Raw genomic sequence first — 287012 nt, forward strand, 5'->3', positions numbered from 1 at the left:
ACGGCATGGAGCTGTGACAGGGAGGTTCAGGCTGGGTGTTAGGAAAAGATTCTTCACCGAGAGAGTGGTCGGGCACTGGAACAGGCTCCCCAAGGCATGGTCATGCCACTGAGTCTGCTGGAGTTCAAGAAGCATTTCGACAGCACTCTCAGACATAGGGTCTGCTTCTCGGGTGGTCCTGTGTGGATTCTTGTGGGTCCTTCCAACTCAGGGTATTCTATGATTCTATGATTACTCTTTAACAAATTTCCAATATCTGAGACTTCTTCCAGATGAATTTTTACTTTGATTTATATAGCTAGGAACAAGTTGTTTGTCATACCTAAGTGCCCCAGTCTCCTTCTTCTGTTGAAAGCCTTTGACAAATTATTATTTTTTTACTAACATGTAAAAATATGCTTGGCTATATTAACTACACCTAAAAGAGACCACCTTCTTTTCTCCTTCAAGTTAATCTATAATTACAAGATGATGTCCGAAATAGTCACTTTGTGCCCTGGTCCTCTGTTATTTAGCGTAATAAAGTTTGCTTTCATATGTCAAAAAGCAGTATGAAAAAATGAAACTGGTATATGTTTGTCTAAACTGAGTAATCAAAGGATACACTCATAAGCTGTAGCTCTTGAAAGCTAGTCTAAAGAACCAAAGTAACATTTGAGCTCAAGAGGTAAGATCTATTAAGCAGAATGGCTTTGCCAAGATCATGTCAGTCCACAGCTGGCTCCACTACTGAGATTTAGGAGGCCAGAATTCATGGAAATCTGCATGATTTAAAACCGTTCCCCTGCCTTGTCAAGTACCTCACCCAGAGGGAAGCGATGCTAGTATTTACCTAAGAGAGGCCCTATTTGTGCACTGAAGTACAGCAGTAAAAATAGAGATCCTCAGTGCTTTGGGGTCATTCACGCCAAACACACGGTTAATCATAGAATCACAGAACCATAGAATGGCTCGGGTTGGAAGGGACCTCAAAGAGCATCTTGTTCCAATCCCCCTGCCATAGGCAGGCATGCCACCCACTAGATCAGGTTGCTCCGGGCCTCATCCAACCTGGTCTTGAACACCTCCAGGGGTGGAGCATCCACAACCTCCCTGGGCAACCTGTTCCAGTGCCTCACCACTCTCTAAGTGAAGAATTTCCTCCTAGCCTCTAATCTAAACCTCTCCTCTTTTAATGTAAAACCATTCCCCAGGATGACTGTACTGCAAAAATTGCATAACATGAGGGAAAAATAAAAAATAAAACAGCCAGACTTTTGGAAAACTCAGTGGCAGGAAACTGTCAAAGAACCTTCTTAGCCCAACAACAGTATTTAGATATGTGTCAGTGTTAGCCTGTGCCCGAGGATTTTCCTGGAAACACAGAAAATCCTGGGGGCTTCTGGTACTGAGGAGTAATTTGAAGGATTTCCAGAAGATCACAAAGATTCATGCAAAGGACCAGATCTATCTTTGTTATTCCTGGCTGTGGGTTGTCTCCCCTGGAGCCTTCTTCCAAAAGAAGCGACAAATCTCCTACCCTTGGCTCCTTCCACTTCTGTGCTGAGAACTAACCTGAAGGCCATGCCAGTCAAAAGCGTGTGCCAGGAGGAAAACAACTAAATCACCCATCTCCTGAGGTCCATGGTATCTCTCCTGAGAATGCTGCCTCTCTGACAAAGCCAGAGGGACAGATACTCCCTCACCAGGCCTTCTCTACTGGATCTGCTTGCACAGTGCCCCATCTTCCCCACAGCCACCAGATGCTGACAAAAGAGTGCTCTTCTGCTGCTAGATCCCCACTGCCCAAGTACATTGGCAGCAGCAGAGCTCTGTAACGCAGCAAAGGGCCAGGATAGCATGCTCCGTCTCTCTGTGCCACCACCTGCTGGAAACGAAAACAAATATCAGTTTTTAAAACAATCGGGTGAGCACCATCCTACCCTTCCCCATATGCACTATTGTGCTAAGCAATACAGTTGAAAAAGCAAGGGAAAAACAGGTGAATCTTTGGCAAAGACCCAGCAGCGTATATGGCTCTAAAACGGAAGCGTGCCATGACAGCCTGTGCCAGATCTTGCCTTGCAATCCTGATACTCTTCTCCACAGTGCTGACAGCAGCCGAGGATGCACATGCTCATGGAAACAAAAAACTCCCAATTTTTTTTGGGCAGCGCTCATCTCACAGTGCACCTCTGATTGGCTGCCTGCTGTTCGAGCCACGTGCCCTTCGCGCGCTCCTTTTGCCGAGGAACAGAAGCACCGTTGGCACTGAAGAGCAGAGCTCCCGAAGGTACTACTTCGAGCTCCCAGCACTGTCCTCCTTGCCACCGGCCACAAAGGAGCAACACCGCCTGGAAGCAAGGAATCCTTTCAGTGCTAAGCATTCTTATTCTGCACCGAGCCAAACATGCTCCACAGACAGCAACATGCTCCACAGACGGGGCATTTGGCAGCCGCGGCTTTGCCTTACAAGAGACATTCCTCGGGCTCATCTTGAAACTCACTTGACAGAAACAACCCCGAATGCCTGGAGATGACTGCAGATGACTTGGCTCAGCCAGAAGCTTGGGCGGGTTACCGAGACACCTCTTGCAGCAGGCCACCAGCAGCCTCTGTCACTCCTCACAGGCTCCCAAGAACCTCCCACCAGTCTTACCCTCCTGCAGGCAGAATCCCCCTGCCTCCTCCCAGTTACGCCTTCTCTTGTGACTGGCAGCCCAAAACGGCCTATGTGTCTGGCTTATGCAGTTGCCATAAGAAATCCCTCCACGTGCAACACACTGGGGGCCGACATTTTCTGGCGGAGAGGGAGAGCTCTTCTCACAGTGCTCCTCTGATTGACTGCGTGCTGTTCGAGCCACGTGCCCTGCGCTCGCCCGCTGATTGGTGGCCCGCTGCCTTCTGGCCGGGAAGCGCTAAATGTGAAAATACCTATCTACGATACGTGCAGTGTGTGTGTGTACGGACACGTGTATGTATATCCACAAAGAAATTCAAATATGTGTGACACATATAAAACACAGTGGTTTTCTACACAGACACACTATTTATATACATGTATACATTTTTTTCTTACCTGTAATCGTATATGCATATTTGCATTTCTAAAAATTACAGAAACAATACTGCACGTGTGCAGTATTGTTTTAAGCAATAAAGTCAAAAAAAGCAAGGGGCAAACGGCTGAATCTGTGGATAAGACCCAGCAGTGTATATGGCTCCTGAAAAGAAGCATGCAATGACAGCCTGTGCCATGCAGCCCAAACCGGCCTACGCATTTAGCTTATGCAGTGGTCCATGGAAACAGGAAGTCCCTCCACGTGCAACACACTGGGGGCCAACATTTTCTGACGACCACCATTTCGTGATGGCCGACATTTTGTGGCAAGGGGGGAACGCTCATCTCACAGTGCTCCTCTGATTGGCTGCATGCTGTTCGTGCCACCTACCTAGTGCAGCACATCATAAAGTTTGTGAATAAAAGTGGATTTTTGGGCCCTGTCCCCTCAAATTGCTCCAGGAGTAGTGCCAAACTTTTGGGAACCAGAGCACCTGTCTGCTGGCATGGAGGCCAGCAGGGGCACCTATGGGCCAGTCACAGCACCGGGGTGTTGTGGATGCCACCAGCTCAGGTCATGTTATTTTGGGGCACAGGGTGAGAGCAGGCAGGCTGGTGTCAGTGACAGCGCCTGTGAGTCCGGTGCCTGCTTCAGGGGTTCAGTTTATGCAGCCGCAAAGGGCAAAAAAATCTTAAAAGATATGATAGGGAAGATAAGCCAGGACCGCAGAAGGGCCTGGCAAGTGAAAAACCAACGTACCAAAACAACAACAATAAAATGCACAATGATCTTCTGTGAGAACTGTAAGGTCTTTCTAGGATGGTACGGTGATAAGATAAGGAAGGAAGAAAACAAAGAAAGAAAAAAGGAAAAAAGTAATGAAGGAAAAAAGAAACAAGGAAGAAAAGAAAAAGAGAAGGAAAGAAGGAAAAAAGGAAACAGGGAAGGAAACAGGGAAGGAAGGAAACAGAGAAGGAAACAGTGAGGAAAGGAGGGAATTAAGGAAGGAAGGCAGGAAGGAAGGAAGGAAGGAAGGAAGGAAGGAAGAGAAAAAGAGAGAAAGAAAGAGAGAAAGAAAGAAAAGAAATAGAGAGAGAAAGAGAGAAAGAGAGAAAGAAAGAGAGAAAGAGAAAGAAAGAAAGAAAGAGAGAAAGAGAGAAAGAGAGAAAGAGAGAAAGAAAGAGAGAAAGAGAGAAAGAGAGAAAGAAAGAGAGAAAGAAAGAGAGAAAGAAAGAGAGAAAGAAAGAGAGAAAGAAAGAAAGAAAGAAAGAAAGAAAGAAAGAAAGAAAGAAAGAAAGAAAGAAAGAAAGAAAGAAAGAAAGAAAGAAAGAAAGAAAGAAAGAAAGAAAGAAAGAAAGAAAGAAAGAAAGAAAGAAAGAAAGAAAGAAAGAAAGAAAGAAAGAAAAAAAAAGAAAGAAAGAAAGATTAAAGAGAGATACAATGAAATAAAAAGTATTCCGTTTTGCTGCAGCCTCGGTTACCAGCAGAGGGCGGCGTTGCACTGTGCAGAGATCATTTTAACACCGACTTGCTGGCATTGTGAGAGGCCACAGGTTCCCTAGGGACACAAATTATAGCCGTGTGCTCCTACTTCCTTTAAACTAACAAACAAAAACAAAAGAACAAAAATAATAAATAACGATGAAATCTAAATAATTCAGCTTCCCATTCCTCACAGTTAAACTAACACAAACTTTAAGATGAGAGATAGATGCCTGCTGCAAATTTTATTCCATTACAGTATTGCCTCCTCATCTGCAATTTTTTTAACTTTCCCGAACAACAGCAAGTCGTTGCCCTACCACCAGCTCAAAGACATAAACCGCAGTGTTTCTGTAAAACTGAAACATTACAAGGACTAGGTGAACACATGCAATGTCATGTCATTCCCTGAGAATGTAAAAGACACAAATAGGTAGAAAACCTGCAAATATCCACAGAAATACTACGTCAGTGTTGACTATTATGGAAGTATCAGGTAAAGAAGGAAAGGAGGAAAGGAAGAAACGGAGAAAGGAAGAGAGAAAGGAAGAGAGAAACTGAGAAAGAGAAAGAGAGAGAGAAAGAGAGGAAGAAAGTGAGAAAGGAAGAAAGAGAAAGGAAGAAGGGAAGGAATGAAGGAAGGAGGGATAGAAGGCAGGAAGGCAGGAAGACAGGAGGGAAGGACGAGAAATAAAGGAAGGAAGGACAAGAAATAAAGGAAGGAAGGAAGGAAGGAAGGAAGGAAGGAAGGAAGGAAGGAAGGAAGGAAGGAAAGAGAAAGAAAGAAAGAAAGAAAGAAAGAAAGAAAGAAAGAAAGAAAGAAAGAAAGAAAGAAAGAAAGAAAGAAAGAAAGAAAGAAAGAAAGAAAGAAAGAAAGAAAGAAAGAAAGAAAGAAAGAGAAAGAAAGAAAGAAAGAAAGAAAGAAAGAAAGAAAGAAAGAAAGAAAGAAAGAAAGGAAGGAAGGAAGGAAGGAAGGAAGAAAGAAAGGAGGAAAGGAGGAAATAAACAAAGAAACTTTCTTCACTTTAGCAAGATATTGCAGCCCTGGTATAGAACCTGGTTTTAAAAGGACGCCATATATGTGCTCACATGCTCAAGTATCCGGCCACTGAAGAACACCAAAACAACCAGCAGGTGGATCAGGCTGTTAATGCTGAAGTTGTCGAGGTGGATCTGGACTGGCAACAGAAGGGTGAATTATTTATAGATCCGTGGGTCCATGACACCTCAGGCCATCAAGGAAGAGATGAAACGTATAGGTGGGCTTGTGACTGAGCGGTGGTCCAGACCATGGACAGTACTGGACAGGTTCTTCAGGATTGTGAAACACGTGCTGCAGTCAAGCAAGCCAAATGGTTAAAGCCTCTCAGGTATGGAGGACAATGGCTGAAATATAACTATGGGGAAGTCTGGCAGATTGATTATATCACACTCCCTCAAACCTGCAACAGCAAGCGCCACGTACTTACAATGGTGGAAGCAACCACCAGATGGCTGGAAACACACCCTGTGCCCCATGCCACTGCCCACAACACTTGGAAAGCAAGTCCTATGGTGACATGGCACCCCGTGAAGAATCGAGTCAGACAATGGACTTATTTCTGAAACAACCTCATAGACACCTGGGCCAAAGAGCGCAGTATTGAGTGCGTATATCACATCCCATGTCATGCACCAGCCTCCGGGAAAATCAAGCATATAACGGTCTGTTAAAGAGAGCACTGAAGGTAGAGGGAGCTGGGACATTCAAAAATTGGGATACACATTTGGCAAAGGCCACCTGGTTAGTCGACACTAGGGGTTCTGCCAACCAAGCCAGACCCGCCCAATCAAACCTGTTACGTACTGTAGAAGGGAATAAAGTCCCTGTAGTGCACATAAAAAGCATTCAGGGTCAGACAGTCTGGGCTGTTCCTGGCTCAGGCAAAGGCAAGCCCATCCATGGGACTGCGTTTGCTCAAGGACCTGGGTGCACTTGCTGGGTGGTGGGGAAGGATGGGGAAGTCTGATGTATTCCTCAAAGGGATTTAATGTTGGGTGAGAAGAGCCCATGATTTGAATTGCATGATGTTAATTACTATATAATACCGTAGGTCATCACTACTACAATTGCTATATGTCATGTTCGTGGTATTACAATAACAGTCACCCAGATAACGATGAATGAGTTTTGATAAATCTGGACAAGCACAGCGGTGTGATGGAATCAGAACAAGCTTCAGCATGCGACGATCCAACACCTCACACCGTCTCTTCTGCGCTGAAAGGTTTTTGTGACAGGTGGAGCCCAAAGTCATTCACAGACTAAACAAACTCAGTGGACGTTTCATATACATGTATGAAAAGTGGTGATTAATTGGAAAATACTGGGAAGTGTGGAACCTGAGCATGACATACATGGTATGGAATAAGGGGTTGGTATTGTCCTGGTTTCAGCTAGGATAGTGTTCATTGTCCTCCTAGTAGCTGGTATGGTGCTGTGTTTTGGATTTAGCATGAGAATAATGCTGATAACATGCTGACGTTTTAGCGGTTGCCAAGCAGTGCTTACACTAAGCCAAGGACTTTTCAGCTTCCCATAGCACCCCACCAGCGCACAAGAAGCTGGGAAGGGATTCAGTCGGGACAGCTGACCCAGGTTGGCCAAAGGGATGTCCCATACCATGTGGTGTCATGCTGAACAATTATATGGGGTAGCAGGCTGGAGTAGGAGAGGGACCGCTGCTTGGGGACAGGCTGGGCATTAGTCACTGGGTGGTGAGCAAGGGCATTGTACATCACCTGCTTTGTACATATTATTATTTCTCTTCCTTTTCTGTCCAATTAAACTGTCTTTATCTCAGCCCACGAGCTTTTTATATGATCATAGCACTAGTCAAATCTATTCCTGACCAAGAGATGAAGGCGCAAGGCTTAACAAGAGGGAGTCCCTGTCTTGGTAGAGGAGAAGGAGCACAGCCCGTCAACTGCCTCTTTTAGGTTTCCAATCTCTTCTTTCTCCCCCAAACTAACTTTTTTTCCTAACTTTTCTCTCACTTTGTCTTACTAATGCTAACACTAACTCTTTCTCCTAGCACTCACCCTTTTTTCTTACTGAGTGTGTCAGTCTCGTTTCTCAGGTGGCAAGTGGTAAGGCAATGGCATCAAGTTGCCCCAACAGAGGTTTAGATTGTCTATCAGCAAGAATTTATTCATGCAAAGGTTGGTTAGGCATTGGAACAGGCTGTCCACAGACGTGGTGGAGTCGCGATCCCTGGAGGTAGCTAAGAGACGTAGGGATATGGTTTAGCAGTGGACTGAGAGTGCTAGCTTAATGGTTGGACACGATGATCTTAAAGGTCTTTTCCACCCCAAATAATTATATGTTTCTGGGAATATTAAGAAATGAAGACCAGACTAAGAATTGAAGAATGGTGCCTTTTTAGTTTCTGAGCTTCCCGCAATCTGATTGCCTAATAACTAACTATCTAGCTATCTAACTATCGAACTATCAATAACTAACTATCTGTCAGGAACATGGTTCCTTTTACTTTACAGGGCTGGGAAATGACTTGAGATAAAATGTAGACAGACAGGTAAAGAGAATATTTTAAGGAGGTTTATCAATATCCCATATTAATAGTGACACTATTTATTTTATCACTGCCTTCTACATTACTGATCACTGTCCTAAGCCAGAACCCACTGTGCTAAGTGGTTAAACGAGTGCCTAGGGCTGAGACAACGGAATCCCTGTTTACAATCAGAACTTGTGGTTATAATGTGATGTTTATCAAGGAAAGAAAGCACCATTGGCTGAAGAGCACAACTAGTCAATATTCTTTTAATGACAGGGTGAAAAGAATTCTAAATAAATAAATACATAAGAAGTTACCACAGATAGTAAGTAGTGTAATTACATAGCCTTGTTACCTGCCTTTTCTGAAGACTTTCCCATAGTTGACATACGGAATTGCAGGCTTACCTATATGTAAAGATATATTTACTTCATTCAATAATATTTATTCCTTATAAATTTACCAAAAAAAAATCCTGCTGTGGGATTTTTATGGTAATGCAAGCAGACAACTGGCAATGTTGCCCCCCCAGATTCACCATCAGAATTCACAATCAGAATGCTGCGGGAAAGGACTGTGCCGCTCTAATCTGTGCTGGTGAAGACTCCGCTTGAGTATCATGTGTGGGTTTGGGCACCACAATATAAGAAGGACTCAAACCTATTAGAGAGTGTCCAAAGGATGGCTATGCAGATGATGAAGGGTGTAGAGGGCAAGATGTATGAGGAGCAGTTGAAGTCACTTGGTTTGTTCTACCTACAGCAGAGGAGGCTCAGGGAAGACCTCATCGTAGCCTCCGATTTCCACCCAAGGGGGAGCAGTGGGGCAGGCGCTGATCTCTGCTCTCTGGGGACAGCAACAGGAGCCGAGGGAACGGCATGGAGCTGTGACAGGGGAGGTTCAGGCTGGGTGTTAGGAAAAGATTCTTCACCGAGAGAGTGGTCGGGCACTGGAACAGGCTCCCCAAGGCATGGTCATGCCACTGAGTCTGCTGGAGTTCAAGAAGCATTTCGACAGCACTCTCAGACATAGGGTCTGCTTCTCGGGTGGTCCTGTGTGGATTCTTGTGGGTCCTTCCAACTCAGGGTATTCTATGATTCTATGATTACTCTTTAACAAATTTCCAATATCTGAGACTTCTTCCAGATGAATTTTTACTTTGATTTATATAGCTAGGAACAAGTTGTTTGTCATACCTAAGTGCCCCAGTCTCCTTCTTCTGTTGAAAGCCTTTGACAAATTATTATTTTTTTACTAACATGTAAAAATATGCTTGGCTATATTAACTACACCTAAAAGAGACCACCTTCTTTTCTCCTTCAAGTTAATCTATAATTACAAGATGATGTCCGAAATAGTCACTTTGTGCCCTGGTCCTCTGTTATTTAGCGTAATAAAGTTTGCTTTCATATGTCAAAAAGCAGTATGAAAAAATGAAACTGGTATATGTTTGTCTAAACTGAGTAATCAAAGGATACACTCATAAGCTGTAGCTCTTGAAAGCTAGTCTAAAGAACCAAAGTAACATTTGAGCTCAAGAGGTAAGATCTATTAAGCAGAATGGCTTTGCCAAGATCATGTCAGTCCACAGCTGGCTCCACTACTGAGATTTAGGAGGCCAGAATTCATGGAAATCTGCATGATTTAAAACCGTTCCCCTGCCTTGTCAAGTACCTCACCCAGAGGGAAGCGATGCTAGTATTTACCTAAGAGAGGCCCTATTTGTGCACTGAAGTACAGCAGTAAAAATAAAGATCCTCAGTGCTTTGGGGTCATTCACGCCAAACACACGGTTAATCATAGAATCATAGAACCATAGAATGGCTCGGGTTGGAAGGGACCTCAAAGAGCATCTTGTTCCAATCCCCCTGCCATAGGCAGGCATGCCACCCACTAGATCAGGTTGCTCAGGGCCTCATCCAACCTGGTCTTGAACACCTCCAGGGGTGGAGCATCCACAACCTCCCTTGGCAACCTGTTCCAGTGCCTCACCACCCTCTAAGTGAAGAATTTCCTCCTAGCCTCTAATCTAAATCTTCCCTCTTTTAATTTAAAACCATTCCCCAGGATGACTGTACTGCAAAAATTGCATAACATGAGGGAAAAATAAAAAATAAAACAGCCAGACTTTTGGAAAACTCAGTGGCAGGAAACTGTCAAAGAACCTTCTTAGCCCAACAACAGTATTTAGATATGTGTCAGTGTTAGCCTGTGCCCGAGGATTTTCCTGGAAACACAGAAAATCCTGGGGGCTTCTGGTACTGAGGAGTAATTTGAAGGATTTCCAGAAGATCACAAAGATTCATGCAAAGGACCAGATCTATCTTTGTTATTCCTGGCTGTGGGTTGTCTCCCCTGGAGCCTTCTTCCAAAAGAAATGATAAGTCTCATACCCTTGGCTCCTTCCACTTTTGTGCTGGGAACTAAACTGAAGGCCATGCCTGTCAAAAGCGTGTGCCAGGAGGAAAACAACTAAATCACCCATCTCCTGAGGTCCATGGTATCTCTCCTGAGAATGCTGCCTCTCTGACAAAGCCAGAGGGACAGATACTCCCTCACCAGGCCTTCTCTACTGGATCTGCTTGCACAGAGCGCCATCTTCCCTACAGCCACCAGATGCTGGCCAAGGAGTGCTCTTCTGCTGTTAGATCCCCACTGCCCAAGTGCATTGGCAGCAGTAGAGCTCTGTCACACAGCAAAGGGCCAGGATAGCACACTCCTTCTCTCTGTGGCTCCACTTGCTGGAAATGCAAACAAACATCAGTTTTTAAAACAATCAGGTGACCACTTTCCTACCCGTCCCCATTTGCAGTATTGTTTGAAGCAATAAAGCAGAAAAAGCAAGGGGCAATCAGATGAAACTGTGGCTAAGACTCAGCACTGTATATGGCTCTGAAGTGCAGCGTGCCATGACAGCCTGTCCCAGATCTTGTCTTGCAATGCTGATGCTCTTCTCCACGGTGCTGACAGCAGCTAAGACTGCATATACTCAGAGAAAAAAGTTCAGCTGCTGCTTCCAAGATTGCCTCGCATTTGCAGGAGAAAGTCCTCACTTGCAATGCATAACTCCTGCAACACTTCTGGAAGAAGGGAACGAAGCTCCTTTTGCTGAGGAGCAGAAGCCCAGCTTGCTCTGAAGAGCAGAGCTGCCGAAGGCACTACCTCGAGCTCCCAGCACTGTCCTCCCTGCCACCGGCCACAAGGGAGAGAGGCTGCTTGGAAGCAAAGCATTCTCTGAGGGCTTAGCACTCTCATTCTGCAGCACGCCGAGGGCAGTAACATGCTCCATGGACAGCACAGATGGCCACGTTGACTTAGCCTAAGAAGAGATGTTCCTCAGGGTCGTCTTGAAACAAACCTGGCAGAAACCACTCCGACCACCTGGAGGGACCGGCAGAGGACATGGCTTGACCACGTCCCCCCTGCAACACACTGGGAGCCACCATTTTGTGAAGGCCACCATTTCATGATGGCCGACATTTTGTGGCTGATTGGCTGCGTGCTGTTCAAGCCACGTGCGCTGTGCACACCCACTGATTGGTGGCCCGCTGCCTTTCGGCCGGGAAACACTAAATGTGAAGATATCTATTTACGATACTTGCAGTGTGTGCATGTTTGGATATGGGTATTTACATATACCAATAAATGCAAATAAGTATAAATATACACAGTGTATATGCAACGTAGAGCCAGGAGTTGGACTCAACGATCCTTGTGGCTCGCTTCCAACTCTAGATTTTCTATGATTCTGTTATTCTTTGATCTATGGCATAGGACGTGTGCAGGAAACTGGGACACGTCTCAAACTGCATTTTTCCTTTGCCTCTTGCTCTGGTGATCCTGGGATGAAGGAGAAGCAGAAAATACAAATGAAGAAGAATGTGAGTTTGAAGGGGACACATGTTATTTGAATTTTATTCCGCTGCTTATTGACAGAGTTTTGGCACTACACTTTCCTAGTGTATCATGCACTATCATGAATACTTTGTTGTTAGTCTGGGCAGGTGCTTTTGCTTTAGGTCTGGCTGGGCACTGGTTGGCTGGTGGTGAGCAATTGCATTGTGCATCTCTTTATTCTTTTTATTGTTGTTCACTCAGAGGGTGGGGAAACATTAGAACAGGTTGTCCAGGGAGGTTGTGGATGAATCCCTGGCGGTATTCAAGGCCAGGTTAGATGAGTCCCTGAGCAGCCTGATCTAGTGTGTGACGTCCCTTCCCATGGCAGGGGGTTGGAACTAGATGATCTTTGAGGTCCCTTCCAACCGAAGCCATTCTATAATTCTATAATTCAACATGAAGCTTAAAATGTTGAGATAATGACAGATCTGACCACAGCATGTTAAACCAATATTCTTAAAAGCCTTAGATCACTTTAATAGTTGCTAATCACAATGCTGAATTTTTTGATCTCTGGTCTGGTTTTCAAACTGTGTTGTATAGCACATTACTCATTGTACGTGTTCCCTGTTGTGCTGTTTATCCTTTCCGCAGGCTGGTTTAAGGTTATTATTTTGCTGTACTGTGTAAGACTGGCTTATGATACAATAAAATTAATAGCCATGAGAATAATTTGGTATTTCTGCTCAGCATTGTCATCACGTTTGTACTTCAGAAGCTATATCTCGGAAACTATTAATAATTATGCCTTTTACCCTTTCTCCTCAGGGAGCCAAATTGGGGGGGGGGGGGGGGGGGGAGCGGGGCACGAGTGGAAATACTTTTCCCTACTTCTTCACTCTCCCTTTCTCCTTCACCTCCCCCTTCTCTTCCAGGATAGTTATGATAGCTCTTAAAAATTTGAATATCCTAATATCCTTGGGATGTTCAAACCAGCATGTTCCTATTGTTATGTCTCATGAATATGTTTCAGGATTTGTTTGAGGTTAAATTACTACTTAGGAATGCCATCCAGAGATCTCTCCTGAGGCACGATAGTTATGAGCAACAGGGAGTGTGGGAGGGTATGGGCAAGCACCTCCAGCAAAGGGCACCTCCAATGCTTTGGCACTTCACCCCTGAACACGTGCAGAATCCTAAAAAAATGGTATAATGTTTGAAAAAGGTGTGTCATAACCCAGGCAATTCCAAAGAGACACAAATCACTACAACGTGCCAGGGCTTGACCTATGCTTCCAAAGCACAATCAATACCACCACAACCCCTGTGACAGGTCCTGCAGTCACTCCAACCCCAGTTACAGGACCAATTGCTGGGACAGGGAACCAACCTGCGTCAGCACCAGTTGCCCCTGTATGCAAGATGAAAAAATGGATGAGAAATTCAAGTCATTTAGAAAGCAGAGGAACTCCTAAGACAGGGGAGGATGAAGACGATGAAGCGGGCTACTCTGGAGTGAAAGGGCCATCAGACAAACAGGAAGACAAAGATAAAAACATCAATAACTACCTGATGCCTATTCTAGCCTTAGCTACGAGATACGTGAAAAGAGTTCAGTCATCCTCCAGATGAGCACACTGTCACCTGCCTGCTCCAGAGCTGGGGCTCAGCATTCTTGTTCTGCAGCACACTGAAGGCTGCATTGTGCTCCACAGACAGGGCAGCTGGCAGCGTCAGCCCAGCCAAAGAAGAGACATTCCTCAGGCTCATCTTGAAACTCAGCTGGCAAAACCACACCGACCACCTGATGGGACCTGCAGAGGACATGGAAGATACTGAACCAGGCCTTTTAATATTTGGTTATTGCATGTCTCAATTGACTCTGTGGGGTGGGTTTTTTTGTTCTTTACAGATGTTACATAGAGGAGAAAAAGGAAAGAAGTGGCAAGATTCTAAAATCTTGTTGCAAACGTTCCTAAACTCAGACTATCCTGAAGGGAAGAAACCAGCTAAAAAAGAAAAATGAGTAATTGCTCTACTGATCTTTCTGGAAAGAACAGATAAATTAATAGACAATGCAACACAGAAGAGTGTACTTGAAAACAGTGTGCATGTAATGTAAAACATTACATAACTCTAAGTACTTCTGAAATCCAGGCAGGGCAAATGTACTTTGTTTAGATCACTGAATATAGTTAAGTGAGAATTCCAGCTCTGGGAGGGAGAAAATTAGCCCATCTAGTGTGACTTCTAGAGTAAGGCTCTTTGATGAAGAATGACAATATTTTGCTAGATCACAGGTGAACTTGTCTACTTCAGGCATTCTTGAAGTGTGGGTTAATTACTTAATTTAGAGATCAAGAGATATGACAACAGTTAAAGGAAAAATATTCCTCAAAGCTACTAAAATATTAATTTTGCCTATAGGTCAAGACAAACTTAGAGGAACTAAGTGAATCTGGGTTCTGGGTCCCCAAGTGCCCTGAGTTGGAGGACTATGACTGCAGTAACAATAAACTCCCAGCCAAGCCTGAACATGTGTGGGACTTGCTGCTCCATCTGGTTGCATGCAAGTCTATAGGGTCTGATGGGATTCGTCCCAGAGAGCTGGCTGACATCATTGCTAGACCTATCAACTATTTTTCAATGGTCTTGGGAATCTGGAGAGGTCCAGATCAACTGGCAACTGGCAAAAGTTGTTCCAATTTTCAAGAAGAGCAAGAAAGAAGACCCTGGTAATTACAGGCCTGTCATTTTACATTCTGTGCCTGGTCAAATTATGGAGAAGATAATTCTGGGACTTACTGAAAAACACATGAAGAATAATGTGGTCATTGATCATAGCCAACACAGGTTCATGAGGGGAGAGTCCTGCTTAATGAACTTAATTTCCTTTAATGACTAAGAAAAAACATACTGGCAGGTTGTGGGAAGGGATTGTGCCGCTCTAATCAGTGCTGGTGCAAACTCACCTTGAGTACCATGTGTGGTTTTGGGCACCACAATATAAGAAGGACATAAAACGATTAGAGAATGCCCAAAGGATGGCTAGCTACTGGACCAGTGGGGTGGCTGCTTCAGCGGCTTGGCTTATGTAGCAGCAAAACAGGAAAAACTGTTACAACAGAATTATAATTAGGGAAGATAAGCAAGGCCCGAGAAGGCCCTGGCAATTAAAAAAAAAAAAATTGTCTGGCAATGATTGCCTGTGAAAAGTGTAAGGTCTGTAAAAGCCTTGCCCATGACCAAAAACCCGAGAGCTGGGCAGGACTGTATCATCTGTTATATGGAAAACCACCTGAAAGACAACACGCTTGTTCTTCACAGCCAGTGCAGGTTGACGAGAGGAAAGGCCTGGTTTACGCATTTAATTTCCTTTTATGACAAAGTCACCCATCTAGCTGACCAAGGGAAAACAATCGATAACATCTTTTTGGACTTCAGCAAAGCTTTCAGCACTGCTTCTCACAGTATCGTTCTGGACAAATGTTCAGCAGCTAGACAATTAGATAATACAATGTGTGAACAATTGTCTGTCAGGTCTGGCTCAAAGGGTTATAGTTAATTGGGTTATATCAGGCAGGCAGCCAGTCAGTAGTGGGGTTCCCCAGCGCTTCATTTTAATGCCGGTCCTCATGTAGGACTTGAAAATACACTGAGTGAAATTTGCAGGTTAAACAAATTTGGGTTGAGCTGTTGACTCTGTCAAAGATAGAGAGGCCTTGCAGACAGATCTCGACCAATTAGAGAGCTGGGCAATCACCAACAATATGAAGTGTAACAAGAGCAAGTGCCAGATTCTGCACCTGGAAAAGGGTAACCCCGGCTATACGTACAGATTGGGGGATAAGAGGCAAGAGACCAGCCTGGCAGGAGAGGATTTGGGGATTCTAGTTTTCTGCAAGTTGAATATGGGTCAGCAGTGTGCCCTGGAAGCCAAAAAGGCCAACAGTACCCTGGGGTGCATCAAGCATAGTATTGCTAGCCAGTCAAGGGAAGGGATTATCCTGCTCTTATCTGTGCTGCTGTGGACTCGCCTTGAGTACCACATTGTGGTTTTAGGCACCACTATATAAGAAGGACATAAAACTATTAGAGAATGTCCAAAGGATGGCTATGCAGATGAAGAAGGGTGTAGGGGGCAAGATTTATGAGGAGCAGCTGAAGTCACTTGGTTTGTTCAGCCTAGAGGAAAGGAGCCTTACTGAGGAGAGGCCACATGGCAACCTCCAGTTTCCTCCCAACGGGGAGCAGAGGGGCAGGCGCTGATCTCTTCTCTCTGCTCATAGCGATTTGACCTGAGGGAATAGCACAGAGCTCCAACAGTGGACAGTCAGTCTGGGTGTTAGGGAAAGATTCTTCATCGAGAGGGTGATCGGGCACTGGAACAGGATCTCCAGGGCAGTGGTCACAGTGTCAAGTCTTGTGGAGTTCAAGAAGCATTTGGACAATGCTGTCAGGCATCAGGACTGATTTTGGGTGGTGCGGTGTAGTTGGACTCAACGATCCTTGTGGCTCCCTTCCAACTCCAGATACTCTATGATTCTATTTTTCTTTCATCTATGGCATAGGACGTGTGCAGGAAACTGGGACACATGTCTCAAACTACATTTTTCCTTTGCCTCTTGCTCTGGTGACCCTTGGGATGAAGGAGAAGCAGAAAAGAAATATGAAGAAGAATGAGAGTTTGAAGGGGACACATGTCGTTTGTATTTTATTCAGCCTCCCCATTCTTTTGCATTATCCACCAAGTGCATCCAGGTCCCTGAGCAAAAGCAATCCCACGAATGGGTTTGCCTTTTCCTGAGGCAGGAGTAGCCCAGACTGTCTTACCCAGAATGTTTATTACATGCACTACAGGAACTTTATTCCCTTCTACAGTACGTAACAGGTTTGATTGGGCAGGTCCAGCTCAGTTGGCAGATCCCCTAGTATTGACTAACCAGGTGGCCTTTGCCAAATGCATATCTCAATTTTTGAATGTCCTAGCACCCATTGCTTTCAGTGTAGTCCTTAACAAACCATTGCATCACTCACCTTTCCCAGAGGCTGGTGCATGATAGGGGATGTGATCCACCCACTCAATACCATGTTCTTTGGCCCAAGTGTCTATAAGGTCATTCCGGAAATGAGTCCCATTGTCTGACTCAGTTCTTTCTGGGGTGCCATGTTGCCATAGGACTTGCTTGCCAAGGCCGAGGATAGTGTTTTGAGTGGTGGCATGGGGCACAGGATATGTTTCCAGTCATCAGTGGTTACTTCCAATGTTGTAGGTACATGGCACTTGTCATTGCGGGTTTGAAGGAGTGTGAAGTAATCAGTCTGCCAGGCCTCTCCATATTTATATTTCAGCCATTGTCCTCTGTACCAAACAGGCTTTGATTTTTTGGCTGGCTTGATTGCAGCACATGTTTCACAATCAAGAATAACCTGGACTATAGTGTCCATGGTCAGGACCACCACTCAGTCACAAGCCCATCTATATGTTTCATCTCTACCTTGATGGCCTGAGGTGTCATGGGCCCATCAAGCCATAAATAATTCACCCTTCTGTTGCCAGTCCAGGTCCACCTGAGCCACTTCAATCTTAGCAGCCTGATCCACCTGCTGGTTGTTTCGATGTTCTTCAGTAGCCTGATTCTTGAGTGCATGAGCATCTACATGGAGTACCTCTACAACCAGGTTCTCTACCCAGGCAGCAATATCTTGCCACAATGCAGCAGCCCAGATGGGTTTGCCCCTGCGCTCCCAGTCGTTCTGCTTCCATTGCTGTAACCACCACCACAGGGCATTTGGTACCATCCATGAAACAGTATAGAGAGAAAACTGGCCACTTTTCTCGTTCAGCAATATCTAAAGCCAGCTGGATTGCTTCCACTTCTGCAAACTGACATGATTCACCTTCTCCCTCAGCAGGTTCTGCAACTTGTCATGTAGGACTCCATACAGCAGCCTTCCATCTCCGATGCTTTCTCACAACGCGACAGGACCCATCAGTGAACAGGGCATATTTCTTCTCATTTTCTGGTAGCTTGTTGTACAGTGGGGCTTCTTCAGCACAGGACACCTCCTCCTCCGGTGATATCCCAAAATATTTGCCTTCTGGCCAGTCCATAATTACTTCCAAGATTCCTGCGTACTGGGGCTTCCTATTCAAGCCTGCTAAGTAATCTAGTGCAACCCACTTACTCCATGTAGTATCAATTGCATGATGTGTAGAGGGGACCCTTCCTTTGAACATCCAGCCTAGTACCGGCAGTCAGGGTGCCAGGAGTAGCTGTGCTTCAGTACCAACCACTTCCAAAGCAGATTGAACTTCTTCATATGCTGCCAATATCTCCTTTTCAGTTGGAGTGTAGCGGGCCTCAGATCCTCTGTACCCCCGACTCCAAAACCTAGGGGTCGACCTCGAGTTTCCCCAGGCTCTTTCTGCCAGAAGCTCCAGGTGGGGCTGCGGTGTAGATCACATTCTTTACATCTGGTCCAGTTCAGACTGGCCCAAGGGCTATTGCATGAACTATTTCCTGCTTAATTTGTTCAAAGGCTTGTCGTTGCTCAGGGCCCCATTTGAAATCATTGTTCTTACGGGTTACTTGGTAGAGCAGGTTTACAATCAGACTGTAATTTGGAATGTGCATTCTCCAAAACCCCACGACACCTAGGATAGTCTGTGTTTCTTTTTTGCTAGTTGGTGGAGACATAGCTGTTATTTTGTTTATCACATCCATTGGGATTTGACAACATCCATCTTGCCATTGTATTCCTAAAAACTGGATCGCTTGTGCAGATCCTTTGACTTTATTTTGTTTTATGGCAAAACCAGCCTTCAGAAGGATTTGGACTATTTTCTTCCCTTTCTCGAAAACTTCCTCTGCTGTGTCACCCCACACAATGATGTCATCGATGTACTGCAGGTGTTCAGGAGCTTCCCCCTGCTCCAGCGCAGACTGGATCAGTCCATGGCAAATGGTAGGGCTGTGTTTCCACCCCTGGGGCAGCCGATTCCAAGTATATTGGACTCCCCTCCAAGTGAAAGCAAACTGCGGCCTGCACTCTGCTGCTAAAGGGATGGAGAAAAATGCATTAGCGATATCAATTGTGGCATACCACTTTTGCCTTTGATTCCAGTTCATACTGGAGTTCTAGCATGTCCGGCACTGCAGCACTCAGTGGTAGCGTGACTTCGTTCAGGCCACGATAGTCCACTGTTAGTCTCCACTCACCATTAGACTTTCGCAGTGGCCATATGGGACTATTAAAAGGCGAATGAGTCTTGCTGGTCACTCCTTAGCTCTCCAGTTGATGAATTAGCTTATGGATGGGAATCAGGGAGTCTCGGTTGGTGCGATATTGCCACCGGTGCACAGTTGTGGTAGCGATCGGCACTTGCTGTTCTTCAGCCCTCAGCAATCCCACAACAGAAGGGTCCTCTGAGAGACCGGGCAAGGTAGACAACTGTTTATGTCCTCTGTCTCTAAGGCAGCTATGCCAAAAGCCCACCAGAACACTTCTGGGTCCTTGAAATATCCTCTTCTGAGATAGTCTATGTCAAGGATGCACGGAGCATCCGGGCCAGTCACAATACAGTGCTTTTGCTACTCATTCCCATTTAGACTCACTTCAGCCACTAATACAGTTAACTGCTGGGATCCCCCCGTCACCCCATAAATACAGTTGGGTTCTGGCCCTTTATATCTTGATGGCATTACAGTACATTGTGCACCGGTATCTACTGAATCCTTATACTTCTGTGCGTCTGACATGCCAGGCCATCGAATCCACACAGTCCAATAAACTCAATTGTCCCTTTCTTCCCCCTGGCTGCAGGCAGGACCCCTCTAATCCTGGTCAGAATCTTCATTTCTGTGTCTGGAAGACTGCCAACTGGAAGTTGGAGCAGCAAGCTTCTCAGAGAACCCCTTTTTTCCAATTGTTTTTCTTTGCAACTCACATACCCATGTCTCTAGGGTGGAGGTAGATTTTTCATCCCATTTTCTCATGTCCTCTCCATGGTCATGTAGGTAAAACCACAGGGTGGCATGGGGGGTATACTCACTATAACGTCTTCCTTGCACAGAAAGACACTTACCCCTGGTAGCTGAGACACTGGTTTGTACAGGTGGGGAGGAAAATAAATTCTCTTTAAGTTGGTGGACCTCTTCAGAAAGTTTCTCCAAAGTATTCTCTTTTAGTTGGTGGAACACTTCAGAAAGTTTCTCCACAGCCGAGACTGAGGCCTGTAAGGAAAAGGAGAGACTTTCTTCGTACTACCAGAGTTGTTTAGCCACTTCATCCACTGTGGGTTCCTCATGGTCTTTCCAGGCCATTACTGCCAATGAGCTGGCATATGATGATGGTGCATTCCATACAAACTTCTGCCACGTGGGTCATGTATACTTGACTTCATCTGGATCTGTGGATATTTGTTCATTGTCTAGGTCCCTATAAATCACCTCCCACACGGCTAATTCCCTCAGGTACTGGATTCCCTTCTCCATAGTGGTCCACTTGCCTGGTAGACATACAAGTTCTTCCTTGAAGGGATACCTTTCCGTCACAGCTGACAGGAGAGGCCTCCAGAGGCTGTAGCCTGGTGCTCCATCTCCAACTTCTTAGTCAATGCCTGCATCTCTAGCAAGGGATCCCAGCCGCCTGGCTTCCCTGCCCCGTAATTCCAGACTATTGGCTCTGGTGTCCTAGCACTGGAGCAGCCAGGTGACAAGCTGCTCCCCTATACAACAACCAAAATCTTTTCGCACACCTCGTAGCTCAAACTGGTATAAGTTTTGGGTAGTTACTGCTGTTTTTGCGACATCTCCATCTTCATCCTCCTGTTCCTCTGATGGCCCAGCCTTGTCTTCTCCATAATTAGTCTTAGCAGGACTTTCTCTGTGTTCTGAACAATCTGACTCTCTAAACCATTTTTTCACCTTGGTTACAGGGGCAACTTGCACTGCTATAGTTCGTTTCCCTGACCCAGCCACAGGGCCCGCCACAGGGATTGAAACAAATGTAGGGCCTGCCACAGGGGTTGGAACAAAGGCTGGGCCCACCACAGTGGTTAGAACAACCGCTGGGCCTGTCACAGGGGTTGGAAAAACCGCTGGGCCCGTCACAGGAGCTGGGAGGATCGCTGGGCTCATCATAGGGTTTGGAACATCTACAGGGCCCGGAACAACCACAGGGCCCGTCACAGGAACTGGAATGACCGCTGGACCTGTCACAGGGGTTGGAATGACCACTGGGCTCATCACAGGAGCTGGAATGACCACTGGGCCGATCACAGGGGTTAGAGTGGCCACAGGGACTCAAGTGGCTGCACAGGTTGGAGTAGCTGCAGGGGCTGCAGTCACCACAGGGCCTGGAGTGGCCGCAGGGTCCATTGTAGGGGTTGGGGTGGCTTCAGGGGTTGGAGTGACCATTGGGCCTGTCACAGGACTTGGAGAGGCCGCAGGGTCGGTCACTAGGGTTATAGTGTGTCCTAGTTTCAGTTAGGACAGAGTTAACTTTCCTCCTAGTAGCTGGTAGGGTGCTATGTTTTGGATTTAGGATGAGAAGAGTGCTGATAACAGACTGATGTTTTAATTGTTGCAGAGCAGTGCTTACACCAAACCAAGGACTTTTCAGCTTCTCGCTCTGTCCTGCCAGCGGGCAGGCTAGGGGTGCAGCAGGAGCTGGGAGGGAACAGACCCAGGACAGCTGACCCAAACTGGCCCAAGTGGTATTCCATACCATCTGACATCATGCTAAACAATATATAGGGGTGGCTGGCCGGGGTGGGGTTGCCGGGGATAGGCTGGGCATCGGTCAGCGGGTGGTGAGCAATTGCATTGTGCATCACTTGTTTCGTACACATTATTATTAGTAGTACTATTATCATTATTATTATTGTTATTGTTATTATTATTTTCCTGTCTTAATAAACTGTTGTTATTTCAACTCACAGGCTTCACTTTCCTATTTCTCTCCCCCATCCCAGAGAGGGAGGGGGGAGGGTGAGCGAACGGCTGTGTGGTGTTTAGCTGCCGACCGGGTTAAACATCCTATTTCATAATAGGATAGAAATTTCAAAGATTTGAAAGCCTCAGATATTTCAGAACCTGTTTTTTCTTTCAAATCAGTGGCTCAGGTGTGTTTGAACAATACATCTGTCACTGTTAAGTTACACTAAACACCATCATTGTGTTTGCAAGGCTGTTGAAGGTCCACCAAGTATGCCTGCCATTGTGCAACCCCCTCTGCCACAGTCACCTTGTTTCTTTTAAGGGGCTTTCCTGCTACCTTGTGTAAGCTGTGCAAGTCCAGGTTTTCAAGATAGCCTGTAACTTGGCTTCTCTTCAGACCGGAAATTCAAAAATACCCCAAAGCCTCACACCAGAGGAGCATTTTAAATGCCTTTTAAGAGAAGCAGCAATGTAGCAGCAAATGTCTACTGGCAGGCCACTACTAGTCATGTACAATATGATACACTGGTGTATAAATTTAATGCAAATACAGAGGAATCATAGAATCACAGAACAGTTAAGGCTGATAGGGACCTCTGGAGGTCATATGGTCCAACTCCTCTGCTCAGGCAGGACCATCTACAGCAGGTTGCCCAGGACCATGTCCAGAGAGCTTTTGAAGATTTCCAAGGAGGGGGAATTCCAGAGACTCTCTGAGCAACCTGGGCTGGTACTCCATAAACTCCATAAACTGCACAGTAAAGAAGTGCTTCCTGATGTTGAGAGAGAACATCTCATGTTCCAATTTGTGCCCATTGCCTGTTGTCCTGTAGCTGGGCACCACTGAAGAGAGCCTAGGACATTATTCTTTGCATCCTGCCTTCAGGTATTCATACACATTGATAAGATAAGGAAATTTATTAACAGGATGTAAGGGAAGTTGGTTGCCAGTCAAGGTTCTCATGGCCTTTTCCACTCTGTTCTTGTTGTTGAACACAGGTGCCTCTCCTATACTTGTTTATATTTCTCTGGCAGCTGCCAGCCCATACTGGAACGCCCTCAGGTCACAGCCCGCTTCTTACTTTTCCCTCCTCAGACCACCAGGTGGTGTTTTTAAAAAGTTCAGTAGTATCACCAACCTTACAGACTGTAATGGAAGTACATACTGCACCAACCTGCACCCCATTGTGGTCTTAAAGGTTGCAGTAAGGTCTCCCACAACCACAGGCAAAGGGAACTCCCCAACACTGCCTACTGGCTCTGTGCAGGGACTCAAAAAGTTGTTTGTGGTTCATGGGCCCACTAGCTGTTTTTTGGTGTCAGTCTAGGCTTTTTTGGGAATCCCATAGGGCCTTGCTAGTCAACCACAGTGGATCAGAAGAGGGGAAGGTCTGCTGGGACAAGTGGCACAGGTGTTAGCAGCACTGGTGGTCCCATTGCTACTCCCACTATTGCCTACCATGAAGAAGACATCCCACCTATCTAAAACAGGTGGGATATCCAACCTCCCATCCCATCATTTACCACCTACACAACAGTATTTGCCATCTTCTAGGCAAGACTCAAAAGGGTAGTATTTAATCAGGTACGTTCAGTATTATGTTTACCTGTCAAATCAGGTTACAGCCACCACTACGGCCTGACTACATGGAAAGGCTTCATGCAGGTCTCACGTCTCAGGTCTCCCCTGCTGCACATTGACCACAAGAGAAAGGACATGAATCAGCATTCTCTGGGGCTGAGAGACTATTTCCTTGGTAAAGGCTCTGTGTAAGAATCTCTGTAAGAAGCACTGAGTTCCCAAGTGCATGCATGACCTCACCTTTTGGCTTCTTAACAAATGTCCACCCAAGCCAGCTGTGTCAGAGCAGAGTCCTCAAGGCACTACTCACCACAGCACTGGGGCAGTATGTTGCTCAGTGGAGCAAAGAGAAGTGTGTCTATGGCTAAGCAGCCTTACATCTCCCACAGCTGCAGGACTACTTTTTATTTTGTGTGTGAGCCCTATGCCCATACACCATTGCATCAAGGGCTCTCTGCTCTCCAGGGAAAGGGGAACCAGGAGCTGGTGAACCCCAACACAGGTAGTGCCCTCAGCAGCGGTGCACAGTTGAGTGCCAGGGACAGGGTCCATCACCAGTCCCAGACAGAGAAGACAATGAAAGAGGTCCAGACTCTGTCTAGGAAGTGCAGTCGGAGGAGATGGGGCTGGCAACATGACTGGAGACAAGCTACGATATCTAGATGCAGGAGAGATCAGTACAGGAGAGGAGGTACCTACAGCACATACCTGAGATGCTGCAAGGAGACAAGACCAGAGAAAGGGCCGGGGGACTAAAGGCTCAAGTCTGAGCTCAAAAGGGACTCCGACAGGTGTGATGGAGTCACGGGGGTGAAGATGCTCAGGTCCCCGATGCCGTTTTGCTGCAGCCTCGGTTACCAGTAGAGGGCGGCGTTGCACTGTGCAGAGATCATTTTAACACCGACTTGCTGGGATTGTGAGAGGCCACAGATCCTCTAGGGATGCAAAGTATAGCTGTGTGCTCCACCTTCCTTTAAACTAACAAACAAAAACAAAAGAAAATAAAACACACAACGATAAAAATCTGAATAATCCAGCTTCCCATTCCTCACATTTAAACTAACCCAATGTTTTAGATGGGAGACAGCTACCTGCTGCATATTTTATTCCATTATAGCATTGCCACCTCATCTGCAATTTTGTTTTGTTTTCCCCAGTGCAAGTGGTTACCCTACCACCAGCTCAAAGACATAAAGCCCCAGTGTTTCTGTAAAACTGAAACTTTACAAGGAATAGGTGAACAGATGCAATATCGTGCGCTTCCATGTGAATGTACAAGTCAGAAATAGGGAGAAAGCCTACAAACATCCACAGATATGCTACATCAGTGTAGTGTACATCAGCTACATCCACAGATATGCTTCATACAAGTTACTGGTACATACCTCTTTTCTCTGATAAGTGAAAAAATGAGGAACCAAAAGAAAAAGAGGGGAAAAAAGGAAGGAAGGAAGGAAGGAAGGAAGGAAGGAAGGAAGGAAGGAAGGAAGGAAGGAAGGAAGGAAGGAAGGAAGGAAGGAAGGAAGGAAGGAAGGAAGGAAGGAAGGAAGGAAGGAAGGAAGAAAGGAAGGAAGGAAGATTAACAAGCAACAGTAATACCCAGCCCAGCAGAACACATCATGGTATTTTCCAGGGACTGTGAAATGATGCTACTGGAAATAAAATCTCCCAAGACAGGACCACCTAGAGTGAAAATTCATGGACACTCTGCCCATTTCAACTTACATCTCTCCCTCTCAAAGCAAGGGAATACAGAAAAGTGTATTTTCCTGTCTGTGAAGAATTGAGTTTTTGTGGGCACCTTGCCTTTCAGTTTATCCAAACAATAGTGTGAAATTGTATTTTTCATCCTTGCTTTTCCAATAGGTTGTGTTTCTAATCTCAGGGGAGTGGTGTGTACAGGAAGAGCTAGCCATGACAGGATGGAATCAGGGCAGAGCCAGAGTGTGCCAGGTTAGAAAGGAATGAGGCAGAAACCTCCTTTCAAAGGGTGTCAGCAAGGGGAGGATAAGAAGACAGACAGGTGGCAAGTAGGCAGTCTTCCCAGGTGGTTGGCAGCATCTTCCTGGGCATGATTTTGTTAGGGTTTTGGCTGGGATAACACTGATTTTCTCTGTAGAGGCTGTGTTTCTTCATATGATGCTGTGGCTTTGTTTTTTGATGAAAACAGTGGTGATAATACACTGATGCTTTAGTTGCTGCTGAACAGTGCTTACACCAAGTCAACGACTTTCAGGCTTCTTGTATTGCCCCACCAGCGAGGAGGCTGGGGTTGCACAAAGAGCTGGGAGAGGACACAGTCAAGACAGCTGGCCCAAAGATGTCCCATACCATGCATACTGTGTGGCATCATGCTGAACAGTATAAGTGGGGGGAGTTGGCCAGGGCAGCGGCTGTTGCTTCGGGTCTGGCTGAGCATTGGTTTGCTGGTGGTGAGCAGCTGCATTGTCCGTCACTTTCTTTATTCTTGTTGTTTCCTTTCCTTTCCTTTCCTTTCCTTTCCTTTCCTTTCCTTTCCTTTCCTTTCCTTTCCTTTCCTTTCCTTTCCTTTCCTTTCCTTTCCTTTCCTTTCCTTTCCTTTCCTTTCCTTTCCTTTCCTTTCCTTTCCTTTCCTTTCCTTTCCTTTCCTTTCCTTTCCTTTCCTTTCCTTTCCTTTCCTTTCCTTTCCTTTCCTTTCCTTTCCTTTCCTTTCCTTTCCTTTCCTTTCCTTTCCTTTCCTTTCCTTTCCTTTCCTTTCCTTTCCTTTCCTTGCCTTGCCTTGCCTTGCCTTGCCTTGCCTTGCCTTGCCTTGCCTTGCCTTGCCTTGCCTTGCCTTGCCTTGCCTTGCCTTGCCTTGCCTTGCCTTGCCTTGCCTTGCCTTGCCTTGCCTTGCCTTGCCTTGCCTTGCCTTGCCTTGCCTTGCCTTGCCTTGCCTTGCCTTGCCTTGCCTTGCCTTGCCTTGCCTTGCCTTGCCTTGCCTTGCCTTGCCTTGCCTTGCCTTGCCTTGCCTTGCCTTGCCTTGCCTTGCCTTGCCTTGCCTTGCCTTGCCTTGCCTTTTTTTTCTCTTTCTTATTAAGCTGTCCTTACCTAAACCTATGAAATCTTCCACTTTTCCTTTCAATTATCTCCTCCATCCCACTTGCAGGAAGGAGTGAGCAATCATCTGTGTGGCATTTAGCTGCCTGCTGATTTAAATCACAACAGTCTCCACGACAGAAGAAACTTTCACGGCTATCAACCAGGAAGCCCTACAGATACGCCTGTTCAAGAGGAGCTTTTATCACAGAAATCAGTCCTGAGCTGTATCCTGAGTTGTGTTAGCTGTACAATTCTTGTCCCCTTGTAACTGACTTTTCCCCTGGGGGAATTCATACTGTTCTGTGCCACTGTGTCACCAAGTTGTGTGGCCTTCTCTAACCTAAACGATTCTATAATTCTATGATAAAGCTGAATTTTTCTCTCAGTAGCTCATGGCAAAAGTTTTCTTTGTGCTCTACAAGACCCATCTTCTTCCCCAGACAGTGACACCCAATGGCATGCATTTTCCTGATACTTGGTAACAAAAAACAGAGCTTCTTCTGCCCCCACCAGGGATGCCAAGTTTGCGAAGTATGTGGAAGCCTCTAGGAGAAGACTTGGATGCAGACGATCAAAGTAAGTTACACAGAATCACAGAATTCTAGGGGTTGGAAGGGACCTCAAGAGATCATTGGGTCCAACCCCCCTGCCAAAGCAGGTTCCTTACAGCAGGCTGCCCAGGTAGGCATCCAGATGGGCCTTGAATATCTCCAGAGAAGGAGACTCCACAACCTCCCTGGGCAGCCTGTTCCAGTGCTCCGTCACCCTCACAATGAAGAAGTTTTTTTGCATGTTGGTGCGGAACTTCCTGTGCTCCACTTTTTGGCCATTGCCCCTTGTCCTGTCCCCTCAAACCACTGAAAAGAGGTTGGCCATATCCTGTTGTCTCCCACACTTCATGTATTTTTAAACATTGATAAGATCCTCCCTCAGCCTTCTTTTCTTAAGGCTGAACAGACCCAGGTCTCTCAGCCCTTCCTCATAGGGAAGATGCTCCAGGGCCTGCATCATCTTTGTGGCCCTCCACTGGGCCACAAAGAGTCTCCTGAACTCTATCCAGAAGATCCCTGTCTTTTCTTGTACTGGGGAGCCCAGAACTGGACACAGTACTCCAGGTGAGGCCTGACCAGGGCGGAGTGGAGGGGGAGGATCACTTCCCTTGACCTGCTGGCCACATTCCTTCTAATGCATGCCAGGATCCCATTGGCCTTCTTGGCCACCAGTGCACACTGCTGGCTCATAGCCAACCTGTCGTCCACCAGGACCCCCAGGTCCTTCTCCTCAGAGCTCCTCTCCAGTAGGTCATCCCCCAGCCTGTACTGATACATCTGGTTGTTCCTTCCCAGGTGCAGGACTCTACACTTGCTCTTATTAAACCTCATTTGGTTTCTTCCTGCCCAGCTCTCCAGCCTGTCCAGGTCTCGCTGAATGGCAGCAAAGCCTTCTGCCATGTCAGCCACTCCGCCCAGCTTTGTATGATCAGCGTACTTGCTGAGGGTGGACATTATTCTTCATCAAGGTCATCAATGAAGATGTTGAACAAGACCGGACCCAGCACCGACCCCTGGGGAACACTGCTTGTCACAGGTCTCCAGCCGGACTCTGCACCACCAATCACCACCCTCTGAGCTCATCCAGTCAGCCAGTTCTCAACCCACCTTACTGTCCACTCATCTATCCTACACTTTCTCAGCTTTCATTGCAGGATGTCATGGGAGATGGTATCAAAAGCCTTGGTGAAGTCAAGGTAGAAGATATCCACTGCTCTCCCCCCATCTACCCAGCTGGTGATGTCATCATGGAAGGCAATGAGGTTGGTCGAGCATGATTTCCCCTTGGTGAATCCATGCTGACTACTCCTCATAACCTTCTCTTCCAATTGCTTGGAGATGGCATCCAGAACAAGCTGTTCCAACACCTTTCCAGGGACAAAGGTGAGACTGACTAAGTTGATCATCTCTGTCTTTGAGTTTCTGAGTAGACCGTTCCTGTGAATGGAAGCCCTAGAAGGTGGACTACAGTCTATACCAGCACGTGCAATGTGTTAAAAGGAAGCCCGCAGAAAGCAGGGAGAAGAGACAACACAATACACCTGAGATGCTTTGACCCACTGCTAGCTTATTTGGTTGGGGTTTGGGTAGTGACAAAGATAGGTTTTCTGCATGGGCTTCTTGATTTCTATCATTGTATTTTATTTTTATTTCCTCCAGAAGGATTAAAAGATTTACAATAGATAGTGTCACCTTGAATTAATACTTTTTTTGACATACTTTTTTATGATATTTCTTTGCATTTTAGTCTTGATGTCTGTTGTAGTTGAGAAGGGTCCAATGTGTTTAGCCAGGTGCAGGTGCCTAGGAGCAGCCAGAAGCCCCAGAGCTCCTTAGCTCAAGCTTACAGCAGTGACCCACTTGAGCAGTGGGGTTGGCAGAAGCTCATGGTCAGCCTGCCACATGGAACAGAGGAACCCACCAACCAGTCTGTTAGGACTAGTTTTCTCCTCACAAGCCTTTCCAGCTGGAAGAACCAATTGAAAAGAAAATTATTTTGAAACAGAGTTTCATCTAAGCAAGCAGATTTACCACTGTTGAGTTCTTCTGCGTTGACACTTGAGACAGCTTGATTTTTGACTTCAAGCTTGACAAAGACATATTTCTGAACCTTAGAAAATTCTCTTACTGCTACCCTAGCTGTCTATACCCATGATGAACCCTCAAAGGCTGCTGTGCTTGTTTTGGGCCCTCAGCTAAGTGGTGTGTAGGGCCTGCCTTGGAAGTGTTTTTTTTGTTTGTTTGTTTGTTTTTTGTTTGTTTTTTTTTTTCCATGTTCCCCTCACTAATGTTGAATAAAACAGCCTCTTTCCATACTTATTGATGTCCCAATCCAGCCACATGGTCCCAATAGATTTTCTTCAGATTCTAGAATTAGCAGAAGGGCAGGATAGTCCAAAAGGGCTTGTTCCTGAATAGTCTTTCCATGCAGGAAAGAACCTGCAGCAGGTCAGAACCATGGCCATTGGCATTTGCTCTCTACACAAGCTGCTTAGGGAGGCAGCCCCCCTTCCTGCTGTCTCCAAGACTGCCACTCATTTATCTCCTCCTATTTTATCCAGCAGTCAGATGAAGAACGTCCTGGATGTTGATCTGATCACTGACCTTGCCCACAGACAACCAGGTAGGAGCTGCTATGCCTCCTCCCCTTTTCTTTTTGGTGGAGAAAAAAGCGATACTTGCAGAATCCAGACCCTTTGCAAAGAGGTCATGAAGCTGAGTTGGCTTCTATGAGGCCATGTTAAGTTTCTGTTGAGCAGTGTGGTATGTCCCAACTCTCCCACTTGGGCCAAGAGATTCTGCCCTGGTGCATGGCTATTTTCCTCCTGAGGAGCATTACCCCGTTTCAAAATGCACGAGATTCCTGTTGTCTCATTTCTCCAGCCTGTTAAGGTCCCTCTAGATGACAGCACACTCACCTGCTCTGTCAACTACTCCCAGTTTTGTATCCTCTGCAAACTTGCTGTACACTCTGGACTGTTGTCCAGGCCACTAATGAAGGTGTTAAATAGCATCTGCCACAGTGTTGCCCCTGTGGTACACCACTGACAACTGGCCTCCAGCACTGCAGCTGCTGCAACACCCATTCAGGTGCTGGAGTGCGTCCTACAGGGACTGGAAGCATTGGAGACTGACCCCACGGTGGCAGGGCAGGTCCTCACAACCAGACCCATCCCATCCACTGGCAAACGTGCAAGGCAGGCAAGGAAGCACCAGGCATCTCCTGGGGATGAGGATGACAGCTCTCTTCTGACGAGTATAGAGGCACCCATTTGCTGACCTGATATACCCTGTAGAGAGGTGCGTCGCTTACTGGGGGCTCCTATCAGAGATGTCACCAAGAGACTACCAAGTCTCATACAGCCACTGACTATTACCCACTGCTGTTATTTCATGTGTGCACCACTGATACAGTTAGTAGCAGTCTGAGGAGTATGAAGAAGGACTGCAGAGCCCTGGGAGTGGTGGTAAAGAACTCTGGAGTGCAAGTAGTCTTTTTGCCAATCCTTCCAGTCAAAGGGATGGGATTTGAAAGGGCCAGATGAATCTGGCAAATCAACAGGTGGTTACAGGACTTGTGCCACAGCCAGGGGTTCAGCTACTTGGACTGTGGGGCTTGCTTTGAGAAACCTGGTCAACTTGGGGCTGACAGGGTCCAGTCAGAGAAGGTGAAGGGCACCTTCAGTCGCAGGCCTGCTAAAGTGGAGAAGAGTGCTTTAAACTAAAGTTGCCAGGAGAGGGGAACCTCATTCCATCCAACTCCTGTCAATTCTATGCCAGTGCCAGTAAAAGATGCTTAGAGCCTGGAGACGGATCACAGGTCAGCAGGAGAGCACATGAAGAGCTGCGTGAAGGATTTCCAGCCACTCCAGCCAGTCAGCTTCAGCAGGGGCCCAACATAAATGACTCCATGCAAATGCATGTAGCATGAGGAAAACACAAGAACAGCTAGAAAAGTGCACATGCCTGCAGGGCTATGATCTTGTTGGTATCACAGAGATGTGGTGGGATGGCTCCCACCACTGGAGCATTCAACTGGAAGGTTACAGGCTCTTCAGGAAGGGCAGGCAGGGAGGTCAAGGAAGGGGCACCATCCTCTATGTCAGTGAGCAACCAGAGTGCATACAGCTTTGCCTGGGCATGGATGAGGAGCTGACTGAGAGCTTATGGGTCAGAATTGAAGTGAAGGCAGGGACAGGTGAAGGTGTGTGTCACAAGCCACCTCATCAAGAAAACCAAGCAGATGAGGTCCTGTATAGACAGTTAGGAGCAGCCCCACATTCAAGCATCCTGGTTATCATAGAGGACTTCAACCACCCCAACATCTGTTGGAGGGACAGCACAGCAGGGCGTAGGCAGTCCAGGAGGTTCCTGGAATTCATTGATAATGAATTCCTTCTCCAAGTGACAGAGGAGCCAACAAGGAGAGGTGCTATGCTGGATCTTGTTCTCAAGAACAAGGAGGAGCTGGTGGAGAATGTGGAGCTCAAGGGCAGTCTTGTCTGCAGTGATCATGAAACGGTGGAGATCAAGATCCTTAGGGCAGTGAGAAGGATGCACAACAAGCTGACTACCCTGGATTTCAGATCAGACTTCGATCTCTTCAGGGACTTCTTGGTAGAGTACCATGGGATGAAGAGGGAAGAGTGGCCCAAGTATATCAGTGCTAAAAGGAATCACAGAATCACAGAATGTTAAGGATCAGAAGGAGCCTTGAAAGATCATCTAGTCCAATCCCCCTGCCAGAGCAGGAACACCTAGATCACTTCACACAGGAACATGTTCAGGTGGGTTTTGAATGTCTCCAGTGAAGGAGACTCCACACCCTGCCTGGGCAGCCTGTTCCAGTGTTCTGTCACCCTCACCATAAAAAAGTTTTGTCTCATATTTAAGCGGAACCTCCTTTGTTCCAGCTTGCACCCATTGCCCCTTGTCATGTCTTTGGATGTCACCAAAAGAAGCCTGGCTCTGTCCTCCTGACACTCACCCTTTACATATTTATAAACGTTAAGAAGGTCACCCCTCAGTCTCCTCTTCTCTAAGCTAGAGACCCAGCACCCTCAGCCTTTCCTCATAAGGGAGATGCTCCACTCCCTTATTCATCCTCATGGCTCTGCAATGGACTCTCTCAAGCAGTTCCCTGTCCTTCTTGAACTGAAGGGCCTAGAAGGGGACAGAATATTCTAGATGTGGTCTCACCAGGGCAGAGTAGAGGGGGAGGAGAACCTCTCTCGACATACTAACCACACCCTTTCTGATACACCCTAGGATGCCATTGGCCTTCCTGGCCACAAGGGCACAGTGCTAGCTCACGGACATCCCACTCTCCACTTAGGACCCCCAGGTCCTTTTCCCCTGTGCTGCTCTCCAGTAGGGCAGTCCCCAACTTATACTGGTACCTGGAGTTGTTCTTGCCCAGATGCAGGACCCCACACTTGCCCTCGTTGTATTTCATTAAATTTCTCCCCACCCAATTCTCCAACCTGTCAAAGTCCCATTGGATGGCAGAACAGCCTTCCGGCATGTCAGCCACTCCTCTCAGTTTAGAGTCATCAGCAAACTTGCTGACAGCACACTCCATTCCCTCATCCAAGTCATCGATGAATATATTGAACAACACTGCTCCCAGAATTGACCCCTGAGAGACTCCGCTAGATACAGACCTCCAACTTGACTCCGTCCCATTAACCACAACCTTCTGGCTTCTTCCTTCAGCCAATTTACAGTCCGTCTCACTAACCAATTGTCCAGACTGCATTTCCTCAGTTTAGCTGTGAGGAAGCTGTGAGAGACGATGTCAAAGGCTTTACTGAAATCAAGATACACCACATCCACTGCTTTTCCATCATCTATCCACTCAGTTATATACTCATAAAAGGCTGTCAGGTTGGTCAAGCACGACTTCCCCTTGGTGAAGCCATGTTGACTGCCCCTAATGACCCTCTTATCCTTGATATGACTAGAGACAGTGCCAAGGATAAGTTGTTCCATCACCTTTCCAGGGATGGAGGTGAGGCTGACCAGTCTATAGTTACCCAGGTCCTACTTCTTGCCCTTTTTGAAGACCATAGTGATATTTGCTTTCCTCCAGTCCTCCAACACCTCTTCCAATGCCCATGACTTACCAAAGATGATGGAGAGTAGCCTAGCAATGACTTCTGCAAGCTCTCTCAACACCCATGGACCCATGGATTTATGGATGGCCAGCTTGCTTAATCGGTCCTTAACCCAGCCCTCATCAACTGAGGCAAATTCCTCCTTTATTCCAACCTCCTCTGGGGCCTCAGGGGTACGGGGATCCTCAGGAGAGCCTCCAGCATTATAGAGAGACAAAGGAGGCATTCAGTCACTCTGCCTTCTCTTTATCTTCTGTCACCAGGGCACCTACCTCATTCATCACTGGGCTTACATTACCTCTAGTGTTAGTTTTATCTGCAATGTATTTGAAGAAGCCCTTTCTGTTGTCCTTGACCCCTCTCACAAGGGCCTTAGCTTTCCTATTAGCCTCCCTACATCCTCTGACAACAGCCTGATACTCCTCCCAAGTGACCAGCCCCTCCTTCCATGATTTGTATATTCTCCTCTTCCACTTGAGTTTGCCCAGAAATTCCCTGTTTAACCATGCAGGTCCTCTGGCTTTCTTTACTGCCCAGTTTAGAGGGACCTGGACAGGCCTGAGAGGTGGGCCTGTGTGAACTTCATGAGGTTCAACAAGGCCAAGTGAAAGATTCAGCTTCTGGGCCAGGGCAATCCCAAGCACAAATACAGGGTGGGCAGAGAATGGATTGAGAGCAGTACTGATGGGAAGGACTTGGAGATGTTGGCTGATAAGAAACTCAACATGAGCCAGCAATGTGAGCTTGCAGCCTAGAAAGCCAACTGTATCCTGGGCTGCATAAAAAGCAGCATGGCCAGCAGGTCAAGGGAAATGATTCTCCTCCTCTACTCTGCTCTTGTGATACCCCACCTGGAGTGCTGCATTCAGCTCTGGGGCGCCCAGCACAAAAAGGACATGGACCTGTTGGAACAAGTCCACGGGAGAGCCACAAGTATGACCAGAGGCCTGGAGTACCTCTCCTATGAAGACAGGCTGAGAGAGCTGAGGTTGTTCAGTCTAAAGAAAAGAAGACTCCAAGTAGCAGCCTTCCAGTACGTAAAGGGGGTCTACAGGAAAGCTGGAGAGGGACTCTTTGTCAGGGAGTACAGTGACAGGACAAGGGGTAATGGTTTTAAACTAAAAGAAGGTAGGTTTAGATTAAACATTAGGAAGAGATTCTTTACTTCTGTAAAGTCTTTGACATGGTCCCACATGACATACTGATTCAAGCTGGAGAGAGATGGATTTGATGGGTGAACCATTCAGTGGATGAGGTGTTGGCTTGAAGGTCTCACACAGAGAGTTGGTGTCCAAGTGGAGGCCTGTGATGAGCAGTGTCCCTCAGGGGTCTGTTTTGGAACTGGTGCTGTTTAATATCTTTATACATAGACATTGGGATTGAGTGCACCCTCAGCAAATTTGCAGATGACACCAAACTGAGTGGTGCAATTGATACCAAAAAAAGAAGGGCTACCATCCAGAGGGACCTGGACAAGCTTGAGAATCAGGCCCATGTGAACCTAATGAGGTTCAACAAGTCCAAGCGCAAACTGCAGCACCTGGGTTAGGGTAATCCCGGGCATGAGCACAGAGTGGGAGAAGAACTCATTGAGAGCAGCCCTGCAGCGAAGAACTTGGGGATTCCGGTGGACAAAAAGCTCGACATGAGCCAGCAGTGCATACATGCAGCCCAGAAGACCATCTGTATCCTGGGCTGCATCAAAAGAGGAGTGGCCAGCAGGTCGAGGGAGGTGATTGTCCCCCACTACTCTGCCCTCCTGAGGCCCCACTTTGAGTGCTGTGTCCAGGCCTGGAGCCCTCAGCACTGGAAGGATGTGGGGCTGTTAGAGAGGGTCCAGAGGAGGGCCACAAAGATGATCAGAAGTCTTGAGCACTTCTCCGACAAAGAAGGGCTGAAGGAGCTGGGGCTGTTCAGCCTACAGAAGAGAAAGCTTTAGGGAGACCTCATTGCACCTTTTGAATAATTACAGGTGGCTTATAAAAAGGATGGAGAGCAACTTTTTGCTCAGGTAGATAATGACAGGACAACGGGGAATGGTTTTAAAATAAAAGAGGGGAGGGTGTTAAATTAGATGTTAGGAGGAAATTCTTCACTCAGAGAGTGGTGAGGCACTGGAACAGGTTGCCCAGAGAAGCTGTCTGCCCCATCCTTGGAGGTGTTCAAGGCTAGGTAGTGGATGGGACTTTAGACAGCTTGATCTAATGGAAGACGTCCCCACTCATGGCAGAGGGTTTGTAACTAGATGGCCTTCAAGGTCCCTTCCAACGCAAGTCATTCTGTGGTGCTATGATTCATTATAGGATCTGAGGCCAGGCTGAGATATCAGCCTACGGGGCCCATGGCTAAGCAGAACAGGGCTGTAGAAAGCTGGAGACCAGCAACCTATGGCATCACTGGGGCAAGGGATGAAGGCTCTGGGCTGGGCTGAAATGGGATCCAGGTCTGGGGGCGGGAGGCAGGGGTCAGGTCTGGGGGTGTGGAGGGGGAGGCCTTGGGGTGGCTGGAGCAGTCCTTGAGGCCCATGACAAAGCTCTGTGGACATGACAAAGCCTTGAGGACATGACAAAGCACAGTGGAGATGCCCAGAGGTATAGGCACTCCCCTCCCCTAAAATGCCGCAACTTCTCATGTCTGAACTCTTCAAAAGGAATGGAGAAATAAAGAAATCCTTTGAAAAAAAAAATGGTGTCACCTGACATCATCAGTGTTAGAAGTGTGAAGGACATTCAAGTGACAGCTATATGCAGACTGTTACATCACAGGTTTCCCTGCTCGTGTGCTCTTTTAATTCTGTACAATAAAAAAAAGCTAATGTAACATAAGTGTTTATAAGTGTAATCAGAGTGGTAAGAGCCCCTCAGGCTATAGCACGTGACACTGCAGAGAGCATTCTCATAATGACAGCATCACACAAATGAACCAGAAGTCCCAGTTTCTTTGTTAGGTATTAGATTTTTTTATTTTGGTCTTTATTTAAACCATACTTATAATTTTGAGCATTATGAACAAGCAAAACAAGAACTATAACATTATAAAATTAACTCACAAGCTGAATCTTTCTTGATATCTTTCAGTCCAATATTTCACGTCTCAGTACAAATTTGTATAACTACACTTTTCAGTAGAAAATGTTACACGTTTAGATAGTCTGCAGTGGAATGAGTTTGCTGACAGCCGTGGTACCTGTGGTGGGACCCTGGTCAGCACGTTCAGTCCCCAGTAGCCATGGGCAACTCTGCTGCATGCCAGGGGGACCGTGGAGGAGACAAACTCATGGCTGAGAGCATACAGGTTGGCACCTAAATCCTTCCTATCGTAGGGGAAAATAAGCAAACAAAAAACATAGGTGGTATGAAAGAAATATTTCATTAATCCACAAGAAATGAAGATTAAATGCCTCCATGGTGTCCCAGGGCTACACCGAAAAGCCGTCAGGAGCACGGCCACCAGATCGCACACGCCTCCAGCCCTGCAGTGCCGCCTTCGCACCTCTCCCACAGAGGCCAGCACCTTCCCACGGCCGCGTGGATCGTAACCTGGAAAATCCCACCACTGCTCACCTCCTACCCCTTTTCTCTTCGTGGCACCCCCGCACACGGCGCTCCCACCACTCGGGTGCTGTCTCCTGCCCCATTTCGGCGCACAGCCCCTCCCAGGACGGTTCCACCCTGCTCACCCAGGGCATCCCTCGGCCCTGCGGTACCCCCCGGCCCCGCCGCACTTCGCTTTTCCCCTCCTTCAGCCCGAGGCCGGGCCGGGATGAGCCAGAAGCACGAAGCTCTCTCCCCAGCCCGTCATGGGGAGCCTGGCCGGGGCGCACAGTGACCCCCAGCTCCCCGGCTCGGGGCGCTTGGTGTTCCCGTGCGGGAAATCAAGACTTTGTCCCAAACGCCGTCATCAGAACAGTGACTTTATTAAGAGAGACGAACAGAGGATTAAAACACGTCATGAGTTCGCTGGAGCGCACAGTGCACCTGTGGAGGACAGACACGTTTACGTACATCAGTTCGTTGTAGAAACGTGAGAAATTTGGTTCGGGTGACTGGGATATCCCCTGCTGGTTCGCCACGGATCCAGGCGGCTTTCTCTCCGCGGCGGCTCCGGTAAAGCGACGGCTTCCCGCCAGCCCCGCAGCCGGAGCCCTGAGCACCGCCGGCTCCCACGCCGGGCTCCCCCCGTGCGTACCTCCTGCCCGACGGGGCGGGCGCTCCCGGCCGCGGGGCGAGGGGACGGGGCTCAGGGCGCTCCCCCCGCCGCCACCAGCTCCTCCTCACGCCCACCCAGGGCACCCCCGGCCCCGGCCCCTCCGGTGGATGTCTCGGAAAGGAGACGAGCGCCGGCCCCGCTCCCGGGCTCGGCTCGGCTCCCGGCAGGAGCGGGCTGGTTTTTTTTCTTTTTTTTTTTTTTTTTTCCCTGGACGGACAGAAATCAGACGGGGGAAGCGGGGCGGGGAGGGGGGACAGGGAAGAGAACAGCTCCACGGATGTCGGATGTCACGGACGGCGTTACACGGGGTCCCCCCGGGCCGACGAGGAGCCGGGCCGGGAGGCGGTGGTGCCTGCACGCCCAGCGGCGAGCCCGGGGCCGCTCCGCTCACAGGCACTTGAGGAGGAAGGAGTTGCACCAGGTCCCCCGGGGGCAGTCGCAGAGCTTCCCGATGCGGGCCCCCTTCCTCACGGCGCACTGCTCCCCAGCGTCGCACTGCGGGCAGCGGCAGGGCCGTCAGGGGGGCACCCCAGCGGCCGCCGCCGCCGCCGCCTCCCGCCGGCGCACTCACCATCGGCACCTGCCCGAACTTCTTCTCGTAGTGCGGCATCCGCTTGCTCTTCAGCTTCTCCAGCACCTCCTGCAGCGCCTCGATCTGCAGGGACACCCCGGCACCCCATCAGCCCTCTCCCGCCCGGACAGCGCCCCTCATCCCAGACCCCTTCTCCCCCTTCCCCACCAGCTCCTTCTCGCGGGACGCTTCGCCGCCTCCTTCTCCTCCTCCTCCGCCGCCGCCGCCGCCGCCGGGGGACCCCAGGTCGCGGGCGCGGCGCAGAGAGGGCTGCCCCTGCCCGCGGGCGCCCAGCAGCAGCGCGGCCGCCACGGCGCAGAGCGCCAGCGCCCGGCAGCTCTCCATGGTGCTGCCGCCCGCCCCGCCGAGCCGCCGCCGCCGCCCCTTTATAGCGCCCGCGCCCTCCCCGCCGTGCGTCAGCGCCCCCCGCCGCCGCCCCGCCCCGGGAGCACCGAGACGGAGCCGTCACTCGGCTCCTGAGCGGCGGCCGGGCACACCGAGCCACGGGGGGAGTGCGTGTCACACGCCCGTCTTGTGTCTGTGTGTGTCACGCGCCCATCGTGTGTGTCTGTGTGTGTGTCACACGCTCGTCGTGTGTCTGTGTTTGTCACACGCCCGTCAGGTCTTCGTCAGGGAGGTCGGGGCTGGAAGGCAGCGGGATCAGGAGGAGGGAGGGTTGGTAGCCGTAGGACTAAGGGAAAGTAGGGCAAGACGAGAGGAAGAGCAAGGACTGTAGGATCAGCCTGCGGGAAATGGGGGTAGAGGAGAGGAGGATGGGCTGCGTAGGGGTGACAGGTGGGACTGGGTAGGATAGGGAGGCTTGGGGCTGTAGAGCATGATGGACAACTGGCCCAGGACAAAAGTAATAACCGGTGCTTCGAGCACAACCCTGAGAAGGGGCTCAAGGCCACGCACAACCTTGCTGAGCAGGGGCTCAGTGAGCACCACCCGCCCTGTGCATGAAATGTGGTGCCCACCTCTTGGGGAGAAGAAAGCACAGTCACCAAAACGAGAACTGGCACCATCATGAGGGTACTGCACTCGCCGCCTTCATGCCTCTCCACTGATGTTCACCTCCACAGGCTGGGAGACTTCATGTTGAGCCAAGGTGCCCAAGTCTTGGCCATTTGTGGCCAGGGCAGGAGGAAGATGAGAGCAGCTTCCCTGGCTGAGAAAAGTGGTGTTGTGCTTGGGGAGCAGGTGAGAGGAGGGAAAGAGGACCCCTCACTCCCACAGGCTGAGGCTGGGGGGAAGCCGTGGGGAGCCAAGCAGCGTGGCTGCAGCCCCTGTCAGGAGCCAGTCGGCCCCACACAACATGGTGGCTGTGGGCAGGGAGAAGGTGGCAGGCCTGCCTGAGGGGAGGCCTCACTCACGGCATGGCAGAGGCGTGGGGATGCGGATGCCCTCTGGCCTGTGGTAGCTGGACCTGAGCTGGGTCTCCCAGCTGCAAAGAGGATTATCTGGAGATGGGGGACTTCAGGAAGCCTCCTTGGCAAAACTCTATTGGTGGGCAGTCTGTCAGGGAGGTAGGAGTAGCCTGAAAGTCAAAATGACATGGGCAAAGAGAAGGTTCTTCAAAGAGAAGAAGTGAAACAGGCCCAGAAGCATATTTTTCCATGCAGGAATCAACATTTAAAGGGGCCAAAAGGAGCTGTGGCTTAAACAGTTTTCAAGAGCACTGTTCTGTTTGAGGCAATAAAAAGGCTCTGATTTCTACAGCTATCATGTTGCTTGTCTCCACAGCTGCTTGTTCACCTCTTGCTGCTACCACCTCCCACACACTCCTATTGATCATCAAATCCAGCAAAGGTCCCGTTTGTAATTGCTCTTCAGAGTAGAGATCCTCTGTTTGCATAAATCCTCCAGCCTCACTTTGCTGCAGGGAAGGCTAAGATGTCAGCTGTCAGGCTGATGGTCAACTGCTCATAACAAATCCCACATCTGCACAGCTGGTGCAGAAATGCAACCCTGTGAACTGCTGGAAATGATGGGCCTGCCAAAGCAAAGTTTCTTAGAGCAGAGAAATAACACAGACAAGAAGAACGCCACACTTCATATGGACAGGCAGATATATGGCTTATTCAGCTTTGAAAGCAGTGTCTGTGAAGCCTGACGAAAAATTCAAACCATATTTCATAGTACAAGGATTACTCATGCAGTGCTGAAAACACCACAGAAATGCTCAGAAGACATCACTGCTTTCTTTCCAACTTGTACTTCCATGTGAAAAGCTGAAGTCCTGACTCTTAGTTCCCGCAGTGAAATTATGATTGAACGTGGAGGTAATTACAAATTTCTATTTCCAAAAGCCATCGTATCTGTCTGGCTATAGACACCTACAGAGCCGTACATTTCTGCACTTACCTGTTGCTGTCTTTATAAACTGAACTGTACCCTGCTCCACAGTCAGCTGTTCTTGTAGACTATGTCTCCATCACTGGGGGGAAAATGTTGTAGGGTGCAGGATAGCCAAATGTTAAATAAGAAGCTACCAGGTCAATGAGCAGAATGGGGTAATGGTACAAAGAAGCAAAATCTCTGTTTACAATTACAAAAAAAGGCAGGTACTTTTTGGCAACAGCATTTGTAGTCAGTTGTAAGAGTAACTTAAATATTACTCCTACGGGGCAGCCTGAGGTACTACAGAACTCATTCACAGATAATCTACATGAAATCCAGTCAGACCTCATGGATGAACAGCTCTGTTGCAGCTACGTATTTATTCGAGCTTCTCAAAGTTAACACACTTACTAAAGCTAATATGGATGACGTACAGATGGGACACAGTCAATGTATTTTAACATCTACATATCAAATGGATAATTTTTGAAGTTTTGCACTATGTATGCTTTGTATAATCACACCCTTCCGTTGTGACTAATTAACTGAGTGTAATTCTAAACACAGGAAAATAAAGGAGGTTTCTGTTGACACCGCAGTCAAAATAATGTAGTATTCTTTAGCAGTTTTGATGCATTTATGTGTTCTAGTTTTAGCTTGACGTAGACACACTGTTGGATGGATTTTGTGACTACTAGACCATAGAGATTAGCATGAAGCATTTGTTCAAAGTGTTCTACTGAATCAGAGCTGTGAAAGTGGACATCTGGCTTTAAGTGGATGCTTTAAGGCTTTACTGAAAAGCACCAGGCTTTTACATGTGCTTTGTTGAATTGCCTTAATTTATAAACCTTGGTTAAAAAAATTTAAAAAAGTTACACTTTTTTCTGAATCAAGAGATTTCTTCAGCTGAAATCTGGAACTGCAAGGAAAGTCTAAGCCAAATTAGAGTTCTGCCACATTTAATATAGTCCAGAGGCATACCTGAAAGACAACATCTGTGTCAGCTGGAGATACCAATTCATCTTGATGAGTAACAGGTTCACAAAATGCCATCTAAATAAGAGTTGTGTTCTCACAAGAACAGTGGTTATACAAATGCCAGCACAAACACTGAGACTACAAACTTCACATCAAACCAGCCCCAAAATGGCTGGAAAAAAAAGTGGGAAAGATGGGTGGGAACAGGCACCCAATGGCTTCTCATAAGTTATATTGGCTCTCAATTTCTGTTGGCAAATCTATCAGAGAGGCTGTGCTCTAGCCACATCTCTCTTCAGTCTTGGAAACTGTCCTGCAATCCTCATGATGCTGCTTTACCGGACTATCTGTTCCTCGATATTTGTTGCACAAACTGCCAGTCACTTTTGTTGGTTACCACATCGTAGCTTCTGGTGGTTCCCGGCACATTCTCAGTGCCATGAGAAGAAAAAGGAAAATGGTACGTTCAATTGGCAGTTGGTAGAGGAGGATGTTCTTGTGATCCATCCTCAATTCACCATCTCATCCCAGGTAATTTAGAAAGCACCCTTGGCTACTTGCAGCAGGGATACAAAGGGCCTAGCTCATCTCATTCACAGCTTTCCACTTCCTTCTATGGGGACATTTGAAAACATGTTCATCATCAGAATATCAGCTATGTTAAACTCAGCATACCCAAACATTGACTTCTCTTAAATGGACTATGCCCTTTACAGCTGTCAAAGAGAGCTGGAACTAGATAATCTCTTGCATTGCTACTGCTCATTGGCAAGAGGGAGGAAGACAGCCTAGAAAAGCAATCCCCAAGGAGACCAGATGGGAGCAGAAAGGTCACCTGGAAGCCTAGAGCACCAAGTTTGGGGTCCCAGTCCTCTGCAGCTTGTGTGCATGACATCATGCAGCTATTTCCTTTGTTCCTCAACTCCCACATGAAAAATAAGTGTCGTCCTACGTATCATCGTTTCTAACAAGTACATAGATTAACAGTTATGAGTTGTTCATATACTACAGTGAAGAGGTGACACACAGCCACGATGGGTAGGACAAGCCTGGATATAGTCACCCACAGTTCTTAAGGCATCCTTGCTGTCAGGAATCTTGTGTCCTTGCAGTAACACCTCTTATTAACAGTGTGTTTAACATTTGCCTTCAGTAAGTATCCACAGGAAGTCCTACCAATAAGCAATGGCAATGGGAAGAGAGAATGACTGCCAAATGGAACAATGCCCAGGCATAAACACACCTACCAACAACATCAACTATGGTAGAAACACAGTAGTCCAACTCATGACTCCCGGTGGGGCTGCAAAGAACAGTTTTTTCAGCAAACTTCTGAGTGCCAAGAGCCAGTCTCTGCCATTAGAGTGCCATTCTGCACAACATGCATCCTATAGTTAGTGCCTACCTGCAAGGGACAGCATGTTGACCTGAAAAAAAGCTTTTTCAAGATCCAGTTTTCTAGGCAATGGGGAATTTTTAATTGTTAAATCACTAGCGATTCCTTGAATCACTTGTCTTCAGTGAAGGTCCCACTCTGTACCCTCCCCTAACTGGAACATGCTGATGGGATGCTAACAAGCCCCTGATGATGAATTTCATTTAACAAGTTTCCAAAGAACGGTATTACTAATGCAGTACTGTCTTATTTATTCGGAGACATGTTCTGACTCGGCTTGCACACATATTTAGAGGAAAAAAAATTGATAAATGTAAATATCTATCCTTTCAGTCATAAGAAATGATAGGTGTTGTCAGAGGCAGGAATCCTCCTAAATGCATCTAATTCCATTATCTGCATCTAAGGATTATCAGTTACTGTCTCCAACATGATTTCATTACCAGTCTTACTGAAAAATATATCCAAAGCAAAAATATTATTCCTAAGTGATCGATCACTTACTGCTAAGAAAAAGACAATAATCCTTATAGCTTTGTGGGTAACAGGCTGGGGAAACTGACCCCATAGTTTAAAGCAGAGAGACAAAGGATGCTTCAGTTGCTGACTCCACTGGAATTGAAGAAAATAAAGTGCTTCTTTTTTGTTGGAAGTTGTTAATAGCAATAGTTTCAGTGTCTGAATCCTTTGCTCTCCCTGGCTACATTTTATGTATACGTATTTGAAAACAAGGCATTGCAAAAGTTCAGCAACCATAAATAATGTCAACATATTTTCAGGATGAAGATATCCTGGGGCTATGCCCAACACAATTTTTACAAACTCTTGTGGTGAGATGAGAACGAGAATCAATGCCACAAAAACACAGCTCTGTACCTTGTTGCCATTTTATGGTAGTATTTTAAGCTGTTACTCTCCACTAACTACACGCTTAACATAACAAAAACATGGGTGTGAGCATGACAGTGAGTACATGCTCAAAACTACAGACGTAATCTTTTCAGTGGTGTGAACACACAAAGTTTTGGATAAATTTCTTCTCAATAAAAACTGAGAGATGGTCTTTTAATGTAGTGTGGATGCATACCAGAGACCCCAGAGCTCAGCACAGGCTGGGCTCTGGTTCTGCTACACTAAAGATCCCTTGTTCCAAAGAGTTTACTTCTTTTATTTTCACTTTTGCATTGAGCCTGAAACACAACTGAGAGAGGCAGTAGACACCACACCTGCTTTCCCCATCCTGAGCCCAAGGGACTTCTCAGCCCTACAAACCTGGGAAGACTACAGCTGGCATGTTGTCCAGGATGATTATTCCCCAGTTATCTGTCTTCTCCCCACAGGCCAGCACAGGAGAGGACTTCCATCCATGTACTTTAACTATTTTGTAATTTGTCAGTCAAAGTATTTCTGCCACTTAGCAGTTGTTTGGAATCTAGGTGCCTGCAGGACCAAGCTAGATAAAACTACCTTCAGAGTTCCAGCTAGCACAGTATTTGCCTCCATATTCCAGGCACAATTCATGACAAACATTTAGTTTCTGCAAGGTGCTTGCTATTTGTTCTATAAAAAACAAATGAAATGGCGGACACTGAATTCTTTAAAAACATTACACTGCAACAAACTACACTAAATAAATTGGAAGATTTAACAAAGCACTTCCAGCATCTTAACAACCCCAAAGTTGGTGGGATTCAGGCAAGTGCTCTCGGTCAACCATTGACCCATTTGGAGAGGATGCCATGTCCTTGTGAAACTAAAACTGCCAGAAGCATCACGCCACTGGAGCAAGATGTTGAAACACCTTAGCAGCCAACCCGTCTTCAGAAGTGCTCTCAGAAACCTGCAGCTCACACAGATGTAGTCTACTCTCTCCAGCTCTTCCAGAAAAAGCTATGCATCCATCAGATTCTCTTGTTGTTTTGACTTCAGAGAATCGTACAGAAGAGTAATGTTCTCTGGATGAAAGCCAGAGAAAGGCCAAAATGCCAACAACCGTGTGAAATCTATAATTTCATGCTGTGTTGAACTCCCTGGCTGCCATTACTGCACTTTTTTGCAGAGTTTATTCACCAGCAATGTGCTGGTTTTGTTGTTGTTGTTGAATTTCAATAATACGTTGCTTTTGTAGGAGACATACAGAAAAGAATTAAAAGAAATAAAGGCGCTAATAAGCACCAATTATGCAGTTTATTTTGCAGATTTATTTAGATAAGAGACAATATCAATGTTTTCTTGTCAAACTTTTTAACTTAATGACAGAAGTTGCAGTTTATTCATGAACAGGGCAATGCAGTGTTATATAAGCACTATGACTGGTACCAAATCAGTACCAAAACACTGAAAGACGGTGATGATTACTCAGTCAAAATAAATAAATAGGACTTTTCCATCAAGAATAGTACTGTATAAAGCTTTATTTTTTAAACTGGTTTAAAACACCTCAACGTTGTAGTAAGTTCACTCTCCGGTCCCAGTTATAATATACAGAGGTAATTCTGATTAGCATACATTTAGATTACATCCTGAAAACCCCAAATTCTGTCTTCTTAGAAGGTGCATTTAGTGCTGCGCTGAGACTGAGGCCCAAAACCAGTCTAGTATCAGCTGGATCAATAATTCCATCATCCCACAATCTAGAAAAAAGACAAACAATAATTAAATTAAATTAACATACACAGCTGGTAGATTTTCAAGTAGGCAAAACTGAAAATGGTTATACTAAATTGCAAGGACTAAAGAGCTAAATTACGCATGAAACCGAGTTAATTCACCTTACCATCAATGCAGTAGACTAGTGTGTATTATTTTGAGTAAATTGTTTTCTAAAACAAAGTATAAATTTTGGATAACGTAGAAAACGACCTTTTCACAAGAAGCTACCTTCTTCTACTAAAAATGCTAAGGACTATGTCCGATCATTATGTATGTCACTCAGATTAGTCAAGCTGCCAGATAAGTGTGCTTCATATGTTTATATTTTTGTCATTAAAAGAGCTAGCTTAATTTTAAGTACTTCCAATATCCATTGTATTTATTTTTTCTGAAGTCCATTTCTAAACAACTCTAAGCTAATACCCTCCTTTTTACTGCCCTGAAGGCGATTAAATTATGAATATGCACTGTGTCAAAACCTCCAAGCACATACCAGATTTGTAGTCCCCAAACTCATAAACACTTGTAAACAACCTCTTCGACGTTATCCAAAAATCAAAGTTCTCGTAGCATCAGTTCTCCACATCTCCATCTTACCCAAAATGAAAACCATGTCAAAACCCCCAGCAGGCCACAAAACTGTAAATATTGTACATCCACTACCTCCTTGGTGATATAGTTAAACAAGATACCACACTGCTCATTGCAACTCAAGTCTTCCTTAAAGAAGCAAACATTTTAGCCAGGGTATGCAAAACAGAGGTATAGTACCTTCAGTTAAGACAGTGATGTTCCTCCTCCATCCCATCTTTCCCTAGCGAGACTTTCTTTGCGTCTTTCCAGAACTTACTGCAGTGCTGTCATGTCTACACTTTATTCTTTGTCTTTGGAAAGACTGCTCTACTAATGTGTTTTAAAACTACAAGAAAGAGTCATGGATAGGGCGCTAACACCGTCTCTTCATTAAGAGACTGCACAGGCAGCCATTCCTTTCTAATTGAAGCTTCCAGCTTCAAACCCTTTCTTACTGTTTGAAGATTAATCAAAAAAAAAAAAGCAATTAGACAGGAAACAATGTATTTTGCACATTTCTCTCAATACTAAAAGCCTACCCCCAAAAGAAACAGGACTGCAAAATGTGCATAAATACATGCCGATAACCTCGAGGCACCAACAGACAGTTCTGACAGTTTTCTGTCTTTGATATGTGTTGCCATTTACGGTGAAACTAAATTCATCAAATCAGACAAAAATATTAAATGACTGACGATGTACATTTTTATTTTTGCAAAAACTATATATATCTTTCCTAGGATGCACAAAGTGGAACTGCAATAAAGGACACCTGTAACAAGATGAGGCACAAGGATTCAGTCTCAGCTTAGGTGCATGTTCTCCAGCTACCAGAATAAAAAAGATACCTGACTCAGAAAGAAGGTTCTACTATAAATACAAATTTATCATGGTGCAGCTGCCCATGTACAGGAGACTACTACCCTAAATAGGGCACAAGAGCACAGCTGAAGTACAAAAGGAGAAAGAGGTTTGAAATGGGGAATACATTCCTGTTAATTGGGCAAAATTACCTTATTCTTTGTTGTGACTGAAAACCAAAGTTTGTTTAAGAAATTTTACACCAGAGTGAGGCTCACTGACCAGGCTGACAGGAGTCACGACTAACCCAGAAAGAAGTCTGAAAAAGACAGTACTTCTTCCAAAGGTGAGAAAAAAAAAAAAAGTGCTACAGAGCCAAATAACAAATATAAGGTAAAGGTAGCTCTATCTAATTTGTTCTCAGTGTAGGATTTTCTTGTGAATATCTCCTTTCTAGTGGGCTGGACAGCTCCAGCCTTGAACTAGAATATTCTAAGAGCCACGCCTGCACAGAGGTTGTACTAGCAAATTGTGCTGCAGAAAAAAGACAATAATTGTCTGTATTGTATTTTGGATAAAGTGCGTGGTATAACCTCTTGCAGTCTGCTTCCCATGAGTAATTGCTTTTTTAACTGTAGCTTTTAACAGTAAGTTAAAAATTGTTAAAATATTTTGGCATATTTTAACAATACTCCATTGAAAAGAGACTCAGAGCAAGGACTGCTTAACCATACAGTGAAAATAACTGGAAGGGTTTTTTGTTCAAAATAAGAAAGGGACAGAATGTAACTTTGTTCTACTGAGATTTATTTAAGCATTTGTTGAATTTGTTTGTTTTTCCCCAAGCATAGTGGTTATACCTATTTACGTAATCTAGCATGACAGAATGGCAAAGACAAAACATTCCCTACATATTCAACATCATGAAGTATGCATTACCAAACTTTAATGTAAGCTATTTTCCTTCACTTTTCTTGTGTTTTAGATATTAAATTTTGATTAATTTAGTCAGATTAATCTGGGGGAAGGGAGAAGGTCTGTGTTAATAGTGAAAACCAACATAGTTTTTGAGGTCAAATCAATCAGCACTACTTTGCTGTTTTCTTAAGACTAAAAAATTTGACTATAGTAACAATTACAAATATACTGATTTCTATTTTTAAGCAGGTATTTTCTTTTTGGATGTTACAGCTTCATTTGTTCTCCAGTTCAACTTTTTTAATGAACACTCACAGTGAACTTTTTAATTATGAAAACCAATAAAACTAAATTAAGTAATTCAAACTTCTTAGAAGTGTTTAATAAATCTGCTGAGGGTTGAGGAGGGCAGGAACGATCTGAATTAAAAAGAATCACTGACTTAATGTGGTTCTTCCCAAGATGCAACTTCCTAGTGACCAATACTTTCACAAACACTTCCAAACATGAAGCACATTTTAATGGCAGATTTGTTTTTTGTAATAACACAATGAAGTTATATTCACAAACACAGATTTCATGCTGCATAAAAGTCAAGCCGCTCTCATATGGCCACCCCTGGTTTCTGCTTCTCTTTGTTTAAAGAAAACTACATTTTCTACTGGGATGTAACATTAATAACTAAACTATCTATTAAAACCCCATTGCTAGAACATGAGTCACATCCACATTTATAAAACATTCATAACAGAAATGCTCTGAGTACAAGAAATGAACAGCCCCCAAAAGGAAAATGCTCATGTAATTTGTTATGATGTAAACTGCTGAAACTCCTTTTAGAAACCTGTAAGCGGATTAATATAGCTCATTAAAATGGGTGCTGCCTAATGACTTTTGTTAATTAAGTCTGCTCAGTGTGAAAGGTTCTAATCAAATAATTGATTAAATTTTGATTAGAAAATACAACTGTGGGGAACAGTATTGACATTCTGTACATGTAACAAGTTGCAATTTATAAGCAAAAATAAAAAAGAAGAGTAAATAAGGAAATTTGCCTTTTTTTCCAAGATCATTAGGATGTTTTCCTTCCTTCTTGGTACTGCTCAAAGCTTGAGTCAAAGCCTAATGAAGTCAACTGGAAGAGCCACATCAATCTCAGAGGATGTTAGAGGTGAGACAAAGTCCCCATAACTTAGGACAGCATGAGGGAGCTTCCAAACTGGCTGCATTCAAGCAGTCATAAAGAAAGCAGGCTTTATCTCCAACTATCATTCCTTTCCTCACAGCAATGCAAAGCTATTTGTTGGAGTTTTCTCCAGCAAACATTTGGTTTGTCTTTTTGGTGGAGGGGCATAGCTAGTGTCCGACAAAACCAAGGCTGTCTGGATCCAGTTTCAAACAGACACCCTGATGTGGCTGACAGTCAACTGTCTGTGTTTTTTGTTTGTTTTGTTTTTTGTTTTGTTTTGGTTTTGTTTTGGTTTGGTTTTGTTTTTTAACTATGCTTGGGATCAGAAAGGAAGTATCCTTGTATCCTTTAGGGCAAAAGGAACAGATTACTTCTCCCTGACCTACAACAAATGCTTGACAATGAGCAACTGCTGATGTTGGCTGACAAGCAGGTTGGCTCTACGGTGCCAAATCCCTTCCTTCCGTACATTACTTGCCACAGGCAGTGTAAACCTGCTTCATGTCAGTGTTTCTGGTTGGGCAGCCTACCCCACAACAATAAAAACTTCTGAGCAATTGGTCTGAGATCTTGCTTCGGGATTAGTGATAAATGAAGGAACAAGGCATATGCAAGATAGCACTGGCAGTCATGAAATGAAGGCAGAAAACTTAGGAGTATCTACCAATATACCCAAGTACCTCTACCAGAAAGCAGAGAGCAATTAAGAGCTCCTATACAATGCCAACTACACTACTCTGTCCAATGCATGGACAGAGAGAGAGAAATCAACCTGGACTGTCTTGACCTGAGTTAGTCACACACTGCTCTCACAAGCACTCAGTGACAAGGGACATTTTGCTTTCACTGCTTGCAGACAGATGAATCTCAGAGGGATGTCAGCTCTGACATTTGACTTCACATCCCAGCTGGGTTTATTAGCTTGAGCGCAGCATCCCATGAACTCAACCAGACACAATCCAGACCCAAGGTAGGTCTCAGCTAGCCACCTCACATCTGTGCAAGCTACAGGTATAATAGGGAGTATTAACAACCGTGCCTTTTTATATATATATATATATATATATATATATATATATATATGTATTAGGAGCCACATCCTTTGCTTAAGCGTACTTCCTAACCCCTGGCAGTTAGGTTATTTATTGAGGTGCCTATGTATTTCCAACATGGCTTTACAAAATGGCAAGACATTCTGGAAACAAACTGGGTCAAAAAGCTGGTCAATAGGGAGCAGAAAGCTGGTATTAAATATTCAAGTTTCATACCTAAAATCACCAAATGTTATTAAAAATTTAGAACCTGACTTTTTAAAATCCTAACCTTAATCTTATGTATGAAACTACTTTGTTGCAGATTAGTAATTTACTGCTCCAAATTGTAGCAATGGTCTGTTGTTTTTTGGGAGGGGACAAGTTTTTGTATCACTGATATACTGAATATATTGAGTGTTAAATAAATCCAATCATTTTCAATCATGAGTACAAAGAGACTGTGACTGTGTTTTCAGTGAGCATATTAAGAAGAGCAAATATTTAAAAAAAATCAGACTATTCATTTCCTCCTTCATGGTAGGGATTCATTTTAAATACAGACAGTTTGACTCATTTTTTAACGTTATTATTTCAGTGGAAAATTCTCCTTAAAATCCAGTTACAAAGGATGACAGCATGTGTTTTGATTTTTCCTTCTTGCCACAGGGAGGAACACAAAGTTTTGCGACAGAGGTCCTAAGCTTGATCTTTAAGGGGGACCAACAGAGATAGCACAAAAGTTTTCAACAGCTGACACCATCTCAGTTTGGGGGAAATCCTATGAAATTTAAACTGATTTAAAGGGTTGGGGAAAAAAAACAAACAACAGCATGCCTACAGAAAGTCCACGTCAATCAAAAATAAGGATTTCACATAAGTATCTTCATTGACTATATGTAAAAAACACAGTAAAAAACACAAACTAATTTAGTAGCTGTGGGGATTGCACATATGCACAAAACCTCAAGAAGCTGAGAACATCCATGATGACCCTCTGCAACATTGCCATGTAGACCTTTGCCAAAAACAGAAACCAAGGAGTGACAAAACAAAAACTCTCCCTATATCCCTGACCTACGTGATATATGCCTGTACCAGTGCAATCTGCCTAAATTGCCATGCTGCATACCCTATTGAGAATACTTAGCCCATCACAGCACCAAACATGGCAAAAGAGCAATAGCTTCTGTTTGATGAAGGCATTCATCTAGTCAGAATACTAAAATGAATATGGATTCTGTAGGTATAATTATTACAGTTAAGTTCATTCCAGTATCCCAACAGAAAAAAAGAGTTAAACTACCATTAATTTTATACCTTTCTTTGGATCATGAGGAACTAACAATTTATATAGGAGGTCACTGATGCTACAATGTTGCTCATGTGTGAGATTTGACAGGCATGAGGTTTAACTTGTATCAAGTCAGATAAAAAAGCTCCCAGCTCCTTCTCTTAGTGGCTTCTGTAAGACATTTACAGAATACCTTGCACCCACCTGTTCATATAATTTCTGCCCATGATGACCCCATCAAAACTTATCATATTCCAAACACATTGTACTCACATTATTTCCCAAATTCCTGCCTTGCAGGTAACAAGACCATCAATAATTCTAATTCAGTCACGCAAACAATATACACAGCAGACACCAAAGGTGCAAACTGGCTACAGAGGCACAGTAAAGTCTCATTATTTTATGCTAATCCTAAAACTAGCAGCTGCGAGCCTATGAAGAATTAGCTTTTGGATACCACAAGCAGAAAAGTTCACAGAATTACTATTACAAACAGGATGAAACTAACCCAGAATAACAATTCAAGGCCAAGAAGCCCCAAACCAGTTTCCACAGGCCACGGTCTGGGATGCCACCTTGCTTCATCAGCCTAACTAGTTCCTGGGCATTGACAATATTCCATAAAACTAAGGAACAAATGCTACAGAGGACTACTGTGGTAGTTTTGGATGACTTGTCAGCATATTCATATATGAATACGCTTCACCCATCAGCTAATGCCCTACCTGAATTCCTATCATTCAGTAGGCATCTACGTGACCCAAGATTTACAAATTGCTTCAGGTATTCCTGAAACTTCTCGTTTACCACTGGCCTCTTCTAGATGTAGAATCCATGCATGCTTCAGTACATTTCAATAGGCTTTAGAAAGGTGACCAGATGCTGCAGTGGAGAGAATGATCTAAGACTTATCCAGAACGAAATACACAGAATATAAATTCCATGTTTCGGAAGACCAGTTAAGGATTATCTCCCTACTGTATCATTACTTACAGAACCAGCACAGTAATTCCTGGAAGTGCATGCCTTCTTTTGAAATAGTTTGCACTACAAAGTCTTAGAGACAAGACAGACAAAACATTGGTTTGAAGCTTGTGGTGCTGTATTCCTGCACATCAAACAAAACGTTTGCTCTAGAGTGCTCTGTTCTGCTCTTCTACAACATCAAGATTTAGGTGTCATTGTTATGTCCTGTGATTATAACCAAGTTTTGGAAAAGTCAGTTTTATGTTACCTTGCACTGGAATAATAAGGGTTTCCTTCCTCCTCAAACCTCCTAATGATTGGCTCCTTCAAAGCTGCTTCATCTGCCTCAGATAACTGTAACAAAACAAATAAACAAACATAGATTAAAAAAAAATTATTTTCTTCTGCAATGACAGTAAAACTTTACAAGCAGCATAAAACAAGCAGAAATAGCCTAAATTATCTCTCCAGATTTTTTCCATCTTTTTACCTACAATTATCAATTTAGCAATTTGCTAAATAATTTGCTAAATTATTTTGCTTATAAATTTAATTAGTGGAATTAAAATATCACTTTTCAAAATGGGTGGGTAGGAAAAAGAGTAGAAATATATAGCGAAACAGAAAGTCCTATTGCCATACTTACTCATTTAATTTTTCTGCAGATAATAAACTGAGATTTTATTAATAGACTTAACCAAGTATAAGAATAATTGGGGACTAGATTCCAAAAAATTACTGATGCTACTTTACTGAATAAACCCTGTTCTGACTTGCCTTTGGCAATACTTTTTAATAAAACCAGTCTGTTCTATTCTAGTACTATGTTTCTCTGATCCAGAGTGGTCATTACTGTAATTCAGAAAACTTTCAAGTCTCTAACACACTTTACTGACATTAACTACAATTATTTTTTAATAATTTTTTAATAATAATATTTTTACTTTCTGTGCATCATTCCGACAATCTTAGGGATTTGGGAAGTTGAGACAGAGAGAGATGAGGATCAATATGTTGTATCCATGGAAAGTCAAAATAAAGAGCAGAAAAAAGAACTTCAGAGATAACAAGTACATACTGATTCACTATTCTGAACAACTACTCATGATAAATACACGCAATTTTAAGACATTACAGTAAAATCACTTCACACAGTACAAACACAAAAACACAGCAGAAAACTGTGTACAGAGAAACTAGAAAAATATTATTAAACAAAATACCACTAACTATTAGTTAAAATGATTAAATGAGTCAAAAACTTTTCCAATCCTCCAAGGGCTTCTCCTATTATAAACCTTGTAACTATCAGTCACTGAATAATTTGAAGATCAGTTTTCTATAAAACTGCCTACTTCAAAAGTAAATGGAAAGACACTTTGTTCTCACGTATTCCTCCTCATACTCCCAAGTGGGTGTGGGGGAGTGGGAGTCCCTTGCTGCTCATCTCGGGCAGAACAAACAATCGTGCAAAAAAAATCCGAAAAGATGATAATATAAGAAATACCTCTCCTTCTAAACAAACACAAGAAATGTCATGAATGACTTTCACATTTAGAAGATGTAATATTTCACAAATATTTCATTTTTGTCAATGTGCTGGGTGGCATTAGGAGAACCATAGCTCACTGGTGTCTTACCCTGTAACATCCTTCCCTGGCTTACAACGTGAGAGCTCCAGTGAAGAAGTAAATTATAGTAACGGTACTGCAAATGAAAGAAGAAAGATGTACCTGTTTTCCCTCCCTTGCCTTTTGGTCCTTTGCTATTGTAGCTAGAACAGTTGCAGCTTGTTCCCCTCCCATCACCGATATGCGAGCATTTGGCCACATATAAAGAAATCTTGGACTGAAAAACACACGTTAAGTATTAAAATTAGACAATGCATAATTTCTTGGTAAAGAACTAATTCTCACTCAGATGCATTTTATGCATGACAGTCTTACAATTCATTGGTTTACAAAGAATGCAAATTAACATTTTCGATGCTTGCAGCATTATGTTTGAAAATACAAAAATTCTGCTCATTTCCTATACTCAAGCACCTTAAAAATTAATTTCCCTCGTTCTTGTGTCTCTTCATCTCACAGCCCCCCGGGAACATTTCTCTTTAAAATATCACTAACAACTTCAGTAGTAGCAGGGATCTCGAAAAATAATTTTAAAAAATATTCATGAGTCATGTCCGATGGGTCACAAAAATAAATCCTTAGAAGTTTTGCAAACACTGCTCATAAAATCCAGATTCGTTAAAGTGAATGAAGGCTTTTTTAATTCAAGCCAGGTCTCTTCACATGAATGCAGAATAAAGGACCAGCCCATACCACCTAGTGATTGTTTAGGACTGTTGATTTTCTGACCCAAGAACAATAATGGGAGAAAAGCATGTCAGCAGGTTTACACATTAGAAAATCTCTACTGTCACACATATTATGGTTAATCATGAGCCTAACTGTCTCTACAGGTTTGTATGGTTGTTATTTACTTAAGACCATATTCTATGAGAATTCTTCTGTTTTTCTAAGAGTACAACTTCTGCAAGAATTAAAATAGCTTTTCAGAAAGGTACTTTAAGGTTACAGTATCTTAACTTAGTGCTATGTCCTGTTGTAATTTGAAGTAACACTTACCTGTATGCTCTTCCACACATCCCGTAGTTTCCAGCACCATAAGAACCACCGATAATGACTGTTATCTTAGGTACACTGGCACAAGCTACAGCAGTTACCATCTTGGCACCATCTTTTGCTATCCCTCCAGCTTCATATTCTCTACCAACCATGAAACCTAATGAGTTACGTGATGAAAAAAAGGGTTAGTAACTTTATACTATCACACTGTGCTGTACTTTCTAATATGCAATACAGAGCACATCCAAAAAAACAAAAGTAAGACAACAAGAACAAATCATCAATAAGGCAAGGCCTTCACAAGCTGCAGCCAGACCGATTCCAGAAGAGGCTGGAGATGTAGATAAAATAAAGCACACAAGATGCTGTCTAAAAGTTACAGCCTTAACAGTTAACAGCAAAGCCTACAGCATAGTGAAACTTCATAATACTGAGCTTACCTGTAATATTCTGCAAAAACACAATGGGAATATTTCTCTGGCAACACAACTGGATGAAATGTGTACCCTGTGGGGAGGAAAAAAAAAGAAGAAGGGGTAAGCCTTTAAGTATTGGATCAGTGAAGCCCTTACTACCAGCATTTAGAAGTATGTGACAGTCTCCTTCCACTGAAGTCCATTGGAATATCTGTATCATAAAGTGCCAGCCAACTTCTCCATCCAAAGTAAGCTGCAAAACATAATTCAACTCTAGCAGAAGTAAGAAAATGCCAAAAATACCAAGTCCAAAGAAAAAATAATATCCTTAAAAAGTATTACTGCTTGTACTGAGAAGTTCAACTGTTTTGACTTGGCCAATATGCAGTTAAAATGTGGCATCTGACAGAGGTTTGTAATACTGTCATGGAACCTGCACAGCTGGTCAGAAAAAAATATCTCCCCATTTTCCTTGTAAAAGAAAATTATTCTTTGAAACTGAGCAAGGCTCGCATACATTATTTGCTCCTGCCCTGTCAATTGCTACAACGTTCCTTCCCCTTTTCTCAGGACATAATCTCCTCTCTACATTTTCAAGGAAAGCCAATTTTTCTAGCAAAGGTAAGAATAGCAGAATCCAACCTTCTGTTTCAACTAGGCATAATCTAAAACAATGTAGTTTCTCAGCTTACTTACACATTGCTGGTATCATAAAAAAAAAATGGGTAAAAAAAGTATCACTGCAACTGAGAAAAAATCTCCAACCTCTTCACAATACAAAACCAGCAACATTTAGAAAAAGGACACACACAAAAAGGAGAAAAATAATGAAACAATCTTTAGCTAGCTTTTTCAGAGAAGTGCTCAAAAAAAACATAGTGATCATCAGAAAAAGATCACAGTACTCTTGCTATACTGTTTTTTTTCTTTAAGTCTCCAAATCACTATAAAAATGAAAAAAAGTGTTGTTAGATTAGGAAGCTTACAGATGCAATGTCATGGATAAAGCGAAACAAGTGAAACTTGACTATCTCCTCATAGAGTACCAACACATCAGCAAAAGTCAGCAAACCAAGGGAGATTCCTTTCATTTTTTCATTGGTAGGAAAAAAAGTTGCAACTCTAAATCATCAGAAAAATACTGGAAGTATTAGAAATACTGAAAGAATTATTTTCAATTTGGAAATAACTGTGATTAAGAAAACACTAGCTGAAAACAATGTCACTTACTGCAGTGCTCTAGTACATAAAACTCAATTTTGTGTATTATTTTATGACAGCAATAAATCAAGTAAAATTACTTCCTTTCTTCAACTCCCTCATAAAGGCCTCTTTCTTCCTATAGATTTTTAATACTGATTTCCTAACCATTAGTTTGAGGAGCCTGAAGCATAAAACTACCATATGGAATTGCTATTACAAAAAATTCAACTGATAGCCGTTCTTGAAAAAAATAACTAAACACAGAACAAGGTAAATAAACACTCCGCCTTGCACAGTATCTTTTTACCATCTCCAATCCCCAAACCTCAAAGATGCCCTTTGATTCACAAAACAGGTACTCTGTTTCACAGAGTTTATGAGACCATGCATGTTTTCTCATTAGTCTAAGAGCTGCCACAGCAAAGTATGAAAATTAAATCTTTGGTAAGTCAATGAGCTGAATATCGGAATCCAGGTTTGAAATTTTCCAGTTACTATCAAAACAATGATGTGATTTATGGTAGTACATCAGCTTGGAGTTCAGGAATTATAATTAACAGGCTTTTTGAAGTAATCAGTATGCATTTTTCTTGTAAGAGTTGTAAGTTTCAAGATGTAATATTTCAACTGTGTTATAGTCAATCAAATTCAAGTGTTGTCTTTATTTTCCTATTGACCTATTTACTTCATATCAGAAGAACCGAAAGAACCAACACTAAAATAAGGTCAATTATTTTTAGTTTATTAAGCTATTTCTTATTTACATGATCAATTTGCAGACAGTCCCCTTTCATTATTTAAAAAACGTTCCATGTTTTAAGAGCAAATTGTTCAACTTAAGGTTTGTTTCTCAGTGGTTAAGAAGCTCTTTATTTACCTTTTTTGCTGACTCTGAGAAAAGAACTCCATTGTTTCCAATAATTCCTACTGGGTAACCAAATATTCTTGCAAATCCTGAAGAGGACAGGTAAATTTACAAATTACGATGTATATTTATTTTACTGTAGCACAAAAAGATAACACTTTCTCTTAGTAACACTTTCTCTTAATAACAGAAACTGCTATTCTTTTAAGGAAAAAAAAAAAACACTATTAAAAATACCACTGGGTAATCCAAACAAAATGGATAAAAAGTATAAAATCAGTGGGAGTACACATAGAATAATTGTATTTTTAAATACCTGTGATTAAAGTATCCCCATACAAGGCTTTGAATTCATCAAATTTACTTCCATCTACAATTCTAGCAATAACCTTAAGAAAAAATAGAAAAATAGAATGAAACACCCAATCCTTCATAGTTTGTGATTTTTTTTAGAAAGAAAGAACATGGTAGCATCTTGACTTAAAATTACTTAAAATGAATGCTTTTAAGTCAGAGAATATCAAGTAGTCCACCATGTAAGTAGTCTGGATGGCAGGCAAAGCCCACTTACTTTTTAAAGTGTAATTTGTCTACTTGCTTATAAAAAAATGGAATTTCAAGGCTAAGGCTATTGTAACTAAGCAGTTGAAATAAACAGGAAGAAAGTTTTTCTGATTAGTTCCATTTCAAAGAACAACTGGTACCTCTGGTTATATTAAACATTAATCAATAGGCTCACATTTATAAAGAGAAAAATATATACAGCCATGAGTCACTTTCTTAGAGATAACTACATTTTCATCTCTGCTTAAGTTTTTGACATGTAAAAATAATGAACATTTGTCCTGAGGTTTCTCAGGGATGCAAAGGAGCGTTTTAAATAAATATAGATCTGTTGCTAGCAAGATGTTCCCCAGAAGATATTTATTTCAACTTTAAAAGAGAATAAATCCAAGCTGGGTATTTATTTAGACTCCAGTGTTCCAGGGTGTAGTTCAAGTGAGACTCAATAAAAGCTTTTTTTCCTCTTAATGCAAAATAAATCATAGTAATTTCTGATAAAATATTTTAAGGAAGGTACACACTAAGATTCTTTCTAAAATAAATACTTGGTTTGTAGTGGGAAAAGCTCTGTATATGTTATCTGTGCAAAAAAATGAGAGGGTGTGGTTGCTCTCTGCACGTATGGAAGCAAATAATTACAAGAGATTTGCGGTAGAGTACAATAGTCTCCTCACATGGTTGGAAGAGCATTGAATTGTCTAGGATGCTTACACTCCATAGATCTTTAAATATTTGATCTTTATTTTGTCAAGACTAATAGAAGAAGAAAGCTGTCATATCACTTGGCAAGTCTATAGAATCTTTAGCCAAAAGTTCACTATTTCTTGGAATTTTTTTCACCATTCTATCAATCTCTTATCTTTGATTACCCTTCTTAGAAGTATAAAGAAAATGCATTATGTTTTCAACATGTCATTGCCATTGCAATGGATCTGTTAGATAACGACATCCAGAAATACATTAAAAAATTTATAATATTTAAATATTCACTATATGCCCTAAACCAAATTTCTGCAGACAAACTATGTTAACATAAATAGTGCTTTCCTGCAAGAAAACAGAGTACATGTATATATCCCATTTCTATTCATACCTCTTTGACATCAAAGTTTCTTTTTAGCTGGTCACCAACTATTCCATATATTTCATCAGCAGGAAATAAAGGCTCTTCTGATGGTTCTACAGTCACCTGTACCAAGTTAACAAAACAATTTTCACAACAAAGGCATTATTGTTCTACATTATGATTTAGAAAAAAACAAACACCAGTTAGAGTTTAGACTGCTTTGAACACAGTCTTCTCTTCGCCAGCCACAGCCACAAAATGTCTACTAGCTTGACCTCATTCTGCATAAAGATCAAGTTTCTTAAATAGAAGATTGATAATTCCTTCTCACTTACTGAAACAAAGATGAGGGCCTTTGTTTTTACTCCTGTGTACTCCTCCACATGTGCTCCACATTAATAACTTCTTCCATGTCATCAAAAATTAATCATGTCTTCCCCTTTCTTTTTTATTCCCCTATGCCCTATTAGACAGGTAGTATTCTGAAAAAAACAAGGATTTCTGCCATTCCACTAAATGCAATATCTTGGCTTCCTTCAGCTGCAAAGATTTTATCTCCAATTCACCCTTTTACATTTCCCCCAGCATAGGTTAAGATAATTTCTCCACTATATCATAGTTGCCTTTTTTTCTAAAAAGAATTTTTTAGATCAGTAACAATACATTACAAAACCTAAGGTACCAAAAAGACATAATGTAGATTTATCTTATGTTTTACATCTTTTTGTTAATAATCACAAAAAGTTCATGCTCAAACAACTGCTTTAGCAGTTATCAAATTTCAAGTCCATGGGAATGACCATGTAAGCTTAAAATTAAATGCGGCACCTGGCAAGACTGAGTTCATCCTAAAGTGCAAATCTGTGATTCTGAAGTGCTGTTCTAGTTATAGTGCATGTTTCACTGGGAATGATACAGTATGAATGTAATTAATTGCAGAATTGAAGCATTAGATAAAACATTAAGGACAAGAATCATAAATTCTATTTCCAAAGTGTTTAAAGTCAGAGACAAAAAATATGTTGTATAAATCAGGGGAAGAAGAGCATTCATACTTTAAAAAATGAAGTGTTTTCCGAGAATGTTCTATATACTTACATCTATTTTCTTCTGGAGATTTAAACTTCTTACAGCTTTCCTTGCTAGATGAAGTGCATGACTGTCATCCAAAGCATAATGATCTGTTACACCAGATTTTCTGTATTTAAATAATAATAGGAATATAAAGATTTTTTTAAAAATCTAAGAATGAAAATTAAAGCTTTTAAAAACTTTCAAGACTGTTTATTTAAAATATAGATGCTAAAACACAGCTCTGCATGCTATCTTATAAAATTGCATTCGAAGTAAAACCCATGTCTGAACTTTTCTTTTAAACAGTACAGTCATGTTATCAGACAGGACACAAAATAGTAACTCTAGTAAACCAAAAATCTAAATGACAACATAAAAGATGGCAAACATTTTTCAAATGGAAATGAAAATTAATTTGAAATTATAAAGAAAAATTTATTTAAAAAAAAAAAATACTACAAACTGCCCTTGAAGGCAATTCTTCAGTCATTTCAATAAACTGAAGTAAAAATTAAGCATTTATTCTACAGCAATACCTAACTTATTGCACTACCTAGCTCTTTTTACCATTCTTTTCATTTTAGAAAAAGCATTGAAGTCTTTATTTTGATAGGTATTCTCTTAGGAAAAACACAGGCTATTTTGATTTTCTTTGTAGTAAGTTCCAATTGACATACAATCTACAAAAATATATTAACTTTCTCAAAATTTATTATTATTCTAATAGCACTCAGCATAAAACAATATAGCAAAGTCCTCCATATTGTGAATGATATTGCAGTACGTTAGATACACACTTAAGTATTTTAAAGCAGTAAGTGAAACAAATAAGATTCTACTTGGAGTAACAGACTAACTACAGTACTCTTAACAACAAAATTAACCACCAGTATCAGATAATGACAAATAAATATTTAACTTTTAAAATCTAAATAATAACAAATTCAATCAATAAATAAACCACTCTAATAAAGCTTAAAGGATGGAAGAAATTAACTCCAGGAAAATATTTCTATAAACCTGCAGTGAAGATCTGCCCCTCCAAGATCCTCTGCTGATACTTCTTCACCTGTTGCTGCTTTAACCTACAACAAGAAAAGGAAAATGAGCATTAGAATTGACACTTGTCTTGCATTAATATTTATATAGGCTTAGTTATAGCAATAAAACTGTACTTTGCAAAATATTTATTCACTAATAATATTTTCTCAGTTACTCTCCCTCAGAGCACTTCAAACATGACAACTCAGAACCCTGCCAAAATTACTTAATTTTACTTTGTATCTTTATTATCTAGTATTTATATGTAGTTTTTATTGAGAAAGATTCTCCATTTACTGCAGTATCTGTTGTTGTGTCTATTATTAGTGTGGGCATACTTACACACGCCTTAGGTTTATGAACATGCATTTTCACAAAATGATTTTTTAGCAGTTAACAAATGCAATTTGAAATGTTATACATCCTGCATTGTTTCAAACAGCAACAACAAAAAAAAAACAATACCCAGCTGAAACTGTGCATTCTGATTCTGCTTAGTTTGTTTTCTCTACACAAACTTCTCTTCTGTGAATTTTAAGTTACTTATTTAAACACTAATCATAAAACTATCATTATCAGTTTGTATTCCCTAGATCTTCCATTATAAACACAATAATTTAATAATAATCGTTTTCTAAGAAGAGTGCATCAATGGCATAAAACTGTTTGGATTAACTAAGATGTCTCCATAAAAATAACTGGAATGCATGATCTAAATCCTAGATCTATCAAATTATAGACCTGACAGGATAATTTAAGATGACTGAATTCCTTCTTAAAATAAAGCAATATCATTTTCTGCATGGTAAAAAAAAACTTTTTGACGCACTTCCACTGAAATACCTTTCCCACAAGCTCTGCCATACTCCTTTGAAAAGGATTCATTGCAAGCTAGTGAAACCATTATTCACCACCCACAGAGAGTACAGAGGTAGCAAAAGACACTAGGGAAGAGAAAACTATCACTCCAAACCAGATTTCAGTTTCCAAGATTCATGACCATGGACTGCTGGGTTTTGAATATCTCCAGTGATGAAGACCCCAAAACCTCTCTGGACAACTGGGTTTGGTGCATGATCACCCAATCCTCACAGTAAAAATGTGTTTTGTTTGTTTGATTGTTTGTGGGTTTTGTTGTTGTTGTTGTTTAAATAATAATAATAATTTCCCATATTTTAGTTTGCCTCTTGACCTGTCACTGAACTCCAATGAGAAGTCTGGCTCCAACACGTTTACTCCCCCTGACCAGGTACTCATACACATGGAGAGATTCCCTTTGAGCCTTCCCTTAATGAGAACAAAAAGTCTCAGCTCTCAGCTTCTCCCCGTATCACAGATGCTCCAGTCCCTTCACTGGATTTACTCCAGTAAGTCCTTGTCTTTTTTTTGTACTGGGAGACCAGATCTGAACCCAGCACCCCAAATGTGCTGAGTAGAGGGGAAGAATTACCACCCCTGACTTGCTGGAAACACTCTTCCCAAAGCAAACCAGGATGTTGCTGGCCACCTTGCTGCAAGGGCAAAATGCTGGCCCGTGTTCAACTCGGTGTCCAGCACCTTCCCAACTGGTTAGTCCCTGGCCTGCTCCGGTGCATAGGGTTATTTCTTCCAATGAGCATTCACCTTGATTGAACTTCAAGAGGCCCTTGTGAGTCCCTTTGTACAGCTTGTAAAGGTCCCACTGAATGGCAGCACACCTATCTGCTCCATCAACCACTCCTCCCAGTTTTGCATTATTTGCAAACTTGCTGAGCCCAGCAGTTCAGCCAGTTTCCAATCCACCTTACTGTCCATTCAGTTTGCTATTTCAGGAGACACTGTCAAAAGCCTCATCAAAGTCAAGATAAACAACATCTACTACTCTCTCCTCATCCACTGAACCAGTCATCTTAGCATAGAGGGATACTGGGTTGGTCAGGCTTGATTTCCTCACTGAAAATTCAACCAGACTACTCCCAGTCATCTTCTTGTCCATAATATTTTTGGAAACAGCTTCCAGGATTATTTGCTCCTTCACCTTCCCAGGTATTGTGGCAATGCTGACTAGCCTGTAGTTATCTGGATCCTCCTTCTTGCCTTCTTTGCCACCTTCCAATCTCAGAAACCTACCCTGATCACCACAACTTTCAAAGTGTGACCATGCAATGACATCTGCTGTGTTGCTTAGTACTCATGGGTGCATCTCATCAGACCCCCTAGACCTGTCTATGTCTAAACTATTTAGATGGTCCTTAACTTGACCCTCCTATGCTATTCCCCCTGGCCTCAGGGACCTGGAACTCCTGAACACTAACAATAAAGGCCAAGGCAAAAACAGCATTGAGTATCTCAGCCTCTTCCACGTCTGTTGTCACCAGTTTCCCTATGCTGTTCTGCAGCAGGCTCCTATTTTCTCTTGACTTTCTTTTACTGCTGCGATACCTATAGAAGCCCTTCTTTCTGTCCTTCATGCCCCTTGCCAGATTCAGCTCCAGGTGGACTTTGGCCTTCCTAAACCCATCCTAACCTAAGGCCCTTCAAGAAAAGTGTGAGTCTTGGCCGAGTAAGTACTCGTCTTCTATACCTAAAAAGGGGACAATTCATCACTAGGAAATAAAGATAAATTCCATTCAAAAGTAGCTAATACAACTTTCTTCTAAATCTGGAATGTCATTAGCAATTAAACACCTCTTTCAAAAAGTGGTAATATGTAGTAAAAAGAAGAAAAAACATCGACTTTCCTTACATAAGGTGATAATCACAAAAAAAAAAAAAAAGGAAGCAAAAGAAAGCCCTTTGAAAACTGAATTATTTTGCCCCTTTTTGTGTGTCATTAAGAGGCCTATCCTTTAATTCAGATGGCATGTTTATAGATACATATCCTTCATTTTCTAACACCATGAGGTTTTTCTTTGCATCTCAGTTCCTAATTTCATTTATTTAATTTATAATACCCTGAACTTTCAATCAAGACTGCAGGCCCACGAACAACAGATTAAAAATAGGTTAATAAGAGGTACACAACAGGTCTATAGCAAACATTTTCAAGTACTTCTGGGTAAAATTTAAAAACAAAATCATCCAATTCATTTCATTGCATTACTATAACTAGAATTCCAAACACTTCAGACAAAAGGTCAAATTCCTCAGGCACTCTGAATGCAACTAAATTACAGCTAATGAATATTACAGTTCCAAAGACATGTAGATTCACTGGACTAAAGTGCAAGCTTGTGAATAATCACTCATTTTGAACGATTACTATTCAAGTGAAAATATAAAGTTTCAGTATCTTGAGTAACTTATAGGCCACTTACCCATCTTTTAAAATCCTTTAAGTAAATACTATAATCATATAACGTTTCTAGAATAGTAATACACATTTCCCAAACAGATGAGCTGACGCATAGAAGAACTCCTAGCACATAAATCTACAGGAATTTTGCACTTTTCCATTTTCACCAGGCTTCCCTTCACTTCAGAACACAGGAAGCGGCACACTTTCCCTGGGGGAGGAAGGATCATAAGTTTTGGATGAGATGGAGAAGCCTATCAATCAACATGGCACCCTAAGCTATGAATCAGTATTGCCAAGGGCAAGGATATTGATTCTTCAACTTGGTCAAGTACAGACGAATGGCTCTGTCATATTACTATGGTGGCACTGCTCCTCTTACTATTGAGATCTATCTGCTTATGAAGTCCTTACTCCTCACCTTCCAGAGAAGAAGAACATTGACAAAACTTGCACTTCAGTCTTTGTACTATACCTGCAATTACTTTTTCTTTTTTTTTTAAAGTGTACACATCCCAAGACTAATTATATCTATCCTCAAGTTTTTTCTTTCATTTCCTTAGGACGTTTTGTTTTAGGCAGGTGAGCAGAAAACTCCAATCCAATTCTTTTCATACAGGATCAACGTTTTTGGGGAACACATCATACACAATAATGGCTACAATATCTACTACAACATGGAGTGGATGTTTCTACGGGAGTCTGAAGTAATTTTGATACTTACAGAAAGGCAAGCAAAAAATTGTTAGTGAGAAAAGCTCTACCAAACAGGAAAGCTGACAGGTTGTGATATTAAAGTTTGATCTATACACACAAAGATAAAGATCATTACATCTGCAGGTTGCTAAGGAACAAATTAAATTGCAGGATAGTTGTGAAATCTTCCTCTGGAAGTGGTGAAAAGTTTTCTTCCCTTCTGACTTCACAATATCTATGCAATCACTGCCTTGCCTAGGTAAATCTTCCCTTTGAGACTTGACTCGGGCCAGCCTTTTTCACCCACTTGGCAAAAGTCTCCTACATGGTTTCCACATCTCAGTGATAAAGATGAATGATTTAAATTCCCTTGCAATGTTAAAAGAGTACTATCCCCTTAGAATGAAAGAACATGTTTTCCTATTTTTCAGCTTGCTGGCTAGTACTGGGCTAGCTCTCTCATTTTGTATTTGCTTAATGCTGAAGCTTGAAAGAAACTGCTTGTGTGGCTGGGATAGAGTTTATTTTCTTCCTAGAAGCTGGTACGGTGCTGTGTTTTCGATTTAGGATGAGAATAATGATGATAACACATCACTGTTTCAGTGGTTGCGGAGCAGTGGTCACACAGAGCCAAGGAACTTTCAGCTTCTGGTGCTGCCCCACCAGCGAGGACACTGTGGGTGCACCAGGAGCTGGGAGGGGACAAAGCCAGGACAGTTGGCCCAGATGGACCACAGGGATGTCCCGTACCATGTGTTATCATGCTCAGCAATAAAGCTGGGGGGAGTGGCTGTGAGAGGTTGCTGCTGCTAGGACATTCACATTGATGGTGTTTGTCTTCCCAAAAAATTGTCACATCTGATATGCCCCGCTTTCTTGGAAGTAGCTGAACATCTCCCCAGTGATGGGAAGTGGTGAACTAATTCCTTGTTTTGCTTTACTTGTATGTGCAGCTTCTGCTTTACCTGTTGAACTGGCTTTATCTCAACCCAGGAGTTCTTCTACTTTTACCTTTTCAATTCTCTCCCCCATCCTACCTGGGGAGGGCAAGCAGCTGTGTGGGGCTCAGCTGCCTGCCAGGTTAAACCACAATGCTCCCCCAGGACATACGACTCGTTGTACCCAAGGGGTCCCCTCTGGGTCTGATGAACCTTTCCAGCTCTAACAGAGCTCCAGGCAGAATCACTCAAGGTGCACCACGCTCCCCGGTGCTTTCCCCTGTGGAAATGCTGTCAGAAAAGCAGGGTTTGCTCCGGTCTTTCAGATTTACCAGCAGAGCTTCTGCAACAAATTACTCTGAACTTGAGCAAGCTCCAGAGGCTGTAATGCCACTTACGTGCCACTGCCTAAGCTAATGAACAGTGCTGGGCCTAAAAAGACTTTGTGCCTAGACAGCTTGAGTGTTCCTGCAGCCAGTGGCAGTTATTTGTAACATGATAAGCAAGCTATTAACAGTCAGATGTAAAAGCTCATTTCTTTCATCCTAGTAATTTCTTTATTTCAATAAAAAAGATATATGAATCACCCAGTGTTACTCATGCAACTAATACCAATATTCTCAACTAATATCTTCATTCATATGTATGTTTCCTTTCACAAAGACATTCCTAATATCTAAATTACTGTGATAAATTTACAGAACATTACTTCATTTTGGGGGAGAATTTGTCTTTGTTTACCTAAAAACCGCATGCTGAAAAAAACTAATGCAAGATAAAAAGGAACAGAGACATATGTAAGACATTTGAAACAACAATTAATGCCAAATAAATTCTATCAGCAAATGAGCAATAAATTAATTAGCAATAAATGGCATAGTTATTATTTACTGCATTTGCTTTTGCTGATTACTTTGTTGTTCTTGTTAACTTGGAAAGTCTCCATTATAATAATAAAATACTTCAAGTTAAATACATTATTTTATTAAGGTAGGCAACAAAGTGTGCTTGTACTAATAGGTCTCCCCCCACACGCACACTTTCAATGTCAGTTACACTCTGAATTTAAGATGTTCTGGAACAATAATTACTATTTAACAGCCATAGCAAAGTATGTTTGAATAACCAGTAGTTTTGTTTCTTTTAAGATGCACAAGAATTTCAACTCCATTTTTACATAGAACTTGGAAAGAAAAAAGTGTATAAAACAATAAATACAATTTTAGGACCAAGACAAAGCAAAAAAAAAAAAGCAAGCAAACAAAAAAACACTTAAGGAAAAGAATAAAATGTAAAAATATATTGTGGAAATGAAAGCAATACTATACAAGTAAACACTAAATGGCACCACAGGGTAACTTCTTCAAGCTTTTAAGGAAATTAACCCAGTCATGCTTTAGGAACTGCTTAACAACAAAAGATGTCCGTGTTTGTTTTCCCATAGTTATAGGATCTGCTAAATTTTTCACAGTATCATAAGTGGTGGAAAGAAGTGAATTCCAGCAGATTCCCCTTTCTCTGTTACTACAGAATAGAGTGGAGCAGTATCCTCATTAACACTGCTCTTAAAAAGTGATTTCTCCTTTGCTCAGGGTGGAAGGACTTTTTCCTAGACATTTGATTTGCTCTTGGCTCTATCAAAGGAAACACCCTTAATAGTTTCCAAGACAATATAACTAAAACAGAGACAACATGCTGCCTCAGACCAGTTTGTTCAATGAGAACTTGACTATTTCAAAGAAGCAAGTTTACCTAGTCAGGTTTCACCTAGACTAGTTATGCTAAGTGCTGCCTTACCAGCAGCCTTACCTTATCTCTAGCACTAACATAACACTTATTACATAAGATTCCTTTTTCCCTCATAAAGTTTATGTTGAGTAAAACAATACTTGTCAGGAAAAAAATAGGATTTTTATCAGTATAAAATCAAGCCCATGCTGGAACATACACTGTTTTTTAAAAAAACATAAACCCACTTAAACACTCCCTTTCCTGTTGTAGCCTAGCTATCATAATTTTCAAGTCACCTTATGCTGCAGCATTTTGCACAGCCACAGATTCCAGTGTATGTTCCACAATAAAAGCAACTTTTAATTCACTGGAGTTTCAGGTCAGTTTCTTTAGAAACAGTTTCCTTACTAAGAAGGCAGAGAAATGATGACGAACTACATAATTAGTGCATCTCTTTTGTCTATAAGCTGACATAAAATATAGCTAATTAGTCCATCTGCTTAGTCCATCTAGTTCTCTGATCTAGACTCTGAGATACAACACACAGTTGTAGTTTTTTGTTGTTGTTTTTTTTTTTTTTATTTCAGGTCAAATCGAGAGACTATTTAACTGAATATAGAAGGCATTCCTACCATTTAAAATGTGCATAGAAATCTCAAAGTGGTACTATAAAAAGTTTAACAAATTCTAGTTTATATATATACACACATTGCTATAACAGATAGAAAAGTTTTAATTAAGGATATAAACATTCAGATATATTTAAAAATGCAAAATTACCTACAGACGATCTGGAAACATCTCACCAAAATCAGTCTGAATAGTTCAAGTAGTACAATTGTCAGCAGTGTAAAATTTTTTGGCTATGTTACTAAAAACCCTCTCTATGCTTACCAGTGGTGGCCCTCCCAAGAATATTGTTCCCTGTTTGCTGACAATAATGCTTTCATCAGCCATTGCAGGTACGTATGCTCCTCCTGCCGTACAGGATCCCATTACTACTGCTATCTATTGGGAAAAGAAAAAACACAAGTAAAGAATTGTTAAGCCCTTTAAAACAAATTTCATGTGCGTAACTACTACTATATATTGTATTGATTTGAATAATTTCTGGGACAGTACTACAAGATTACTTTTGCCTGACAGGGCAAAAATATTATTTAAGTTTTAGCTTTTCTCCCAAAAACAAGGGAACATCTCTAGTTTTCAACCCATCTTCTTGAGACCCCTCTGCATGAAATTCCATATATGAAATACCGTATGCCACATATGTGAAATATTTGAGGGAACTAACATTCTATAGTGGAATATGTCTTTACCAGTGAACTGTTACAGGTTGAAAGCTAAAGTTTGCTCCTGGCATTTACAACTCGGGGTATCAGTTGTTGGTTATCGGTATAATTTCACCAATGTTAGCAGCCTTCAAAGAAAATTTCTCACATCTACTAGTACATAACTTCAGTTCTTCAATGGATCAACTAACAGCCACCACATTAGCTCTGCCCCTTCAAGGTGTGTTGTATAACTCATTGTTATCTTGAGCATGAATAACATCTATTTCATTCTTATGCCAATTTTGAGACAAACATCTAAGCAATGCACATTTTCTACCAGTAATATTTGGGTGACACTTTTACAAAATTTACTGGATCTCAGTAATTATGAATAACTGCAGCAGCAAATGATCTTGAAAGTGAAGTTCCTCTCTTAACTTCTCCTTCAGGAGAGCTCCTCCAAAAAAGTTAGACACTTTCAAAACAGCCTGTAATGTAAAAATAAATTAAATGCTCATAATGAAAAGGAAGACAGTAAGCAAATAATTCTCTAATTGAATGCTTCCTTCCATGACCACAAAAAAAAAAAAAAGATCTGAAGCACAAAATAACATTGTTTTATGATAACTTTGTTTTGATATATTTCTGAAATGACATCAAGTAGTGTTCTGTGTTATATGGTGACTTAAAGGTTGCTGTTAAAAGGAAAAAGCACACAGAAATAGAACATCCAAGCTGCAATATCTGTACCTAAAGAAGAAGTAGATGAAATTATGTTAATCTCTAAACCCAAATCAAACACCTTCTTCAGTTAACAGTTTTCAGTTTCTTAAAACTATATTCAGTCACATGATTGATCTGCAATTGTGCATATAATAAATATCTCCAGGTAAATACAAATATCATGTAAGCCTCTAGAAATGGGAGAAACTTGGGGGAAAAGTTAATTTTTTTTATTCCCCAGGTTTTCTGGTTTTTCTCAGTTTTTTCTTCTCTCATAATCACGCTGAAAAAGGTGGCTGCATTTAAACTATCATTCAAGTGTTACTTCTTCCAAAGCTATATTGGAAAATCACAACCAACCTGTCAAAAAGCACAACCTCAAACCTTCTAACCAACGTGCTACTTCCTGACTTCACTCTTTGAATTACTGCATTGAAAACTACTTAAAAGAGCAATATAGATCAACAGTTCTGAATGCACAGTTATTTTATACCTACTGCTCAGCTCCCCTATTGTATCCATGCAGCTTATGAGCATGAGAAAGCCTAAGAAGTGGCTAATGGGAAGCTAATCACAGCTTTCTGATTCACAGCTATATAGACATCAATGCAATTTAAAGCTGCAGTAGGAGTATAATAAATTAGTCACAGGTAAAAGCGGAGGGGGGAAATTAAAAGCAGCATAGGTAACTGGTTAAAAAAAAAAAAAAAGCAATAATCATTTTAAGGTCAAAATTGAGAAGAGCTTATGAGCTGATGAAACAGATGCTCAACCAGGCCACAAAAAGTAACAGCAGATAGAAAACTAACAACATCCAAACTCGCTTGTCAGAATAATTAACCTGAATGGGAATCAGAGGCAGCACTATTTCCTAATACCGTTTCCTAATGCAACATCCTCTCAGATAGGGAAGATGATTCTAGCTCCCTGTATCTGTTAGCACAGAATCAGTAATAGATTACAAACGTTTACTGTGCTTTTTTGAAATGAAACAAAGGATAAAAACATCCCTCAAATAAAATACTCTTATTAGATATTTTAAATGAAGGAATAGCTTCAGTGAAACTTTTTTTTCTCCAATCTTCCATAAATATTTTAATAAAGTTAAATTTTCATCAGTATCATATCAAGAAAACTACTTTTATCAGTGTCATACCAAACAGCAATGTAAGTGTATTATTAGAAGACAAATCCTTCCCGCGCTTCATTTTGATTGTATAGGGGTACAGTGCTACTCTAATTTAATACGATATGGTAATCAAAACAACAAATTCAACTTGATGAAGAACTTTGCAAATACCTGAACATTTCAAGAGGTATCAGGAAAACTGCAGCAAGACCTTAGGGATAGGACTTTCCAGCAAGGTGCTGCATAACCTCAGTAATTTCAGCCTTCCAAACCGGGTTTACATACTCATCTTCAATGTAACATCTAAAAATCACTACTCCCATACTTGATAATGATTGGAGTATCCAGTTTAAAAAAAAAAAAAAGAAAAGTTCACCAAAACCTCTCTTAAAAGAATTCAGTACAACAGCTATGTGACTGTCTCTTTCGACAACACACTCACTTGCTGTTCCACCAAAATGGTGGGACCAATTTTATTCATATACATACATCTAAAGTACAACATAGACTTGTCAATGACTCCAGTGAATGACCAACTTGTTAATTGTGCAAGTGCATGAGCTCCTTAAGAATTCTTAACTCTTTTCTCCTAAATATTTTTTCCAATTAAACACTGCTTTTCCTCAAGTAACCTTGCTAAACACTACACTTGCTCCACTATTGCTGTCAGAAAGAAAAGCACTGCTGAAGTTAAATTATGTCTGATTGCAAACCAGATTTAGTGTATTTTGGGGATCTTATGCCACAGAGGCAATGAATTTCAGGATTCTTTTGTAGAGAAAATATGGATGAAGATTTGAAGCCTGAGTTGCCTCCAAAATGTGCCCAAAGTATATCAAGGCAACAAATGTATTTTTCTCAGAAATCATGCAAAGCCAACATCTGTCAGGTAAAGAGGAGTCAGATAGAATCATAGGATATCCTGAGTTGGAAAGGACCCATAAGGATCATCAAGTCCAACTCCTGGCACCACAAAGGTCTACCCAAAAATTCAGATCATGTGACTAAGTGCACAGTCCAAACGCTTCTTAAACTCCAACAGGCTTGGTGCAGTGACTACTTCCCTGGGGAGCCTGTTCCAGAATGGAACAGAATGTTCCAGAAGGACCACTAGATCCTTGACCAGCACTTCTGCTTCACACTGAAAGGAAGTACTCCTTCCAGACTACGAGATTCAAACAAGTAGAGCTTCTTGCAGAGAATAAAAAAATGTATGTTTCCAGCTTAGCCATGCCTTTGAACAACAGGTGTAGGTAAGAATACAGAAAATGAAACGTGATTTCCACCCTACATTAATGGTGAGTTCAACAGCCAAATATGCCAAAACAATATGGTGGTAAAATACACCTCTCACAGTGCTCCGATGAAAGAGCAAGTGAGCTAAAACATTTACTCTGCTTGAGATTCCAACAGCTATTTCTAAGAAGTCTTCCTTCACCTTCTTTCATATAGACAGTAGACACTGAACAGACAGCTACACATAGGAGCAGACTCATGTAGTTGTAATAATTTAGAGAAAACACTGGACCACTGCTCAGTAGCAGTGGGGAAGAAAAAGCAAAAATGTAAGGAACTACTGGGAAAGGGACATAGAGAATTGGGAATATAATTACTCTATTATATAAAACCATAATCAGTTGCCATACTAAATAACACAGGAAAATCTGTCTCTTTCACCTCAGAAAAGATATAACTACTCCTGGAAAAAGGTTTAAAGAAGATAAACAAGGATGAACAAAGGTAAGGAACACCTTCCCTGTGAGGAACAGCTACGAAATCTTGAATTCTTCAGCCTGCAATGGGGAATAAGAGGCAGGTAAATAACAGAGCTGTACAGCATGTGAAGAGGGTGGGAGTTAACTGAGAGTAACTTTGTAAAAAGGACCTGGTTTGCTTTGCTACAGATCAGGATGGAAGGTTCCTGTGTTTGGAGCAGGTTATCTTCAAAGACCATGGGCTTCTCTGCCCTCCTTACTGGCCTCTCACAGGTGCCAGATGACAGCTCCCTTAACAAGCCAAAGACTGCTCTACTGAAGGCCTGGGTCTTTATCCTGCTCCTTGCCTTCCTCACCTCCATCCAGATCTTATATCCTGCCATCCATTTGCACTGCAGCCAAGGCTGCCATCAGCACTTACATCCTCAGACAGTTCTGCACTCTTCATGAGTAGCAGATTCAGTAGTTCTCCTCTCCTAGCTGGCCACCTGCATCAAAAAATTGCCCCCAGCACACTCCTGAAATATCCGTAACACAAAAATATTTCTAAATCCATGAATTGTGACTAACAGTAATTCGATGCATCATTAATACATTAGAAAATGACCTTGCTGCCAGGGCAGACTTATCATACAGTTATCAGTGTATAAAATGGATATATAAATAGACATATACCCCTCTTAGCAAAAAGTATTCTAATTTACTAGCCATCATCAAAGGGGTCCTCACCCTTACAGCATTGATGCAGAATAATCAACTGTTCCAAGACTTCCTACTGCTTCCTGACATGGCCCTATTTACCACACTGTCAAGTCCTCTTTTCCCCCACTCCAAGGTAGGAGCAGGTAGGTCATGTCATTAACATCAAGGCCAAGAAAGAAGACAGCTTCTTCAAAACTATAATGACTTTTCGTGGACAGTTATTGTGTTTACAGTGCCTCTAATCCCCAGACTGGGCCATCAGGTCAGCAGAATGCAGTGCTAACTAAAGCAAAGCACGACTACACGTCTTGAAATCAGACAAAAGCAGCAGGAATAAAAACTAATTAACACATTTCACTCTCGAGTAAAACCAAATTACCTGAGGAATTCCTTGTGAAGACATGACTGCTTGATTATAGAAAATACGACCAAAATGATCTCGATCTGGAAATACTTCTGCTTGCCGAGGCAAATTTGCTCCTCCAGAATCAACTACAGTAAATGAAAATATATTAACATATGTATTTGAACAGTATCATATTCATAAATTGCTGGTAAAATATCTGCATGTTATTGAAAATATCCATCCCTTACTATCACTAATGCTAGCTGGTATCTATGTATATTAGGATATTCTTCCTGAAAGTGCAGAATTAGTACATTCCACATACGCAACTAACATCCACACCAAATATTTTAATGAAAAATAGGTTCAGATGTCTTTAAAGATACAACCATACTTCCTGCAGATACTTCTAACCTCATCTTACTGCAAAACATTTGAACGAAGATCATTTTCAGTGCACAACTTTAAGACGATTTTTCTGTTGCAATTCTGTCACAAGTTCCAAAAAAATGAAGAAACTGTGTTCAAGATATATAGCACATGTACTTTCACACTTTGATTATCCAGCCATACTGAAGACATTTTATGCTTACAGTCTTCAAGAACTTTCTTTTATATTCACGCCTGCCTCATGATGTACCCTCTAGCTTATAGGTCATCAACTTCAGCTACCTTTTCACTCCAAAAACATGAAAATAATTCAAAAGACTCCAAAGATGGAGAGAAGAAGAGGAAGAAATGCACAGGGAAGCCAAGCATCTCTCACAACTCTGGTAAGTTCTACCTACGAGTAACAATCCACACATACATTCTCATGTTGCATGACGGTAGCTGGTAATCCCCTATATTCAGCTTTACCATTAAGAAGGGTTTTGTTTCTGTACCCCGCCCTCGTAGAACCACTCTCCTTAACTCATCACTCATCAACTCTGGCAACTACAAAAACTTAGAACTGCTGTCAAATGTTGTGCAATGGGTCATCCCTGAACACAAAAGAGAATGCCCAGAAAAGTGACTGACTCTCAGTGACAAATGGCATCAGGTGTCCACATCAGAGAATTAGCACAGGGACCACTGAGGGAAAAGGCAGACCAAACTGCATGAAAATTAGGTGGTCAGGAAAACATTCTCTCTTGTGTTTTCCTGACCATCTAATTAACACAAGCCCAAGTATAGAAATAAAAAAGGTCAAGTAATTCACTGGGTTTGAGTGACAGGCAGTATGTTTACAAGGACTATACTTATCAAAGGTATAGGTTCTCCAAGATACCCTCCATTGCAGTATAACAATCCCACAAAGCCTCCACCCACATGGTCCCCAAATCCACCCCACCAATACTTTCAAGTTCACATTTCTTCTAAACCTTCTCTTGATATTCACTGCATGTTTGACCAACCAGCAGGGATTATACATGTTGCTGCTGGCAAGGACTTACCTTTTTTTTTTTTTCAATGGGGACAATGTAATGGTCTTTCTCCTCTACTCTAATGCTGACTTACACAAAATCCACAGGCATACACACTCTCTGAAATCTGTCAAACTTGGCTTGAAATTAGTTAATGGGTTCAAAAGTTATTAGACCAGGATTTGAGTCTGACAGTCAGAGAGCATGGTCAGAGAGTCCTTGTAGTCATACAAAACCAGCCTAAGTGCTACCTGTAATAAAGTGAGGACATTTGGACAAGACCATAGGATGGATTACTCATGCATGACAGATGTCAGGGAAAGGAAAAACAATGAAGTGATACAGTGGTGTAGTTACATCTGTATCTTGTAAACCGAAACCTACAGTAATGCAGAAAATAGTGCTACAAAGCTAGGAGTGCTCTCCAATAAGATTTGCCACTAATCTGTAGAAGTAACATCATATTGATGAAAATGCATTTGCAACGGAAATATTTACCTGGTTAGTCAAATCTGGGGACCTGTCAGCCTCAACAATGCTTTTTGAAAGAAGCAGTGTTTTATCTAGAGATCATGCAATACCATTGACAAAGGTCATTTGCTATTTCTGCAATGGGACTCACCCAAATATATGCAAGGGAGATGATTTTGCATTGCAATTTCTTGAGCACGTAAGTGTTTCTTAACAGTGATGGGATAATAAGTACCACCTTTGACAGTTGCATCATTGGCAACAATCAAGCATTCCACCCTAAAAATAAAACAAATTTGTGAGAGAAATACGGTCCTAGTAAACAAATCATTTGTTAATTAAGAAGTACAACACACTCAAGACGCTTGAAACCTTTGGGATGCTCAAGAAAGCAACCTTCTTTACCTGCCTTCCCTCAAATACACATTATAGCAGCAGTTGCAGCACTATGATGTTCTGCTTCACAGTCCCTTAACTCCCTAAATAATTATCTATAGAATTATACTTATTTCCAACAATAGTTTTAGTGGTACTTTTAGTAAGTGAAACTGATTCTTAACCTAGAATACTGTTCTGTCTTTTGAAAATTGCCTTACTGATGCACTAATCTCTTTTCTTCATCAGACACCAGAAAATCTGTGTGTCCAACTTCAATATGCAATACATTTTTTTTAAAAATCACCTCCTTTTAGCTAAGACTGACTGAATTAAGACACCAAATTTGCTGATTTTTTGGGTCTCTGAAACAAAACACTTAAAAGCTAATAGCTTAACACTGGAAATTAAGCCGTATTGCACCTTACTGCTTTTCATATCATCAATAATGTAGCTGACTGCTATCTCTCACCCAGATATTCGCCCAATGCCTGTGATAATTCCTCCTGCTGGTACCTCTTCGTTACCATACAACTGGTAGCCTGCAAACTGGGAGAACTCCAAGAACGGAGACCTGAATAATGACAAAGACCATAACAAGATTTTAAAAAAGGAATTGGCCTAATACTCAAATGCCACCGAATCTCAATTGTAAGATTCAATTTTATTTTTTTTAAATCTCTTTTTTTAAAAAGATGAGTATTTCAAAGAACACATCTGTAAAACTTCACATGGTGATAACTGCCAGTGCTCATGGAAACTAACAAGAAAACAGGTCTCTTAGAATATTGACCTGAGAAAGAGAATTTGATGTGTTTTTAAACAGAGAAAGTACTTACCCTGGATCAATAAGCCTGTCAATTCTCTCTCTGGGTAACAGCTTTCCTCTTGATGTGTGAAGCTTACGAGCTTTTTCTCCACCCCCTGTGATACAACAGTCATTCTTTAGGTTTGCTCTGAACACAGACAGATAAATCAACAGTTATAGTAAAATTTAGAATGGAAGCACTAAAAAGTTCCCAGCTTTTCAAATATGGACTTTAATAATGCATTCAATAAATAATGATTTTCACTTCAAACAGACTTAAGGTATTGATACAAATGCTTGCCTTTCAGAATCTACTCTATTTTTCCCCTTCATTTCTTATGGCTAGTGTTGATGTAAAGATATTAATAAACACAGTTGCCCGAAACTTTCACCCTCTGATTGGCAATCAACAGAGGGGCTGGAAACATGAATACACAGAGGAAAAGCACAGCAATAAGAACTACAAAATATACTTTTTCCCAAACCAGTTCAAAACAGCTATGCTGAATCCAGTCTTGAAAGACCCAACACTACCAGGATTCATTTCCTTAGATTACTCCAAAGCTGTGAGCATCAGAGTTCAGAAACACAGCATTTAATATCAAGGTTATATTTATCTTTGCTTCATTTCAGCCTGTTACTCGAGGCCAACCTAAATCATATCTTTTGCTCTCTAGAGCTTTGTGTCATTCAATACTTAAGATTTGTTGACACACCTCAGCCTCTTTATAACAATAGCTTATCCAAACAGTGTCTCTTTATGTAGACAGATCACTGATCCACCTCGTCACTCTAAAATTGTCTCCCCTTGTCCAAAATAAAGCAGGTGTTATTTTGCTAGCATTTCTCCTGAGACTTTTAGATTTCTTTGTTAGCTAAGCATTGCTGAAACAGAGCTTTTAAGCCTACCTGTCAAGCCATCCCTCTTACCTCCTTCTTTGACCACTATGAATATCATTTCCTACCTATAAGGCAGGCCACAAAGCCCGCAGATTATTTCTGATTCAGTCTGTTCATTAGGTCTGTATATCCAGCCTAAGTCTAAATCTCGCACATTCTTTCTGCACAGGTCTCTTAAGATACAACCTTTCATATCCACCCACGGAGCTAATACTCTCATCCAAGTTCTCAACATCCCACATCATGATTACCACAACATTTTCTCTGACCTTAGCAGAAACCATCTTGCCTTTCTCATTTACACTTACAGTGCTGCTGCAAGAATCATTTTCCATCCTGTGATTTTTGTCATCTCTGTGCATACCCCCTCTTCACATGCCAATCCTAAATGCTTGCCCTCCAGGCCCTATAGCCATTCTGCTGAACATTTCTCCTTCAGGATCAAGAGGTTCACTCTACCCTACGGTAGACTCCTTTCTGAAGCAGTCTCCCCAACACTGAAAAAAGGTTGGAGGTGTTTAACTTGAAATCTCCTGTTCAATTTCTCCTCTACAACGATGTCTATAAAGACTTCAATGTGACTGTGGATTGGTTATGATTCCTGCCAGTCACAAATACTAGCAGTATCTCAGTTGTAAAATTATTTTGCTTGTCATCAGAAATCCACCTGCTGTAATTTTTTTACAGCCCATACATTCTTTGGTGGCATGAACCTTCCTGTTACACAGATTGGTATTACACAGGAGAATGTGATACAGGATTACAACAGACCTACCCACCAGAGCAACAAATAATGAAATACACATTACAAAGACTTCTGGCAAGAGCTCATTCTCTGAATGACAGCTCTTAGAAAGAAAAACATGTTGCAGTTATCCCTCAAAAGTATTCAGTCTAAGTATCCAATTCTTCTTGGTTGGACTAGATGATCTTAGAGGTCTTTTCCAACCTGAATGATTCTGTGATTCTTGTACACCTGCATGACAGGCAAAGCAATCTCACTTGATCACACTCTCAAAATACATATAAACTTTGTGACAGAGCTCCCTTACTGAGATGCATGTTCTTGTCCTGTTACAGTCTCTACACCCATAAGAGACACATGGAGTCTATGGGATTCAGCACAGCCTTACGAAGTCCTTGAGCTTCATTACACAGCAAACAAGGAAGAATATTAAACACATACTCTTAAATGTGCTCTGTTCCAAAGTTGTACAAGAAGTTGCATTACATAGGAAACAGCATACTATCATGACACACACAAGAAGGTAAGAATTAAAGCTACATGCTTGATCTCAGGAAGCACAGTTTAGCTTTGATAAACCATTTTATTTTGTATTTCTCAGTCAATTGTAATTAGTTCGGGCAGTCCTATCAGTCAAGATGAAACCTGAAACACAGGTTTCAATCTTCTAAAACAGTACATATTTGCTTTTTTTTTTGCCAGCAAAACTACAACAGAGGTCTTTGTAAACCCCCTTTGAAAGTGAAGAAACTAACACACAACTTGAACAGTAGTACATTTACCAAACCAAGCTTTTATAAAAGCAGGCAGCAGAGGATGAAGCAAAGAAGCAGGTGAAGAGGACAGGGCATGAGCAAAAACCTTTTGTTAACAGGCCTATCTATTTTAAAAATACTGCCATTAAATTCATTAAAGAAACACACTTTCCATTGATTACAAAGACTGCTTAAAAATGGAACAGCTCTAAATATCCAGTTTTCACTATATATTTTGCTTACTTTTTGCCTGTCTAGCAAGGAAATTAGTCTTCTGTTTTATTATATCAACCTTACTTTAACTTATTGTCCTTTTCCAGTAATTTATGGACTTGCTGCTTTAGGATATTTCTGTGATATTCTGTTGGCAAAAAAAATGTATTAACACTAAATACTGTGATAAACAAATAAATGCCAATGTTAAAGACTCTTTTTCTTACTGAAACCGAATTACTTTGAAAAAAACACCAATATTTTGAACCAAGCTAACTTGGACATAAACCCTTTAAAGTTTTCAGCTGATGAAAGATAGCACCTAGATGCAGACAGATGACCTAAACTTCAGTATGACTACCACAATGCACCTAATGTTGTGTCTGAATGAACTGATTAATGGGAAAAATAGTAATAATTTAAAGAAAAACATCTATTTTAGGACTAGTTTAAACAAGTATTCTAAAATGTGGACTAGCATACTTACCTAATCTGATTTTTTCTGCTTCTTCTTGGAGTTCCTTTACCAGCGCTTTCATTCGTTCATAGTTTTCCTAAGTAGGGGAAAATGTTTCAAGTTTAACCAAGAGTGACAGTGCTATGTTTGAATAAAGAAACACAGAAATTAGTGCACAAAATTTATTTCTTTTCAAAGTTTCAATCTACCTTATTAAATTCTTGTTCTGCACTGTCTTTAAAGTAATAAAATTTCTACCTGTGTGTCGGCTTTCCTCAGGCATCCCAAAACATTTAGTAAGCAATCTTCACAAAAACTCTGAATGTGTTTGAATTGTAAAAGGTCAGTTCTAAATTTAATGAACAATTACCAGAATTAGTCATTACTGAGTTGAAACGTTACTTTTCGGGTTTTGTTAATGTTTTGTTACAAGTTTGTTTGCCTTTTACAAATCTGATTTTGTAAAACAAAACATCATGGAGACTCAAATTAATTCCTGCTATGTCTCTTCTACGGAAAGATGAATGACCTAGACTGAATAGAAATTGGTAAACAATTTCTATGTTCTTATTGTTCAAGTAGAACATAAAGAGAAAACAAAGCTTTGCAAAACGAAAAAGACTGGTCTTCTAGGCAATATTCATCTTACAAAAACAGACTTTTGCAGCTTTTTACATGAGTAAACCAGTACTGAGCTCACCACTGCAGAAATATCCAAAACTGTGTTTGATCATTACAGCTGTTTTTACCATTTCTTCAGAATTAGAACATGTTAGTCAACCTTAACTTGGCTTTTCAGACACACTAAGAACTACATAACTGCTTTGAAAAGTATAACTGCAACAAAGCAAAGAGATACATTAATTGTTGCCCAAAGAAATCATACTGTCTTGTCTAATTGCCATGTAGAAGATATTAAAGTCTACAGAAAAATCAATCTGGAAACTTCATATTCAGACTTGAACACTCAGAACTGGGGTTTCCCCTGGAAGCAGCAAGTGTTGTGGTTTAAATAGCTTTGTTTAGCTCTGTCTTAATCACAGAAAGGCACCATGTGGTGGAGGGCAAAGAGAATGAAAACAGTTACAGGCGCTTTGGATTCAAACCATTTTAGGTAGACAGAAGGACTTTAAAAAGAAAACATTTCTCTCCCTTTACAATTGCTACGGATAGAAAATATCCTACTGAACAGTAAAAATGTGTCAGAAGAAAGCAGGTCTTGGGAATTTCCCCCCTGGTACACAGGGTCGGCAGCAGGTCAGCCCCTGTGCCTGGGGAAGCACGTCCCCACTGAATGCTGCAGGCAGCAGGGCTCAGCCTGCACCCAGTGCCCAGGCAGCACCCAGTGCCTCCCAGGAAGATGACAGCAGAATGCTACCTGCCTGTGGAGCTGCCCTGCAGCCCCAGGAGACAGGGACAGTGAAGTCACCAAACTCTGCATCCCCTCCTTCGCTTGTAAGGCTGTGTTGTCTGTTCCAGTACGCTACTCCTCCTTTGATGCTTCAGTCCTTCTCCCTGACCCACCCTCTGCACAGACCCAGCACCTACCTCTACCACTGTTTTGTGTTTTTTGTTGTTGTTGTTGGTTTTTTTTGTTTTGTTTTGTGTTTTTTTTTTACTCCTAAGCTGTGAAATCAGAGGGGAATGACTTACTGACAGTTCTACCTTCATTTGCAGCATCACAGAGAAATAAGTACACAGCAACCTGCGTCTCGTTAACGGGACTCCAGCACTCCTTGGAGATACTACGGACAGCAACTGCAGCCACACACACAACCGCTCACCAATGAAGAAAGCAAAGCCTGATTTCAGACCTTCAGAAGAGTGCTTACAACTACTTTTTTCCCCTGTAAAAGTCGTAAGAAAGACATTTTAACTTTGTACCAAAAATCTGCAGTTGTTACAAGATCCAATGTTACTGTATGTGTGAGTGTTCAGCTTGTATAGCCGACTCGTTTCCCAGCATTGCACACAAAACAATTTTCCCTGTTTCTCCTTGTTCAGTCAGCCTATTTCCTCCAAACGCACTTACCTTTTTTGACAGTACTGAGATTTAAAGATCACCTTCAACACAGGAAAAAATGCAGCTAAAAATGGCAGAGGAAATTAAAAGGGTTGTAGCAACCCCAGTTGCAGGGTCGCTTATCCAATTCTGAATTAACGGTTCCTGGCAGCTGCTTTAGCTATTCTCCTATATGAAAAACTGTGAAAAGATTTTTACACCATCTGTGAAAACCACTGCATTCCAATATTTGAGTTAAATTCAGTTAATTTCTAACCTTACCTTTCAGGTCTTTAACCACAACACGACATCATTGTATGTTACAACGGCAAAGTAAAGATGTTTTCAAATCTTACTATGGATTTTTGAATAAATGGCTCCCTTCAGAACCAAACCTATTATTTCTACTAATAAGCTCTTTATTAACTGATGTCAAAAAGGCAACAAGTTCTTTCTGGAAACCAGCCTCTGCACCAGTCAGTTCTCTAAAATTCTGCTATTAATATGAGGGTTCCCTGGAACTACAAAGCAAAATCTAGAAGCCAAAGTTACAGACTAATCCTACAGCTATTATATGAGCTGAATTATTGCTACACAAGGTAAGGAGCAGTAAGAGCTAATCTTTAGAATCTTTACATAGACTCTCCTCTATTTTCTAGAACTTAGACTAACTCATTTTTAAATTACATTTTTACCTGTCTGGTTTGACAGTTTACATTATGAAGGCCAGCCTGTCTAGCTGAATTCACAGCCAGAAAAGCAAACATTAGCTGAAGGAGGCAAGACCTTTATCACATATTGTTATGCCTTCTTGTGTTTGCACTGCTACTCCCTGTATTACACTTATTTCAGATGGTTAAGTACCTCACAGCATGGACGCCAGCTCTTTGTGTTTGTAAAGCACCATGTACATTTACACTAGTCTACTAATCATAATTATTTCTACCAAATACTAACACTATTAGGAACCTTACTGCTTGAATGACGTACCAGATGTATCCAAGTAAGTGGGCTTGTCTAGCATTGCCACACAAACTTTTTCTGTCATAATGTCCCATTGGAAACTGCTGCCAAAACTCATGAACATTAATAAAAAAAAAGTAAAAATGTATCCTAGAAAAAAGTTACTTCTCTCAGAAAAAGTTACTTTACTCAGCTTAGCTGAGTAAACACAGTATTACTTTTTTTTTTTGGTTTGTAAATGTGAACATACGCACACACACAAACATACACACACACTTCCTATGTACAAGCTTTGTATATATACACACTAAAGTTTCACACAAGTTTCTGTCACCTGAGTTCTGTCCCAACATTTAGTTTCTGCAAAACTAAACACAGAACTAAAGGAAATATTTCTGTGAGAGTATGTGCTGTTGCTTCACTTGTTGTTATTTTGCTTGGAACAAATTTTAAAACAGATGTGTGTCTTCCTATTGGTTTTGATCCACACCTAAAACTACATTATTTTCAGCCTAACTGTAAACACGATTTTTATCCTCAATGCGAAGATGCTAATAATGCCCCACTAAAATAAATCAATTTACACCAGACACGGGTGCTGTTATCTCCATAAAGAAGACTGTAATTCCACCTGTTTCTCCTCCTCCTCCTCCAGGGATGATTCTTTCCACTGGTACCCAGCTTTCTGGAGGCACACACTTGACTTTGTAATATTTCACCTGCCTCCAACTCAGGAACTAGTTTGCAAACAGAAGAAAGTTTCCAGCTCTGAAATCACCAGAGACCTCCTTCAACTGCCTGCAAACTCCCCGTCTCCACCTCATTAGTACGGTATCGATCAGCTCCTCAATGCTGAAAATAACAGCACAAACAGGCACTCAGCTTAAGATGAATGTCAAAAAGAAACCCACAGCGAGACAGAAGATGATACGGACCCATGCCCTTTTTGCACGGCGCTTTTAAACTCCGCCTGAGAGAGATAAAACAGGATTTGGCACTTCTACAAAAAACACCAAAGGGGCAGCAGCAGCCTCGTCTGGCCCCGCGTGCGGGCTGACCGAGGGGCTGCTTCACGAAGCCTGCGTTCACCGCGGGCACCGAGCTCCTGGCTGAGGGACCCCCTCTGCCCTCCTCCCTCAGCCCCTCGCCGGCGGAGGGCGGCGGGCAGGGCGCTTCCCCGACACCGGGGCCGCCACCTGCAGGCCCACGCGTGACACGGGGCGACCGAGCGGGGACAGCGGGTGGCGGCTCAGTCCCGGGCCCGGCGGGCGGCCTGCGGCCCGGCGGCGGGAGCCCGGCCTACCTGGTAGAGCGCGGAGCCCGCGTCGGGCCGCGAGCCCACGGCCGCCACCGCCTCGCCGCGGTACGCGCGGGCAGGGCTGGCGGCGGCGGCGGCGCGACGCAGCAGCCGCCATGGGCGCAGCAGCCGCCGTGGCCCCGGCAGCATGGCGGCGAAGCCCAGCCCAGCCCAGCCGAGCCGGGCCGGGCCGTCCCGGGCCCGCCGCCGCCACTCCCCCCGCTGCAGCCAATGGGCACAGCGCGGCCCCGAGCCGCCCGCCCCGCCGGGCTCCTCAGCGGGCAGGCGGCGGCTACGGCACGGGCCCGGCCCGGACCGGGCTCAGACCCAAGCCTGGCCCCGTCCTTTGGCCTGTGTGTGGAAGGGAGAGAGACAGAGAGAGAAAGGGAGGGCGAGGAGGGGCTGCTGCCGTCGGCAGAGCTGCGGGGGCTGAGAGGAGAGAGCCTGTTGTGTAAAGAGAAGGGAAATAAAGCCGCACCCCAGACAGAAAGCCAACAACAAAATAAGATGAAGTGTATTCGTCTGCTTCCCCCATGCAAACGTGCCTGCATGCAGCACAGTGCAAAGCAGAAGTTGAACCCACACTTTCAACTCTTTATACATATAAGCATTTAGAAATGGCAATAAATATTCCAACAAACACATGTAATATAAAATAATTTATTCACATACTTTACATATACAATACGACAACTTTCTTTGAAACAGAAAGCTTATATGCAGTAATACCGGTGTCAGACGTGTCTTCAAGCAAAGCAGTCTTGTGCCACATCTCTGTAAAAATGCTACAACTAATCAGCATTGAGATTTCACAATTCCTTTCTTACATCCCCCACCATTACAAAACTTGCATAAAACAACACAGAGTTGTCTCATCTCAATTCAAATTAAATTTGTTCTTTAAAAAAAAATCCTCTACCAAAGTGCATGTGGTTTACTGCAGGGAAAAAAACTGTACCCCAATTAACAAGGTAGATAAGGCACCTTAAATATTGGTAATGAAATAATTATTTTTATCTTATAATGTGAATGCAAGCTAAAATATATGCAACAAAATATAGAATGGGTATTACCTTAGAAAGTACTTAGGGCAATTATTTCATAGCCAACTCCCCACAAACCTATGTTTAGGCTATGCCAGTGCAAGTGATTGAAACATGCCACATCTGTTAGGAACTAAGAACTTGCTTAAATGAAATATCTACAAGATATACAATACATTGAGCTTAATGTATACATTAACCTATTTCATAATATTTACAGTAAGACAATACTTAGATAAACATTTCAAGTTAAATGGATTAGGCAGAGCACATGATACTGTCTGTGCAGAAACTCTGGTGGTGGTGGTAGATTTGTCTTTTTTTTTTCTTTTTCTTTTGACAATATGCTTTGCAGTAAGTTACTTTCTACTGGGAACATCAGCCTCTTTATCACGTCAACAAGATGCTGTTGCTAGTGCCATATGTCCTTGTATAGCAATTTGCAGTAGCAGTAATTTTTTCATGCATTTTTCCTTATTGACAAAGTTTTAAAGGCTCTTTCATAAGCCTTGCCAGTAATTTCTGAAAAGGCAAACATTCTCAAACTTCATGAAGTATTTCAAAATTAAGTAGATACTTATATGAAAATATTTGCCAGTCAATGAATAACCAGTCCAAAACTGGAAATAGGCTAATACAGTTTCAAAGTTTCTCTTTTATGATCATTTCTTTTGCAAAAGCACTTGCTGTTATTAAGTATCAGGAGAAAGTTAGACTACTTAAATGTACACACTCATTGTGTAATGAAGTTTGAGAATGAGTATTTCACCTTTCATTGACCACCTGGATATATGAGACTCAAAGAACTTTCTTATTTCATCAAGACAATCTTCTTCCTAAGCAAGTAAACAATTACACCACAATCTCAAGCTATGCCATTGAGTTACAGTATAAGTAATCCAGGAACATGGGGAAAGCCATTCAAATTCAACTGCTTCCAAGCAGCAAATCCTTAAAGCCACCTCACTGTCCAGTCGTGGTTTAAATTTAGTTCTGTTTGTGCTAATTTACACAGGTGAAACAAAGGACAGTGGTACAGATATATACACCTATATGTAAAAACAAGGAAAAGAAATGGTATCCAAACCCTTGTTTTCAAATTTGGAAGGAGATTAGCATGTATATTGGGAAACATTAACCTCTTCCTCTCACTCCAGTAGGACAGTTGCAAAAATTAACATTGTGTAGCATCACTCAGTAAATGAAGCATGTTATTCAGGGTTTTCCTCTATACATTTTAAAGGAGACAAAACCATTTGGCTTTTCAGGCTAGGGTCTTTTAATTTATGCAAGACTTCTTAAATATAAAAATACGTAGTTTGGAGATGCTAATGAAAATAACTGCAGTGATGAACATATCTATGTATTTACTATGCTACTTTCAGTATTTGCATCCTGATCTACAGAGATTACACTATATATAAAAGGTTCATTCCTCCTTCTAACATACTACTATAGCATACTTCACAAAAAGAAGTAAAGAACTTGTATAACCAGTACCACAAGCTTTAGCATTATAGTCCAAAGGGATCCTTGTCACAAGAATAAGCATTTTTTGCGTCACACTTTTCTTGAAGACAGCCATGCACCCATTTACCAACATCTAAACAAGGGAAAATTAAGCCACTGGTCCACCCAATGGCATCAATGTAGTAGTTTAGGTTACATTAACATTTTAAAAGTATCCATGTCACTTTGGAAGAAATTGATTCCATATTTAGGGAAGTTTACTAACAATAGCTTGGCTGATGGTAAGTTTGGCACAACAAGCATTAGAACAAGCACAGACTTTTAAAATTAATTTCTTGCTGTTGTACTAAAATCCCACAATTTTTATAAAGCCAATTTGCTATTCTGAGTCATCTACTTCCATAAAGATGTCACTGAAAAAATACTCAGAGATTCTGGTGGGCTCTTCTTCCTTCTTTGTATCTTTAGCACAAAGGGGGGGCTTTTGAGATGGCTCATTACTTGGAACCTAATAGAAAAAGAAAAGGGTACTCTTAACAGTCTTAATCTGTTTATACACCTATATATACACACATACGTACACAAACATATAGACATACACACATACATACGTACATGTGTATAAGCATATGTAGATATATCTGCTTGTGCTTCCTATTCAGACAGGAAGTTTAGATAAAAAAATAGGAATTACTGGAAAAAGGAAAACAAGTAGACTCCTTCCTCATCCTCTGCTAACTAACACCAGGAACATTTCTGCAGGAAAAGCCGATTAATATTTTGAGATAGACCATGTACTGGACAGCAGTCATTCTCTTTTATTTGACTTCATGTATTTGCTATAGGTTTCAGTTAAAACAGAGGACTATTTCTGCAATTTGTTCCCCAAGTGTCAGTGTTGAGGCCCATCCTCTTTAATATTTTTATTGATGATTTGGATGAGGGAATTGTTTGCAGACAACACCAAGCTGGGGGGAAGTGTTGATCTGCCAGAGGGTAGGAAGGCCCTGCAGAGGGACCTGGGCAGGATGGGTCAATGGGCAGAGGCCAGTGGAATGAGGTTCAACATGGCTAAGTGCTGGTCGATGCTCACCTGAACATGAGCCAGCAGTGTCCCCAGGTGGCCAAAAAGGCCAACGACTTCCTGGCTTGTATCAGGAATAGTGTAGCCAGCAGGACCAGGGAGGTGATTGTCCCCCTGTACTCTGCTCTGGTGAGGCTGCACCTTGAGTGCTGTGCTCTGTTTTGGGCCCCTCACTACAAGAAAGACATTGAGGCCCTGGAGCTTTTCCAGAGAAGGGCTACAAAGCTGGTGAAGGGCCTGGAACACAAGTCCTGTGAGGAGCGGCTGAGGGACCTTGGGTTGTTTAGTTTGGAGAAGAGGAGGCTCAGAAGAGACCTTATTGCTCTCTGCAACTACTTGACAGTAAGGTGTGGGAAGCTGGGGGTCGGCCTCTTCTTGCAGATAACTAGTGATAAGACTAGAGGGAATGGCCTCAAGTTGCACCAGGGAAGGTTTAGGTAGGAAATGAGGAGACATTTCTTCTCAGAAAGAGCAGTCAGGCATTGGAACGGGTTGCCCAGGGAGGTGGTGACATCACCGTCCCTGGGAGTGCTCAATGAAAGGCTGGACCTGTTGCTTAGGGAAGTGGTTTAGTGGGTGACATTGGTAGCAGGGTGATGGTTGGACCAGCTGATCTTGGAGGTCTTTTCCAATCTTAATGATTCTATGATTCTACAAGATAATTCAAAGTCAAAATTTCACCAGATGAAAACTATCATATATACACACATAAACAGTTATCAGCAGAAGCCCTTACAGCTTCACCCAAATCTTGAAGGAATGTACAAACCTTCTACAACTTCTGCAAATGTAACAGAATAGAATAGTGGGCTACAACTCTCAGAGAAACCAAAACATTCATAGGTGTATGTGCACAGAAAAAAAACCAACTTAGTTCCTTTGTAAGTTTCCTTGACATGCACAAGTTAGGATCTATTTATTAACTGAGACAGATCTCTCTCCAAACTGGAACACTGTACACCCACCCACTCACTTCTGAAACAACTAATTCATTGTCCTTCGTATCTCAAAAATGAAAGGACATTCAGTAGCAAACATACCGTAACTACAGCATCAGCAGTTATGTCCTCATACTCCACAGATGATGATGTGCTTGTAGAGGGAAGGGAACAAATTTCCTTACTGGATGGAGTGTTTTTTTTCTGATTTCGCTTCAGGGTCGCAATCTGTGGTTTCTGGATCTTCCCTCTACTCCCCTTGGTATCTTCTGCAGAATCAGAACTACTTTTTTTGCAAATTAAAGATAAAAATCCAAATGGTTTTCGTCCACCCCTATTAAAAACAAATAGAGTCAGAATGTCATAGATTGCTCCATTAAAGCAATATATAAATAGTATAGCCGGGGTCCAGTTCATTACAGAGCAAACACACACCTCAGATGCGCATGAAAATTCTAAGAAACAGAAAGTTATTCCAAGACAGGCTGTTTTTACTACTGAGTAATTTGTCACATGAGGAGTTTTACGAAGCACTACAGAAACTAGGACCTCCAACCCTTAGAACAGGAACCTACCATTTGTCACTAAGCTAAAGCCTGTAAAAAACTACCGAATCTTCAGAAAGAGATCCCAAGAGGAGCAGAGACTTAGGCATGAAGAAAGAAAAAGAGCACCCTCTGTGTCATCAATGAAAAAAAGAAACCTGATTCTCGACAATGGGGCTACAGCAGACTATTTTAGACCACAGAAAGAAGACTCCCTGCTGCTGGGTTTCAGAGTATTGTCAGCATTATACCTAGTAAACAAACTTCTGTACAAAAACAGGGAAGAAATCACAGTGATGATGGAGGTACAGAGTATCAAAGCTACTCCTTATGTTGCAAAGAGTTTACAAATTAGGAAGTAAACCCTAAGGCAAGGATTCTTAATTTTAATGCATCATTACCCAGTTGCTGTGGATATCCGAGGTACAAATAACCAATTTTGTTAGGCACAAATATAACGAAAGAATAAACAACAGGATCAGGACAGACAAGTGGAGCGCCACAGCTGAGACCAGTGAGCACAAGTGCAATAGACAGCAGGAACTCAAACACTTAAACACTGTAGAAGGGTATATTAAAAAAAACCGAACATAATCCAAACACTTTGACAGACCAATGAGAACAATTTCTTTTGAGCCGTCAGGCTTGAAACTCCTTTGGGGAAATGGTGCATCTTAAGTTAGGCCTAGAAATCCAGTGTATGAGTACTATACCTATAATAAATTTTGTTGGCAGAAGGACAAAAATCAAAACAAATGGAGAGGTACATATATCTAAGCACAGACTGAGCTAAGGAAAATGACAATTATCCTAAATGAGTATCAGAGCCAACAGATGTCTCCCTCACAAGAGGCATCTGTTAATGTCTACATAGATACAACATATATCAGTAGTGTCCCTTGGTGTATCTGCTCACTTAATGACTAAAATACATCAAATTTCAAAGGAGACAGTTTGATCCTATTTAATTTGCTGAAGAAGATAGATACTATAATTCTTACCCAGGATGGTCACAAACAAGGGTACTGCCCTTTTAATATAAAGTGGAAAAATGATACCAGAAACTCAATATGGAAACAATGTCTTTTTAACAGAAAAGGCTGATAAAAATATTATTCCGTAAATACCTGAGTAATGGAGTTTTTGAAGATTCTGTTAGACTTCCAGAAGTTTCCAACTGTGCAGGTTCATGCACATCTCCTAGTTTTCCTTGCCCACCTGTTTCTGCTTTTCTGCTGCAGGTTACTCTAGACATCACCTCTTCTTCCTGATCAAATTCTGAATTCTCAAATGATGCTTTACCTAAATTCTCCAAAGTTTCATGCTGACTTCTCTCACCTAGTGGTCCGAGTGACATAGACTTGGACACCAACACAGAATTAAGTACCTTTTTCTTTGCTGAAGCCTCTGTTTTTTGAAAAGGATTCCCTGTAAAAGAGTTGAGTTATTCAGTGTTATTCAAAAACTTCAGTTAGTTCTTTCAATGATAACCTGTTAGAGCCCAGAGGAGGGCTACCAAAGATGATCAGAGAGCAGGAGAAGCACCTCTCCTATGAAGAAAGGCTGAGAGAGCTGGGGATGTTCAGTCTGGAGAAGAGAAGGCTCCGGGGAGACCTCATCATGGCCTTCCAGTACCTTCCAGTACCAGGGGGCTTATAAATAGGATGGGGAAGGAACCTTTACTCAGGTAGATAACGAAAGGACAGGGGGGAATGGTCTTAAACTAAAAGAGGATAGATTTAGACTATACATTAGGAGGAAATTCTTCACTCAGAGGGAGTGAGGCACTGGAAGAGGTTGCCCAGAGAAGCTGTGGATGCCCCATCCCTGGAGGTGTTCAAGGCCAGGCTGGATGGGGCCTTGGCCAACCTGATCTAGTGGTGGCATCCCTGCGAATGGCCAGGGAGTTGGAGTTAGATGATCTTTAAGGTCTCTTCCAACCCGAGTCAGTCTATGATTCTATGATAATACCACAGTCCAAAAGATGGGGGTAATGTTAAGATGGCTTGCATCACAAGAGAAGGGCTGAATTTATTTTTTTTGTTTTTGTTGCTGTTCTCTTTTTTAAAACCACTACGAATTAAGAGTTCACAGTCTACTTTTAAAGTCTGTAAAATCTTACAGATGCTATGTGGAAAAGCTAGGAAAAATTTGAGGAAGTGTGTTTTTACCACCCACATCCTTTACAACACACAACAGAACTTAGTTTAGCAATCTAGCTGTTTAAGTTTCCACAATTTCTCTTTCAAGTTTATTTCGGGACAAAGAAGTAGTTCTCCAAATCCTTCATGGGCTCAGATGATCAAAGGCTACATCATCAGGAATTCTGCTCTCCTTCTGTTAATTCTTCAGAGGCAGATTAAACTGTGAATGTATTTTTTTAAAGACTAACACAAAATAAAATTTTAAAAATGTATTTTGGCATAGCATGGTAAGACACCAGTTCAGACCTTTAATTATTAGCACTCTCCAATAAGTGGAAATATTTGCTAAGCAGAAGATAATATGTTTGGTTCAAACATCTCCTGTAATTCATGAGTAGACTAACTACGGCAATGCTTTTAGAACCATTCCTAACCATTAATAACCACCTATATAATCCAACACAATTAGTTTATAGCAAAAACATGAAATTGTGGTATTAGAGTATTACAGTGAAAATTTCATTCAACTGTTACATTAGGTAGGTGCTGACAGGACCATTTAGCACATTGACAACACGTATTAAACTGTAATGTATCATGCATTTACATTCGTTATACTTTGTTTTTACAAGTTTAAATTTACCTACCAGAAGCTCTCTTTGGAGAATTTGTGGATTTAGTTGAATAACCCTGTTAAAAAAAAAAAAAAAAAAATTCTTTCATCATTCAAGAGACAATGAAAGTTGACAAAGGTACATCGTGCATGTACACTTCTAAGAACTGGACTGATAGAGAATACATCTTCAGTAGAGCATCATTCACCAGTTATCTCATTTCCTGAGCAGGCTTTTCAAGGTGTTCTCATGAAAAATGACTCAAGTCAAAGAGGTCAAGACAAGAGGTCAAAGAACGAGTAAGATTTTTATCCAGCCCTTCCTAGAAAAGCTCTCTGAGTCATATGGGAAATTATCACACATTCCCTCAAATGGACGCACTACAAAATCCTAACCTACTCACAGAAATTAATTGAAGTCACTCTCACAAGTATTCTAAAAGGACAGGGGGAAACTGAATACAGGCTGGCTTCTTTTAATTTGCAGGTTCTTTTAGACTAGTGCCTACTAAGTTAAAAAGCATTAGGAATATATCTAATAAGTTCTTCATGTAATAGATACCACTAGGAATCATAATGTCTGCCAGTCATCCAATACACATCCAAAGTTTACCCTCCTCCAATGTAATTGTCAGAAAGGCTGTGGTGAATGAACCAAACAACAAAACATATTAACACCCTACCTACTAGGAAGCTTAATAAAAATATTTGAGAGCCAACAGATTCTCCAGAAAAATAATACTAGAATTAACAGTCTAAAAACTGCTGTAGGGTTCAAAATAAAAAGCAATCTATGGATACTGATTTTCCTTTGAAATTGTACAGGTAATAGCATCACTTGCTTAAAAGTGTACTGTTAAACATTAAACATAACTAAAATGCTCTACTACAAGTTAAGTGTTAAGCATCTACACTATGCATACAGACACACTAACCAAACTACCTTCTCACCTTACAAGGGCTTTCGAAGTTACCCTCCACTATAGTAGACAGAGTTTTCTTGGCAGGAGGAAAGTCATTCTCTGCAAGCTCAGCCGCTGACCTTTTCTGAGCTGTCTGCACCAAATTTAGAACAGGCTCTGCTAATGTATTCTGTAGTTGTTTGGTTTCCATATTACTGTTTAAAGACGCATCAAATTCATGAGCTGCAATTGTCAAGGATCCAGTGCTGTTTATATAAAAAAATCATTATTGTGACTGTAAAAAAAAATGCCAAAATTTAACTTGTACAATACTTCCGTATGGAAATTACCCATGGATCATTGGGGATATTCTTTGTTACTTAAAGCCAGTATTGGCTTCACATGTACTGTTTACCATCAAGAACTATTTTGCTGCACTACCTTAAGGCAAGTTTGTGAACTGAAGTTTGCTAGTTACAGTCACATCTAATTACTTTAGAAGATGTTCTGTTTGAACTCAATTTGATACTTCCATAATATGTAAAAATATGTCAATTGATTAACTGCCCTAAATAATGCCATAATGCAATATTATTTACACGTGCTGCTGAATCTTCATTCCCACACTCTCCCTGCTCCCTCTGGTACGATCTCAAAAGAGAGTGAGAAATCTCAGGAAGCAGCAGAGACCAGGAAATAAAGTATAGCAGTAGGAGAACAGTGAGACAGATAACTCTGCCTCTCAGTAATTCTGTCTATCACCAGTAGTTCCAGAGCAATTCACTCTTAGTTATTGAATGGATAGATCTTTAAGACAATAACATTTTCCTTAAAGTTCTCCACGCTGGTGGAGAACTGCATCACACCTGTAGATTTGACCTGAGAACTTACATTAATACAGTAGTACATTTTACAACATAACAACAGTTCCTAGTCTTCAGAATCTTTTTGCCTTTGACATTTTTCTTTCTTCCCAAGCTGAACAGGAGATTTAATTCAACCATAATGTTGAAATAATTCAGTTATGTCGCACTGAAGAACACTCCTGCTGTAAGATACACTCAAACCCTGTGTCTCAAAATACTGTCAACTAGCTAATATTCCACTGAGTGAATTCATTTATTTGCTTTTTAGGCTCTTCTGCCTTTAAAATCACAGCACAAACTCAAGAGAACAATATCTGAATTTGTCTACCATTTGTCATATTCTCCAAAGGGCCATCTAGACTAAAAATTCGGAAGAGCAATTGATAAAAGAAGTTTCAAGGGTTTTGTTTTGTTGTTTTGGGTTTTTTTTGTTTGTTTGTTTGTTTTACAAAATTGTTAAAGTACTGTAAAAATGCAAACATGCTTAGATTTATCATTTTCAATTACTTTTCTTTCCAAGTATCCATGATAGAATAAAATTCAGTTGAATAAATGACTTTTGTTTTAAAAAATCGACACTAAAGAATAGATCAGAATTAAAGTTAACACTGACACCAAAAACCAACTAACTAAAATAGTAACTTAAAACCTCTGATGAGAGCTTTCTCCAATCTGACTTAAGCACTTTTAAGACTCTGCCCAGCCTACTAAAATGATTTCGTCTTGCATTTACTTCTTCTTTTGAGAAGTTTCACTGTGTAATGCACATTCAAAAGATAATCATTCACGAAAAGTGTTCCACCTAAGATGCTCAAAAGTAAAGCGTTTACCTCTCCACTTCAGTCAGGCTTGTTTCACTTGCATTTTCTGGGCTGATAATTATTGGCGCTGGTAGTAATGCTTCAGAAGTTTGTTCCAGCAAAGCAGATGCATCAAATTCTTCTGAGTCAGCTGGGATTTCCACCAATGTTAAAATGAATGTCTGTTCTTCATCTGGACATCTACGATCATCATTCACTACAATAATTTTCCAGTGAAATAAAAAATTAACAAAAATCAAGTTTCAAACCATATTGTTCTTCATTCCCACCCACCCCCCCTTGACTAATTAGCTTTTAGGTGCTTGTTTCTCCAGGGAAAAAGACAATGGGGATATCCTTCAGACAATATGCTTGCTTTCTTCTGAAACAAGATACTCATCATCATTCCCTGGAGCTCATTCATTCCAGTGAAATCCTTAACACTATTCATAATGAAGAATATTAAGCATAGCTATTGGAGATGAAGCCTTTAAAATGAGTGTTCTGGTATTAATGAACAATTTGCTGTTCATTTAAACTTGTGTAATGGTCAAATGGTTCTCTGTGTCTAAATGCTACTGTCAGGTATTAAGAGTTACTTTTTGAAGTGGCAGGAGTAATTTGGATTTTTTCCGTAAACTCAAGATTTTTCCTTTCCCCACTGATTTGCAGAAGAGAGCCTGAGAATTATAGTCAGAAACTGAATAAATGAGAAATATAAATAATTCAGTCAAAAAGTTGGGAAGTAACAGACAACTGCCAACTGCCTTTAGAATGAATTTAACAAGATAACATTTTTAAAGGTTTTTCAAAAATGGAAATCAACAGTGCTACTCTGTTACTTAAGACAGCTCTCATTTTTGATGATTTAAAGCTGTTATCCCAATCTTAACTAACTTTGGTTCTTTTTCTAATTAAATATGATTTACAAGGCTCTGTTCCAAGACCCTTATAAGCATAATGACAGACACCTAAAAAGAAATATTAACCCTACCTTTTGCACATGCTCAGGAGTTTGGCAGGAAGACTGCAATCTGCATGTGAAGAAATTATTTTGGGCTTCTGACACTGATTTTCTCATACCTTAGCCACGTATTGGTTCTAAACCAGCTCCATTTCAGTTTATTTTAACAACACGTAGCCATTACCTTGGTACCTTTCACCACTTTTAATCAGTTAGCAGCTGATTGCCGGGTAAAGAGGGAATTCTGTTTTCTTCCATTTTCTTCCCCTCTTCTCCTTTTTTCACTTGCTCAGACTTGCACAGTCCAGTCCACCTACTCACACAACTGTGACACTGGCATCAACTTGACAATTCCATGAGCTCACTACAGCTCACTAAGCCAGTGGAAAACTACACAGGTTCTCTCCCTCTACCACCTTCATATTTGACAGGTGCGTCAATCAGAGGCTCACAACATGCTTTAATAAGTGCTAAACCCAGCAATGGCAAGCAGTAGGATCTCATAGCAGGGAGGAAAGAGCAAGAAGTTCCCCTTCCATTGATATTTAAACTTAAGGTGCCATTCCAAAAGTTCCCAAGTCTAGTTTGTGTTAATGAAACGTAATGATAGGGTGGGGAACGGCGCTATGCTGTGGGTTCTTATTTTTGCTTATGAAGTAGATTGTTTAACTATGTCAATAAAAAAACATTTCCATTTTGTTGATTCATCTTTGCATAACTGCAAGATACACAAGTGTGGAATTTTGCTGACTTAAGATATGAGCACATGCTACCTGAAGTCTCTTCTGTGCTGCATACACATTGCTGTTGACAATCCTGAGCACACGTTTCATTCTAGAAATAAAATATTTGAAATAAAACAAGTTTGTAAGTCTGAGAAATAACTCTAGAAAACAAGAAGGAAACAAAACATGTCAAATGCTGAAGAGCCAGAAAATCTAATGACATCATCATAATTACATTTTGTCAGGTTTTATTTCTAGCTAATCGAGGGTGAAGGATACTAGCCTGTCAAGGACAAGAAACACTTGGGCAATATATAATTTATATGCAGCTCACTGGATTGATAGTTTGTTGAAATAAATTTATACTTCCTACAGCACAACTGTCACTGATGACTCACACAACAAATTGCTCAGTGGCACTAAGAATATGAATTCCCCCAACCATTACAAAACTACTGCATGCCAAAGACAGACAGCAAGCTCTGCAACATACCTACATTTTGTCTTTTATAGCATGCACCTTTGCTAAGAACAGGAATACTCTACTACAAGCTGCCTCCTCTCACACTCTCTGCCAGTCCAATATGAGCAAAGTCTTTGCACCCTGGTCTAACCTTAGATGGGTCTTGACACATCTACAGGTTGCACTGGGGAAACAAGCTACTACCCATCAGCTATTCCACATTAAGTACATGAACAGTGGTATGAAGCAACACTAGAAACCTTGAGTTAACTGACAAGGAATCTCTCTCATGAAGAAATATGATACTTCTCTAGCACAAATATGCTAGAACTGGGATACACAAACCACTGCAAAGCAATGGATTACATTACCCTGGTCAAATAGAAAATGTAAAACTTAGTTATGTTTTGAAATGAATGGAAAAGAGTAGGACAAAGGATGAGGGTCAATTTAAATAAAGCTTGTTTTAAGCAAAGCAAATGAAGGGGACAATGAAAATGTAGTGAGCCCAGCAGAACGTAGTTTTAATTAAAAAAAAAAAAAAGTAAAAGCAAGAGGCCAGACTGAATGAATACATGAGTCTTAGGTAACTTCTTCCATCAAAGCTCTTTTTCAAAAATCCTCAGAATTTTGCTAAAATTTATCACTTATTGCTGAAACCCTAAAAACTCAGGCTTGCAAAGATGGGGTTTGCCTGAATGATTAACTTTGATTATACTCGTGCGAAAAAATAGAGGGGTTTCATTCACCAGCTGACCTACCAGGTCAGTAAAACAGGTGAACACATTTGCACTGGAAACCTCTTCCTCTGGAGTTTGAGAAAAGGGGCACTTCCAGACTGTAATTAAATTATTTACCTGAGCAAAGTTGATTGTACATAGGCTGTGCTCAGCAGGACAAGGATTTTGCATAGTAAGTCCATCCACAGAACTTTGATTCATATAATCCTCTAGTCCAAGGTGAGATTTCTTATATGGTGGTGATAAGTTCCCTGAAGTCCTACAATCATCTTTCATCTCTTTCTCTGTTCTGTGAGATATATACCTAGTTAGTTTGAAACCAGTTAAAGGTATCCAGTGCATAGGCTGAATTCTGCATCATTACGCATTTAATGCGAAGCTTACATACTTACAGAGAAACAGAGCACCTGTTTGAAAATTACATACTTCTACTAAGGAAAATGCATAATCTTTAAATAAGTCTACATAAAGTATTTCAGCAAAAAGCCCAACACCAGTAATTGAAACTTTACTACTAAAGGCATGACCAAGCATGTAGTCTTACAAGCTTATTAACATTTCCAAATTGATCAGCTGCTTAACATTTCCTTTCAGACACAGTTTTCTGGAGACAATTAATTAGCAAAGTAATTACCAAATACTGAAACAGTGAACACGAATTAATGTTTCACCTCCAGAAGTTGCAAGACAACATAGAAAAGCCTTAGAAGTAAAATGCCAAACTAAGCTTCTGTGCATTATCTGTAAGCATATGATTTCCATCACAGATGTACTACACATACACTTCAATTGCTTATTTTATAAGACTCTAGAAATGAAATCAAATACTAGCTGATGATTTCTTCTTACCTCTCTGTTTTGTTCACTTGTTTGACAAGTTCCATACTAGTTGCAAAATTATGAAGAATTATAGAATCACTTGCAGTTGGTCTGAGCAGTTCTAGTTCCACCCCCTGCATTTCTGCAGTACTTCTCAGGTCTGTAGACTCTAAGATATATAAATATTATTTTATAAATATTTATACATATACTTGTATATATGTATATTTACACTTATACATGTGTATATGTATACATACACAGAAAAATTGCATGGTTTCTCGTATATTATTTTTACATATAAGCTTTTGTCTATTAAAAACATAGAAGTGTACATATAATTGCACTATAAATCTATTCTTTTAGTGTGTATATAAAGTATATACACACACAAGTTATGCACACACCATAGTAAAAATTCTGCTGGTCTGTATACATGGGTTAAAATTAATGTCAATGATATATATACACATATATCAACTTGCCTTAGTATTTTGTGTGGTGGTTTTTTTTTTTTTGCCAGTGGTATGAATATAATTAAAAATTTGAACACCCCACACACCATCATTTTTCTGTAATTGCTTAAAGAATACCAAAACTATTCTTTATATCTCCCCTTCTGACTTAAGTGGAAGGGAAAGACAGTAATAACAGAGAAAAAAAATAAAAAGTACTGTACAGTATTTCTGTCATTGCCAGACCAGTAATTGCTACTGAGATTTCATTTTATTTGGTGTTGTATAAAACCGTACCATAAACAGATAGTCTGCTGTTACAGCAGTGATGCACAATCTGTGAACATGAACGGAAGTGAAAAATACTTTCAGCCTAGTTTTGTTTTATAGACATGAATCCATTAGAAGAAACTGTTTCAAAACCCTACGATAAGAAACAGGCTTACCACTTTGAACTTGGTCCAACTGTTCCACAACTACATTTGTATTAAGTTGCTTCTGAAGTATGTTTTCATTAGACCTCAATACTCCAAAGTTTGGCTGAGGCTTCGGGAGTCTGCCTCTTCTCAGCTTCCTATTCACCACTGGCAGAGAGCTGTTACTACAGGTAAAAAGAAATGCCATCAACGTTGCTAGCTGTCAAAAATCAAGAACTATATGATAAAATCAGTATTTTCAGCAAAAATCGTTGTGAAGAGATAGGAAAGGTGTAATAGATGACAAAATGAACAGATGAAATACAGACTGTAACTGTCAGTGAAGGCACGAAGGCTATTTGGCAGAACAAAAAAAAATGAAGATCAGCTACACTGGGAATTGGAACACACAAGTTTACTGCAAACTAGTATGTTCTCTATCTACAGAAATAAATGAAATATGGAAAAAATGTGAGATCAGCAATGTAACACTGATCATATGAAATTAAGTTCTGGCTAACAATATAAGAACCACCTAATTTAAAATCAAAATCTCTGGTTATAATTTTTCAGAATGGTATAATCTGATAGTTTGTTCAAGCAATCAACAAGTTACAGTCTTCCAAATAAAGGAACATGTTCACTACCAGATTTTTCTGAAAAGCTGTTCCATCAAGCTATTTCAACATTCGCAAATATTTTAACAAAGCTAGAAAACACAACGATGTAAGATCAAATAGTTCCTTGACATCCATTTGCTCTAAATGTAGAGCACAGAGCAGCACTGACACGTAAGCAATTTGCCTTGGCCTGATTAGCCATGAAGTACTTTGGGAAAACGGGCTTGGTAATCAGCAGCAATCCATACCAATGAAGTTCTCACATTCTTCCCTCCTCAACATAAGCATAATTTCAGAAGCTAAGAACAAGTTCTACAGTCTCCAAATCACATATCAACATCTCAAAAATCATAAGAAAAATACAAGAGGGATTTCCCATATTACATCACAAACATAAGCAGTGCTATAGGGTCTCTTCCTAAAGTAATTTAATCAAAAAATAAAAATAAAAATAAAAATATTAAGGTACTAATTTAACCTGGTAGCATTTTTCTCAAAATATTCTTCAACACCTGTTCCTGCATCAGTGCTTTGATCCTCCACATTAACGTTACTTCCATCGTCACAAGGGACCAAATTCTTGGTATAAGTGGCTGAAGAAACTAAGTACTGATTAGGAGTCCTCTTTTGCTCAGAGTAATCGTGGGTCACAAGGCTATTGGCCAAGTTCAATTCATCTTGAGCAGGTAACATCTGTGTCCATTCTGGTTAGAACAATAAACAAAATAGAAGAGCATAACTTAAAAGACACAAATTAATATTCAACCAATGAAAGCTGACAACAAATTTTGTATAAAAGTCTACCAAAAACTAGACTAAAAATATAATTTCAGGTTACAGCTACTTAGGAAGCTATGTTCCAATTTAAAGGCCTGGAAAGATCTCTGACACCTATGCTCATTTAAGCTTGGATCCTCTCTTTTGTTCAATTTATGTGACCAACATAGATAAATTCATGCCCTTCTTTAAACAGCTCTCAAAACGTCTTTCTAGCACAGTGATGCAGTTGGTAGTATCCAGTAAGGTACCTTGCTTTTTCCAGCCAAGCTGCATTGCTTAGTCTCACTACATGTGTTACAATTCAGCAGAACAAAATGCATAAGACTCCTGACCTCCTACTATGCAGCAGCATGGAGAAGAAGCATGGGCCTGGAAAGCACAAGGAAGGCTTTGTGTCAAATCAGATCATACCTTCAGTGCTTGTTTTTAACTGGAACATTGGATCACCCATTGCAAGTAAAGTCATGGCAGCTTCAGTGCTTCCATCATTAATTCCTGCAAAGTTGTTCACACACAGGTTGAAAGTCACAAGTGTATTTACCAGAAATTCACTTACATGTATTCAAAAAGCATTTGACACTATCATCAGTACATCACAGAATGCATTTTTAAATTGTTGCCATTCACAGATCCAGATACTCATAGACAGATGGCAATTCCCACTAAATTCAATATTCCCTGAGCAATATTCCCTGAAGGAACTGTAGCCCATGGAGGACATGGTAGAACAGGCTTATCCTGGATCCTGTGTTAGGAGCTGTTCATGAAGGACTGTAACCCATGGGAAGGACCCCATACCAGAGGAAATGTGTGAGGAGGAAGGCGCAGCATAGGCAAAGTGTTAAGAACTGACCACAATTCCTGTCACCTTCTCCCAGTTATGGTAGGGAATGGCGAGTCAGGAGTGAAGGAATGATGCTGAGCCTGGGAAAGGGTAGGATGGTGGGGTGTGGCAAGATGACGTGTTTTAGTCTTTTTCTCTACTTCTCACCACTCAACTCCACTTTTAGATGGCAATAAAATAATCTTTTCCAAAGTGGAATTTGTTTTGCTAAGTGATCTCCCTGTCTAAATCTCAACCCATACGCTTTTTCCATTTTCTCCCACTGTCCTGTTGAGGAAGAGGATTGACAGAGTGGCTTGGTGTGCATTTCACAGCTAGGCCAACCCCGGTCAACCCACCCACCACAAATGGAAAAGAAAAAGGAACCAGTTTAATTGCATAAATCCATAACCTATAGCATTAACCCATATCCCAGTTTGAACTCCTGGTTTCCTAATCTCTATCCAGAATACATCCCTTCAGCTATCACTGACTGGTCATATAAAACAAAGCACTTCCATCCTCCAAAACAATTGTACTGAAGTAAATCAAAGGAGCACAGCAGACTTCCCCTTCTTCAACTATGATGGTAACCCATTCAATTGTAATTGCTCTTCAGAAAGACTGACAATGTATTTAAATTTCAAAGTGAAAGCTATTCTAAAAAACAATAGTTCTGTAGGAGTAATGTATCTCACATGGAAAGAATATTTTTTTCTGGAAGGCTGTGGTTACTCTTTCACTATACTAGTTTAACAGTCTAGGATATTAAAGTCAGAGACTGTAGTGATGGCAAAGCTATGAATCTACCTACTTTTTTATCACTTGGTCACACACCAGGTTAAGTTGTAAGTAAGCATTTCTAAAGTTTCCTCTTCTCCCAGCTACAGCTAACTGCAGCATGAAAAGCATACATGGGACATAGAAAATGCACATTCTGACCCTGAGAAACAGAACTTTGCAATGCTTCATTCATCTACTTGATAAAGAACAGTCAGAAAGCAAATTGTTTAAGTCTCCTCCAAAATATCCAAGCATGCAGTATTTCATGAGCATTTTTCCTACAATAAATGAACTTCCTGCAATAATAACTGCTTATTAATAGCAAGTTAATGGGGAAGACATGAACGAATTCATTTCATATCTACCTTTGTCCACTTCTGGATTTTCATTTATGGTTGCTTCCTTAAACAAAAAGAAAAACACATCAAAGATATAAATAAGATATAAAGATATAAAGACACTGATATATAAAGAGAAAAGATATAAAATGAGTCTGCAATTTTAATCTAATATAATGGTTAATTCTCTGCCCAAAGGTTACCTTGGCTTTAAAATGGTATTTTAAATACCGACAATATTTTACAGTTTTCCATTATCAGAAGGTCAAGGGAGGTGATTGTCCCCCTCTACTCTGCCCTTGTAAGGTCCCACTTGGAGTGCTGCATCCAGGTCTGGAGCCCCCAGCACAAGAAGGATGTGGACCTGGTAGAGCGGGTCCAGAGGAGGGCTACAAAGATAATCAAGGGGCTGGAGCACTTCTCCTACAAAGGAAGGCTGAGAGAGCTGAGGCTGTTCAGCCTACAGAAGAGAAGGCTCTGGGGTGACCTCATTGCAACTTTTCAGTACTTGAAGGGGACTTAAAAAAAAGATGGAGCATTATTGGGCAGATAATGACAGGACAAGGGGGAATGGTTTAAAAGAAGGGGGAAATTAAAAGAGGGGAGATTTAGATTAGAGGTTAGGAGGAAATTCTTCACTCAGAGGGTGGTGAGGCACTGGAACAGGTTGCCCAGGGAGGCTGTGGATGCCCCATCCCTGGAGGTGTTCAAGACTAGGTTGGATGAGGCCCTGGGGAACCTGATCCAGTGGGCAGCATCCCTGCCTATGACCAGTGGGTTGGAACTAGATGATCTTTGAGGTCCCTTCCAACCTGATTCTATGATTCCAACTATGATTCTATATATTATTCTATGACAGTAGCCACATAGCTTTGTATCTACAATGAAATCAAACGAGACGTTCTTACAGTTGGTGAGGTGTTCACTTTTTCCTCCCTCTGGATCACTGGCTGGACAGATATATGAGAGAGAGTTTCTACATCTGTAGCCACTGGCACATCTGGGATATTCACAGATATATCCAGCTGTAAAAATATTTTGGAAAACATTTCAGTTCATCAGCCCAAAAAGAAAATCCATCAAATGCCTTTTTTTTATATATAAAGTACAGACTTAGCTGATATTGAACACCTAGTGAGATACCTCTCAAAAATCAAACGGGTTTTATTGGTTTTCTTACTTCTTCTGTTTTTAAGGTTTCAGGAAAAAGAAAATCAGTTCTACCCTTTTTCTATGTAAGATTTCCTAATGTAAGATTAGGGAATATACATGTACACACGTACATATCATTTTACCTGTATTTTTTTTTCTCTTCTCTAACACTATACTTATACTGAGAACCTCAGACATTTGACAGTTTCAGAAACAAGAACTTGAAATTTGGCAGAGAGGTTACAGTACTGCCAGAGGAATTCTTATGAAAGTCACTGTTTAATCTACATAGTTTGCAAAGCTTGCACTTTTACTATTTTCCACTGAACTATTTAAATCTGGAAACAGCTGAGTCCTCAGGTATCTAACCATATCCTGTATTAGTATTCAAGACACCTGTGTGTTAAACCAGATAACTTGATGACCATTCCCAAACCTAATATATTGCACATCATTAAAAGGGAAATCTTTGATTCAGTAAAACTTCCCCTGAAACACCTCTGCTCTCCATTATTATTCTAGAGTTTCCCATAGTGTTTTGACTGAGCTTTAAATTCTCTTGCTGTTTCACCCTCACCAAGAAATAATGTGATTAATTCAGGATGCAAAAAAACAGGATTTCAACAGAAGAAGAGGGGAAGAAGATTAGTAGTAGTAAGCAAAAAGGAGAATTGGAGTGAAAGAAAAGAAGCAGCGATGACGACCTGAAGTATGAATGGAACTGGTTGGATAAACAGATTTGTAAATAGGCAAGAAAACATGAGACAGGCAAAAAATAATAAAATTACATTAATTTGTAGTTCATTCAAAACCAAGTACCTGTGTCAACTAAACAACCCTGCCCTGTCAAAACCATTCTTAATGAAGTAAACTAAATTAGGATAAAACAACGACCAGGTAGTAGCAAATATAATTAGAATAAAAGCTTCTGTTTGAACAATCAAAACAAATGTACATACACAGAACACAGCTACATCATACCTCCTCCATGGTTTCCTCTATCTGAACAGGAACAGGTTCAGGAGATCGAAGACCAACAGGAACAAACACTGGAGCTTTGTTTACTTCCTCTGGTGCAAAACATTCATCCTCATCATCAGGCTCAAAGTCATCTGCCTCCTCCCCTTCCTCCTCTTGAGAAGCCCGGAGAGTCACCAACGTTATCTTTGAACTTCTGTGCTCTTTCCCAGGTTTCTTTCTATGAGCAGTTTTCGTACTTTTGCCTCTCGTAACACTCTGTTTAACTTCTTGTCTTTGATTCCCCTTCTCACAGCAATCAGCCTCACATTCAGAAGCAAGAGATGAAGCAGTTCTTAGCTCCAAGCCATGCTTTGGTAGTACTATCTGTTTCGATGACCTTCTAGACTGCCTTCTAGAGCACAGAACAAGAGCACGTTTAAAACATAATGAAGTCTAAGACTTCTCCCCTCCTGTCCCCCTCCCAAAAAAAGCACCTTAAATAAAAACAAACTCACTGAATAGAAAAGGATCACTGAAATCAACAGTACAATCTAGTTACTTCCTAACACATATTGGCATTCAGATACCATTTCATCTGAAATTCAAAGCTTCATGTATGCACAAAGTGTGGATTTTAAGTGTTTATTATGCAGTTACCAGAGCGCTGAAAAGTTGCATAATGAAGTTTACAAGATACACAATTCTTTCATTAGAAACAGATGAATCAATTTTCTTTTTCAGGGACTTGGAAGTTGCATGCTTTTATAATCATGGGAACTTTTCTAGTTCTCTGTTGCTAACACTGCACTAGGAAACCCAAACTGAAATTTTAGTTACCTAATGCCTAGAAAGTAGAACTGTTAGATGATAACTAATTGTCTGCTCTTACTTCTTAGACAGCAATCTTTTGCATCAGCTAGTTACTGTTTCCATCCTCAAAATGATGGACGTGACCACTTTAGGAACCAAAAGTACTTCCAAATTCCCAGCCCCCCGCCCCCGCTCCCCAGAACAGCTTCCATGGTCAGCTGGTGGGGAAAGGAAACAAAATACTAGCAGACAGAACTTTCAGTACAGTTTTTGTTTCAGCAAATCCCACGGTCCCCCTGTCCCCAGGATGGGTCATCCTCTTTAAAATCAGGCATTTCTGTTGAGATCAAGGCGGACCCTGGAGTAGGTTTGTGGGAGTGCTGGCTATTTCATTTAATGAGTGTGCAGACAGGGTAAAAAGGCATCTGATATGATTCAGATGGAAAACAGAAGTACTGACATCCTGCACGTGTTCTCTCCCTCTTCCTCCCCATCTCTCTTCCTCACCCTACCTCCTCATTTTCTCTCTCTCTCACACACTTCAAAACTATGGCTAGTAATCAAGGTCTAAAACCAAAAACAATCAGTTTAGCTTACAAGCTAAAAATAGCTGTTTTACCTTGTAAGGCTGTCTGAATTTTTTTGCTGAGCAGTAGAAAGTTGAAAGTCATCTTTTTCTACTTGGTTCTCACTCTCCAATGACACCTCTGGAGACTGGAATCTACTATTCTGCCTGATTCTTTTACAGGATGCTTCTTCAATAGAGTCTATAAAATCATGTTTTCCTGTAGCCTCTGGGAAGGATGCTGCTTCCACTATGTTACTAGAGTTCTGCTGAACAGAAGAGACAGTTGCTATCGTATTAATTGCCACATATTTTTAAACTGGTTTTGGTAACAGCAAATTTAAAAAACAAAGTTTGAGGGTCTTGAACCTATGCTCAGTTGTAACCTGGTAGTTTAGGATGTCTTTATTTTTTTTTTTTAGTTTCATGCCTTAAAGCAGAATTGTCATTAGATGGTGTTATCTATGACACCTGAATTTCCCACTGGTACTAAATAACATACCAAGTCCATGCTCAACTTAACATGAGCAGCAAAACTTCAACAACTGGAAAGATGAATTACTTCATGTTTTCTGAAACTACTTAATAATTTTAGAGAACAACATGAGGGAAGGAAAAGATATTTTGTCTGCCCTGGGAACCAACTGGGAAAAAAACTACTGCAGAACGGAGTTTAAAAGTTATTCAAACACACACAGAAATATACCCCAAAACCTAAGCAATATTCTGTTAAGCAGGATTACATCAAGGCTCTTTCTTTTTCCTCTGTAGGAACTGTAGTTTCAAGGAACCCAAAACTTCGCTCACTTACAGTGTTTCCTTTCATAAAGTTTCTACACGTATCTATTCTCACAGAAACAGCTACTTGGGATGTAATACAACTTGAAAACAGTACACAATTCTGCTCAAAGTGCATAATTTTTTAAAACACATTAGTAAGCATAGTTCCACCAATGATGGGTACTTGGCTAAAACACGAGAGATTTTAGTGATCTGTCTCAAAAACAAGAATCACCAGATAAACTTGATTCACTGCAGTTTTTAACAGAAAAGGAACCAATCTAGGCTAGCTCAGGACTACAGAGAATTCAAGCAGAACAAAGTCTGAAAGTTGTTCACCTACATATCAACTTAAAAGTTGTTCCATACTACTATACAAATATGGATTTTAGGTGGCATTTGATATTAGAAAGCTGCCTTAATATATATTGTTCAATGAATAACATTAAATTTATTCACAACAGTATAGCAAGTATTTATGATAATGCAGACTTTAGTATACAAACTGCAAAACTTAAGACAACACTGTACATTAAATATTTCCACAATTTTTAGATTTTAAGTCCATTAATTCAGCATCATTTCCAATGGTGAATTACAAAACTGAAAGCATCTCCTTTCATAGACATATACTGGATTTCTGTCATCAATGAGTTCTAAGAATACAAGAGCTGAGGTGTAAACTGTTTCAAAACACATGATCAGTACTTACCATTGATACATCTGTTTTTTCTAACAATAAATACTCTTCTGAATTTCTACTCTTGACATTGTGCTCATCTCTTCTGTTTCTACTTTCTTCAGGATGAGCTCTTTTTCTATGAGCTCTCATTAGGTTTGGCTTTGGCTTCCTGAGCGGTTCCCTTGCTTCATGCAAAGGTTTTGTATCACACTGTCTACTTTCTTCTCCACAACTTAAATTAACACTAGACCTACAAAAAATATTTTTCAACTGTTACTTCTCATGCATTATAAAACATATTCTACAAGATTGTGTCATTATCAAATATTTAGAACATCAGTCAGAAATGAATTTAAGTGTTCTACATTTTTATTTACTTATTTCAATTTGACTAAGGGAATAAAAAACAATGAAAAAATGATATAATTTGCTTTTCTGCAGTAGTGGACCTTTCTGTTTACTTGTGGAAAAACCTTTCAGGAAGAAAACATCATTAAAATGTTAGGCAAAGTTTCAGCTATACTACCATAGGCCCCCCACATCAATCAACTATAGGAACATTATCTTCATGAATTCCAGTGTTCAAGGTACTACTGCTTTTAATTAGGATAAAATTCTCACATCTCCTCAAGCACATTCAAATCAGTAAGACATACACATTGGGCTTTTAAACACACTTTTAAGCAAGGTAAAAAAAGGATCCAGGGAACTACAGGCTGGTCTGCCTCACCTCAGTTCCTGGGAAAATGAGGTAACAACAGATGATACTGTCTACCATGACTTCAGCAAGGCTTCCAACACTATCTTCCCTAACATCCTCATAAAAAGGCTGGTGAGTTACAGGCTGGATGAGCAGACAAGGAGGTGCTCTGAAAACTGGCTGAATGGCTGGGCCCTGCATGTAGTGATCTGAAGCACAGTTTCATTGGAGGCCAGTAACTAAGACTGGATCTCAGGGGTCAACAGAGGGTCCAGTCCAGCTTATCATCTCTGAATGATGCAGAAGAGCCTACCCTCAGGAAAACTGCAGATGACACAAAACTGGTAGGAGTGCCTGATATATCAAAGGCTCATGCTGCCATCCAGACAGACCTGAACACACTGCAGAAGTGGGCTGACAGGATTCACATGAAGGTCAGTAAAGGGAAGTGCTGAGTTCTACACCTAGGGAGGAACAACCTGAGACAGCCAGTACAGGCAGGGGTCCCACCCAGCTGGAAAGCAGCTTGGCAGGGAAGGACCTCAGGGTTCTGGTGATCACCAAGTTAAGCATGAGCCAATTATGAGCCTTTCCTGCAAAGAAGGCCAGTGGCATCTTTGGCTGCATTAGGTGAAGTATTGCTATCAGCTGGAGGGAGGTGATCCTTCCCTCACTCAGTACTGTTGAGGCCACAGCTGGAGTGCTGAGTCCAGTTCTGGGCTTGCCAGTGCAAGAGAGACATGGACGTACTGGAGAGAACCCAGCAAATGGCCACAACGATGACAAGAATCGGTCTCTTTTCAGTGGTGTCTAGTCACAGAACAAGAGACAAACGGGACAAACTGAAACACAGAAGTTTCCCTCTGAACATCAGGGAATACTTCCATACTGTGAGGGTACCTGAGCACTAGCACAGGCTGCCTGGAGATGCTGTGGAGTCTCCCTCCTTGTGGATCTTCGAAAGCCATCTGGACATGGTCCTGGGCAACCTGCTTGAGCATATGGCCTCCAGAGGTCCCTGCCAACCTCAGCCATTCTGTGATTCTCTGAAATTCTCCCCATCACAGAAGCAAAAAGGACTAAAATAAATCCCTTGTCTTGTGAATCCTTGCACAAAGACTGTGGGATATGATTTCAGAGAACAGAAAAATGAACTCACTCAAGGTTGCTCCATATCAGTAAATACTGAGCAAAAGATGTAACTCAGAATTGTTAAATGAATGTTTGTGAATGGTACAATCTGCCTTATATGGCACATATATAAAAAACATCCCTTCTAAAGGATCACGTCACTGCACATAATTCCATGAATTTCTCTGCCTGAAAAAAAATTGAAGAGACTGAGAATACATCTAAGACATCAAGCCCACCAATGTTCTCATTCATAAGTAAGCGCAAGTTGCACTGCAGTCTTCAAGGATCCACATGTGTAGTGCACTGCACCCTAATAGGGTATTAGTGAGAAATTCAGACAGAAACTCTACTCGCTCAAACTCTCACCTGTGAAATACCTTCTTATAAGGAAAATTGCCTTAAGAAAAAATCTGCTAAAAACTCTTAAATCGCATAAGAATGCCACCTAGTGATCTTCACAGCTTGTAGCATCTAAGAACTAGCTCAGAGCCTGCACTTCAAAACTTCAAGTGTTGAATGGAAATGAGTGGAAAAATACACCAGGTTTTTAAAGAATATTTTGTTTTGTCAACAGGGAGTTTTACCTTTCGGTGGAATCTTGAATGTTCCCTATAGGATGTGTAATTAGATGTTGCTCTCCCTTCCTGTGGCAATTCGGCGATTTTTTAGGGGAATAGAGTGTTTGTGAACACAGAGTTTTTGGATTCATGTCCAGACTGTCATCCTTGGCCAAATTACCCACAAACAACAGTCTTTCCATGTCATCCTTAAAATTGGAAAAAAATACATATATTAATACAAAATACATCAACTGTAAAATAAAGCATTGCAAGTTATGATACAGTCATCAATTTGAGACAAAACTTTGCTTAAAAACTTTCAAGCAGTTTATGGCATACATCACTGCTCCTTGTTCCTTTAAAGGAGATATTTAACAAAACATATACTAGAATCAATAGTCTTTCATAAGCAACCACCAAGGGAATCAGAAGAAACCCAGCAAAAGGAGCATGTGCTACAGGTAAACATTTACAATGTACATGACCGAATTTTCTAAGTTTAAAGGACAAGCAGGACAAGTCTTTAAATTTGGTAACAGAAGACCACGTATTATGTGGCATTAATACATTATTTAAAAAAAACCTCTTGTGAGGGCACAAGTATTAAACAAGAATGTAATTCTTACTAGTCCAGAATTAATTTATAGGTTTAAAGCAGCTTATTAAGATGTCTCAAAAACAGCTGGTGCAAAGACAAGCATCAGAAAGTACAGTCAGAAATATCTGGACAGAATTCTCACTTTTAAGGAAAGTGTTTCCTCAGAGTCTTCTGCTACAGGATGATTTTTTCCTTTATTTGCTTCTTCCTCAATTGGAGCAGCAACATTTTGTGCCACTGGAGATTCTTTTTCACTGTATGTTCTTCCTAGGTTTGGTCTGGCCCTCTGAAATTGGTTCCTTATGAGCTGTGCTGGTTTCAGAGCACCCAGCTTGCCTTCTTGGGAAGTGGATTGTTCAGCACTAGTGTATTTAAACAGATTTTTTAAAAAATAAATGACATCGCTTGACTTTGTTTGGGGAGGGAAAATAGCATTTTTGCATTCATTAAGTTTTGAATCAACACAAAAGTATTAGAAATTCTAATACATTGTATCCTACTTAAAATCAAGAAAATATTTTGTCAAGCAAATTTCTCATTTTTGGTTGTGGCTAACATGTAAGCAGGAATAACAACACTTATCAAGACATTTTCAATACCAAGAAATTTGTGTTGCTAACCATACCAACAAAGATTCTACATGCTAACACATGCTTAAAACCATAATTTATCAAGAATGACAGTAAAATAGGACAGCACATTGGGATCAGTAAAAGACAAAACTATAATACTTTGCAAAATTTATCTGTTACGTGTACGACACTGTACATGGAATACAAACCCAGTAAAAGAAAAGCTTCATCAAAAGAGCCACAAGATCAAGTACTTGCCAGATAACCAATGACAAGTAGTTCACCTTAATTAAAAAGAGTACCCTGAAAACATGGGACAAAACTGCCTGTAGGCATTGAAAACTAAGCACCATAGAAAGTCAGCTCAAAATGAACAAAAGAATTTACTCTTGCAAAAGTGTCGTATTATGCAACAAATAAAAACTTTTCACGTGATTTTTGCTAAACTCTAACCTCACCTGTTTTGTTCATTCAATATGTTTTCAGAAATACATGGCACCTGAAGCGCCTCTTGCTGTGCCTGTTCCTCATTGCTCAATACATTTGCTTGATGCAATACAGCTTCATTTTCACCCTTTGATTTGCAATAAAAATAAAAGCATTATGCATTGTAGCACAAGTAAAAAAGGAGAACCAAAGAAGGTTTTAAAACAGAAGTGCATTTATAAAAACACAAACTACTTCTCTGCATTAATTTCCCAGTTTGAATCAACAAAAGAAATCGTGTTTATAGAGAGCAATCTTCCTGAGCACATAATGCAATTTCTAGGCAAGTGGGAACATAACTCTTTTCAGTCCTGGGCTACCTACAGTTAGGCTCTTAAACACTGTCATCGGCACTCAAGCAAGTGGGTAGCACTCTTCTATTTAGCATTCAATCAACTCTATTATACAAAGCATGATGGAAAAAAATACTTTTTCAAATGGAAACACCTTTGAAATTTAGATGCTGTCACGTACAATACAGACACATCCAACACACTACAACATAACCTCAGTTTCTGAAGGGTTTATTAGTTTTAATTCTGTATTTGCTACATCGGTTCCACAAAGAAACCGCTCAAACACATCCGACAGCACTCCAGGTCTGAGACAGCTTCAATAGTATAGAAAAGCATCAGACCAGCTGTGAATCTGCGCATTTGTGCAGGACAAAGCAGATGTACATGCATGGTTCACAGGCCACAAAGGTCTAGAATAGCCAAAGCCAAACCACAAGCAACTCTCTCAGCTGGGAGTGAGATACTACTGCAGCACTGAAACAGGGGCAGCGTGCTCATGCTCTGCTCTGGGAATACAGCACACAAGCGTTCCAAGCTAGCTGTGCATGGGTTCAAGAATAAAAAGAGCTACAACCACTCCAAAATAAATGAGTCACTCTTACAAAGCTTAGCTACATTTGAGATTTAAGTGGAGTCTATAAAGAGACAATCATGCATGCATCCATGACATGATTCATGTGCAACCCACAAAACAAATACAGAGAGTTGATACTATATTGGCTTTCAAGGATTTCAGTACCTTTAACAGTGCCTAGTAAAGTGTCTGTGGGACACACAGTGTATGTAAATATGACTATTTACCTGTGTAAAGTAGAGAAGTGTCAGGCACTATAATGGTGAAGCCAAAGTTTTCAAAATTAATAAAACCTTAACTCACTCTTACAGAAAAATAGCTATCCTCTGCCTTCTCTTGATACTTTCTGGATTCCTCAATACAAATTTTAATAATCTAAACAGAAAAGATGAAATGAGCAAAAAGCCCATTTTTCTATAAAATAAACTTCTATTCTATTTACGTAAATGTGCATAATCCTTTTTTCTATCATGTAATCCAAACAAAATAAGATCTCATTTTCCAGAACACATTAATACTGCAAGTTGTAGACTTCACTGATCTTGTACCTGCAAAACCTCAGCATACAATGGTTTGGGGAATTTCTTTCATATCATATGGTCTCTCTGCCTCAGGGAATGCAACTTAAATGTTTTAATACAACTTCATATGATAGAACATGCAACTTGGAGCCACATTTTTGAAAGCAAAGTAATTATTCTTCCCGGACTTACCATGGCAGACGCAGTACTGGCAGACTCATCTTTTTGCAGTTCCAACTCATCTGCTTCAGACTTGTTCTCCCCTTCATTATCTTCTGATATCTGTAATTCCTTCTTTCCACCAGCTCTTCCCAGTTTTGGCTTGTACCTCTGGAATCGGGCCCTCACAAACTGGACAGGTTGAAGAAGTGTTTGTTTACTTCCTTCCTGAGCTGTATTTTTTCTATCAATAAGTCATACAGAAATAAAAAAACATCTGAAACTTAATACAAAAGCAAGTCATTAAAAAACACAGGTTTATGAAATTAACATATAGCACACAGCTTAGTTTTTAAAAGACATCACATAAATGTAAAGTTCTGTTGAGTGTAAGTTACGCACAACAAACCTTTGTTTCAGCAAAAATTTCAAACCATTCATCTCCTAATTTCTTCCACAACAGAATTAAGAGTTGTAATTCCTCTATACTCACAAGCAATAAAGTAGAAGAGTGCACCTACAAGAGAAGGGATGAATGCCTCCAGCCCTATAAAAAGATTTTACCAAGAAGGTGAGACTGTTGACAAGTCATCTGAAGTGTCTCTATACCAATGCACACAGCATGGGAGACAAACAGCAGCTGATAGATACTGTCGAGCTGGAAAGCTACAGTCTGATCACCATCACTGAAATCCTGTTGGTTTCATACCTTGTGGTACGAATACCATGACTGGGAAGAATACTGGGATACTGCCCAGGAAAAAGGAAATGCAGACAGTGAAAGTAGGGACAAACACACTGGAAAGAATACTAGGATACTGCCCAGGAATGTAGGAATCAGATCAGGTAAGCTAAGGCTCAGCTATAGCTAAACTTGGCAAGGGATGAGAAGAAAAGTAAGAAGGGGTTTTTATAGGGACATCAGTCAGAAAAGGAACACAATAGAAATCGTACCCCTTCTGATGAATCTGGGGATCTGGCAACAACTGACATGGAAAAGGCTGAGGTGCTCCACTTTTTTATCTCAGTTTTCAGTGACAACTGCTCTTCCCACATCTCCCAAGTCCCTGAATCTCAAGGCAGGGTCTGGGGGTATGAAGTCCCACCCATCACAGAAGATCTGGTTCAAGACCACCTGAGGAAGCTGGATGTCCGTGGGACGTAAGATGAGATGCATCCCAGGGTCCTGAGGGAAATGCCAGATGAACTGGCTAAGCCACTCTTCATCACGTTTTAAAAGTCATGGCACTAAGTCCCCAGTGACTGGAAAAAGGGAAACGTCACATCCATTTAAAAAATAAAAAACAAATAAAATTTAAAAAGGTATGAAAGAAGACACTGGGAACTACCAGCCTCACCATTATGCCTGATAAGATCACAGAGCAGATCCTCCTGGAAGCTATGTTAAGACATATGGAATACAGGGAAGTGATGAGACAATCAACATGGCTTCACAAAAGGCAAATTATGCCTCACTTACCTAGTGGCCTTCTACAATGCAGTGACTGCACTGGACAATAAAGAAAGAGCAACTGATGTCATCTACCTTGATATCTGTAATGCCTTTGATATAGTCCCAACACCCTTGCCTCTAAACACAAGAGATAAGGATTTGATGCATGGACTGTTAGATGGATTGGCTGGGTGCATGTATCCAAAGAGTTGCCATCAACAGCTTAACGTCCAAATGGAAACCAGTAACAATATTGTCCCTTAAAGGATCATACTGGGAGCAATAGCATTTAATATCTTCGTTAATGACACAGACAGTGGGATTGAGCGTACACTCAGCAAGTCTGCAGACAACACCAGGTGAGTGGTGCAGTTGATCCTCTGGAAGGATAGGGATGACCTCCAGAGGGACCTGGACATGCTAAAGTGGGCCCATGCAAACCTCGTGGAGTTCAACAAAGCCAAGTCCAAGTTTCTGCACCTGGGTCAGGGCAATCCCCAATATCTGTACAGACTTAGGGCTAAATTGATTGAAAACAGCCCCACGGAGAAGAACTTGGGGATGAGAAATTGTATATGAGCCAGCAATGTGCACTTGCAGCCCAGAAAGCCAACCATATCCTGGGCTGTGTCAAGAGGCATGGCCAGCAAGTTGAGGAAGATGATTCTTCCCCTCTACACAGCTCTAGTGAGACCCCACCTGGAGCACTGCACCCAGCTCTGGGACCTAAAGCAAAAGACATGGACCTGTTGGGAGTGAGTTCTTCCTTTATGGAAGGCCACAAAGATGGATCAGAGGGCTGGAGCACCTCTCCTATGGGAAAGACAGTTCTAGGGTTGTTTCTAGGGTTGTTCAGCCTGTAGAAGAGAGATTCCTGGGAGATCTTTCAACGTTTAAAGGGGGCTCATTACAAAGAGAGAAAGACTTTACCAAGGTCTATAGTGATAGGACATGCAGTAACAGTTTTAAACTAAAAGAGAGGAGCTTTAGATTAGATATTAGAAAGAAATTCTTTACTATGATGGTGGTTAGATACAGGAACAGGTTGTCCAGAGAAGTTGTGGATGCTCCATCCAGAAAAGTGTTCAAATGCCACGCTGGATGAGGCTTTGAGCCAACTGATTTAGTTGAAGATGACTCTGCCAATGGCAGGGCAGTTAGAACTACACAATCCTGAAAGATCCATTCCAACCCAAATCATTCTATGATCCTAAAATTAATGCTCACTCATTTAATGCTTAGAATACCAATAACTGGAGTTTTAATACAACTAGTGTTGAAACTATGGGAGCTGACACCTCATTCGCTATTTTTATTAGACTTTATTTGCCAATTAGAAATCCATCAGCACAATGATTTCCTTTTAAAATGCCTTTGTTGTAAGTGAAGAATGAAACTGACTAGCTACGCCCTTACCCAACAGTAGTAGTTGAGGTCTCATCTTCTTTTTCTACAGGTAGGTAAGACTTCAATTCACCATCCTCTGATCTTGGAAGTGTCTGTGGGTACTTACAACTTGGCCTCTCAGAAGCATCCTGAGGGCCAAATGACTTTTCCTTTCCTAAGGATTCCAATGATTTCAGGACTTCATGTTTTCCAGCTTTCTGGAAAAAAAAAAAAAAAGAAAGAAAACACAAATGAGAAAGTCAAGAGACAAAACCAAAAATAAGATATGTTATGTCGTCCATAAAGTTCTGTACTAATCACTCCCCGAAGTGTTTCCTGTCAAGTTAGTCCACCTTCATTTCATTGCTCACTGATAACCTCCCAGGCCTTCCAAGAAGAGCACACACTTGTCTCTTAAACAAAACACCTTGAAATCTAGATTTCTTCTTTGCCATCTTTTATTAGCACTTTTATTTCTTCCCTAACATCTCTGCAAATCCAAGTTAAAAAGATAGCTGTACACATAACAGGAAATACAGAATGGATTGTACGTGTTCCTCACATACAGTCAAGTACAGGAGTTTTCATATACAAAATCCTAACTTTTGAAAAAAGATCATTTCTGAAAAGATTAATCTGTTTTGTTTTGGTTTTAAATCATCAGATGTTTCTTTCAGTTCCATAAACTCAAAAGCTGAAATCCAACTAAAAGGGGGAAAAAGAAAAGCCTTACATCTGTGTCAGGCAGGCTACTACATTCACCATCACACTGCATCAAACTTTCTTCTTTGTTATTATGCTTCTGTGATACATCTTTATTTACATCCAGTACTTCCTTTCTACTAGTTATTGTTCTTAAATTTGGCTTTGGTCTCTGGAATCGACTCCTCAGTAGCCGCGCTGATGAAACAACATTTTTTTCCTCTTGCTTCTCAGGACCGGACTCCCTGTGAAAGCAAAAAGAACAACAGTCAAAGGCACGGGACAGTTCTCCAAATCATACATTACATACTTTATGTTATTTTGTCCACTGCATTAGCCAAATAAAACACAGTAACTTTCTTAGAGCAACAGCAAACTTACTGACATTGTGAAAAAAGAACATATCAAACACACAAAAGAAACATGTTGCTTCTTTTTTTACTTATCTTTGCTGACCTATTTATAAGATACAGCATTTTGATGTTCCATTTCAGAACAACCACAACTTCCAGTCACACTCTGAGAGGAATGTAAGTATTTTAAAAATTCCTTTCTTTGTCTCATCATGTCCAGAACTACACAATAGATTTATTTATGTATTATTTTCTAAGGACAGCTTAATAGGAAACCAAGCCCTACGCTCAGGGATTTACATAAGCATATACGGATGTACTGGTAGGATCAACATGGAGTAGAAAAGCATGGGAATTCAGTAACATTTAGATACTTATTTGAAAACTGGGGTCACCGTGACCTTTTGGATTTTGTTTTTTTGTTTAAGTCTAGTATAATCCTGATTAAAAGCAAGTTTTATATCTGTAACAAGGTATTTGATTCTGGAGTTGAATGTAGAAGTATGGAATGCCTAGAGATATTGATGGCTTTGAACCATCCCTTCACTCCATTTAAAAAATAACCTTACCCTGTATTGAAATCTGAAACAACTATCATGTCATCTGAAGATCCCTTTACACTTTCACAGCCTCCAGCTTCTGAGGACTTTTCTTGGGAGCACTGCCTTGCACGTAACGAGTTCACCTCAGAATCTGCTGAAACATCCCTTTCTAACATCACGATGCATGGCTGTAGGTCTTCATGAACCATCACATCCTATGGGGAATAAAAGTTTCACTCTATTAAGAAAAAAGATTTGGCCAACCTCTCCTTTAGAAGGGCAGGAGGACAAAAGGTTATTTTTTAGTAGCTCTTACAAAAATGCTCAAAAAGATCCGTTACTTCCCGGTGCATTCAACTGAAACCACTAGATACTTTAAAAATTTAAAATGTTATTTTTCTATATACTTTCCACCTGAAATGGTCTCTTTTCCAAGACCATGCTTTCTATACCACACTTCTCTTTTCACAGCTGTATCACCCATAACACAACAATGTGAGATATAATCTCTCTCTCCATGGAAAACAGAATCTAAATGCAAGCATTAGAAAATTCTATGACAATTCAGTTTATCCTGAAAGACTTTGTTATACAAATGCCAGGCTTACAACTTAAGCAGTATGTACCTAGATATTTATTACTAAAAGCTTCTATTTGGGCCCCAGCAAAAACCTATGCAGTCTATGCAGCCGTTCAAGAAACTTACACTTTTGAGGCACGAACCACTGTCTTCATCTCTATGGTGTATCACAACCTTTTCTGCTTCTCCATTCTCAGCTTTCTCCTCTTCAGCATCTTTTTTATGTAATTGGTCATCTTTCCGTGCAACAGTTCTGCCTAGATTTGGTTTTGGTCTCTGCATTCGGCCTCTCTTTAGAGGTGTTGGTTTCAGCACGCTCAGTTTGCTGTCTTCTTGTGAACTGGTTATTTCATTAGACCTGGAAAAATATATAAGATCAGTAAGCATCTAAGACATTTAAAATTGTAAGAGTTCCAAAGAAATGGTATTTTCCTTTTTCAAGCATTTATTAAGATACACTTTCTTAAAGTGGAGCTATGCATTACTAAGTTCATGAAACAATGAGGTTAGAAGTGTCTGTTGGAGACTGAAAAAGTACTTGAGAAGTAAGAATTTATGCTTGCATTGTTTTTTGTCTTTCCCCATTGAAGACAGAATACCACACTAGACAGTTTCCTGACCCATAATGGCTCTTCTGATACTCTTTTGCATCTGGTTTAGGGGCAAATGAACCTAGTTTAATGAAGGGTATGACACGTTTAAATCATAAACATTCAGAGAATATATTATGTCAGTAAGATTATGGAGTTATTTATATCAGATGCACCTACAACTACTAGGTGCTTCTATGCATTTAAACCCTGAGGGCCAAGTTATATAGCAAGAATATCAAGAAAGATTCATGATGAAAGAAGCAACCCAAGAATTATTTTTCTACCTGATTAAATCCAGTTTACCTGTCCTCCACACTGCTATTTTCCCCTTTACAAAGTAGTAAAAAAAGTTTTTGTTCTTTTTTTTTACAATCTCTCTCATAAAGCACATTTCTCCTCTTACACTACAGCTGTCATTTCTCCACTGAAGAGAAATAAAGGACATACTTCTTAATTTACCTTCACATTAAATTGTCCACACTAGACTTTTTTCGCCCTTGTGAGAGACACCTAACACTTTAGATGCTGGACCGTGTCCAAAGAAGGGCAAGGAAGCTGTTGAAGGGTCTGGAGAACAACTCTTACGAGGAGCGGCTGAGGGAGCTGGGCTTGTCTAGCCTGGAGAAGAGGAGGCTCAGGGCGACCTTATCACTCTCTACAGGTACCTTAAAGGAGGCTGTAGCGAGGTGGGGGTTGGTCTGTTCTCCCACGTGCCCAGTGATAGGACAAAGGGGAATGCGCTAAAGTTGTGCCAGGGGAGGTTTAGGTTGGATATTAGGAAAAACTTCTTCACTGAAAGGGTTGTTAGGCATTAGAATGGGCTGCCCAGGGAGGTGGTTGAGTTACCATCCCTGGAGGTCTTTAAGAGACGTTTAGATGTTGAGCTTAGTGATATGGTTTAGTGGAGGACTTGTTAGTGTTAGGTCAGAGGTTGGACTAGGTGATCTTATAGGTCTCTTCCAACCTACATGATTCTGTGATTTAAGAACTACACTTTAAGAATAAGCACTGATTAGTGTTACTTAAATAGTCAGTTTCTGCCACTGAAATAGTGGTACTTCAGTACTAAAGCTATTAAAGAAAGCTTGTTATAGTTTTTAAAGGACTAGCTTTCCTTTTTTTTGCATTCATCATGATTGATGTTTCATTTAAAAGCACTGCTTTATAAACAAAAATGGTTAATTCATTTCATGCATAAAGAAAAAGATTCCCTCGATTTCTATCTCATTGCAGAAATTCCTCAAGAAACTTCTATAACTACCACACTATGTAATATTACCAGACATGAGAAGTACAGCAAATTGTTGGAAAGTAACATGTTGGTGGTTTTTTTTCATTTTTCATATACTTACTGAGACACTGTCTCCAGGATTTTATCATCTTTTTCTGCAGCTTCTCCACTGGTAGTATCAGACCTATTACTTTGGTCAATATTCTGAACAAAAATAGAACATTAAAACATTAATTCTTTTCCGTTAGGTAATGCTGCACTTAATAAATAGATCAGGTAACTATCCCTAACAGGGTGCAAAATGGGTTTCTCATGACAGATACGGACTCTTACACACTGAATTTCACAGAGTCAGAAAGGTGCAGTAAAATCTAGTTCAAATAAAGCTGTGTTTGCTGCAGGACATGAGAGATTACTGGCATATCCTATTTGTGTGACAATCTCCCAGCTAAGCTGATGTCCCTGCACAGTAATCATAGTCACTACTGGTTAAGTAAGTGCTAATTCCTAGTCATATTCAGAAAAAAAAAAAGAAGAAAAAAAAAGAGAATGCTGCTGTTGCATCCAACAGGTTTTTAGCTAACATATTATCTGCAGTTATCTTACTCCACGAAGTACCTTTTTAGTTCCCTCCTTAGACTCTGGATGAGACATTTTGTCATTTCCTGAACTGTTCCCAGGCTCCTTCCTTCCAGATGCTCTTGTAACATTAGGCTTAAATCTCTGTCGACATCCTCTAACTCTTGTCATTCCAATTACAGTTTTCTCAGGCTCTCTGCACAAAGGATTCAAAACAATGAAATTTATTCTCATATTCAAATATTCAAGCCTTATATTCAATGACTTGTGCAACTTTCTTTACTGGGAGTCAATATTACATTGAGTTGTCTTTAGAAGGATTTGCATACAATTAAGTGAGTTCCTTCACACTAGTACCAAACTTTATTCAGTCTTAAGGGTGTGGAAACTTCATTTATCTAGTTATTGAAAAGATATGAAGTTATCACACAAGTGAGGAACCCAAACAGACTGCATGCCATTGCTGCTCCTGTAAGTGTCAGAAATGGAGCCATCAGCTGGTAGATGAGGTGGGAGGATGGCCAAGCCATCGTTATCACCTTTTTTCCACCCAAATTCCAAATAACGTTTGTACTTTATGAAGTAATACTTTCTGCAATTTCCCAGAAAAGAAGCACGTATCTTCTACTGTAATACCATTACTGGAATCATCCAAGAAAATGCCAAAGTTGTTTTTAAGATTCATATTAAGTTTTTGACTTTACTGTTGTCTTTTTATAACAGCATTATGCAGAATGAAGTAACAATTATAGACAGAGTTAATAATGCTATGAAACTGGAAAAGTGATCTCAATACTTACTCAGATTTCATATCCAAATCCATATTCTCCGATTCTGTGACTTCATCTCTGTTTCTTCTACTGTCTTGCTCAGAGCACTGCAATTAAGGCAAGAGGTGTGGTTTAACACCAGTAGGCAGCTAAGCACCACACGACCACTCACTTTCCCCCAAGAGGGATGGAGGGGAATAAAATCGCGAGGGTAAAAGTTAAGAAACTCACAGGTTGACATACAGACATCTTCATGCATCAAAAAAAGTAAACAAAAGAAAATCGAAACCAAGAAAAAACAAGGGATGCAAAACTCAACTGTCCAGCACCTGGTGACTAATGCACAGCCAGTCCCTCCACAACAGCAGCCCTGGCAAACACCTCCCAGCACTTTAATGCTGAGCACAATGTCCTGTGGTATGGGATATCCATTTTGTCAGCTGGGGTCATCTGTCCTGGTTGTGTCCCTCCCAGCTTCTTGTGCACCTCTAGCCTACTTGATAGCAGGCAGTTCAATAAACAGAAAAGCCCTTGACTCTGTATAAGTAGTGCTCAGCAATAACTAAAACATCCATCAGCACTATTTTCATTATAAATCCAAAAATATAACACTACACAAGCTATTATGAAGAAAATAAATGCAATCCCAACCAAAAAAAAAAAAAAAGGCAAAGCAAGAAATATTATTCTTGGTCAAATGCACAGATAGATACCTCAGAGGTAGTTCTCAGAATTTTACATATTACACTGTAGTTTGTCTACAGGATCAGCACTGATCAAAATGGATACAGCAACAAGTGCATAGCATATTAAGGAACGTTTCTCTTTCTGACCTTTTTGGCTGTATTCACAAGTTTTGGAGAGGAAGTCTCAGCCTCCATTTTCTCTTGGTTTGATGATTCTTTCTTTCCTGAGGATCTCATGAAATTGGGTTTAGGTCTTTGCAAGTGCCCTCTCTCTGCTGGCTTTTCAGTTTTACTTAAGACATAAAAAGGGGTAGTTTATGTTACTATTAGTAAAACACTACATGGTCCAAGATGTACTTCAAGAGCAGCACAAACTGCATTGGTAATACACTAAGACAATAAACTGAAGAAAACTGTTACGGCAGAAAAATGTAATATGCATTACTACTTTAAGCACAGAATCTCAAATAAACTTTAACACCTTTGATGGCCTTCAGTGCAATCTACTTAAAAATACTTGAAGGAAGCATTTCTTGATTCTCAATAAATAGGAATACTTCTTCTCTTAGGGATTCACAGTTGACACCAGTGTGAACAGGCTTACCGAATTCAACAGAGACAACAAATCTGCTCCAAAGTAAAGCAGATCTATTTGATATACAAAATTTGCTAATCCCTTTTTCTGTCTCTCCATCCCCTTTCAAACCTACCCTGCTCAAGAACTATGAACTGATGTTGACAAACTCTGTCCTACTGGTGAGTACCATACATTATTGAAGAACTGGGTACATGTATCAATCTCTGTATCCTATTAACTATTGCAATACAGAATCTTAGGATTCAGACGCTACTTGCCAGAGCCCTATAGATGATTGATAATCTTCAGATTGGAAACTACTACTTTTTCTTATACTCTTCCCAGAACAGGGTAAATGAAACTTTGATCGCCTTTACAAGTGAGTTGCCCATCAGTAAAGGAACAGCAGAAGCATGAAACTTTCACATTTAAAAGAGCTTCTAACTTAGCATAAACTAGTGGACCATCTCAGAATCAACTTTAAAGAATTATACCATTGATTATTACATCTCTGATCACATAGAATGGAAACTTTGAGCACAGAGTTGTTTAAACATCACTGCTCAGTTACATAGATAAGTATAGGAAATAGTCACAAAGATTAACTTCATAAAGGAGTGCAGTTGAGACAGAGCTGGGGTACCTTCTGGAAAGGTATGTCTCAACTTACACTCTCGAATTCCAAAGAGCAAAAATTTCCAGTCAGGAATGTTTCGATACACCACATGCGCTGTGTGCAGCTAATAAGCTCTGATGGCCATATGCCACTTTCAGAGAATACAGTGAAGACCTTTTCTAAGATCAACTTTCCCAACAAAGGCTCACCCATAAAATCACAAAACTTCTTCAGCGAAGTTTCTTGCTGTTACTCACTATAGAGGGACTAGCTTTTTTCTAATCTCAGTTAATCCTCTCTCTTGTGTCCAAACATTAAGTTTTAGTCAAAGCATCACTTGCTCCTCAGCAATCAGAATTTCTATCAAAAAAACTTCCTTGAATATGAAAAAAATATCATCACAATCTACTATGTTGTTGAACCTACTCCGGTGAAACAATTATACCCAAATGAAGTCACTACAGGTTTAGCACAAGTACCCCCACAAGTTAATCTAATTCTACTTACGTTATTTCAGGCAGAGAATCACTTTCTGATGCACTCTGCTCTTCCTCTGGTCTATGTAAGTCATGTGTGTCTTCGTTCTAAGTAAGAAGAAAAATAAATGGTGTGGAAATTGATAAACATGAAGAACTCTTTGCTGTAAGTTAACAAGAATAAACACTAACAAAGTTGCTTCGTCTTTTAACTGAATGAAGCTGATAACAGACTCCTTAGGCAATATCGGTTAGTACTAGTTTCCAGGTCTAGTATTAAACCAGTTTCCCAAAGAATACGGACCATAACCCTGGGGGGGGGGGGGGGGGAATATGTGATAAGAGCAAACTAATCCCAATTACAGTGAAGTTTTTATAGAACCTATCTACTGAATTAAGATAAAAATCTACTGCATATAAGCACTATTTACTTTATTCATTCTACTTTATTCATTTCTTTAATCGTATTGATAGAATTACATTTCACACATTACTGGTTGGCTGAGTATTTCTAATTTTAGATCTCTGTTCACACTACTTGTAAAGAAAATCAACCACAGCAGGCCAAGACAATTAGAACTGACATTCAGGATCTTTCAAAATCATTTACTTTTACCCTTTCTCATGTCAAACAGCATAATTAATTGGACAGAGAGCTGAGCTTGTCTACTTTGGCTACTATGTACCATATGATAGACAGATGTATACAAAGAATTGCCCTGTTCACTTCACTGATTTTTATAAATATCATTCCAACTAGTATCAGGAGATTGCATTGTTCTAACATTCCCAACGATGTGTATTTACTATTTGTGCAGATTGTAAGCAGTTAGTTTTCCACTACGATGAAGACATTGTTTTAGGAAACAAAATCTAAATGATTTTGTTTCTAATCTATGATTTGCCCTTAGGAAAACACTAATACTTCAAATTTCCTAATCTCTCACTGTAAAGTTTAGCCATAAGACTGTTCTTTGTCCTAGAAAGACAAAGAAAAAGTGATTAATTTGCTCAAATACAAGTCTTCAAACAGTATATTAAATTCCAAAACCAACATAACAGTACAAGGATAGAATGATTATCAGAGGCACAGAATGGTCTCTACGTAAGGAGAAGTGTAAGGTTAAGACTCTCCAGCTTGAAAAAAAATAATGCTGAACAGAGGGAAAAAAATGATTTTATAAAAGAGGAATAGCTTGAAGATGATGAACAGTAACATAACAATGGATGTAAAAATGATTTTATAACAGAGGAATAGCTTGAAGATGATGAACAGTAACATAACAATGGATGTAGAGTGCAATGCATTAAGCTACATGCATGAAGCTTAAAACAATCCAAAGAGTATGCTTTTTTACTAAGTGAATAATTAAAGTAAGGAAGTCTCAGCTGTACTATGCAGTTGACAACAAATGTAAAGGGAAATGCAAAAAAAGCTGCTAAATAAATCATGAGTAGATAGCCCACTAAAGGCTATGAAAAAAAGTCTGATGCAGTCTCAGGAAGTTTCTAAACGGATGGAACTGATTAGAATATACCTGAAGAAAGACCACTTAATTTTGGTCCAGTTTTTTATCTTTTCTGGAACACCTCAAACCAGCCAGTACCAGCAGGTGAAAGTTTAGACAAGTTTCCATTCTGAGGCAGCACGAACAATGCAATGATCATCCTGCTCAGCTGCCAATGTTCCGCTAGTAAGCATAGACCAATGGAAACTTGCTCTAAAGAAATACATCATTACTTTTGATGTTGTACTACTTTAATTTTGAATAAACAAAACGTTCAGCTTTTTTAATTGTCTGCAAGGTAAGGCAGGCATGAGCAGTATACTCTCTGAACGAGTTTAGTATTAACAGCCCATTAAAGCTAACAACACTGAAAATATTTAGATTTTGGTGTTGTTCTCAAGCTTGTTGCTTTTTTCACTCCTGATGGTAAAAGCATGACAAAAAAAAAAAAAAAAAAACACAACCAAAAAGCAACTTTGAATTACATAAACACTTTGAACAAGAAAGACAAAGATTTTAAGAAGTTAGAATTTCACAAAAATAAAAATACCATTGTTTCTCTAGTTTCTTCAGGTTGTCTTTCTTCATTTCTAATCCTTGTAACTGGCAACTTTGAAAGCTGGATTTCCTGTGATATATCATCTGGGATATTTAGAGTTCCCAGCTGAGCAGATTCTGTTGCAAGTATAACATCACTGCTATCTTGAAAACTGAAATCAATAAAAGCACAATAAAAACCACAATATTAGTGTACTCTGATAAAAAGCTATTTTTGTTTACAGACACATCAAATTCCACATAAAAATTTATATTTACAGCAGTATGCAATTTTGATATTTAATAATTACATTTTTCAGAGAATCTGAAAAATTGTAGTGATATTCCCACGATGTGAGCTTTAAAACAACTTTTGTACTTTTTCAATGCAAGATGTTAAAATCTCACCTGAGTATTCTAGACTAGATAGTTTTACAAACAGACTTTACTGATATAAACACTGTATGCAGACGATTTTTTCCCTGATCTTCTGTAACTATGCTGAGCTCAAGGACAAATACTGTTCTTTCATATACTTCCAATGAGGAATTAAAGCACATAAAAGTTTCTGGGAAACTGTATAAAATAACAAAACAATCACAGTGTGACTATACAGAGCAGTTACAGAGCATATAAAATGATCACATAGTACCAACAGCTTCATAACGACTTTTTCAATTTACTGCTTTAATATCAACGCTTAACAAAACAAGTTGTGGTTGTTTATTTTCCTAGTAAAAGAATACCCAAGATTCAAAACAAAAGCCCGCCTCTCTGCCAAAGTTCAGCACTAAAATCCAAGCAGCCTTCCTCTCCCACAACAACAAAAAATATATATCAAAAATGGAAAAAAAAATCCAGGTGTACAGTAACAATACCTAACAACATTACCAAGCAGCGTTTTGAGAGAAATATTAGAAGTTAGGATAATCCAACAGGCTTCGTGAACATCCATTCCTCCCCACCCCATGATGAAAGGAGTTTTAGATAGAACTTTGGTATTAATGTAAATTTATTTTCCGAGAACAGTGCATCAGGGTAGAGAATACATTGACCATGTAAATTAAAAGCTCTTTACCCAGTACAGTCCTTAGAATCTAAAAAACTGCCCATTCTCTGCTACTTAATGTGACAGTAAGAACAAATATTAAAAGTATTACAAAAAAATAAAACTACATTACAACTAAAACTTTCAAATCACTTTTTATTTTTCCTAAGCTTTCCGCTACAAACATTACCTGCATAAACTGAGATCACTTTCTCTCTCTGTTATGTCATCCACTGGTAAACAGGACTGTAATCTCTCCTCCTCTTTAACATGAGGACCATCTTGTTTTTCTTCAATAACAGCGTCCAATTCTTCTCTGCAGGTAATACGATCATCAGTGCTTGTATCGCATGCCATTTTTTTTCCTGCTAATAAATAAGAATTAAATAAATGTGGACATTCTGGGCAGCAGCTTAAGAATTTCAGTTCTTGCATCCTAGCTACTGTGAAGCAAGTGTTAATTTAAGACAAAAAAAATCCCAACAGAGCATGACTACCAGTTATTATGATTTAAGAAAAATGTTGTCACCTAAAATATATTTAGTCTAGATTTAGTGTCTAGATTTAAAGTGTTTTTGCCTCTTACTTTTCTTAGAGGATTTCCTTTCCTCTTCAATTTTTGAAGGGACAGCCAGCTGTTCTGGTGGATTGTCCACTTCCTCTTCAAGATCATCTTTTCTCTTCCTTTTTTTTCTCTTCTTCACTAATGCTGGCTCTAATGCAACCTGTTCTTCAGCCTCTTCAGAAATGCCCAAGGATTCTTCATTTTCCTTCTCAGCTGTCACAGCATCTGCTTCTGTTTCTGCATCAGAAATTCTGCCCTCTTGAAGATCATCTTGATCATCAAGAGTTTCTGTGCTGGCAGCTTTTGCTACTGAGACAATGTGGTTCCCAGTTAATACATTGGTAGAATATTAGGAATCATACATTTTAAGTTATTCTCACTAGTAACATCTTGTGAATTCATACTTCAGTGTCAATATCTTACCAGAAAACAGAAACGCTTCAGCATAGATTTACTTCAACACTAAACACAAAACACATTCTGTACAGGGGACAACACTTCCACTAGCATAAAGGCGATAAAGGATGCACTTAACAAATATTCTTGTTCCTATATTTTTACCAGGTTACATATTCATTTTTGAGTCCAGTAAAAACAGATATTGTTATTCCCAAGCAGAATTTTTGTATCTCTGCAGAAAGGGATAATAATGGTTACAGAAATTATGTCAGGAAAACGTAGTTTTGATCAACAGATATACTGTAATTAATAATTCCTGTTTTACATAAGAAACTTTAATTATTATCTAGTTAATAATTCATAAGCTCTCTTCTGGCTTTAAGGCATTTCCAAAATTCTTCCTCCCTTTTCTAGAACATTTTGTCATCATCTTCAATTTATGCAGAACATCAGACAACCACCAAACACCTTTTCCCATCATTTTTATTATTAGTATACTAACTTGTTCCCTTGTTAAGTAAGAAAGTTAAAATGCAGTAGAAGTAGAAAAGCATTCTCATATCGCTTTCCACAAAATACCTTTAAGCTACCATTAAAGTTTATCAACATAATTTCTACAAACAACTTTAAGACCTTTTCAGTGGAACATTTTACTTAATCAAATCTGAAATCCAGGCTATGGAAAAACAGCTGCATCAATTTTAAGAATTTAACTGAAATGTTGCTTCCTAGCTGGCATACTCCTTAAAAGGGTTGTTCTTTTGTTTGTTCCACAATACTATTTACAAAGAAATGTGTTTTTATGGAAAAAATATTCAAAAAGAAACTCAGAATCAGCACGGAACTTGTAAACTGGTGTCAGTACAACCATTTTTCCATTTAAGCACATTTGTGAAAGAATCTTTCACAGTTACAGAAATAATAAGATACTATATCATGATCAATAGTAATAAAATTGAATCTTTGTCATTAATTTTGAACAGACCAGGAAATAAAACTATTTCTACAAGACTCCCTGGAGGGAGGAAAAAAGAATCATTCAGACTTGGGAGTTAAACTAAGTATTGGGAAAACGGAATCTTTAAAAATGGTTTAAAATGTAAGAAAAATGTAATTAAAAAGTAAGAGAACATGCCAAAAAACGGTTTTGTCCCAAGGATTCTAAAAGTAAATTTATTAGCAGAGACTCTTATAAACTTAAAGTAGAATATTCCTTTTAGAATTAGAGTACTTCAAGACCAGTGAATCATTAATCTCAGTGTTGTCTTACATTCCTGCCTCAAGAAAAAGCACCTTAGGAAATTGGCTGCTACCTATTACTAGGATAGGCAGGACATGAGGAACGAATCTCAAATTGCACCAGGAGATGTTTCGATTGGATATTCTGAAGAATTTCTCCACTGAGAAGGTGGTAAAGCATTGTAATGGGCTGCCTAAGGAAGTGGTAGAGCCCCTGTCCCTGGAGGTATTTAAGAGGTGTGAACGTGGCATTTAGGGTCCTGGTTTAGTAATGCAACTTGGAAGGTCAGGCTGAAGGTTGGATCTAGAAGGCCCTTTCCAGCCTAAATGATTCTATGATTACCATCCTGCACATTAATGAACTACATCTGAAAAATAAATACACTATGAAGCCAGGATTCTCTCACTCTGTCTAGAACAGGAAAGGAAGAGATTCGCTACATGATTTTACTTCTGCTAGCAACATATTACTGACCACTGCTCTTAAGAGCTGTCAAGAACTCTTTTGAAATACCTTTTGGCTTCTTACGAGGCTTTGGTGGCTTCTTTTCCTTTGGCTTCTGGTTTCTACCAGTCTTTTGCTTCTTCTTTTCCTCATCTGCCAAGACTTTCTCAAGTAGCTGGGCAAACAATTCAAAATCAAAGGGCCGCTTTTCTTCTATCAGATTAAAGGAAAGAAATCAAAAAAAATTTAAAGGTGAGAATTTTTCCAAGTTTTTACTTTGTAAAATGCTCAGTAGTACAGGTTATGGCCTAAAATACAGACGTTATATATGTTTAAACAAAGAATCTTTTGAAAATAATTTCTGCATCACCTGGCCAGGCACTAGAGGTGAAAAAACTAAGGATTACGGCAACTTGGTTTTAAAAAACAGACAGTAAAAAGGTCACAGTATTCACCATAGTATCACGAAATATGTTAACATGCTGATTCAAGATTTATATATCTCATTCAGATAACATACAAAGCATTTAAAAATTCTCAAAGCAGTTCACAATTAGTAACTGTGCTAAAAATTACCATGAATTAGGATAATGAACTGAATGTATACGGAAAAGGGTATATTAATCTCACATATCAGATATATAGAAAAACAAAAAAAAAATAAACATAAGTATCTTTACAGTCAACCATACTTCTCAAAAAAATTTAATATTCCCCAGCTTCTAAACTCACCTATGACCAATAATCTAGTCATATAATTAATTCAAGCACGGCAAAACACAAAAATGACATTAAAGAAAGATGACTAGCACATAACTGACTCACTGTAGGGTGGGGTATGCTTCCTTTACTTACTGAAAGCTTTGTCTATCCTCCATCCATTTGCTTTTTCCTCACGTTTGAACTTGTTCTAAAAAAAAAAAATGTCCTTTTCAGTAATCAAGAAATGCAACAAGATACTGTAAAATACAGCAGATCAAAGTAAGACTTCTTTAATGCAACAGAATTTTCTACAATCTAAAGTTGAAAAAACTTGCAAGGACGCTGACAGAACATAAGTTTGCTATTCAGTTTTACATATAAAAGCTAAAGTTTGTTTTCCTTCATCAATACATATCATCAGCCATAGTTTCTGATTCTTTTCAACATCTTTGTCCTTGCTTCCAGTCTAGGCAAACTTTGAAATACAGAAGGTTTTCCCAGTTGGATAGCAAGAAAGAGGCAACACAAAAGAGCCTAACCAAATATCCACTATGTTTATCAGCATTTTTCAATTAAAATAAAATCAAGACAAACTGTGCCTAGACATGTTAGATTTACTAGATATGCTGATCAGAATTCAACTCAGAACAATTGTATTTGAGATTCTTATCACCTCCTGGAAACATTTATTAATACCTCTGCTACAGAGCCAATTAGCATTAAAATTACCAATACCGATAGGAAGCATAGTAACAGAAAAAGAGAAACAAAAAAAGTGAAAACACATTTTTAATCAGTTGATTTAAGTGCCTTAATCTTTACCTTAATTTCTGCTCTGGCTCTGTGAGGAAACAATCGTCCAATCAAGGAAAAGTCTGTTCCTACCATGCTGATAGCTAAAAAGAACATGTCTGTTTCTGGGAGAAAACAAATAAATAAAATAGTCATGCATACAAACACACACACAATTAAAAACAATTTTAAAACTTAAAACAAATAGATAGATAACTTTCAGATTACTGACAGTGATGGCAAGTTCATCCAAAATTACACATCTGATAAAGCACGCTATCATTTCAACAGCATCTAAACATCCGTGACAGAAGTAGTTATGGGTACCCTACAAAAGGCACTGGACTTTGTTAAAAAATTAGCCTATTTTCATAGCAAACATCAGAGCTCTGCTTGCTGCAAAGAATTCCTGGGTTGAGACCATGTCACACTTAAGCAGATCCATCAACTTCATTGGGAATAAAATGCATCAGATATAAAGCATTGGCAGAAACAGGTATTTTTTTTCTGTACACTCAAAACATGAAACCAAAAGTATTCTCACCTTTATTTGACCATGGTTTGGTGTAAAAACTTTTCCTGAAGCTGGAATACGTAGTTGTAGAGCCACGCTCAAAGATAGGATCATTTTCTTCTACAACACAAGGACCTTTAGTTCTTAGAACTTCTACTGTTAAACTGGAAAAGCAAACACAGAAAGAGACTTATATGACAATATCACTAGCAAGACATATAGTTGGCATTTATAAATTTGCTTTTTTCCATTTTTATAAGAGTTAGTACAAACAGAAAATTAAAACACCTACCAAAAAAGACTGTCTTTTTAACATCCAAGAATTTATTTTGAAAAACCACACAATGGCCTCTCCAAATTCTTTTACATCATGGCCTAAATCTCATGGTAATAATGCATTTTGAGAACTCAGTAATTTGGTAGCCTAATACTTTTAAAAGTCATATTCTAAGCAAAGTTACTGAAAGCACTGACAGCTGAACAGAGCAGCAACATGAAAGATATAAAGCTGGAGCAAATCATATTGACAACTGAACAACAATGAGCAGATTATTGAAACTGTGAGAATCAAAGAAGTGAACTAGATAGGACACATCTGGAAGTCTGACAAATTCTCAGTGTTCCCTGTAACAAAGCATGGTACCCTCCTTTCTATCCTTCTCTAAAACCACGTTTCTGAGAGATATTTTGCCACTACTAAGACATAATAAGATAATAAGATACATAATAAGATAATCGTTACTCATATTTTGACACATATTTGCACTATTTTCTTAATTAGGATAGCTCAACTCTCATCATATTAATACATTCATGTTTCTTCCTATCCAAAATAACTGTTCTATTTACAAACAAAGTAGCAATCTAGCATATATTGTCCACGAGTCAAGCAGAGAATTTACCTTTCTTCATCCAGAATAATTGAACCATCTTCTGCTACTTTCACACGAGGAACTAGAAGCGGACCATCCTGACTGTCCTCCCCATTCTCTGCCTCTTCCTCCTCATCTTCCTCTTCACGATCAGGAGTATTTTTCTCTTCCTGTCTACAATTTTAAAAGACCAAGCAAAAAGGTTACTTTTGTCAGCATTCTAATTTGCTGCTCTGTATGCCAGATGTTTAACAGCTTAACCACTCAGCAATGTAACCTATAAGCAAGTCAGTCAATACAGATTCTGGAATCTGCTTTTCATTCTGTTGTAAAATGAGTAAGTCCAAAACCATAAAAATGAAAAGCAAAATGCTTTCACTACCCTCCCCTCCCAAATTACAGTTTATTTTAAATAAGGGCTACGATACTGAAACAGTAAACAAAGACCTACATTGCTAACGTTACTACATTTAAACATGTTCGTACCCAATATCAGAATGTTTTTTTTACTCTAAGTACCTCTGTCACCAAGACTTACTCTTTCATTTGACACTGTGAAGAATTTTTTTCTGTTTTCTTTTCTTCTACCAATGAAGACCTAGAATTTTTTAAAAAATTAGAGATGAAAGATTGTACAAGTACACTTCAGTTTCGCTCCCCTAAACCCACTTTCACTGAATAATGGACAAAGAAACATAAAACTTTCTTATTTTCATGTCTTTGTACCACATCTGGACTTGGTCTAACTGAACAATTATCACTGCCTAATGAATTTTGCTTTTAATGAGCATAAATTGATGAAGAACAAATCAAGAGATTTCAAGCTATAATCCTTGAAACTATAGTAAGAGATCAACACTTTGTGAACATTAGTTCTTAGCTTTTTAATTAGAAGTTCAGACTGCCTTATCACAAGAGACTGAAGATGAATAGTGGCCCATCAGTCACTGAGACAGAAGTACCAAAAGCTGATTGATAGTAAAACAATGCAGTACACACTAACAACTCCACTTTGCACTGACCAGCAAGTTCTGTGAGTATGAAAAATCACTGACACTTCTTTTGTGGAACTAATCCTTCCAGTAAGCACTGTACTTTGGAGGTCAAGTGGTCATACTTTTCCCTAACTTTTCATCAGGTTACCAAATCTAACATTCTGCTCCTTCTCCTTGCACCATCTGCACACCATCCCAAACTGCTAGAGTCAACAACATCAAGGCACATGCTGCTGTAAGAATTAACTGAATTAAGCTAAGATAGCATGTAACAGCTAGGTTGCCAGGCACAAGAATATATCCATCGTAAGAACATATGAAAAGTAAGAGCATCCGTTTCATTAGCTGGTTAAGGACTACTCAGTGTAAAAGTAAAAAAAAAAAAAAATCTAGGAAAGTGTTAAATAAAAGACTCACAAACATTAATGAGCAGATGATAACAGACAATAATAAACCTCAAACTCGTCTGCTACTGACTGATGAAAGGAACTATTCAGGCATAGCTTTAAAGGTCAACCTACATTTTGTGATCATTAAGAATCTTGTGACATATTTGAGAAGGCTTGAGGGGACTATCCAAAACCTATTGTTGTATTCAGAAAGTGGTTGTGGGATTATATGAACTTATATGAACATACGGTGATAAGTGAACTGACAGCAGAACTGTGGAGTGGGGGTGTTGGTGGACAAAAAACTGAACATGAGGCAGCAGTATGCACTTGCGGCTCAGAAAGCCAGTTGTACCCTGGGCTGCATCAAAAGCAGCATGGCCAACAGGTGGAGGGAGGTGATTCTCTCCCTCTGCTGTTCTTCTGAGACCACGCCTGGAGTGCTGCGTTCAGCTCTGGGGCCCCCAGCACAAGAAGGACATAGAAGTATTAGAACAAGTCAAGAGGAGGGCCACGAGGATGATCAAAGGGCTGGAGCACCTCTCCTGTGACAACAGGCTGAGGGAGTTGGGATTGTTCAGCCTGGGGAAGAGAAGGCTCCAGGGAGACCCTACAGAGGCCTTCCAGTACCTAAAGGGGGCCAACAGGAAAGCTGGGGAGGGACTCTTTGTAAGGAAGTGTAGCAATAGGACAAAGAGCAGTGGTTTTAAACCAAAAGAGGGTAGGTTTACATTAGATATTTGGAAGAAATTCTTCACGCAGAGGGTAGTGAGGCACTGGAATAGGTTGCCCAGAGAAGCTGTGGATGCCCCATCCCTGGAACTGTACAAGGTCAGGCTGGATAGGGTTTTTGAGAGCCTGATCTAGCGGAAGGCGTCCCTGCCCTGGGCAGGAGGCTTGGAACTAGGTGATCTTTAAACATCCCTTCCACTTCAAACCTTTCATAATTATTTTTCCCCCCCATGTATAATCTCACTTTCTGTGAGTGACACAGGGTCTAGAACTCAATCAGAGAAATGCCCATTTCACTGGGCTGGTGGGTCTAGGTGCCAGCAGGCAGACAGGCTCACAGGTAGGTGAGGTTTGCATGCCAGCTATTGGAGACACCACAGATCTTAGTGCCTGTAGGTTGAGCTGTCAGCAGCTGGAGGTACTGTGCACAGAGACCTAAGTGCCAGCAACTACAGAGACCAGGCTTTGTTTTTATTAACCATTTAACCCTGCAAGCATGTTTATGTGTACATGCACATAGCTTGCTTAACCCAGCAAGTAGCTTGATAAAGGCCCAGGGTCCAGACACAGACATTAGGAAGGCAGAGCTCACACTTATCCAAGAGATTCACGATTGCAGTGGTACTTGTAAAATGAGTGCGAGGGCACGTAGATCTGTTCTACCAACAAACATCAGTCTGAACAAGCCAGGATGTCAGAAATGCGTGTACTGCCTGGGGGATGAGGGGATGTTTCAGACATGATACGAGGCTTTGAAGCTGTACTGAATTCAAGGGATCCATGAACATAGGTGTGCTCATGAACCTAGAAAGTCTGTGTGCATTTGCATTTCACGAGCTAACTTCTGATCAACCAGAAAGGAAGAACAGGACTTGAATAACCGCACGTATGTTTGTGATTGTTGTTCAGGAAGAGCAACAGCCACATCCATCCAGATGGGACAGAAACACCTCCTAGGTCTTGCAGCATGTTCTATAATTCAGCAGCCAGAAAGCAGAAATGCTTCGTTTCCTCAAGTCCCCTAGATTTGGTAGTGACTCATAAAGTCCCTAAATTGAAATTTAACAGAAGCTAGCTAAAAAAAAGCAACTTATTATAATTCTGCATTTGTACAGAGATAAATCAGCAGTGGGGAAAGGTTTGTCTGTTTATATTTCAACAGGTACACTAACCTCCTTTCCCATTTCTGTACAAGGACTGAACAGATGTGAAAAGATGTATGGAAACTTTTATTGCCATTGCAACAATACTGCATCTGTGCTAATTGATTTGAGAATTCTCCTTTCCACAATCATTAAAATGATAGAAAAAGAAAGATTACTTAACCTAAGGAGGAAGAAAAAGTCATACTTACTTCATAGGGTTGTTTTCTGGCAGATAGTATATCAAGTCTCTCATGGTCATTTTAGAGCGATCTGGTGGAGAACGCCCTTCGATAATTGGAGGCCTGTGTTTCAACTGTTTCTATATAAAAGCAAAACAGAAAGTATTTCCAGGCTGAATTTATTTTACACAAATTAATATTTTTGTTTATTAAGTAGCATTCAGATGAAAATTGTTGTTTTTTTTGTTGTTGTTGGGGTGGTGTTTTGGTGTTGCTGTTTGTGGTGCTCTTTTATTTTTACACTCAACTTAAAAATTTATCTTAAGAGTGTACATTTGTCAGAGAGGACAAATGTCTGTCACCTCTAAGTGATTTGTCCTCTCAAAGAGATTCAACAGTCAGCAGAGATAAAGTCACAGAACTCAGTCAATAAACAAGTCTAAAATAATGCAAGATGCCACATATCCCAAGCTTCTTACAAACTACCAGGGTATTATCAGCTGTGAAGACTGGAAAAGTGCCTACTACAAAGCAGGCCTCAAGTTAAAGAAGGTTGCAAGTCTAATTACAAGGAAAGATACATTGTTTCTCATGAAATATGTATTATGAGGGAAGTGCTGTTACTGCTTAAAAACTAACCCCCTACCAGATTATGAGACATCACAAACTATTAGCAGTAAGAAGGTGATGATCATTGTCGGAAAACACTACAGCAAAGCAGCAGTGACAATGTTCGATGAATCAAATCTTTCTCTGTGCTTCACAAACCAGCACTGCTCAAGGCAGAGACCTACCATCCGCTCTTTCTTCAGCTCTTCTCTAAGCATTTCCCTCAACCTCTGAGCTTTGAGGATCCTTTCACGGTCAGAACACATTCGTTTCTCTTTTGCAGGAGCAGGTTTCGTAGGTAACTTTTCCTCCTTTGTCACTGACGTTTCCTGTGTTGGTCTCTCCTTGAGTGGAGAGGGTAGGTTCTTCGGCAAGGTATCATCATTTTTTTGAGCAGCTACACTGACAGTTTGTTCTTTATTTACAGACTTTTTTAGTGGTGAAAACTGTGGCACTTGTGGCACAGGCGTTTTCTTTTCAGGCAGTATGGGAGATTTTAAAGAGCATTCACTATTACTCTTTTCTGATGCAGAAGAATCCTTCTGAAGTGAAGCACTGCCATCAGGAGCCTGAGATGCTCGCCTCTGTGGTTTTGATGCAGAACGCTGAACAGATGAAGGCCCAGCTCTGGGTTTGACAAGATTTGGCATAGTGGAAATCCGTTTTCTTCTCTGTGTAGGCATCTCTGTAGGTTTACTAGTTTCTCCAGCATCATTTGAGCTATCAGCCTTGTCATCACTGGAAAATTTAAGAGAAAACATTCTGAAATACTTCTCAGTGACAAATTCAGAACACTTACTATCAAGATACACGTTTCACTCAGTACGAATGTAGTACTACAGAAAATTAAAGATATATACAACAAGTCACAATTGAACCAACCTACACCTGGCACTCAAACTAACCAGATAAAAAACTGGTATATTATTTTCTAATATTAAGTATTAGCACTCTACAAGTTGGTTTACCAGCAATGTTAAACTCACACGTTCCTTTTTTGCCCTCTTTTTGGAAAGCTCTCTACTTTCAACTAAGAATACCAAACATCATGGTACAATAAAGTCAGTAAAGCTTTGTAAAGAATACCCTACATACTGTGTTACACATCAAGAACATTTTAGTAAAGGCATATGCAACAAGTAGTTTTACGATTTTTCATCACAACCAACCTGAGCCATCCTCTTATACACTTGTAATTAGATAAAATCTGAACTGTGATTTAAAAAAAAAAAAAAAAGCCCGCTGCTGTGAAACCGGCTGTTGTTCCAACGAACACCTCAAAACTGGGCTTTTGGGGACAAAAACTTCCAGCTTCCCTGGGAAGCTTTCTTATTTAAGTATTGTTTCCATCCTTGACACAGAAATAATTCACAAAGTTGCAAAACTGCTAAAACCATGATCATCTTCCAAAATCTTGGAAACAGCTCCAGTATTTGACTCCCTGGCTGCTGCTGACAGTAAAACTACAGCAGAATTACAACTGAGTCATAAAGACCTTTTTAATTTCACATTGGAACTATGCCTTGTTTCTGTACATAAGGATGACCACACCTATGGTTTACTTACCATCTCCAAAAATACTCAGAAGCAAATGCCTTTGAAAGAATAGGAAGAAAAGCAAAAATATACAGTGAAATTTTTCCAAAACCTCTCTAGCTACTCTGTGGAACAGACATAGGCTACAGATGATGTCTTATTTAACAGCCTCAGCAGACTTTTCTGTATCAATGGCCCATGCTGTGAGTTTATACACATTTTTAGTGCATACAATATCCTTCAACAAGGCGTTGAGCAACTTCACTACATGCTGCTTATCTGTGTTTTGAAAGAGATCCTTGCAACCTCCATTCAATATTCTCTGTTTTTGGTACAGCAAGAGACAGTGGAAAGTAGTTTTTTGTTTATCTTCTCAGCACTACCTGTAGCTTATATAGTCTTCCTGGAGTACCACGCTACATTTTGGACAGTTAAATTTAGCTGTACTGGTGTTGGCTGGGATAGAGATAGCTTTCCTCATACAGACTCATTTGGTGCTGTCTGTGGGATTTGTGGTGAAAATACCATTGATAATACACCAATGTCTCAGCTGTGGCAGAGCGGTGCTTACAAAGAGCCAGCGAGAAGGCTGGGGGTACACCAGGAGCTGGAGAGGGGTCACAGCCAGGACAGCTGGCCCAATCTGACCAAGGGGATGTCCCATGCCATGTGGAATCATGGTCAGCAATAAAACTGGCGGAAAGGAGGAGGAAGGGGTACATGTGGAGCAATGGCCTTTGTCTACCCAAGGAACCATTCCACGTGACGGGCCCTGCTCTCCTGGGAGTGGCTGAACACCTGCAGGCTAGTGAGAAGCAGCAAAGGGATTCCTTGGTTTGCTTTGCTTGCATGAAGAGTGTCTGTTTTACCTGTTAAACTGTCTTTGTCTCAACCCATGAGTTTTACCTTTCTGATTCTCTTTCCATCCCACTGCAGGGAAATGAGTGTGCAGCCTACTAAAATTAATCAACATTAGCAGACACCTTTTTTAAAAAAGGATAAGTAATAACCCTATGGTCAGGGGATTTTCACTTCCCTGATAATCAGCAAAAACAGTTCAGAATTTAAAACAAATCAAAGGAACTAACAGCACAGATACAGTTTGAAAAGCTATGAAGAAATGCTTTAGACTGGACAGGTAAGACGCTCACATTTGCCATGGTTTTTTCTGCAGACCACACAAAACCATGCTGTGCTGTATTCTACCACTTACTGCACTCAATAAATCAAATTGCCTTCCCTCATATCCACTCTTCCTGAATCTTCTGAAACACCCTGGCGGCCTATCTTTAAAATGCAACGAGACAGCCCTCCAAGAAGCTACTACTGCTTACACTGTAATAAATCCCTTGGCCTACTCTCTCCTGTTTGGTTAGTACAGGCCTTCAAAACCATACTGAAGCTTTATGAATTCCATGGAATTCAGGGGTGAGCATATGGGGGCAAAAGGGAGAAACTCTCACCTGTGCCCCTACTACCTGCTGCCAGGACTAAGAGTTCAGTTCCCCTTAGTCTCCCAGAACTTACAGGCAGATGCTTCTTTCTACCTCCACCTGCACTCCAGAAACCACCATACGAGTGGTCCTTATGAATCTTCCTGTAAGCACATCACTTCCCAAACCCGCACATTGCTGAAGAAGCTCTTTCCTAGGCCTCTTCCCCACTCCGTGCATTTCACTTGGTTAACAAACTGGAGGTGTTACAGTACATCTGAAATAACCTCCACTACAGGTAGTGGAAGGTTAATGTAACTGCTCTAGTTTTTCTTTAAGACAGCAGGATCCAGATTTGTGGATTTGCTTGCATGGATATTTGCTGCATTTACTGTTAGCCATAAGCCTGCTACTTATATGGTAAAGGTCTACTTTTTCAAGTCATGAGAATGGATTTCTTAGAATATTTTCCACTTCAGAAGAGCATTAGCGTCTAGTTTTGAAAATTACATCATGCTAACACACCCATTAAACTACAAGAAGAAAAAAAAGGTAAATCTGCTGAATCAGCAGCTCTGCCGCATAACCAAAAAACGGCAACTTCAAAACGAACTGCACCTTCATTTCAGGAATAAGTTCTGCCTAACCAGAGATCCACTAATCTCATCTCTGTAACTGATACATTTTATAAGCTAATGTTGAAAGAACACCGTCATGACATGCTGTGAAATGGCTTTAAGTATACAAGAAATAAGTTGGATAAAAGGCAGCACGGCTTTGCTGCAGGCACGCTGCGACACAGTGGCTTGACACCTGAATTTCTGGTCAAAGGAGACAGATTGTAAGATGACTCCGTGTAATACCACGAAGGGCGTTTTAACGAAAAAAAAACGCAGGTATTCATGGAAACGCAGCCAGCTAAAGGAAGTGAGGAGGCTGTTCTGAAGGGCAACCACTAGGCTGTGGTCCTGAAGAGCCAGCCACCACCCCGCCGCGTATTTCCACCGCAACAAAAAGCCCTTAAAACACTGAAGAAGCCGGGGGGCAAAGCCATAAAGCCCCCCCGCCCGGCACTCACCCCTCGTCACGGCTCCCGGCTGGAGGAGGAGGAGGCGGCGGCGGCTCGGCCCCGGAGGCGGCGGGGCACCCCTGCGGCTCCCTGCCGCCGGGCCGCACGTTGGGCCGCACGCTCAGCCGGGCCCGGCGGAACATGGCGGCGGCGGCGCACAGGCTCCGCTCAGGCGTCGTCAACGGGCCGCGGAGAACGCGAGCCCGTCACGCTCACGGCATAGCGCCCTCCGCCGCCGCCGCGCCGCGCGCGTCATCGGCGCGCGACGCCGCCGTAGGCCACACCCTCCGGCAGCGCGTGACGTAATGCGGGCGAGGCGTTATAAGGGGAGCGCGCGGCGGGCGGGCTGTTAGAAGGTTCTGGCAGCCGGTGGGGGTGGGTGGGGGCGTCGGTGCTGCGCGGCTCCAGTGTTTCGCCATGACTCGTGAGTGCGGGGGGGGGGGTCCTGTCACGGAGCGGTGCGGGCGGCGGGGCTTCGGGTTTCATCAGGCCGGCGGGGAACGGCTGCGCCGGGAGCCGGGGGCGGCCCAGCGGTTGTGCGGCGCCCACGGGCGGCCGCGGGGAGCTGGGTCCGTCCCTCACAGAGCGGCCGGCAGGGAGGGAGGAGGGCAGCGCGCTCGGACAGAAACGCTCGGTTTCAGGGCTGGCAGTCAGCCAGGATGTAAATAAAGGGCTTCTGCACGGTTGCAAATAATTAGTAGCACGTCGGTTTATTTGGCATTAGGGTGCCGATCAAAACTAACGTGGATGGATCTACTCTAAAAACAGTGGAGAGCTGTGAACCAAACCTAGAATACTCCTGCTTACCTAATAGGTGTTGTGGCTCTTATGCTTGGCAACCCTGAAACTGCCCGTGGTTAATTAAGGAGGTGTTTTTAGGTTTGGACTTGATAAAAAAAAAAAAAACGCAGCTTCAAATACACTGTACTGCTGGAAGCACAAAGGACTGGATCATAAACGGTTCGTGTGCAGATCAGACCTTGAATTTGAAGAAACAGGTTGATGGCTTTTGATATTTTTTTTTCCCTGTTCTTGTGATACTAAGATAACTACAGCTTAAGTTTTGAAGAGAGGTACAGTGTCCCACAACTAATTATAACGCAGGGATTGCATTTCATTCTGTGACCTACTTTAATACAGTGCTGAAATGCTAGAGGTGTAGCAGTTGTGGTATGCCACTGCGCTGTTCAGTCTTTGCTGTAGTATATGTTTACAGTTCAGAGCTGTCATATCGGTCACGTGGATCTCATTCTGACTTCAAGTAGTCACACAGTAAAATAGAATAAGATTAGATGATTTATTAGTAATTGTGCCTCCGAATTCGTGAATTCATGGTAATTGTTGCACCGTGAGATAGAACCAGTGCAAATACCTGGAAACAAAATAGATCTGTGAAGGTGTTGATGGCGAGATGAATTGGAGAACTCTTTTTTGGCCCTTGTCTCCCACTGTTTACTTCAGTGTTCTATTTTGGGGACGTGGTTGCAGTTTTATTCAGCAGGAAGTTCTGACTTGTGATTAAATCCTTTGCTGCTCAGAAAGTACTCCAGGGATCGTGACCTCAGTAGTCAATCCTTACAGCCATTCTCTTTGACCTCCTTCCAGTAAAGATGATTGCTGCTTGTTCCAGTGCTGTACAGATGTCTTCTGCTTGTCTTTCTCTTCAAGGACAGATGGATCTTGGGAGATCGGAGAGCAGGGACAGGCAGAACCAAGGCTGTATGTCTTGCAGAGGCAGGCAGGGACTAGGGTGCTAGAGCATAGGTATAAACAGGAAGGATGTACTGGCCTTTAAGTAGTGGTTAACGCCTGAATTTCACATTACAGAGAGTGGAATTGGCTTCTTGTTAGGACCACATTTCATGGAAGATTTAGTTTTATATTACACAATGTAGCAAACAGGACCATGTCCTGTGGAGCTAGGGATTCTCACACAGCATCTCAGATAAAGTGCTGGGGCCAAACAGTCCTAGGCAATATTTTCTTGGAAACAGAGAAGATACAGGTATACTTCTTTTCAAATAATAGTTTGGGTTTGTATGCTCTGTGTGTATAATATACTGCTGTACCTTCCCCTCTGCTCTCCTTTGCTTTGCAGAAATAGCAGCCAAGCTTTTCAGTGATGCCGTTCAACTTGGTTCTTGAGCTTTCAGTCTTACATGTGTTCTGTGGACACCCTGCACGATATTTGCCTGGAGAGGAAAGAAAGGTATAAGGTTAAGGGTGGAGGATGACTGCTATACGAATTTTGTCTATAGCAGTGTGTTTTGACTTCTAAGCTCTTTTCTGTTGTGGTAAAAGACTATACTTTGCTTCTTTAAGAACTACAGAAGACCCGTTTTATAGCTGCTAACTTGCTTGTATGATACTCATACTTCCTGAGCACTACAAAATCCAAGGACCATTTATAGCCTGGAATGTATCATCTGCTCATGAGTCATCAAGTTCTAATCAACTCTACTACTAACAGTTCTACATGGCAGAATATCAGGGACAGGATCTCATTAATGCTGGTGGGGAGGAGGGAGCAGGAGTTAGTTCCCTTGGCTTTGCAAAAGGTAGTAGCTGGTGTCCTGTCACAGGTGAAGTACATCTTCCAAAGCAGGAGCAGCCCTCAGGAAGCAGCAGTTGTAATGTGCTGTTTTCAGTTGGACTTGTAGCACCTCTTACCTGGTGTGAAGAATGCGCAGAGCCCCTGCTTTTGTAGGTTTGCATTTGTCTTGTTGGCATGGCAGGTACCTTCATCAGCTCAGAAATGGGGTGAGTACAAAGCTGTGGATTATATCAACAGGCTGATGCTTAATTATTTTTTTTCTTGACCTGATTCTAAACTGCCTCTGTATACCTGAAATTAGAGGCACATGATGTTTAGAGAGATCTCTGTCTTGGAGGTCAAAAGACAGCATAGGTATCTTAAGTGTGGAGAGATACTCAAAAGAGTCACGGCAGAAATTACAGAGATAGAGCTTTCATTTTTGAGCATGGGAAAATAACTTGTGGTCATGTTTGTTCAAGAGTGCAAGTGATTTCATTGAGCATATTCTGGGACACTTTGAGTCCAGAAGAAGCAGGCAGGGCAAGAAGAAATACTGAGGAAGTGAACCAGCCCTGGAGGGCGAGACGGGCAGTCTAGTCTACAACTGCTGTAAGCAGATATTGTTGGAAAGATTGTCAGCTAATGCAGAATGGTTAGTACTTGGGATGGCCGTGGGCATTGCAAGGAAGACCTGCAGTATTTGGATGGAGAGTTGCAACTGCTCCGAGCAGCAGTTGTGCTGGTTTTGGTGTTACACCCTCAGGAATGCGGTCAGATCAAACGGATTGCAAGCCTAACTGGCCAGCCACTTCAGGGTATTCGTAGTCCTAGGAGAAGCTTGCTGTACCTTGAAGAGTCGTCTTCTATACTGGCAACAGTAGAGTGCAGTTTTTTGTACATTTATATGTAAAATATATATTTTCACTTCTGTTGAAAGTAAGACCAAATGCTTGATAAGGTCATGCTTGAGTGCTGCAAAAATAATTCAAGGTCACCTCTTTGTTAGTATCTGAGTGTCATGAATTGAATGGGCTAACAGTCCATCACCTGTAAAGTAGGTAGAACAGCTAGCTCTACCCTTGCTGCAAGCTAAGGGATTGCCTGCGGAGGGGAACTCATAAAACTAAGAAGATTAAAAATACAGATGTTGGCTCACAATGAAATCAAAGAAGGGTGCACAGGGAAGAAAGCTATGGACAAAAGCCCATGGCAAGAACTTGCCTGAATGCTAATTCCTTGAATACCATGGAAGTACTCTCACATGTGCGTAGCATTAGGGTTGTCAACCCTGTTGTGGTTTAACCCGGCTGGCAGCTAAACACCACACAGCCGTTCGCTCACCCTCCCCCCTCCCTCTCTGGGATGGGGGAGAGAAACGGGAAAGTGAAGCCGGTGAGTTGAGATAGAGACAGTTTATTAAGACAGGAATATAATAATAACAATAATAATAATAGTGATAATGATAATAGTATTAATAATAATAATGTGTAAGAAAACAAGTGATGCACAATGCAATTGCTCACCACCCGCTGACCGATGCCCAGCCTATCCCCGAGCAGCTGGCCCCCCACCCCGGCCAGCCACCCCTATATATTGTTTAGCATGACGTCAGATGGTATGGAATACCCCTTTGGCCAGTTTGGGTCAGCTGTCCTGGGTCTGTCCCCTCCCAGCTCTTGCTGCACCCCCAGCCTGCTCGCTGGCAGGACAGAGCGAGAAGCCGAAAAGTCCTTGGCCTGGTGTAAACACTGCTCTGCAACAATTAAAACATCAGCATGTTATCAGCGCTCTTCTCATCCTAATCCAAAACATAGCACCCTACCAGCTACTAGGAGGGAAAATTAACTCTGTCCTAACTGGAACCAGGACACCTGTGCAAAGGCATATACATGCACCTATTCTGGGGAAGGTACTAAATTCTTTTTTTTCTAAACAAGGAGTCTGGATGAGGACCTGTAGTTCTGAGTCTGTATTCAGCTTTGTGAACCCCTTTTCTTTTGCAAGGTGCTCTGTGTTGCAGACTCTGTAAACTAAACCTTGGTCTGGAGCTCTCTGGCTGCCTTAGTACCAAGTACAGGTGAGCTGCTATGCAGCAAAAACAAATTAAACATCCATACAGCTGCTTGTATACTAAATGGTCTTCTCTGCTTTCATGGTGCTAGAGGAAGGCAAATCTTAGCAATTCATAGTCCTAACTGAGTTTCTGGGGTATGTGTGCATTACTAATCCTGTGTTAAGCAGTTTTGGGGAGTAGAATATAAAGTTCTCAGATCTGACGTTGTCTTACCTATACTGGTCATCCTCTAAGTGGCATCAGCAGAAGTGTGTTCTTCTACACATCTGTGCAAGGCTCCCAGCTGCTATTTAGTAAGTATGAGCACGATTTAAAAGGTTCAGGCTGCTTGACCATGGGATCTGATCAAACACATCAGTGATTTTGCACGACAGCATGTCAGACTGAAAGCAGATAGACACGTCTGGATTCTGAATATGTACAGCCATGTGCTTTGTGATTTCCTAAGAAGGCCTTGGGAAGAGTTTGAGGAAGTTTCATAAGCTCTCTCAGACTGCCTTAATTTTAATGATGTTAATTCCAGTCCAAAGTTAATTTGTAAGCTCTGTTGGATGCTGGAATCATGTTCAAGGCTCCTGGAGGATGGCTCCTCTTTGTAAGAGTAGCTGTCATCGTTTTGCCCAGGTCATTGATGGGATGGTCTGCCTTCAGTCTTTTTGGAGAAACTGCATTGTGCACCTGGAAAAAAGGCACATTTTGCAAGAATGTTGAGATGGATTTTGGTGATCCATTGAGCATGACCTGTAGGAGTGTAAGCGTGAGAAATAATAGGCTGTCTTGCCTCTCACTGTGCACCCGATAGGGGGACCATGACAGAAGATACTGCCATTGCTAACAGGCAGAGCCAAACATTAGCACCTTTGTAATAGACACACAAAATGCATGTAGAAAGTGGTAGTACCTATATAAACTATATGGTATCTGCTAGGTGGGAACCAGCGTGAACTTGCTCGCCAAAAGAACCTGAAGAAGACTCAGGAAATTCACAAAGGGAAAAGGAAAGAAGATAGCTTGTCTGCTTCTCAGAGAAAACAGAGGTGAGATATCTAGCACAGTTGACTGAAATGGTTGGGCAAAATGGGAGGAAAAATCAGTGAGAAAAATCCAGTGTCTTAGCTGAAACAGGATTTAAGTACTTTTCTTTGCTTCATGGTCAACTCATGTGCCAAAGTGTAAACCCTGGACGTAGGTTTTACTGCATCTGCTGTTGAACAATTTTTTTTCTTCCAACACCTGGAAAGGCTTTTATTTCTTTTGAGCAGCTTTTTGCATGATACTAACAGTGGAATACTGTATAATAATACTTTTTTGAAGATGTTTGGTTCATTGCACCCTTTATTTCTAAAACTAAGAATTACATACAGTCTGTTAATCAAGCAACTTTTCTAAATCATTGCGTACCTTGATGAAAGGACCAGGGTAAGAGTGTGATAATGGCCAACTGAGATGTTTTATTCCAGTATTTTCCCATTATCAAAAGGGGGTTGACGTAAAGGGCTGTAGAAAAGCTAGAGGAAACTGGTTAGAAAAGTAGCGAGCAGGTATCTGAAATCCAATGTTTTTCTCTTTACAGGGACTCTGAAATCATGCAGCAGAAACAGAAGGCGGCTAACGAGAGGAAGTCTCTGCAGGCAGGAGCAAAATGAACCGTCCCTGCAGAGCAGATAGGAGTGCGCCGCTGAAGCAGAAAGGCCTAGAGGATCATTCATGAAAATGGCCGGCCATTAAATGATTTAAGTGTTAATCTTGCAGCCTCGTTCAGCTAGCGTTAGTTTGTCCTCTGGTTAGCATAGGCTTAGTTGTCTGGAATGCTGTTTCCAAGCCGACTGCTCTGCATGCATAGGAATGGTAGTACCGGGCGGTCACTGTGCTACGGCTTGTGCTGCGTCTGTAGCTTTCACTGAATGGTTCCAGTAATGAGTGTCTAAACCTACAGTTAGACAGGATTTTATTTGTTGTAATTCCAGAAGCTCCGTCTGGTTCGCAGTGGAACACACTTGTAACACGAGCTCAGATGTGTGGGGACCTGACCCGAGCTGTGCGTTCACCCCTATTTAACTATTTTTACAATAAAACCTTGCATGAAATCCTGGCTGTCCCGGAGCGGTTACACCCGACCGGCGGTTGCTTTCCGAGAGGTCAGCGCGAGGAATGGGCGCAGGCAGAGCGCTCTGTCCGCCTGTCTGTCCGTCTGGCCGGCCGCAGGGGCGGGGGCGCGCCTCGGCGGGGCGGGGCGGGGCGCGAAGCCACGCCTGCGGGGCGGGGCCTCGGTGCTGGGGAGGTTCCCCGCGGCGCGTGCGCAGTGCGCGTCGTCGCGGTGCGGCGGGCGGCCATGTCGGAGCGCGTGCTCTTCCGGCGCGGCGCCGGGCAGGTGGGCGGCGGAGGGGGGGGCACCGGGAGCGGGGAGCGGTGGGAGGGGAGGCGGTGGCGGCGGCTGTAAGGGGCTGTGTGGCCTCCGCAGAGCGACGACTCGGACGTGTGGGACGACACGGCCCTCATCAAGGCGTACGACAAGGCGGTGGCCTCCTTCAAGGTGAGGGGCGGCGCGGGGGGACCCCCCTCTCTCCCAGCGCACGGCGCCGGGTCGGTGCTCACGGCCGTGTCTTGTCTGTTCCCCAAGAGCGCCCTGAAGAATGGGGAGTGCTCCGAGCCCTCGGACAAGCAGGAGCAGCGCCTGGGGATGAAGAGGAAGAACAACAAGAAGAACAGAAACAGAAAGAAGAGCAACGCGGCGCCGGTGAAACAGGTTGCCTCGCCCGCTGGTTGTGGTGTTGTGCCCGGCGGTAGTACCCAAAACCAGCCCTTTTTACTTCAGAAGTAACGCTCCTCAATGGGAGGGCAGTGGGAACGCTGCAGACCATACTTACCGCTGTTACGCTGAGCGTTTTCACTAAACACATGGGAAATGTGTCCTGGGTGAGAGGGATCGTCCTCGTGGTTGGGACAAAAAGCAGTGCAGAAAAAGGCTTATTTCTCATTAATCATTGCTGTAGTTATTTACTTGTCTCTCTCCCTTCTGTTGCAGTGGAAAGTTGGTGACAGCTGTAATGCTGTTTGGTCTGAGGACGGTAATGTGTACTTAGCAACTATTGTTTCCATAAATCAGAAGAGGGGCACGTGTGTTGTTACTTACGATGGATATGGAAATAAGGAGGAGCAGAACCTGTCTGATCTACTTCCTCCAGCCAATGATGAAACAGTAAGATGGGGGATTCAGGGGAGGTGAGAGATGCTTTCCAGCATTTCTGGCACCACTTCTGTGACCAGATGGGTTATGTGAGAATAAAAACCCAATTGCGTTGTGAAGGAACACAAATTGATGGAACAAAAGAAGTAAGGGGATCCTTGAAGTCAGCGTGGAAGAAATGGGGGGGGACAAAAAGTTTATGAGTAAAAGTAAACTTAGCTAACATGGTGAGCAGATAGGATTATGAGATAACTCCTCAGTAGGATTGGGAGGGCAAGAAAGAGGGCTTTCCATACTTTTTCACACTGAAATTGTTTCGTCCATCTCATAAAAATGTTTTGGTTTTCTAGAATGAAAACGAGACTCCATATTCAACAGATGAAAGTGAAAAATCTTTCCAGTCACCTCAAAACAAAAACAACTGCACAAAGGCAAGATTCTCTCCCCAGAACTTCCGTTTTCCCATACCACCAGCAGCCCCGGGCTTGGGAAGGGTAAGCTTAGCCGTATCTGCAATAATTCCTATACCACTGTTAAGCCTGCTCTCTAAATTTCTGAGACAACAGGATAATATTTGTCATATAGTCACAGAATTGTAGAATAACCTGAATTGGAAGGGACCCACAAGGATCATTGAGTCCATCTCCTGCCTCCACATGGCACTATCCAAAAATCAGACCATGTGTCTGAGAGCGTTGTCCAAACGCTTCTTGAAGTCTGACGGGATCAGTGCTGTGACTGCTGCCCTGGGGAGCCTGTCCCAGTGCCTGACCACCCTTGTCATCGTCTAGAAACAAAATAGCATTTTGAGAATAGATGTGCTGGTTACAACCCATATGTACTTAATTTTTAACAACTTGGCCACAGTGTGGACCTTTTGCAGAGCTGCTGGCTGGTGAAGAAGGCATTCTCCTTAGCTAGCACTTGCTTTGCAACTGCCTTGTAGCTTAGAAGACGAATGTTGTTCCTCGGACCATGGTCATGCTGTTTGTGGTAGAACTGTGGTAGAAGCTGTTAATATCGTACCTTGCAAGACAATTGATACATTTCATTTCACATGACACTGAAGGCAAGCAGAGTGATGTCCAGGTGTCATAGAAGCCCTCAGCTGTAGCTTCTCTATTGACTTAGCTGGGGTGTTGATACACCCTTCAGTTTTTGTGTTATGCAGAAGTTAAAATAATAGGGTAGCTAAATACTGCATTGTGTTTTCTAAATATTGCCATTTGTGCAAGATATCTCTATAATATTTTCTTTTGTTTTTTATCTTCCATGTAATAGCTTTGTATATGAGCTCATATTAAGCAGATACATACAATAGAACCCTGTTTCAGCACTGGTTACCTCAGGGCATATTTAATATAAGTTTTACTCTTCTAGTCACGGAATGCTCCCAAGAAATAGCTGTCCCATGTTCTTATTTCAGTTTCATTAAATTGCTCGGATGGGCTGTTTTCAGTTTAAGGTTTGTGTATTGCTTCAAATACTTGTGTTTAATAAAATCTAATGCCTTTTTTTTTTTTTTCTTAATTTTCACTGTTCAATTACTTCAATATAGTCTGGATCAAAATTCAGAACACCTCCACCATTCTTATCTTGCTGGCCTCCACCCTTTCCAGCAGGACCACCAGTAAGTAAGAGTAAAAAGTGTCAGAGATGAGTATGGGTGATCACAAGTTTTCTGAGTGTGCTGATCACCTGTTTTTAGGACACATTTCTGTGTTAGACACCGTATTTTCCAAATATTTGACAACCCATTCAGTTGCAAATATTGCAGAGATCTAGTGCAGGAGGCCTGGTCTCCACTTGTTACCTTACGTTTGACTAACAACATTTCACTGATACCAATAAGTATTTTCTTCTTCTAATGAAAGTTTGTTTGAACAGTCAAACTACAGGAACCCTATTTTTCCCAGGCTTTGGAAACCAAATGTTTTTAGAAAAGATTGTTTTGCTTGACTCCTTTCCAGGGAGTATATTGAGGATATGTTCCTTGTTTTCAGTTTTATATTTTGGTCATTTAGAATTGGTTGCTATCTAACATGGCCTGTACTCCATTGAAACAAACAACTTATATTTCCTTGCTGTTTTCTTAGCTGATTCCTCCTCCACCACCTATGGGGCCAGATTCTCCTGAGGATGATGAAGCATTGGGAAGCATGTTGATAGCTTGGTACATGAGCGGTTATCACACTGGCTATTACCTGGTATGTGCTAGTTCTGTCTGGAAGTGTCTTTGTAATCCTGCTTTTGTGTGTGTGTGTGTTGCTGCTGCTGTAAATTATAACAGTTACATTTAAAGGTATTTTGGGTTGTATGCATGTTTATGTCCTTGAGTAGGAGTCACATGAGCATGGATGTTTGTACGGTTGATGTTGTTTTAATTCTAGGTCATCTTTGAAGCACTAACTTCAGTATTTCTTGCTTCAGATTATATAAGTGGATTTCTTTAATATAATTTTCATTGGTCAAGAAATAGAGATCTTTAATCATTCCATAAAAATACTGTTTGTAATGGGGACAGGTAGTTTAGTTTCTGTCCTTTTTAATGTTCCATGTCTGATCTCTTGATTTGTGAAGGAATTTAAAAAAAAAAAAATTGTCTGCAAATATCTTTATTCTGTGACAATATCTTGTTTTTACAAGGAGGTTAAAGCTCTAACTAAATTGTGTCCTGTAGGGTTTAAAACAGAGTCGAATGGAAGCAGCCCTGGAGAGAGAATCCTATCCAAAATAACTAAATATCCATCACTGATTTGAATGATTGTAAGTATGTTAATTTTATGCTAAATTAAGATACATAATTGCCTGACAAATTTGTTTAGCTCTTGGAAAGTTTAGAATTCCATGCAAAAACTTCGTGCTTCAGGACTTCCACCTGCTGTCATGGCTCTCTACAGACACCTTCTCTGCTATTATTAATCCCTTCTTTGCCTAGCAGCAGTGGAATAGTATGTTCTTTGATAGAGTGAAGGAAAGTATTTTATTGCTGTGATGAGAGGTTTAACTACTCTCTCACCATTTATGTGACAATTAACAGGATAGTTGACTTAAATTTTTAAGAGTTACTCTATCTGCTTGAGGGTTATTTTGAAGGTAAAAGGTTGTTAACTAAAATACGATTTTCACAGTTATGTACGCATTTTCAAAAGCAACTGCTTCTTTATACAAATGAAATAGTGGGATATGTAGCTCTAGTTTGTTTTCTGGACAAGATCAGCATTTCAGGTTTATGTTGCTGAACTATTCCCTTCTCAATACTTCAGTGCCTGTGCTCTTATTTGGAATCATTTGTTTAGAACTCTCCAGTTCTCCATAGAACAGAACTGTATTCTTATGGGAACTTGCTTTTCTTATTTTCTGTGACAAGCATTCCATTTCAGTGCTAATGAGTAGTTCTTTTATGTTTCTTTAAAAAAAAAAAAAAGTCTTGTGTACTAATTCTTACTTTTTTTTTTAAAGCCAGGTACAAATGTTTCTCACAGAGGTGTGTATAACTTTGTGCATTGGTTGATGGTGAAGACCAGAATTTTATCAAGACAATTAATCTGAATGGTTTCTTAACAATGAACTGCCCCTGGTAACAAGTAGACAAATTACTTGAAACTAGTAGTTATATGTGCATTGTCATAAAGACATGCAGGCAAATGCATTTAGAAAGCAGTGCAGCAATGAAGTGTTTTGGCTTTTTTTTTGTTTTACTTTCTTGAAACAATTTTAAGTCTAATAAGAACTGGGGAAAAAAAACACTTGATAGATTTAATTTATCCTTTATTTTAATGTCTCTTGTATTCCTTTGACTTTTTACCTGACTGACAACACGTGAACTAGCAGTATTTTCTGTTTATGGCAGCAATTTATGTTACAGTGGCCACTGGTGGCAACGACCTGAAAAATGGTAGACTGCCATATTTAAAAAGATACCCTATTTTACGGGTCTGATTAGAATCCCGAGTATGGCAGCTGAATTCAGAAAGGCTCGTTTTTTGTTTCACATGCTTGTTAATAAAGTTCTACTTTTCAAACTTTTAATTTAGGCATGTTGTTTGTTTGTTTGTTTTTAGGCATCCATAGAAGTCTTCCTGTTGTATGAATTGCTCAAATAAGATGCCAGCATTTTGGCATGTGGCCTTTTTCTGGGTTTCCTGTGGTACCATACTAAAGCCAAAAGTTGTAGTAGCAGGCTCTGCGAAAGTAATTGAAATTGTGGACTAAGACTTTGGCAGTCTTAGAGTGACAGTCTTCACTCTTGTAGAATGGAGGCTATGCACTTAAAACTAGATTGTGACTTAATTAAAGCCAGCAGTGACTATTGTGGGAAAAGTAGCATAATTCAGACTTTGAACTTTGCTATATTTGACTCCTTTCCCTACAATGGCCAAATTCCAGAAAATCATTTTTCCCATAAATAATTGAGCAAAAAGAGAGATAAATTGAAATCATAGCCTTCAAAGGGAAGTTTTTCCTTCATTGCCTAGCAAAACTAGATTAAAATTGCTCACTGTCATGCAAAGATTATAAACCAGTTTATCAACTGGTTGTTGCTGAGAGGGACAGCTGCCTCTATAGCTAGTCCTGTGATAGTTTCTGGCATGAAGTTAGAACAAGTGGCCTTAATCAGTTTTCAATACTAGTGAAATCTAGCATCCAATATTATTTTTAGTGCAGCCCCACTACAAATAGTTTTGTGATTATATTTCAAGGCAAATGATTCATGTAATTCATTTCATTCCAAGCAGAATGACTGAATAAAAATAATTTTTATTTTAAACAGTCTTTAAGCATAGTATACATTTTTCCATAGAAAGCATCACTTAGTTACAATCTATAACTATTTACAAAGTGGGTCAGGTTTTACAATTTAGTTAATTCTGTCTTCCTTAATCCTTTCACGTATTTCATTGTGGTAAAATTTTTACAATGTATTTATTTGAAATACAGGTGCATAATTCATACAGCAATGAAAAAAACACTTTAAAATGTTTTTAGTCTTGAACAATTGGTGAAAGTGCAAAAGCAGTTGTCATGATATTTTCAACTCCTAGACATGGTTATGCACCTTCATGACATCAAACATTTTAAAGTCCTCTGCATCATAATTGTCACAAGGCCAAAGCGTTGAGAAACAGTGGACAAAAGCTTTGACTGTTGATGATGAAAGCACTGGCTTTCATCTGATGTGTTAACATACATGACTAATGTCCATATTTCTTAATTCAGGGTTCTAAAGAAGTTTCTCTGACCAGTTTCTGTAATGTGATTTACTAAGAGAGAGGAGAGCACTTTTCAGCCTTCTGGAAACCTCCACAGGTTGTGCAACCTTTGCTGCAAAAATAAGCAGAATTCAACCAAGGATTTAAAGATGCTTCAAACCCATTTGGAACATGAATAAAGATACAGTGAGGCTGAGGACTTGTACATCTAAAATAAAACAATTGTTGCTATTAAGATGAAAAATGTAGAACTTTGAACTCACATCATTAAGCATTTTAATGCCTCAGGCTAAGGACAGTGATAAAACAGAGGGTATTTTACCTGTCATATTAATGTCTCATAGAAAAAATATATCAGTGTGCTGATGGGTGTGCAATTATCACTGTTATGGAGCAAAGCAAATAAAATACCAGCTTATACAACCACTTGCACAGCTTTTCAGTCTTGCCTTATGGTCAGACTATTTACAAGACAGAACTCTCGTCAGCAAATCACTGAGGTATACTGGTATATTAAAATATATGTCAAAAATAGAGGAAAATTGTAGGACAGACTTAGCATTTGCTTGTGAAATAGTTCTTTTTTTCAATCATATATGAGACACTAGTTTTAAGACTGTACTATCAAGTATGAAATTCAATGAATATTTTGGTAATACACTGTTTAAGTAACTAGTGCATCTCAGTGGTGAGAGGTAAGCTAATAAAACTAGCAACCAAATTATGAAATTCTAGTTTAAGTCAGTTACTGCCTTTTTTTTTTTGGTTTTGCGCTGTGATTGTTTTTGTAATATTTTACATGTTTTGTAGAAGACAGGAAATTGAGACATTTCAAAAGAATTTTTATACAAAGTAATAAACAAAGTCCAGTGTCTAAGCAGTCTGAATACACTGGTGAGCAAGAAATATTTGGGGCTGAATGTAGAAAAAATGGTAACAGAGAATACCAATTAATAACAAGTAAGTTGTTACTGTTGTAACATGTACAAACAAAAGATTAATTTATCCTGAAGCAGTGTGGTCTCTGCTCTTAAATGTTATTTCATGTTCAAAGTTCTCTCCTTTAAAGTCACTGATTTCCAAATAGCTGTCATGATCCAAATACAGAATTAATGAGAAGCATCTGAGATGCTGCAGGTGCAACTGCTGAACAATCAGTTTGGCTGCAGACTTCAGCCCTTTCCCTTCAGGAAGGACAAAGTGTTGCAACAGGAAAGATTCATTGTATAGTGAACAAGGGTCAATAAAGGTTCTCTTAGCTACACCTGTGAACTTTACTTACAAAGGGTCTCTCCTAGCCAAAGCTAATAAAAAGATGAATGGCAGCAGCAGCTTCATTTTCCTGTTTAAATTCACTACTTGTTTAAATCAGATGGCCTATGTTTCATTTTATAGCTAGAATTGCAATGGACCACTCTGGCCTTAAAATGCAAACAAGTTTCCCTATAAGTTCATTTCTGATTTCTTTAACAAGTAAAAATATACTGTAGTTTTTCAATATTTAGTGGGGCTGAAACTTTTTTACGTTCTCCCTACAGTTACTAGGTAGATTGTAAAACCCTATTTGACTAGGTGTTGAACATACAGTTCACTAAATGTTCTTGGTTGTACTGTATGCAATATTATATTATAACAGAGCTGGGAAATCTTACCATAAGATTATCTAGGGGCCCTAGACAGAAAAGTAATCTTCCTGGAACAAGGCAGCTGAAACGGAGCCGTGGTCTGTTCATCGATCTGTCACAGCAGCTATTACATGATACAGACTGCCAATTGTACTCTCTCTTCTCTTCCTCCCAGAGGCTTCTGAGCACCAAAAAGGGCATATATTCTCTCCAGCAAAACAGGGAGCAAAGTTGTGATGGAAAGAACTGACTGGACTCCATACTGACTTAGAATCATAGGATCATAAGGTTGGAAAAGAGCTTCAAGATCATCTGGTCCAATCATCCCCCTACCACCAGTATCACCCACTAAACCATGTCCCTAAGCACCAGGTCCAACCTCGTCTTAAACTCCCCCAGGGACAGTGACTCCACCACCTCCCTGGGCAATCCGTTCCAATGCCTGACTGCTCTTTCTGAGAAGAAATGTCTCCTCATTTCCAACCTGAACCTCCCCTGGCGCAATTTGAGGCCATTCCCTCTAGTCCTATCATTAGTTATCTGCGAGAAGAGGCCGACCTCAGCTCCCCACACCTTCCTTTCAGGTAGCTGTAGAGAGCAATAAGGTCTCCCCTGAGCCTCCTCCAACACTAAACAACCCCAGTTCCCTCAGCTGCTCCCCATAGGACTTGGGTTCCAGGCCCTTCACCAGCTTTGCAGGCCTTCTCTGGAAAAGCTCCAGGGCCTCAATGTCTTTCTTGTACTGGGGGGCCCAAAGCTGAACACAGTACTCGAGGTGCAGCCTCACCAGAGCAGAGTACAGGGGGACAATCACCTCCCTGGTCCTGCTGGCCACACTATTCCTGATACAAGCCAGGATGCCATTGGCCTTTTTGGCCACCTGGGGACACTGCTGGCTCATGTTCAGGTGAGCATCGACCAACACCCCCAGATCCTTTTCGTCTGCACAGCTTTTGAGCCACTCTGCTCCAAGCCTGTAGCACTGCATGGGGTTATTGTGGCCAAAGTGCAGGACCCAGCACTTAGCCATGTTGAACCTCATCCCATTGGTCCATATCCATCCTGCCCAGGTCCCTCTGCATGGCCTTCCTACCCTCCAACAGGTCAACACTTCCCCCCAGCTAGGTGTTGTCTGCAAACTTACTGAGGGTGCACTCAATTCCCTCATCCAAATCATCAATAAAAATGTTAAAGAGGATGGGCTCCAACACCTGGGAAACATTACTTGTAACTGTTTGCCAGCTGGATTTAACTCCATTCAACACCACTCTCTGGCCAAGCCATGACTTATCCTGGTCAATAAAGTTGCAGCACTGAAAGGTTAAAGGTTAAGAGATCATTTATTTATTTATCTATCTATCTATCTATTTATTTATTTATTGTGGGTGGGGAATGCGCTGGTAAAATCAAGGTAGATACTTAATTTAAATAAAAAAGATATAATTTGAGGGACTTGTTTGGAAGAAAAGCTGCAAGTGTAAAACAACAAAAAAGCCATAGTGCCCAGCAACTTTTCTAAATGTGTTGATCTGCTCTTTCCTTCTTTTTTTCCTCTTTCCAATTTTCCTTTACGTTGGAAGCAAGGAGTTCTCTCAGTCATCACTCTGCAATAAACTCCTGGAATAATGGCGGAAGAATTTATAAATTGGCAGAAGTCTTAGGCTCAGTAAACCTAGTCTAACAGCTTCATCTCCATCAGCCTCTGATTCAGAAAAATCATACTCAGTGAATTCAAAGGATGTCTTAGAAAGATTGCCTAAGGCAAGCTTACTACTGAGGAAAACACTGCCAGCACATGATCTCTTTCTTCACTGTGTTTCAGTAAGTGATAAAAGAGAGAGGTTTTAAAAATAGTCCTGCTACTGAATTGCTTACCAGCTGGGTGCTGTACCCAACAGACAGCAAGAGACACTGTAAAATGTGGTCTCTTCAGAATGGCCTGCATAGACTACAAATTTCAGCTTAACGATAAGCTTCTTCACAAGGGCAATATTGTGCAAGATCAATTTCTTCAGCACATACAGAGTGCTGGAGAGAGGGAACTCTAGGATGCTTAAAGTTGCATACTTGCCAATTTCTCTGGTCCTGTTAGGCTGCATAGCAACAATCACCCTACTGGTGGAGATGGTTCCTCTGTGTAAGTTTTTCTCTACCTTTGGGCACTGAATGCTTCTCATTATAGTCACCCAAAAGAGGTAAGACCTGATTGTTGTTGTTGTTGTTTTTTAGTGGTTAAATAATGTCTCTTAGAGCTGTTTCTGTTAACGGTCCCACAAATCCTATTGAATGCTTGCATATAGTATCAGCCATGCTCTGATCAGATCTTGTTAAAGTCAGGGAGAGATAAGATACAAACTTAAACTGCCCAGAATGGGGCTGCAACCTGAGGCCCAAAGAGGAGCTGTTTCCCTCAGCAATGTTGTTTTTCTACTTCCTGATTCACCTTCCAGCACAACAGTGGAGTTAAAGTTTTCAAAGATTTCATATAGAAAAAGCTGATGTATTGCCTGATCGTTAATATCCTGTGAGACAACTGATAAGTCCCCATAGATTAATTTCAAGTCCATAGCAAAATGGTTTGCATTTCCAAAAGAAAAGTTTACAGAAGCTGTTATCATTGTAAGCCTTTGTGAGTTGTTCAGACAAGTTCTTTGCTTCTTGAAGACAGTGGCTTTCTAAAAGTGTCATACCTGCGAAAAGGATGGCATTAAGCAATAAAAACCAATGAACAGTTCATTGTGTACACAAAAGTCAAATGCAGTCATATATCCATTAAATTGGAGTAATAGGAACCTGAGATTCTCTAGATAAAGGAAAAAGCTGGCATCACTTCTTGCAGATAAGGCAAGTTCCCACAACTAGATTTGCTCCTGGCCGGATTACTGTGGGGTTAGTTTAAATGTATCAAGTAATCAACTGATTAAAATCAAGCTAGAAGTCTTTGCTGGACCTGACCTATCTGTGTGCAGAGGTATGCTGGTATTTCAGTGCAATGAGCCCTACTGTTCCGTGGTCTGGAAATAAATTAGATCAGATCCAGAACTGTGTCAACATATGAATAAATACATCAACAACCTGGAAACATTTCACACCCTCAGAGGTTGGTGAAAAAAAATACACATCTGGCACCATGCAGACAAGTAGTGTTAAAATGGAGCTAAACATCCTTTTTGCACCAACACTAGCTTTTGAAAGAGCCAAACATGCATTCTGAAGCTGCTGCTCTGCCAGGCTTTCTAAGTTCTGGTGCAGAGCATCAGTTCTGGATGGAATCAGCTGCATTGTCTGTGCCTATAGCACAGTTCATCCAAAACCAATTTAACCCATGCCAAATAAATGTGTGTGTGTGTGCTGTACTTTGATATTTCTGAACAGCTGAAGAGACAAACATACTTTTACATTGACATTATACAGATATGCAGTATATGCATTGCTCAAATAAATAAATAAAATAAACAACACAGTAATATGTTATCTCAAACAAAGCAGTACCATTTTATTCTCTGCACATTCAACAAAAGTACAATGAAACCCTGAAATGCTCACTGGCTCTTCCAGCCCTTCACTAGGAGGGAACACCAGAGACCTCCTTTTTGGAACAATTTCGGACAAGATAGGGAATACTTTTGCTGATGCCTGGGGGACTATGGCTTCCCACCAGAAATAGCCACAGTCACTTTCAGTAAAATGAAGATTTACTTGCTGGTGAATGTAAAGAATGAACAAATACCTCCATTTATAAGCCGGTAACTATAGCTTTTAATGTTTCCTCCACCATCTCAATACCATAAAGTTTTAAACTATTATGCTTTCAGAGATCTAAAATATGTCTTTATTGCCTTCAAAAATAATAGAGCACCTCCATCTGAAACATATATATCAAATCATTTGGGCACTTTTGAGAGGCAATATTAGCCATTTTCGGATTAGCAGAAGGCTGCTAAAGACTCTGGGCAGTACTACTATAGCAAATTTACTTCTGAGATATCAGCTGTGTGATTGCTTATCAGTACTGTTGTGCAACTCATTGTGTAAGAATTCTTCCCTCAGGAATGTTATAAATTAGTTTTGGTAGAAATCATTCCCGACACATCGTGGGTAAGGTAGATCGAATTTCTATTTATTTGAGCAATTCAGCAAGCAGCAATAAGTAAAACAGCGCTGGGCGGCCGGAGAGTCTCCTGCTCCACCAACGGCGCGCACCTAAGCCCGCCAGAGTCTCGATTTATAGCCTAGTAGTTCCGGGTTTAGTGGCACATCCTGGTGTCTTCTTACGACTGCGAGGCCTGTTGCTAGGGGGTCTTCGTCAGTCCTCTGGTGGTCGTGGGGATGAAGATCGTTGTCTTCCTCTGCGTTGGGGTCGTGACTTTGCTGCTGATATGTGTTCTCATGTGAGGGGGAATGCCATTTTGCCCTTTTTTGGAGCTGGTTTCTACTGCAATTGTTAACTTAACAGGAAATTCCTATACTTGCTTTTTTCCTTCAACAGGATATTGGGGGTATAAGCAGTTAACCGTTGAAAACCTTCCCATCAGCAATATTTAATGAACAAACAAGGCTTTACCCATTACAAGGAATTCACGTGCATATAAACAAAACCATGTGGCCTTGAAACAGCTACAGTATTTGGAGAAAAAAAAAAAAAAAGGAAACATTGGAATCAAAACATAGCAGAAAGTTATTCCAACCTAATTTCTTTTGTATCTGAAAGCACATATGTAATATTTTGTATGCAACTGGCATATATTTGCAATTTTCCAAAGCATGCTTAAAAAAAATCATACCGTATCATCACAAAATAATTTAATTTCCTTATATGCTTCACCTGCATAAAGATTACTTTTGCCTGCAAAGAGCTTTGGGTTTTATTCATAGATCACAAAGTCAAGCAGAAGCTGATTTTGTACTATTATACTATATTTTATACTATTTCTTGTCCAAATATATGGACAGTCCATAAATCCTAACTCAGTCCTTACTTCTGTGAAAATTTTGTCTGACTAAGCATCAAATCCAGAAGACCTTCAGTAATCTTCTCAAACTAAAATGCACATTCAACAGTTATCCTTTCAAGTAAGACTGCACAGTACCTACCAGCTCTTATAGAGTTTAGGATAGCATTCTCATTGAGATTTGCCTTACAGGTAGTGTGTTAGAACAAAAATAAATCATGTTACAATCCCTTAAATACTTACTAGTTTATATTGAGTTGCTTAGGTACCAGCAAGCACCAGTATCTGCAAGGACAATTTACAACAAATGTGGTACTAGTTACGCATTTTGCAACACCACCAAAAGCCTACAAGGCCCAGCTCTGACAGCTGCCTTACCTTGGTGCAAGCTGCCAAGAGAAAGCTGTAGGAATGCCTGCAGATACAAGAATGATATCATTACAGACAGAGGCAACACTGGTGGGACGGAAACATCCATTGCTTGAGGACTCTGCCATCTGCTTGCCCTGCAGACTCTGTTTGCCTGAGAGGGGTGGCGAGCATGTTGATGCTCACTTTATTGCTCATGATAGCAAGTAAATAATGGCTTTGTGCTTCCCAGCTGTGCATATCCTAAAGATTTCTCAACTAACCAACAAAAAAGAGGAGCTGTAAGGTCTCCTATAAAACCTGTGTCCTGCCTAAAACCTCTGCGCTAGATCCCTGCAGTCCCACAAATTGGGACTTGGTTTAACCCCTCTGCCCAGCCTCTCCAGGAGGCACCTTGACAATCCTTCAGCTCCTGTGGCCGTTCCCTGCAACCTGTGGATTACTTTGCTGTGAACAGAGCACCCCATCATTTCACTACAGTGACACAAGTCTGAGCATCAGCTAGCCCTTTCCGTGTGATGAGGGTAGTCTGCAAAGTTAATAGGGGAGGAGTTAGATTAAATGTATTCTTTTTCCCTCCAAAGAACTGGAAATGACCAACAGAAAAATCAGCTCAGTAGCAACACTACAAAATGATTGTGGCTTATGCCATCTCCAGAATGAGAAGAGGCCTTTGCCTGTGATTACTGTGTAGAGCCTTTAGAGACCACTGGTGAGTAGTGACTGGGGAGGCTCACAGTAACCAGATCTGCCCTTAAAAACTACAACATGAACGGCTTCACTAGCAGGAAATAGTGCAGATTAGCACAAACCTGTGCAGGCTGTTATGTTGATTAGATGTTTGGTTGCTCTTCCACTGACTTTCCAAGTGGTGTTTTCAAGACACAGTAGTTATTATAATACATTTCTCCATTTATTTCCATTTGAAAGAAAGATATTACTCTTTGACACCCCTTTATTTTATTTGGAAACTTTTACCTTATTTCAACTTTGGAGCATTAAATTTTAATTTTAAAAAAATGTGTTTTTACAGAGGCACTATGTCTGATACAGCCAAAAACATGTAACTGATTATATGTGTTTAAACATCACAGTAGTATTTAAAAAACAAAAGCAAAAGTTTACATCAACTTTCATTTCACAGCAGGAATTTGTCTTATGGCACAAAGAAATGAGAGAAGCAACATGGGCAAAAAATAGAATTGTATCCAGTGACTCCAGTTATCCCCCACGCGGACTGCACTGATGCCACCACATTGAGATGCAAAGCACCGGTGACTTTTTTTAGACGGTGGTTAGCAAGTTTACCAGAGAAAGTTGAGTTGGTATTGAGAAATGTGCTCGGAGAAGAAAAAAGTCCCCTTGTGAAACGTCACCCTGTAGCAATGTTTGTGATTTATTTCTATGCAACATCCCCACAGGAACAGGGAATCTGATAAGGCCGTGTTAAACTTCAAAAGCAAGACCTATGTAAAGATAAGGAAAATGAAAATGCTCACACACAAAAAAAAAAAAAAAAAAAGACACCATACAACTAAACTGGCAACCAAATAAAAAAAAATCTTACAGTCATTCGAGAGTTTCCTGTAAGACATTATAATGGAAGGGCAACAAAATTATGTGATATTTATTAGAAAAGATTTGTGAAAAGTTACAGGAAATCAGTATGACTGACAGGAAAATAAATCAGATTACCAGAAGATACCATTCAAAAAACTGTACTTTTTAAGCAAAGAAGACAGAAGGCTCAAAGGCTCTAGCAGATGGAATATGAAAAAAATAAATAAAATCAGGCATAATAATAATAATAAAGAAAAGGTTAATAGTAAAAAGCTAAAGCAATCTAAGCCTTCTTCCAGATATCAGAAACAAAAAGCCAGTGAAGAGAGGTGGTAGAGCCCACTATAAAAGATATTAAAGAACTGTTCAAAGAGACAATGCAATGGCAGAGAACTTGAAGTGCCATCCTCTGCAGTATTTGCATTAATGTTCACTGCAGAGGAATTCAGAAAGATTCCTAGGGAAAACATTATGACAATCTTTAGAAAACAGTTAACACCTTTCAGGGAGAGGGAAAAAGACATCAGGTCCATAAGCCTAATATCTGCTATAGGCAGATCAGCAGAAGCAACAAAAATGCTAGAATGACTGTCTGGATAAATATGAAGTACTTGGAAGAGTCAACATGGCTCATAAAAAGCAAATCCTTAGTTTTTTGAAGGGATCAACAAGTACATTAGAGATGGGCAATCAGATTGATAACATCCACCTGGATTTCCAGGTTTTTAAGGGAACTGAGCCATAGCAATGGAGAAAAAGTGACCGGCTAAAAACGGGTAGCAAATAATGGGAAGCAAATGGGCAGTTCTAGCAAAAGGGGAGGGCCACCAGTGGGACTACAGGGCCCAGCGATGTGATCTGCACTGAGGATTGCAGCATGAATGATTCAGACAAGGGCAAGCAAAGGAGTTGACTACATTTGTTGTTGATATAAAACTGAAGTAGCAAAGGCAAGACTGCCACTGTACAAATCCATAATCATTCCACACCTTTACCAGTGCATGTACTCCTTTAGGAAAACGTGTGCTAAACAATGCTTTCAAATCCCACAGCAAAGAAATGCTGCAAAACTAAATATGAAAAAGTGATTCTAGTTCAAATGTTATGAATTTTTAAACTAAAATGCACAGACTGTCACTCCTTCAGTCAGGAGTCTGCACAAGCCAGTGATGCTTCAGAGTTTGTTCTGACATTTTTTCCATGCACAAATTATATCAAAATCTAGAATTAAAACTGTTCCTTATATCGCCCAAGTTAGAACAGGATGCAAGTTCTTCACAAGTTGTGGTTATTAAAAATAACCACATTTTTTTACTTGTATTTTAATAATTTTCAGCACTTCCAGTCTTGGAAATTAATTATGATTGTTAATGCAAATGGTGAATTTAATTTCTGCAAGTATAAAGTGCATGATAAAACATGGGCACTTACCTTTGAGAAATCCACTTCACTCCACACAGCAGTGCTCTGGCTGGCTGAGAGTGCCTTTCAGCCTCAAACTTCTCAACACAATGGTTTCCCCAACCCCGCCACAATATACGTTTGTTTTGTGTCTCTTCCCTCAGCATTTTTTGTCTGTGTAATACATAACAACCTCAGAAAGCACAAGAATTTCTGACACTCCTGATAATGATCTCATTGGTCAGCTAATGTTGTGGCAGATCCAATAAACAAGAAAACACACAAGAATGAGAACTGACTGGATATGAACAAAGACACCTGAGATCTAGTGAATCCTTGTAAGCTTTTCCTCCATACTGATTTAAATTAAGGCCACAGATGAAATTCCTCACCTGTCAAGAGGAATATTGTCCTGATATCCTGATAGCATTTTTTCAGGATGTACCTTTAACTGCTCTATTTAATGAGAAGGGTGGAAAAGAACAACCCAAATTATTGATCAGATCACTATCAGACAGTGGAATACACAGCTACAACTTCTAAACAGCTTCTACTTTCTATTACATTATTTTACTATTTAGCAAGAGAAAGGGCTAGAACGGATTAAAAATGTTTTGACATTCTTTTTCCCCCGTTAGGAAATGACAACACTAAAGATGAAAATGTTTCTAGAAAACATCATACCAAGACACCGTCACCAATATCAGATTATCTAAGAGATATATGCTTAGGGCATTCCCCTGGCTTGGAATGTCCTGCTAAACCACACCAAAACACATGAATATGTCCCTCTTCCTGCTAGGTTTTAGGACACTTGCATATCTTGGCTAAGCAGCCCAACAGACAGGCTAATGGTAACAGGCACTGCAATCACATGATAGCACGAAGGGTTTATAAAGATTGTTTCACTCCACACAGAATGAAACAGACGCTGAAACCATTATTTTTTTCTGCCAACACAGTGGAATTACTGTCTTCTGGACAGCCTGCAGGCATAAAAACTTTAGAGAGAGTACAGAAGGCGCTATATTGACAATAGAGAACTTGCATATTTAAATAATTGGAAATGAAAACTGCCCACGAAAACTGGAAAGTAGCATGTATTGTTTGTACATGGTGAGTGTTAAAAAACACCAGGAACTAAATTTAAGATAGGGTGCTTTTTTTTTGTTGTTTTTAATCTTCAGTGATCTTCAGTGGTTAGGTTAGATCACTGCCGTTTCTAACCTTACAGCAAAAGTTCACAGATTTAAAAATTAAGTGAGATGCATCAGCAACTCCTTTACCCTGGATATATTACAAATATCACAAATTCATTCAGAATATCAGATCTGACATATTTCTTTAGACACTGCTCCATGATATGTTTGCTGATATGTAGCCTGTCACAGTCTCAGAGGTTTGAACTGTTATCACAACTTAAGCACACAGTAGAAGGGCAAAGTATCTTACATTCCTCTCAGTTTCCATTCTCTCACATTCAGTTAAGCATGTCTTCCTCCTCTCCCCCCGCCCTACTGTCTTTGTTGCTTTGGGCGTTTAATCAAGAACAGTTGACTTGCAGTTCTGCTACCTCATTCTAGACTCAGAATCAAAATAGATCACTGCGTTCAGTTCTTTGACTACCTAAGAATAGTTTGCATGAATTCAGCTCTTACACCTCTGCAATGGCCTTTCAATAAGCTTGCACACATGCAAGCAAGTGGAACTTAAAACACACAACTACATACACAGCAGTAACAGAATTAAATTACTTTTGACCTTACCATTATAATCTAAAATGCACTTTCAACACATTCGTAGCATCTGAAATTGAGTAGCATTACTGAAGGCCAAGGTGAATACTCACCATGGTTGAAATTAATTCTCTTTGAATTGCCCTCCAATTAATTGCACAGAAACGTCTTTGTTAATTTTTACAAAAATATTTTGCTCTATAGAACTTAACAGAATAATTCACCATCCACTGAAAACAATAGATAAAATTTATTTTCAGGGCTTCTTTTTTTTGAACGAATCAAACACAAATCATCACGTTAAAATACAAACCAGTTTTATCACTTTTACATTTACAAATGTACACGTTACCAACAATAACACTCAGAAAAACTCAGAACTTTAAAAATAAATCAGATACAGATAATTCAGGAATATATTAAAAGTAAAAATCATTAATACATTAAGTAAAAACAAAATTTGCTCTCAAACCCATGTTCATCCTTCTGTAATCATCCAGGCCTTTCTTGTTCTGAGGCACCTCACTGAAAGCCAAGGCTGAATAAACAAAATGGATTTACACAAGAATGAAACTGACATGACAGTCTTTAAAAAAGAGACGACATCATACACATACCGGAGCAGGGTGCTCATGAATACAGCCAGGACAGCAGTGCAGAGAATCATGAACAAACATGTCGCACTCCACGCAAAATGCATTCTGGCATACTTTACATATATAAACCTGTGTGGAAAAGATAGAGAAATAAGTTAAATTAGAAGAAAATTACAGCGCTATAGTAGATCAACAGTTGCCATCAAGACAACTTGCACAACAAGATTGCATCACAGAAAACCAACTGAATTAAGGTGTCTGAGACGCTGAGCTTGAGTCATTGCAGAAGCTTCCAAATGCTTGGAGTAGAATCTTATTTATGCAAGTTTAGGAAATCCCTTCCCACACTTGTATAGCCTTTGCAGTCTAAAAGGCATGACTATGACAGAGAACTCTACCATCAGAAAAACTTTCCCAAGTATTTTTCTGGCCTTCAGAAAAATAGTCAATAGGATTATCTCTACTTGTGACACATCTCAGTGCAAGTTCCAATGCAGTTCAACATACTTACATTTTGATCTTTGATTTCTCCATGGCAGCCTTGACAATACCTAGAAGAAAAATTTTGGTTTTTAACTGAAAAAAGTAACAAGATTATATATAGTGGTGTTTAAAAACATCTTAATCATACATAATAACCATTAATAGAAACTATTTCGGCCATTCAACTGGATACACAGGGTAACTGCTAATGGTAACTAGAAACACTTCTTGCCAGAGGTGACCAAAAATCACCAAACATTCAAAAGTGTCTCCAGCAGCATGAAAGCTACTGCAAGATATTCTTACTTCTGTGAGGAAAAACAAAGATACAGTTTATATTATCACAATCATAAATTTTGAGTACCGTTCTCCCTGATATTCTTCCAGTGGAATTTCCTGAAAGGCATCCAAAGGGAACAAGTGATGGTAAGATCGAGCTAGATGAGGTGCAGACACTAATGTAAGACCTGCAAATAAAAATACATTGCTATTATTATATGAGAAAATTTACAAGTAATGATTCTGTTTTGTTGAGATTTCTGATTAGAAGGTTTAAGTCAATCTTCAGAAATATATTTATAACGCAGAGCTGAAAACTTAACAAGTTTCTCATCTCCATCTTAAAAACAAAATGCAATCATAGAAGAGTCTTCCAATTAATTCTAGTTGCAGAATTCATCATTGGCAGTGATGGTTCTGCTGTACTAGATAACCAGTCAATATGGTGCCACACTACAAGGTAATACTGCAGCCTGCTATAACACTGGCAAAGCATGCCATAGGCCTATTCAAGCTAACACAGTCTTATAGTGGAGCATGAGCTAGCCTAAAATTCTTTGTCACCCACTCACACATGGAATAAACTTTCAGGTTATTGTTCTGATGACTGCTGCAGTTGTGGAGAATATCTTCCTGATATAAAGAATTTCTGAGTTACACTATTACGTTGCTGAAATGAAACTAATGTTGATACCAAAATTTTCTGTAATATATGGAGTAATAATTCGTGTCAAGAAGATGGTTGTTGATAATAAAGAAGGGGGAGATGTGGGAGTGTGGCCATGGGGGTCAACAAGCCCCATGGTTAGTGATAACATCAGACTCTTACGATGAGGCCATCAGGAATGTAAAGAGTTTAGAGGGAACAAAGAAGGGTGATTCAGGAGATGCCTTGCCATCTCAGGTTGCTTCTTCTCCCACCATTAAGGCATGGAAGTTGCTGGGGGTTTGCTGGTTGCCGGGCAAAGTTGTTTGACCAATGAAGAGTTAGTGGAAAAGGACTGCTGTGGGGCGAATAGTATAAGGGAGCCTGTTCTCAATATGGGATGCAACACGATATGATGAAGTTCTGTCATCAATAAAGTAGTAGCAGTTACTGATCCTAAAAGAACCCTGGTGTCCGTGTGGTCATTATGCCACAAATGGCACCCAAACAGGGACCCGAAGAAAACAAACAGGGACCTGAACAACAGGAACAGGGACAGGCTAACAGAACAGGGACCAGGACAGGAACAGAGACATTGATCGCCTGATGAAGATAGGTTCGGCCAAATTCAGCAAACTGCTCAAAGAAGCTCATATAGAAAGTTGCTGGAAATAGACGCACCGGAGCTGGAAGGAAGCTCAAGCTGAGACAAATGGACCCACGCATACAACTGCCCTTTGCTGGCCGAAGGTAAGCAGTTGCGTGCTATGGGGAATCATATGTCCTTAGAAACAAAGACTGTCCTGGTAACCTTACAGCTTATTCCCTTTATTAACAATCAGACAGTTTATGATCTTGAAACATGGGACCAAATTGAGGTCAAGGTGTGGGACTCGGCTACTAGAGACGACAAGGTTGCGGTGGGATTGCTTGGCACCTGGCGAGCAATCTCTGAGGCCTTAAAGAGCCATGTGCCACCACAATCAGAAACCTGTGGTTTGCCAGGTAGTGATGGAGCTGCGGGCTCGTCCACTGATCCTTCTGCTACACCATCGGCCCCCCCCGCCGCTACAGCCATCGCAGGCCTTTGCTGTTACGCCCCCTGGTGACCTGAACGTTCCTTTTGGTCCGGGCCCTGAAAAGGAGCCAGATCTGTTTCCCTTCGATCCGGGAGGAATAGGATACATAAGGCCCGAAGGCCAAGTTGCTTAACAACTTAAAGCGCGACATATTTTACCCACAACTAGCCCTGGAACTCTCCGGTGTTTGTAATCAAGAAAAGGAATGGAAAATGGAGACTGTTACATGATCTGAGAAAAATTAATGAAGTCATGGAAGATATGGGAGCACTTCAACCAGGATTACCAACTCCAACTATGCTCCCCAGTCATGGACACTAATAATAATAGACTTAAAGGATTGTTTGTTAAACACTTGCCAGAATTCGGAAAACTTTGCCATGTTTATGTTTCAATTGATACCTTTTCTGATTGTACATATGTATAGGCGTATTCGGGTTTCTTATGAATATGTAAAAGCAATGTTCTATATATTTAGAAAGTTCGATGGGTGTGTGTGCGTTTTGGTAGAGCGTAGACTCCCTGCACACCCAGCGCTGTTTACTTGCCTTTTATAAATATTACTAAATTCAGATTGAGTTGTATCTTCATTTATAACAATTCCAAACTAGAATTATTTCACCCTGTTGCCAAATACAGTATCTTGATTAGACTTATCATGTTTTAGTCATATGCCTGTGGAAGTTAACAGGTGGATAGCTATTGCTCACATAATACTACTACTACAAAAGATGCTAATCCTTCCTCCCACCCTCACTGAGCAGGGACAAGCACCACTGTTTGCAGTCTGTTAAGCTTTGCAAGGCTGAATGGCTTTCTTTGATCCTGATTAAACAATACAGTCACTATGACAACCTACTAGGTGGGAAGCACCTGCTGTACTGGAGGAGGCATCCTGAAGAGGACACCTATCTTGCAGACCCTGTTTTTCCATGTAGTTGGCCAGTGAGGAGAGTTTTTGCTTTTCCTTCCTCACTCCATCATCCCCTCACTCCATCTGCCAACTCCTTTATGTTTATTTTCCCCGAAAACAACTCCTGCTATTAAGGTGGCTGTAAGCCATCAGTTACAGATCTTGCAAGTAAATCTTGGTGTGTATAAACCTCCCTCAACATCCTCCATACAACAATCTCATCTCTCCCAAAAATGTGAATGACAGCTTGTCAGTTACTTGGTCAATCCAGGCAAATAACAAAATATCTGTTACTCACTGATGTGAGGGCAGTAAAACACCTACGACTTACTATGTTTTGCTGTATTTGTGTACAACGTATGCTCATTAGCAAGTGTTTCTGGTGTTCTTGCCTTTCTCTTCCATCATCACCTTGATCCCAGAAATCGACAACAGCAACAACAATTGATACAACTATTGCAGACATATATTCTATGAAATTTAACATAAGATACATATATGCTCCATCTAGGCTCTTCCTTGTCAGTATCAATTTTACACACACTCTGGAATTCAGAAACAGGCACATGAACAACAGAAGATTATTTACTGTTACCTGTATGATAAAGTTTTATTATTACAGGCATAGTCCCTCGTATGTACAGGAAAGTCCCTTGTATGAAGCTGAAATCCCAGGACACAAATGAAGGCTTCTTAAGCTAGAACTGTCCTTTATTTGCCAAGTTCAGTTAAATTTCTCCACCCCTTAACTCTTAATCACTAACACATAATGCATCTATCTGCTCACCTGCTCTTGTTACTCACCACAGATTTTGCACTCCACAGGAAGTTCAGAGTATTTTGCTCTGCACTGGGGACAGAAGTACCCACCCAGCGTAAGACCTGGCTCACTGTTGTTTTCCAATTGCCTGGAACAAAGACAGACAATTAAATATGTAAGAGAACAACCTGATGCTACGTAACTGAAAAAATGTATGGTTCTCAAAACAAATAGTTTTAGCAGTTACTGTAGCTTTTGTACAACACTTTCAAGTGTATGGAAGTGTCAGAAAACTACTAATATGGGTAAAATATCAGTAATCACATTTTCCCATGGAAACAGAACAAAGACCAAAATTTTCCCATGTAAAAGAGTCAATAAAACCTTATAAAAAAGGTATTCAAGACATCCGTATCAATATTCCTACTCGCCTCCCAACAGCCTGTACTGACTTTAAGATGTACATTAGTACCTATTCTTTCAAAGAGCAGACCGTTTCCTTCTGAAAATTCAGACTCTCATATTATCCTTGAAGACTATGATTCCTTTCATTAAGAGCACTGGCACACCAAGCAAACAAGGCCTCTGTTTTAAATTTTCCTTTTATGTCACCTCGGTAAATAAATAAAAAACTTTATTACAGATGATACCCTTCTTTATCATTGTTGTATCTTTATAACGATATAAATATTTGAATTAATAAATGCATTTAAAGTTGGTAGTACAAATAAATGTACCTAAAAACCATTTACTATCTTAAAAAAAATCTAAATGCAAATTTTATAAAAAATATTTTAAAGAAAGAACTATGGCCACAGTGGATGTGCAAATAAAAGCAAGATTTCTACTGAAAAGTCACAACACATTACTTGCTAGTCCTTTTTCATGTTATTTTGCATTATTTTCACTGAAAATCAGATTTGCTAAATATGGCTAAGTATATTCAAGTATGACTTGAATTCTAACCTAGAATTCTAATCAGTTTATTGAATTATAATCAAATCTACTTACGCCATGCTGAAGGATGGCTTTGCATCTTGATCAGAGAGGGAAGCAATAGTGTGCTGAGGAAAACCTGAAGAAAAAAGTCTGATTTCAAACATAAAAATAATATTCCATTTTCTTATGGTAATGCAGAATTTCAAAGATTATCCTAAACACTTAGTGAATCTCTTTTTTTGTTCGTTGTTATAGGAAGCAAGGCACTCTTACCAGGGAGCAAGTTTTCCTAACATTCTCTACCTACATTCACCAACAAATCCTTTATTTTCCCCAGCTGTAAAAAATGAAACAGCTTTTCATAAACTTTATATTAACTGAAACTCATTGGAGCCAGTTTTTGAGTAACAGTTAAAAAAGATAATGTACAACAGTAGGAAAGCAGAAAGAGCACTACAAGAATGTTTGCTTGAACAGTGATTTCTTATTAAGGCAAAAATACTTTAATATGCACACACCAAGAACATATTCTTCTTCCAAGTACAGTATGATGACAGATGAGACTATAGCACTTCACAGAGGCTGTAGAAGACACTGGTCTTTCTATGTCAACTATTTTTTTTTTTTTTTTACAGATCATCTCAAATAGCCAGATTATTTTCACTACTTACTAGGTTTTATTTCCAAAGAGTAAATTGCTTCAGTATTTAAATCTATGTATAAATATATTCTTATCTATGAAAATGCATGGATGAGAAATTAATGCTCTAATCAGTCGTAATAGTGTTGCTATTCTAGTTTAACTCCAGGCTTAAATTTATTGAGAAATACATCAGGAGAAGAAAAGGCACCTAATCCATTTGTTGAAAGAAAGACCACCACAACAGTGGTCCTAACAAACTATATACTACATGTGCAAATAGAAGGGTCTTGCAGCCAATTAATGGTTGCCTTGTACAACCATTAACCTTCTGTAAAGGTTGCCTTGTGCAGGGGTAAATACTGAGGGAGAATAAAATACAGTTTTTCATCATTTTCTTTTAAACTTTATATTCACACCAGTTACTATACAGTCAGTGTTATTTCATCTTATTGCTTCCAACTGCAGTTGCATAATTTGTCTTATTTGTTCTAATTATTCTCTTTATTTAAATGCTTATTACTTTGTAGGAACAATATTAAGTAAATAAAAATCTACTTAGCAAAATAAAAGTTACATTTAAAAAATGTGCAAAAAAATGAGCAAAACCATTTGTTTTGCTTTAAAACAGAAAATACAAGGGCAGAAAAAGACAGATTTACAGATCTTGCACCAGGACTGCAACAAAACCATATCCTACCCATTCGAATAAGGGAGCACTCGGAACTTGAACTGGCAGGTGGAGGACTAACATGATGCATTAGCAGTTCCTTATAATGACTTTCATCTAAAATAACATGGTATGTTCCTGTCATGAGGAAAGAAATGTGTTACTCTCATATTATGACCAGGTAAGTAATGCAAACATATTCTACAAATAACAGAAAACAACAACTTACGTACAAAGACAACTCAGAAAAAAAAAAGATTTTTATTTTTTTTCTTAAAGAAATCTGAAAAATAATCTTGGAAATCCTTCTGAAAATAAGTTTTAAAACTAATACATCAATGTTTACTTACAGGGCCCTTATTATTTTCGTCAACATTACTCTGTAGTAATTATACTGTAAGAGCTACTTTTTTAGTAACTGATATTAACATGTTGCACTAAGTTCCACATCTTACAATTTTATAGGTAGAAGCCTGCTTTAAGACACATTTCTTCTCTCCACAGATACATCTAGCAGCTTGTATTATTTCACTGAATACTATCCTTCACAGATTTGAGAAGCCCTTAAATTTTCTGCTAGCATGACAGAACATTCATTCTTTAACGCCAACATGCACTGAAGAAAATTACCAACTAATCACTTAATTTTGATTTTAAACTTATTTTATTAGTATAACTATAAAACTTCAGATACATACCACCAGTTTCCCGGGCAAGCACTGTACAAACTCGAACTTCAGCACTTAGACTGATGACAGACACTCTGATCTTAACTGCTTTTAAACACTTCATGTGGAAAAAGAAAGAATAATCAAATTCGTATGCTGAACAATAAAGGTTAGAAGTTTTAAACAAAAACTTACTGGTGATGACACTGCAACTGTCTGTTTTTAGTCTAACAGCTTGGAGGTTCAAAGTAGTAGCCAAACTTCACTTCTGTACCTTAACTAGATCATAGATGTTGGTTGGATCACATGTTGTCAGACTGCTGAAGACTACCAAAACCTCTCTGCTTGTATGTCCTGGCATGTGCCTAAAGAAAGCATATGGTTAATTGAATTCTGTACACCACGCTATATGTATGCTAAAGTTTCCAAGGACTTCAATGTACTAAAGTCAGAAGATGACATGATAGGAAGTTGCCTATAAACTAAGAAAAACTTTTGTAAGCTCCTGAGCACCAGAGTTTCACTTTCTAAAACCCAAGACTTTCTCTAATATACAAGATTTGATTATGTAATTGTTATCAAATTGTTTGTGCTAATGTTTAAGTTATCCCTGTACCTTATCCGTACTCTCACAGGTTAAATTAACCTCCACACTAGCACCACTGTAGTAAGTCTTCCTAACTTCTTAAAAATCTCTGATCAGTTTATAGATGTAAATCTATTAACTCCTTTCTTTCCTCTTACTTCTTAATTGAAAACTCTCTTTCAACTAGTCCTTCAGATCATTTTTGTGACATTGACTCACACAGCAAATAAAGTTTGTAAATCTAACCTACTTAAAGGTCTACTTTTCTGAAGTCTGTCAAAACTTCTACCAGATTCAAACTTATTTATTTTAGTGGTCTCTTACCATTATTAATCCCAAACTCTGCTGTCTCATTCCTTAGCTCTCTCGTAAAAATTCATTGCAGGGTCTTTCATCCCTATATTTATACACAACCTAACATCAACTATTTCTTTCTAAAATATTGTTGCTTCCTGTAAGAAGCATATCTCTGAACAGAAATGTCTTGTGTTAGAAAGTTAAATATGCTATCAGCTTACAAGTTATCAGTGAGTATTCTAAGACGATGTAAAGCCACCTTTTAAAGACTCATGCCAGTACAATGCAAGAAACTACTTCTAAAGAACAAACAACATCAAACGTGAATAAGAACAAAACAAAAAAACACAATAAAAAATTGTCTCTGTCCCCTCAAAAATTCACAATCAGCATTATAATGACTATGGGAAACAAAAAACAAACACAAAAACATGTTTACAAACTAACTTTAAAGTCTGCATGGCCAAATTTAGGGAATTATATAGAGACGGCTCTCCATGGCAGTTCATATCCACTGCTTTCTTCAGAGCAATTATGTGCTTTTTTGAGTTACCTGTGAGCGAATAAAACAGTTCAAAGTAATGTGTTAAAGGAATTTATGTATTTAAACTTTATATTTTATGAGCGATGAGTATATTTTATGAGTTTTATAAGTATACTTGTACAGAAACAGTTTTCAAACTATGACTTCAAAGTCTATCCTTAGAATTCGACCTCTTGATCAGAATGTGGAAAACAATGTATCAACAAAAAGACATTTACTCCACAAATATTCAATTGCTAAAAACTTTAAGAAGCCAAAGAGGAAGAAAATCATTGTATATTGCTAAGCGTTTCACATGAACAAAAAATCACAGTGAAAACTGTCTCACAAAGAGTAAAATGAGTTCTGCCTCCATTGAAACACTGTTATCCTCAAAGTAACTTTAAGCACTAAGGAATTCTCCAACTCTTCAATAAAGTTGCTCGAGTTTTACAGGTAGATAAAGAGACAAGATTTAAAACTACATCTCTGAAAACACATAGCTTGCTAGTGACAGAAGGCAGGAACTCAAGAAACCTTGCTTCATAACATCCTGTCAAATCTCAAGAAATGCACAGATGTCAACAAATACAAAATTAATCAATGGGTTGAGAAATTAACTATACTGACAACAGATCTTAAGTTTTTTAAAAAGATAACACATCCCTACCTGAAAGTTCTGTCATTTTTTCAGCTCTTTTACTCTTGGTTACAATTAAGCCCATCTGGAGGGGGAAACAAAAAGACAGAACTTTTCTTAATGAGTTTAAAAATACATTGATTTACAACTCTGCTATGTTTTGCTTCATACTTCTTTATAGATCAACAATTATTTAACTACACAAGCTTTCCTGAACGTGTAACAGCAACACCACAACGCTATGGATCAGTTAACCCATGTTCCTGTACTTTCAATTTACTTTTGCAACAAGGAACGTTTTTTTTTTTTTTTTTTTAATTCCAAATATCTGAAGTAAAATATAATTGAGACTTCTGTGTTAGGATTTATGTTTAGGAATGTAGGAAAAGAATAGATGGGTTCTTACTTCCACTGGTTCTTGCAAAACCAATAATTTCATTAGACTGATGATAAAAGAGTGGAAAGTAACCTAGCAACTGAAAAGTTTACTAGAGAATATTAAAACTAAAAGTAACTTTTACAGATTTCTGTTACCTGTTTCTTGCATGGTTGTACTCACCTGACTAATAGGATTTTGGTCAAAGTACTCTTCAACAAAATATTCCAGTAACTATAAAGAAAAACTGAGACTGTTAAAAACAAAATACAGTTTTGCTTCACATATACTAAGTAATTGGTAACTGCAAAACATTCAGTATTGCTATTTTTTTTTAATTGGGAAAAAGCCCATCCCTTTCACTTTCTTCCTTTTGCCCAAGCCTTTCTACCCTTCTCCTTCCTATGTTACCTTTGTAAAGTAAATTTGTTTCATATGCTGAAGCTCTAGATCAGTGTTTGTTCAAACGGAGGTTTAAGATATACCAAAAAGCATAAAACTGTACAAAATCTATAAAACAGAGGAGTTTAATGGTTTGTATTATGACTTTCTCTAATGACACTGTGCGTGCAGTTCAAGCCCTATACAATCTGAAGTAGCAATCCAAATCCTGTCTAAAATCCATTCAAATCAGAATTTATGAAAACACCATGGTAAGAAAAAAATTCTGAATGTATAATGAAAGCATGTTTGTTCTTCTTCCATTCATTATTACAGACAACATTTCATCTTAGCTACCACACTGCAGAAGTGTTTTACTGTTTCTGCTGTATACTCCTGCAAGGCACACTAATGTCATACAGCTTTTGCTATTCAAAAAAACAAAGCCAAACTGCCCTAGGAAAATTACAGGTTAGCAACAAAGACAAGGGAAATAAACAGTAGGGATGAGAGGAGAGATAAGGCTATGTAAAAAAAAAAAAAAAAAAACAATTGCAGGAGGCTGCCTTTCTTTTAAACGCAAAATGGAATTGATTTACATAGAAACAGTAGATTAATAAAGAGAAAAAATTTCTGTATGGAAATACCTTCAAAGTGCAGGTAAGTCTGTTTGGTTTTAAATCCTGGTCCTCCATAGTCCTTGATCCATCAACAACCACATAAAGGTGACGCATCTGCATTATCAACATAAAATGTTAATTCTACATCAGGTTCACATTTTAACAGAAGGATCAAGTTTTACTACTCACAGAACAGATATTTAAATGAACAGTTCATTATTTTATTTACTTAGAAAAGCAAGAACTTCCTCCTTCAAACAGGGAAAATTTAGAACAGAGCTGAACCACTACTTTTAGGACTATACCATAAACAGCAACTGAAAAAAGTCATGCATTTTTCCATTTCTCCTTTGAAACGAAACAAAAGTCCATCTTGAAAAACACCCACCACTCTTTATCTCTGAAAATAAGCGACAAAATAAGCATAGTTTGCACACATTTAATCTCTTTAACTGAAGACTTCAGTGTTGCATCACACAATAACGTCATCTACAACTCATTAAAATTACACACGTTTTTTCACATGGAGAAAATTCAATTGAGCAAGTGTTTGCAACCTGACTGCAGCCACAGAGCACACCCTGATACAGCAGTGAACACACCACACCTCAACCACCAAAGTTACTGATGCTTCACACCCCACGCTGCCACTGAGCACCAAAAAGTGTTTAGAAAAGACTGCATGATGGAGAATGCAAACTTTGGTCTCAAGCACATTAAGTCAGCAAAAGCTACTTCTAGTTAGGCATACCACCTCTACTCAGGCAGTTTTGGACTCAAGACATTCAAGGCAAGACATTAACATACCATTCCCAGTCGAACTTGTCCATGGTGTTCGTACAGTCTATTAAAACACACAGAAAGTTATGTAAGCTGCAAGTGAATGAGTAGCGCCTAAAAAAAACTCTGAAACAAATCCAACACTGGAGTTTGGGAAAATATAAAGCAACCATAAACCATGGACACTTACTTCCATTGAAAAAATGCAAAAGGTGAAATTATAAAGTCAACCATTAATTATAAACTGATTTCATGCCTCTCAAAAAATAAAAATAAAAATAAAAATACAGTTCTTGCCACGAGGTTTAACTTTGAATTTTTTACATGGCATTGAATACTTTAATGTAGCCTGAAAAAAAAACCTCAGATTTTATCTAACATTTTTTTCTGAGAAATTTAAACAAAAATCTGATACCATCATACCAACAAACAGCTTGAAACATGTTTTGTATATTAAAAAAAACTTCGAAGGATTTTCTCTAATCAATCCAATTACTGCAATAACAGAATGCTCAGGTTGGAAGGGACCTTAAAGATCATGTAGTTCCAATCCCCCGCCATAGGTAGGCATGCCACCCACTAGATCAGGTTGCTCAGGGCCTCATCCAACCCGGCCTTGAACACCTCCAGGGATGGGGCACCCACAGCCTCTCTAGGCAACCTGTTCCACTGCCTCACCACCCTCTGTGTGAAGCATTTCCTCCTAATGTCTAGTCTAAATCTACCCTCTTAGTTTAAGACCATACCCCCTTATCCTATCATTATCTACCTGAGTAATGATTCCTTCTCCATCTTTTTTATAAGCCCTCTTTAGGTACTGAAAAGGTACAATGAGGTCTCCCCAGATCCTTCTTTTCTCCAGACTGAATGTCCCCAGCTCTCTCAGCCTGTTTTCACAGGAGAGCAATCACAAAGCTTTACACAGTGTTCCATCAGAGTAAGACCTGACCTTTCAGCTAGCACACATCTGAAGTATCTAGCATAAATGCATTCAGTCTTAGAAAAAAATAATAATGAAGATAAGATTAACTATTTTTCTTCTTGATTGACAGGCACAGTCAATCAATAGCAGGTCATAAGCAGGAGTCTAGAGGCCTGAATGCAAGAGGCCACAAGCATGTTTGTCAGGCACGCTGACACCATCTACCCCGCAGACCCCATTTCAGAACGAGTACGTCCTTGCCAGGGCCAAAGCAAAAGTAGCACTTCAGGCATGCCTGGGGCGATACCAGTACCTTTTCCTCTTTGCCTTGAACAGAATGTCCTCGATGGTCGCTTTCAGCGATCCCGATTCGTCCTCCTTGAGGATCTCCCTGCACAAAACAGCCGGTGCCTGAGCACGAGGGAGGCCTCCCCCGTGCTCCCCGGGGCCGGGAAGGCAGGGAAGGCAGCACCCACCATGTTCTCTCGTAGCCTCCTTCCCAGCGCTTGGTCCTTTCAGGCTCCTCATCCATGGCCGCGGCCCTGCCCTGACAGCACGGCGGGACGAGGAAATGCGGGCACGTCTGCCGCCGACAGAGACGCCTCTGCGGAGCGGGCTGAGGGGGCTGTGGAGACGGGACGGGACGGGGCAGGACCCGAGGGTGCCCCGGGGACGGGTGCGAGCCCCACCGCACCTCACGCTCCACCCGCCACCACCCTCCGGCCGCGCACGGAAGCGCCACCCCGCTCCCCTCCGCCGCGGTGCCGCCGCCGGGCCCCGCCGGCCGCCGCCCGTGCCGCGCATCGACCGTTCCGGCGGACTTTCCCCCGGGCTGTGCCTTCCCCTAAACCCCTTGGGGCAATGTCAGCGGCCGGGGAAGGGTCCCGGCGACCAGGAGAGGGGCGTTCCGCAAGCACGCCTCTGTCCGGCTGCCGCCGGCCCCTCTCGCCGCTGTGCGCTGCTGGCGGGTTTCTTGCAGTGAGCTGAGCTGTCAGTGCGGGCAGCTGGGGTGGTTTGCCCAGATGGGCAGCCGAGATCAGCCACAACCGCTCTCACTGCCTCTGCTCAAAGGGAAAGGGGAGAAAATGCGGTGGAAAGGGCTCAGGGGTTGGGATAAGTACAGGGAGATCGCTCAGCAGTTATCGTCACAGGCAAAACAGACTTAGCATAGGGAGATTAATAGTTTATTACCTACTACTAGCAAGCTAGTGCAGTGAGAAACTAAAAGCAAAGTACTAACACATTCCCCCCATCCACCCTCTTCTCACCATCCACCTCCCCCACAACCGGTGCAGGGGAACAGGGAATGGGGGCTGCAGTCAGTCCCTGATGCTTCATCTCCACCACTCTATGGTCGCTTTCTGCCCCTGCTCCCCGTGGGGTCCCTCCCACGGGATGCCGTCCTTCCTGAACTGATCCTGCGGGGGCTGCCCACAGGCAGCAGCTCTTCAAGAACTGCTCCCACACGGCTCCGTACCGCGGGGTCCATCCATCCCCCAGGAGCAAACTGCTCCAGCACGGGTCCCCCACGGGTGGGCGGCAGCTCCCCCCAGACCCCCTGCTCCTGCGTGGGCTCCTCTCCACGGGCTGCAGCTCCAGCCCGGGGCCTGCTCCTGCGGGGGCTCTCCATGGGCCGCAGCCTCCTCCAGGCCACATCCACCTGCTCCACCGGGGGCTCCTCCACAGGCCGCAGGGGAACTTGTGCTGCGTGCCTGGAGCACCTCCTGCCCTCCTGCTGCACTGCCCTTGGGGGCTGCAGGGCTGGCTCTCACCCCTCTCTCCCAGCCACTGTTGCACAGAAATTCTTTCTATTCCTTAAATCTGTTCTCCCAGAGGCACAAACATCACTTACTGGTTTGGCTCTGGCCAGCAGCAGGTCCCTTTGGAGCCAGCTGAAACTGGCCCTTGTCTAACATGGGACAGCTTCACAGAGGCCACCCCTGCAGCCCCCCTGGTACGAAAACCTTGCCATGTAAACCCAATACAACAGTTAACTCCCAGTTGCATTTCAAAAGCAGGCTGGGGTGTTGAGATTCCATGGCACCAGTGTGCTTATTGCTCCTGTGTTAATTGCACATGATGTAGCTTTTCACTACTTACCATTTAAAACTCCAGCTCCTATCCCTGCCTGGTTTTAAAAATGCAAGTACCAGCTGATTTCTCTCATCCCCAAAATGCCAGTCCTCTTCTGCTTGTAAGAAATACAGCCCATTGTATATTTAAGCTACTCTTTGTTAAGTGAATGGATGCAGTTTAGCGATGATCTGCTGCTGCTGCTGGTTAGAGACCTCCTTCAGACCAGGCATCTTACTGGAAGCAAAAACGTAAAACCTTTTTTCTCAAGGATTGTAGTATTCTGTGTGGAGTTTCTTACGTGTTACTCATTTAGTGGCAGGTAATTTCACAATGAAACATTTGCGTTGGAACACAAGTAGAAATATACATTTTTATGAAATTAAAACTAGACTTTTGGGGTCTGTTTCTCTTCTGCCAAATGTGGTAGAAATAGTCCAAAGTACTGAGAAGTGAATGTACAGTTGCACACAATTGCTCTTATACTATGTGATCCATTGGAAACTAGTCTCAAGTTGATACTCAGCCAGATAACAGTGAGGATGAGCAAGCTGAACAACTCAAGTGGCTTCAGGAGTATTGGGTTGTGAACTGGGTGGATGGCGGGTTGGGCAATAATTACGCTACTTGACCTTCAGCCACCTAGTGTTCTAGTGTTCCTCTCAATGGTTCTGGCAGGAATTTTCTCAGGGAGAGCAGAAACATATTTTGAAGTTTTTTTTTTTTTTTTTTTTTTTTTTGGGGTGGTCCTTTAGGCACCCAGGAGTTGGACTCAATGATCCTTGCGGGTCCTTTCCAACTCAGATATTCTGTGATCACTCAGGTTTCTTTTACCTTTACTGTTTCTCTCTTTTCCAAGCATACAATTAATTATTATCTTCAATTATCTTCATAGGCAAACAGAAGACAGTTTGGTTGTGCTTCTCACACTGAAAAAGCACCGTTATGTTTACAGATGTTAACTAACCACCTTTTACAACTACTGTAGTAAAGGTTTTAAAACCACATTTAACAATGTGGCAAACAATTGACAAAAAATTCTGCACTAGTATCACATCAGATGATGACAAATGATGACAACATGGTCCCTACATTACAACAGCACTAGTTAGAGAATGACTTGTTTAAATAAATGTGTTTTCATCTGTATGAATTAATGTCACATTGCTTGAGAAGACAAGACTGCTGTGCTGCTGTAGGATGGATTGGCCTTTATGGAGGTGAAGCAGCAGGGAAAATGCACACATACAAGATCAGATGTGAACAAGGTGACAGATTTGTTATCAGAACAAACTCACTAATAGAAAATCAGGATAAAAATTATGAAACATTAAACATCTGAAATCTGTTGTGAAAAAGAAAAATTACATACATTTTATTTACACTTGCCTACATACAATTTTTATGTATCTCTGGAACAGAATGATACACAGTGGTAGAAAAAGAAAATCACCTTAACTACTGAACAATAGGCATAGAGGAAGAAAGCCTAAGAGTACATGCATTGTAGGAATAGGAAAGCATATGTAATTTTTTAGGACAAACAAATATATCACAGGTGTTTTACATGTTCCAGTAATTTTACAGGGTCTAAAACTACACTTAAAATCTCCTAGTGTGGATTCTGGAACTGTAAGAATATGTCTGAAATTATTTGCTGGAATGAAAATTACATGCAGTTTTAAAAGCTTGCAAGTGTTTGATTTGCCACAAGACAAGTAAAAAGAAATAGTAATTATGTAAAAGTGTGCTGCTTCATGTATGAAAACAGTTGGAAATCTTTTCAGATTGACATCAAAAATATAAAAGTAAATAATTAGTTTCAGGCACTTTGATGTTTCATGACTATGTTTTGCTTGTACCTAAAATAATTACAAGCAGCATTGATCCATCTTAGAGGCAGCGCACAATAAAAGATATATTCAGTCCTACCTGTAGGTGCAAAACTTCGTTTCTTCACAGAGGAGGTAGAGAAAAAAATAGAGCTACTGTACAGTTTTTAAGAATGTTTCTAGGCATTAAAGACTCCAAGTAGCTTTAATCTTAATATATATATATATATATATATATGTTTGTTTTTTTCCCCAAGAAGAATAGAACAATGTAAAGGGGTTTGGAGGAAGAGGGAATTATGTAAAAACAAAACAATTCTATCTGACAAATTGTAAGAATTTATAAACTAAATTGTTTAAGTGTATTTTACAAAACCACAAGGCTTCTTAAAAAAAAAAAAAAACTACTGCATAAAACATGCAATAGTTAGCACATCTTTGAGAAAGCGGGAACTGGAGACCTATCTACAGATGAATAAGCAGCCAATATGCAGCAGTGAAGTCTTTTGTAAGGCTCTGTGCATGAAATTAGAAATGGTACTATGCACTATTTCTTGGGACCTCCAACCTGAAAAACTATTTCTCCTACTCTAATTTCAGGACTATGTGAACTGCAAAAACTGGAATCGAAATAAGAAACAGCAGCACCAAAGCCAAGCAACAGTCCTTACATGTACGAGCACTTAACATGATTATTCTTAACATCAGTAGTCATTTTCTGAAAGAAGCACAACTACTTTACAGTCAGTGTACTGACCTTTATACAAGTTAACAGATGTTTTCAAGTAAAGTTTGAAACTCAAGTATGGTTGTTAAAAAAGCATGTCGTATCAGTAATAAATACATCATTATAAGAATAAATGTATTATCCTAAAGGAAACAGATCTGAAAACCCTAAATAAGACTAACTTGCTTTTTTTTCTAGATTTTCTTTCTTTGTTTCTTGTTCCACCCCTAACTCAAGTATTCAGCATTCAAATCCTCTACAAATATTAATTTACTTATTAATATACTAAAAGCTGATCAGCTATTTCTACAAATTCAAACCCTTTCAGGTTTGCAGAATCAATTGATCAATAGCAAGATTTTACTCCATACATCGTCATCAGTGAAAAACTATATTGTTACAGCACACTTATTCATTACTTTGATCCAATCTGCTGTAGGTGGGTAATACAAATAGGTAGACTTAAGTCACCAAGAATTTCATAAGCATCGTAATGAAGCACAGATCATTTTGGCAACATCTCTGCAGAGCAATCACAGCTTTACTGGATACAGTGGAAACATGCCAAAACTGGGTTTGACCTCTTGAATTACAGGAAAGTCACCAAGCATCCGTTTCTAAGGGGTGTCACTCTGCATCCAAGTAAGACAAGAAATGAGGAAGATAACGTTTAAACAAAAGTAGCATTTCCTTAACCAGGAGCAGGGAACTTAGCAAAACTTACCATTTCAATATCTTTCAGACTGCGGCATTTATCAGGAGCAATTTATAAATACACAGGAAACAGATGAGAAAGAGAATTGGCTTTCAATTAAACCAAACCTGGTTTAAACCAAACATTTAAAAGGAAAACAATGAAAACTACTTAAGATTTTTTTTAAAAAAATCTTCATTTTAATAAGTTAATATTTGCTTCTATAAGCAAGTATGTAGTTGTAGCTTGATCTACTCCCACTAGGTCACATGCCATCCTTTCTTAAGAAGGAAGAAGTCCAATTTATAAAATGTCAACATGAAAAGACAGGTGCAAGCTAAAAATTCTAGCAGAAAAAGGGAGAAATGATGCTTCTTTCAGAACAAGAATATTTTTTTAACTATCAAGGCAAAGAATTTTAATTCTGGACAGGAATTCATCTTTCAGATGCAAGCCATCTATAAACGCATCTTTCAGATTATGATAGTCCAAATGCTTCAAATCCCATCACAATTTTGAAATGAACTAACTAAAAATTCAAATCCATACCCATTAGGTTTTTCATTAGCACCAGTATCTTTAGTTGCTATGTTGTCATTAAAGCCAATAGGCCCTACTATGTGATGCATAAACTTGTTTATACTCATTAGACAACGCTAAAGGTACAAATTAGCAAAGAGTTTATGAATACTGCCCCTTTCTAACTTACTTAAGTCCAGTTAGAAAACTCTTATGTTCACAGAATCACAGAATCATCTAGGTTGGAAGAGACCTCCAAGATCACCGAGTCCAACCTCTGACCTAACACTAACAAGTCCTCCTCTAAATCATTTCACTATGCTCTACATCTAAACGTCTTTTAAAGACCTCCAGGGATGGTGACTCAACCACTTCCCTGGGCAGCATATTCCAATGCCTAACAGCCCTTTCAGTAAAGAAGTTCTTGCTAACATCCAACCTAAACCTCCCCGGGCGCAACTTTAGCCCATTCCCCCTCGTCCTGTCACCAGGCACGTGGGAGAATAGACCAACCCCCACCTCGCTACAGCCTCCTTTAAGGTACCTGTAGAGAGCGATGAGGTCTCCCCTGAGCCTCCTCTTCTCCAGGCTGAACAACCCCAGCTCCCTCAGCCGCTCCTCGTAAGACTTGTTCTCCAGACCCCTCACCAGCTTCGTTGCCCTTCTCAGGACTCTCTCGAGCACCTCCATGTCCTTCTTGTAGCGAGGGGCCCAAAACTGAACACAGTACTCGAGGTGCGGCCTCACCAGAGCCGAGTACAGGGGGTCAATCACTTCCCTAGACCTGCTGGCCACACTGCTTCTTATGCAAGCCAGGATGCTGTTGGCCTTCTTGGCCACCTGAGCACACTGCTGGCTCATATTCAGCCGACTATCAACCAATACTCCCAGGTCCTTCTCTGCCAGGCAGCTTTCCAACCACTCATCTCCCAGCCAGGAGCACTGCTTGGGGTTGTTATGCCCCAGGTGCAGGACCCGGCACTTGGCCTTGTTGAACTTTATACAGCTGGCCTCAGCCCATCGGTCCAGCCTATCCAGATCCTCCTGCAGAGCCTTCCTGCCCTCGAGCAGATCGACACACGCACCTAACTTGGTGTCATCTGCAAACTTACTGAGGGTGCACTCAATCCCCTCATCCAGGTCATCGATAAAGATATTAAGGAGGACTGGCCCCAGTACTGAGCCCTGGGGGACTCCACTAGTGACTGGCCTCCAACTGGATTTGGCTCCATTCACCACAACTCTTTGGGCCCGGCTACCCAGCCAGTTTCTAACCCAACAAAGCGTACGCCAGTCCAAGCCAAGAGCAGCCAGTTTCTTAAGGAGAATGTTGTGGGAAACAGTGTCAAAAGGCTTACTGAAGTCAACGTAGACCACATCCACAGTCTTTCCCTCATCCACCAACCATGTCACCTTGTCATAGAAGGAGATCAGGTTCGTCAAGCAGGACCTGCCTTTCATAAACCCATGCTGACTGGGCCTGATCGCCTGCTTGCCCTGCAAAAGCTGGTGTGCGTTGGCCGGGAATCGAACCCAGGTAAACTGCTTGGAAGGCAGCTATGCTCACCACTATACCACCAGCACATCTGTCTGCATGCCTCCCTGAGGTGGAAACTGCAAGTCTCTTGGACATTTGCCTTTGTGGATCTGCAGAGACAGGTGAGCATTTTCTAAGATGAAGACTGAAGCATAAAAGGTCTTCCTACATGAACTCATTGTCTGAGATAGACCCTATGTAAAAATGCATGCTGAATGTTTGCCATGTATAGCAATATTACTTGTTAAGATTCAAATAAATGATAACCACCTTCTGCAAAAAAACCAGTCACACTAGTAAGGTCACATAGCAGACTGTTTACACGTACATGTAGCCATGTAGTTTAACAAAGTTAGGAGTAAAGAGACTGCATAGAGAGATCTAGGTGATAATCATCTAGTAAATTCAGTTTACCTAGTTTACCTTCTGTTCTTTAAGGGTATCAAGAGACCATTTTGAATGATTGTAACTAATTTTCAGTAAATTTACTCCACGTTTCTATCTTGTATTTGGTTGCCTTCAACTCCCAGCCATTAGTTATTTCACTAATCTTGATTTCTCCAGGAGATTAAAATGTCTTTGTTTCTATTTTGGCATGGTCAGAGCACTGTAGCCAAGTTTATTTTCAGTCGTCCTTTGATAGGTTAGATCAAAACCAGCTCACCAATTACATACACCAAAACTGCCTGCTTAGCAACCTTTGGCCGTGTGACAGACTCAGGATTGAGCAAGTGATTTACACAAAGGTCATAGTGTTGCCCTGCCGGATTTCATAAGGTGTGAAGGTAAACGCCTTCTCCTGTGGCACCTTGCTGGGAAACGTGGAGAGTGCCACACTCAACTGTCTCTACTGAGCTTTTTCTCTTTTTCTAGCACTATGTGCCCTTTTCCCTACCTATTTGCTGGGAAATCAGCAGGAAGAGAAGCATGATGTTTCTGGAAAGTGTATGCAGAAACACTGTCTGAGGGTCCAGAAGCCAGTTTGTCAGAGACCGAAACTGACACCACTTTCAAAGGGAGGCTGAAGATGCATTTCTGTGTTCCTATGTGAGAAAGGCCAACTAAGGGTGCAGACAATCTTCTGTAAGGCCTTGATATGGTCCCTCCTCCACAACACTCTTGCATCTAGACTGTGGAGATACAGATTTGTTAGAGTGCAATATTTCAGTACTTAAAGGGGGCTTATAAAAAAGATGGAGAGCAACTTTTTGCTTGTGCAGATAACTATAGGACAAGGGGGAATGGTTTCAAACTAAAGGAGGGGAGATTTAGATTAGAAGTTAGGAGGAAATTTTTCACTCAGAGGGTGGTGAGGCACTGGCACAGGTTGCCCAGAGAGGTTGTGGATGCCCCATCCCTGGAGGTATTCAAGACCAGATTGGATGGGGCTTTGGGCAACTTGGTCTGGTGGGAGGTGTCCCTGCTTATGGCACGGGAATTGGGGATGGTCTTCAAGGTCCCTTCGAACCTGAGCCATTCTACAATTCTACAATTGCAATGTTTCAATATACACAAGGAGTTTATCAGAAAGATGGAGCTAGACATTTTAACTGTAGCAACAAGACAAAAGGTAATGGTTTTAAACTGAAAAAAAGGTTAGATTTAGATTAGACATATGGAAGACATTCTTTACTATGAGGGAGGTTAGATACAGGAGCAGGTTGCCCTGGGAAGTTGTTGATGCCCCTTCCACCAGGTTGGATGGGGCTTTTCACAACCTGTGGTGGTGGATTAGATGATCTTTAAAGGTCTCTTCCAACCCAAACCATTCTATGATTCCACAGAAAACAAAGTCAGCTTCTTTTTTTAGCATTTTATAAACATCAGTTGATCCTTAAACTTTGATTAGTTGTGTTCTGGTACTGACACAAAGCCCAGAATTTCTGCTGAGAACAACAAGAAACCCAAGTGTACAGTGAAAAGGGATTTAGATTGCAGTCTTGGACAAGGAGCTTACAAACAAAAGTTAATTTTTTAACATATGCAAAGCACAATAGGTATAAAACACTTGGTCTAGCTCCTTTATAAGGTAGAAGGGTTTCCTCCTCTTTGAAAAGGAAAGATGCCTGAAGAAGAGACAATTGAGACAAGTAGGAGAACAAAGGATAACATTTACTATTGTCTGACCTCAGACTGACAGAAATACTGAAAGACTGTTCAGTTGGATCAGACTGAAGTTTTTTCAAATGAAGAGGTGCCAAGTTTTCTAACTCTCTCTGTTCCCAGAGTGTCTTGTATTATTTACTTCACCCACTAAAACTCATGGAATTTAAGTGGCTGATAAAACTGGAATGTCAACTTCATAAATACAAATGTGAGTTTGCAGCCATCATGATTGCATCATGAATGATAAGGGCTCAAAACTCAAAAGGGAATTTAACTCTCAGAGCGAGGTATAGCAATGCACTTCCAACACTGAAAATGGTGGTAACACTGGCACTACCATCACTGTTCTAAACTGGAAACAGCTTTCCTACACCTTCCCATTACATTAATGCCAGAGTTGAAACCTTTCTTTTTGAAGAAAACACAATCAGTAAAACAATTATTAAAATAACCTTAAGCAGAGCACGTCTTTTCCAACCAAATGCCTTTAGGAACAATAGAATAACATAGTTACACTGCCTTTTTTTAATTAAAATGTATTTCAGAAAAGTCAAATTGGAGTTATAGAAAACTGTACAAAGAAACTATCAATGCTTCTAACAATTTTACTGAGTAAAAAAGTAAACAAAGATGTGAAAAAGCATACAAAGAAGAGAATTCACTGGCTTGTGCGAAGATTTGCATATACAAACCTGTATCTCCAAGACACAATATGAAAATTTATGCTTTAGAAAATACAGAAAACATCCTACCCGCCCTTATAAAAGATGCTAGTAATTTATACTTCAAATGGGAAACAATTTCGTTTTCTGAATAATGAGTTCTCAAACACCTGCACCAAGGGAATCTTAAAACTTGTCCAAAACAAAAAGTCCTGTATCTTGCTGACAAAGAAAAGGCATGTTTTCCTTTTCTTTAAGCCCACAGAAACCTACTAAGATGAACCCCAAAATGTATGTAGAGAACACTAGCAATGCTAGTGGACCACTAAACATGATTCCAACCCTGTACCTCTCTTCCCTTGAGGTCACATATTTGTTGTGCCATCTCTACAGAGGAGCATAAAAAAAACAAAACCCACCATACAATTATTGCTTAAACAGGAACTTATTCTGCATCCCTTATTAGGTAAAATTCCAGATAACTTCTGACATACAGCAGAGAATTTGAAAATACAGTAGTCTTATAAAACTGATTTCCTACTTTCCAAGTAGAAAATAATTCTACAAAGTACTTCTATGTCATGAATTACCCTACCAAACCCCAGCCACAAGGAACAGCTCAACTCTTTCTGATACCATTAAGATGTCATCTATACATAAAATTTATACAAAAAAATTGTTACAGCATTTATATGCACACTTTTGACACAGTATTTAGAACTGCTTTTTCTAGTGGACTCTGCAGATACAGTATTTTCAAATAAAGTATGCATTCTTAAGAGGTCAGGCTGTGTACTGGCTGATGAGAGCAGAATGTTAACACTGGTATTCTACACAAGGACTTATAACTGATCTGCATACAAAACCTGACCATAACGTACAATATCTAAGTAAGTGACAAAATGATTAGGCAGTTATCCCCATAGAAAGTGTACAGTTCTGAAAGTAAATAAATATTTTAAAATATGCATATTGATTTAAAAACTAGAAAGTAGTATCCCTGAGGTCAAGGCACTGCTAAATTTGTACATTCCAATTCATAACTTTATCATAGTCCTGAATTCGTTGTTTTATGTGAGAAAGCTTATTCTTTAGGTATTCACAACGCTCCTTTTTCTCCAGAAATGCAGGATCCTGCCAAAAACACACAAACCCTTATATTAATATTTATGTTTTCAGTTTCATCCAAAAGTAGTCTATTACCGGTGATGTTCTTGATTAAGGACATTATACAATTATTCTCCAAAGTCATATTCTTTCTTTTCTTATTTCCTTCCTGTTTCCCGTTCCTTTGTGAAGGGCTACAGGAAGAAGTTCTGCTTTAATAAGCTGTAGTTACTCAGTAAACAAAGCAGCTTTTAAACAGAAATCTCTACATATAAGTGACATTCTACTACATAATTTTATGGGTGTGTTCTGGTATGTCTAATAAACCCCTTTCCCAAAAGAGCAATGAAACTTAACATGGACACAAGATTTGAATTTTATGAGAAAAAAAAAAAAGGTACTTTTAATGTATGACTTTTTTAATGGAATACTGCTGGCATTTAAAAATGACAAAGTGAAACCTTTTGGATCACACTGGAAATTGTTTTTGAAAGTCCACTTCAGTTTCATGCCACAAAGAAACTGCACAACTTCTTTTGAAGGCTAAGACTCTCTTTTTGTTAATGTATCTGTTGTTTGTGCCAGCTAGTGAATATATATAAACTGGATCCCAAAGACTAAGCTGTCCTCCGAAAGGACTCTGAAATGTTAATAGATAAGATGTACTCTTAGAAGACTGAAATACTTAAAACTCTTTTCTTCCACATCTGACTAGTAAAATCATTACTGTCAAAACAGGTTGTTGGCATGAATTGAGTGGGTAGTATGCTACAGTTTTAAAAGACAAAATATACAAAGCCCTGTAATTGCTAGGGTTACCCTGAACTAGCAAATTGTACCTAGTATCAGAAATGCTGACTATTTACATTTTCTTTGCTATTCTTTAGATTAATGAGCAACGTAAAGCTGAAATCACTCACATTTTTCTTTTTCCTGTATTCTTGCAGAACTTTTGATATCCTTTCCTGTTCCTAAGAAGAGAGATCACACATTTTTAAACACATTGAGTACACTATGTATCTTCATGTAAATTCTACAAAATACTTGTCAGAAGTCAATCTTTCAGGTGATCAAATTTATTGATTTATTTTTGTTGTACATTTTGAACTTGAGAAATAGTGAAAATAAGTTAAATAATTTACTCAAACTTAAAAGCTGATAGCATGAAAAAAAATGAAAAAAAAAAACACCACTACAATCTAATTGCAACTTAGCAGCGTTGACTGATGACCAAACAAGAAAGTACATATTTGGGGAAAACTGTCTCTCCTACTGAGCCACTGTCAGTATTACTAGATGTGGTGCCCAAAGAAAGTCAGTCAGAATCTGCTTAATACCACCCGTGCTTTCCATGAGCCCATTTCACAGGTACTTACATATATACTTCCAGGATGATGAGGAAGCTGTCTCATCAATGCATCCAGCTCATCGAACTTTTTTAATACAGCATTAACTTCCGCAGACAGTTCTTTATACTCAGCAAACTGATCATTGAATACTGCTTTGTACCGGTCTCGCATTTCATTTGTTTGAATTGCTGGGTATTTCCTTCAAAAAAAGGATTTTCAGGGACTAGTATTAGACATACGACTTCAACAAACACACAGACCCTTGACATCAATAGAGTATTCCTCTATTGTTTGCTGATTTTGTAACCTGCTGAAATTTTCATGTACGTAAAGCATTGAAAGCTATGCCAAATTGTATATAAATCAATTTATGGTCTTATACTTGACCACGTAAAGGCCTGCTCTTTAAAAGGGAGGATATTATCAATTTAGCACTAGAGTAAGTAGAAGATTAGTCAAATTTCAGTGGCAAAAAGTCAGGTAATTTCCCACATATATTGCCTGTGTGGTGGTAATTATACTCTGGTAATTATTCTACACACTAGATTATAACAGTGTGTTCTAACATTTTGGTTGGGTTTGGGGGGTTATTTGTTTTTAAAATTTCAGATTCCTTGTTTATATTACTGTGTCTATGGCATTGATAAAGAATTATGAGTTCCCACAGCACATGCAGTATGACACAGAAAACATGAATGTATATATGAGAAATACTGAGTGAAAAACATATTTGAGTTTTCTCCATTATGTTCATTTATCAAAGTCAAGTCACTTACGCTAAGTAGTCTGGCATCACTATAGGTTTAGGAATGTGGCCTGCAGGTATATGACCATTAAGTAGTTCCTGTTTCCTTTCCACTGATTTAAGCTGTCTGTAATTGGCCTCTTCTCTTGGTCCATCATCACTGTCATACTAAGTTTTAAAAGGAAAAAAAAATTTAGTTCCAAATAAAGTCGGCTTTCCTTCAAATGCAATATAACAAACTCTATAAAGTATCCAATTAATGGGAAGACAGGTATAAGAGAACTGAACAGCAGTACATTCTTTACAACCTTTACTATAATGAGAAAATCAGGAAAGAATTAGTAATGTTTCTCACATAGTAACTGGAGTTTCCTCTTCCCCTTGCTTACTATTCTAGTTTATCCCTTGATCCAGAAATAATAGCTCATGGAGTCGCCTCAGAACACATAAAAAAAAAAAAACAAAAGGCTAAAGGCTCCTGATTCAGTACTGAAGTAAGCAACAGAGAAGACAGTGGTAGGAAATTCACAGTATCTACTGGGAGACATTTAGGACTGAAAGAAACACCAGAAATTCTCTGGGAATCATCAACATCTTTTGTATTAAGATCCCATTCAACCTCTGCTGTGCATGCACCTGCTTCTTTCTGCATCAGAAGCACTAAAATCCTCCTTTTTGCTGGTATTTCAAAGCTTGCAAAGGGGACCTGAAGCAGTCTTAGAGTCACAGAAGCAAACTGAAGTTACAGAGCACCTACTACTGTGCTTCCACTGGCTACTCTCCGATCTAAGTAGGCAACCAGAAGGGAAAAAAAATCCCCAAAACGTGCAATGCATCAGATGCTCTGCTGTTACAGTCAAGTCTGCAAAACTCTACGATAAGTGCTACAGAACTTGTCACTTCATGAAAGAGGGTAAGGTCACATACAGAAACAGACATCAGATTTGCTGTCTACAGTAAATTTTATAACCTAGACTAACATGTGGTAACTTCTTCAAAAGCTTCTTCCAAATCTTCTAGGTAGAACACCACCCCGACTACATTAAAGAATTAAACCTAATCTTTTTTTAGTCCCCCCCCCCCCCCCCCCCCCCCGGCAGTTGGTAGGTCAGCCAAAACAAAGAGTCAAAAGAAAAAGAATACACATTTTGAAATGCCAGTAAACAAAGAGAAAAATAAATTTGCTTCCTACCTTCTTTTCTGGTAAAGACGACTGTGTTTTCATCTATAAAAAAAAATAATTAGAAGACCTTTAATGTTTTATTTTAAGCAATAATAAGATTAAAAAAAAACACAGACACTTAAACTTTTTCCCCCCCAGAGCCAAGCTGTACAGAGAGTTATGTATTTATATTCAAGTATGAACAGATTTAGCATAAGGAATATTTTTAGATCAATTTCCTTCAAGACTAGTTAAGAATGTTGGAATGAACACAATCACCAAAAACAGGATCTTCTGTAGCACAGCTGTATGCAGCAGTGTAGAGGAAATACTCCATCCAGTTCCCAATCACCTTTACTATTTCACATGCCAGCATGTATTAACTTGCTGACACTCTGCGGTCTAGTTCATTGCCTAGCAAACACAGCAGCGCGCTAACCAGTAACTCAACCAGCAGCTATTTTGCACAGTGCTCTCCAGAGTAACCTCTCGCCTAACCTGTATTATTGGCTTTAGAAGTATTGGCTTAAAAAAATCTTAAATAACTAGAATAAAATAACATTGATAATAAGAGGGAAGAATGTCTGAGCAACCTTCAATGTAATGCCAACAATCACCTCATTCTTGAAGGACATATTTCAAAATTTGTTAAAAATAAACTTTTATCATACATCTGCAATTCACTTTTCAAAAGGGGAGCCTCAGTTTCATGCAAGATGTTGGGGAAAAAAAAAAAACAGTATTAAATGAAAATGCTGCAAATCAACAAACTGCAATCATAAAGCTGACGAAACAACTTCTTGGTATCTCTTACTAAAATCATCTACATGCTGACGCCTAGTAAGTTAGGCTTTCGCAGGTTTCATTTAAAGTTTTAAAGGTATGTTAAGTTCTGTTGATTTTAAAAAGTTTTTTTGTTGGGGCATTCACGTGAAAGAGGTTTTTACACAAATGACTTTGAATGCTCTAGCTGATAGTGCTAGGTCTCCACTATTACAGTTTATCATTAACTAGGTGAGCACTGAACGTTTCTAGTAGGGGCAAAGCCAGCAGCAAATGCAAGATAGTTTAATTCAAAAGATAAAATCAATTGAAATCTGAGACACCTAGACCTAGGCAGCTCTACTATTAATACTATTGCCTAGTACTACTATATGGAAAGCTAAAAAGACAAAAAGAAGTATCTTGGAATTTTGCTTGTAAACCCAAATCCATATTTCATATTCTTATTGTGGCTTATGCTAGCACTTCACATGCTGAAAGCACATTCTTCAAAGAAATGCTAGGTGGCTTTAAGCCCAACCCTACTAGAGCTGAACAGGCACATTGTTCATTTCTTCCTTTGTTTGGAAAACACAAACCAGGAAGCAGTTCATCACCTGCTGCAGGAAGAGAACCCAGTATTACAAAGTGAACAGAGCCCTTTCCTTACCAGAGTCAATAATAAAAAAGATTTGGGCCAGACATCTTCAATGCACCTTTTATTCAGTGATCTGAGATTTGTGAAAGCCCACCCTCAAAGGCATTGGGCTTGCTGCACACCTGATAAGACCAGTCTTTGGCACAGGAAGATCTTAGAGCGGTGCCCACCACACCATACCCACCAGAGAGAAGACAGCTGCTCAGGACCTACCTCTCGTTCCATTAACTCCCGGTGCCTCCTGGCTCCTTCGTGCCTCCACAGCTTCAGACAAACCAATGCGCTAATCAGATAGATGACCACCGTGACGAACAAGAAGATGATTGCTGCTGTCTGACCCCCTTCTACGCGGCAAAAAGAGGCATTTATTGGAGTCTTAAACAACTGGTAATAGCAGAGACCACCTCGGTTGATGTCATTGACATACACTATGCCCGCCGACATGTACAGAAAGAACATGGCCACGTTAATGCCAAACTCAGTTAGTGGCCACCAGTTGGAATCGAGGAGGATGGTCCGGTAGTACATCGACATCCCGAGCACCAGCAGCACAATGGTGACTATCCACGCCACACCAGCTACTACCAGGATGAAGGGAGTTTTGGGCCCGCTGTAGTAGTAGCCTCCGTAGGTGCCGCCGGCCCCGTAGCTGTAGGGCTGTGAGTACCCGAACATGTTGTACCACTCGTTGTCCTTGTGCACGTAGGCCGTCACGCAGGCGAAGACCGCGGCGCCCAGCAGCAGCTCCACCACGCAGAGGATCCTGAGCAGGCCAGCCCAGGACTTCATGTAGGCGTACCGCTGGTGGTAGGCCTCCACCCTCTCGCTGTAGGTCATGCCGGTGGGAGCGCGGTGCTCCAGCGACCCCAGCGAGTCCCCACGCAGCATGGCTTCGGCCTCCTTCCTCGAGGGGCAGCTGCCGCCCGATCCTCCATAGGGGTCCCTGTAGGAGCCGGGCACCGACCTGGGCTCTGCCCGCCTCGGACCGGGCGATGCGGGCGGCGAGCACTCGACCCCCTCCGACACGTACCTGATGTCGGACGCCGTGCTGCCCCAGCCGGCCTCCCGGCCGCGCCTGCCCCTGAAGAAGTTCTTCCAGGAGTCGGGGACGAACCGCCGCACCGGCTTGAGCTCGGCCGCCCCGCCGACGGGGCCGCAGGGCGGCTGCAGGGGCAGCGGCGGCGGCGAGGAGCCGGCGGGCGGCGGGGACGAGGCGCTCCGCGACATGGCCGGCGCTCGGCGCGGCGGCGGCGGGGGAAGAGCCCCGGCACCTGCCCGCTGCGGCACCGGCCCCGGGGCTCCGCACCCTGCCCGGCCCGGCCCGCCCCGGCGGCCTCACCTGCGGCGCCTTCCGGGCGGGCGGGACCCGAGCGGCGGAAACCCGGCGAGCCCCGAGGGGCAGCGGGAGGCAGAGCGGCCCCGGCCGGGCACCCCGAACCGAGCCGAGCCGAGCCGAGCCGGGGCGGGGCGGGGCGGGGAGGTGAGGAGCGGCCTCCGGGGGAAGGAAGGTTTCCTTAGACTTACTGCTGTCACTGTTTGTTATACTCACTTTTTTATCTGTATGGGTTACTTTCATGGCTCAGGGCGGGCAGGGAGCGTCTTGTTTAGTATTCAGCTCAGGGCTCATCCCGCGAAGTTGAGGGGAAGCTGGGGAAACTTGTACTGATGCTGGCTTGACCTTCTAGCCCACCCAAGTAGCTAAAGGAGTACTTTAGCGCAGACAAGTATCTCTTTAGTGAATGCCATTGTACACGTTAATCTGTTAAATTAGTCATTGATACTTGGTCACTCTCCTATTCCTCTGTTTTAATCCATGACTGCTTGAGCTGCAGCAACCTCAGGCTGGCTGCAAGGTAGCTCACTTCCACTGTGCTGGCTAAAAGTAAGAGGGAATCCATCCTGCTCGTTCTCATTTGTCCTGTTTTTCCTCAGTTAAGTCTGGCACGCCAGGCTCTTTATCAACAGCTACTTCAACCTTTAAACTAGCAACCATGTATTACCATGAAAAAAAAAAAAAGTCTCCTGCTCTATCAACCCGGGAGCTGCTCTAGCAGGAGTCCCCCCCTTCGCTTATGCTTAAGAGCTGCTGGTTTCTGACAGTAATATCCTCTGTTCATCACTGTCAATTCAAGCTATACGTATTCTTTTCTCTTGTTGCTACCGTCAGTATTATGTTCCATGGCTCTGTGCCAACAGTGTTTAGTACGTATGTTGGGTTACAGGGTGGTTCTTGAGTAATACACACTTCATCCTCCAGGGCAGTACTTCATAGTTAAATTCAGAAAACAATCCTACAGTAGTAACTATGAAACACTTCGTCAGATGCCCTGACAAACTCTTTCTTTTGGTTAAGAAAAGGAAGTTAGTCTCATTTCAGTTAGGTGTGATCACAATCCTTTATTAGAAGGACCATCACAATTAAATCTCTTTTTCTGTTTCAGAGATACCAAGGTCATAGAAATGTATCTGCGGCTCTACAGGTATAAATGAACCCCATGGTTCAGAAGGCAAGGTAGAGTCAAAATACAGCATATCATGCTGTGTCACTCTACTAGCACTAAACAATCTGTATGTAGATCACTATAGTCTTGTAATTGAAAAAAAATATATTTTTTTTCAAGCATTCTAACGTATAAGACATAGAAGCTTCAGTAGATGTAGTTTTATAAAAAAACTTTGTTCCAAAAAAACCCATGGTGTACTGGGTCTGGCTGGGATGGAGTTAACTTTCCCTGCAGCTGCTCATACAGTGCTGTGCTCTGCAATTGTAGCTAGAACAGCACTGGTATCACACCAAAGTTTTGTCTATTGCTGAGTAGTGCTGGCACAGCACCAAGACTCCCTCCAAACCCCTCTAAGAGCCAGTGGGCAAGAGGTGGGAAGGGGACATGGCCAGGTCAGCTGACCTAAACCAACCAAAGGGATATTCCATACCAGATGGTGTCACACTCAGAAATAAAAGCTGGGAAAGGGGAAGGAGAAGGAGGGACTCTCATTATGAAGAAGTCTGTCCTCCCAAATATCCACTGTGCATATGGAGGCCCTGCTTCCTGGGACATCGCTGAACATCGCTTGTTGATGGGAAGTAGAGAGTAATTTCTTTTCTCTCTCTCTGTGCTTCTGCACAACCTTTGCTCTTTTTTTTTTCTTTTTTTTTCCCTCTTCCTTTGATCTTTATCTCAACCCTTGTCTCAACCTGTGAGTCTTTTTCCTTTCCAGCATACTTTCTTCTCTCCCTCTTCTTCTAAGGAGGGGGAGTGAGAGAGCCACCCAGCAAGGTAAAAACACAATATGTGGTACTCTCAGTAGTTTGATAGGCAAAAAAATCCACAAGATAAAAATCAGTGCTGCTATATAATTTCAGAGGAAGCACTCCTTAAAATATTTTTTGTAGTTCCATGGGTGTATAACTGCTTCAGGAGAAATAAGGATCATTTCCCTTTGTATCTTCTTTCTTACATCTCTTATCTGACACTACGTGTAAATACAGTTTTATCTAAGTTCCAGGTTAATATTTTTTGTCATGATAAACAATGTGCAAAGCATTCTGAACTGTTCGTATCAATTCAATTTTATTCTCACTTAAATCTTTATGATTGTAAAAATGAAGAGTTTGTCCAGACATTTTGTGCTAGATTTTATCTAGGACAGAGAACAAATGTTTGATACAATGGAAAAGAAAGCTAAACAAGGATTACAAACAAGACTGCTGTTAAAATGTTGCTAGTAAAATTCAAATGTACTAAATTGATTTGATCTGGAAAAACTTCTGAGAACCAAAATACAAAGTGATCAGGCTGTGAGTGAAAATGTCACATCCCTGTGTGTACACTAAAGATGTTTCTGTACAAAAGTTGTTTTTTTTCCCCCTTGAATTTTTTAAAAAAGACAGTTATCTTCAAGAAAGTAAATGGAAAGTTTACCTCCTGAAATGTCTATACAGTGGTAGCTTCTCAACATCTTGAAAACGAACAATTTGAGCTGAGAGAATAATCACCAGCACCATATTGGGTAGATCACAATGCACGTATGATTAAAGACACTGAAAAATAAATAATTCATAAGTTTACTTATGTTGTCACATATATATTTGAATTATTTTAGATACAAATCCAGTTTATATATATTTAAAGTGTTTATCACATTACCAAAACATATTTATGGATTACCTCCACAGAATAAAAAGTCCCTACTGCTCATTAACTGTGTATTTAGGATGTAGAGTTATTATTACATAGCCTACATAATAAATTCATCTGGATGTTAAGGCCTTAGTTAAAGACATGAAGTCTTTTATTACAAATAATTAATGTAGCAGAGACAACCCAGCTGTCTGAACAATGATTTTTGGATTACATACCATACAAAACAAATTTTTCTGTATGAACCATCTTTTAGATTGCCTCATGTTACACATTTTTTAAAATGTACTGCAAACTTTGATTTTTTCCTACTTCTATTTTTTTCTGTTTGAAAGGAATCAGTAAGCAATGAAGATCTAGCTAAGGTAGTCTATAATATTTCCAAAGCCTTCTCACGAAGTCCCTTAAAGCCTTTTAAAAAATCCTTAAGCCTCAAAGAATGGCTTAATTTGTAAAGCCTGATCAATTATTAATAGATAGGAATGGTGGGTGGGGACATGAGTCAATGGTTAACTACTTCAGTGGAGAAAAGTTGCAAATACAGTTCTGCAGAGATCTGTTGTAGCACCTAGGTTTTCCGGTAAGGTTATGGCTGTCAGAACTATAGAAGTACTTTTTGACACGAAGCAACAGGGCAATAATGTGACAAAATTCAATTTACACATATACCTGCAGAAATCCATGCGCTCATAAAGGGAAAATGATTTTTAAGTACTGCAACATGAGGACCCTGTCTTGCATATTTATAAAGCATCACATAAGCCTCACTTCTAGAAAGACAGATGCTTATTTTAATTCCTTAATTCTCAAACCCCAAGTTGGAGGACCATGACTGTGGGAACGATAACCTCCGAACCATCTCTGAACTTGTACGGGATTTGCTGCTCCAGCTGGATGCATGGGGCCCAATGGGACTCGTCCAAAGGTACTCAGAGAGCTGGCTGATGTCATTATGAGACCTCTCTCAATTATTTTTCTATGGTTTGGAGAATCTGCAGAGGTCCCTGTTGACTGGAAGCTAACAAATGTTGTTTCAATTTTTAAGAAAGGCAAGAAAGAAGACCTTGGTAATTACAAGTGTAACTAGACAATAATTAATGTATATATCCTGTACCATTAAAGGTATTATGATGATCTTCTTGTCTGCTGGATGACTACACACAGAATACTGATGAATGAATCCAGAAAAGAGATAAGCAGTTAGAGTTTTTATATTGAGATCATAAAATTGATTAATTTTTTTTTTTTTCTGCCTATCACCGGACATTAAATTTTCTTGAAAATTTTAATCCTTTGATTATAGGATTCCTCTCCCATGCAAGCCAACATTTTTCTCACATGTAGGCAGTATCAATTCAACTGTAAGAAATTACCCAGAACTTTGTTATCTCATGAACAAATATTTCTGATGAACACACAGAACACATCAGCAGCAATTTGTTAAACTTAGACAACAGTTTAAAGTTTGTTAAACTGCACAGACTTCAACTTACTTGCAGGAATTATTAGCAGTATTTCATCTCTAATTGTGCCTCTATAAACTAGTTTCTGCCCGGGGCCTGCTCCTGCGGGGGCTCTCCACAGGCCGCGGCCTCCTCCAGGCCACATCCACCTGCTCCACCGGGGGCTCCTCCACGGGTTGCAGCGTGGAGATCTGCTCCATGTGGGACCCATGGGCTGCAGGGGGACAGCCTGCTCCACCAGGGGCCTCTCCACAGGCCGCAGGGGAACTTGTGCTGCGTGCCTGGAGCACCTCCTGCCCTCCTTCACTGAACGTGGTGTCTGCAAGGCTGTTTCTCTCACATTTTCTCAACTCCTGTGTTACCGCACATTGTTTTTCACTCTTTCTTAGATATATTTTCACAGAGGTGCAACCACTTTAGGTGGTGAGACCAGCTTTGGCCAGTGGCAGGTCCCTTTCAGAGCCATCTGGAACTGATTCTTATCTAACACGGGGCAGCTCCTCGTGTTTTCTAACAGAGGCCAGCCCTGCAGATCCCATGCTACTAAAACCTTGCTACATAAACCTGAAAAATGCACACTAAAATAAAATCCTGACTGAAGCTGGACAAAATCTGTAGACAAATGGCCTGCATCTCCCCTACATTTGATGTAGTTTGGAATTCACTAACAATACACCATCACCTATACTGTATTAAAATTTTGAGGCAATACAGCTTATTTTTTGTTAATTTATAAGATAATAATTGCCTTCTACCCCTCATAAACACTGAGAGAAAAATCTGGAAGTTCAATTTAAAAGTACAAAAAATGTATATATGTAAAAAATGACAGTTATCTTCCAGTTACTACAGAGGACAGCAGCAGTGCTCGCATGTCATTCATTGACTCTTCAGACATCATCCATATTGGAAGAAAAATCTTCGTCTAGAAAGATGCTCAAAACTTGATCTATAAAGGGCCTGGGCACCTGATCTACCTTTGAAGTTGAACTCCAGAGTTCTCCTACAGCCTCATTATTCTACAATGTAGACAGATTGAATAATCATATGTTGAGATTAATGAAAAAACCATTGTGCTTGAGAGTTTAAATCACTAATGGGTTTTGTTTGTTTGTTTGTTTGTTTTCAAATCAAAACGGAATCAAGCAATTATTGAAGTGCCTTAGACAGGATAGGTAAGATACCTCAACAATATTCTGTTAAGTGAGAAGGCGTGTGGTGAAATCCTGATACTGATAGCAGTTAGATTGGAAATGGCATTGCATTACTGCACACCATCAAAAAGCTAGAAAAAAATACACAGATTTCATCTGGTTTATTCAAAATTAAAACGTACACGAGATGGGAGCAAGAACAGAGATGTGCAACTACATGCATAACTATTTTCACATATATTGAGCAGGATTATTAGCAACTGCTGACTATACCAACAACTAGGTTACAGAGTTTTCAGTTCTCAGAAAATTTTTCATGCAGGCATAAATATTTCATTGTGCAGTCAGTCTATATTACATAGTCAACAACAAATAATTAGTTACATCATGCTCTGTATAATAAAATTCATCTAATTATTTTCATATCCCCTCATGCCACTATTTCTCCTCAGTTGATTTTGGAATTGAATGCTATGAATCATTAACTAACTCTGGACAGGCATTATGCATCCTGACTTAGCTGAGTGCTGATAGTACTACAGTATAAGTAACTGTTGTGGTTTAACCCGGCTGGCAGCTAAACACCACACAGCCGTTCGCTCACCCTCCCCCCTCCCTCTCTGGGATGGGGGAGAGAAATGGGAAAGTGAAGCCTGTGAGTTGAGATAAAGACAGTTTATTAAGACAGAAAAATAATAACAACAATAATAATAGTGGTAATGATAATAGTATTAATAATAATAATGTGTAAGAAAACAAGTGATGCACAGTGCAATTGCTCACCACCCGCTGACCGATGCCCAGCCTATTCCCGAGCAGCCGGCCCCCCACCCCGGCCAGCCACCCCTATATATTGTTTAGCATGACGTCAGATGGTATGGAATACCCCTTTGGCCAGTTTGGGTCAGCTGTCCTGGGTCTGTCCCCTCCCAGCTCCTGCTGCACCCCCAGCCTGCTCGCTGGCAGGACAGAGCGAGAAGCCGAAAAGTCCTTGGCCTGGTGTAAGCACTGCTCTGCAACAATTAAAACATCAGCATGTTATCAGCGCTCTTCTTATCCTAATCCAAAACATAGCACTCTACCTGCTGCTAGGAGGGAAATTAACTCTGTCCTAACTGGAACCGGGACAGTAACAAACTGCTGTGAATCAGTTTTTAAGTGTTAAAAAACAGTACTGTGGCCATATACAGGCAGCAGACAGGAAGAAAATTTACAGAATCTGAGTGTATAAAAAATAGAATTTTCAACAGAGGGAAGGTGGAAGATATTTTGGAGAGGTAGAAAGAGAGGCAGGGAAGTAAGGAGAAGTGGAAGAACCTTTCAGCTCCTAAAGGAGCGAGCATGTATATCTCTTAAAGGGAAACATAGAGTTGAAAGAAAATGTAGGGAAGAAAAGACAGCAGAAGGAAACAGTATATACAGCTAGGAAGCAATAGCTGAGAGGCTGCAGGGCTGTTTTGTAACATTTAGGAACACAAACACCAAACATTACTGCAAAACTTTGTATTGCTCTGCTTGGGAAGCAAATTTTGCTTTTATAGAAAGCAACAAATGTGGTGTCTATCTACCTAGCTTTGTGTGTGTGACAGCACACGAAGCTAATACAACTAGAGTTATCTGATTTTATTACACTCAGGTATTAGATCTGTGAGGAAGAGTATTATTTAACTAATAGATGCAGACAGCTGCAATCTCAGTTACCACAACCATTTATTACTGTTTTTATACTGTTTTTAATGACTATACATGTGAATTAGAGGTCACCTTAAGCCTTTAGCAAACCTTGCTATTAGCAACTGACATTTTCTACCCATCGAGAAGGAAGAGTGAGTCAAAGTTTTCTTACTTTTGCAGCACATTATTTTCCCCAGAGCAGAGAAAAGAAAGATGGAATCATCTTCACCACCAATAGTTTATATCTCCTGTTTTTCTGAAACATCAATTTTACTTTTCTTTCTCGTCTGGAGAGACTTCAGGCCTTGCAGAGGGATGCAGACAGACTGGAGCAGTGGAGCACTGGGCGATTAACAATGGCATGAAGTTCAACAAGGGAAAATGCCGGGTGCTGCAATGGGACAGAGCAATGCCAGGCACAGGCACAGACTGGGAGGCGAGTGGCTGGGAAGCAGCCCTGCAGAAAGGGGTCTGGGGGTGCTGGTTGCAGCAGGCTCATTGTGAGCCGGCAGCATGCCCTGGCAGCCTGGAGGGCAAACCCCACTGTGGGGTGCGTTAAACACAGCACAGCCAGCTGGTACAAAGAGGTGATCCTCCCACTGTATTGAGCGTTGGTGTGGTCTCACCTTGAATATTGTGTGCAGTGCTGGGCTCCACAACATAAAAGGGATGTTGAGGTCCTTCAGAGCATCCAGAGGTGGGCAACAAAGATGGCAAAAGGCTGGAGGGCATAGTCTGTGAGGAGAGGCTGAGGACACTTGGCTCGTCCAGTATGGAGAAAAGGAGGCCAAGAGGTGACCTCGTTGCTCATTCCCCTTCCCCTTCCCCTTCCCCTTCCCCTTCCCCTTTCTTCTCCACATTTTAGTGTGGTGCTCCCTTTCTTCTTTGACTAAAAGTCATTCTCCAATGAGCAGTATATCAAGAAAAGAAACAATATAATTAGGATAAAACGCATGTTTTTTATTTTTTTAAGAGGTCTCTAATTATTAGATCACTACTGTTAATGTTCTAAACTAGAAAAAAATAATTTAATGAACAGAAGAGGTTTTATAAATAGGAACACTAAGAGAAAATAATTGATACAATAACCCAGGTGCCTAAACTAGCATACTTTATTCCACTTTTGCACCTTAAACAAAAGCTAAGGCACCAAGTACTTATTTGAATAAGAAATATCTTTTCTGAAAGAGAAGCTGACATTCTTGTTTACTCATTCCAGTTCTAATCTATGTCCAACTTGCTTTTCCCACAAATTTCTTCTTTATAAAGTACAAGTGCAAATAGATATAAATCATATTTCAGATATATTTTGTTCAGTTATCAAATTTTCATCTATTTGCGTGATCTGTTCGAAGTGCTCACATAAAAGGCAAAGAAAACTTTTCATTTTAATGATTCTTCCAAGACCCAACTATTTCTAAAATGATCGGAGCTCTAAGGAATAAAACCCTTCTTTCATTCTAACTTAATACTCAATTTTGAACCCACAATTTGATTTAATGGTAGGTAAATGTTATTTTCTGAATTAAGGGAAGCTATCATTTAACTATATTTTTGGCTCTTCTATGATTACCATGAATCCATTTTAGCCATTGATGCTGTCAAAGTACAATTTGAATACCCATTTCTGAGATGTCATATACAGAAGCTGTCAGACCTTATACCTTCATTTAGTCCCAAGTTCTCATCACAACTCTCATGTTTTTTTCTATTTCAAGGTAACTTATCTAAGATTTAAAGTAATTTTAAGACTATTTAGATTTTCTACAGTATGTATGGGCTGTTCACTATCTACCAGTGAGCTCCCGAGATCTTTTCATAGCTATTTCCAACCTACTGTTTACCCATTTAATAGCACTAACAACAGAATGCTTTTACTCAGAGATACTTTATATATTTTTTTGATGTACACAAAAAACCACAAACTTAGTATGCTATAAGACAACACCAGAATAATTTAGTTTCCATGTTTACAAGTTAAACCTAGAAACACGGTTTTCTCCCCCATGATCTCTAACAAACATAGCTAAGTTCATTTCAATATACTCTAAAACCCAAACTACAAAACCCCCTCTTACAAAAAAAGTCTTGAAACAATATTTAATTTTGTATTCCAACAGCACAGTTTCAGTTTGGTGGAAGGGAGAGTAAATAAATAAAAGCATCAGTGTTTTTACTATCTTTACAACATACCACAGAAGTAAACTGTTAAATTCACGTCCTTGTTTCTAGGTTGAACATAATGCTGGCGCCGTCTAACGGTTCCTAGAATGCACTACACATGCCACAGCTCTGCATTTGGAAAGCACTGAATGTGTAACTTGCATACATTAGTTTCTCAGCAAGTGTTGGCTTCCTTGAATTCCTGACAACACTTATAAAACACAATCGTAAGTTTCTTGTTCTCTTTCTATGAGTTAGCATTTAAGATTACAGCAAATAATAATCTCAGCTCTTAAACTTTTCAATGTCTGTGGCCACCCCAAAGCAAAACCAGTCATTTCAGAAGTGCCACACACACAAAGCTGGTGGGCTGCTTCAGAAATGCTGCAGGTATAGAGATAAGGACCTGGAGAAGAACACAGAACTGAGCCATGAAAATATCCCTTCTGAATTAAGGTTACATCATAAAAGCTTTGATCAGTAAAGATATACATATAATTACAAAGAAGAATAGAGAACATTGTCTTAAATTACATTAACACATACAGAGCAGATTTATAACACTCACATTAGCGAATTTTGAGATTGTAATATATGTAAGCTCTCTATATATTCAGCTTCTAAAAGTACTTTGTTCCTTTTATTCCTGCTGCAGAATAACATGTCAAAAAAATTTTTGCACAGCTCACTTTACTGAGCTTCAACAGTGAAGAGAATACCTTCACAGAAGAAGTGGTCAAAATGTCATTTAACTTTCAGCAAAATAATAGGCATTTACCTTTTTTAGAAGAAAATTGAAGACTGTTTTTTGTGCCTCTTATGTCACCTGAACGACCTTGCACCTCAGCTCCAGAGAGGTTCTCTCAGGAGCACAGTTCTTTTCTCTGTTCTGCAATGAAAGCTGACAGTTTGCAACATCTCAAGTAGTAAGATGAAGTATGAAAAGAAGTATTTGAAAATTATTCTGCACTTTAATCACAGAACGGCTGAGGTTTGAAGGGGCCTCTGGAGGTCATTTTGTCCGCCCGTCCTGCTCAAGCAGGGACACCCAAAGCAGGTTGCCAAGGATCATGTCCAGGGTGCTTTTGTAGACCTTCAAGGCAGGAGACTCCAGAACCTCTCTGAGCAACCTGTGCTCCAGTATCCACACGGCACAGAAGTGTTTCCTGATGTTCATAGAGAATCTCCCATGTTCCAGTTTGTGCCCATTGCCACTTGCCCTGGCACTGAGCACCACTGAAAAGAGCCTGGCTCTATCCTCTCTGCACCCTCTCTTCAGGTATTTACGTGCATTGATAAGATCCCCCTGAGCCTTCTCTTTCCCAAGCTGAACAGTCCTGGCTCTTTCAGCCTTTCTTCACAGGAGAGATGCTCCAGTACCTTCATCATCTTTGTAGCCCTCTTTCCGGTACATCTAGATCCCTTTTGTACTGTGGGGCCCAAATGTGGACACAGTACTCCCAGTGCAGACTCACCAATGCTGAGTAGAGCAGAACAGTAATTAACATCAGCAGAGGAGCAGTGAAGTGTTATGTGCTGGGAGCTGACTGAAATTGAGTTGAACCTGTAGACTTGGTGCGGCTGAGAAGGATTAACATGCAGGAAGGTAGTGCACTGTGAGAAGTCTTATGCCATATGGCCTAGTGCTTTGTTCTTAACCTTATATCTGCAAAGCCATTTAGAAAATCTCTTGAAAACTCACATGTAGCATAATTTGATCATCTCCATCCACCTGCTGGCAGTACTTTGCCAGATGCAGCGAAACATTTTAGTGGCACAGGCACATTCTTGGCTCATGTTCATCTTGGTTTCCACCACAATCCCCAGGTTCTTTTCTGCAAAAGTGCTTCCCAGCTGAGTGGCTCCTGGCATATATTGGCGCCTGGCACCTCCCATTTTTGTGGAGCACTCATGGAGCATTCCTTCCATTTTTGTGTCATCTGTAGACTTGCTGAGGGGGCACTCTGCCCCATCATCCAGATGATAATGAACATGTGAAACAGGTTTGGACCTGGCCAGTATTGACCCATGAGGCACATCATCCAACTAAATATCATGTCACTGATCACCACACTCTGGGCATAGCCATTCAGCCAGTTTATAATCCACCTCATTGTCTGCCCATTCAGCCCCTGTTTCTACAGTGCCTCTAGGAAGAGGGACAAAAGCGCTTTGACACAAAAGTGTCAAAGCGCTTACTGAAACGCAGGTAGGCAATATCCACTGCTCTCCTCTCATCCATCAGGCTGATCATTTCATCATAGAAGCTTATTGGGTTGGTCAGGATTCACCCCTTGGTGAATCCATGCTGACTATTCCTGATGATTTTCTTTTTCATGTGCCTGGATTGACACGAGGCTAACTGGCCTGCAATTCCCTGGGTCTTACTTGTTGCCGTTCTTGAAGAAAGGAGTGGAATCTGGTTTCCTCCAGTCTTCAGACACTTCTCCCAGTTGACATGTTTGATCAAATGTGACCTTGCAATGACATTTGCCAACTTCCTCAGCACTCATGGATGCATTCCATCAGGGCCCTTGAACATATGTCCAGCAGTTTGCTTCAGTATTTCCTGACCTGATCCTCTTCCACCAAGTGTAAGTCCCTTCTAACCTCAACTATTCTGTGATTCTGTGATCTCTCTCCATAAAGTCAGAGAGGCTCTCTAAGTCATGAGAACACTACATCCAGAGCAGGAAATGATCACAGTCATGTAGCAAAGGCCATGGCAAAAGGAGATCAAGAAACAGAGACAGTGATCATTATTATACAAGAGACGATGAAGAAAGTAGATACTGGAAGAGTTCTACCTTTTATAATTGAAAGAAGGTTGGAGATGGCTATGAAGCCTCAGGAAGAGGCTTCAGTCTAATGCTCATGATTCACGGCAATCTACTGATCTAGAATACAGGATAAAATCCTTTACTGAAAGGACAGGTCTGCAGATTGGAGGGGACCCTACAGTAGCTGCTACTGCTTTCATGAAAGATACAGCTCAAGGAGTCAATCAAGCAGGTCAAAAACCCCTCCTGGGGGCCTGACAGAATGAAATGTGAGAAGACTGCTGGAAAAAGGAATTACAAAACTTGCCCCATGGAGAATGAAGTTGAAGAGAGCACAAGCCCAGGGAGAGCAACTGACCCTGAGAAAAGGTCATCAAAATTTGGTGACTGCTACACAAGTGAATATAGTCTTTCAGATAATTCAGCAAGTAGTGAGACAAGGTATAAGAAAAAGAAAAAAAGGGTGAGAAGTCCAAGTGGGGAGAGAGTCTGTGATGGAAAAGTGAAAGTCACAATGAGGTCTCCTAAAAAGAAGAACAAGCATCACGGGAAGCATCATGTGACTCAGCACATTCTTATCCAGTGATGACTACAACAGTGATAGTGGCAAGGAGCCAGAAAGAACTGAGTGTGACAGTGTTACTTGGACAGACAAAACTCAAATAAATGAGAGGGAAATAGACTCTTCATCCTCTTTGTTGGGAATGACAGGGTATAAAGACATTTACAGAGTCAGCAAAGAAACTGGAGGAGCAGCCAAAAATCACATTATCACTACCAGAAGAAGAGATCTAGATGGTGACATTGGAAATGCTGCTGTAAAACTTTGAAGAACAGCAGCTGATCAGAGCACTGTCACAGCAGATGCGAGCGGTCGTACAGACACTGTGACTAGCCTTGGTCAAGGAGCACCAGCATTACCCAGTGGTGGGATTGCTGCCCAAAGAGCTCTAGCAGTCGTTCACCATGAGCAAGCTCTAACAAGCATCAGCTGCTGAAAAAAGACCTTCGGTGTGCTTCAGTCTTTTGCTGGGCAAAAAAAGTAAACCCCGAGGCAGTGGTCAGCACAAAGGGGCCAGAAGAAAGGAGCCTGGGTTGTTCGGCGCCTGCTGTGCAGTGCATTAATGCTCTTTTAATGAATGTGGCAAAAATATACCAAATCTTGCAAATTGTTGAACACATGGTTAATGAAATGCACAGCCATGGGTAAACACATCCTTTAATTAAAGTTCAAAATGTGTTCCCCAAATGAGTTGAAGAAACACATGTTGGAAGTTGGAATCAGACCTAAAGCACTGAAAAGATTCTCGCTGGTTGAAATGTGGTCTGTAGAAAGCCCACCTGCTACAAAGTAGTATTTTCCTTGTGTTCCATGATGAGAAAAGTGCATTACAGAAGACAGAAATTCTCTCTGAACAAGAGTTTTATTCAATTCATCTACACATGCAACAACAGAGATGTGCAATGGCGTATGAGAGTGTTGTGGTTTAACCTGGCTGGCAGCTAAACACCACACAGCCGTTCGCTCACCCTCCCCCCTCCCTCTCTGGGATGGGGGAGAGAAATGGGAAAGTGAAGCCTGTGAGTTGAGATAAAGACAGTTTATTAACACAGGAATATAATAATAACAATAATAATAATAATAGTGATAACGATAATAGTATTAATAATAATAATGTGTACGAAACAAGTGATGCACAATGCAATTGCTCACCACCCGCTGACCGATGCCCAGCCTATCCCCGAGCAGCCGGCCCCCCACCCCGGCCAGCCACCCCTATATATTGTTTAGCATGACGTCAGATGGTATGGAATACCCCTTTGGCCAGTTTGGGTCAGCTGTCCTGGGTCTGTCCCCTCCCAGCTCCTGCTGCACCCCCAGCCTGCTCGCTGGCAGGACAGAGCGAGAAGCCGAAAAGTCCTTGGCCTGGTGTAAACACTGCTCTGCAACAATTAAAACATCAGCATGTTATCAGCACTCTTCTCATCCTAATCCAAAACATAGCACCCTACCAGCTACTATGAGGGAAATTAACTCTGTCCTAACTGGAACCAGGACAGATATCCACCCCTTATTCCATACCATTTATGTCATGCTCAGGTTACACTCTTTCCAATACATTCTAATTAATCACTATTTTATCTATGATATATAGCAATCATGGTAGTGATGACATACAGTATTATATAATAATTAACATACTACAATTCAACTCATGGGCTATTCTCACCCTGTATTAAATCCCCTTGAGGTACACACCGGACCTCCCCATTCTTTTGCATTACTCACCACGTGCATCCAGGTCCCCGAGCAAAAGCAATTCCACGAATGGGTTTGCCTTTTCCTGAGGCAGGAGTAGCCCAGACTGTTTTACCCAGCATGTTTCTTACGTGCACTACAGGAACTTTATCCCCTTCTATAGTGCGTAGCAGGTTTGATTGGGCAGGTCCAGCTCGGTTGGCAGATCCCCTGGTATTGACTAACCAGGTGGCCTTTGCCAAATGTGTATCCCAATTTTTGAATGTCCCAGCACCCATTGCTTTCAGTGTAGTCTTTAACAGTCCATTGTATCGTTCAACTTTCCCAGAGGCTGGTGCATGATAGGGGATGTGATACACCCACTCAATACCATGTTCTTTGGCCCAAGTGTCTATAAGGTTGTTTTGGAAATGAGTCCCGTTGTCTGACTCAATTCTCTCTGGGGTGCCATGTCGCCATAGGACTTGCTTTTCAAGGCCCAGGATAGTGTTCCGGGCGGTGGCATGGGGCACAGGATATGTTTCCAGCCATCCGGTGGTTGCTTCCACCATTGTAAGTACGTGGCGCTTGCCGTTGCGGGTTTGAGGGAGTGTGATGTAATCAATCTGCCAGGCCTCTCCATATTTATATTTCAGCCATCGTCCTCCATACCAAAGAGGTTTTGACCGTTTGGCTTGCTTGATTGCAGCACATGTTTCACAGTCATGAATAACCTGTGCTATAGTGTCCATGGTCAGGTCCACCCCTCGATCACGAGCCCATCTGTAGGTTGCATCTCTACCTTGATGGCCTGAGGTGTCATGGGCCCATCGGGCTATAAATAATTCACCTTTATGTTGCCAGTCCAGGTCCACCTGAGCCACTTCAATCTTAGCAGCCTGATCCACCCGCTGGTTGTTTTGATGTTCTTCAGTAGCCCGATTCTTGGGCACATGAGCATCTACATGGCGTACCTTTACAACCAGGTTCTCTACCCGGGCGGCAATATCTTGCCACAATGCCGCAGCCCAGATGGGCTTGCCCCTGCGCTGCCAGTTGTTCTGCTTCCATTGCTGTAACCACCCCCACAGGGCATTTGCTACCATCCATGAATCAGTATAGAGATAGAGAACTGGCCACTTTTCTCGTTCAGCAATATCTAAAGCCAGCTGAATGGCTTTCACTTCTGCAAACTGACTTGATTCACCTTCTCCCTCAGCAGCTTCTGCAACTCGTCGCGTAGGACTCCATGCAGCAGCTTTCCATCTCCGATGCTTTCCCACAATACGACAGGACCCGTCAGTGAACAGGGCATATTTCTTCTCATTTTCCGGTAGCTTGTTGTACAGTGGGGCTTCTTCAGCACGAACCACCTCCTCCTCTGATGATATCCCAAAGTATTCTCTTTTAGCTGGTGGACACTGGTTCGTTCAGGTGGAGGGGAAGATAAATTCTCTTTAAGTTGGTGGACCTCTTCAAATAGTTTCTCCAAAGTATTCTCTTTTAGCTGGTGGACACCGGTTCGTTCAGGTGGAGGGGAAGATAAATTCTCTTTAAGTTGGTGGAACTCTTCAGAGAGTTTCTCCACAGCTGAGACACAGGCCTGTAGGGAAGAGGAGAGATTTCCTTCGTATTGCCGGAGTTGTTTAGCCAATTGATTCATTGTGGGTTCCTCATCCTCTTTCCAGGTTATTATTGCCAATGAGCTGGCATATGATGATGGTGCACTCCGTACAAACTTCCGCCACATGGGTCGTGTGCACTGGACTTCATCTGGATCTGCGGATGTTTGTGCGTCGTCTAGGTCCTTATAAATTACTTCCCGTACGGCCAATTCCCTCAGGTACTGAATTCCCTTCTCCATGGTGGTCCATTTGCCTGGTAGACATACAAGTTCTTCCTTGAAGGGATACCTTTCCTGCACAGCTGACAGGAGACGCCTCCAGAGGCTGCGAGATCGTGCTCCATCTCCAATTGCTTTGTCAATGCATGCGTCCCTAGCAAGGGATCCCAGCCGCCTGGCTTCCTTGCCCTCTAATTCCACATAGTTGGCTCCCGTGTCCCAGCACCGGAGCAGCCAGGTGACAAGCTGCTCACCTATACAGCGACCAAAATCTTTTCGCACATCTCGTAGCTCACGCTGGTATAGAGTCCGGGTAGTTACTGTTGATTTTTCGACATCCTCATCCTCATCTTCATCCTCCTGCACCTTTGATGGCCCAGCCTCGTCTTCACTATGCCCAGACTTAGCAGAAGACTGTCTGCGTTCTAAACGACCTGAGCCTCTATACCATTTTTTCACCTTGTCTACAGGGGCAACTTGCACTGCTACAGCTCGTTTCTCTAACCCAGACACAGGGTCTGCCACAGGGGTTGGAATACCCTCTGCGGGGTCAACTTGCACTGCTACAGCTCGTTTCTCTGACCCAGACACAGGAGTGGGAGCAGCTGCAGGAGCTGGAGCTGCTGCAGGGGCTGGAGTGGCTGCGGGAGCTGGAGCTGGAGCGGCTGCAGGAGCTGGAGCTGGAACGGCTGCAGGAGCTGGAGCTGGAGCTAGGTTGCTAGTAGCATCAATTGCAGCTCGATAGGCACAAGCCAGACCCCAGCACGCTACAGTGATTTGTGTCACTTTGGAACTGCCAGAGTCATGACACCTTTTTTTCAAGCATTCTGCCAGCTTTTTAGGATTTTGCAGTTGTTCAGGGGCGAATGTCCAAAACACTGGAGGTGACCACTGCTCTAGAAACCTGCCCATATCCTCCCACACTCCCTGCCACTCGCAACTATCCCGCCTCAAGACAGATCTCCGGATGAGATTCCTAAGTAGTTGTTTAACCCTCAACAAAACCTGAAGCGCATTCAGGAGACATAACAACAAGAGCAGGCTGGTCTGAGTATCCCAAGGATATTCAACATCTCGGAGAACCACCGTAACTAGCTCGGGGGATAAGAGGGTGGTGGTGAAGGAGAAAGGGAGAGTGAACAGGTAGGGAAACATGTCTTCCCCTGTCCCCTTCACAGATTGGCTCCCTAACGAAAACAGGCAATAGGTGTAATTGCTAATAGTTTCCGAGATATGGGTTCCAAAGTATAGAGTCGACGTCAGTGCTGAGTACAAATACCAGGTTAAAGTCGTGACCAGATATTTCATCTTTTCATAAGCCATTGTTACACCGCACAGTACCATAACAATCTTAAACCAGGGCCCGGAAAGGATAAACAGTGCAACAGGGAGCACATACAGAAAGTAACGCGCTATAAAACTCAATTTGGAAAACAGGCACAGCAGACTGGAGATTAAGGCAATCAACATGGTGACTAGCAACTATTAAGCAGGTCCAATACTTATACCAATTTTAGTTTAACACACTCTGGTCAAATCTGTCGATATCTCAACCCTTCGTGCCCCACATTGGGCGCCAAAAAGGGCTGTTGTGGTTTAACCCGGCTGGCAGCTAAACACCACACAGCCGTTCGCTCACCCTCCCCCCTCCCTCTCTGGGATGGGGGAGAGAAACGGGAAAGTGAAGCCGGTGAGTTGAGATAAAGACAGTTTATTAAGACAGGAATATAATAATAACAATAATAATAATAATAGTGATAATGATAATAGTATTAATAATAATAATGTGTAAGAAAACAAGTGATGCACAATGCAATTGCTCACCACCCGCTGACCGATGCCCAGCCTATCCCCGAGCAGCCGGCCCCCCACCCCGGCCAGCCACCCCTATATATTGTTTAGCATGACGTCAGATGGTATGGAATACCCCTTTGGCCAGTTTGGGTCAGCTGTCCTGGGTCTGTCCCCTCCCAGCTCCTGCTGCACCCCCAGCCTGCTCGCTGGCAGGACAGAGCGAGAAGCCGAAAAGTCCTTGGCCTGGTGTAAGCACTGCTCTGCAACAATTAAAACATCAGCATGTTATCAGCGCTCTTCTCATCCTAATCCAAAACATAGCACCCTACCAGCTACTAGGAGGGAAAATTAACTCTGTCCTAACTGGAACCAGGACAGAGAGAAATGAAATCAGGAAAAAGTGAATTGCTTAAGGCAGCATGCTTGCATTAAGAACGCTCTCTGTAAATCTGCCAGAATTCAAGCAGTGTGTAAGAAATCACAGACATAGACTTCAGACTTTTTAGAACAGCTTTTTACTCAGAAAGCAATAAAAAATTAAAGAAGTTATGACAGCTAATAATTTATTGTATAATGGTCATTTACAATACATGAATGCGAATAAGAGCCCTAGATGTTATTTTGCAAATTTTTAGTTAAATTTATTTGGTCCAGAGCAGTCTGTCAGTTGACAGTTCCACTGGAAGTCAGGGCTCCTTTTTCCTGATAAACCTATGCTAACTCCAACACAGCTGAATGTGTTTTGCTGGTAGATGTTATCAGACTGGTATAGTTGAAAAAAATTAGGCAACCTTTTGGGTGTTCAGACCTGCAAATCTGAAGAAGGGCTTGAGTGTCTTAAAGTTTGGTAATTTCTTTTTATCATACTAAACATTCAATAAAACGTATTATCTTTTAAAGCAACCCATTTGCAGTCATTGTCCTTAGGACCATCATGTTTATGACAAAATATCCTCCTGACAAAGATGCAAGGCAATAAGAAAATTTAATAATGATGTGATGTGTTACTTTATTAAGAGATTAGCTGTTAGTTGTTACATCTTAAAGGTTTACTTGGAAGCTTAACATCAAGAAAAGAGTGTTTTCATGAACAACAGAACTGTAACTCTAACACTGTCAACTGATTCGTAAAATGCAATTCGAAAGCCTGTTTTCTACATCATTTAAATGATTTTTTTTTTGGTTGTTCGTTTGTTTTTTTAATCAATATGTTCAAGAAGCTTAAAACTCTCCTTTCTTCTCTGGCAATTTACTGCTCTTCCACACCATACCCAGGGCCTGCTTATCACTTTTTTGGTACTAATATTCAATGTCCTTTTTGAAGAGGGATGCACACTATCTGCACAGGTGCAGCACAAGAAAAACCCAGCATCCAACTTACCAGCTAAAAAAATAATGAAGGACATGTGGGCTCCTCTTGTACCATCTGAAAGCTCATGTGTACGTACACACATGCAGACAAACTGATGCATGCATACAGCAGCAGCAGTCTGCTTTTTCTTGGCAGGACTGGAAGAGATTTTGCTGTGGGGGGCAGCAGCAGCACTGCGTGACTCATGCCTGCAGCACTTGGTAACAGTGCTAAGGCTGCACCAGGGTCAAGGCATGGTTGTTGGGACCCGCTCTATTCACTTGCGCAGCGCAGCTGCTCCTAAATCCTTTGGAAATGAAGTTTTACGCAATTATGATCCACTGCTTGGGAGCTACGTTTCTGTAGGCACAGCACAGTAATGCACTGTGCTTCCTCGAAGAATTGCAGTGACTTCCTATTCCCTCATATTCCAGATATAACATTACAACCTTCTAAATAAGCAAATCAGAGTCAAACTGGCATTAGGTCATTACCTCAATACTGGCCGGGATTATACTTGATCTTTTTAAGCACAGAAGAGAGCTGCTCTGTAGAGGACAAAAAGGCAACGTTACAACTTTTTCATGCAACATGTATGCCAATATTTATTGTGCATGTTTCAACAGTTTGGGCCATCTGATTTTTGGCATGGTGCTAGTGGTTTTTTGAGGCAAGAAGTGGAAAAGAGATGAGAAAGTTATGAGTTACAGGAAAGATTATTGTGATCAGTCTTGTTTCAGTGAAGCCCTACCTTGTGGGCTCCAGCAAAAATGTAATATATACATTTCCAAAAAGCTAGTTTTGATTATTCACACTCTTACAAGTAAAAAACAATTTTACAGAAAAGAATGAACTTTTCCACCTAGAAGAAATGTCAGAAGAAAAAGACATATTTTAATATTTCTGTACTTCCTCCTCTCACCCCTTTCCATGGATACAAGCTTACAAATGAAACCCTACAACAGGAGCAGTCACAAGCACTTTTTCCAGATGATAGATAAAAACAGGTCCTTTGAACACTGTTCTTCCCAGGGAATGCAAGAGCAAAAGAACTCCCAAACCACTCTACTGTGAATTTGCTTGACACAAGAGCCAGGAAGCATGGAAATGGAAGAAGCCACCTATGCTGCCTGTTCCAGCCTGCTCCAAAACTGCGCATGGAAGTGGCACAGAGGAGTGCAGTCTTCAGGAAGCATGCACGAGAAAGTTCTTAGAGCTATCTAGCATTTCTTTAACAATCTTATTTCACGCAGTCATTTACAGGCCTTTGGTCACTGGGCCAAGCTTGCGCGCTCTGTGCAGGATGTGTAATGACAAGGCAGCATCTGCCTCTGGAAGCTCAGCTGTGCAGCTGGGACAAAATGCACTGGATGGAAGATAAAGGCAGGCTGCTCAGGTCATGTCCCCTGTGCTCCTCTTGTGTTTCTGCCAGCACAGACAGCTCTCCGTTACCCATGCTGTGGAAAGACCTAACGCCAGTTGGGGTGCAGAATAACTGCACTCAGCAGTAATGCCGCAGCTCATCTCAGTGACATCTCAGGGGTCCCTGAAACTCAGAACACAAATGTCACTGACCCCCTTCTTCACCAGTACTCTCTGATGGTACATTCTTAGGGCATCATTTAAATAAAATTCACATCGCCCATAGCTGTATTTTACTTGTGTTTCTCACGGGAGCAGTCCGTGCAGGTAGTTGAGGACTGACTGCACTTGATACTGAAGATGCGATATGGTATACACTTCCTCTCCTAAGAGGGGTGCAGGCAATTTAGAGTGATACACCTTAATGCTAAGCAACAGGTCATGCTAACCTTCAAGTAGCTCTTTTAGTTTTAAAAGTTGAGATAGATTCATCAGTCTCATAAAATTAATTTCTTAATCTCTTTGGGGCACTTGTAGGGCCACAAATGCATGTGTCAGGAAACAAACCATACAGTCTATGCTGCTGTCCTTCATGGGACAGCCCATTTCCTAGCAGATCACCTCCTGCATCAAGGGCACTCAGACCTGCATATTAAATTAAGCCATTTTCAGATATTATGTTCCTACGCCAATCTGAAAATGGCGGTGACCACAGAGCCTGTTGTGAGTTGAACTCCCTTCCTTCAGGAGCATTAGGTCCCATCAGAGGGCTGGGTAGGGTGAAAGCTGGGGTGGTGGCAGCCCCCTTGCTGTAGATTTCCACCCACCACTGCAGGCTTGCCACAGACCCAGGGAAATGGCTGCATGCAGCATGTCACTTCCTGACATGCACCCACCCTTAGCAAAAACACCCGTGTGGTCTATGCCTGGTTACATCTGGTCCAGAAATTAAAATATCTGCAGAGAGAAATGTTTTGCTTCAAAGCTGGATTTGAGTACAGACAAGTCCATCAGCCCCCTCCAAAGGATGCCACTGAGGAGGATTTCAGCAGCGTGTCCTTTCAAAAATCTGTTTCAGCCTTCCTTGCTTTCTGATTCATTTTGCTCAGCAGTTTCCACATATACTGTATAGTACCAGAAATTCCATGCACTTGAGTAATTGTTTTAATAGTACTCAAAGGTCATGGGAGGCCGCTGTGGACTGCCTGTGATACATTCAAGCACAAATGGTTTTCCTCTATGAGTTCTGCTGTTCCCATGCTTTCGTTTCACCACCGCAACCACCCAGCCTTCAGGAAATATGCAGAGAATTGCAACCTTATGACCCCACAATAAATCACTACACTTACAGACACCATTCTGCGTGTGTATAGTTCAGACAATACTTCTGAATTTTATTATTTTTAATCCCTAAAGCGTTTTTTTTTTTTCTCCTCTCTTGTGGCTATAGTTTTTCTACTCAAAGATATGCAAATCATCATCCTCATTAGCAACACAAACAGCTTTCAGGCTGATTCAGTTGCAGTTCTTTTTATGAAGAAAACCAAGAGATCTGAAAAAAAGCTTTGAACATACGACTCACTTTTTGCTTCAGTTTTAAGGTCTGACCTCACCAAGTGTTTTATCAGTATAAGACACCCCCAAACATGACCTGCAGCTCCCTCACGAGGGGAGCGGAGGGGCAGGCGCTGAGCTCTGCTCTCTGGGGACAGCGACAGGACCCGAGGGGACGGCATGGAGCTGGGACAGGGGAGGGTCAGGCTGGGTGTTAGGGAAAGGTTCTGCACCCAGAGGGTGGTCGGGCACTGGGACAGGCTCCCCAGGGCAGGGGTCACAGCACAGAGCTGCCAGAGTTCAAGAAGTGGTTGGACTGTGCTCTCAGACACGATCTGATTTTTTTCTTTTTTGGTGGTCCTCTGGGACCCAGGAGTTTGACTCGATGATCCTTGTGAGTCCCCTCCAACTCAAATATTCTACGCTTCTATGAACAGATCACTATTCAAAGCTTTTCAAATAGCAATGCTCCCCATTCCCAAATGCAAACAAAACAGTCAGGCCATATTCATATATTAATTTTTATTTACCCATACAGTATTCACAGGGTCTGCTTCTTGTCTTATTCAAACTAATATTTTTTTCCAAACTAAAACAAGAACTGACATTCCTGAACATGAAAATAAGTTGCGTAAACACAAACATCCAGGAAAAAAACTACTAAAAGCCCTGGGTTTCAGCTAAAAACACAGTTGTATCCCCTTTAATGCATGGTGATTTACTTGCGTATCACACCATTAATCCAACTATGCTTTCCATATATAAAAAGACATAGCTTTAACAAAAAGTCACAAAGCATTTATTCACCCACTGCATGTTAGCTTGTGTTTATTATATCCTATTCAGTCACATTTTAAAAACTATGTACAGCTATGTTTAAACGTGTACTTGTGCCATGTTTTTAATAACACAAAAATAAAGGCATTTTTAAGCTATTCCTGCATATTATGCAGCAAGATATCAGAGGATTGGTTCGTATACCTAACTTCAATGCAAAAGTCAAGTCCACTAAGCCTCTGCAGTGGGAATAATATTGAGCCGAACAGTCCCATGTCACACATTCCAACATTATGAAAGAATAGAGACATGTACACAATGGCCAACCAGTATCTGGTTTATCCCATTGTTACCAATTTTGATAGCACACAGAACAACTCAGTTGGAAAAAAAAAAACATATTTCAATCTTTAAAGCAAATGCACTTGTTCTGATTAAAGCTAAACAAGTGACATTTAAAATTCAGAAGATTATAGTGGATACTTTAAAATTAAAATCATGTTGTCTTCTGATACTTGCACCCAAAGTGCACAACTTACTTCATTATTGTGTGCAAAGCAGCACAAAAACTAAATATCAGCTGCTGAAACACAAAAATGAAGCATATAGGTATAACCAACAATATTGTACCTATTTCAGTCAGAGATTTGTTTTGTAAGAAGAAAGAACTAGCTTTTTTGCTTTCTGATCTTTGTGAATCTAACTATTTCCGGGAAGCATGCATCACAAAATGGGAATGCAGTATTTAAAGTTCAGTACAAGATAGAAAGACATTACACACAATCCTGAATTTTACATTAAGCTTTTTAATACCTCTGTGACTTTTTTACTTGTTTTTGAGTCACTTTTCTTCATTTTTTAATTCACTTTCTGAAGAAGTTTATTTCAGAATAGAGACTAGGAACATGCTTGCTCATTTTTTTTTTGCAATCATCACAACATTTTAAAATGAAGTCGTCTTACATCAGTTCTTCAGAATGCTCAGTGGTCACCTGTACACGTCACTTCAACTTTTTGCTAGAGATAACACAGGCTACTAATGAGGATTTAGAGTTCTTGCTCTGCTTGCTTAAGCATCTTTTGAATTAGTCAGTAATACGATGACAATTTTTTTCTTTTTACCTTCGTTTAATTTGTGCACTTAAGAATCAATCAGTTTACTTATTCCTCCAGAGCCACCTGAAGGAGTTGACCAGCTCAATTCAAGCTACTTGCACATACATACATTTACTATCTTCCACATCCAAATAAAACAAGACTTTACAGTACATAAGCTGCTAAATACATGAGCAGTGGAAAGAATGTAACTATCAACTCTACCAAAAAGATAACCTCAAATATTTAAATCATTTCCTGACCACTAGCAAAAAAGAGTGGCAATTAGATGCACAAGGCCATAATGTATTAGTGCACCACACACAGGGAAATAAAATTTACAGCACACGTGCAATGCAGTATCAATATTAAAATTGGCCTCTTAACAGGAAATCAATTTAGTAAAAAGCCTTGTATGTGCCTCAAATGTAATATAACCTTGTCCAGTGCTGGTGCTGTGCTGCCTAAAAAACCAAGCTACCTCCGGTCTTAAATCCAAAAAGCAGCAGCAACATAAATGAGTATAGAGGCTGTACAGCTTTACTGACGAAGTTACAAGACTCCCTATTTTATTGCATGTTTTTAAAATAAACTTGGAGATTTGGATTTCTGAAGACAGAAAATGTATTTCCTGAGTAGTCTCAGTTTATAATCTGTTCAGTAAAGCAAACATTGTAAAAGAAGAAATTCGTTTTATTCCACTATAGAAGAATGTGTGCTTAAGCAAATGCAACTTTAAAAACATTCAACTATAAAATTTAGCAAGCTTTGAAGGAGGAGACTTACCAGGCTGATGGAAAATGAGCCAGGATATACTGTCAAGCTTGCAACCGATTTCTGAATAAGGAAATGATTTTTTTTTTTAAACAGCAAATCAAAACAGCACACTACAGTTCATCACATTTGCTTGTTTATAAGCAAATACATTCAGCCTGGAAATTATAGTCAAATCAAATTTTCATATGCATTGCTTTTGCATATCTGACACTGGATTGTTTGGTTGTTTTAAAGTCTTATACAGCAAATGGGTAATCTTACTGGTAGAAAAAAAAACCATCAAACTCAGTCTGAATTAAAATCTATAAAAGAGGCTAGTCAATGCAAGATGTTTAATACAGAAATCAGAAAGTATTTAAGTTCCAAAGTGTTTTCCTTTTCATTTTGTAAATTTCAAATCATGTGTCCCTTCCGTAACTTTTTGGATCTCTTTTGTGATTTAAATGGATGAGTGGTAGACAGATTTGAATGTTACACATATTTAGATCATTTGTACCTAACAATTAGAGAACAACTCTACAGATGAATAGCACACAATGACCTGAAGCATTATCACTGCCAGTTATGATCCAACACGGGTTGTTGTGGTTCTTTTATCTGAGAAGAAGCTTTTGAGGAGAAATACCTGCCCAATACTAACAACAAGAAGAATGATTGCTTCCCCTATTGACCAATAGGCTACTCTTGTATTTAAATCCTCTGCTCTGCTGCGGCCTTGAGCTTCTCTCAATCGAAAGTGCGTCTGATAATCAATGACAGACTTCAAAGCTTCATGAATCGAAACACAAGCAGACTCCATCTAGGGAAACAAACAAATACATATCTCTGAACTAAAGACGTTTCTAATATTTTTCTTCTGTTTTGTGCTTTAGTACTTAAAATTAGGATTTGTGCAACTTTACAGACTAAAGATTATCTCACTTCATTGTTAGGCTGAAATACTGTAAAAACAGTAACATTTAAACTTACATTGATCCATTTCTACAAACAGGAATGTGACAGACTCTTAAATACAGAAGCATGTAAAACTAGATCTAATAAAAAGCAATGCATTCTTAGACCCATAAAACAAATATTAAATTCATGTGAGTTCAAAAGTGAACACTAGAAGAACTATCGATGCCCCAATTTCTTCCATCATTAAGATACAGAAGTATTTAATACATACTATGTTTCCCAAGATGTTATTCACTGTACAGTTCTCACTCAGGCTTTACAACATCTCAGAATCTACATTACCAAACTCAATATGTTCTCTTGGCAAGAGATCCTTCTCGTACTCACGTATGCAAAAAGTAATCAGAGAAAGGACACAATTCTGTCATATTTCAGTGGTCCTGAATTGTCCATAACATAACAATTTCTTCAGAAAGAGTTGCCCAACTTAATTTTTAATATAATCATACTCCCTTTTCCTAAGCTAGAACCACTCAACATCTTCAGTCTTTGTTGCCAGTTTTCCAAGCCCTAGATCATTTTTCACATAAACTTCTTCCATTTCAACTTATCTTCTGTAAGTCAGTACTCCTCACTGTGCTAAGATCACCAAGAAATTAATCAATAGATCTTCAAAATATCTAGGTTCTGATCAGTTAGTCTGTTTTTATGTCTTAAAATCAGTATTTCCTGAAGATCAAACAGCACAACCTATATCGAAAGGAACTGTTTAACACCCTAGTAAGGCCACTCACATCTGTGTCTGGCCATCTTTTCAAGTAGGTATCTTTGAAGACAGGTGTCTGAACAAGTCTAAGATATTCTTCTCAATAAAATTCAGAAAGAGGTTTCCCAAATTAAGTTCAGCCACTGATCTCACTGATAAATTGTAGAGCCCTTCAGATCTGCATAAGAGATCTTAAATTCAAACACCAAGTTCCTCTTATTTCAGGCATTTACCTTTTATTGTTCCTGTGAAAGGCTGCCCAAATCTGGTCACGCTACAAGCCTCAAGAAAACTGCAGCAACAACCTTCTTACTAAAGGTACACTGAAAGTTAGCTTTCCCTTCTCCGAATACATTACTTGCATTGCATATGCTACAACACAATGATAACCATTTTATTTTATATCTTCTCCCACAGCCACAAGGGCTGCAGAGAGGTTGCATCCAGCAACCACTTCTTGCCTTGTTGATGCTTCCCCTGCTGACTGACGCCAAGGCAGCAAAAAGAAAATCGGATGCATCAAATGAACACAATGAAGACTAACAGAAAACACATGATGAAATACAGCATCAAGAATCAGAAGATAAAACAGAGCAGAAGAAGGACAGGGAGGTAAGAGCTGTACCTCAATTCACAGGAAGTCATGTACTCACTATGCGTCTTAGCTACTGCAGACTTAATGCAAGGTAAATTAAGTAAGATTGGCATTTGGGAAGTGGTATTTATACCTCTGGGTCCAGACTAGCAAAATAGTGAACCCATCCAGCATTCTTTAATGGCTGTTTAAAGAGAGGTTTGGTGATGGATATAGTGCAAGAACATCAGTGGGAATTCATGGAGCAAGAGTTCCAAGGAAAGTCTGGATGGGTTTAGTTTGGGCAAAGGTGGTGTAGAACTGTAAAATGCTGAAGAAAAAGGGAATACTGGGAGAGTAAATTAATAAATCTCAAGTAAAAATAATACTTCGACACTTCTGACTGTTATATAAATTACAATTATCTAGCAGTCAGCTAAATATGGCTACTTCTATTTATTTGTTGATTGTGCTGGTGTTTTTTTCTTCCAAATTTTTAAAAATAAGAGTTATGTGACAGATAAGCTTAAGTCTTTCCTCCATGAAAGACTATCAGTTTAAGTATGAAAATAATTCTCAAAGCTTCTCAAAAGTTTGGAAATTTTGAAAACCCTAATCCCCTGATATTCTAGTTTGTGACGCATGCTTTGTAGGACATAGAACCATAATATTCAAAGTAAATTCCCTTAAAAAAAAAAAAAGGATAGTGCCCTAGAGTTAAAGTTACCCTAATTTTCTCTTAAGCACTTGGAATTTCATTTTCAGCTCTACTCTATGTTGAATAAAACATATCTTCTGAAAAAAGATTATTTTTAATAACTCTTTTTTTTAACAGCTCCAATCCAGTGATGTTCAAAGGTTATGTAGACATCTAATGCAGCTGAAAAAAAACCAAAACCATTCTTTCAAGCTAACAGTCGTTGTCAAACACAACAGCATTTTACCTGGGTAAGTGCAGTCACTCTATTCTCGCTAGGAAACAATGGTGGATCTTCTCCAACCTGGAAATCAAAGTACACAGTTTTGTGTGTGAAAGTGGAGAATTCATTGCTGAAGCAGAATTTGTACGTTCCATTTCTGGATGCAGTAAACGTGAAGCTATCATATTGCTTTTTCATCTCTTTGTACAACACAATGCCATCAGGATCTTCCAACCGACAGTCAACATCGTAGTGGCCTCCAGTGATCACCTCAAAACAAAAAACAAGAAATTGTCTTTTTAACAAAACAGACACTTACTGCAAATTTTTTTGCTTTAACAAGTATCATTTAAAATATAAGCCGTTAATTTGAAAAACATTCAAAGCCAGTTCGCAAAAATCTTTCTGTTATGAAAGGCACATGGAAAACTGAAAATATTTCCAATTCTGGATATATAACATCAACTACATTTTCAAGCAGCGTGACAGAAATTTAAGTTACTTTGTTAGAGTTAATTGTACTACAGCAAAGGCTACAGCAGATAAAACTTGACAAAGCAGCAAAGGTGGTACTGTAACAAATCAGCCATTTACTATATACACACAATCCCTCTGTAGAATCAATCCTGCAAGTTGAGATTGTTAAAATGAGATAAGGCAGCTCCTTTCCCTATGACCAAAAGAGCATAACTACCGTATGAGGTCAAGCTGCTTTACACGGTAGGAATGACATATGACCAGTAAAACAGGTATTACAGCCTGGCTACTCCTTCTATGAGCTTGTCAACAAAGCAATGCTATGGAGGGATCTGCTGCATCGGTCTCATGCAGTCAGCAGCAGCACTTTCCAACATCACAACATTCAGCTGGTGCCTACAAGCATCTCCAAACTTCATGACTGACTCACTTTTTTTCCCCACTTTTTTCTGACAAGATATCCTATCTCTATGCTGAGACCTATTGGTAATTTAGGTGCTTATAATTTGCTTTTCTCAGGATGCTCGGACTAGTAGTTTTAAGCTTAATACTCACTCCAAACCTTTTCCTTTTAAGATAAAGCATTCTGAAAGAGCACAAGACTTGTATCTTAAGGTATATCCCTTTTGTATTTGTACAGAAGCCTTCTACAAAAAGAGAAATTTTATTTTCATTGATATACTTGAGCACCTATTATGTACCTATTTGAGTATCTGCACTTCAGATATGTGCACATCAGATACTATTGTTTAAAGCCACATCATTTTTTCCTATGCATCAAGTTATTAAAACCTCAGTGTTAGTCATAAAGCTGAAATAACAAAGAGAACCAAAAATTAGCTGCTCCACAGACAGAAAGTTTTAAAAACCTTCAGCTGGCAAGTTTTGATTTTCCACAAATGTGATGACAAAATCAAGAAAACTTTGGATGTCTGTGGATGTCTCTCTGTGGATGTCTGTATCTAATGGAGATTTTCACATGGAAATGACTATCTGGTTAGAATAAAAAAAATAATATCTGTAGCAAAATGATGATTCATCTTTAAAGCGTGCTTTCATATTTGACTGGGGCACGATCATTACCAATTACATAAGAGTAACTCAGATCTATCACACACCCTGTGAAGGGACAGTTTACATATTCGTAGTAAAGATCTATGAGAGCACTGAAGTTCTCTGAGGATTCCCTCCCACAGAGCCTGAGCCACCTCTCTGCTCTTCCTGTGCCAAAGGACACGCAGGCAGCGCTTCAGCCTACCAGCAGCTGGGCAACTCTTGATTTCCCTTCCAATGATACTCTTCCTATTCTGATCTGCGTTAAGACCAACAGCAAAATAGACAATAGCAGGCTTATCTGCTCAGCGATATCCATTTCACAGCATAGGAAGAGTGCTGAGCAGAAAAGACTTTATGAAAACGTAAAGAGCAGCAGGCAAAGAAACCCTAGACATAAGAAATGGAGAAGTGGGGGAAAAAAAGATATCCAGGAGAGATGTAGAACACATAGAATAGAGTCAACAGACCAACGTCTGGCAGCGCCCAGCTAAGAGGCACCAGGGCTGCTGGCTCCCCGCACCTCACGGCTGCACGCCCGCACCCAGCCCGCCAGAAGCTCGCCAAGGCCGTGCGGGACCGGGTGCGTTCCCCCACTACCTGGAACTCGAGCGTGCACTTGGTGCCCTGCGCGATCTCCTCGTAGAAACACTGCTTGGCGTTGTCGGGCAGCTCGAACGTGATCTCCGAGGCCCGCGCGGCGCAGGCCCGCAGCGCCAGCAGCAGCAGCAGCGGCAGGAGCGGCGGCGGCAGCAGCGCCAACCGCCGCCCCCGCGGCCCCACGGCCACGCAGCCCCGCGGCGGCATAGCGACGGGCACGGAGCGGGCGGGCACGGAGCCGGGCGCGGAGCCGGAGCCGGGCGCGGAGGCCGGAGGCGTCGTGGCGGACTAGCCCGCAAGGGGAAGAGGGAGGCCGCCCCGGAAGAGCTGCCGTTACCGAGCACCGCCCTCCGGGAGCGCTTCCGAGTCAGGCACACCCCCCCCCCCCCCCCCCGGCCCGACGCCCGGGCCGCGCGCGGGGAACCGCCGCCGCGCCGCCATGTTGTGTGGTGGGGGTGCGCCGTGTTGGGGTGCGGAGCGGAGGGATCCGAGGGGACGCCCCCGCCCAGCACACCCCGTGTCTGCGTTTTCAGACCCGGCAGGTCGGCATACCAGAACGAAACAAAGCCAGGTGCTGGCTCTGAAAGATTGGCGGGGATGGATTGCAATGGCGGGACGGGCTTTAGGGCATAGTCACCCCTTCGTTATCAGGCATTTTCTGCCACAGTTAGCCCCGAGATCACTGCTGGCTATGTTAAAACTGATATAAACAGGAAATATATGCATAATGGAACATGCTGAACGGTAGCAATTGCTAAATCGTTTCTATCTGTGCAAAGGCAGTGTAAAATGGAGCAAGTTTGGGCTTCCTTTGCAAAGTGCAGTCACTAAGATTGGGCAAGAGATGTGATCAGAAACTGTGAACTTGAGGAAAAAGGGCGTTTTGACTTTCAGAACTCACACTCTCTAACCTTGGAATGGTTATAAAATGGTTATATTAATTTGGAACCACAGTCATTTTTTTCCCCAGATCTGTTAATATGCTAGGCAGTCCCAGGGAGCGTAAAACTTTGAGCCGTGCTCTCCAGCATTTGCATTCTGCACTTTCTGTAGGTTCTGTATTCTGTAATCAGAATTCTAACAATCTCCTCAACAGCATACAGACACAAAATCCACAGACCCAGATCAAACAGCCTCCCATCTGGTTGTATGATTGTCAGACATGCATTCTTTTCTATTAACTGGTTCTCGGCATTTTAAGATAGATGACTACCCAATGCTGAACTGTCTCAAGTTTCCAGACTGAGACAGCTTTGTAGAAATGAGAGAAAAATTTCATTACAATTGGCCTAGCATGGAATTTATTCTTAAAAAGTTTGGTAGAATATACTTGTAGACTTCAAAACTAGTACACCATCATTTGAACACTCCTTCATCTACGTGATATTCTCCAGAAATACCAAACTTTTAGTCCTGGTAGTTATAGCTAATCAGTCATATTAGCTAATCAAAGTGGCTGATCAGTCACTTGGAGTCTGCTGATGACATCTCTTCTCAGCTCTATAGTGTTGGTCAGCTACTGACGTGCGGAAATCAGACTCTATCTATAACCTCGGAATGGTTATAAAGCAGGTCTGTTTATTTGGCGCTGCGCACACACGCCAGGCGCAAGGGGGATAGCTCCACCTAACTTGCGCACCAACGGTTGCTGGCAGCGTGCTTCTGTCAGTGGGACAAACCCACCTTCATTTCATTTCCCCCGTAAGTCTCTCGCAGTCATCAGGTCTCCGAAGAATCAGTCAGGTAGGTTCCCGTCTCTACTCTCTATTCGTATCGGTACTGGAGTCCTTGGGCGGTCGTCCGGCGCTCTCTGGTGGTCTTTGATGAAGGGCAGAAGTCTTCCTCGCTGCTAATCTTCTGGCCTTTCCTGTCTTTGACAGACTTCATCGGTCAAGCCAGTTCTTGCTGGTTCCGTTATCTATGCATACAGTCTTTTACTCCCTTATCTTTGAGTCATTAACCTACGATTGTGCCACCTCAGACCTAGGAATCACCATCTTTTGTCTTGTTCCCTGTCTCCCTGCAGAGCTCGCTCTAACATCCCTGCTGGAAGGAGAACGCTTTCTTACCTGAGAGGACTACTGTGCGTGGCTGTCCTGTGTCTCCATTGATCAGACTCACAGGAAAGTGAACCAAATGAGGACGAAACAGCTTTACCTCTGGACGTATCATAGTATGGATTGAAATGGGACCTGTAAGAACAAAGTGCATTCTCGAGTGAGTCCTTTCCCATTAATTTCCTTAGTCACTGGGAAACTCTTACAGAAAATTCAGGCAAACAATTTCCCTGCATGGAAACCTCATTTCATCTGTAAAACGAAGCATTTATCCTGGGATATTCGGTTTTTCCACATGGTACAAGCCTTCCTGCTCTCACTGTCCTCGGTTTTTCTTTTCTTCCTAAAGTTCATTTCTCTGGCAAAGCAATGCAATCCTTGAATTAAGACACCTGCGAAAAACGTAAGAAACTTCCTGGTCAATACCTTTCTTCAGACAGCGTCAATGATATCACAACAACCCAGCCTTATTTAACTTTTTCTTTAAAATATCTACCACAGATTCTGTGTCATTTTGATGCAGACCAATCCCCAGCTTGTTCATCTAAATCGAATTTGTTGCATATTAAACAGATTTTTTTATTATTTTTATTACAGCAGAAGAAAAAACGCTCACTCTAAATCTTGCTGGCTTTCCATCGCATCAGATTGACCGAGACACCCTGATTCCTTGTCTTTGTTTTCTGCAGAATTCTCCTGTCTCTTTTGGTTCAAGTTCAACTGGTAAAAAGCTTTTCACTGGTTAGTACACTTAGCTGGTATACATTTTTGTTGCTTAAGATAACTGTTGTCATCATAGTTTTCAATAGAATGTTGCCGTGATCTGTTTTGTAAGGTCTAGAAAACAGACCCCACTCCAAAAAAAAAAAAAAGAATAAAAAAGAAAAAGATGCTTAGTCTTTTAAAATAAAATACTTATTCATTTGGCTGGATGGAGGAAGTTATATTCTATCCATGTAGACTGTACTCAGTAAAAGTTTATGTAAAATTCTGCTGACAAATGGCAGAATCCAGCTTGACTGCTCTAGGAGAAACCCAGTTTATTTGGCTGCAGCTCTTCTTAGAACACTAAAGGCTGCATCTCTATTAGATGCTGGGATGGAGCAAGAATGTAGTTTTGCGATAAAACTCCAGTAATCACATTTACTCCATCCAGTTGTAGTTTCAGAGAGGATTAGTGGTACTTGAATGAATGTTCTCTCTAAAGAAACAGAAATTAAAGATCTGTTTCAGGTGCGAGATCGATGTATTGCAACCCCTAAAGGGGATATATAAAAACCCAAACTAATCACGGATAGGTTTGAGTGAAATTTTGCAGGCATTTTTGTCCAATGGCTCCAGTTGAATCTAGTCCAAAGCTCCTAGATGCTGGAACCACATGATGAATATGTAAGGCCTTTAGCCTTAGCTGCTTTGATCTACTGATCTTCTCCAATTGGACTATATTACTTGTTACTATACCTCCAAGGGAACAGAACACAGTTTGGATAAATTCACAAATCTAGAAGGAGCTCTGGCAGAAACACAGGTCTTCCTTGCTACCATCCTCATAGAAGGTGCAGCAGCCACAGGGCCACTTCATTCATTCACTCACAGAGCACCAATAACAAATACCCATTGTTGTAATATTCATTTGTTGCAAAACTACATTATTGCTCCATCCCCACATCTAATAAAGATGCAGCCTTTGATGAATAGACTTTCTTTAGTGTTCTAATAAAAGTCATTGCTTATTAAGTTTAACTGCTTTTACAAAGAATACTAATCTGAGGTCTGTACAATTTGCAGCACAGTGGTTGACCCAGATATCCTCAAGGGTCTGTCTGGAACGGTACTAGCTGGTAATAGTTTTGTTTCAGATGTATTTCAGCTATGCCCATTGCCTAGCACGGAAGCAGCAGAAAATGCCTATTTACTGTTCTAGATGTCCAACACTCCATTTTAATTCTTCTTGAAGCTAGGGGTCCCAGCAATCCAGACCAGATGCCCAGCCTCCCAATCTAATGCACGAGCAGAGGGGCTCTCTGAAACACCAGCATAGACCAGGTAAGAAATACCTTGAAAGCAGCCCTGTGGAGAAGGACTTGGGGGTACTGGTTGATGAGAAGCTCAACATGAGCCAGCAATATGCGCTTGCAACCCAGAAATCCAACTGTATCCTGGGCTGCATCAAAAGCAGGGCAATGTGAAAAAAAAAAAAGGAAAAAAAAAAGGAAAAGGAAAAGGCCTTAACACTGTGCAAGGCCTTCTCGGCAATAACTAAAACATTGGAGTGAAGCCAGGATTGCTCTGATAGCATTCTTCATGATCCAGCACAACGGACTGCTCTCGCAAGATCAGGTTCATTTCTTCTGAACCAGTCCATATTTTGGAGGCTCCCGTTTCCTTAAAAATCTCCAAATTCTAACAAAATACGTCATTCGTGCTTCTGTCAAGTACACACGGATTTCTTCTGTTTTATCATGGACAGCGAGCTTAGGGAGACTGAAATCTATACCTCAGTAACGGTCTTTACAGCCACAAGGGAAGATGGAGCTCAGAGACACTCAGCCAAGGAAACACTTTTATCACATGTGCAAGAATCAGTTTTGTTGTTTCTGAGTTAGCTTACTGTCTTTGTGAAGACCTCATTTCTTCAGCTTCTCCTACGTTAGACGTATTACTGAGTGGGAAAGCAATTAGTACTTAATACTGTAATACATTAACCATTCCAAATCCAACAATTGTGATTTTCTCAGACATTGAGAAATAACGTAAAGAAAAGCAATGTAGTATGAACCGTAGTTTGCATTGCTATGGTTATTATTACTATTACCATTATTATTGTTACCATATGTAAAAAGATAAAATAAAAAAGATGATATACATATACTGTCAAGATTTTTTTATTTTTAAACTTGCTAAAATGTACTTCAGATGTAATGCAGTGTTGATTTTCTGTTATTCTATTTGAATGACGGTTTTCCCGCCCTCAAAAATGAAAACTGTTATCGTGGAACATGTGGTCAAGAAGTGTGACCGAGAAGGCCAAGAGCATCCTGGCTTGTATCAGAAACAGAGTGGCCAGCAGGACTAGGGAAGTGGTTGTCCCTCTGTGCTCGGCTCTAGCGAGGGCCGCACCTCGAGTACTGTGTTCATCGAAGACATCGAGGTGCTGGAGCGTGTCCAGAGAAGGGCTCCGAAGCTTGTTAAGGGTTTAGAGAACAAGTCTTGTGAGGAGCGGCTGAGGGAGCTGGGGTTGTTTAGCCTGGAGAAAAGGAGGTTCAGGGGAGACTTTATTGTGCTCCGCAGTAACCTTAAAGGAGGCTCCAGAGAGGTGGGGATCGTTCCCTTCTCCCAAGCCCCAAGTGATAAGACAAGAGCAAAAAACCTTAAGCTGCGCCAGGGGAGGTTTAGGGTGGTTATTAGGAACAATTTCTTCACCGAAAGGGTTGCTCTGGTAGGTTTACGTGGCAAGGGTTTGGTAGCAGGGGGCCACAGGGGTGGCTTCTGTGAGAAGAATCTAGAAGCTGCCCCACGTTAGATACGGGCCCCGCTGCTGACCAGAGCCGAGCCAATAAGGTATGTTGTTTGCACCTCTGTGAGAGCATATTTAAGAAAGGGGAAAAAAAAGTAACAAAAAAGACTGCTTCACAGCAGCTGGGAGAGAGAGAGGAGTGAGAAACAGCCTTGCAGGCGCCAGGGTCAGTGAAGAAGAAGGGGGGAGAGGTGCTCCGGGTGCCAGAGCAGAAGTCCCCTGCGGCTTGTGGTGAGGACCATGGTGAAGCAGGCTGTCCCTCTGCAGCCCATGGGTCCCACATGGAGCAGATCTCCACGCTGCAGCCCGTGGAGGAGCCCCCGGTGGAGCAGGTGGATGTGGCCTGGAGGAGGCTGCGGCCCATGGAGAGCCCCCGCAGGAGCAGGCCCCGGGCCGGAGCTGCAGCCCGTGGAGAGGAGCCCACGCAGGAGCAGGGGGTCTGGGGGGAGCTGCCGCCCACCCGTGGGGGACCCGTGCTGGAGCAGTTTGCTCCTGGGGGATGGATGGACCCCGTGGTACGGAGCCATGTGGGAGCAGTTCTTGAAGAGCTGCTGCCTGTGGGCAGCCCCCTCACGATCAGTTTGGAAAGGATGGCATCCCGTGGGAGGGACAAAGCACTGGAAAATTTTTCAGAAGAAACAAGGTGTTTAACAAGGAAGTATGTAGTTTCCTTTTAAGGCTTCCTGGATAACTGTGGTTATTTCATATTCCCAACTCGGAGGAAGAGAATCGTTGATTTCACCTTCTTTTTTCTTATAGGGAAATAAAAGGTCAACAGCTCTGAAAGTAAGAGGAATGTATCAGAATCAAGCTCTTTTTGTCTGGAATCCCTTCTTAAGGAAAAGATTTATCACACGCCTTCCACAGATGTATGGTAGTAGAGAATAATTTTTGAACTAATCTAATTAAAGTCAATTGGGGGATAGTGGTACTTCTCTAATTGTTTCTGAGACATACGCATTAGCAACAGAGAGTGTTCGGTTGTCATTGCAAGGGGGCCTACGGTAACGGCTTCCGAAACAGAACTGAATTATGTCACAGTGGCGCTTTGGAACAGCTGCCTCATTCGTGGCCACACAGCCCGTCCCAGCGCACGTCGCCCTCCCGCTACGCCATGGAGCCCCCCCGCCGCCTCAGCAGCCCCGCAGCGGATGCCCCATGGCAGAGCCGCGGCAGCCGACCCGCCCCCGAGGAGCACGAGCCCGCAGCCCTCTGCCCGCACCGCATCGGCGGGGGAACGGCGCCGCCAACGCCAACAGCCGCCACCGCCGCGGGGGCTTCCGGTGTGAGCGTGAAGTTGTGGCAAGAGGGATTTCCTACTCCTAATGTGACCCGGTGGACACCAACTTTCCTAGTAGATTGCTGATGTTGCTGAGGAGGCAGCAGTATCAAAGCCCTGTTGATGAAGATACATCAAGTCTGGGGAGGCTTTGGCATTTCTCTGCAATGCTGCTCCCTGATTGTGACCCGACTCAGATTCTGAATGAGGCAAAGCAAGCTAGAGGAAAACTGTATGTCCTGGTATTTTTTTTTTATTTCTTCCTTCTTCACTTGTAAGAAAATCTAAATCTTTAAACCATTTGTTTGAAAACACGGTTTTATGGAAATGATTATGGGTGTGCTCCTTAACCTTGTCTGGAACCTGTTTAACCTCGCTACAGTTATAGGAGACCTATGTTCAAATTTATGCTTACCATGATAAAGCGGTATTCTTTTGGTATTCTTTCCTTTGATGATCGCAGGTGAGGTTGAAAAGAGTTTTCAGTATGATTCTTCTTTTCCTTTGCAGTATCCAAAACTCCATATTATAGCTGATCTTCATCTCTGATCTTAAGAGCTTCACAGGCCAAAAGAGAATTGAGATGAGGAAGGCAATAGAGAATGCTGATGAATATTTCCAATTACCACCCGTAAGTTTTGTGAAAGGAGCAGGTGCATTTCTGTAGTGGTAGAAAGTTTAGTTGGAAACACTTCATAAGTCCGTCAAATACAATTCATTTTTCTCAGTTAGAGCGATCACGTTGTGTAGACTACTGATAAGGTATTTGTCTGTAGGCAGCTGCCAACCTGTACAGCTAATCAAATTAAGCTATGAAACAAACAAACAAACAAACAAACAAAAAACGTAAACATGCAGTTTATTGAGTCCAACTGTCTCATTTCAAATCTCATGGGTTTAAACAAGTTTTGGGTGACTCCAGGGCTGGGTTCCCAGGGAGACTTTCTTTCATTCCTGGCAGATCAGCCATAAGGACAATACAAGGCCCTGGTTAAAGACAATCTTTAGGCTGCTTCTAGATCAACAGTTTATTTGCTTATTCCACGACCTCATCTCCACTTGCTTAGAAGTTGTGAAAATTGCAAGTACGCTTAGTGGTTTTCATTCACACTGTGTAAAATTGTAAGAATTTTCACTGGCTATAAAAACAGAAATGACAAACAGACCCTCCTCTGGGTCTTCAGAACGCTCATAAGGTCACCCAGACTGGCTAAGTAGAGATGCTCAAGTATAGATTGAATATAGATGCAGTATAGATGGTGGTAGAGATGCTCTAGCATATACGTGACACACTTTGACAGCATCTTTTCTCTGACAGCAACTTATGTCTTGGCTCTTCGCATCAAGCCAGAGCAGTTTCTTTGCCTCCGGAACCTGCAGACTGACCTCTCGTGTGTATCTGTGGTGGACTGAGGGTAACGTTTGTAACACACACTGATGCTGTATTCACTGTAACTTTCAGAAAAGAGAGCAAGAAGCTAACCTGCATAGCAGTTTCTTAGGTTTCTGTATGTGTATATATATATATGCGTATACATTTAATTATTTATTTACTTATTTAAAGATATCTTTTGTTCTCTAAAATGAATCCTCTGACTGTTACTAATGTATGGGACATACCTTGACACTATAATGGTGTATAAATACTTTTCATCTCATCCTTGCTATTGTTACTGTATTTAAAAAATAATTGTGAATATAATTACCTGCTCTTATTCTTTTTAAAAAATATATATATACATACGTATTCTATTATAAAATCCTATAAAATGGAGTGAACTCAAAAGGAAAGAGAAACCAATTTTAATTTCTAAATTAGACATCTAATCCTGATAGATTCACTCCCCTCCAAATATAGCTCAACAAATGAAACAGTAAAAATTCACATAATATTTCTTTTATAACAAGATTTCATTGCACAATAGTTCTTTGCCTAACCCTGCAATAACCCCATAGGCATTGCAATTGCTTACTTGTTCTTCTCCTTAACTTGTTTTTAGTGTTTACTTTTCTAACCTATCCTTAATGTTCCAACATTGGATTTATTTACCTCCTTAGATATCAAGAGAATAAGGCATTTGCTTCATAGGACAGTACTTTGATGCTTTCCAGGGCTAATGGCCAAAGTTCTCAAAGCACTTTTCATCAGTGATTTATCTATTTCTCAATCTTTCCGTCTTCATTTAGAACTCTTAACTTAATTTAGGTATTAGGTGAAAAGGAAGCCCCAAACCAGCTGAAGCCATATCAGACACAGTAAGGACGTGCGTCTGTTAGGAAGTAATTCAGAGCGATCCCATGGTGTACTTTAGGCAGATTTACTCTGGTCCTCTGGACTAAGCATCCCCAAGGGCTATTTCAAAGCTCTCTGAATGATCTGTCATTATCTCTTACACTGTAGTCTCCATTAGGAAAGGGTAAATATTCATTGCCCATGTGGAAAGGAACTACTCATTTAGTTGTTTCTACCCAAAATCTCTTTATTGTGTTCTATTTACAGAAACCACTTGGCTAGCCAAACTAAATCATTGAAAATGGAAGCAGTGGAACTACTTCAAAACCGTGCTTCTGCTTCTAAGCAAAACTGCACTGTAGGTGGGGACATAGCAAGAGGATGTGTCCAAGGCAGGGTGGAATTGAAAACCACCTGTCCGAGCCACAGAAAGAAGTCAGCGATTCTCAGTTTGAGACTGTTGCTTGACTAGTAAGACAGCAGCTGGAACGCTTATGATTACTGCTGAAGGATTCCCATGAATCAGCCAGTGATACAAGCTATGAGAACAACTGAAGCGATTTGAAGTTACGCTTCTCCCTGTTCTGCATTCAAATTTGTGAAAGAAAGGAGAAGAGAGGAGAACAAGACAGGAGAGAAGGAGAAGAGAGAAGAGGAGAAGATGGGAGGGAAGGGGAGGGAAGGAGAGTGAATGAAGAGAAGGGGAGGGAAGGGGAGGGGAGGGGAGGGGAGGGGAGGGAAGGGAAGGGAAGGGAAGGGAAGGGAAGGGAAGGGAAGGGAAGGGAAGGGAAGGGAAGGGAAGGGAAGGGAAGGGAAGGGAAGGGAAGGGAAGGGAAGGGAAGGGAAGGGAAGGGAAGGGAAGGGAAGGGAAGGGAAGGGAAGGGAAGGGAAGGGAAGGGAGAGGAGGGGAGGGGAGGGCAGGGCAGGGGTGGGGTGGGGTGGGGTGGGGTGGGGTGGGTAGGGTACTGAAGGGACATGTAGGGTAGTGTAGGGTAGGGGAGCATAGGGGAGTATAGGGGAGGGGAGAGGAGTGTAGGGGAGGGGTGTGTAGGGGAGTGTAGGGGAGGAGAGTGTAGGGGAGTGTAGCGGAGGGGACTGTAGAGCAGTGTAGGGGATTGTAGGGGAGGGAAGCGTAGGGGAGTACAGGGGAGCGTAGGGGAGAGGAGTGTAGGGGAGTGTACAGGAGTGTAGGGGAGGGGAGTGTAGGGGAGCATAGGGGAGGGGATCATAGGGCAGGGGAGTGGAGGGGAGGGGAGTGGAGGGGAGGGAGGGAATGGGAGGGGATGGGAGTGCTACCATAAATAAAATGGTCAAATAAATGACATTTTGGATCTGGAGCCAACTAGTTTTGTTGCCATTCATTCCACAACCTGATTTATCGCTGCAGTCTTTGTATTGCACAGTGCCATTGATGGTTTGGCATGCACAGAGGTGGCTGAGTATTTTCAGAAATAACTTTCCTTAATAACTGAATCAAGACTTTTGCTGTAATGCAAAAGATCGGGTGATTGATTAACATATGATTTCAGATTCTTGATGGGTCCCGTCGCAATCCTAAGTCCACGGGACTTTGGGAAAACGCCTGGGACACTCAGCCTTCCCTCTGCTAGACAAACAATACCACCTTTTCTCGCAAGATTTACATTTCAACAAGACCCAAGCTGAGCGCCAATTTTTCTCATGTCCTTTGTCAGAAAGCCCCCACACAAAACAAGTCATCGCTCCTACCTATCCGTCAATAGGAGGCTTTAAAAAGGTATTGGGGATAGGTTGTTCCCAATCTAAGGCCACTGTCTGTCCGCTGGGTGTTAAAAAAGCACATAACCGCAAGTCAGGACTCCCACCCACTTCCCGACACCACTGTGGCTCCATCACACGCACCCTTACACAACTACTTTCAACACAAAATACCCGGACATTTACAAATAAGACGTACAATTAGTACCGCTCCTGCCCTCCAGCAGCTGCGGAAACGACCCAGGTAACCCTGTCACAATTGTGAGGGGCCCGCTTACCCTTCTCCTGCTTCTTAGACTGTCAGTAGCAGGTCCGCCCTGGCTCCCAATACGGGGATGCAGCGGTGACCTCGGATTTGCTCGCTCTGCTCCCCAGATCGCTGGCGGCCGCCCTATCGGTCAGCAAATGCCCCCGGCCGCTCTGCCGGTCAGCCCGTAGGGTGCCCTGCTCCCGGACGGGGAGTACGCCGTGCGCCGGACGTCTCGGTGCGGTTTACCAGCGGCCCCGGCCAAGCGCGGGCGTCCCCTACCACCTCCCGGCCCCCTGTGTTAAACATCCCGTTTGGGCTCGGCTGCAGGAGGTCGTTGTCTGCTCCCGCGGGGAGCGGCTGGGAGCGGAGGCTCCTCCGAGGAAAAGAAATAAACAAACAGTTATAAAGCAGGTCTGTTTATTCGGCGCTGCGCACACACGCCAGGCGCAAAGGGGATAGCTCCACCTAACTTGCGCACCAACGGTTGCTGGCAGTGTGCTTCTGTCAGTGGGACAAACCCACCTTCATTTCATTTCCGCCGTAAGTCTCTTGCATAGTCATCAGGTCTCCGAAGAATCAGTCAGGTAGGTTCCCGTCTCTATTCGTATGGGTACTGGAGTCCTTGGGTGGTCGTCTGTCGAAGGGCAGAAGTCTTCCTCGCTGCTAATTTTGGCCTTTCCTGTCTTTGACAGACTTCATCGGTCAAGCCAGTTCTTGCTGGTTCCGTTATCTATGCATACAGTCTTTTACTCCCTTATCTTTGGGTCGTTAACCTACGATTGTGCTAGCTCAGACCTAGGAATCACCATCCTTTGTCTTGTTCCCTGTCTCCCTGCAGAGCTCGCTCTAACATCCCTGCTGGAAGGAGAACGCTTTCTTACCTGAGAGAACTACAGTGCGTGGCTGTCCTGTGTCTCCATTGATCAGACTCACAGGAAAGTGAACCAAATGAGGATGAAACAGCTTTACCTCTGGACGTATCATAGTATGGATTGAAATGGGACCTGTAAGAACAAAGCATTTATCCCGGGATATTCGGTTTTTCCACATGGTACAAGCCTTCCTGCTCTCACTGCCCTCGGTTTTTCTTTTCTTCCTAAAGTTCATTTCTCTGGCAAAGCAATGCAATCCTTGAATTAAGACACCTGTGAAAAACATAAGAAAATTCCTGGTCGATACCTTTCTTCAGACAGCGTCAATGATATCACAACAACCCAGACTTATTTAACTTTTTCTTTAAAATATCTACCACAGATTCTGTATTATTTTCATGCAGACCAATCCCCAGCTTGATCATCTAAATTGAATTTGTTGCATATTAAACAGATTTTTTTATTATTTTCATTACAGCAGATGAAAAAACGCTCACTCTAAATCTTGCTGGCTTTCCATCGCATCAGATTGACCGAGACACCCTGATTCCTTGTCTTTATTTGTTTTCTGCAGAATTCTCCTGTCTCTTTTGGTTCAAGTTCAACTGGTAAAAAGCTTTTCACTGGTTAGTACACTTAGCTGGTATACATTTTTGTTGCTTAAGATAACTGTTGTCATCATAGTTTTCAATAGAATGTTGCCGTGATCTGTTTTGTAAGGTCTAGAAAACAGACCCCACTCCAAAAAAAAAAAAAAGAATAAAAAAGAAAAAGATGCTTAGTCTTTTAAAATAAAATACTTATTCATTTGGCTGGATGGAGGAAGTTATATTCTATCCATGTAGACTGTACTCAGTAAAAGTTTATGTAAAATTCTGCTGACAAATGGCAGAATACGCACCCCCCACTTTTTTTTTTAATCATTTCTATTTTTATTAGTTACTGTCCCTTGTATATGAGGGATGAACATCCTTTATCTTATTCCCTGTGTCACCACTTGCAGTGCATCCTGTGACCAGGTGTGACTGTGGACTGGCTGAAGCAGAGAGACCACAACTGACAGCCCATATATCCACTAAGTAGCTTAAGTAGACTACTCACCTTGAAACCTGATGTCTCACAGTCATATGTTTACACATATACAGGTTTAAATATATATATATATATATATTCAAAGACAAGTAACAGGGCACTCCCTCCTTAAAAGAAAACTGAAAGACCCCGTTTAAAACATATTTTCCATTCTGTTACTTTGTGGGATGTAAATTATTCAATTCAATTCAATAGGAGAAGCCACATGGTAGCTACCTGTTTTCTTTGTTTATTTTAAATATACTAAAATCAGACAGATTCTTTAGTGTAAATATATGTATTCCTCTTGCTATTTTGCCCCCTCAAGAACCCTGATGATGAGAAGGGAGTCAATCCTGGACCAACCAACATCGTGGGCAGACTTGCAACCTGCTTCCAAAATCCTGACTGTTGCTGTAAGCAGTTGAGATGGCATTTCATGTGTCTTGAGTCCTTTACAGCTCCTGCCTACAGAAGTGCAGTTTGACTCAGAAATAGCCCTGTGAGTATGGAAAGAAATGAGTTCATCTTCACGTCTTATGCTTTAAGCTTTGTTTTGGGTCTCAGAACAATTTCTCTGCTGTAGATTACATGGCTGGGTACCTCTGGGATCCCTTCCCAATTTAAAAAGGCCAAGGAAGCAGCATATAAAAAATGAACTCGTCCTGGCATCTGCTTCTAGAAATTTCTAAGTCACATGTTCTTCCATCTTCCTCTCCAGTACAGAATAACAGAAAAACACAGTTCAGTAGTCTGTGAATGTCCATGCCATCAGCTGGAAATTTCCTGTTTCCTACAATGAAGAATTTATGGATGGCATTGCCTGTCTACCAGCTCCATGAGAAAGTGCCCTACAAATACATTCCCTTCCACAACCATACTATGATTTTATTATAATTCCTCTTTACTTGGTTTCTGATTTTCCTGTATGAGATACCAGCATTGCCTTTTATCTGTACTGATCATATCATTCATACCCAGTAACTGGCATTGTGACAGTCAAACACTTTGTTGAAAAAATATCATTCTGGCTGTGGAAGGCCTTACGCTGCAGATAATCACATGTGGGATACCAGTTGTGGGAAATCTCACAGATGTTGCATATATACATATATGTGTGCTTGTGTGTAAATCATGTTTTATATTCAGTATTAAGTTTTGGTCACTCCCTATATCTGACTGTTTTGACTTAGTAAAAGAGTTTTTATGCATTTTTAGACAAGAATGTCAAAATACTGAGTTACTGCTTTTCCATTCTTGTTTTTGACTTATGTACTACTGTTGATTTCTATTTGTCCTTGTGAAAGGGAGAAAGTAGTGTCTTCTGTGAGAAAAGCATGTTGTTAGGGTTTCAGCACTGAAAACATCTTCAAGGTGAGTCACAGTTCTGTAGGTTTCTATTGCCATTTGGGAAAAAGAAGAAAAAAAGAAAAAAAAATGAAGAAAAGAAATGTCATTATACTCTACATCACTTAGACAAGGGAAAAGCAGAGCTGTTCTTTTCTTTTTCTTTCTTTCTTTCTTTCTTTCTTTCTTTCTCTCTCTCTCTCTCTCTCTCTCTCTTTCTTTCTTTCTTTCTTTCTTTCTTTCTTTCTTTCTTTCTTTCTTTCTTTCTTTCTTTCTTTCTCCCCAGACGTACATCCATTTCTCTGGCAGCTGCTGTTGTTCCATTGCTTTCTTATCTTTGTTATTCTAATTTACTAGAAAATCAGTACCATCTTCCAAAGTACCAGAAGCCCTCTTTTTTTTTTTTTGACTGATTTCATTATTTACATGGAAGTTTTATTTACTTTCAAAAGCAATGATTTATAGCAAGTCATGTTGGTCTTCTGCTGCCTTGAATGATGCAGACCATAGATTTCTGTCCTGCAGCTTGAGTGAGAGATCATTTCCAGTGTTTTGTCCATGCTGGTCTGTTAAGTTATGCCTAAAATCAACTTTCCAGCCCAGCCACACCACGCAATACTCATGCATCCTCTGGAGTAGCCTAGCAGTGCAATGGGGAGAAATTTCCAGAGCACTTCACACTTCTTTCACTTACAAAAAGCTGTCAAGAAAAATCTGGTAATTATATTTGATCCACACCTATATGAACCGTGCCAGCTCTGCCAGGACCTCTCTACAAGCAGGTCACAGGTTGACTCCTGTGTTTGTTCTTGCACATCCTCAGCACATTGAGCATGCTGGTCCTAGCAGCAATGAAGGGGCAGAACATCCTTGGATGGCAGCTGAACTGTTTCAGTCCATCTCAGTCCAGAGGCAGATTGTTAAGTGTTTATATTTGAGAACAGGAATTTATTTTACAATCGGCACCAGCAAAGTATTTCTTTACGTTACAGCAAGACTATTTTCTTGATTTATTGCCCCTATCTTTACTATTCCCACCTCCTATTCTTCCATTTTCACCATAATCCATTTGAGACCTATCTGGCAGACGCTGCAGATTAGTAAGAATCTAAGATATGGAAGTAAGGTCTGTCTCCAGGCTCAGGTAAGCCAAGGAAAATATAGAGGTGAAGAAACGCATTGGCAGTATGTTTTGTATTGGCCTTGAGAATGACCAAGTGAGTGGGGTAGATCTCTGCTTCACCTTATGCTGGGCACTGATCTTTGGTTTGCCTATGGCGTGACTTAATATGCTGACAGGGAGATCAAGAGCTGGGGAGAGGGCAATAGTGTCTCCAACAGGAGTCACAAGAGGGTCTCTCTCTCTTCATATACGTCACCCTGCAGCAAAGCTGTGGGGAGGATATGGCCAAGTTTAATTTGCATATCTGTAGAATGTATTTCTGTGAAAGAAAAACTTGGACAGCCACAAAATCCTCGGGGCTCTAAACCCTATTCTGTACAGTGCTAATGAAATCCACAGTATCAGATTTAAAATAATAATAATAATAATAAAATAAACAGAATCAGTTTTACACTAAGTCAAGTGAGAAAGTTAGATAGCAATGTGTCTATCTCAGCTGACGAATTCCAGATAATTAATGTGTGGGATTTATGCACCCTTCTTTGTCTACTGTGCCACTCTTTGTCTACTGACTTCAAAGATAGCCTTAGGCAGCTCAGACACCTTGTTGTGAACTAGATGGCTGATTTCTAGGGCAGCTGGTTTCTAATAGCTAAAGCAGACCTCATTTTTCTTCTCAGCAAATCTCTAGAGAGCCATCAACTGGTCTTCAACTTTCTCAGGGATGTATGTCCTTCACTTAGTCAATATTTTGTGTGGAAGTGCAATCCCACTGTATTCAAAAACAAACCTGTCAGAAGATTCAGGTGGCTATAATTTTCTTCCTTTGCCTCTAATACAACAAAAAAACACATTCTATTTCAGCTATTATATTTAAAAAATACATTTCCACCTTTATGCCAACCTGTGAATAATTGTTTAAGTTTTCCAGTCAAGTGCTTCAGGTACTGAATCTTTATCCTAGCTTTTATAGATTTAGACTTAGAGCAATAGTCTTATATTTAATCACTTTGTAGCGTGCTATCTCATTTAGGTATTTCTGACAAGTCAGACTTTTAATATCTTTACCTTTCTTGCTGTTCCTTCCTTGTTCAAAAGAGAGCAATCATGATTCAAAATGAGACTGTAGTCACATAAAAATAGCCTGCTTTTATTAGGACGTTTAGTTTTCTCTCTTTTGTAGACCTGCTTGAAAATATAACAAGAGAAATGAAGTGAAACCAGGAAAGCACTTCCAGAAGGGGGTCTGATGATGTAGTACCTTATATTTGAATATTTCCAGATACTGAAAATAATTTCACGTTGCTACAAATGACTGGTATAAAAGTGGGCATTGCCTTAATTTACCCCAGTACCTATTTTAGAACACAGAGAGTACAATACAAAGAGTCTGTTAAAGTCAGTGGGTCAAACACACTTTTATATCTGTAAGGTTTAAAAAAAGAAAAAGCTAAACTGAAATTTTAATCATGTAGTAACTTTTTAATAATTTCTAATTTACCTTGGTTGTTGGACTAAGAATCAGTTGGAGTTGGTACCTGTAGAAAGAAAGGAGTCATAAAGTCATAAGAAACAGAATCACATAAGAAAGGGACAGTCAGCAGAGGGAAAAAAGTCCTGTGTGAAACCCCAAGAAGATATGAACTATGACTATTCTTCTCTCATTACTGTCTTAAGGCATGGAGGTTTTGGTTAACTTCTTCCTGTTATCCTGTTTCTAAACTGATAAAGAGAATCATCCTTCAGTAGGTGCTTTCAGTTTCTACATTTTCTTCCCAGATCTAGAAAACGTGTTATGTAAAAGAGCAAAGCAAAATAAAAGTTAGCAATATGACTTGTTCCACTGCATATCTCAATATTTACCTTTTTTTGTCATTCTTTAGTTGTCATCCCTGCTTGACGAAGTTTGGGGATTTTGTTCAGGAAAGGATCATACAGTCAAGCTCCTGACTTATTTAGAGTCATTCATAAGCTTTCTTAACAAATCTTAAGCTGTTGGGACTTCAACATGCTTTAAGAACCTCCCTTTAATCTGTGCAAGTCTGGTGAACTGAAATTACTGGCTGGGGGCCATGATCCAAGTTCTGTTGAAGTCAACGGAAGTCAGTCCAATTATTTCAATGGAGCTGGATCTGTTCCATAAGGCAGTGATTGCTTGAAGTTGGTTTGCAAAAGTTGAATTTCTTCTTTTTCAGAGCAGAGTCAGTAATGAGGAACAGGCTGTAACGTGGTCGAGGGAGTATATACTTTATGCATACAGCATCTAATTAAACACATCATTCTATACTGTCATAAGGCATTCCCCACAGTAAGTGTTGTTCACATTACTCGTAGGAGATTTAGGTTTTCAAAATCCCCACAAAAAACGTCCCAGCTGTTCTATATACTATATCTTATAGCACTTGCCACTGTGCATAGGAAGGATAATTAACCTGAAGAACATTATATTTCACTGCCAAATGATAAATATTAGTATTATAAATTTCTTGATACAAACAATATATTTAGAAACAGTAGAGGAGATAGAAATGGAATATTCTTTGAAAAGGTATTTCACTAAGGGACTGGATAGCCCTGGCAATTGTTACAAGGTACCTTGAAGTCATCTTTTCAAATTCTGTACTGTCTAACAAATCAGTAGTATCCAGCTGTGATGGGAGGTACTTGAGGACTTAATGTGGTAGATCTGACTACACACAGAAGTAGTTCTGTCTTTTCTCAGTCACACACTATTATTCATGAAGAGACTAATTTCTTCGTGAATTCTATGTTCTTGACATGCTTGAAATATGGAATTTTATGCTTGGAATTTCTGTCCAGTGAGACATTTCAATTTTGTAAAAAATGTATCCCAGATAATAATGAAAAAAGGAATACTATGTAGTTTATTATATGTTTTATTATTGTTATTATTGTTATTGTTATTGTTATTATTATCATTTTCATTCTCATTATTATTATTTTAACAGGCTTCATTGGTTTTGTTCACTAAAATCAACTTTGAACTTATGCTTTTCAGGTATTCCCAATCTCTCTCTTGTTTCAGAAATGTTAACTTGTCCTTCATAGTTATAAGAGCTTTTGGCAAGTTAGAGTTTAATATTTCAGACTCAGGGAACACTCCGACTACAGGAAATCCACACTTCAAATACAGACACCTTGGACTCCAGAGATTGCTACTGCAGAATCAGGAGAGTAACTCAGGAACATCTGCTTGAGCAAAGACACCTGAGACTTAAAGGCTCCTGACTCTGCAGAAGGCTGATGTGAAGCTCTGGACTGATTGAGTTCACTGTTGTCAGTTTGGTGACCCTCTCCACAGAAGTAGATTCTGAAATCCAGTGTTCAACAGGAGCTAAACTGGACCTTTTTGACTTTGGCAAATGAGTTCTCTGAAAATGAAATACAGTAGAAAATCTTTTCAATGATAAAATGAACAGCCAACCCTAATATGTTTATCCTTTCTTATTTGTGGTCCTTACTATTTTTATACGATTAAGAAACTTGATTCCAGGTAGTACTATCAGAATAGAGTCTAAAGTAATTCTGTGGCCAACAAAACTGGCCTTTGCACTTGGGCAGACCTTGCCTTATTTTCCAATAAAAATCCTAATCGAAATTCAATGATGTAAGGATAGGTTTTCTGAACAGACATTTCATTCTGATTGAGCAATTCTGACTGTTTGTCCAGTACCTCATAGTGTTTTACCTAGAGGGCAAAGAACTCATGAAAGAAGAAGACTAAGAAGGAATGAAGGAAAGAACAAAAGAAAGTAAGATAAGCATGAAAGAATAAGGAAGGTTCTGAAATAATTGGATATACGTTTCAACAATCTGACTGTTACTGTAGGGATGTCCAAAAAGAAGGCATTTCAAACTTATTCTGGAAATTTTTAATGGAAGATTAGTATTCTTTCCCAAGTTTGATACTTTAATTAAATCTTCTGCCTCCTCACTTTGAACCCTTCAAGCAGAAAAAGAACAAATAAGACCAACCCACTATGATGGGGACTGACTATGCCCCACTGTACTTGATGTACTTTTTGCCAGTGGCTCTAACAGGAGTAGTTCTGGGCTTGTGATTGCTTGCTCTACAACCTCTCATTCCTGTATTTCCACACAACTTTAAAGAAGCAGTCTAAAGCCACAAGTCATCACAATTTCCCTCCAACAGCAACACAGTACAGAAAGCAATAAGCCTGTCAGAGTAGTGATCACTTTAAGAGGAGACAGTCAAAGGCTTGGTGTTTTTTTTTTTCTTTTCATTTCTTTCTTTATTTCCTTGTTTTATTAAAATTCTCGCTGCAGTCAGGATTTTGAGAATGAGAATCCTCACTGACACACTGACATACTGACGACACACACAATTATTACTGTAATTTTTTTCCAGGGAAAAAATGCAGGTACATTGTTTTGTACTTATTCATCTGAAGAAGCTTTTCTCAGCATCATGGCAATTATTTAAGAGATTAAAATTGCTAAGTAATTCATCTCATTTTTCCAACTGTCAGTTTTCTTCACTGTCTTTTTGTCCTTGCAGAAAGTGAAAGCATCCAATATGGTTTCCAGTTCTGTCCTTAAAATAAGTATGGAAGAAACAGACGAAAAAACTGAAAACTTGAAAAGTGTATTAAATTGTTGGCACAAACTTATCACATGAGTTTTTGTTACAAAATTTTCATATGAAAGATGCCCTAAAACACATTGTGTGCTAACACTACTATAGGCAAATAACTTGAGGTATTATTAACTCATCTACAAAAATTTTAAAAAGGTGTTCCTGGAAATAGATATTTTAATTGAAGAGACCATAGAGCAGCGTATGTATGCCATAATGAAAAGACAGAGCTTTCTAGTTTTATTACTTGCAAAATATTGACAGCTAAAACTATACATTTATCAAGGATTTTAAAGTATAATACAAAAAAAAAAAAGTAATGAACTTGAACTCTTTCATTTAAATGTTAGCTGAATATATGAAAAAGCTTTTAAATTCTGAATAATGCATTCTGAGTAAATTTTAACTGTTGAAAGCTAAGCAATTTCTAGACAGTGATAAAACTGTCTAGTTCAACCTACAGTGCTGTATTACAAAGGTTCCTATTGGCAAACCTTCTTGCCTAGGCTATCTTTATTTACTCACCGATAATACTGCATCAAACATTTACAATGAAGCAAAAACTGACTGCAAAAGCTATATATATACACATCAGAAATAGTAAGAAAAGACTTAATTTTGATTCAGGAAAGTGCTTAATTCTTCTGGGGGATTTGAGGATGACAGATATGCGTAAGTGCAGAAACACCCACATATTTAATGTCTCCAAGTATTTTCTGGTGATGTTATTAAAATGAAACTCCTGCTTGACAAAGAAACAGAAAACATTTGTATAGCCACATAGAAGAATTTTGTTATCCGATAACTAATGACGGATATCTTCAAAATATCCATCTTGTTTAAGAAAATGGTAACATTGTATTTCAGGACAGATTCAATTCTTCTTTACTAATGGTATATCCTTCAACTGGCTGCATGAAAATGGCCAAATCCTGCTAATGATCAAAATGGTTGTCTCTGGAAATCACACAGGAGTTTGCTCACAGATTTATGTTTCATTCTCAAGGTCTGTGAGAAGACCTGGAAGCCCATGATGTATAGCACAGACCTAACCAAGAAGCAGCATGCCACTCCTGATGTGTTATATTGTCCTCTGAGGAAGTAAATAGGCAAGAGATTTTGAAAGGTATGTTGTGGAAATACATCTGTCATCCATAAACTTTGGATGGCACTTTGAGCCCATAACTGTAGTACTGAATTTTGGGAAATAATCCATTATGAAATATGACAACAGGGTTTTTTATTTTCAAGATATATAAAAAAAGTAGGAATTTATTGCTAAGTAGCTTTTTAACTTCACTCTTGTAAGTGAAACTTCTGGATTTTTTTCGTGGGCCTGTTTTGCCTTGCTGGGCGGCCAAACTCCTCCACAACCACTTTCTCACACCCCCGCCTCAAAAGAGGGGGGAAGAAGAATGTATGCTGTAAATGGAAAAAAAAATAATCTTACCTCACAGGTTGAGATAAGGGTAATTTAATTAAAGGGAAAAGGAGGAGGGTTAAAAAAAAAAAAGGAAAAAAATATTCCCTACTTCCCATGAATGAACAATGAGCCACATCCCGGGAAGCAGAGTCTCAATTCGCCTAGCAGTTATTTGGAAGGATAAACATCTTCATAACAAGAGCCCTCCCTCTCCTTCCCCTTTCCCACCTTTTATTGCTGACTGTGACACCAAATGCTATGGAATATCCCTTTGGCTGGTTTAGGGCAGCTGCCCCAGTGACGTCCACTCTTGCCCACCCCCAGCTGACTGGCTTTAAGGGTGTAGAGGGAGTCCTGGTGGTGTACCAGTATTGCTCAGCAGTAGACAAACTCTGCTGTGATACCAGTGCTGTTCTAGCTACAAGTGCAGAGCACAGCACTGTATGGGCTGCTGCAGGGAAAGTTAACTCCATCCCAGACAGACCCAGTACAGGGCCTAAGTTACCAACATAATGAACTAAAAGCAAAGAGAGTGGGTATTAATACGTTTCTGTCCTGATAGTGACCCATTTATGAAAGAGTTATCTCAGAGAGTTCTCTCTTATCTACATAAGTTGTTGTGAAATCCCTTTGCATTTCACTTCCTCTATACACCAAAATTTTTCTCCATCATAGACAGGCTTAATAAGAATAAAGTTATGCATCTACTTAAATGTTTAGCAAGACTGAGGGCCTCTGTACTCCCTCTTTAACCTGAAAGTAATTCAAGCAAATCTGAAACACTTAGAAAATGAAAAGCTGGGATTAACAGGGATCTTTGCTTTCACACTGTATAAATTTATGCTGTAACATGGACACTGACATTTCATTCTTTGCTGTTGTCACACAATACTGCATAGTGGATCAAATGCAGCAATTCAAAATGTTTTGAAACTGCAATTCCTACTCCATAAATTACCTCAGCCTTTTGTTATAGAACAACCAAGTCAACTTCCTGTTTGTGCTGAAACTATTCACAGCTTCAGCTGATGTCCTGCAGTGTCTTTTCCAAAGGTCACATCACAGTTTTCGATTCACACATTTGATTAAAAATATAAGAATCACAGTGTCCTGGGAAATGATCTGCAGCCAAAATAGATCAAACTACCTGCTGTTTCCAGGATAAACCAGGTTACTGCCTCTTTTCCCCATTCAGTTAGCATTGAAAATAGAGGAGGAAATATGCATATCAGCAGAAATCATGCTGTTAAACTGGGGAATTATATAATTTGAGGTGTTTGTTTTATGACTTAAAAAAAAAAGCAAAGCTTCTGTAGCTATTTGCAAAAATGCTCAGGTTAAAATATGGTCAAGTAAAAACAAGGGACAGAAAACTAAGAGTACTTAGATTTTGTAAGGACTAAGCTCTTCTTTTCTTCTTTAACTGCTGCAACATACCTTTGCACAATTGCTTTCAGAGCATATTGTCATAACTTTCCTTACACTGATTAGCATCCTCCCTGAAGTCCCATTTGCATTTAATGTAGCTGCTGTGGAAGAGACTCTTCCACAGAGAGAGACTGTATGTCATCCTTTCTTTCTTTCAAGATCATGTCCCTGAATATGTGTGGTAGAATAATTAAATGCCTGCTCCTGTTATCAATAATCCTGATACTTTTGTGTGCAACGTCCAGAAACTTTGAAACAATACCTGCAGCATATGCTACAAAATCCCTGTCCAAAGTGAGTGAAATACAGGAAGCAATACAGCAGTGAAATACATCTCTGTCAAATTACAAATTGCTTTGAGTTACACAATTATCTCCATTTTTTAATTCAGCCACTTCATTTTATGTCATGAGCTCAATTTATCTAACCTCATCTAATCTAATGCAAGATTACGACATTGTCCAGCAAAAAATATTCATACTGAACCAGATGACTGTAATTAAAATTTAATTCCTTTGCTGTATTTTCAGCTTTCCTGCTACATTGTCCAAGGAGAGATTAGTACAGAATCTCTTAAATAGCAGATAACCAAATGCTAGAGAAAGCATGTGGGGTGAGGGTTCATTTTAAAAGCCCAAAGGCTGAACTGGGAAATCTTCCCTGGAGCGCCTGCTTCCCAAGGGAAGATTTGGATAGATTCAGAACTGGAAAATTCTGACTAGACTTTAACCAGACCTGGTAGTTACACGAAGGAAAACCTGACACTCTAGGTCCTGTCTAAAATTTAGTAGGATTTTTATCTTAAGAGTGACTCAATGGGGAATTTTACATTTATTTCATGATTTTTTTTATAGCTTTAGCTAAATTTAAACTGAATTTTCATGCACAAAGAGCATCATATTTTTCTTTTAAGCACAAAGAAAAGCTGTCAGAGGAGACTGAAATAACTCTTTGTGAGCCCTCACTGTATCTATATGTTTGGCCCATTGTAAAATAAGGTAGATAGATGTCCAGATAAACAACTAGTGGCTTTAATCTAGTCAGCCCCACATTCATAAACACATATTCCTGGCCAAGTTCTGCTTCCAGTGACATCTGATCCCCTCATTTACAGGTACCAGTCCTGCTATGGGATCTGCCATTATGGAGCTCCACAAAATTGCCTTTGCCTGGTCTCCTTGTAGCAGGATTGGAGCTGAAACCCACAGTTTCATAACAAATGTTATTAAGATGATAGACTAGATGATAATCATTTACATGGATATTTGGTGAAGCAAATGTAGTGACTGAATTAAACGGCTCCAATACCATGCAGAACATTGGCAAAAAATGCACTGTCCCTTTCAAAATCTTTGCCGTAGAAGAAGAATAATTCCAGATACTGATATGCTTGTTTAAATAACTCTTCTTATACATCGTTTTTCTAAAAATAAATAAACAAACATTTAGATTTCCATTCCAAATAAATATATGTTTCCCTGGTCAACATAAAATCTCAAATTGCAATATTGGAAAATGAAGCCTTGCAAGTTCCCACTTTTATTCTGTCACAACTTAAAAATAGCCACAGCAATCTTTTTTTTTCTTTTTTTTTCACTATATTTTCTGAAACTATACTGTATAACATCACTACATTGTTTTGATAGCTCAAAATTGCAAGTCTGATTTCCTGATCCAATTTCAGCTTGATATTTTTGCAATAGATCATATCACAAAAGCGTAGCAGTTGGAACAAAAGTTTAGCGTAACTCCCATATTTAGGGCTCTGTCAACGGATGTTGAAAATACAAGAAACTATTTTGAAAATATAAGTCATGGTAAATGGACATTTGCCTATCAAGTCTGTAAGTATGGCTGGCTACCTGGGTTGCCAGCAATTGCATACATTATTTTCCTTGAACTGTAGCTGTAAATGCACTAGCATACAGTGATGCTGGCCAGAGAAATAGATCAGTTTGAAAGTAACCTACTTCTTTCCTTCAAATTGCCATTAATAACATTTTGCTTTTGCAAGATTAATGTACTTTAGCAAAGATACTATGAAACCAATTGTCTTGCCTGTGTTCCAGCTTTCAGTCACGTTGCTGCTTTTTCCTGCATTACTTATGTATCTATTTCTAAGAAAATTTAGAGTGAGGATGTACAGTATAGAAGATACAACAGATACATATGAAACAGCAGTAGCAAAGTAGCTTTCTTAGTACATTTCTTCTAAGACAAAGGGAAATTTTCTTAATAAGAGAATCCCTCTCTCCCCATTGAAAACTAAAGGTAATGGGATTTTTTTTTCCACTGAGACAGAACAGAAAAATACCAAATAGTACAGAGAATGTCATCCCAAAACTTCATGGATTCAGTGGTTCTTTGATTTTTTTTTTTTTTTTCTGACAGCTCTGGTTTCCGGGTGTTCAGTCCTAGGGCACACAGGCTTGTTACAGAACAACAAGACCTCTGCCACTGGGAAAGTCCCTTTAACAAAATAAAACTCCATGTGTGTCAGCACCTTCATTCTTAGGAGGAGTCACAGAAATGTTTTCTTGCCCAGTTTTCTGCCTTAATGCCACTGTAACCCTTATAATTGTTTTTCCATTTCTGGGGACTCTGCCTGCTCACCTTCTTGAAGAGAAAAATCCTATTTAAATGAGCACACCACTGCCTGACGTATAGGTCAGCATATCCAGCAGTGAGTTGTTAACTGTATCTTCACACAGCTCGGTTGGCTCTGAAGCTTGTAGCCCTAAAGCTGGAGTTGAGAGAGCCTTACAGGTTTTCAGCCCTATTGAAGCATTGCAAGACTTCCAGACTTCTTTCTGTGAAGCCAAGGCTTGAGGGCAAAATTCTTGGGACAAGCTTGCATGATGGGATTCAGCTGAGCAAGCATAGTGCAAGGATTCATTTCAAGGTTAGGATACCTAAATGCAGGTGCCTACAGGCGCATTTGAGGTCTCACCTCCCATTGTGGTTTGTGGAGAACTAAACAGATTTCAGCCCACCAGCCACTGGGGACACAGCTCAGTTGCATAAAAACTGGCACTAAGTGGTATTTGAGATGTCCCTTGGTGTCTGAGACATCCTTATACAGCTGACAGATACAAAACAAGATCTGCAAAATCACCCACCGCAGGTGAGGTGGAATGTACCATCTCAGACTGCAGCAGGCACGACGATGTGAGCAGCTGAACCATACCTACTTCAGAGTGAGCTGAGCTTGCCACTGAGCTCCAGTGACTGTAATGACTAGACTTCTATTGACTATAACAGGAGGATTTTCCCCCTGCATGCCTGTATTCACCTACTTGTAGACACCTGTGTTATTGTGTTCTGGCACTGAACTACATGTCCACACACAAATTCCTAAATTTGTGAGCTGAACACCATTCCTATATCTAAAATTATCACCTGAAGCTCCCTTTTAGGTGAGGCAGGAGAGAGACACATGTCTAAAGTGCAATTCCTCCTGTCTTAGTGCAATAATTCAGTGTTTAGATGGGCCTACTTATCTCCATTGACATGTTGGGATCTTTGAGTAAATTCGGGGGTAAGTGTATTCACTGGGGACATATTAAAGAAGGGATTCCATTCTGGAAACGTGCCTTGTGGATTCCTCCCTTATTTCCAGCTTTTGGCCTGGAACTGAACAGCCTTCTGTGCTCTGTGCCTAGTCTAGAAGCCACATGTGAACAACTTGGATACATTAGGGCACCTCCCTGAACACAGAAATCTATGTTTAGTTAACTGAATCAATTCCATAATTTAGTTTAAATTAATTCTGTTCTCAGTATCCGCAGCTGGGGAGAATATACTAGCTTACCTAAGCTATACCTTAAGTTACAAAGGAAGGACGGAACTGTCTCACTTTTTTCCCACCAAATGCCTTTTTTATATTTAATTTTTCCTTTCCTGAATAGGACACTCTCTGCCCATTACCTTAAATAGAATAGATGATGCTTCCCTTCTCTAGGTGAGTAAATGGCTTTTTGTTGTACTAGGTGCCATCTCTTTTGCATTTAATTTATATATAATTTTTTCCAATGGGATGGAAAAGCATGCACCCCTATATCGAGTAGCTATTAAGCACTGCCAATTGAGGAATGAATCTTTCACTGAACCCTAAAATTATGTCTTGGTCTATACATTAAAAATATATATGACAAATATCTGAACAATCTAGCTGTTTAGTGGAGTTTATGTTTCTGTTTCTTGACTGAGACTAGACACAATATCATATTCTAGAATGACAGCCCACTTGGGATGATTCCTAACCTCTTCAGAAACCATAGCATATTATGACAATGGAAATAATTCTGACATGCTAGGCTCACATATACAGGGGAAATGCTCACTTTTCAGCTTGACCTGAAGGATAATACAGGGCTAAGCTCTTTGTCTTCCTGTGTTGACAAGTTTGCTCATTGTTCACTCATGGTCACAGATTTGTCCTGAGAGTTTCAAAACAAAGCTAGAACATGGGCTTGCAAGAGCTCTGTGTTTAAAACACAGTAGAGACCTAGACTTATTCTCTTATCTCAACATTTCATTAATAAAATACATATAAAAATGCTTCTTTGTCTGCCTTCCTTCACTTAGATTTATTGCTAACTCTTTTATTAATGCATATCTGGAATCTTGACCTCATTCACCCCATGAAGTTTGCAGTTGTATTTGCAACCTCCCTTTCCTCAACTCCTGATAACTGATGGCTTTCAAATCTCAGCTAAGTATCTAGCTGTTATTTAGTTTGTTTCTGAGCATACTCAGGTGAGTGTGCTTAGGTTGTTGGAGAAATACACAGCATTAGATAGATATAGGCTCATCTGGACATCTAAATCAATTTGGGTGACTCCAGTACATAGTTTTCCCTGAAAGTAATAGATGAGTTTAGAGAAACTGTATCTTGTTAAGGGCTGTATGGAGAATATTGTACCTTGCAGAGATGTGTGAAATCTAATTAAATAGTAAAAGAGACATTCTCCTGTTTTTTAATTGTGCTTTTCTCCTATAATTTCTCTATCTTGCTTAAATTTGCATATTTTTCTTTTTAAGCATTTCAGGGAAAATACATCATTCCAATCCAAACATCTATATGAACAGGAATTTTCACATCCTTTCAATATAAAAGACTTATCTATAAAATGTGATCACTTTCACTTAGCAGGGCAGACAGACGTGATGTTTCTTCCACCTTCTTGGGATATGATGTCTAATTTTACTTGAATATATGTGTACTTACTCCACTCAGATAAGCTCATATTGATGTCTGTAATAAAATATCCCCAAAATTGAATTGCTACCAGCTTTGCATTTCATTATGAATACTTTGTATGCCTCTGATAAGCATTTTCCAGTTTGGATTTTACCCAGGCTACTAGAGTCAATGCTTCTGATATCTCAGAGAAATGGTTGTTGGTCTTTATTAATAACAGGTCTCCAGGCACCCAGTTTACATTTTATGTAAGAGTTTCATGCTTCCAACAACATCATGCACTGCTGATTTAGTGCCTGCTTCCCCCTAACCTCAGTAGTGGTGTGTTGCTTTGCAGATCCTCTATCTACCAGTGTGACCTGGAGTTCCTTGTAAATACAAAGATTCTCACTGTTTTCCTCTTTTATAATCATAATATTTATATTTACAACACATAAAGGCCACAGCCAAGACTGTCACTAGCTCTGCACCTCATCGTGAATTCTTTCTGCACTGCTAGTAACTGTTCTTAGTTAAACCAGAGCCTGACAATATACCTAGTATAAAGCATCTTTTCTCTAAAAAATTATGATGTTGGTTGGATGAGACAGGCTATCAGAAGCACAAGGAGTTCTAATGATTACTAGATCTAGGTACATCATTAAAATGGTCCCTATTTCAAACTTTTCCTTGGTGACTTTCACACATGTCGCTCTGAAGACTGTTTTACTCTCATTTTCAGTTGATCTTCATGTTAACAACATTTTCTTTCCACTCCCATGCCCAGTGAGTCAGGTACTGCACAAATGTATTTGTACCAGTACCAAGAAGTTCAGAGACTTGTAGTATTTTGGATTCAAGCTCTAAGCTGACAAAGGGTGAATTATGTTCTACTTACTAAAGAGCAGTAGATTGTAATCTCAAGCAGACAAATGACTAAAAATAATAATAATAAAATGATGTCACTGTCATAGCAATGTATTTTAATAACAGTACCAGGTAGGTAGATATTCTCGTGTGTGAATGTAAAAATAAAAGCATCACAAACATAACTCTGCTCATGTTCTGATAGGCACGTCTAAGTACAGATATATTCAGACCCTCACAGATTCTTTCACGTATCTCAGCTCTGGACATATACAGCAGTTACAGGTAGAACAGCTTAATTTGAATGAACTGAAATCTGGTGATTTGAAAAAAAAAAAAAAAAGGAAAAAACCGTAATGATTTCAAGTCATTTTCTGACTTAGACAACTTCTAATTTTTGTCATTAATGTAGCTTTTAGGTGAGGACAGTGAAGTTCTTTTCCATAGCCTCATCAATTCTGGAAATGTTATTTTAACTTAAACCGGAAACGTTTCCAGAACCTGTTCAGAATAAGAATGAGAAAAATCGAATACACAACTTCTCATAATAGTGACTCTGGTTTTTAACTAATGCTGTCTTACAATTTAACTGCTCTGTGAGAGAAGCAAAGAATATTTTAAATCCATATCATTTGAATGAATGTTATTGCAGTCTGCAATAACAGAATTCCTAACAACAGAATAACAATAGTTGAGTGCACAGAAAATCTCAGTTGATAAATAAAGATTGAGAAACAGTAAAAGCTTTCCTCACAATTTTACCAAATTTGCACACTTCCAAGTTCAGGTCTATGCAGACACAGACCTGCTGCTGCTTTAGTACACAAGAGGGAGCTATTGTTCACAACAGCTTTTCCAATGCTTCTCTCAGTTTTTGTTGGAAATCCATTCCTTGCTTTCAGATTGGCTTTTTCAATTCAGTGATTAATGGGTACTGGAAGGTATAGTGGGTTTAAGTGGCAAGGTTGTGGTAGCAGCGGGCCATAGGGGTGGCTTCTGTGAGAAGAATCTAGAAGCTGCCCCACGTTAGATACGGGCCCCACTGCTGACCAGGGCCAAGCCAATAAGCTATGTTGTTTGCACCTCTGTGAGAGCATATTTAAGAAAGGGGAAAAAAAAGTAACAAAAAAGGCTGCTTCACAGCAGCTGGGAGAGGGGAGTGAGAAACAGCCTTGCAGGCACCAAGGTTAGTGAAGAAAGATGGGGGAGAGGTACTCTGGGCCCCAGAGCAGAAGTCCCCTGCAGCTTGTGGTGAGGACCATGGTGAAGCAGGCTGTCCCCCTGCAGCCCATGGGCCCCACACGGAGCAGATCTCCACGCTGCAGCCTGTGGAGAGGAGCCCACGCAGGCGCAGGGTGTCCGCGGGGATCTGCCATCCGTGGGGGACCCGTGCTGGAGCAGTTTGCTCCTGGGGGATGGACCCCATGGTACAGAGCCGTGTGGGAGCAGTTCTTGAAGAGCTGCTGCCTGTGGGAATCAGCTTTTGGATTCTTTCCTTTGTTTCTCACTTCTGTAGCTTGTTAGTAATAGGTAATAAATCTTACTGTCTCCCTACTCTGAGTCTGTTTTGCCTGTCACGATGATTGTTGAGCGATCTCCTCGTCCTTATCTCAACCCTTGAGCCCTTTGCATCGTATTTTCTCCCCTTTTCCCTCTGAAGAGGCGGAGTGAGAGAGCCGCTGAGGTGGAGCTCGGCCACCCACCCGTGTAAAATTACCACAGAAGGTTAAAAAACAACACCTGACAATCTTGTCCATACGTAGATAGGTAGAGATCTAATGAAGGAACGGGACGCAATAACTAAGGCTTATGCATCGCTCAGGCTTCCAGTTCAGCTGTGAAATCCACGCCTTAGGTCACTTAGGGTACCAGGACTCCCTGTAGAACATACAGGGGTCTCCAGCAGTGAGACTCACTGAGCAGAGGTCTGCAAAAGCTCCATGGGAAATGAAAACAAGACTTCCGACATCCATGAGGAACGTGGCTTTCTCTGTGTGAGACTGGGAACAAGATAAAGGATGGTGATTGCTAGGTCTGAGCTAGCACAATCGTAGGTTAACGACCCAAAGATAAGGGAGTAAAAGACTGTATGCATAGATAACGGAACCAGCAAGAACTGGCTTGACCGATGAAGTCTGTCAAAGACAGGAAAGGCCAGAAGATTAGCAGCTAGGAAGACTTCTGCCCTTCAACGGAAGACCACCAGAGTGCGCCGGACGACCACGCAAGGGCTCCAGTACGCACGAGAATAGGGGTGGGAACCTACGTGAATGATTCTTTGGAGACCTGATGAATATAGAAGAGACTTACGGGAAATGAAATGAATATCTCTATATATACAGCTAACAGAAGCACACTGCCAGTAACCTTTGGTGCGCAAGTTAGGTGGAGCTATCCCCCTTGCGGCCGGCGCGTGTGCGCAGTGCCAAATAAACACACCTGCTTTAAAACCATTCTGAGGTTATCGAGTCTGGTTTCTGCAAGTCAATTTGGCACCCCAGATGGGACCCTCTCTGTCTGGCTGCGGGACCTGCTGAGGACGGGACTCTGCTGGGCATCCCCGAGAGTTCTCAGGAGGACTCCCCTACTCATTCAGATCATTGCAGGGACAGACAAGGACCATCAAAAATGGACCAGGTATGTTGTAAAATAAGTGGATACCTGTAAGTCATGAGGAGATGTCCTACACGAGGTAAAGAGCGGTGGTGCTCGCCGTGGGTTGGGAATTCCTGGAAGGCAGTACCAGGGTACATGGTATATTGTATATTCTGTGGAATCCTATGAATAAGGCAGTAGCAGAATAAGGGCTGTACCCTGTGGAATGGTAACTTGGGTTCTCCTGGCTACAACAGCAGGAGTTGTGTGCCATAAGTATTGTCATCTGTTGTAAAAGTCTGGTACCGTGTATTAGGATTTGACTTAAAATGTTTGATAAGGATCTGAGGCAAACGGTTATTGGTTCACAATTTACTATACAAATGAGTTTGGTTATTTTTCTAAGTGATATATTCAAGTGGTATGAATGAGAAGTGTAAGGGGCCTCTTTGTGTGATTGTGTGATTGTGCTGTGTGAGTGAAATGCAACATCATGGTGAAGCGAGTGCAGAGTCCTGATCTGCAGTTCCACTATGCCGTGAGGAATACAGCTGGAGACGGACGAAGTGTAAGAGATGGAGAAAAGACATCACAATGGAAGAATTTCAATTGAATAGAATTACTATTGATAAAAAGACCCCTCTGGGTTGTATCTTGGCCCATTGGAAGGACATTGGTGGGCCACCTGGAGAAAATGTTAATCATAAGAACTATATTAAGTATTGTAACTAATGGTGGACTTAATGGAGAAAAATAAATTAAAAAAAATCAGGGTCCAGACTGGGGAGACATTGATCTAATGTTGGGGGAGATGATGGAAACAGAAAAGCATCTAATTCTTAAAAGAGCCTGAGTTCATGTGCGAGCTCAGATTGCCAATGGGACTGCTCAGGAAACTGCAGATGATTGCATTCCCCTGACCGACCCCTACTGAGACCCTAATCACCCTGGAAATTATGAACGGTTATGTAAATACCAAAATATGGTTAAATTGGGAATCGAGAACCAGTTCCAAAAGCTATAAATCATTCAACCCTGTATAGTATTCAACAAGGTCTGAAAGAAACCCCTACAGAATTTTTGGACCAACTAAAAAAATAGAAAAAAATAGAAAAAAAGAAAAAAAAATAGAAAAAAAAAGAAGAAGAAAGACAAAAGAATGTTGGCGGCAACCTTACAGGAGGCTTGAGGGGTAGAGAGAGAGGAGGCTGAGAGAGCCACTAGGGGGAGATCAATGTGCTATATGTAGACGGAAGGGACACTGGGAGAATGAATGCCCCTCTAGGGGAAAGAGAAGCAAGGAACATTGGAATAAAACACGGGCCCCACATAAGCACAGATTGACGGGGAACTGGGGAATCTACCCTAGCGGATTCAACGGTTGAAATAAACCTAGGGAATGAAGAGAGAGGCATGGATGTTTTTGTTGGTGTCCTGGTTTCAGTTAGGATAGAGATAATTTTCCTCCTAGTAGCTGGTAGGGTGCTATGTTTTGGATTAGGATGCGAAGAGTGTTGATAACATCCTGATGTTTTAATTGTTGCAGAGCAGTGTTTACACCAGGCCAAGGACTTTTCGGCTTCTCGCTCTGTCCTGCCTGCGGGCAGGCTGGGGGTGCAGCAGGAGCTGGGAGGGGACAGACCCAGGACAGCTGACCCAAACTGGCCAAAGGGGTATTCCATACCACCTGACGTCATGCTAAACAATATATAGGGGTGGCTGGCCGGGGTGGGGGGCCGGCTGCTCAGGGATAGGCTGGGCATCGGTCAGCGGGTAGTGAGCATCGTGCATCACTTGTTCCGTACACATTATTATTAGTAGTACTATTATCATTATTATTATTATTGTTTTCCTGTCTTAATAAACTGTCTTTATCTCAACACACATGCTTCACTTTCCCGTTTCTCTCCCCCATCCCAGAGAGGGAGGGGGGAGGGTGAGTGAACGGCTGTGTGGTGCTTAGCTGCTGACCGGGTTAAACCACAACAGTTGGATACAGGAGCTTCTTTCTCTGTATTAATCCAAAAATTGATTCTGGAAAATGCTGAGTCTGTAAAAGTAATAGGAGCAACTGCCAAGAGGAAAAGTTATTTTTTTGCAATTTTTGAAATTTAAACTGGGAAAAATGATTGTAATACATCAATTTTTATACTTACCCTATTTGCTAAGGCCCTTCTTAGGAAGGGACTTGCTGGAAAAATTGGATGCAAAATTTTCTTTTGAACAAAGGAAAATGGAAATAAAAGTAACATATTAAGCTCTGAAGTCTATCTATGCGTGGCGAGTCCAGAGAAAGCTCCAGATAGGACTCCCTGAATGGATGTAATTATGAACCAAGTGTATCTGGGAGTTTGGGCTACAGGAATACCTGGGGGAGCAAAGAATATAGTACCTGTGAAAAAAAAAAAAAGTGAATTGAAGGAAAATGCTCCCAAAGTATGCAAAAAGCAATACCCACTAAAGGTGAAAGACAGAAGGGGAATGGAAGGAATAATCAATAACTTTCTTAAATATGGACTATTAGTAGAATGTGAGTCAGAATATAACACTCCATATAGGCCCGGTTAGAAAGGCAGATGGAACCTGTCATATAGTTCAGGATTTAAGGGCCAACAATAGGATAACAAAAGATTTATATGCTGTAGTAGCCAACCCCTACAACCTTTTGACAAAATTAGAGAAGAGTCAAGTTTGGTTCACGGTACTAGGTTTAAAGGATGCCTTTTTCTGCCTGCCCATGGCACCTGAAAGCCAGAAACTCTTTGCCTTTGGATGAGAAAATCCTAATAGAGGACGAAAAACTCAGCTTACTTGCACTGTGTTATCACAGGGGTTCAAGAATAGCCTCACCATATTCAGAAACCAAGTAGCCTGTAATCTTGAAGCTTGGAAAACCCCTTCAGGGAAAGGGGACACTTGCAATATGTAAATGACGTGTTGATAGCTACTCAAGAAGAAAAGGAATGTGTAGAATGGACTATTAGTTTACTAATTTTTTTTTTTTTTTGCTTTAATACTGTGAACCCAGCCTCTTTCCTTAGTATCAGAGTTTTTTGCATCAAGACCATGGACACAGTATACTCCAGCCAACCACCCCTAGAAGATGCAAAGGACTGGTATATAGATGACAGCACCTTCGTCCGTCAAGGACTTCACCTCCCAGGATATGTGGTAACAAACATCAGCCCAAAAGGCTGAAATCATCGTCTTGGTAGGAGCTCTTGAGCTGGCAAAAGGGAAAAGAATTAACATTTGGACAGATTTGAAATATGCCTTTAGTGTGGTGCATGCATGTGGGGCAATTTGGAAGGAGAGAGGACTCATCATCCTCAATTAAACATGCAGAAGAGCTAAAGTTGCCATTTTGCACTGTAAAGGACATCGAACAGGGGATGCTGATATTGAAAGAGGAAATGGATTGGCTGATGCAGAAGCCAAAGGGGCAGCAGAACGGGCATCTGAGAGTCAAATTTTGGCACTAGTAGCAGGAACAGAAAACCAGGCATTAACAAAAGTCTTAGAAAATGAAGTAGAATATTCTAAGATCAATAAGCAATTAATTGAAGATGTAAATGGAAAGTGTTACGTACAGGTTTAACACAAATAACTGATGGGAGAATTGTGATACCATATGATATTGGATGGTATTTGGAGAACATAATATACCATGCTGGGGAGCTGAAGTTTTTAAGTAGTTAAGTTAGATAACAGTTAAGTAGATAACAGTTTTCAAGTAGAAAATGGATAGGACCTAATTTGTATGCCATTGACAGACAGGTATCGAAACAACGTGTCATATGTCTTAAAAATAATCCACAGGCAGGAATCAAACCGCAAACAGGAACAATAGGGAAGGGAAATGTTCCTGGGAAACAGTGGCAAATTGATTTTTTCGAACTCCCAAGAAAAGGGGGGGTTTAGATGCCTATTGGCACTAACGGACACCTTTTCCAGATGGCCAGGAGCATTCCCATGTAGAACTAAGAAAGCCAGAGAAGTGTCCAAAGTCTTGTTGAATGAAATGATACCGAGACTTGGTATACCCTCAGTAATGTCATCTGGCAGGGGACCACACTTAACTGCAGAACTGACCCAACAAGTCAGCAAAGTGCTGGGGATCGATTGGCAACAACACACTCCGTATAGGCCACAGGCAAGTGGCCAAGTGAAAAACCATGAACCATTTGATAAAACAACAGACTGGTAAAATCTGTCAAGAAACCAATATGTACTGGTAAAACTAAGCTCCTTTTGAGATACTGGATGGCAGGCCTTACTGAATGCCGTACAAAGGAGAAGATGTAACACAAGTGGGAAACCAATATTTGCAACAACATATTATAGTTTTGGGCAAGCAACTAGAACAAATCAATAAGAACGTTTTAGGCACTAGACCTTTTATTTGCCTCCCAAGGGGAAGTATGCACTTGAATAAATATTAGTTGCTGTATGTATGTAAATGAGGCAGGACGAATTGAGACTGATCTCTCTCTCTCTCTCTACATATATGTATTTGAAAAGACCAAGATCCTACATAAGGTAGTTCAAGATGACACCTCATGGGGTTTTTGAGAATTATGCAACAAAACGACCTCTTGGTTACCCAACTTTTCTTGGCTTAAGCAATTGTTTAGAGGAATATTGATCTTCCTTTTACTAGTATTCTTGACCTGTGTAGTGGTACAGTGTGCCTTTTGGTGCTGTATGAAAGGACTAGATGATTATGAAACCCGGAAGTGTAATCAAAACAAGCACCAGGGCAAAACTGGTAAGAATTTTATGAAATCTTTGAACCAAGAAGGATTGTTATAAGCAAAAGAATTTGCTTAGGCTAAAGAAAAGGGGGGACTTGAGACAGGAAACAAGATAAAGGATGGTGATTGCTAGGTCTGAGCTGGCACAATCGTAGGTTAACGACCCAAAGATAAGGGAGTAAAAGACTGTATGCATAGATAATGGAACCAGCAAGAACTGGCTTGACCGATGAAGTCTGTCAAAGACAGGAAAGGCCAAAATTAGCAGCGAGGAAGACTTCTGCCCTTCATCAAAGACCACCAGAGTGCGCCGGACGACCGCCCAAGGACTCCAGTACCGGTACGAATAGAGACTAGAGACGGGAACCTACCTGACTGATTCTTCAGAGACCTGATGGCTGTGCGAGAGACTTACGGGGAAAATGAAATGAAGATGTATATATATCCCACTAATGTAAGCATACTGCCGGTAACCCTTAGAGTGTGTGTGTTAGGCGTAGTGATCCCCCCCACACCTGGTGCCATAATAAAGAATACCTGCTTAATAACTTTCGTTATTGAGTTTTCACTGTGTCAATGCTCACCTGTGAAACAAGAATTGGAAACTTGTCACCAGGTATCCAGATGACAAAAATGCCTGGCAGCACCAAGATAATCCACTGGGACAGGCAAGAAAGATGTCTGGTGGCACCTGCTGAATGCATACAACTGAAACATGTCCCGATCCCCAAAAGAAGTTGTCAAGAGCAAATGAAATCAATTCCTGCACTTTTTGGGAAGGAACAGAGGGCTTGAACCATCAACTGAGGAAAGAAGAAAGAATACCAAGTGCTTAGGAGAGGCTCCCAGGTGTGAACACCTTGGCCTTGGTGACCAAGGACCACCTAATTGCATTGCCGTCAGCACTGAGTACATCACCTCAGCTTCTGTGTTGTATGCTCACCATTTATCTAAAGTCAGTTTGTCAAGGACTCATTGCTTTGTATTGGTAATGATAATGACTGACACTATTTAAAAACTAAGTATGAACAGCATGAATTACTTAGGAACATCAGTACTTTTTTCAAAGGTTGAAACTGCACTGATTTTTCTGTCTTCTAAGCACTCCAGTCATGGTGATGTCCAGTTAATTCCCTGGATGATGTTTGAATCTAGATAGTCATTTGTAACACTAAGGATGTGACCTTTCCTCTTGAGAAGTAGACTATATATGCCCTTGAACTTGCTGATTTTATTATAGTTTTCCTTGGATTTGGCAGTTAATCTTTGGTAATGCTTACATGGAACACAAAAGTTAATCAGAAAGAACACTTTCTTTTCTAGGTTGCTGTTGCTGCTGTTGCTGCTACTAGCTTCTTCCTGATTTCTGTTGTTCTGTCTCTATGTGTAACCAATCTATATGTGAAATAATGGAATTTCACATCATTTTCTTTGTTATCTTACTGTGCAAAGACTATTAGAAGCCTAAACACCAAATAAGTTCTTTAAATATATTTCAGAGGAAGTCATATTTAGATTCTTTCTTAGTGGACAGCCTATTTAATTAGGGTGAGACTCAGTTTCAGACATCATTCAGTATAGCTCTTGCTAAGTATTTGTCTACCTTTTTCTGTATTATAACAGAATGTGTGCAGGTGGAATTCTGGATTACAACTTTCCCTGAACTTACCTGCATAGCTAGATAATTTTGTTAAATTTTTTATTATTTCCATTTATTTATTTATTTATTACTTTGTGTGTTCATTTTAACGTTAGGTTAGCTTGACTTCATGTTTGTAAATGGATAGTTTCACTTTCTGTCTGTGGAAAATTAAAACTGTTGAATGGCAAGTATTTCTTGCACAGGCACTGATTAAAACCTGCTCTCCCAAGGAATGCTGATGAACCACTGTGGTACAGGAAGTTTGTTTCTTCAGGAACACACCTAGATCAGCTGAAGTAAGACCATAGAAGGCTGCAAAAAAGATGAAACTCAGGTGTGTGGATTTCTTCTTTGCATAGTACCCGAGCTATGTTTCAGATCTTTTCTCCTGAGGTAGTAAGAGACCTTTTGTCATTATTGGAGGAGGCATTAGATATAGATGTAATTTCAGGCAGATAAAATGAATTCTTAGGACTGAAATTGCTTTTCCTTTATTTAAGTAGTAAACCAGAAAAAGCCGTTCTTCATTTTTACAGTCCTTCAATATGCAGTCCTCCCTACTGAAGATTTTGAAAGGTGTTTTCCTAAAAATCCTTTGTCTCTGTGGTTGTCACCATGCCTTTCTAGGACTCCAGTTGTGTGCTATGGTTAAAACATGCACTTTACCATCACCTTGTAATACTTGCTTAAAGTGCATTTCACGGTATGCTTTATCTTGCTTCTCAAACCCACCCAATATGGCAGAGCTTCACCATTTTTAGCACCTTGGTTTCTAAAATCTTTGCAAGGGGGTTGATTTAGATATATAGATCTTGATATACAGGTAATAAGTGCTGCTTACTAGCTGGCACAACGGTCAATTTTTGATAGATAAAAATGACTGAAATAAGCCAGTCAGGTGGAAATACAAAGTTGTCTTCATCTTCACTGACCTTCCTACTTGGAGAACTGGACCTGAACAACTCTGGCACCTGCAGAGCACTCAAAGGGCAGTCAAGTATGCTGTCTACTAATACAGTTTCAGCCCGCAGCTTCAGTATGATTTGTGCTAAGTCATGCTGTGGAGGAAAAAATCACCAGACCTTAAAACCACTTGAATTTATCCTTTCTTTTAAGGATCAGTGCATTTCCTAACCTCTGCTCTCATGTTTTCAAAACTGCAGTGAACAAGAAATTAGTTTGTTCATGTTTAAATCCTCAGAGCACTACTGTTCATCCTCAGGAGATGATTACATAAAAACCAGAACACATCCAAACAGAACAGTTGAAGAAAATAACATTTACAGAAATGTCATGTTAATATTAAATAACATTTACTGTATTCCCACAGGTACGTGGTATATGTTCACAGAGGAAGATGGTCATAGCTGCCGCTGTACCAGGAGCTGGCCATTATGGAATCAGGAGAAAAGAGACTATTGCAAAAGTGTCAATCCTTGTTAACTTCTCAAATATGCCAATATGCCACATATGCTGCTACAAAATCACAAGTCTGTCTTGGTGACAGCAAGAATTTGAGAAGCTGTACTCATGAAAACACATTTTCAACATTTTTATAAGCATGTTTATATTTGAGTCCAAATGCATTAGAATGTACTTCAAAATGTCAGTTCCATGATACTCCTTCCTTCCTCCCTCCCTCCCTCCCTCCCTCCCTCCCTCCCTCCCTCCCTCCCTGCCTTCCTTCCTTCCTTCCTTCCTTCCTTCCTTCCTTCCTTCCTTCCTTCCTTCCTTCCTTCCTTCCTTCCTTCCTTCCTCCCTTCCTTCATTCCTTCCTCCCTTCCCTCCTCCCTCCCTCCCTCCCTTCCTCCCCTCCTTCCCCCCCTCCCTCCCTCCCACCTTGCTTCTGTGTGAAATAAACATGGTATCATACAGCACTGGACAGTTTTTCATTACAGAAATTCACTTCCACCCTGCACAACAAAGCTCACGATATACACAGACCAGAGCTAAGCCGTCAGCTTGGGCAGTGTTGTGGTTTAACCCGGCTGGCAGCTAAACACCACACAGCCGTTCGCTCACCCTCCCCCCTCCCTCTCTGGGATGGGGGAGAGAAACGGGAAAGTGAAGCCGGTGAGTTGAGATAGAGACAGTTTATTAAGACAGGAATATAATAATAACAATAATAGTAATAATAGTGATAATGATAATAGTATTAATAATAATAATGTGTAAGAAACAAGTGATGCACAATGCAATTGCTCACCACCCGCTGACCGATGCCCAGCCTATCCCCGAGCAGCCGGCCCCCCCACCCCAGCCAGCCACCCCTATATATTGTTTAGCATGACGTCAGATGGTATGGAATACCCCTTTGGCCAGTTTGGGTCAGCTGTCCTGGGTCTGTCCCCTCCCAGCTCCTGCTGCACCCCCAGCCTGCTCGCTGGCAGGACAGAGCGAGAAGCCGAAAAGTCCTTGGCGTGGTGTAAACACTGCTCTGCAACAATTAAAACATCAGCATGTTATCAGCGCTCTTCTCATCCTAATCCAAAACATAGCACCCTACCAGCTACTATGAGGGAAAATTAACTCTGTCCTAACTGGAACCAGGACAGATATCCACCCCTTATTCCATACCATTTATGTCATGCTCAGGTTACACTCTTTCCAATACATTCTAATTAATCTTCATCTATGATATATAGCAATCATGGTAGTGATGATATACAGTATTATATAATAATTAACATACTACAATTCAACTCATGGGCTATTCTCACCCAGTATCAAATCCCCTTGAGGTACACACCGGACCTCCCCATTCTTTTGCATTACCCACCACGTGCATCCAGGTTCCTGAGCAAAAGCAATTCCACGAATGGGTTTGCCTTTTCCTGAGGCAGGAGTAGCCCAGACTGTTTTACCCAGCATGTTTCTTACGTGCACTACAGGAACTTTATCCCCTTCTACAGTGCGTAACAGGTTTGATTGGGCAGGTCCAGCTCGGTTGGCAGATCCCCTGGTATTGACTAACCAGGTGGCCTTTGCCAAATGTGTATCCCAATTTTTGAATGTCCCAGCACCCATTGCTTTCAGTGTAGTCTTCAACAGTCCATTGTATTGTTCAACTTTCCCAGAGGCTGGTGCATGATAGGGGATGTGATACACCCACTCAATACCAATGCCCAAGTGTCTATAAGGTTGTTTTGGAAATGAGTCCCGTTGTCTGACTCAATTCTCTCTGGGGTGCCATGTCGCCATAGGACTTGCTTTTCAAGGCCCAGGATAGTGTTCCGGGCGGTGGCATGGGGCACAGGATATGTTTCCAGCCATCCGGTGGTTGCTTCCACCATTGTAAGTACGTGGCGCTTGCCGTTGCGGGTTTGAGGGAGTGTGATGTAATCAATCTGCCAGGCCTCTCCATATTTATATTTCAGCCATCGTCCTCCATACCAAAGAGGTTTTGACCGTTTGGCTTGCTTGATTGCAGCACATGTTTCACAGTCATGAATAACCTGTGCTATAGTGTCCATGGTCAGGTCCACCCCTCGATCACGAGCCCATCTGTAGGTTGCATCTCTACCTTGATGGCCTGAGGTGTCATGGGCCCATCGGGCTATAAATAATTCACCTTTATGTTGCCAGTCCAGGTCCACCTGAGCCACTTCAATCTTAGCAGCCTGATCCACCTGCTGGTTGTTTTGATGTTCTTCAGTAGCCCGATTCTTGGGCACATGAGCATCTACATGGCGTACCTTTACAACCAGGTTCTCTACCCGGGCAGCAATATCTTGCCACAATGCCGCAGCCCAGATGGGCTTGCCCCTGCGCTGCCAGTTGTTCTGCTTCCATTGCTGTAACCACCCCCACAGGGCATTTGCTACCATCCATGAATCAGTAGAGAGATAGAGAACTGGCCACTTTTCTCGTTCAGCAATATCTAAAGCCAGCTGAATGGCTTTCACTTCTGCCAACTGACTCGATTCACCTTCTCCCTCAGCAGCTTCTGCAACTCGTCGTGTAGGACTCCATACAGCAGCTTTCCATCTCCGATGCTTTCCCACAATACGACAGGACCCGTCAGTGAACAGGGCATATTTCTTCTCATTTTCCGGTAGCTTGTTGTACAGTGGGGCTTCTTCAGCACGAACCACCTCCTCCTCTGATGATATCCCAAAGTATTTGCCTTCTGGCCAGTCCATAATCACCTCCAAGATTCCTGGGCGACTGGGGTTTCCTATTCGAGCCCGCTGAGTAATCAGTGCAACCCACTTGCTCCATGTAGCATCAGTTGCATGATGTGTAGAGGGGACCCTTCCTTTGAACATCCAGCCTAGTACCGGCAGTCGGGGTGCCAGGAGGAGCTGCGCTTCAGTACCGACCACTTCCGAAGCAGATCGAACTCCTTCATATGCTGCCAGTATCTCCTTTTCAGTTGGAGTATAGCGGGCTTCAGATCCTCTGTATCCCCGACTCCAAAACCCCAGGGGTCGACCTCGAGTTTCCCCAGGTTCTTTCTGCCAGAGGCTCCAGGTGGGACCATTCTCCCCGGCTGCGGTGTAGAGCACATTCTTTACATCTGGTCCTGTTCGGACTGGCCCGAGGGCTACTGCATGAACTATTTCCTGCTTAATTTGCTCAAAGGCTTGTCGTTGCTCAGGGCCCCATTCAAAAGCATTCTTCTTACGGGTTACTTGGTAGAGCGGGTTTACAATCAGACTGTAATTTGGAATATGCATTCTCCAAAACCCCACGACACCTAGGAAAGTTTGTGTTTCTTTTTTGCTAGTTGGTGGAGACATAGCTGTTATTTTGTTGATCACATCCATTGGGATTTGACGACGTCCATCTTGCCATTTTATTCCTAAAAACTGGATCTCTCGTGCAGGTCCTTTAACTTTATTCTGTTTTATGGCAAAACCGGCCTTCAGAAGGATTTGGACTATTTTCTTCCCTTTCTCGAAAACTTCTTCTGCAGTGTCACCCCACACAATGATGTCATCGATGTACTGCAGGTGTTCAGGAGCTTCCCCCTGCTCCAGCGCAGACTGGATCAGTCCATGGCAAATGGTAGGGCTGTGTTTGCACCCCTGGGGCAGCCGATTCCAAGTATATTGGACTCCCCTCCAAGTGAAAGCAAACTGTGGCCTGCACTGTGCTGCTAGAGGGATGGAGAAAAATGCATTAGCGATATCAATTGTGGCATACCACTTGGCTGCCTTTGATTCCAGTTCCTACTGGAGTTCTAGCATGTCCGGCACTGCAGCACTCAGTGGTGGCGTGACTTCGTTCAGGCCACAATAGTCCACTGCTAGTCTCCACTCACCATTAGACTTTCGCACTGGCCATATAGGACTATTAAAAGGTGAATGAGTCTTGCTGATCACTCCTTAGCTCTCCAGTTGACGAATTAGCTTATGGATGGGACTCAGGGAGTCTCGGTTGGTGCGATATTGCCGCCGGTGCACAGTTGTGGTAGCGATTGGCACTTGCTGTTCTTCAACCCTCAGCAACCCCACAACAGAAGGGTCCTCTGAGAGACCAGGCAAGGTAGACAACTGTTTAATGTCTTCTGTCTCCAAAGCAGCTATGCCAAAAGCCCAGCGGAACCCTTTTGGGTCCTTGAAATATCCTCTTCTAAGATAGTCTATGCCAAGGATGCACGGAGCATCTGGGCCAGTCACAATACGGTGCTTTTGCCACTCATTACCGGTTAGACTCACTTCAGCCTCCAATACAGTTAACTGCTGGGATCCCCCCGTCACACCATAAATACAGATGGGCTCTGGCCCTTTATAGCTTGATGGCATTAGAGTACATTGTGCACCGGTGTCTACCAAAGCCTTATACTTCTGTGCGTCTGACGTGCCAGGCCACCGAATCCACACAGTCCAATAAACTCGATTGTCCCTTTCCTCCCCCTGGCTGGAGGCAGGGCCCCTCTAGTCCTGGTCAGAATCTTCGTTTCTGTGTTTAAAGGACTGCCTGCTGGAAGTTGGAGCAGCAAACTTTTCAGAGAACTCCTTTTTCCCAATTGTTTTCCTTTGCAATTCACGTACCCGTGCCTCTAGGGTCGCAGTAGATTTTCCATCCCATTTTCCCATGTCCTCTCCATGGTCACGTAGGTAAAACCACAGGGTGGCGCGGTGTGTGTGCCCGCCATATTGTCTTCCTTGCATAGATGAACATTTACCCCTAATAGCTGAGACACTGGTTTGTACAGGTGGGGAGGAAAATAATCTCTCTTCAAGTTGGTGGATCTTTTCAGAAAGTTTCTCCAAAGTATTCTCTTTTAGCTGGTGGACACTGGTTCGTTCAGGTGGAGGGGAAGATAATCTTTCTTCAAGTTGGTGGATCTTTCAGAAAGTTTCTCCAAAGCATTCTCTTTTAGCTGGTGGACACTGGTTCGTTCAGGTGGAGGGGAAGATAAATTCTCTTTAAGTTGGTGGAACTCTTCAGAGAGTTTCTCCACAGCTGAGACACAGGCCTGTAGGGAAGAGGAGAGATTTCCTTCGTACTGCCGGAGTATTTTAGTCACTTCATTCACTGTGGGATTCTCCTCCTCTTTCCAGGTTAGTATTGCCAATGAGCTGGCATATGATGATGGTGCACTCCGTACAAACTTCCGCCACATGGGTGGTGTACACCAGACTGCATCTGGATCTGCGGATGTTTGTGCGTCGTCTAGGTCCTTATAAATTACTTCCCGTACGGCCAATTCCCTCAGGTACTGAATTCCCTTCTCCATGGTGGTCCATTTGCCTGGTAGACATACAAGTTCTTCCTTGAAGGGATACCTTTCCTGCACAGCTGACAGGAGACGCCTCCAGAGGCTGCGAGATCGTGCTCCATCTCCAATTGCTTTGTCAATGCATGCGTCCCTAGCAAGGGATCCCAGCCGCCTGGCTTCCTTGCCCTCTAATTCCACATAATTGGCTGCCGTGTCCCAGCACCGGAGCAGCCAGGTGACAAGCTGCTCGCCTATACAGCGACCAAAATCTTTTCGCACATCTCGTAGCTCACGCTGGTATAGAGTCCGGGTAGTTACTGTTGATTTTTCGACATCCTCATCCTCCTCTTCAGTCTCCTGCACCTTTGATGGCCCAGCCTCGTCTTCACTATGCCCAGACTTAGCAGAAGACTGTCTGCGTTCTAAACGACCTGAGCCTCTATACCATTTCTTCACCTTGTCTACAGGGGCAACTTGCACTGCTACAGCTCGTTTCTCTAACCCAGACACAGGGTCTGCCACAGGGGTTGGAATACCCTCTGCGGGGTCAACTTGCACTGCTACAGCTCGTTTCTCTGACCCAGACACAGGAGTGGGAGCAGCTGCAGGAGCTGGAGCTGCTGCAGGGGCTGGAGTGGCTGCGGGAGCTGGAGCTGGAGCGGCTGCAGGAGCTGGAGCAGCTGCAGGAGCTGGAGCTAGGTTGCTAGTAGCATCAATTGCAGCTCGATAGGCACAAGCCAGACCCCAGCACGCTACAGTGATTTGTGTCACTTTGGAACTGCCAGAGTCATGACACCTTTTTTTCAAGCATTCCGCCAGCTTTTTAGGATTTTGCAGTTGTTCAGGGGCGAATGTCCAAAACACTGGAGGTGACCACTGCTCTAGAAACCTGCCCATATCCTCCCACACTCCCTGCCACTCGCAACTATCCCGCCTCAAGACAGATCTCCGGATGAGATTCCTAAGTAGTTGTTTAACCCTCAACAAAACCTGAAGCGCATTCAGGAGACATAACAACAAGAGCAGGCTGGTCTGAGTATCCCAAGGATATTCAACATCTCGGAGAACCACCGTAACTAGCTCGGGGGATAAGAGGGTGGTGGTGAAGGAGAAAGGGAGAGTGAACAGGTAGGGAAACATGTCTTCCCCTGTCCCCTTCACAGATTGGCTCCCTAACGAAAACAGGCAATAGGTGTAATTGCTAATAGTTTCCGAGATATGGGTTCCAAAGTATAGAGTCGACGTCAGTGCTGAGTACAAATACCAGGTTAAAGTCGTGACCAGATATTTCATCTTTTCATAAGCCATTGTTACACCGCACAGTACCATAACAATCTTAAACCAGGGCCCGGAAAGGATAAACAGTGCAACAGGGAGCACATACAGAAAGTAACGCGCTATAAAACTCAATTTGGAATACAGGTACAGCAGACTGGAGATCAAGGCAATCAACATGGTGACTAGCAACTATTAAGCAGGTCCAATACTTATACCAATTTTAGTTTAACACACTCTGGTCAAATTTGTCGATATCTCAACCCTTTGAGCCCCACGTTGGGCACCAAAAGGGCTGTTGTGGTTTAACCCGGCTGGCAGCTAAACACCACACAGCCGTTCGCTCACCGTCCCCCCTCCCTCTCTGGGATGGGGGAGAGAAACGGGAAAGTGAAGCCGGTGAGTTGAGATAAAGACAGTTTATTAAGACAGGAATATAATAATAATAATAATAGTAATAATAGTGATAATGATAATAGTATTAATAATAATAATGTGTATGAAACAAGTGATGCACAATGCAATTGCTCACCACCCGCTGACCGATGCCCAGCCTATCCCCGAGCAGCCGGCCCCCCACCCCGGCCAGCCACCCCTATATATTGTTTAGCATGACGTCAGATGGTATGGAATACCCCTTTGGCCAGTTTGGGTCAGCTGTCCTGGGTCTGTCCCCTCCCAGCTCCTGCTGCACCCCCAGCCTGCTCGCTGGCAGGACAGAGCGAGAAGCCGAAAAGTCCTTGGCGTGGTGTAAACACTGCTCTGCAACAATTAAAACATCAGCATGTTATCAGCGCTCTTCTCATCCTAATCCAAAACATAGCACCCTACCAGCTACTATGAGGGAAAATTAACTCTGTCCTAACTGGAACCAGGACAGGCAGCCACTGTCAGGCGTTCACTACTGTCCAGTCGCCCCTTGGGGAACCCACTTGCACTGTTCGCTTTCCTCACAAGTTTACCAAATTTGCACGCTCCCAAGCTCAGGCCTATGCAGACGCAGACCACCTGCGGCTTCTTTAACACACAAGAGGGAGCTATTGTTCACAACAGCTTTTCCAATGCTTCTCCCAGTTTTTGTTGGAAATCCATTCCTTGCTTTCAGATTGGCTTTTTCAATTCAGTGATTAATGGGTACTGGAAGGTTAAAAAAAAAAAACACCTGACTATCTTGTCCATACATAGATAGGTAGACATCAAAGGAAGGAATGGGTTGCAATACCTAAGGCTTATGCATCACTCAGGCTTCCAGTTCAGCTGTGAAATCTATGCTTCAGGTCACTTGAGGTACCAGGAGCCCTGTAGAACATACAGGGGTCTCCAGCAGTGAGGCTCACTGAGCAGAGGTCTTCAAAAGCTCCACAGGGAATGAAAATAAGACTCCTGACATCCATGAGGAACGTAGCTTGCTCTCGGAAATAGAGAGGAATTCCTCTCTGATTAATGCTCACAGTTCCTGCTCCACTCCAGGGACAGATGCCTACGGCACCCTGGTCACAGTGCGTAGTACTGGGATGAGGTGGCAGGGACTGTTCCCATTAATTTGCTTTCTTCAGGGTGGCCATGCCTCCTCTCTGGCTGAAGCTGGGCTTGATGGACCATGTGAAGGGGAGAGGTCTGGGGAAGGACTGAAAAACCTGAGAAATACTCAGAGGATAAATAAAAAGTTGGCTGCACTGAAGTAGATAGGAACTGCAAATGATGGCCTGGGTAGATTTTATGCAAAGAATCTGAAGAATTGGGGTATGCTTGCCGGAGCACTCATCCCAATGGCTCATGTTTTGTTTTTCACAGTTTTGTTTTGTTTTTCCCCAAGTCAGGACTGAATTTTGATAATGCTGTTACACTTACCTCATGAAAGAAAGACATGTTCTTTAATAGGTATGATTTTATCTGCTCAGATTTAGGGTAATTAGGCTATGCTATACAACTCTTCTTCACCAGAGTAGCCTTTTCTGTACAACTATGTGTAGTTGGTCTACTGAAAGGTATTGTCTTTACAGGAACGGTGTCAATTACGGCATCTGAAGCAATGCTGGGGCTTCATAATTAATAAACAGGTTTTAAAAGACCAGACAAAAATGATTCTATATATTTTTATTTACTGTGTATACTTACGTGGTTCTTTCCCATTCATACCAATCCCAGCTATTCACGTACAGACTGGAGTTATGCACTAAAAAATTATGTCGGTCTGTCACCTTCTGTTATGCCATAATTATTGCTTACAAGCAGCAGTCTATTGAAAAAACAAAGCCTTTAACATGACTGGCTGTCTAACATCTATGCTGCTGTTGTATTTCCCAGGTGAACCAACTCAGAATTTCATATAAGTGAATAAGGATACCCATCTGGTACGCTATCTGGCTACCCAAGTGTAGTCTGTTGGTTCAAAAACTGCCTGTCTTAACCTTGGGTAAAAGAAAACAGGGTACTTAATATTAAAAAGGTACCAGATAAGCATTAGTATCTTGAGTGTCTTAAGTACTCGAAGCCAGAAGGGAATTTCCACATTTCCTCTTGGCCAGCACAGCAATGGTGTTTTTAATATCTTGGAAAACAAAATGATCAGTATGCTGTGAATCAGCTGGCAATTTGCTTTGTGGCTTTTCTCATTAATTCTGCATGTTTCATTGCTTTTGATATACTTGACTCATACATCCAGGTCTTTCTTCTTAAAGAAAGTAGAAGCATCTCAAAAAGCAATAAATTACCAAGGTGTTTGAAAATGGGAGTCCAGGTCTCACAGATATAGTTATTTATAACAGAAGAAGTGGTGACAAGGATCAGCCATTAAATAGATCTGAGAAAAACACAGGTAGCAGTGTCAAGTGCAGATAAAGGAAAAGAGATAACCAAATATCTTTCTTGAATCGGAATAATAATGGGGAAAACAAGACTAATGGGAAAAGCAAGCATCTTAGGTGGGATTGACAATAAGTAAAAAGCTACTACGCGGAAGTCTGTAGCTGTTGTAAAGTTGCCATGCCATTTTGCAGAGCAGAATACAAACATATCAATGTACATTCTGGGCTTAGAGGAAGAAGCTCGTGAATTCTTGATAGTTCTAATTCTGAAGTGAAGGGTCTGTAATGTGCATATTGAAGTAAAAGTCACACTTGTACAATATGTATATAATTCCCTGGAGCATTTAACAAAAATACCTGACTGGTGAGGTAGGACTGGTTAGAAATGCTCGGAAGTTGGGCGACAGCTGATGACTAGGTTACAGTGCAGAGTAACCTTGGATTTCATATGACGAAATTATAGTTGTGCCAGAAGATAAGCTGTTGATCACCTTACATGAGCATGACATTTATTTCACCCATTCATGTAGAAAAAGGGAAGGATTAATTAATTAGTAGGAAAGCGGCACAAGAATACAGTATGCCTCTTTGATTTGTTCCACACCAAGTTGACATAAAGAAATACAGACATAGAAACCCAATAACAATCTTATCTGTATCTATGTCCAAAACCTAATTTGATGGAAATCTCAGAGAATGCGCTACTACAAGACTAACAATGAAGATCCTCTGCCCAGAACAGTCTTTCAGAAAATGCTTCTCTCTACTCCAGATTGGCTCAGACCAGAAGCCTCTGAAAAAAGCCTTACTGCAGAAGTACATAGCTTTCCCAGTGAAGATTGCTCAAGACTTAGTGCTGGAAGCCTGCTGTCTGAACTAAGCAAATGACTGCCTGCACAAGAAGAATTTGTTTCCAGCAGCCTCTTTTCCACAGTGGCAACATTCGGCCAGAGGAAGACGGGAAGCCAAGAGGAGATTTGCCTTTGTATCTGTTCCAGCCTCAGTCAATCCGTCTGCGCACAATTCAGCTCTCACCCCCGTGGAACACAAACACCTGTGAGGAAGTACAGAAACCGCTGGAATTGGAGGTGGTGGCATTACAACCAGCTTCAGGTGCATTCTTTGACAAGTCCTGCTGTTCTACTGGATGGAAATGGGAATGCAAATTCGGTCATGAAAATTAACTCACTGGGATGAAAGAGAATATCCAAGAGGAGACTGCAAGACAAAATTTCTTTCAAAGGAGGAAAGAACAAGGACAATGTCATATTTTTACAGATTCGTTGTTGCATTGCTTCATTGTCTCTCCAGGACAGTAAAATGGTAACACTGATGGACAGTAAAACCAGTTCATTTTCTTCCTATTAAAGTTTCTCTTCCAGTCTCCTTCCCAGACTCCACTCTTTTCCAGAGGCTATGGGGTGGAAGCAAGACTAAGAACATAAAGACAAGATTTGCTTCAACAATCAGGTTTGCTTATGGGCAGAAGAAGAAAGGTTAAGACGGCAGAAAATGAGTGAGAAATTACCAGAGAGGTGGTCTAATCAGAGAAAGGCTGTAGCAAAAGCCAGTCTCCTGGGTCAGCTTTACTCTACATTTTTAAGCACTTGTAACTCATCTTGGTGCCAGGAACTGCGGTTTACTTTTCAACTTCTTTTTTATAATTTGTGATAGTTACACATTTTCAGTCCAAAAATAAGATAAATTGAAAGCTGACTATAGGGTAAAAATACATAAAAAACAGAGCTGTGTATAGAAATAAAAAAATAGGATTCTGACCTAATTATTATGTATTTTTAATTTCCTTAATAACTTACCAAGGAACAGACAGGATTTTAATAAGAGCTTTCTTTCTCCACCTTAGATAAAACAGCTGACATGAACAAATGCTGCAGAGAACATAAAGGACTTTGAGGGATTCCAGGGCTTCATTCGGAACACTGATTCCATTTTCAAAAGCCATGTGAACATTCATTTTCAATTGTACCTGTTATTGAATTGCAAAACATTGATAGTGCTATTAATAAGATTTGTAGACTGAGGCTGTATTGTGTCTGTATGGCAATGAGTTTGTGCTTTGTCTGGAATTCAGAGCTCAGAGTGTAAGTTAGAGCTTATGTCTTTGAATCCCAAACCACTGAGGACTTTCACATTTACACTCTGAGGCTGCATCTGCAAAAATTATAGTTATCATCATTACTGCACTCAGTCTGGATGCCAATATGTTTAGTTTACATACACTTTACATACTCTTCACATTTGTACATTTTTAATATTACAGAGGTTGCAAAAAGTAGGGGAACATGGGAAAATAAAAATGCTCCACTTCCTTCCTGGAACAGTAGGCATGTCATCTATTTGCATTTTTTAAGCAACTTTGGACTTGGACTTTTGATAAAAATAAAATCGAGACTATGAGTACTACTTTTCTAACTGTAAGCTTACACATTAGAGAGGGAACTATTACACAATTATTGGATTTTTTTCCTATTATATAGATCCTTTCCATTTTTAAGCATATTCATGTTTATCTGCAAGCTATTAGTTGTTGATCATTCTTAGATTTCTGTTTGTGCCAAAGGACGTAAATGCATTACTTCCTTGTGAACATTTATTCAGAGTATTAGTAGGAAATTAAGGCAAAGGAGAATCCAGCTTGGCTGTCTTCAATGACACTTTTGTATTTGATGAGTGTTACATAGAGAGTCCTTAGTCTCGACTAATCTGACCAAGAAAATAAAGGAATAAAATGCAGGAAATACAAACATTTCTTCTTTCCTGATACAGCTAATTCTTTCACTGTGAGATCAGTTCTTCCCAGTCCAAAAGGATCACCTACTGGAACGCGAAGAAACCCAAAGTTTACTGTGGATCATTACATAATAGCTCCGATACAGCTGCCTGATCGACCGTGCACCTGCACCTACAGGTCATGCAACAAGGAACATCAAATGCTGTCCTCAGTTATTTCTACAGCAGGACACAAATTTTGCAACTCAGCGTATTTCTTAGGGAGTAAAAAGGTGAACCAGCTAACTGGGCAAGCTTACAGGCAGGAATTATATCAGTGAATATGAGGTCAGTCTGAGGGTAGGGGCATCTCAAAAGTGAAGGTATTCTCTGTCGCATTCCCATATCGTTCAGTTTTTCAGTTGTATGTTTATACAATTAGTCATTTGGCCACACTGATTAAAACAAGAAACATATGCATAATGGAACATGCTGAATGGTTGCAATTGCTAAATCGTTTGCATCTGTGCAAAGGGAGTGCAAAATGGAGCAGGTTTGGGCTTGCTTTGCAAAGTGCAATCACTAATAAAAGATTGGGAAAGAGATGTGATCAGAAACTGTGAACTTGAGCAAAAGGGGGTTTTATACCAGCTTGTTTCTTCTAAAACTAAGCGGCCGGGAGGAATGATTTTATACACTGTTGCTCCTGAAGAAGGTCTCTTTCTTAATTTTTGCTGAACATATTAAAATGTATACTTCTAACATTAAGAAAACATCTATTCCATCCCCTCCTCCCACTGTCTACCACAAATGGAAACAAACATTGTCTTTTTGGACCACAGAAATCACTGTTAGAAATCAGGATGATTATGTACTTTAATTAAAAAAAAAAAGACAAACAAACAAACAAAAACACACAGAAATTCACTTGTTTCCAGATTCACTTTAGCAAACAAATTTTGCCTATCAAGAGATTCATTTCAAAAGGAAATTGTATTTGAATATGTAAAGTTAACATTTACATTCCTGAAATTCTTAATTTATCATTTAAATATATCACTTAACCACCTTTCTGATATATGAAGCGTAACATCTCCGAGGGTTAGTTGTTCATCTTCTAGAAATGATGCTCTTCTGTGCTGTTAATAATTTTTGCAATTGTTGCTCCATTCGTAGAAAAGATGTCCAAACCTTGCTCCTCTCTTTTTTAAGGCCCACTTAGGCCAGAGATGTTTGATTCAGTTAAAGCCATGGTGCTGAGAATAGATTATGAAGGTTATCTAATACCAGGTATATTGGAAAACTCATTAAAATAACCCCAATGATTCAGTAGGCTGTGGGTGAAATCCAGAAAAGAAATGAAGTCAGTAGCAAAACTCCCATTGACATGCTTAGGCCAGATTTTCTCCCTAAATATGCAGTGCATAACTCAGACATAATGACTGCAGGCTTTCACTGCAGTAACAAAGCAATAATTACAGCATAGCTGGGACAGACTGGATCACAGCATTGAGGCTTGGGTTAGCTAAGAGCCTTAACTCAAACTTTGATTTTATCTGCTTGTCAAACAAAGGATCACCTGTACTATAGCTTAACCTCTGGCAGCCAATGAAGGTCAAAGAAAAGGTCTTTGCAGTGTTTCAGATTGTATTGCTTGCCTTCTATTTAAGGAAATATGTAAATAGTACAAATATAAAATTCAAGAAGACTTCTTTTTTCCTTTCTTCTTATTCCTCGCTTTTGATCCTGCAAGTGGAGAAGAAAACCAGGTCCTTCCTGAGGACTAGGCTCAAGAGAAGCCATGAAGTTTGTTTCACTTCAGAAATTAAGATCCTCTGTGTTTTGAGTCCTGAGCATGAAGAATAAAGGAAAAAGCAACTCCACAACTAAGAGCAAAAATGGAATTAGGAAGAGAAAACATAGTCTTTGTTAGCTTATTTATAATGGTGGTTATAGTTGCTATTACTATCATTATTATTTTACCAATAGCTATTTTTCTTCCATAATGAAAAGTTCAGGGTGGATTTATCAACATTGTGTAGGAACTTGGTGATGATATCATTTTTCTCTTCTGAGCAACTGTTGCGCAAGCTCCCAAGTCCAGTGTTGGTACCTTACGTGCTTCAGGGTAGAATAAGATTTTTCTATCCTCACGCAAAACCTCTCTATCAATTACGTTTTCAGCCCCTTTCTGCATGTCAGACAGAAGCAGTATCATCTGTCAGTCATTGCTTTCTAGTACTCCATGTGTACCTGACACATCCAAGCTTAAACAGCACTCCAGATTGCGGGTGATCTGGTCAACAGTCATTTTTCTCAGGTAAAATTCTCCAATCTGTTCCCAGCCGAACACTGTGCTCCAGCATGCATTTATGCTGATTAAGCACTGGTTTTATCATCAGGGTGTGCATAATCAAGTGTATTTGACTCAAAGACAGAAGCATAGGCTGGTTTACTCAGTTAAAAGCTTTGATCTGGCAACTACAGATATTAGGTAATGCTAAAGGTATCCCCCAGATCCTGGTTTACTTTTAGTCTCTAAAGCAGTATGCTTAGGGGAGGCAGAAATTTCCTCACTGGCACTAACAGAACCTTTATTTTTTGAGATCTAGAGATGCTTTCTTCTTCCTATTGGCTTTGCTTCTTTGTATGACCATGCCTTGTTAGTCTGACACAGATGTGCTTGTAAGTACTCATTCTATCCCACATAACTATAAAGTTTACAAGCATCACTGGCTGTCTTAACCCAAGACTGAACACTAGCTGCAGGCTGCAGGAGCTTCGGTGAGATGTACTTAGAAGAAGAACCCTGCTCTAGGGTGGATGAAGTCAAAATAGATAATAAACAAAATGGGTACAGAGATATTTTAAATAATCCTTTAGGATATGTCTACCATCCAAGAAATGGAAAGAGTTAAAAGACTGTGTTCTGTCCAAAGAAAAGCTTCAAAGACAATATGAATTTTTTATGGCTGTCAACTTGAAATCAGTGCAGTGATATAACTATAATCCTCAAAATTACTGATCAACCTTTTTTTACCTAGTCAGTTACTTGCTGGGATGCAAAATGAGGAATTGTGTGGGTGAGAATAAAGTAACAACTTCTTGCAGAATCAAAGTGTGCAACTGCAGAAGCAAAGTAGTTTTTACATTCTGTTTTTAACAGCTATTACTTGCTATCTGGCTCTTCATTTCAGTCTTACCAATTCTGTTTTCCTGCTTTGTGTTACCTTAAAAAGCAAAACAGTTATCCTTTCTGCCCAATTTTTTTAAAGCATTTGCCACATTCCCAGCTGTTACAAGAAATTTAAGCATACAGATTGGTTTACTCAGGTGTTTCAGCTAACAAAGGTCAAGAGGATTGGGCTATAAATACGTAAATCATTAATTGCAGTGTGTGTTCCCTTTACTGAGTTGCTGAGAATTGCACAGGAGAACAGAGATTGTGTTTCCCTATATGCTGCTGTTGTTCTCCCTCAGAATCTAGGTTAAATCTGCCTTGCGAAAAGATGTCAAATGTTCGGTTACATTGGTTGCTTCTGTCAGCTGCTTGAGTATCCACAGAGGAATGATGCCACACAGAGCTTTCAGTGAAGGGAGTTCTTGGTTCCCTCAGAGAGCAGAGCCCTGGTGTAAAGGGCTGTAATACCTAATACTGTCAGACTGTCACTCTGTCGTTTAGTCAGATGGTTCAGAACACAGACATGGCAAGCGACTTCAAGCAGATTTTTGAGTTGAGAGCCTCAGGTGACTGATCCCATAGCACTTTTTCACACATGAATAGTCCCACCAAGTTCAGTGGGAATGTTCCGTAGCTTAAAGTGAAGCTTGTGATTTCTTAGTTGCATATTGGTGTCTACCTGAGAATGCAGTAAGTAAAAGCCTATGTCTCCAAAATATGCTTGCAAGTTACAGGACAGACTTGCTGCTGTAGCAGTGCTGTACCATCTGAGGTAGATGTTGTGTGGACCTAGGGTGGGTCCCAGCTGGTGCAGCCTGAGTTTCTAACTGCAGTGGCTAGCCGCTGAGTGCATTCATAAAATGTTAACAAGGGTCAGGCCTGGGACAGCACTGGCAGGGCAATGTTGCACTCAACATGCTCAGCTTCTGAAGAAAAGTCTGGGCATATTCTGGGCGTATCCATCAACAGCTACCACTGAAGAGGAAACTGTTAGTATGCAAGATACCTTCTTACCAGCCGATGAGATTGGTGCTCAAAGAGTACTTGGAAAGGCAAGCAGGGAAAGCTTAAGGAAGAGGCAAAAATTGCTAAGTATCTTGCTTTGGAATCGGATGTGGCAAAGGCAGTAGTTAGAGCCATAGTATTGTTTTGGCATCCAGATGGAGCTAGCAGCCTTTGACTCTATGCCAGTTCAGCACTGGGTGTGAAACTTTTGGCAGTTTGCCTCAGCTTCGCAGCATTTTTAGGTCCGGAGACAGAGAGAGTGAAGGAGACTTGAGTATTCAGAAGAGTTTAGCAGTCTTCTTTCTGTTTCTCTTTTCTACTTACAAGAAACTATTCATGCCACTTGGGGACTATGGAGAACCTATCTTTCAAGGATCTGGTTAGGAAAACAACCCACATTCCCCATTTATTTAAAAGCAGCATTTAAAAGTGTTAAAATAGATTTTGTCTTCCATTTGCACAGAAATTGCTGACAAGGAATTAAAGATGTTATCAGTGGTGATTTTCAGCAAGTAAGCTCTCCTTCCAGCTTGAAACACCAAACTTCCATGTTAAGAGTCGGGATTTTTTTAATGCCCTCCCAAAACAACAGAAACGCTCAGAGTGCCTGGAAACAAATGGTCACAGCTCCTAAAACAATTAGAAAAAAAAAAAAGTGAGAATCTTTGGTGTTTGCACCATGAATACTCTACATCAGGATGCTTAAGCTGATGCTTCAACTACAATCATTTTAGATTCAAGGGCTGGAATAAGTTTCCTTTTGCTTGTGGGAATGACTTGAGACAAGTCAGACAAAACTCTTACATACGTACACTATAAAATCAGAAGTCCCCTCACAGATCAAATAACCCTGTTTTCAAAAATACAAGTTAATAGGAGCACAAGTATCTTTAGGATTCTGATAGTCATGTATGTTGAGAGGGAGTGACTCATGGTGAGCAGCTGCCCAGGACCGAAGGGCTGGGCTTCACAGAGGCAAGGATGCTAACCTTAGTCACAAGCATGTGGGAGGGCTCCACTGACAGCTTCCTTCTTCGTACTATCACACATACAGACACACTGATGTCACTGCTTGTAGTACCTACTTTTATTGCCATCTGCTGTCATATTCCCTGTTCTCTATAGGCAGCACGACCCACCCATTTGCTACACTGTTTATTCCAGCATCACTATGGGAAAGAGTGCCAGTCATGACTGTGCTGCTTCAAAGCAGAGATCCTGCAGGAAGATATTGTGGCATTGCTGAGAGCAGCAATGTATCCTACAGTCCACCAGTACATATGCCTCTTTTTTCCCACGCTGACTTGGAGGAGGAGGCAGAGCAGTGGAGAAGTTCATTTCTCCATGTTGGCAAACCCTATATACGCTGTTTTGTACTATTCACACTTTTTTTGTTCCTCTCCATATCCTGAATAGGATTAACAAATGGAGTTTTTCCTTTAAGCTTCGGTGAACTTTACTAAGATACTCAGAAACTGCGTCAGAAGTTTTAAATAGTCTTTCTCATTGGTGGTTCTCTTTGGCACTGTAATTTCTCGTCTTAATAGAGGCAGTTTGTCACTGACAGTTCTAGTTCTGTATCACCATCAGAGTGTGTGACATATTAACTTTCAGACAAGCTAGAGCTTTTATTTGCTGTCACAGATCTCTTTAAATATTGACCTCCTTAAACATTAAACATTATGGACAAACACACCAGAATTGATGATGCAGAGACTGGAGAATAAATTACTGTTTAAACCATGGAATGTGCAGCATGACAATTCAGAGCAGCTGTCACGACCACCTCTGCCTATGCTCTGCAAACTGGGCTCACCAGCTGTGATGCTGATGGTAACAGTGGTTTCAGATTTACTTCAGGAAGCATTATTATGGAATAAACATACTGATGAATTGCTTTGATGACTCCAGATTAATCTCTTATCATCTCATCCTTGGCTCTGTAGAGTTATTTGTGAAAAACAAAGTGTCATTGATCACCCGGACACACCAAAAATGGAAGTATGTGACTCAAAAGGTTTAAAATATCAGTAGCAGGGCTTATATCTCATTAATTTCCTCTCTAGGTATTGGCCACATTTTGGGTTGTTGAAATCTCTTTGGCATGTGTCTGTATTGCATCGGGGAGCTTCTCTGAGTCCATTTCTAAGCTCTTTGAGTCAAGCACCTTGCCTGAAGAGGGAAGTGCAACTTCTAAGCTATTTCCGCCTTTAGTCTCATTTTTCCTGCCAGATCTGTCTCCTTTTCACTAGAGGTAATAATAAATAAATAAATACACCTGTTACAGCTCTTGGAAGACTGTAGAAAATGCCATAAATATATGGTGTACACCAGATGTGTTTTCAGCTCAGAAATAATCATTTGATATTTGGCAAGCAAGCTTACTCATAATCAGCTAAGAGGAGTTTTAACAGGGGAAGAATTCATAAGACCACATCCAGATTGTGCACTGATTGCAAAATGTACAGCTGATGACCTGCCTTTCAAGGACCATGTTTCTACATTATATTTTAAGTGAGATTAAGAGTGCAATTTTGAAGCAAACCTCCTGATTGCTCCCATATGCCACTCTGTGGTTGAAGGTGCAGAGAGATCTTGAAGCATATGGTCTGGATTACTTGCAGGTAACAGTAGCCCAGAAGATGGACTTCTGGAATGCTCCTCAAGTGCTCCAGCCTCTAAAAGATTTTCAGTTCATAGATCAGAGCAGAACTAGTCTGAAATAAAGCCCAATGAAATTAATGAATTGTGGAATATCCTTTTCTCAGTAACAGCTGTTTTGCTTTGCAGATTCATTCTTACTGCATTACCGTACTTGCTGTTATATAAATAGCTCAAATGATCTTCTTGGCTTGTTTGAGTTAGATCTCTGCCCCTGGTATTCAATTACCATCCATCTGGATTTCTGCTAGAGTATTGCTTTGGGTAGGTGCTGACTAATTCACAAAGCATTTACTAGAAGAAAGAAACATATGAGAAAATATAATATATGAGAAAAAATAATTATCAAAAAGAAGTCTATGGTATAGAACAGAAATGTCACTTCTCTCTCATGTTTTTTCTTCTGCTACTGCAATGCATGTGAGGGAAGCACCAAGGGCTTCCAGCTACAGGCAGGATTAAATTAAGATTTTTTAGGTCACTGTTACTTCATTGACTTCAGCAGGCAAAATAACCACACAGATGAAGATCTGGACAAATAGTATTTTGCTATAGGCATGACTACAAATTGAAAACCTAAGGGTAGATTTTAATGACTACAATAAGGACAGAACAAAAAAAAAAAAACAAGACCCACCCAGCTATTTTCTGCTCTTTGCTACAAGCCTTAAGTTTTACTACATTAGTGAGGACAGGCTGGAAGGATCCCTACTGTGAAAGCAAGTGCTAAAGAAAACAACTGCTTCACCCCGCATAGCTCCACAGAACCTGAGCCAAAATCCTACTCTTTAGGCTTCTCTTTGGGAGCTAGATGTCTACAGGCACATATTCTCAGTGCAAGCAGTATATAGAAATTCTACCTCAAAAGTTAACATTCATTTCCTCCTGTGTGAGCAATCATGCGTGAATCTGCTTTAAATTAAGAACATGTATTATACCTCATCATTTTGAGAAGGTTTATCCCAGCCTGTGCTCTAACTAGCAGTATTCTCCTCAGCAGAAGTTGCAAGCTAGTTCTCCACCTAAAGATTCAAATATGTTTTTTAAACTTCCAAATCCTATTCCTAAATGAAGACACATACACTGAAAAAGCCCTGGCTACCTAGAAGAATCAATTTGTGTCTGGGAAAAAGGTCCCTTCTTGGCACCTGAAATTATTTAGATGCCTTCCCAATCACCCTTTTCCAAAGATTTTAAGGTTCTGTGTGGAGAAATCTAATATATTGGCAGATTTTGGAAACATTAACAGGTGTCTTATTCTTTTTTTTCCATAAGAAGCAACACTGATGCTTGCCCAGGGAGTACCTCAGTGCTGTTAGGTCTCAGCATTTCAGAGAATGTATTTCTTCTCCCAGCACAAAAGACTTGCAGACCTTCCTACCAAGTGCACCTGGAAGTAGGGAACATGACTGCTTTAAAGGTAATGTTGTTGAGTGTACATAAACTGGAATTTTACTGAGGCTGGTTGTATTTTAAAATGTAAGTAAAAGGTTACAATCTGCTTAACTAACCTTAAAGGACCTTCAGCTAAAAGACACAGGTTTATGCAGCTGTTAATCTGTTCAGAAAGTCATAGCAATGGGATAGCTGTCTGAAGGGGAACTGTTGATCTAACTTTAGATAACTGCTGAAAATGATTTTCCTGAAAACACAACAATTATGGAAGAGACTTACACCCTGCCAAAGAGGGTTAACTGGAATGCAAGAAGATTCCAGATGGCTAAAAAGCCCAGATTGTTGTACATGAGTTTAAAGCAGTTTATCCTGTAAAAATACCAACACAGAGCCTAGGACAGAAAGTCTTGGGTTGAATTTCCATGAGAGAATTTGGGCTTCTAGCCATCCCTGAGTAGCTTGAAAAGAGTGGTGTTGCTCTTGAGTATGCTGGATAGGGGGAAGGTACTAACAGTTTTCCTACCATTTCTGGTGGAAGTTAAAATCCAAGACAAGTTACCATAACAGCAGCAGATATGTTGGCAGCTTTAGCCAATATTAGTTTTAATCCAAACAAGTTTGAATATTCAGTTTTGCAAGTCTTATTGTACAATTTAAGATAACTGCTCCACTTCTGTCCTGCTGCTCTTTAGTCACCACCCATAACACGTCATCGAGACTATCCTGTCTCATAGCTTTATACATGTGAAAAATATTTTCTTTGTTAATGTGAAGCTCTCCATTCCCTACTGCCTCTAGCAGTACCTAAACCAAGAAGCTTAAAAAAACAAACAACAACAACAAAAAACACAACTTTTTTTTGCCTCTGTGACTGCTGCCCTCACTTTGCATCTAGGAACACTTCACTGCAGCAGTGACAACCTCGCTAATTTTGTTGGAGCTGCTCATGGAGGAGAAGCAGAGCTTCACACAAAAATGGCCAACATTTCAGCAATGCGTTTGTCTCTCTTTACACCTAGTAATAGTTCCAATCCTCCCTGTATTTAAAGTCAGGAGTATTCATACATGACTTAATTAAAAGAGGACATTAAGCAGTAGAAGACTTTATGTAAGCCTGCTTTACCCACAGCTTTCTGCTGGTGCTGCCAAATAGTAAGGCTGCACCTGTGACACTGAACACAGTCAGTATTTAAAAAGAGAAACAGCCCAAAATTCAAATCCTGATTCTCCCAGGTATGGAAATCACTTACTTGTGTTTTCATTTGGCAGAATTTGCAATATATCAGATCTGACTGAAGCTCTGGAAACTGCTCAGTGTCTTGCTAATGTCTCTGCAAGGGAAACTTACTGGAGATGAATACAATGACGACTGCGAGGTGCTTCATGAATGTGAATAAAAATGCGACCAACCAATTCACACAGCTAAGAAACTTTTCTAAGGCACATAGCTGCACTGTTGGGCTGCCTGACAGTCAGATCCCGAAACACAAGCTCTCGTCCTGCTGACAAAGAGCATTCAATTTTAAAGAGTTTATATGGCCAGCTTTCTAGCTGGGAAAGGTTGTTGAAGCATTTCAGTTTTGTTTTTCACATTCTGTCAAAAGATTTTTTGTTTTGCCTTGTGTGCTTTCAAAGGCAGAACAGAAATATTTACAAAGGCACTATTCATGTCATTATTTAACCATTGATTGACACCTCTCCTGCATGCTGGTAAAAGCTTGCTGAATTGCAGCTTTGGCTGGAAGGAGCTGGTAGTGAAATAGAACACTTCTTCCTCAATTTCAGATATCTCCTTCTTTCAGCAAATCCAAAGGGCCTTTTGTTGAAAAATTACAGAGCCTCAGAAAGCCAAGAAACAAAGAAAGATTATTCTTTTTCAGTACTTTCCTTGTACATATTTCTACAGGGTCCTGACCTGACCTCTGAACTCAAGGTAGATATTTCTACCATCCGCATCTGTGTACCATCTTGTAAGACGTTGTTAGTTTCTGTTAGTGTTTTGCTTTTTATTATTATTTTTTTATTTATACTTTTATCTTACTATTATAATTTTATTTTATATATGTATATACTTTTATATAATATATATTTAACCATGTATGTATTATTATATGTTACATTATTATATCTTTATTTATTTAGGATTTTGCTTCCTCCCACATCACTTCAATGAAATAAATGTGAAATGCTTGCTCATGTTATGTTTAAAATGTCTGTGGTGGAAGAAAACAAAGTTAAAAAAAAATCTTGTTAAGAAATGAATGACATTGTTTTCTGTATGAAGGATTGATTTAAAAACTGAAGACATAGGCTTGTACTTCTGGTTTCGCATCTTTTAATAAAATGATTTCAATGTTTTTTAGCAGTATTTACACAAAGTTACCTACTAAATAAAATCAGCAAAAAGTTTCTATAAAATTTCTAAAAAGCACCCACTTTTGCATTTTTCTAA

The 287012-nt window shown here is 40.9% G+C and overlaps 11 protein-coding genes and 3 long non-coding RNA genes across 29 annotated transcripts; 4 read left to right on the forward strand and 10 right to left on the reverse strand.

Moving 5' to 3' along the window:
• Positions 1-36236: 36236 nt before the first annotated feature.
• On the reverse strand, positions 36237-38307 carry CARTPT (CART prepropeptide). The gene is made up of 3 exons (XM_083818362.1): positions 38116-38307; positions 37948-38031; positions 36237-37871 (listed from the first exon to the last, which is right to left on the reverse strand). The coding sequence occupies exons 1-3, from the start codon at positions 38290-38292 to the stop codon at positions 37764-37766; spliced, it is 369 nt and encodes a 122-aa protein (XP_083674488.1). The 5' UTR covers positions 38293-38307; the 3' UTR covers positions 36237-37763.
• A 6753-nt stretch (positions 38308-45060) lies between these two features.
• MCCC2 (methylcrotonyl-CoA carboxylase subunit 2) lies at positions 45061-84063 on the reverse strand. 4 transcript variants are annotated; one of them, XM_083817273.1, is made up of 18 exons: positions 83877-84063; positions 79639-79705; positions 76570-76654; positions 76203-76304; positions 75507-75634; positions 73512-73624; positions 69301-69351; positions 68484-68597; positions 60930-60994; positions 59934-60033; positions 58863-58958; positions 57522-57594; positions 57218-57294; positions 55162-55228; positions 54722-54878; positions 53825-53939; positions 52360-52445; positions 45061-45297 (listed from the first exon to the last, which is right to left on the reverse strand). In XM_083817273.1, exons 1-18 carry the CDS (start codon positions 84018-84020, stop codon positions 45180-45182), a joined length of 1758 nt encoding a protein of 585 aa, XP_083673399.1. In that variant the 5' UTR covers positions 84021-84063; the 3' UTR covers positions 45061-45179. The 4 variants fall into 4 exon arrangements, with proteins under 4 accessions (XP_083673399.1, XP_083673398.1, XP_083673400.1 ...); XM_083817272.1 differs by lacking the exon at positions 69301-69351 and adding an exon at positions 79236-79299 and having other exon boundaries at positions 76570-76686; XM_083817274.1 differs by lacking the exon at positions 69301-69351 and having other exon boundaries at positions 83877-84062.
• A 453-nt stretch (positions 84064-84516) lies between these two features.
• On the reverse strand, positions 84517-140291 carry BDP1 (BDP1 general transcription factor IIIB subunit). 7 transcript variants are annotated; one of them, XR_014576633.1, is made up of 42 exons: positions 140012-140291; positions 136150-136702; positions 135386-135495; positions 132454-132513; positions 131946-132089; positions 131074-131207; positions 130560-130654; positions 129891-129945; positions 129105-129248; positions 126974-127261; positions 126578-126755; positions 125353-125512; positions 123326-123402; positions 121773-121917; positions 120970-121046; positions 120209-120365; positions 119712-119794; positions 117893-118124; positions 117214-117401; positions 116323-116536; positions 115620-115807; positions 112784-112994; positions 111173-111288; positions 110285-110504; positions 109569-109750; positions 107181-107400; positions 105743-105957; positions 104335-104725; positions 103110-103226; positions 102229-102265; positions 100669-100752; positions 99956-100181; positions 98888-99042; positions 98017-98155; positions 97285-97456; positions 96013-96073; positions 94306-94492; positions 92659-92875; positions 91742-91784; positions 90338-90378; positions 88508-88739; positions 84517-86891 (listed from the first exon to the last, which is right to left on the reverse strand). XR_014576633.1 is itself a non-coding variant. In XM_083817265.1 (42 exons), the coding sequence occupies exons 1-42, from the start codon at positions 140143-140145 to the stop codon at positions 86763-86765; spliced, it is 7068 nt and encodes a 2355-aa protein (XP_083673391.1). In that variant the 5' UTR covers positions 140146-140291; the 3' UTR covers positions 84517-86762. The 7 variants fall into 7 exon arrangements, 6 of the variants coding, with proteins under 6 accessions (XP_083673391.1, XP_083673393.1, XP_083673392.1 ...); XM_083817265.1 differs by having other exon boundaries at positions 90078-90378; positions 126974-127258; XM_083817267.1 differs by having other exon boundaries at positions 90078-90378; positions 126578-126752.
• A 33-nt stretch (positions 140292-140324) lies between these two features.
• On the forward strand, positions 140325-146699 carry SERF1A (small EDRK-rich factor 1A). Of its 2 annotated transcripts, XM_083817283.1 has the most exons (5): positions 140328-140426; positions 142101-142211; positions 144847-144905; positions 145541-145649; positions 146186-146699. In XM_083817283.1, the coding sequence occupies exons 2-5, from the start codon at positions 142162-142164 to the stop codon at positions 146256-146258; spliced, it is 291 nt and encodes a 96-aa protein (XP_083673409.1). In that variant the 5' UTR covers positions 140328-140426; positions 142101-142161; the 3' UTR covers positions 146259-146699. The 2 variants fall into 2 exon arrangements, with proteins under 2 accessions (XP_083673410.1, XP_083673409.1); XM_083817284.1 differs by lacking the exons at positions 142101-142211; positions 144847-144905 and having other exon boundaries at positions 140325-140426.
• A 164-nt stretch (positions 146700-146863) lies between these two features.
• On the forward strand, positions 146864-151831 carry SMN1 (survival of motor neuron 1, telomeric). 2 transcript variants are annotated; one of them, XM_083817281.1, is made up of 9 exons: positions 146864-146983; positions 147074-147145; positions 147233-147358; positions 147638-147811; positions 148150-148293; positions 149358-149429; positions 149896-150006; positions 150480-150565; positions 151266-151831. In XM_083817281.1, the coding sequence occupies exons 1-8, from the start codon at positions 146945-146947 to the stop codon at positions 150534-150536; spliced, it is 795 nt and encodes a 264-aa protein (XP_083673407.1). In that variant the 5' UTR covers positions 146864-146944; the 3' UTR covers positions 150537-150565; positions 151266-151831. The 2 variants fall into 2 exon arrangements, with proteins under 2 accessions (XP_083673407.1, XP_083673406.1); XM_083817280.1 differs by having other exon boundaries at positions 146866-146983; positions 151262-151831.
• On the reverse strand, positions 151479-164751 carry NAIP (NLR family apoptosis inhibitory protein). The gene is given in 14 exon segments (XM_083817277.1): positions 151479-156129; positions 156131-156184; positions 156187-156239; positions 156242-156268; positions 156271-156411; positions 156414-156586; positions 156588-156752; positions 156754-156869; positions 156873-157003; positions 157006-157235; positions 157237-159011; positions 159833-159874; positions 159968-160004; positions 162950-164751. Coding segments are annotated over 11 exon segments (1299 nt in total). The 5' UTR covers positions 157326-159011; positions 159833-159874; positions 159968-160004; positions 162950-164751; the 3' UTR covers positions 151479-156009.
• A 138-nt stretch (positions 164752-164889) lies between these two features.
• Positions 164890-178432, reverse strand: GTF2H2 (general transcription factor IIH subunit 2). Of its 2 annotated transcripts, XM_083817278.1 has the most exons (16): positions 177930-178428; positions 177767-177844; positions 176559-176595; positions 175779-175865; positions 174934-174984; positions 174405-174459; positions 173659-173764; positions 172603-172693; positions 172359-172446; positions 171691-171798; positions 170423-170486; positions 169456-169559; positions 166099-166201; positions 165763-165802; positions 165273-165380; positions 164890-165193 (listed from the first exon to the last, which is right to left on the reverse strand). In XM_083817278.1, the coding sequence occupies exons 1-16, from the start codon at positions 177983-177985 to the stop codon at positions 165134-165136; spliced, it is 1236 nt and encodes a 411-aa protein (XP_083673404.1). In that variant the 5' UTR covers positions 177986-178428; the 3' UTR covers positions 164890-165133. The 2 variants fall into 2 exon arrangements, with proteins under 2 accessions (XP_083673404.1, XP_083673405.1); XM_083817279.1 differs by lacking the exon at positions 165763-165802 and having other exon boundaries at positions 164890-165380; positions 177930-178432.
• Positions 178433-180870: 2438 nt separating this feature from the next.
• MARVELD2 (MARVEL domain containing 2) lies at positions 180871-194819 on the reverse strand. The gene is made up of 6 exons (XM_083817276.1): positions 193600-194819; positions 191997-192029; positions 190836-190972; positions 190087-190258; positions 189631-189681; positions 180871-188737 (listed from the first exon to the last, which is right to left on the reverse strand). Exons 1-6 carry the CDS (start codon positions 194611-194613, stop codon positions 188621-188623), a joined length of 1524 nt encoding a protein of 507 aa, XP_083673402.1. The 5' UTR covers positions 194614-194819; the 3' UTR covers positions 180871-188620.
• A 15360-nt stretch (positions 194820-210179) lies between these two features.
• On the reverse strand, positions 210180-217293 carry LOC310889590 (uncharacterized protein). 2 transcript variants are annotated; one of them, XM_083817270.1, is made up of 2 exons: positions 214484-217293; positions 210180-213474 (listed from the first exon to the last, which is right to left on the reverse strand). In XM_083817270.1, exon 2 carries the CDS (start codon positions 212312-212314, stop codon positions 210182-210184), a length of 2133 nt encoding a protein of 710 aa, XP_083673396.1. In that variant the 5' UTR covers positions 212315-213474; positions 214484-217293; the 3' UTR covers positions 210180-210181. The 2 variants fall into 2 exon arrangements, with proteins under 2 accessions (XP_083673396.1, XP_083673397.1); XM_083817271.1 differs by having other exon boundaries at positions 210180-212898; positions 214484-214495.
• Positions 217294-217412: 119 nt separating this feature from the next.
• On the reverse strand, positions 217413-225178 carry TMED7 (transmembrane p24 trafficking protein 7). The gene is made up of 3 exons (XM_083817282.1): positions 224842-225178; positions 222736-222981; positions 217413-220353 (listed from the first exon to the last, which is right to left on the reverse strand). Exons 1-3 carry the CDS (start codon positions 225046-225048, stop codon positions 220117-220119), a joined length of 690 nt encoding a protein of 229 aa, XP_083673408.1. The 5' UTR covers positions 225049-225178; the 3' UTR covers positions 217413-220116.
• A 47-nt stretch (positions 225179-225225) lies between these two features.
• LOC310889598 lies at positions 225226-234571 on the forward strand. 2 transcript variants are annotated; one of them, XR_014576634.1, is made up of 7 exons: positions 225226-225412; positions 226868-227058; positions 227496-227639; positions 228856-231926; positions 232205-232325; positions 233013-233109; positions 234195-234571. It is a non-coding gene; the product is annotated as an uncharacterized lncRNA (long non-coding RNA). The 2 variants fall into 2 exon arrangements; XR_014576635.1 differs by having other exon boundaries at positions 233013-233085.
• LOC310889599 lies at positions 227065-235998 on the reverse strand. The gene is made up of 3 exons (XR_014576636.1): positions 235943-235998; positions 232110-232355; positions 227065-227290 (listed from the first exon to the last, which is right to left on the reverse strand). It is a non-coding gene; the product is annotated as an uncharacterized lncRNA (long non-coding RNA).
• Positions 235999-253586: 17588 nt separating this feature from the next.
• Positions 253587-264469, forward strand: LOC310889091. Of its 2 annotated transcripts, none has more exons than XR_014576375.1 (3): positions 253587-256482; positions 263040-263170; positions 264167-264469. It is a non-coding gene; the product is annotated as an uncharacterized lncRNA (long non-coding RNA). The 2 variants fall into 2 exon arrangements; XR_014576376.1 differs by having other exon boundaries at positions 263067-263170.
• A 790-nt stretch (positions 264470-265259) lies between these two features.
• LOC310889190 (uncharacterized protein) lies at positions 265260-268056 on the reverse strand. Its single transcript, XM_083816298.1, has 2 exons — positions 265616-268056; positions 265260-265273 (listed from the first exon to the last, which is right to left on the reverse strand). The coding sequence occupies exon 1, from the start codon at positions 267603-267605 to the stop codon at positions 265881-265883; it is 1725 nt and encodes a 574-aa protein (XP_083672424.1). The 5' UTR covers positions 267606-268056; the 3' UTR covers positions 265260-265273; positions 265616-265880.
• Positions 268057-287012: the final 18956 nt, after the last annotated feature.

The sequence above is a fragment of the Anser anser genome, assembly GCF_964211835.1.
Source record: "Anser anser genome assembly, chromosome: Z".
Taxonomy (NCBI): Eukaryota; Metazoa; Chordata; class Aves; order Anseriformes; family Anatidae; genus Anser; species Anser anser.

What these genes read in the sequence shown, in the direction of transcription:
- CARTPT (XM_083818362.1), bottom strand. Translation starts at nt 38,292, where the DNA reads ATGGAGAGCTGCCGGGCGCTGGCGCTCTGCGCCGTGGCGGCCGCGCTG. An exon ending in CGTCCCGCGAGAAGGAGCTG is followed by an intron (nt 38,032 to 38,115) that starts GTGGGGAAGGGG and finishes GTGTCCCTGCAG; the next exon opens with ATCGAGGCGCTGCAGGAGGT. An exon ending in AGTTCGGGCAGGTGCCGATG is followed by an intron (nt 37,872 to 37,947) that starts GTGAGTGCGCCG and finishes CGCTGCCCGCAG; the next exon opens with TGCGACGCTGGGGAGCAGTG.
- TMED7 (XM_083817282.1), bottom strand. Translation starts at nt 225,048, where the DNA reads ATGCCGCCGCGGGGCTGCGTGGCCGTGGGGCCGCGGGGGCGGCGGTTG. An exon ending in AGTGCACGCTCGAGTTCCAG is followed by an intron (nt 222,982 to 224,841) that starts GTAGTGGGGGAA and finishes TTTTGTTTTGAG; the next exon opens with GTGATCACTGGAGGCCACTA. An exon ending in GAGTGACTGCACTTACCCAG is followed by an intron (nt 220,354 to 222,735) that starts GTAAAATGCTGT and finishes TTGTTTCCCTAG; the next exon opens with ATGGAGTCTGCTTGTGTTTC.
- BDP1 (XM_083817264.1), bottom strand. Translation starts at nt 140,145, where the DNA reads ATGTTCCGCCGGGCCCGGCTGAGCGTGCGGCCCAACGTGCGGCCCGGC. An exon ending in GCCTCGTAAGAAGCCAAAAG is followed by an intron (nt 127,262 to 129,104) that starts GTATTTCAAAAG and finishes ACATTGTCTCAG; the next exon opens with TAGCAAAAGCTGCCAGCACA. An exon ending in AAATCCAGAAGTGGACAAAG is followed by an intron (nt 100,753 to 102,228) that starts GTAGATATGAAA and finishes ACAACTTTGCAG; the next exon opens with GAATTAATGATGGAAGCACT.
- MARVELD2 (XM_083817276.1), bottom strand. Translation starts at nt 194,613, where the DNA reads ATGTCGCGGAGCGCCTCGTCCCCGCCGCCCGCCGGCTCCTCGCCGCCG. An exon ending in ATCATCCTGGAAGTATATAT is followed by an intron (nt 189,682 to 190,086) that starts GTAAGTACCTGT and finishes CTCTCTTCTTAG; the next exon opens with GAACAGGAAAGGATATCAAA. An exon ending in AATACAGGAAAAAGAAAAAT is followed by an intron (nt 188,738 to 189,630) that starts GTGAGTGATTTC and finishes TGTTTTTGGCAG; the next exon opens with GATCCTGCATTTCTGGAGAA.
- LOC310889190 (XM_083816298.1), bottom strand. Translation starts at nt 267,605, where the DNA reads ATGGATGTGATCAACAAAATAACAGCTATGTCTCCACCAACTAGCAAA.
- SERF1A (XM_083817283.1), top strand. Translation starts at nt 142,162, where the DNA reads ATGTGTTCTGTGGACACCCTGCACGATATTTGCCTGGAGAGGAAAGAA. An exon ending in TGCCTGGAGAGGAAAGAAAG is followed by an intron (nt 142,212 to 144,846) that starts GTATAAGGTTAA and finishes TCATCCTCTAAG; the next exon opens with TGGCATCAGCAGAAGTGTGT. An exon ending in AGGCTCCCAGCTGCTATTTA is followed by an intron (nt 144,906 to 145,540) that starts GTAAGTATGAGC and finishes GGTATCTGCTAG; the next exon opens with GTGGGAACCAGCGTGAACTT.
- LOC310889590 (XM_083817270.1), bottom strand. Translation starts at nt 212,314, where the DNA reads ATGTTGATTGCCTTAATCTCCAGTCTGCTGTGCCTGTTTTCCAAATTG.
- GTF2H2 (XM_083817279.1), bottom strand. Translation starts at nt 177,985, where the DNA reads ATGGATGAGGAGCCTGAAAGGACCAAGCGCTGGGAAGGAGGCTACGAG. An exon ending in GCTTGCCCGGGAAACTGGTG is followed by an intron (nt 171,799 to 172,358) that starts GTATGTATCTGA and finishes TCCTCATGACAG; the next exon opens with GAACATACCATGTTATTTTA. An exon ending in AAGCCATCCTTCAGCATGGC is followed by an intron (nt 169,560 to 170,422) that starts GTAAGTAGATTT and finishes TCTTTGTTCCAG; the next exon opens with GCAATTGGAAAACAACAGTG.
- SMN1 (XM_083817281.1), top strand. Translation starts at nt 146,945, where the DNA reads ATGTCGGAGCGCGTGCTCTTCCGGCGCGGCGCCGGGCAG. An exon ending in AGGCGGTGGCCTCCTTCAAG is followed by an intron (nt 147,146 to 147,232) that starts GTGAGGGGCGGC and finishes CTGTTCCCCAAG; the next exon opens with AGCGCCCTGAAGAATGGGGA. An exon ending in CCTTTCCAGCAGGACCACCA is followed by an intron (nt 149,430 to 149,895) that starts GTAAGTAAGAGT and finishes CTGTTTTCTTAG; the next exon opens with CTGATTCCTCCTCCACCACC.
- MCCC2 (XM_083817272.1), bottom strand. Translation starts at nt 84,020, where the DNA reads ATGCTGCCGGGGCCACGGCGGCTGCTGCGCCCATGGCGGCTGCTGCGT. An exon ending in GGCATTGGGCGAATATCTGG is followed by an intron (nt 75,635 to 76,202) that starts GTGAGAGATAGC and finishes TTTTATTTTTAG; the next exon opens with GGTGGAATGCTTGATTGTTG. An exon ending in ATGTGTGGAAGAGCATACAG is followed by an intron (nt 53,940 to 54,721) that starts GTAAGTGTTACT and finishes TGTGTTTTTCAG; the next exon opens with TCCAAGATTTCTTTATATGT.